Genomic DNA, 288,358 nt, shown 5'->3' on the forward strand with positions numbered 1-288,358 from the left:
GAGAAGGATTAATGCCTTACTTGGCACTCCTACTTTGCCTGTGCCTAATCCTTATGTTGCCTTGACCAACCTCCCACCATCTCATGCCTGGTTCACCTGCATTGACTTGGCTAATGCCTTTTTCTGCCTCCCACTTCGTGAGTCACTGCGTGACATTTTCTCTTTTACATTTAGAGGCCGACAATGGCGTTACACTCGCTTACCACAGGGATTTGCCCTCTCCCCAGGACTGTTTAATCAGTGTTTGAAAGAACTTTTACAAACCAGCCCACTACCATCTGACTGTATGTTAATACAATATGTGGATGACCTTTTGCTGTCTGCCCCCACGGCTGACATCTGTTTGGAGGCCACCAGAGTGGTACTTCACCACCTGGCCAACACAGGTTTTAAAGTGAGCAAAACCAAACTACAGATTGCAAGAAAACAGGTTTCTTTTCTAGGCCGCATGGTCTCACAGTCCGGTATTTCCTTGTCCCCAGAACACAGGAACTCCATTTTGCACCATCCAAAACCTCTAACTGTAAAAGACATGTTGTCATTTTTGGGCCTGACTGGTTACAGCAGGACCTATGTCCCAGACTATGTTGGCCTTACTTCCCCTTTGCGCGTTTTGGTAAATGAACAAGGCATGAGAAACCTCTCTGCTCGCCTCTCATGGACTACAGAAACAGAACAGGCGTTTATAAAGTTAAAACAACAGCTTTCTGTCGCCTCTGACCTTGCTGTGCCAGATTATGCTTTGCCTTTTCATCTTGATGTTTCTGGAACTGGAACCCATATCAATGGTATCCTGTTCCAGAAAAAAGGGGGAGAGAGAAAAGTGTTGACATATGTAAGCGTAATGCTTGACAACACTGAAAAACGCCACCCACCGTGCACACAACACGTTTCTGGACTTGCAAAAATCATTCAGAAAACAGCACACATAGTGATGAACCACCCACTAAAAATTTTGACATCACACAGTGTGGTGGCCTACGTCTCTTCACAGGCCTTCACACTCACTTCACTCAGGCAGAGACGCCTCAGTACCATTTTGGAAGCACCACACATCACCTACTCACATGAAGGCATAAACATGGCTGATCACATGGGATCAGGGGAACCACATATGTGTGAAGAGGTTGTGCAGGTACAGGAGAAAATCAGGCCAGATTTGCAGGCAGAACCTCTAATGGATGCAGAAAAAGATTGGTTCACAGATGGATGTTGTTTCAGAACTGAAAGTGGAATGTTGAAGGCTGCATGGGCAATAGTGGAACAGACAGACATGAGATGGAAAACAGTGAAGGCGGAGCAGTTGACAGGACAACAGTCTGCACAGAGAGCTGAACTGAGAGCGGTGATTGAAGCCTTAAGGATGGGAAAGGGACAGAAAGTGAATATATACAGTGATTCAGCTTATGCTGTGGGAGCAGTGCATGTGGAGCTCAAGCAGTGGCTAAGAGCTGGTTTTTTGACAGCCAGCGGAAAGCCTATTAAACATGAGATAGAAATGAGGGAATTAGCGGAAGCACTGTTGTTACCTGTTAAGGTGGCAGTGGTAAAATGCAAAGGTCACAGTGCCGGATTGGATTTAGTGGCATTAGGTAACAAACAGGCCGACTTAGTAGCGAAGCAGACAGCTGGTTACTTACCCTCCCTGATTATGGTAATGGACCCAGAAGCCACACCCCCTCCAGAAAGACCACCCATACAACTAGGCCTAGCCACAATCAGAGAGTTACAGGACAAAGCCAGCCCCCAGGAAAAATCATTATGGGTAACAAGAGGGGCCACAAACACAGATGTTTGGCGTGGCCCAGATGGAAGGCCCATTCTACCGCCAGGGGTCAGACAGACAGCAATGGAAGAGGCACATGGAGTGGGGCATGTGGGACCTGCACAAATGATGAGGAACTTAGCCGCCTGGTGGCACCCTTATCTAAAAGACATGACAAAATACATGGTTAAAACCTGTAAGGAGTGCAACCAATTTGGAATCAAGCCCGCCGTCAAGCCAATAGCAGGGTACTTCCCCATCCCACTTTGCCCAGGGAAAGAAATAATCATTGATTACACAGACATGGTGGACAGAGTGGGTGGTTACAGGTACCTGCTGGTGGCTGTGGATGCATTTTCAGGTTGGCCAGAAGCCTGGCCGACAGCAAGTGAAAACAGTAGAACTGTGGTGAAGTGTCTGATTAATCATTATATACCACAGCATGGGTTTCCCGAGGTCATAAGGTCGGACAATGGTTCACATTTCAGGAACCACGATCTGCAGAGGGTTGAAGCCGCATTAGGTTTGAAACATAAGTTTGGCTCAGTTTACCACCCCCAGTCCCAGGGGAAAGTGGAAAGGATGAATCAAACTCTAAAAACTAAATTGGCTAAAATCTGTGCACAGACCAAATTAGATTGGGTTAAGGCATTGCCTCTTGCATTAATGTCCATAAGATGCTCAGTAAATCAAACCTCTGGTTACACTCCATTTGAGTTGGAGCATGGCAGGCCTTTTCCTGGCCCCTCCTCTCGCCTGTTAATGTCGGATGAAGCTGATTCAGACCTCGATCCGAGGACATATTATAACATGCTCCGCAGTTTTGTTGCCCAGTATTCCTCACAGGTCGCTGAAAGAAACCAGCAAGAGCTGAAAGAGGCGGCTACACCTGGAATGGACTACGTCCTCCTGAAAGTCACAAAGAGAAAGTGGGCTGAGCCTCGCTGGACAGGCCCTTACCGCATAACAGAGCGGACCTCCCACGCTGTCAGGCTCGAAGGGAAAGGTGACACCTGGTTTCATTACACACAGTGCGCTGCTGCCACCGAACCAGGAAGAACCTTGAGAGAGGTGCAGAAGGACCTGTCAGAAGGAGCTGCAACAGCATCACCAACCACTTGAGGGAGCCAAAACTCAACCTACAAGCCGGCTGGTTACAAAAGGGGGTGTTCTTCATACTGAACTAAACATTTTTTTTTATTTTTAACATCTTTTATGACTTTGCTTTTATATTGGCTTGAGTTTTTAAGATTTACATTTTACATTGCAATAGTTTTAACCGCTGAAAGCTCATTTAAAGTTGTGTCACTGATACTTTTTGTTGCTCTTTAACTCCTAGAACACGCCCTTGGCGAGGTGGGGGGAACTGGACCACCTTTCTGTGCCCCATCATCCTCTATTAGACGACATCCAAGCTAAGTAAACATGTCTTGGCCCTTTCCCCCTGAAATGACAGGCAGGCAAAGATGTTGCGTCTTTGTTTGCTTCCTGGCCCTGGGTCTCATTCCCATTGGCATAATCCTGATCTGTGAAGGGCCCCCGACACTTCTGACACCTTCAAGTTCAAAAGCTTCGCCCCCTTCTGACAGTCCCAATCTGACAAATGTAGCCCCTAGGGTCTTGCCCACCACTTCCTCTCCAGTTTTGCCCACGCCCGCTCCATTTAGAAAGAAACGACACACGGTTACCTCCTGCACCCCAAGTACGACTAGAATGATTACTCTCTGTGTCCCCAACAATAAAAGTTGGGTAGTCGAAATAGATTTCGCTAGCTTCCCAGTCACTCCCGTCACCAAAGACCAAGGGGGGGATCTTTTTAACCTTGCAGTACATCTCTCCTCCTCAGTGTGGTATATAACCCTGGGAGGTTGGCATCAGTGGAAGTGGTCCAGTTTAGTGTCAGAAACGGACCTCGATTGGTCCAAGCACTCTAGGGGTCAGGCTTTGCACTGGAGAAACCAAAATATGCTCAGAATAGCAAAAAAACCGGATCTTTCAGGCTTAATTTTTACCCTAAAGGATCTGGCCTTGACCTCCTGTCAACAATTTATACTTGCCCCTTGGACTGATCGCACCGCCCTGTATTGGCAAATGGAAATATGCCCTAGCGTTGGTGCAGCTCCAAGCTCTGTAGTTAAAGATGATAACCCCACCTTTAATGGCCCTCCGGTGACATATACAAACGGGGGGAGAAACGGCCGAATACGCATTGTAGACACAAATAAAATGTCTAAAGATGACCTCTTCCAAATTCTAACCGGTATTTCTGGAGCAACAAACAACTGGTTACTACTAGCTGAACAAGCTGCTGACAAGACGGCTTCCGACTGCATAGTATGTATGGGAGCCCGCCCCACTTTACGAGTGGTACCGGCGCCAGTCAATAGTGCATGCCTCCTGCATCTTATGAACAATACAAAACGAGGTCATTGCTCATATCTGGAAAACCACTTTCCTAAAACTCAACGCTCGGTCTCTAATAAACCACCTTTCTTTTCTTCAGATGTAGCTGTGAACAATTTCACTTGTATTAACCTGACTGGCAATGCAGTAAAACTAGGTAGCTTGAACTCTTCTTGGTGCACTGAGATGACGGTTATGAAACCAAACTTCCGACCTACGGCTAGGGCTGATTTGTGGTGGTGGTGTGGCAATAACAAGTTATATGATGGTTTCCCTCGGGATGCGTCAGGTCTTTGCGCTCTCATAACTCTTATTTTACCTGTTTTAGTCACTCCAGTAGATCTCTCTATAAAAGTACACGAAGTTGGCCTCCCATCCTCCTCTGAACGCCGCTCTAAACGTTCTCTAATCCCAGGTTCAGCTCATAATCCAACCTATATTGATGCTGTAGGTATACCCCGTGGGGTCCCCGATGAATATAAACTGCGAGACCAGGTTAAAGCAGGATGGGCCTCGATACTTTGGATGGTTGAAATAAATGCGAATGTAGACAGGATTAACTACATTCACTTTAATGTGCAACTGTTGGCTAATTACACTCGAGATGGTTTTGAAGCTGTGCATGCACAGTTATCTGCCACTTCCCTAATGGCTTTCCAAAACAGGGTCGCAACGGATTTTCTCCTCGCAGAAAGAGGCGGAGTCTGCAGCCTTTTTGGTCAGGAGTGCTGTACCTATATCCCCAATAACACAGCTCCTGATGGTTCCCTCACTAAAGCTATTACTGGTCTCACAGCTCTTACTGTTAAAATGAAGGAACACTCGGGCGTTGATACTGCCATGTGGGACTCTTGGCTTAACATGTTTGGCAAATATAAGGCCCTTGTAGCTTCCATCCTAGTTTCCATCTCAGTTTTTGTTGCTGTCCTAGTCACCTGCGGTTGCTGTTGTATTCCATGCATTCGATCCCTCTTCCAGAGACTGATTGTTACAGCTCTCACTCCTGAGGATAAGGATCTCGCCCGGCAGATGCCTTTATTGGCTGGTCAACTTCCCACCTCCTCGCCAACGGATGATGAAAACTCTGATCGTGAGGGTGACGAACATTATCGTCTTTCTCTTGTTTAAATGCTTCTAGAATGGTTGTTTCTCTGTGGTGTGTTGTATTAGGCTTGTTATTAATTGTTTCCCTCACCCACTTCCTCTTGAAGGATATATCTGGTTGAACTGTGTCTGGTCGGGTTGTGAGGGTTAAGCGATGTTCTCAGGGTCTCCGGACTTAAGCCTGAGCGAATGTGTACTCCCACCACTGGATATAAATTGTTGTTTTTTTCCACACCCCTTCCTCACGTTTTACCATATTCACTTTTGAATGTCCTTAGCAGTTACCGTTCTGAGTTTATTTTACGGTTGATTTATTCTTTCACATTTTCACGTTTATATCTCTCATTATTATAGTATACTCTGTACTCTCCACATTTTTATCATTACTTATGCTTTTTGGTTGCTGAGTTACAGGAACTGTTAATTTTGTGTCATTACCCTGGTTGCACTGACTCGTTGTATCCGTTTGTGCAGGACAGCTGTTACTGCTTTCGTCGGGAACCGAGACTGCTTGCAGCCGACCCCTGGGCAGGGTGGTGCCTGGACTCTTTTCTCCTCATCTGCAATGACAGATAAAGACAAATGATAAGACCCGAGGAGTTTTTCGAGCCAGGCTTCGACACGTCTCTGTGTTCCTTTGAATGTTACTTATTTTTGTGTGTTGACCCATTTAAGATGGGTCAAAAGGGGGATTTGAAGAAAATATAATCTGATCAAACATTATTCAGCTTTAAATATTGTTCAGCTTTAAAGTTACTGTGCAACTGTGTAATAAAAATGTGCTCACGACTTTGGCCTTGAGAGCGATAAGAAGCGATCGCCTCATCCTGCAGGTGCAAGATATCTGCAAGCGAAGAGACTAGAACACCCAAGGCCGCTTTCCTTTTATGGAGTTGTTTTTCTGCTAATGCAGCACTTTCCTCACAACCCCCTCCTGTAAGTTTTAGAGAATATATACCCATCCTCACAGCAAATATGAGGAATCTCCTGATGTGAGCTGTGTTGAGAGGTTGTCTCTGTCTCAATAAAAGTTCACTGATTCCCCATCTGCAGCAGGTGTCCGGTTGTCTTCATTCTCCGCCAGCCTGGTTAAGTCAATTCCTCCTTAACATCTAAAAGAACCTATTTAATGAAGGAAGACGGGTTCACTTTGTGTTTAATATTATTCTATTGCTGTTGTTTTTTTTATATCCTTCAAAAGACAAGTGGAAGCAGACAAAAACAACAAGCATGCATGATACAAACTTCACCCAAGTCATTTAGACAGCCGTTAGCACATGATTCTCCTTATGGGGACCTGATATGTTTAATATGCTGCTGAGAATATAGCCCAGAAGAAGCATATAGTGTAGCTTTTATTTTGGAAAGAGCCATTTCTCTGTAATAAACTCTCTTTTCCAAAGATGAGTGATTTCTCGATCAGATAGATTTATTTTATTTTATTATTTTGTTGTTTCAGCAACGTTAAATTTAAAAACTGTACTTTTGAGTTAAAATATATATTTATAATTTTAATAAATGACAAATTAAAAAGGCATGAACATTTTTTTGTATCGAAAAAATATCAAACCGTGACACCAAAGTATCGAACCGAACCGAACCGAACCGTGAATTTTGTGTATCGTTGCACCCCTACTGGTTAGGACATAGTAGTGAAAAAGCTGGCACACCTGACTCATCCTACAGATGCCATCCTCAGTTCTCCACCCTGGACCATTTCCTGTGTGTCGCTCTCTTCGCACTTTCCTGTCTACTCTTTACTGTGGCTCCCTTAATAATGGGTCAAAAGAAAAACGTAATACACACAGTGCAGTTTAAGCACTGATGCTACTATTGTCTTCTGGCTGTCAACATTCAACAGTTAATGTATGAGATAAATACAGTAATTCAAATACTTTATCTCTCATATTCTTTATTTAGAAGCCTCTACACTATGCATTTTCATATAGGTATGTTGGTTTTTCTGTACAAATCACACGTTGCCAGGTACTAGTAGATCTTTCACACTTCCCCAGGGCAGCTGTGGCTACAACTGTAGCTTGCCTTCACCAGTGTGTGAGTGTGTGAATGTGTGAGTGAATGAATAGTGGTATTGTAAAGTGCTTTGAGGGGTCCCGAAAAGCGCTATATAAATGCAATCCATTATTATTATTATTATTATTATTATTATTATTATTATTATTATTATTATTACTTAATTATAAATTAACCATTTCAGTAACAATAGTTGACCATTTTGCAGTTTTTCTGTTAGTCAAATTTTATTATTAATTAAGGAAGAAAATCAATAAGAGTACCAGTGATTATTGATACCTACCTGATATTGGCACTTGGATGCTTAAAATCCTAACCTAGATATTTACATAAGAGCCACTGCGAGATAGGACTAACAAACATGTAATGTGCTTTAGAGGTCAGCACTTTCGCAGTAGTTTAACTACATTACACTGTCAAACCTTCACCATAAAATGTCACTACACACTTAAAAGATTGTTGGCTGATACACACTAGCCTCGAGCAAACACAGCCACAGACAGATGTATTATTTTCAGAGAAAACAATGATTTTTCCATGAGAAACCCACAACGTGGGCTGCCTAGAGATTTTTTTCCTTCTTTTTTTTGTAAAAGATGTAGCACAATCAATCTCTGCCATCGCCTTTCCCTGATGATGAGATCACTATCCAACTCTCTGAAATTTGGTTTGGGATTTATATCTTCTTCACATCAATAAGATATGTTGCGAGCGCTAAGTAATTATTCAATGCAAACTTTATGATTGTGACGGGGTAATACTCTTTTCCACAGTTATCTTGTGAGTTCAAGGAATCTCTTAAAGATGAAAATCGTGCAGATGAAAGATGAAAATGATGTGCTTTAATATGTTTAGGTGAGACATTGCTGCTAGAAGCTGAATTTAAAAAATGCTCCACATGTAATTGCATAAAAATCTATGGTCCTAGCTAGAAAATGCTTTTTAATACGTCAAGGTTGAGTTGTCTTGGGTTTCTGTCGGATTAAACATAATAGAGCTTTTTAATTAAGCTTTAACTACTGCTGACCTGTTGGTCTTTAAGCATTCAGCGGTACTTTATCTCATCGCTGCAGTTTATCAATGCAAGCAGGCCCTTGATATGGCTGAACTACATTTCAGCAACACATGAACGACGTCTGTGTTCTGCTGGTTGTGGAAACAGTTTCACAGTGTCTGGTCCTGCATTGAAATTCCAGTCCTGTAAAAGACACAAACATGGTGTGGAAAGATAACAAGCTCACTCCTAATCTCCCTAAATGTGTTTGAGGCAGGTGTTTCCTGTAAAATGGGGACAACACACCAAGATCAAAGCGCATTGCTTCATAAATTCTGTCATCTCATTCCACATTCAGAGGGAAATGACCTAGAAGCCATTTTCCGTTTGGAACAGTTAAAAAATATAGAGAGGATATGTTTACATCTTCAGTTTGACTGGAGTCAGTGTCTGACACTGACAGGGCCATAGGTTTCACTTTAGGCTCAGGCTGATGGGATGTCTGCACGAGCCATTTACTGCTAGATCCAGTTAATGGATTACACGGCACAGCATCTGGAATCATTTACAGCAGCAGGAACAAAAGTTGTTTTCAAGAAGTTATCCTTGCCTTAAGAAAGGTCAATGGATAAATAAATGTGATGTTAACAGAAGTGGTGCTAAATCGTATCTATCAGAAGATACGGGCCACCAGGAAAAACAAAATTGAGTGTGTTGTTTTCGGTTGGCTGACGCCTTATCTGCAGCCACCACAAATCTTCTATTTGGGAGGAATGTAGCACTCTTCCTATGCCGGTTCTTTCCTCACTGATCAGTGTGAGACTACATATTCCTGTCTGACGGGATATAACATCTTTGATCAAAAAAGACAAGGTACCAAGATGTCTCTGACCCAGTTTCAGCCTTGCATTTACCTCATAATTACTGAACTCTACTGCAGTGAATATCGGAAACTGATAACAGTAAAGTCACCATGGTAAACGTTTAAATTCATACTGTATGTGTTTGGTCACATTATTTAACCCATTAAAATTCTCTTGTTGACTTTTGGTATCTGAAAAGTTAGTCTTTGGGGTCTTTTTCGCTTCCTTTTCTTTGTTTTAAACACAAAAGGAATATCAAAGTATGACTTCATTTGAAAGACTGGATATGCAACAAAGCATCTTTTTAAATAAAGCCTCTGTAATGAGAAAAAGATTTGATTTCACGCTACAAAAATTATTCTGGCATCGACTCATCAAATGCACAACATGTTGCTTTTTCCAAGTCACAAAATTAAATCAGTTCCTGTTTGCATTACATCATTGGTATCCGGAAAGCAAAAGGTTGCTTTGCGGTGCTTTGCTTTGTAAAGGCATTACAATGATGGTGACAGTTTCAAAATTCAGGTCATGTCCCAGCAGACAGTATCGGAAATGGGTGACCATATGATCCTGTCTGCACTGATTACCTGCAGCATTGTAAAGTGATTACTTTGGTTAATAAGTTGTGTAAAGAGAACAGTGTGATATGCAGCGGAGTCATTTCTATTCCCCCTGATGGAGAGATCAACACAGCTGTCGGTTTTTACTGCTCTTGTTGCTGCTATCAGTGCCTATTTGCGCCGTGTTTATTAAGCTGTATACTGGTTTGACAGGAGGCAAAAGCCGTGTGTCTGTCTGTGTTTGTAATTGTGTATGTTTGTCCTGTGTGTGTGCGCGCAAGCAGAGTGTAGAATTATGTATGAGTCTTGTGTTGAATGCTCGTGGGATTGCAGGATTAAATACGATTGTTGATTACAGATTCGACACTAGGTTTATGGGCAAATATGTGTTTGAAAATCCTGCAATATTTGTGGTCTGGACCGGTCGCCACAACATCTGGGATTGAGCAGGTAAATAAAACTTTACCTGCTCAATCCCAGATGTCAACAAGTATTAGTTTAGAAGAACAATACGGTACAAAGTGAAACACTTGGAGTTTTTAATTGTTATAATTGTTCTATACGGTTTTAATGAGTTACTGTTAATGCAAAGCATCAATAAAACTGCCATTGTCAATAATTACTAACAAGTACTCAAATTCAGTGGTTATTTTACCTCATTAGTGTTACTTGGTTAAAGTTGCATATCTACAGCTGGCTCCCATCTCAACTGGAAAGCTACTAAGGTGTTGAATAACTTTCAATTTCATAATTGTGTATTAAGACAAGACCAAAAGCTAAAACGATTGTGAGAAAAAGAGGCCACAGAAATTAGACTACTTCTAGTTATAATGAACCCTCGACTTGTGGTAATTGTGATATTGTATGATCTAATTTGCAGGTCTTCTTACTGTGCCATTTTTATTTTTAATTCTCTGTACACAGACTTCCTGCTTGATGACTTTAAAAAGCTGGTGTTCATTGTTGTGTACAGTTCTATTCTCATATATACGTAGTACATACACTACATACTATAATATACTATTAATAATATCTATCCATACAGCTGTCCATCCATCCTCTCCTGCTTTTCCAAATCTGGGGTCATGGTGTGGTTAGATCCTACCCAGTCTGTCCAGTGATGCCCCAGCTGTCATAGGGATGGTGGCCGGACACCCCCTGGATGGGTTGTTAGTCTATAACATGGGCTAACACAGAGTGACAGACCATTCACACTCACATTCACACCTATGGTAAATTTAGACTCACCATTTGACCTAACATACATGTCTGTATGGGATGACTTTAAGAGGAAACTGGATACTCAGAGTACCTGGAGGGAATCTAAACAAGCTTTTCTGATTTGGAGACATGAGAAATTACCCAGCGGACCAAATGTATTAAGTTTAACCAGCTGTTCTGACAATACACAACCTTAATTTCTCATTAATATTTTTAAACCCCCTGTAGATTTTGACAGTTAACTGTGTCACAAACTGGTCATTTAATTTTTTTATTGGCTTTTAATTTTTTCTTTTTACTTATTTTAGATATTTTATTCTACGTTTCTAGTCAAGGCGTAGGACTGATTTTATGAGGTCATTAAAAACTGTTTTCAGAGATATTTGGTCCTCACAGGACAGCCACACTATGATTAATGACCAAATCAAACATAATATAAATCATTTTAAATTAGCTCAGCCTTTGCAGCAGTGGTCACTTATTCTCCATGCCTTCATGTAAACATCTGCGGTTCACATTAAAGTTTTGCTGTAGCACTGCTGTAACAAAAAAATGTGGTAGTGTTGGTACAATACAGTACAAAGTGAAACACTTGGAGTTTTTAATTGTTATAAATAAAAATGAATGTGTGTGTGAATGGGTGAATGACTGAATGTAGTGTAAAGCGCTTTGGGGTCCTATGGACTAGAAAAGCGCTATACAAATGCAGGCCATTTACCATTTATTTACCATTTACAGTGATGGACCTCAGAGTAGAAGTGTTTGTACTTCACTACTGTATTTAAGCTGAAAAGTCTTTCTATCTTTGCTTTGCTTGAGTATTTATTTTTCTGATCTTTGCTTCCTGGATTTTTTCACAGATACGTTTACTTTCTACTGCTTACTGCACAATTTCAAAACAGCTCATTACGGTGAGTTAAGTTATTATTTCACAACCTTCCAGGCTTCAAACCAATTTGACCTTAAATGGAGAAAACATTGACACATAAAAGACAGTCCTGTTGCTGTATCCAGCTTGTTGACAATGTTAATACGCTGCAGTTGCAGTATCTCAGCATTTAGCTAATGCAACAGAAGAGAAGGAAGTATATAGGGAGTAACATTTTTAAAGTGGCAAGTAATATTAAATCCAATGTTTCTAACAGCTCATCAAATCCCAGCAAACACACAGTTTCTGTGTATTTCCCAAGGCAGGGGGGAAAAGGTGTTATAACTCCACTCAGAGGTGGAGAGAGATGTAAGAAAGATAGGACAGGAGAGATTATTTTTTAAAGGTAAGGAGTGCTCAGTGACATCCAATAAATAGCAGACTTAAAGCTTACATGCAATGTAATGTTAGTGTCACGGACCCAGCTCTGGAGGACTCGGGGTCCGTGAGCAGTTTTGACTGTTGATATTGTTGTTATTATTATTTTGGTGATGTGTGTGTTTTTCTGCACTGTGCTGTGTTAGTCTGTGTCCCACTCATATGTATAGGCAGGGTATGGGTGTGTATGTCTGCGGGTGTGGCTGGAGGATGGTGCTCAGCCACCTGCAGGCCTGAGGGGTGTGGCCCTGTAGAAGGACTGGCCACACCTGAAGTTCATGCCACACCTGTTGGTGATCAGGGCTCGTCGGGGGAGCTACTTAGGAGAGAGTTGGAGCTCCCACCGGCGCGGGATCATTAAGCTAAGACTCCAAGTCAGTGTGTAGCATTAGGAAGTGCGGATCGTGTGTGTGTGTGTGTGTGTGTGCGCGCGCGCGCGCGCGTTCAGTGTTTAACGGCTGCTTCTGTATTGTCCTGCAGGTGAAACGAGGGACCAGAAGGGCAGCACGCACAGGGTGTGCAGTAACACAACAGCGGGGAGCACGAGCACGAGCACGAGCACAGACGTCGGAGGGAAGCACGCACATGGGGTTCGAGGGAGCAACGGGGAGTTATTGTGTTTACAGCTTTCCACTGTAAATAAAGAGCACTGTTTGCATCGCAGAGTCTGCGTTTTGGGTCCTCCTTTCCCCACATCCCCACGGTCTGCCCTCCAGACCGTGACAGTTAGAGTGTTGTTGTTGTTTTAACATACATTGTATGCATTCGTGAAGTGTTGCCAGGTTTTCTTGGCAGTGCTTCACATTCCTCCCTTTTCCTGAAACATTTTGTTATTCAAATGTTGCATTAAAATATCAGCCAGTTTAGTGCAGCCTTTACAGTTTTGTTAGTTAACCTGTAAAGCTCATTAGTTTGCAGTATTGTAGTCAAATTTACAGTAATGCAGCACGTTGGACTGGTGCAGAGCAGTTGTGCATGTACATGGTCAATGTAACAGTGTAACAGACACAAGTTTAAGCCAATGTACCATTCATCAAATTTCCACCTTTGATACTTTTTGTTTTGTATAATCTAGTCATGATTAAGCTGACCTCAGCCATGATTGCTCATGCAACATCTGCTTGTATTTGTTGAATTCTAAGTCCACAAAGAGCAGCAGCCCAGTTCAGCTGATCACAAATTATCACAGAAAATATTGTGACTTAAAAGCTATTTCTCCCCTTCCTGTACAACTGATCTTAGCTTTGCCACACCTGCACAATCCCGCTCTAACCCCGACTATATTTGTTTTCCTGTTTTGATGTGTTCAAATAGTCTTCAAATACAATAGAAACAGATGAACTTGCAAACAGCAAAATGAACTTGATTTGTACATGTGCACATTCATTAGAATTAGAATTTAGCTTGAGATAAAGTTTAAAATTTGTCTTTATTGATGTTGGTTTTTACTATAATAAAAGAGCGGATTTTATTTTTATACTAGTTTGTGCCTTTTCATCTTTACTTGAGTAAAAGTGAAAGTTACAGGTCATTTTAATCTTTTTAAGCATATGACCCATGATGCTAGGTTAATTCAGTGAAGGAGTTCAGAAAGGTAAAGTAAGGTAGGAAATTATCCTCTTAGTCAAAAACTATAAATCTCTGACAATTTTTAAACTGAACTTATAATTCACATATGAGCAGCTCATGCACTGAATAAAAGCTTAAAGCTTTTCAAGCTGCAGTAAACATGTAAGATAAAAGTGATTCAGAGTATTTGTATTATGTTAATACATTTCCTGTCTATCAAAGATTCAGCTGAAGCAAAAGGAATAGTTTTGACAAGGCCACTTTACTTAACTGTGTGCTCGCCTCCATTAAAATTCATATATGAACATAGCAGTTGCTCTTTGATTAAATCGACATTACAGCATGATTTGATACAGAGAAGCAACAAATTATAAAAGAAACCCAAAGCCTTGATCTTTGCAGTAAGAGGAGCATCTCTGTTATGCTAAGGGGCATTTTGCTGGTTTGCTTGGTCTGGGCCCTTAAGAGCATGCATTTCTATGCTGACGGGAGTGGTCGCTTCTAGAATGACAATGCTCTGATCCATAGGCCATGGGTGTGATTTTTATTTGCTATGACACTTGCAGTCAGATCCAAGTCTAACTGAAAACTTATAGCAGATTTGAATCAACATGTTAGACAGTGCTCCCGGCAATGGTGGAATAAAGTGCATAAAGCGTTTTGTTGCTCTGGTAGAGTTCCAGATGCTTAATGCCAACATCCTGTTTTATCCAACACCTTAGATAATTTACAAAGGACAAGCACAAAATGGGAACATCTACAACAACTTGTGCTAAAAGTGCAGGTTACCTATGAGCGAAATGGAAAAAGGATGAGATTGATGACGTGACTGGCAGCATATGGTAAGATGTTTAGCTGTCTTTCAACAGATTCAGCAGTTATGTGACAGAATATTAACGGTAATAAAAAGATGGATGCTTTTACTTTAATTTGCCTAAGTGCCCAGTGACACAGGGTTAGAGATTAGTAGGTGATCACTTGACAACAACCAGTCAATAGGGAAAAATGTATATTCCCCGACTTGTCTTAAATGGATGCTGGAGGTTGCTATCAGTCTCTAGGATAAACTGGTATATGATGGTGCACTGAAAGCCTGTGTAATCTGTTTGCTGTTGTTCTCAGCCCAAGTACGACAGACACCAGACACTGTTCTTGCGGGGCGGCTTTCACTTTATTCACTTTATTTATTCAGGTCTCCTCCCCTGACCGGTTACTGAAATAGGAAAGGCATGATTAGACAACTGTCTCCAGCTGCTGCGACAGCCTCCACTGCACCACCCTCCTCTGCAGCTGAGATGCAGACCACATCCCCCCACATGCTCCTTGCTGTGATTTCCTGTAGTTTGTATTGAAGATGGCAACTTGTCTGCAAATCCTTGTGTATTCTGCAGTGAAACAGAGTCTGTTTCAAGTTACATCTTACTGCAGCCACTAGCATGTTTCAAATAAACAACTTTTGCTTTGAAGCTGAACATTGTCCATCTCTGCTTTGTATTGTGGTTTTTCGAGGTTAACTACTACTTTTACAGTATTTGGTTTGTGTTTGCAGACAAATCACTGTTTTCCATGCAAAGTATGGGAGACAGGGACAATGTGCGACCAACCAAAGCATTTAAAAGGAGACGGTGCAGCACCTGCTTTGAAACTGATATCACTCAGGGACACCCATGAATCTCCACCTCGCCAACCAGTTGAGGAATACACATTTTTCCTTTGTGACTGATGGTTAGCAGGTGACCAGAAGTTACCAGGTAGTCGGAGATGGTATCTTGGCCTGAGGAAACAAAGAAAACCTCAGAGCTAAACTCATTTATACCTGTGCTCACCCTCCACATACATCCTAAAAAATAAATATGCTGCACTTAAACATACATTCAAACACATTTCTGGTCACGAGGTGAACTTGTGACCAATTATGCCGCCAGATCTGAGTAAAACGGAGGTTTTGCATATTTCTTGTGAATGTGCTACATTAAAACAAAGCTAAAACAAAGGGAGGCAATATTTTAAAGCAATGAAGTCCCCTGGGAATATTTTCTCCCAGAGAGACTGGTTGCTTTGAACACTTTTTGGTGTTTTTTTCTCCTTTTATTTTGTCGCCCGTATGTAACTGCCTTTGTGCAGCGGAGCATTGAAAGTCCTCATCTATGGGAAATATCCAAAATGGGTGAACTGAGGTGACAGCTAAGCCAGCTTGTTTACCAGACAGATGGAAATGCTGCTTTCTATTTATGCTGGGCATGACACACCAAACCCCTGAAGCAACTCAGAGAGTGGGAGAGGGAGTGGGGAGAGGAAATTGTTTGGCAGTGATTATTCTGTCTTAAGCAGAGGGGTGTAAGCATTAGAACTGTTTCACTGCAGCTGTTCAGGCCTCTCTCATAACTAGGCTGTCCTCAGTTATGAGGGGAAGTCCTGACACAGAGAAGCCCTTCTGACAAATTGAAGGAAATAAATTTGCAGTGGTGGCCACAGAGCTATGACATACTGCATGCAGCAAAACAACTGCCTGGTATATTACCAGTATTTGTGACTTTACTCTGAAGTTCATTCAAGCATCCGTTCAACATATCTTATCTCCAAAACCTCCTTCATCCTTGCCCTGGCTCCCTCCAGGCCACGGATTAGGACTGTTGTGAGTCAGGGAGCTCTTCCAGACCTGTCAGAGTTCTTTCACCAACTGACATCGGGATCCTGCCAAGAAATTCAAGATCTAAGCGGCCAATTTTTAACTGATACACGACACAATGGTAATTGGGCTTGACGGCTCATCGAGAATTAGAGAAAACTTGCCTTGAAATCATGTGTGTGTACAGTGGTTATAAGCCAGTAAAGCATTTGTGACACTTGCCTCGTGGGCAGTAGAGTAATACATGCATACATAATACTGTCTGTGTGTATGCCCATGGTGAAGTTGGTGAGCATCTGCTTTGCTTTGCTTGAGTGTCCTTGAGCGAAAAAGCCTGACCCTGCAGCAAGGCCTCGCTGAACTAAATGAGAAATAAGAAAAAAAATCTAGCCATGAAGAAAAAAAATCATATTTTGCAGTCCTTATTATCTGAGATGCAATAGTTATGCTCTCGTAGCCTAAGTGACCTTTGTTGTGTAGAACTGAGTTATTCACTTAGAAAAAGGTGAAGGGACCCTGGGTGACACAACTGAAAATGTACAGACTTATTGTAGCTCAACCTACAGGAAAAGCTGAACAGAAATTGCTGTTATTGGTAAGCTTCATTTGATTGAATATTGGAATTTGTTTCCTATCAATAAAGTGGTGCAGCATTATTATCTGCAAGCGGACAAATTATTATATGTGTTTGTTCTGGAGGTGGATGGGAGTTGCTTCTGTGTGGAGAGTTTGTCCTTCAGCTTCGAGTGAAAGGGTAGTGAGGAAACTAGTGTCTGTATGCTGTAGTGATTCATAGAGATAGTTCATGGAACCTGACAGCGTAGTGCTGCCTCCACACAGGTACAAAAAAATTGTAATTGTATAAAATTTTGAAAAACCAAATTGTAAAAGAGGGGTATTGATGAGGAGGTGGCAGTGATGGCGAATCTCTTTTCCTGTGGAAAATAAATCCACTTTAGGGGATTTGACACAGGAAAAAAAAGATTCTGAGATTTGAAGACAGATGAAAGAACCGAAAATGAATTCAGCATGTCAGAGTTGAACACATGAAACCAAATCCTCCTTTTCAAAAACGAGCAGATGCTGTACTGTGAATGCTCTGACCTTATTCCTCCTTCGTGAACAGTATTTTGTTGTATTAAGTGTTTTACTGCTAGCAGTGGCTGTGCTGACCCTTACCCGTCAGCTGTAGCCATTCATATTGCGGTCTTGTGTTCTAGTGTCAAGTCGCATTTTAAAATGTTATTTTGTGTGATTCTTAAGATCACATGCAGATGGCTATGCTTTTGTCACTTTTCTATGCCTACCTGTGAAAAAACACCTCACATTTCACCATTATAAAAATAGATAAATGCATACTGACTGGCTCAGAGGTTATGTGCCTACTTTACTTTCTGTGGAAGTTTGCTCCACAACCAATCAATTAGTTGAAGAGTGCAAATGATTTCAGGTGAGATTTTCTGTGTTTGATAAAAAAAAACTGTAATGTCATGTGACCGCCTGGATGTTTAAACAAGAAAACTCATGCTTATTAGACCAAAACATATGATAACATATGGAAAGACAGTCATGGTCAGCCATAGAAAGAACTGACATATCTGTTTTTGGCACTTTGACTAAGTTTGTGCTGCATCACCTGTAATGTATTGAAGAGAGTTACAAAATATATATAAATACCCATAAGTGAATACCCAGAGAACATAAGCAGAGGGTTAGAATGTTTAACTGCTTTTACCAATCAATCAACAATAATAGCATCTTCCTATAGAGCAAACACACATGAATTAGCCTATTGTGCAAAGTGTCTTAGATGGCAAATTTAATAATGTAGGCAATATTTTTCTGTCTTTCGGAACAGACACACATCCAGATGTGCAGCTGCTCAGTGATCTAGAACACTGCTATCAGAGAGCCGCAGGCTTTGTAAGACATTGGGCTGTCTAGCCAAAAAAGCTAACCAAAACAACATCATTATAGTATTTAGCATCATTATAGGAATGTAACCTTTTCAGGTCTGCAATGGAAAAGTAATCTTGTTTCTGTAAATTACGGGCCACCGTGAGCTGCATTAGTCACCTGTTGTTTTTATATCTTTGTCTCAAACAAAACAGTCAGTCATCACCGAGCCACAAATTTGTCTCTTATACACCGGCAATGGGAACTCATTGTAGAGAATAAAGCAAGAGACTCCTCAATTTAAAAGCTATTTGCCGTTCTCATTCTCAGGCAGAATAAACGAGTAAACATGAATATGCTATGTGCAATTCACTGATATGACATTACATAATTTCTAAGTGCTAAAATTTTCAAATGGTTACATCACATTACCATTTGCAGCGGTCTCTGTATGATTGTGGGAAACCAATGTGTATTGCTTAAAATCACTTTTGCACAGGCAGCAAACTGAACACAAAACTGAACTTGGTGTCATAAGCTTTACCATGTGAAGAACTAGACAGTGACGATTACCAGCAAGAGGAACGATAGAACATGCATGCAAAGCATCGCTGAAAAATGTAAAAGTTTAATGTTTTTGTTATTTTGAAATAAGTTGGTGTCTCCAGCATTCTTAGAAGATACAGCACTGAATTTACAAAATTACATAGGCATCATTATCCTACATCTTTATATCTTCAGAATTTCCTTAATTCTTCATGCTATAGATTTAACAAAGTGCCGGGACATTCCTCATACGGTATGTGTGATACTATCATATTGATATGCAAGCATCACACATTTGCTCCAGAGCATTTTGAGTTCTGGTGGAATCCATTTGAGTAGTGAACTCAGCATAATGTTCAAGAAGCCAGTCTGAGATGATTTGAGCTTTGAGATGATTAACCATTATCATGGATGACATTAGAAGATGGGTAAACAGTGGTCATAAAGGGATGGACAACAATATTCAGGCTAGGGCAACTAGGGAGCTCAAAGCATGGTAAGAAAACATCCCCCACGCTTTTACATCACCACCTACAGCCTGAACCATTAATACATAGCGGGATCAAGCCATGCTTGTGTGTTGTTTATGATACATTGTGACCATTTCATCCGAATGTTGCAGCGCAAATTAAGACTCATGAAATCAGGGAACGTTTTTCCAATTTTCTGCTGTCCAGCTTTGATTAGCTTGTGTGAATCAAAGTTGTTTCTGCTCTTAGCTGACAGGTCTGGCACCTGGTGTGGTATTCTGCTGCTGTAGGTTCAATATGTTGAGTTTTCAGATATATGCTCTTCTGCATATATATTTTGGTTTTAACAACTGGTTATACTCAAGATAACCACTTGAAGCCATGCTTCTCTGTTCTCTGGCATCAACAAGGCATTTTCACCTGTCACCCACCAGATATTTTCTCTTTTTCAGACCACCCTGTACACCCCAGAGATGGTTGTGGAAAATTCTAATAGATCAGCAGTTTCTGAAATAGTCAGGCCAGTAGGTCTGGCACCAATGCTACATTCAGTGTCACTTAAATCACATTTCTTCTGGCTCGGTTTGAACTTCAGTGGGTCATCTTGACTTCCATTCATGCCTAAATGCACTGAGTTGTTGCTATGTCACTGCCTGATTAGATATTTGCATTAATGAGCACTTGAACAGATGCACCAAATAAAATGTTCAGTGAGTTTACACAGAAAATAAGCACATTTCTTTCACATTTCAGAAGTTCAAACCAAACATCTGCCATATCCTCATCATAAATGACAAAATGTACTTATTTGGGATAAATTTACGTATTATCCCTTTTTCTGACTTGGGCTGCAGTTGACTGACAAGGGAAGTTCAGAGATAGCCCAAACTGACCCCCCACCCACCCCACTCCCAGATAACCAATTTTTCCTAATCGGTTCAGGCCAACATTTGCTTTAGTGAAGTTAAAAAAGCAACGAGTGAAGCAGGACTCAAGAGTAAGCAGCACTCTCACAGGACATCCTTATCATCTATTCTTTCATTTGTCCAAGTCGAATTTTGAGACCCTGAAATTCAGGGGATTAATGTCTGCTGTGATAACAGACAGGATGTGCCATGGGAATTGGAGCTGCAATCCACAGGACTGCTGGACCATGACGGCCTTGCAAAGTATTTCATTTATATTTTAGGGATGACATAAAAAGAAATAACTAAATCAAATGAGTGATAAATGAAAGGATGAGGATAATAATAAAGAGCACATTAAGTTTAACTTCAAATGCTGACAGTGTAGGTAAAGTAAAAATTGGAATTGCAGGCAGAGGTAAAACTTTAAACTCTTTGCAAGAGCTGAGGCACTTGATTCATCAAAGAGGGGGTCAGGCTGCCCTCATCACCGCCAGGTGGGTTTCATTAAGTTGTCATCCACAGCAGCCGGGAGTGTGCTGTTTGTGTGTTGGTGGCTCGCCTGAGTGCTCAAATTTTTGACATGGGCTAACTGGGTTCAGTGCAGCATGCAGTGAAAATGTAGCTGACATGGTTGGATGTTCTGTTGCCACATGCTTATCTCCAAGTTTAGTGAAAAATTTACAATTATATTACTTATGCAAAACACTTTCCAGAAACACACACACACACTCCTTAAATGAAAATTCTGTAATTTTTATACTGAAATACAGTAGAATATGTGTTTCAAATTTAAAGAAAAAAAGTCTCTTACTCTGTATATTTGCATTTAGTTACCGCTCACCTATTTTATGTAGGTTTCCGTCATGGTGCCAACACACTTCCTGTCCTTCAACCCACGAACATGAGAGTATCTTGCAATGTCTGGAACTGCAATACTAGCAATGGATCCTTTGGGTCCTGTGCTTTGTGGGTTATGGCTTTGGTTTATCCAGCTTATTCTTGCTCATCCTGCAGATATTCAGTTCGATTGGGATCTGGGGAGTTTGGAGGCCAGATAAATTCCTTAGGCCGTCATTGTGATTGTCAAGCCATTCTGAGCTGCTTTTGCAGTATGGGGAGCAAGTGTCAAAGTAAAAGCCAGGACCCAAGGTTTTAGAGTAAAACATTGCACTGTAACTAGATAATCAGTGTCATTCACTTCTCCTGCCATGGCTTTAATATTGTGGCTGAGTGGTGTTCGTGTGTATGCACTTGAAAATCCAATGGCAATGCAAAAGCCAACACATGTCACTCAAGGTTCCTCAAACTGTGTAGTTGATACCAGAGAGACTTTCACAATAAAGCAAAGATTTGAATGACTTGATGGGATTATTTTTAAATGTAGCTTCAATTTTAATTGTTAGAATTTCATTTACCTTGAACATGCTTTCATTTAATTGTGATTTTAACTGGAATTCTGTGCACATCATTGTGGGTGAAAATATCCTCAGTTTATCCAGGAATATATATCAGTAATAGATGCCCAATGCTCTAAAGATCTCATGTTTGCAAGTTACCCACAATAGCATTACATATCAGTTTGAATTAGCTCATGAATTGTCTCTACAATGGAGATAATAATTTAAAGTAAAAATCAATTCCAAACACAGCTGCACTGATGCCTTGTTGATGTCAGTGATGACTATCTGACCTTTTCATGCAATTTACAAAAATCAGTGGAAGCCTACACTCATCAAAAAAAAAAAAAAAATAGAAAAAAAAAGAAACACAAGTTTTATCTTGTAAAACACATTTTCCATCTCTGCTTTAAAACCGTTTCTCAGTACATAATTTTACTTTCTTAGAAAACCTAAATAACTTTGCTCAAGTTGATTGGTTTCAGCGACTGGCAGGATTGGTAATTCATTTACCAAAGACAAATGAACTTACTTGTACACCTCAGAATTGGTTCAGTTTATTGCATTCTCAAAGCATTGGTCTCAGAACACAAAAAAACAGTCTGCACAACATTGTCATTAGTGTAACATACTGTGACTAACTAAAGTTGACTGAAGCATGCTGGATGCTGACAGGCGTGTCTGGGATATTGCTTTATCCTCGCGTCTTCATGAGAGTACCATCTCTGATCTGACTGGTCTTGGTGGAACTGATCACTGGACAGTAGAGGTGCTCCGACCTGTACTTATCCCACTGTTGCAACAGCACCCCACCCATGGCTGTTTTAGTAGGACAACCCCCACCAACACACTGCCAGAGTAGCGCAGGCCTGAATCAGAATCATATCCAGACACTTTCTTGACCAGTATTTAGTCCTAGTACATCTGTTATGCTGGTACATCATAATTAGCCACAGCTGATGACCACTCACAAATGCAGCCTGCACCCATCCAGCAATGGAGAGAAATTCCTCACCAACAGATCTGGACACTTATGCAGTCCATGTGGACACAGATGACTTCTTGCATCATGTCCATGTCAAGGCCATACCTCATTTTAAATGTCTGTGCGTACATATGTTACAGTGTTTGTCTAGGAAATCTAGTTAAATTAGACAAACTCGTGTTTTTATTGTCTAAGTATAAATGTTAAGTAATGGCTTGCATAGAACTAAGTAATGTTTTGTGGTTTAAGAGTAGTAACAATACATAAAATCTGTTTCCAGTGTGGATGAAAGGATTTCCTACAGTGTTTATACTGTATATAGAGATGTGCTTCTACTGAAACAGACTATATCTGCTCATGTTGTAACAAGAATCAATACCGTTATAGGATAAAACATTAACCTCCAGGGCAAAACACTACTTGATACACACTTGTAAATGAGTTTGACTCTTGTTTGTGATGTAATCTACCAACAAAAATATGCTACAGAATGTAGCTCGATTTCTGCTGGAAACCCTAGTGAGTGTACCACCTAACTCTTAAAAAAAATTAACAGCTAAAAAAATAGTGATAAAGTCTGTGCTCCTAATCTTGAATCCTTCTCTGAATATTAACTTCATATTTGGCAGACAGGAGAAAGCGATGCACACAAAGAAAAGCAAACAGTCAGCATTGAAAATACAGATTTTGTGGCTCAGAGACACTGCTAATGGAAATTTCATGCTGCCGTTGGACCCTTAACAGAAGATGAATATATTCCTGGCTGTGGTGTTGTGTAATAAATGAATGGTAAGGTGATGATTGAAGCAATTAGTGCCATTTAATTTAATTGTCCACAAATTCCTATTTAATTGCCTTGATCATGCATATCAATCCACTGCGTCTAAGAAAAGGAATATGCTTACAAACTGTGAATGTCACTTGAGCCTTGTATAAATTGATGATGATATTGCAGTGCAGTTTCTACATTAAATATTAATGAACTATTTCTTTTTGCAGGATAAACCCATAGTACAAAGGGATGCCTGAATTTAGACAGTATGGATAAATATCTTTTACACAATAACATAGATAATATTGTCCTATGAGCAAAGAAAACACACCTTCCCTTTTATTTATTTTTTTCAGTTTTCTCTCATTTTTGCATATAGTGCAAGTGCAGTTATTAAAAGCTAATATGCGTGCTTTATATACCCAAGTTTGTGTATGCCATGCTATACTTGCACAAGAAATACTGCACAGTTCATTAGGGAGCATTTGGCAAGGGGCTACTGGCTTATTTCTAGGATCCACAGAGGCTATATTTGTGACAACACCACAGTGACATCATTTGATAAACTAAACCGCATCATTATAACAACTCTGTGCTCAGACTTGCTTTGTTTATGGGTTCTCCACTGTGACACACAGAAATAATGAAGACAGTGTTGCAGCAACGCATTGAGGTTTGTCCGCACTAATCACACTGCCAAGACTGCTTATTACTTGCACAATAATCAATGTGACACCTTCAGTGGAAGTACATAAAGAATAGAAATTTGCACCATCTATGAAGGAGTCTTACCCGTAACACACTCACCGACCTATTGATAAGACAGGAGAGGGGTTATATTTGTCAAGACTTATAATTACATTTTTAAGCAGCAGTAAATCAGGTGTGCCTATGTTTGTGGTTGCAGCCACCTATTGGAAAGAGATCAGGATGAAATATTGGTGCTGCTGCTCTGGGCTCAGAAGATGCTTGTTTCAGCATGTTGTGCATGTCACCCTTCCTTCCACAGTTCGAATCAATGCTGCCTTGACAAATCTCAGCAATAGTGGGAATGATATTTTCAAGCATTTCAAGGGCTTTTGCTCTTGCTGGTCCTCATAGTGACCCATCTCAGCTCACATTTCCAACCATTTCACACCGTATGACACATATAATCCACTCTGTATTCACAGACTAACTCGAGGGTGTCTGTAGGGCCTGCTATACTCCAGTTATATGATTTGCACATACAGTATGCATTAATAATCTATACAGTTCTATATTATATTATGTTTACTGGTGCCAGTGTGTGCCCACATGACTGACATGGCTTTACCAACTCATCCTACTCTGTACCCATGACTACTTCTGTAAGGCTATTTTTGTCTTCACGTCCTTTATTCTCGATCACAGTTGGATAACTTTAGCTAAAACCTTTGCTAGATGTATATTATAATCTGCAAATATTTCATTTTAAAATGACCAATTAACCTAACCCCACTAACTGAAGGTCTTTTGGACTGTGGGAGGACACCCATAGAGAACCCACGCAAAAAATGGGGAGAACATGCAAACTCCACATCAAACAACCTTCTTGCTGTGGGGCAACAGTGCTAATCACCGTGGCACTGTGCTGCCAATGCAAATGTAAAACCAGAAAAAATTAAATCAATTAAATAGAAACTTAAATAGGAAAACAAAAAAATAATTAAAACGCAAAATATTCATTAGGAAAGTGCTCTTCATTTTCAGAAATATGAAGAGCACTTTTAATCTGTCATGTCATATTAAAAGTTGGGAAGCGTCATGGGCAGATGTTGTTGCCAGTCTTTGAAAAGATTTCCACATTGCTCCTGGGGAAACAGTTAATGAGATAGCATGAGTTTATTTTACCCACTTAAATAAACCAAACAAAACAAGAAAACGAGATTCAAAATAGGAATGTGGATCATGTAAAGCTGTTATCAAGTCTATAAGAACAGAAGTTCTGTTTCATAATGACACAATGCTACTCACGACTTAGATATCATTCCACTTGTCATAGGTCGAGGACTGAAGGGTACCCTATTAGATTATTCCCATCAGAAAAGCATGGTTACATTATTAGTAACATTTATTTTACCCAGAAGAAAACCTTTACATTCTAACTATCTAATGAAGTTTTTCAAAATTATAATACATTAAAATGTTTAGGAACATAATGCAGAAGTGAAGACCACATGTGTTATAAGCTGTTAACTGACTGGTGACCTAAAAGTAGGTTATCAACCATAATGCTTATGGTTTACATACAGCATAGCTTCAGCTCACTATACTGAACTGAAGGCTCATTCAAGGTCAATTAAATACTTATTGTGATCTAAACAGTTACAGCTGGCATGAATGTTACCACAGCTCGTTTTATCACACAAACAAAAATAGATTTTTATCAACCTGTCCTAGGTGAAATTTCAAGTGCTCTTGTAGGCCCCCTGCTGGTGTGGGGCCCCAAGCAGCTGCTTATGCCTCAGGAAAAAATTGTCTATGTAAATTGGTATTTGACTAGTAAGACAACAGCAAGATAGCAACCAAACATCTAATAGCGTTATTAGAAAAATATACATACATAATGGTGGCAAATGTAGCTAGTAGTATTTTGCAAGAGAAAAAAAATTGCACCCAAGTGTAGTCATTGTCATTTGGGCAGTGTAAAGAAAATGCATCTGCATTTACCTAGCCTTTTGTGTGGGATATTTTTTACAAATAAACTGAAATGTCCTGGATTAACTTGAGCTGTTTAAAAAGCCCACAAAGCCCCAAATATGGCTGCACGTCTCTTCACATTCAGTGTATTTTGACAGATACTGCAGACTTTTCACTGCTCACTCTTTGCACATGAATGCACCTGAAGTGCAAGCGTATAAGTGAATATTACAAACCCTCTGACCCATGATGATCAGCCAGCCATGTGAACCAGTTTTGATGTTCAAATCTTTCCTTTGTTGTTCCTTTCTCTTTTTTCATTTGTAGTGTTTGCCTCCCTATGTAATATCTAGCACATGCTAACCTTTGACACGAGAAGACCTTGGGCACTGGATAAACCTTTTCATAAGGGACCTACAGTAAGAAAGTGTTGCTACTACAGCACAGTAGGAGATGTAACACACAGGGATATATGAGTTGACAAAGGAAGCAGATAGGGAAAACTTGAAACTAATAGGGTGAAAGTCAGTGAATAATGATCAGTGTGTGTGTGTGTGTGTGTGTGCGTGTGTGTGTGTGTGTGTTTGCAGGTCAGATACAGAACAAGAAGAGGCTGGAGAGATGAAAAAAATCAATGCCTCTCTCTGACTTCATTTTTTGTTCATTTTTCCCCGTTGCCTTTTCACAGAATTGCAGTGCATATGTTTACACACAAAGTTGAGTTTCAATTGAATCTAACTGAAGCGCATGTAACAAATGACATGTTTCATATCCTCAATTATCTGCCAGAATTACTGACAGAAACACTACAATAATATTCATTTGCAGATTGCTGAATTAATGCTCTCGGCTTGAGATTGACAGATTGAGTTGCATGTTTTTATTTCTCTAATTACAGTATAAATGCAAGAAAGCACAGACTGAACGAGGTGACATATGTAATTAGTGAAAGGTTTTGTGCAAAGCGGATTTTAATCTTTTTAAAATCAAACTTCAAAGCAGATGCAAACATTTATTATGAGACTTTGAATGACTTGTGATTGACAGGTAAGATTCATTCATCCGGCTGTGAATGAGGATGATTTTTTTTTTCCTTTTTCCTTTTTCTTTTCATCGAGCAGTAACCAGAACATAATATATATATATGCCCCAGAACACGCACAATTTCAACAAGTGTAGAGGAAATACAGATAGAGAGGAAAGAAATGCTTTGCAGATGATTTCCACTTGTTTGTTTGGTTAGGCCCAAGTCAAAGGGTTAACAACACTGTTATATTATATTTTGCAAAATATCCTCATAGTCATCAAATATTAGTGGCCAGATGAAAAAAAAAAAAACATTGTTCACATTCATTTCTTAGACAATTACCTTCCTTAGTCTTTTTTCCACTCGTGGACATGGGACCTCTGGGGATGTTCTGCGGTTCATTGTTAGTATAAAAATGTTTTTTCACTACAGGTTGTTAAACATAGTAATAAAAATAACAGCAAAGAGCAGTTCAATTTCACTCAATGTGAAATCAAGATGCTTATCGGATAGGTGAAGAAAGAAGGAAGCAAGGGAGGTTTTCACCCTATGTACATTTAGAATAATGTGTCCTGATCCGGGGCTTTGGATTCAGGGTTTTATTACTGTTTGAAATTTAGGAATTGTGTTTATTCTTTGGGTTTTGATTTCTATTCTTTATTCAGGCTTATTATTATATTCTCTGTTAGTAGTTATAGAGCTTATTTGTTCCTCACTGTTACCTCTGTGTGGTCCTTTAGAGTTATTCATCCTGTGACGTTCTTCCCTCTTCATCCCTGTTTCACATGTTGTCTTTTTATTTTATGTTTTATTTTGGTAGTTATTTTGTCTCCTGTGTTTTAGTTTTAGTTACTACCCTTGTGGGGCTGCTCTTATTAGTTTCACTTGTGCTTCATTTCCCCAGCTGTGTCTTATTCCCATGATTAGCCTGTCTATGTATGTGTATTTTAACTCTATTTTGACTGTCTCTCTTGTGTTATTTGTCAGATTGTCTGATGCTTCCCTGCTGTGTTTCTTGTGTGAACTCTCTTGTTTTTAGGTTGTGTTCTTTTGGTGGGGGGGAGCTTTATTGTAAAGCCATCAGCTATACAATAAAGCTCATCTTTTGTTCAACTCTGTCCTCTCGTCGTCCTTTGGCTCTACTCTCAAAACTTGATACAATGGATCCTGTCTGACACTTTTAAAAAAAGGGTATAGTATAGTAAAAAATTACATTTAGTGTTTAGATGGAAAATTGCACACATTTGCACAGGTTTGTGTACACTGAAGAAACAGCAACATAACAATATTAAAGCTCTGTGAAACAGATGGCTTTATCATATTCTTTCTTATTTTTCATTTCTACTTCACTCTAATAAGGTTGTTTTGCTAGCCAATAAAACATGTTCAGTGAAAGATAAGCGTGATTGTTTTTGTGTGAATGCATCATCTATATGCCGGTTTGAAATGTTAAACCCAGGCTCTATGCAAGAGCCTAATCTTGGTCATCTTTGCTGTATTTTTAAAAAGATAAATTAGATTGCAGTTACACTATAACCATTTTTAAGAGCAGAGACCTTTCCCAGAAGAAGAACAGATGTAGCACATAAAAAAAAAAAAAACCCTGTGCAGACGATTTTTTGCAGCGCAGTGACTGGTCAGAGGTGGTAAAGATTAGTTAATAGATTAATATCATGACCTGAATGCAGGGCAGTGCTGGGAGGGGATGAAAATAAAAGCCTAAACCTGACAGCTAAGCTTTAATTTCCTCTTGAAAGTGATGGTGCAGCTGCACGCAAATGAAAACACCAAGGCTGCCAACCACACTCTTAAACTTTCAAGGTGATACCTGATCCTTTGTATCAGCAGGAAACTGTTGCCAAGGGAACAGAATTACTTGACTGTTGATAAAGAATGTCAGGCAATCAAGAGGGAGCTGGAGGCGCTGAAGCACACTCTGATAGGGCAGCGGCACCTCCACCTCTTCTCTGAACGAGGATTTCGGAAACCTGACAATCCATCAGCTTTTCTACAGATGCTGGTCAGATTCACTGTGATCAGCACTGTACCACTGTTGCAGCCTAAATGTCTGTACCTGAGCACGGCCGCTGCAGCACAAGCAATGTAAAGCAAATGCATTCATAATGATAGTCATTACCTGACAAAAATAGACCTGGGAAGGTCACCTGCAAGGCAGAGCCAGTTTTAGAGAGTAGTGCAGCTAACAAATGTCACTATGCTGTTCTCAGAAGACTTGGGCTGGATAGTCAGTTAAACCAGACATCTATAGGCTGACATTTTACCCTTTTTACAGTGTAGTTGATGATGCAGTTTCAGGGGAGTCTGTCAAATCTGCACGCACAAGCCTCTTGTCTTTACGTAACACGTCTAATTTAATGCTACTTGTTTCAAGTGGAAACCATCGTGTCCAACCAGTGCTCAAGTGCGTGTAATCGAGCTGAGAAATATTTTTCCAAGCTTATATATATTTTTACTTCCCCGGTATACTGCACTCCGGGGGCTCGATGCATAAACAATGCATAAGCACAAAAACCATGCTTACGCTATGTCCCACATATCACTTGGTATTTCTAAAAGTACATCTTATGCTAAGGTTAAAACCTTCTGTAAACACGGTCTTTTACACCTGCTGCCGAATATGTAAGGTAGAAACCAACAGATGTAACCTTTTACTGTTACTTGTACACAGTAATTTGTGAAATGTCAACAGATAGCTTATATTTCAAATGTGTTTCTTTTGGTTTTTGTTTCTGTTTTTAATTCGTACTTTGTAAACTCTGCTTTAATATTTTAACCAGATCCCTGGGTAATCAGAGAGTTTTGCCTCAAGACATGGAGCATCACCAAATGAGTTTCCTCCCTTGAAATGGTCTGCTGGGCCTTTACTGCAGCCACCCGCAGTTGTTGCTTGTTTATTGGTGTTCCTGTTTTCCTTCAGTAACTAAAAGAACATGCTCTATTGAGTTGAGATCAGGTGAGTGACTTGGCCATTGAAGAGTAACCCATTTCTTTGACTTGAGAAACTCTTGGATCGCTTTGGGTCATTATCCATTTGCTCTGTGAAGTGCTGTCTCATCAGTTTTGCAACATTTAAATGCATCTGTGCAGAAAGCATAGCCCTGCAGTCTTCAGCATTCATCATGCTGCATCTATCAGCACCATCAATAAACACCAGTGACCCAGTTCTATTAGCAGCCATACATGACCATGCCATAACAGTGTATTTGACAGATGATGTAGTATGCTTTGGATCACACTCTGTTCCTTTCCCCCTTCTTTTATCTTCGCATCATTCTGGTAGAAGTTGATTTTAGTTTCTGTCCAAAGACTTTTTTCTAGAAAGTTTATGGTCATAAAATAAACAATATTGATGAAGTTGGATAAATGCATCGTGTTACTATTTAGTAGGGTCACCACTGAATCTGTTATCAGTTATGGTATCACTACATGGGTTTGCAACTGCTCTGTCAGGCTAAGATCCCAAGTTCAAAATTTGATTAAACGGCAAGACAGCAAGCAGACAGAAGGGAAGCAGATTAAGTCTACAAAATCCCAACAAAACCAAAAATTATGTGCAGACAAAATCAACGAACAGAGAAAATATACAAAAATGTCAAAAACAACAAAACTGCATCTGTTACTGTACTGATGGTCCGCTCCAGGAGATATTTGAGGGGTCAGTGATAAAACCGGGTCTGAAAATTACTAAGGGCAAAAATCTCCTACTTTCTAATAAGTCAGTGCCCTCAAGAAAATTTACAGAGTATCAAACTGTAATTTTAATAGGTATCAATTTTATTTGGTGAAATTCTAAATGAGTGTTTTTATGTATGTGTTATTTTATATGATGTTTCCCTCTATTGTTCAAGATAAATCTCTCCCAACAGAGACCTCCCAAGGGAGGAAACCAATGTATTTTCATCACTGCAACATCCTTAGTAAATATAGTGTTTTAAGCTTTGAGAATTTAAATCTCAATCTTGATGTGTGACTTATTTCTGAAATTGTTCATAACATTGTTACCCCATTTCCCATCAAAGTTTTTTTTCAGCTCGGCACAGAAGACACAATCAAAGCTTTGAGATCAGCAGCTTGAGGGGACTGTAGCATTCTTACAAGGAACTTCACTTTCTCTCAATCCGCCTTTTCTTTAAAAGCTATCAGGGAATGTCAACATTATGTTTTCAATTCTCTTGGTTCCTTTAGATTTAGATATTGTTTTAATGTTTTTATTAATATTTATGTGCAATAGTAACAGATGTTTGAGATTTGGATACTGTGTTAGGGCTTTTAAAATAATTTAGCTGGTGTGTTTGGCCTGTTATTATTAACTGCATTTGTATTAGTTGAATTTGTTTGTTGATGATGTGTTTTTATGTATTTCTAACTGTTATTTGACCTGCCCAGGAACTGTGGATAAAAATTAGCGAGCAGCTAAATCTGGTACAATTCATTTTATGATTCAGGCATTTTAACGTTTCCTTTACAAAAATGGGTAAAATGAAATGAAAAGGCTCTTTTCCATCTTCTCGGGTTTTCTAATTGGGTCTTCCTGTTCTTATGTGCAACCAGTGGTTTGCACCTTGCTGTTAAACTTTGGTAAACCCATTTCCTACTTTGTAGATGTTGTGAATGTGTTTCTTTTATTTATTTTCTTTTTGTATTCTTCTTTTTTTTAAACATAGAAATAATTCACTCATTAAGCATTTTAGTTGTCTTCTGTGGTTTTCCAGGCCTTGTGGTGTTTCTGAGCTGGTTGGTTTTGTTGGTTTTGGCCAATCTCAAAGGATTTTCTTTACTATTTTCTATAGTAGATTTATTTATTTATTTATTTATTTATTTATTTAGTGTAATTATGCCCCATTCACTTACACTGGCATCTCTTTTGACTTCATACTGAGAGTTCCAGTAAAATGCTTCTAAATATAAGTTCAACACTTAGAAACAACTTCATATCTTTTATCTGGTTAGTTTGTCGTGGAATAACAAGCTAACAAAACTCACCTGGCCATGAAACTGCTTGTAAATCAATTGTCTGAGCAGGAATTATAATCAGAGGTTCAAAACTAACAGTTTTAAGAATAGTCCTGTTAGAAACTAGAATTAAAACAGATTTTTTTTCTTCTTCTTCTTCTTCTTATCATTATTATTGGGGGGGTTTTGAGTACAGAGACAATTTAACAAACTTTGCATCATTGTCCATAAACTTATGGAACTAACTGTAAACTGTTAAATCATCTGTTTGTTTGTTTGTTTTTTAGTTATGGTGATAATTGAGAACTGATGAAAGGTCAAATAAAAAAAATCAGTCTGAACTATGTAAGGTGCTGTGCTCTACATTTTCATCAATGAACCTGTCATATGAGATACATTATTTAGCTTTCAGTATCTTTTATTAAACTCTGATTTGCATAGAGAGTAGACACATTGCATTGCCAGTTTTGTCTCTTCAGTCCTGTAAAAATCTGTATTCTTCTTAACAAGATGATGAAAGCTTTTCACTCCAGAGGTTCAGGAAGTATCAACATCCAGTTTCAGTCACAGATCAACCTCTGAAGAGTATCAATTTTTTTTTTTAAAACAGCGTGTACGTGGGATTTCATCAACTATTTTAAATTATGAGAAATGATACATTTATTATGTCTCAAAAGATACTTTCAGATTTATGAAAATGCTAAAGAGGTCCACTTATTACAGATAAATTGGATTTATTGCCATAACCGAGTAACTGAAATGTACCGATCTGAAAAAGACCCTCCTTTTTTTTTCTTTGAGTGTTTTTTTCTTTTTTTTTTTTTTTTCTTTTTTTTTTCTAAAGTCTGAAAAGTGATGGGAGCAGAGAGTGTTTGAGCGCTAACTGCATACTCATCTGAATCATGTTCAGTTCATAAAACTCCAAGCTGCAAATTGGAAGTAATTATGCTCCACTTACCACAGAATCACCTCTCTGAAGACTCTTACAAGCTAAAATGTTTGAATAACATCTGAAGACATTTTATTTCCATTTTGTTGATATAATTAAAAAAAAACCTAAATGATAATGTTATACTCAGTGAATGCTCTGGAAACAACCCTGCTTTCTCCTGCAGTCCTTGGATAACATGAAAGCAACAGTTTAGGCAATACTGGAAACTGGGAAAAAAGAACAACTCAAGGATTTTTTGCAGGGAATTCATTGACAGTATGATGCAGTGCCATATTTCTAAGATTCTTGGCAGTACTGTTACAGAAATATCTGTGTCTAAGAGAAAACGCTGCCAATTTACCACCAGTTCAGAAACTGCCAAATTAATAACCTTGACTATCTCACAGTTTCTCAGATTTGGATTCATGCAGAGCTTAGTTGGGATAATCTAAATGAGGTGTATAACTTTTGTTACAACACAGGTATTAAATGACTGAAACTAACATATTGTCTCATGTGTATTTTGGGATTTTTGATTTTATGTATCTGTTGCCATATTTGGGTTAAAAAATTGCTATTATTAACATGCAAAGCCTGCCTTGTGGGAATAAATGAACATAAGGGACACTGTTAGAGTACACACTTAATAGCTAAAAGTGCGCACACACCTTCCTTTGAACATCTCTTTCTGAAACTCTGGGTAATAACATGGCCCTACAGCAGCCTTCACTCCTCTGGGACTGCTTTCCACTACATTGCCGAGATTTGCTCTCATCCAGACACAAAAGAATATATGAAGTCAGCCACAGATGTCTGGCGATAAGGCCTTGCTCAAAGTTGGTGTTTCAGTTAAAGGAAACATTTTTAATGTCACATTTCTTCCAGAAGGTCATGAAGGGGGTTGGGGACACGGTGTAGCTCCTCCACATTAAACTTGGAATGGGAGCTTTACAAATCTTTGTGTACAGGGTATTATGACGAAACTGAAAATGGCCTGATTTCCTAACCACAAAAAGTTATAAACACACTATGGAAAAGAGTGATTGAAGACTGTGGCACAATCAAAATTGCTGTGACTGTCTGCAATGAACTTGTGATCTTGCTGTCTTTGAAATGGTTGCTGGGGAACAGTTACCATCAAAGCAATGATAAAAACAAGACAGAGTCAGTCTGCTATCAGTCTGTGAGTTTGCAGTTGAATGGGTTTAAGTTGGGGAAAAGAACACCAATGTATTTACGATAAATCAGAAAAACAATCGCAAATCTGTTTTTGTCTAAATACACAGAACTTCCCAGTAGAGATTTACATCAACCTCTTGTCTTCTTTTTCTTTATTTCTGACAAGATTACCACATTCAAATAGCACATAAATTTGTACACATAGTTCATCGATAAGAGATGAAAAGTTGGAACATTACTCATGACAAACATTGGATTTGCAGATGTCCATCTTGGATGTCTAAGGAAAACTCTTAATGCATCCTGAAAAGCCACCTGCATTTTTTCTTTATGGCTTTACTCTAATTAACCCACAAATGAGCTGTATAAAAAGAGGTCCAATAGGCTTGAAAATGGGCCACTTTAACTCTTTTATGCTGACATATTCACTTGCATGTACAACTTACAGCACTGTTGCTTCATTTCATCATCATCATCACAAATATAGATAACTTCTTAACATATGACCTGAGTATTTCACCACATTCAATACTTTGTCTGCTAAAAAAGATGGAAAATGTAGCTTCTGGTCCTCCTTAGTTGTATCAATCACAATAGCACTCTCTTTAGGTAACGTGTAGTTGCTACATAATGGTGATTTAACAGCAGCATGGGTGAAACCTTGGTTACATTGGTTTTAAATAACCAGAATACAATCAGTTGGCAACCAGTTACTTACTGACAAGATATGCTCATTGGCACAGACTTGGATTAATTACAATGTGTTGGCAATCTGTGTACATTTATAAAATAGATGGCACGAATTTGCAAACCTTCACTCATGAGAGCAGTTAATCCAGGTCAGAGCGTAGGGACCTCCTTCCTTAGTTGCAAGTAGGATTTCTCAGAAAAGCCTAAACCCAAATCCCAAACAACATCCTAAGACCAACTTTATATATATATATACACATTTGACCATATCATGAAATACTAGTTACCAAAACATGAAAAAAGTCCTAGGAAGTGTACATTTTCTTAGATTAGCTTTTATTTTTCTAAATGCATATATAACTTGATCACACCGGAAGAATGTTGTTCAGCTGCAGCGTTGTTGATACACTATTTGTTTTTAAATCCACATTAAGCATTTAAATAAGAAGATATTTTTACCCACATCTTGGCCTTTGTTTAGGTTCCTTGGCTGTTATTTACTTCCTAACAAAGATTCATGTGTAGGCAGATGAAGTATTAATTTTATGTCATCTTGCCCTACTAGAGGTGTCCCATTTTGTTTATTTGCCTACTGCCAGTTGCGGGTGCTATCATTCGTTTGTTTGACTGCTGAATTAAATATAGCTCCACAAATGTTGCCGATTGCAAGTCAGAATAATGCAGGAAGCATTTTTTTTTCTGTTTCAGTTAATGTTATTACAGATTAAGCACTTAGTTTGAAAAGCTGTCTTTTTCTGTCAGGGTTAGTCACCCCCAGTTATATCTTATACCCAAACACTGGTTATAACCGTTGCTATTTATTTCCATAATTAATTTTCATTTTTCCCCTCCAGGGGTTTTACATAAAACTTAAATGTTTCCTCTCATATTAATTTAGAGGAATACCTGTCAAAGTGACTGGCTCCTGCTGTATGTTAACCTGGCAGAGCTGCTTGGCATTGTCTCTTGATTGCGCTGCAGCAAGCGCTTTTCAGCTGCGAATGTCAGAGTGAAACAGAAAATTGAATGTTCAAAAAGTGTTCATGCTTTCTAAATTACATTGCAAGATATTTTCAGCGAGTGTTACAATAATATAGTGCAGAATTGACAAGCTTCCCACAGATTCTAAGTTAAGCTAAATCTCTCAAAGGGCCATATCAATTTTGCTGAACAAAGAGTGATATTTTTCTCACCAACTCATTCAAAAGAGGCAAATCAAGCATATTTTTCAAAACTATTCTTTTAACACCAATCCTGAAGCATTATGTTGTTTTTCCTGTTTTTAAGCTGATGCTGTGCCAGTGCATGAATGTTCTCGGTTTCATCTGCTGTCGTACGCTGGAGCACTGTGAGTACAGGTTAGTCGGTGGCTAAATGAGATAGCAATTCAGAAATTGTACTGAATTTGACATTGTTTCATTCATGTTGGCCATCGCCAATGAGCGAATGGAAAAATCAGTTAATGCGAGGGGTTGAGAATGATGAGTAGTCTGAATCGAACACAGGCGATTTACGCCCTACCTGCCCTTCCAATGACTCTAATCTTGGCTGCTCTCCAGTAACTGGTCCTAATCACTCACTAACTCTGAAGCGCTCTGGTGCGTTCAGTTCTGCTTGAAGTTGAAGTGGCTGCTGCCAAGAGTCTTCCACACATCCAAGACAGCCTGAGCAACTTGGTTAGCAAAAAGGATGAGTAACTGTTGCAGAATCAAGGAAAAAGTTGCTGGATCCAGACAAGATCACACAACTGAATTTCTCAAACTAAACCAAATGCGACACATTAGGGTAACTTGTACAAATGTTCTTAGTTCATCATATACCTGATGTAATATTAATTAGATTCAATTTCAACATCAGAATAAGTTGTAGTTTTTCCAAGGTTAGAGCTCAAACACCTCTTCACTCACTCTGCACTACAGATACTTTACGGGCATATTTTTTTAACACTCTCTATCTGCAGTTTCCCCTTCAGAATTTCTCATTTCAGCCACCGAGCTCTCTCTTTTGTCACTTGAAGTAAACACCTTTCATGCCAGCAATATTCCATGCATGATAAAAGCTCAAAAAGAATCCCTAAGCTCGTCAAGATAACACACGGAATTGATGATAGCCCTGCATGAGTCAGACCTTGAGCCAATAATTTTGCTGTGTGGAGCGCTCTCTCTGCAGATCTCAGGTCTGGGAGTATCATCAGTGGCCTCGCGGCACAGAGAGAACAAAGTACGATACTGTGTAGTTTTACTGTGAAGTAAAAGCTAACGTGCTTCAGATGACTTTCTCATTAATTAAACTGTGCTTGACGCTCAGGCAAATTAATGATATATGTTGGGTAAATTCATTCAAGGCCCTTAAAGCAATACTGTGACAAGACTTTAAAATGTTCAGTTCAAAGAGGATCTTGTTTAAAACAGCTAGTATAGAGTTTATAATGTGTAAAACAAGCAGAATTTACCCAACGCCTTGTCCAAACCAATCTACTTGAAACTGCAAAAACATAATCAAGACCTTGCCCAGGTCCAGACCTTTAAATCTGCTGATTTTTTAAGAGACTTTTCTGTGCAGCGAGTGCAGCGGGAGGACTGACAATTAGTCAGTCAACTGGGATATTTTAAGTGACCAGTGTTTGTTTGTTTTTCTCGCCCATGAGGCATAGCTGCTAAATAGAGGAAAACGCTAAACTGTTTTACTTCACTCAACTCTTCGTTTTAAACCCTGGCAAGACCAGTTTGTTGGAATGAGTATGCATCAACGCTGACGTAAAATCAGTGGAAATTTAGGCACATACACTAGTCTCCAGTGATTGGTTCGCACGCAGGGACTTTTTAGACTGATATGTGCAGTCTTGTTATCAAGCTACCAAAAGGTCTTCAAATTAAAAAAAAGAAAGAAAGAAGAAGAAGTTGTTAACGCATGCACTCCTGAACAAGAACCATTTTCTGACTTGTCGTTCCCATTTAGAGGATGACATTATTTATGAAATGCTTTTAAAGTCGTACAAATCACTGATATGAAGAAGCCGAACTACTTTCTAATCAAAAAGTTAAGATATGCATCGTGTTTGGGACTCTGTGTCCGATATCGTTCGCATGCTGTTGTTTCATCAATATCTCCTGTGCTCCAAATGAATATGATTTGTGATTCCCAGAGGGTTTTGACATATGAGCAGAAACAGATGTTGTTTGGAAGCAGCTGATGCTGTAATGTCTTTGGAAGATTTTTATTTATTTATTTATTTTAATAAACACTTAAAAATAATGGACATTTTTAAGCAGCTGTGCTGGTACAACCACCCACATATAAACACTAAGGACACAGCACTTCATGGACTAGAATAATAACACTCCACACTGTGATCATATTTCCCACAGAAGCTTGGCAGCATATATACGTGACATATATCAGATCACATGTAGCTTTTAGGGGTTTTTTTTCCCTATCAATGCATTTGTGAACATTTTAAACATTTCTAACGCTGTCATGGTGCATAAAGAGATTTCAGTCTCTCAACCATCATTGCCAGAGTTATTTGCTCAAAAGAGTCCCATTGCAGTTACGCAGTTATACCAAGACAGGATTAAACACCAACTGATCTTCCCCCTCATGCTTTAGACTGACTCCATTACCAATGAATGTATACAATAAAGGCACTAACAAGCATGAGTCGTGGTTTTTATTCACTCTTTGTTCTACAGAGCTACAGTTTGGCTAATATTTATTTTCTTTTTTTTTCTGAATGCAGCCCAACATGACATGTGTAGCCAGTAACTTAAACTCACCTTCTGTGTAAAACCTTGCTATTTGTGCCTGTACTTTATTTGACATTTTTTTCTTTTATTTAATTAAAATTAAAATTGAATTTTAATATCACTTATGCACTTCATTTTTGGTATTTGGATTGAGACACCAGTGTCTGCGTGTGCTTTCTCTTGCATAAGGAGCATTTTGAAAGAACATTTTGTGCATCATAAAGATGTCATTGCTAAACACACAATGAGAAAGATCAGCTCATTAAAATGGATCGCAGCCTGTCTATATTTTATCCAGTAACGCTGTCACATTTTTCTCAATGCATATTAATGTAGAACAGACATATTTACAACCAGACTGACATACAGATTTTTTTTTTTTTTTTGAAACAAGGTTATTTTTCTGGCCTTAGTTTGATCTCATGATCCTCTCATAGAGATTGTTTTGAGCTCTGATGATATTGGTCAGGGGGAAAACAGCCTTAGTAGCTTGATCCACAGCAGGGGCTGCATAACACTAGGCACTGAATATTGAATGATCAGCCACTGGGGAAATTAATGGGGTATCACAGCAAACGGGCTCTATCACAAGTCTGGTTAAAATGACAGTGGCAGGAAGGAGGAAGAAAAAGTGCTTTGGGGGTGAAAACGCTGAGCATACTTAGTGTTATCTATTGAAGTTGCAGTGCTGTGGGTGCCCAAGGCTCGACCCCACCCCTCTGTCTCTCTCTCTTTCCCTCTCACTTACTCTCACTCTCTCTTCCTGTTTACATACTTGATTCCTCTGTAGAAAGAGCAACAACAGCTGTTTAACCTGAAGCATTATTGTCCAACTGAGGGGTTTATGGATAAAGGTGGAACAAAGAGAGTTGCTTCACTCACAACGTTCAATATTCCAATATAAAATGACAAGTATGGAGCCCGAACAGCTGCTCTCAAACTTACATTTTGCATAAGTTGTAAGATACCAAACAAAAGCATGCCCTGTGAGGAAGAAGAGTGAGTTTGAAAGGAATAATATTAAAAAGAGTTTGTGCGCTCAGGGATTTTGGGCTTTTTAAGCCTTCATTTGATCGGACAGGGAAGAGGGGGAAGAGAGAGTGAATGACATAAGTGTCCTGAAGTGACCTCAAACTCAGAGCTTTACAGTAAAGACTTGAGCTTTCAGTACAAGGGGCACATGCTCTATCAAGTGAACTGCATAGGTGTCCCGTTGAGGGTTTTGGTGTCTCCTTATTAGACTGCTGTTCTAGATAATGTATATCCTCCATAACTAAAAATAATTTTTGTGTTAGCTCGAAAACAAAACAAACAAAACGCTCAGTAATAAAATCAAATAAAACATCTCAATATAGTAAAACCGCTAAAACACAGTCAATAACAAAATAAAAAAGCTCCAAGTTGAGCAAATAGAGCAGAGTTTGTTTGATGCAGAAGTCTATAAAGCCAAGAGTTCTCTGTCAGATAGAGGTGCGAAGTTGTAAAGCATAACTGCTGTAGGCAGGAGAGATTTCTTGTAGCAGTCCTTGTGACAGCAACACTGGATCAGTCTGTCAGACAAAGTGTTTTGCTTCCTGTCTAGGAGGGAGTGGAGAGGGTGTTTAGAATTATCCATAATGGACAACAGTATGTTCGGTATCCTCCCCTGTACCGCAGCTTCAAAGGTGTATGCTTTGCAGCCAATTACAGAGCCAGCCCTCTCGATTACTTTATTCCATCTGTGATGCTGCTCCCCCAGCAGACTCCCACAACAGACTAGTAAAATATTTTCAACATCCTACTGCACAAGTATCCCAGCTTCCTCGGGGAAAAAAGCCTGCTCATCTCCTTCTGACATCCTCAGTATTGGTCTTCCAGTTCACTATGTTTTTTCAGTGTGGGTGCCCAGGTACTTGCACTTCTGCTTGATGCTCAGAATACAAAAGAGTGGTGTAGCAATCTTATTCCTTCCTTGTGAAATCACCACCATCTCCCTGGCCTTTGTCACATTCAGCAACAGATTCACTGATCTGTTGATCCGTTTTCTTCCTCCAGTCCATCACTTATACATCCAGTGAATGCATAGTCATCAGACAACTTTATTGGATTCCAGCTTTACTGGAAGTCTGAGGTATTCAGGAGATGGTGGACGTTTCTGCTCTAATTACTTGTTTCTTTCTCAGTGGCCAGAGTAAGTTCTTTCATCCAAAAGGAAGTGTCTCTTTCACCTAAGGTCCAAGTAGGGTTATCAGTGGACTTTAGTTCTTCAGATCAATTCGGTTTTACTTATATGGTACTAAATCACAACAGTCACCTCGAAGTGCTTTATAAAGACACTTGTAAAGACACTACAATATTAGACAGAAAACCCAACTATCAGACGACCCCTATAAGCAAGCACTTGGCAACAGTGGGAAGGAAAAACTCCATTTTAGAAAAAGAAACCTCCAGCAAAACTAGCCACAGGCAGGCAGGGGCAGGCATCTGGCGCGGTGAGGGGAAACAGAAAACAGATAACACAAAAAGTACAGTTTAATAATGATTAATGATTAGATGCAGAGTGGTGTATGAACACGTAGTGAGAAAAAAGAGGTACGTAAGAAGAAAAGGTCGACGCATTATAGGAAGCTCCAAGCAGCCTAGTCTATTGCAACTTAACTAGGAGAGGGTTCAGTGCTGGGGGATTCCCATGATGCACTGAGTATTTCCTTTTCCGTCACCTTTCTCACTCAGCATGTGTTATAGACCTCTCTGCTGAATCGCACGTGTAATTAGTCTCTGTCTCTCTTCCACAGCATGTCTTCCTTCTCTCACCCCAACCAGTCGCAGCAGATGGCTGCGCCTCCCTGAGTCAGGTTCTGCAGGAGGTTTATTCCTGTTAAAAGGGAGTTTTTCCTTCCCACTGTCGCCAAAGTGCTTGCTCATACAGGGTCATATGATTGTTGTTGTTTTTTTTCTGTGTGTATTAATGTAGGGTCTACCTTACAATATAAAGCAGCTTGAGGCGACTGTTGTTGTGATTTGGGGCTATACAAATAAAATGGAATTGAACTGAATTAAATCCCATTCTGGATTTAACATGAAGCCAACAAATAGAAGCTAATATGGGAGAAATGTAGTATCCCACTTTTCTAAAGTCTTGCTGTCACCAGTGGCCGTGAAGAAAGTGGGAAAGCCTGTCATTATGGGTCAGGTTAAATTGTGACCTGTATTACCGCCTACACTACATGTAACACAGAAAACTGTGAGTCACCACTTTGTCACAAGATATGCGGATGTTGATGGAATACGATTGAAACCACCAAGAAGGAAGGGAAAATACTGTGAAACTACTGTGTGAAGCTGAGGGAAAGTGGCAACGAACATGTGATATATAAGGAAACGTGACTCAAAAGAGAGCTGCATCAAAGATCACAGCAGCTGAAATAACAGTTAATATTAGTTTTAACAGTTATGGGAATAAGAAGAATATTGCTTGGGACCATAACAATAAACTTTGGTTTCTCTTGATGCCCTTTGTATTTATGTAGCAAGGGAGTTGGAGAAAGGTTTCTTGAAAATAAAAAGACTTGTCTTTTACCTGCTAAATGCCAAACTTGTAACCTCTACAGCTTATTTTTAAGTTGGATATACAATGTCTCTGCAGGAGTAACATATCCCCAACTGTCCCACACAACAACCTACTCTTTGCTGCACAATTTGAATGTGATTACTTTAGGTTCAAAGTGGGGGCAGCTTCTCAATAGCCAAATTGGCCTGGCTTCTTGGGAAGATGAACCATGCAGGACATCTTCCACGGCAGCATTATCTAATTCAAGCTTAAGTTCTAAAGGTGACTCCAGGTAGCAGACAGCTGGCTGGCACCAGTCCCCCAAACCCCAGGGGCTGATACTGCCAAAGTCTAAAGCCTTAGTGGAGTCTCTCCAACATCTCCTAACCTGGATGGTCAGGTGGGGAAGAATGCTTTTCAAAGGGTCAGGTCCTCACGGTTTGCCACAGGGGACTGAGGGGAGAAGGGCAAAATCATTACAGTGGAGGTGGAGGAGTCCTGGGCACTAATGGAATCTTGCATAGTCCCAGATTTACCCCCAGTAGAGACAAGAAACTGTGTATTTACAACTCTATTGCTCTATTGAGGCTATAGAAAACATGTGAGGAGAAATGAGTAAAGAGCCTAAAGGCAAATATTGTAGCTTATCTGTCAGTAGGGGAAAAACATACTAGAGCCAAGTCAAATGAGCTCAGTAATAAAATCCTACAGTATAAATTCTAGGCTGCCAGAGAGGTGAGCAGTGCATTTAGATGCAAAATCTTGGTTGCAAAATCTTCATAGTAGTGGGCATTTTGTGTCCTTGAAAGTACACAAAGAATCAAAAATACTGACTCTGTTTTCTGTGCATTGTTGAAGGCACTTCGAATTCAACACAAAAGTAAGTTAATTTTAGCTCTTAATATTCTGCAGTACTGAATCTCGTCCATCCAGTGTAAGGAAGCAGGTAACCTGAGACTTAATCACTGGAGGCTCTGCAGTGATTTGTTGAAAAAACATCAAAGAGAAAGTGATGTGAAGGTGAGTCAGATAGTTCAGCCTTTACAAGGTGTTACAAAAAAGTTGTTGATGGCATAGTTACATCGGGGGGGGGGGGGGGGGGTTTCTAACAAAGAAGCTACTTGCTGTCTTGCAATTGCTGACAGGCCCACAGAGACAAAAGTAAGCAAGTGGTGAAAGTGATGGAGGTTTTTTTGTGTCCGGTGGGTCTTCACTGTAAACCTGCACACAACACCTTCTTGACATGTCACAATGCACTACTGTCTTGTTTCCTAGCATCAACACATGTCAACTCTTAGAAAAAGAGAGAAAATATTTGCTCTCCAGACCCTATCTTACTATTTAGTTGGACAGCCTGTTAGTGTGGTGTGATGGGAGTCAAATATCACAGCCCTCGTTTTGCTTGCACTGAATGATAGAATGCAGTGTGAGTGTAGGTAGCATATGCCAAAACATGACGACAGTCGCCTCAAAGGGCTTTATATTGTAAGTTAAAGACCCTAAAAGAATATAATGAAAACCCCAACAATTAGATGACCCTATGTGAGCAAGCACTTGATAACAGTGTAAAGGAAAAAACACCCTTTTAACAGGAAGAAACCTCAGGTAGAACCAGGTTCAGGGAGGGGCAGCCATTTGCCAGCCGGGGCTGAGGGGAGGAAGATAGGATAAAAGACACACTGTGGAAGAGAGCCAGATATTACTAATAACTAATGATTAAATGCAAAGTGGTGTGCAAACACAAAGACAGTGAAAAACTGTGAATGAAGAAGAAAAGCATCATGAGAAGCTTCCAGCAGTCTAGGCCTATTGCAGCATAACTAAGGGAGGATTCAGAGTAACCTGATCCAAGCTTAACTATATGCTTTATCAAAAGTTTTAATCCTTATCTCAAAGGTAGAGAGGGTGTCTGTCTCCTGAATCCTAACTAATCCTAACTTAATCAAATATCCAGCTTGAAAAAAATAATTATCTGCTTTTATAACCAGAGCGTAAAAGCACAAGGAACCCAAGTGGCCTCCGTAGATGACACATTGCTCATCAATAAACTGCTCAATATAATACAGTGTTGCACCATTGAACACAAGTAATGCATAAATCACAGCCTTACCTGGGGGTTGACTCGCCCTCCGCCCCGGAGCGTTCCCCTGTGATTCAGGCAGCTTTGACATTCACCTGCCTGTCTTCATGGGAAAAGAAACAGACCAGTAGCTTTAACCTTTTCTCAACCACTGATTTAGCCTGCCTGTCTGTACCGATAACGCACTCTATCAGAGCTGGCCTGAGAAGAGGAGATGAGTGTTGCTCTGAGGCGCCGTTATGCTCAGGTAGGGCCTTTAGTCACTGCCACCCATCTTCCGTGTGTTAGCCAGCATCCTCTTTTTATCTTAACCTTGGTAGCCTCTATTCCATACGCCCACTGAACCCCAACACTTGTCTATTCTACAGCACAAAACCACAGTGTGGAGCCTTGAAACTCACTTACATGAAATCACACAATGGCAACCTCCAGAGCCATCTAGTCAGATGTCCTTTCACAAAACTCAATTCATTTCAGCTGCGGGGAGATTTCAATGTGATTAGATGCTGGTATTTTGATGAGATTACTTCTTGATTTAGAGAAGAAATGCTTGAATGCTTCAGACATACACTAGACTTTACATTGATGGCAACTATAACTCTAGCAACAATGACACAATGCTTATGACTAATTTCTTGGTAAGTCCTGTCTGCGGTTCAGCACAGTAATAGGTGCTTTATATTACAGACCTTGATGTACTCTGCAACTTGTCAGCAGCGCTTACAGCACCTTACAGACTTTGTGATTATATCTTTTAAAACCTAATTAAGATGTCAGACATTATTAAAATTCTCAGACAATGTGCACATTTCCAAAATGGCACCGAATGTCACTTGGATAAAGAAAACACATTAAGTGAACTTGTGATGGCTTTGCAGGTTTCGTCAGGCTGAGTGTCAGAATACGACTTTTAAGGATTTTCAATTACCAGTTCAAACTTGAGTGACATTAAATCTTTATCCCACTCCACATTTTCATGTAAAACATCCAACATAAATATTCATTCAATCCATGTGGCATCTGTGATTCCCTTTGAGTTTGCTAGTTTGCAAATTAAGTGTATGAGCACATATTTGTGGAATATTGTGTCTATGCAGAGCTTTCTGTCAAAGTTCCTGATGACTGGGACTTTTACATAATAGTCATAACCTAAGGTTATTTGTGGCTCTGAGTTGTGTATTCAGCACAAAAGGGTGTTCACCTGGAGTTTTTTCCACATTATTTCCCACTGACAGATGCTCACCGAATCTGTGCTGAGTGATTATGTTTGTCAGGATGACGGTCTGTTTGCTGAGCACCGGAGAGTGAGATTGGGAAGTGAGAATAGCCACCTAAGATAGACAGCTGCAGCGCTGTGTTGATTGCCTCTTCCTCTTGTGTGATTTAAAATGGACTTTTTTTCAGGTTAAAAGAGTCTCTGCCTACCAGGCTCTAGCCTGAGCCCTTCATCTCCATGCCAAAGCACTATGACCGCACTCTCTCATCCTCTGACTGAAGGGTCACGATGGGGCAGAAAAGCAGTATTTTTTTTCACTGTGGTTCAGATGAAGAAAACAACACAGTGATTGTGTATGTGTGCGCAATCAGACTGTGTTGCCCTTGCTGTTGAAGTAATAAATTGTCTCCCTTGTAATCAGCCTCTCTTTGCCTGCTGTTCTCATCAAAATTCTTTGAATGTTCTGTTGCCATGGCACCTTGAAAAATCTGCTGCTAAGATTTTTTTTTGTCTTCCTGAGATAGCAATTCTCATTTTTCTCGCTGCTTACCTCACAGACAAAATCACTTTGGATCAATTTGAGACAAAATTAGTACATAATGTAAAAATAGATTGTTTTGAAAAAAAAAGAAGAAATAACATACACTGAGAGTATAAAGGAAGAAATGTTTTGCTGTGTACCCGTCTGGATTTTTGTTGAATTAATTCTGTCTGAATGCATATACAAACACTAAGAAATATGGGTTTTCAAATTGCTCTCGGCAGGGCTGGGGAAACTCCATCAGGGGTAACAGTTAAAAATTATGGTCACCTTACCCACAGCATCTACACACATCTTATGGTAAAGTATCTATATAAGGTACAAATATTATAGGTTTTAGCTCCCCCAGGGCTGAAAAATAAAGCCAGCCTGAAAATGGGAAATCTGTGGTTCCTTGAATGGCCACTTGAGGCTGTCTCCAAGAGCAAGTCAGTGCCCTTGACGCTTTTTTTCTGTATACATTTATATGGCATATATATATTTATATGGCAGGCTTAATATGGCATATTAAAACTAAGACTGGGCTAAACACTTCCTTTCAGTTTCAATTCATTGCTTTGCCTGAGATTACCACATTGTGAGGGCAGTAGCTCCCCACCTGTTGTTCAGACCTATTTGTGAAGGTCAGGCATCCAAAAGAAAGTAAGCTTAAAAGGTTTTTTGAACAGTGAATCACACAAAGGTACTCAAAGAGTCAAGGTTTGGCAGTATGGTGTAACCCTGTTCATATTACAATCATAGAGCGGGTTTGTTGCCCGGACATTGAACTGTCTGCTGTTGGACTCAGGCTGTATTATTTGCCCAGGGAATTTACCAATGTAATCTTGGTGGCTGTTTAAGTTCCTACCTCTGCTAACGCCACAGCTGCATATGACATTATCCACTCTGCCACAGACCAGTTACAGACTCAGAGTGCCTTCATTGCTCTCTCGAGTGACTTCAACCATGTCACCTTGGAAACTATACCGCCAACTTTTACACAGTATGTGGTCTGTCCCACAAGGGGAAAGAGAATTTTAGAGTTAGTCTATGCTAATGTCAAGGACCCATACAGTTGAAGAGGGAGTCTGTGACCACTAGATGTATTAGGAGGTGGTCGGAGGAGGCCTTAGCAGAACTATAGGGATGACAGACTGAGAGACACTCTGTGACCCTCACAGCAAGGCCATCAATGGGCTTACTGAGTGACTCCAGTGTCCCAGCTCGGACTGTCCATTGTTACCCAAATAACAAGCCGTGGGTGACTAAGTCTACTTCCACACTAATGTGTTTTTGTTTGAAAACGCATCGTTTTCTCTCCCATTTTTCACCTCCCGTCCACACTGAGACGGCGTTTTCCCCAAGGAAAAACGTCGTTTTCAAATCTATCCGGGCTAGTGTGGACGTAGCCTAAGAACATCATAGCACTCCTCAATGACAAGAAGAGGGCTTCAGAGCAGAAGAAGGCCTCCTCTTCCGGAAGTGAGAATGGTTCTGGCGTTATTGAAGGGCAAGATCTGATAGTCTAAGGACAATTACAGGAGAAAGCTAGAGTAGAAACTCCAGCAGAACAGCATGAAAGAGGTGTGGAGTGATATCAAGACAATCTCTGGATTCAGGCCATCCAGCAGCAGAGGACCTGGGGGCGGTGAGGACAGAGCTAATGGATTAAATGTGTTTTTCAACAGATTTGACACTGCAGTGAATGCTCACTCCTCTACTGACTTACAAGTAGTCAGCCTGCAATCCACATCCACACCACTCTGCCTCCCTCTCCACATTGCACCATTGCCTAATGTGTGGGACACTGGAGACACTCAGTAAGCCCAATAATGGCCTTACCGTGAGCTTCACAGAGTCCTGACACCCTCCCTCACCTATCCCTTTCACTCATGACTCGCTTACGTCATTGTCATGAGACAGTCTCGCAAAAAAAAAATCACAGTTTTAGTAACGCATTAACGCAGCGTGCTTACGGGAAAGTAACAGCAATCTAATTACCTTTTTTGCAATAGTAAGCCCTTACTTTACTCGTTACTCGAAAAAAGTAATCAGATTATAGTAACGCATTACTGCCCATCTCTGCTCATGACCAGGTTCAAAGACAAAATAGAATCCTCCACTCAGGCAAGTCTGCTGGCCCAGACAGGGTGAGTCCCCATGTCCTGAAGACCTGTTCCCCAACAGCTTTGTGGATTCTTTAATAAACTGTTCATGTTGAGTCTGAGTCTGGAGAGGGTCCCAGTGCTATGGAAGACATCATATCTCAGTGGCCTCCAGGATTACAGGCCTGTGGCACTGACTTCCCACGTCATGAAGACCATGGAAAGACTCATCCTTGACCATCTCAGACCTATTGTTAGGCCACATCAGGATCCCCTTCAGCTTGATTACCAATCCCACCTCAGAGCTGAGGACGCCATCATCTACCTGCTCAATTGTGTCTATGCCCATCTGGACCAGCCGGCGAGAAGTTTGAGGGTCATGTTTATTGTATTATTTAATTTAGTTCAGTCTGTTACTGTTATTGTCTTGGAGCAACTTTGACCACATAATTTCCTTAGGGATTAATAAAGTATTCTGATTCTGATAAAGAGTGCAATGCAAACTAGAAAAGGGGATCATTTGCCTTCAGAGTAAAAGCTTTGCCATTCAATCACAACAAGGTTGTTGGTGCAGCATTCTCTTTGCAACCGATTTCACCCAGCAACAACCAGTAGCCTCCAGCAGCCTTCTGCCACCTCTAGCAACCACTGCGGGCAATGAATAGTCTCTAGTCCTGTCTGACTGGGGCCTTGGGTGGTAATGTAGGACACTACCCTTTTACCAAATATAGTAATTTTTACATTCAAAAAATCTAGATGGCAACAGCCATAATGCTGCATTCAGAAGTTTCAAAATGAAACTAATCTTTCTTATATACACAGCCAGTTGGTCCTGAACAACTAGATTATTTATCAAAAATCCAGTGTTTTATAGTTTTGACTTTCTGGCCTGATTTGTTTTGAGTAGATATGTTTCAAAATAAGCACTTAAAACAGAATTACCCAGTAGCTTTATTTCGCAGTGTTTCTTGTTAATGTGAAACCCACAGAGAACTGTCACCCCACTTTGAAGTTTCCCTCTGCTCATTGTTTTGGTTTTGCTGCCCATAACTTTAATGTTGTGGTTTGCTGTCATCTTTCTCATCAGCTTTGTTTCCAGATACAGCAGGAGGCATCATGTTTTCGAGCAAAAAAAAGAAAGCTTTGAAAACCCCATTATAAAACATCTGCTCCGAAACAAATGGAAGATCTAGTAACAACCCTGTGAATAGCAGCACAACAGTTTGCAACTTCAGAGTGAAATATATTTATTATATTCTCCAAGAATGGGTTAATGGTCATGATAAATGCTAATTTGACACCTGGATGTGTCAATAAGCATCTGCTTATGAACATCATGACAACCAATAATATACCTGTGTTGTGATTTCAGCTGTTTCTGCCTTTCCCGAAAGACTGATTATTATATGGCTGGTGCTTTAAATTGAAACACTTTTTTGCACTTATTATCCAAAGGGATAGAGGGTCACAGGTCATTGATGCACATGTTGATCTCAGTGGTACAGATTGATACTAAGTATTCAGATTGTTGTTACTGAAAGTGTGGGTTTTGTTTGTCTGTGTATAACTTTACTTTTACAAGTTTTGTTTGCTCTAAACAATCAGTATGAACTTATGTTTATCTTTATGTTCAAAAAACCCCTAAACAATCCCACTCGTCCCAATCTTGCAGCCCCTCCTACGCTAAAGATCAAAAGAAGAAGAAGAAGAAGAAGACATTGCAGCTGCTGCTGAATAACAAAAGACAAGGCTTTAATGTCTAAACTGCTCATATTCAGCTTTCAGTTATGTTGTAATTTGACACTGTCATAACCAATAATGATAATTTTTTTCAAAGGACTCTGAAGCACGACCCACAGTGCTTAGTTTTTAAAATGTTTATTTTACAGGAATTCAGATCAGCAGGGGCAGAGCCTGGAGTTAGGAGAATCTCAGGCGAGTGTCTGTTCACTGAACAGAAGCAGACTTCTGCCAGAGAGGAGAAAGATTGGTTTTGGCCAGAGTTGAAACCAATATTGCTCTGTGAGTTCATATTTGAGTCTTTTCAGAACAGATGGAGGAGAGAGGAAGAAATATCAGGGAGTAATTTGTGTAGGAAGTAAAGAGAGCGGCAGAGGGTGGGGAGGCAGGTGAGTTTCAGGTAAGTGAAAATAATTCTTCTTTCCACAGGAACAGAGTATGTCAGGAATTCAGTGGAGTATTTCTTCTGGGAGAGAGCTTCAGCTGACTCAGAGAAGAACTGAGAGACAAAGAGAGAAATGTGGCAACAACAAAATAAAGGTTTCACTAGAGATTGAGCAAATGCCAGAGAGCCTGATTACAATTACTAATAATATGAAAATCTGTCAAGGAGTAAAAAACAGAACAGGGTCGAGCCCAGGCATCACTGGTCCAAACTCCATGAAGAAGAAACTGAACAATACCCTAGTCGGGGCCCCAGAGGTGACCGAGGGATTTGGGATGAAGGAGCAAGCCACCCATGCCCTCCCTCTCATTGACACACCTGAACTAAGCAAGTGGAGGTTATCGGGCCAATTCCATAGAGATCAGTGTATCTAGGAGCCAATTTCTTGGAAACTTATTTCAAAGGAATGTCTATAGAAGATAACCAGACTTTCTGACCTGGAGAATAGCATCAGGCTGGAGTCCTCTGGTCTGTTAGGCAGTGATTGTGTCCTGCAGGGCAGCCTTGGTCTGTTTCCATATTCTGTAGCAGCGCTTTAGGCCATGTTGCTCAGAGGGCTCAACCATTTCTGCTTCAAGGGAAGGGAACAGAGGAGACCCATGGCCCAGGTAGGCTTTAAGCGATGAAAGTCTGGTGGCAGAGGAGGTCACTGAACTCCAAAAGTAGGATTTAAGGCAATAATACAGTTTGAGAAAGGAATCTGGAGTCTAAAATTCCTTTATGATTATGTTCCTCTATCAGAAACTAGATCTTCTGCAATACCATACAACAAACATGCTGAACCAGGAGGTTGGCATTTCTGAAGCGACAAAAGAAGCTGACTTAGAGAGTATGTTGATGATTGTGAGAATGACTGTCTTTTCCCTCAGAAGCAATATTTTTTCTATTAGGTACAGGTAAAGGTTGAAGAAACCATGGCAGGGACTGGACTCTACTGTTATTTCTGGCACAGATGGAGCATCCAGCCATATGTTCTGTAACATCATTATCTAATATGGGTTATCAAAAGAAACATCTTGGAAAAGAGATTGTCTGACTTACCCCGGGGTGGCAGGTAAACTTGGTGGTGTGGGCCCAATGGATTACCTGTGTTTTTAGAGGAAGGTCATGCGGTTGGTTAGGGAGGCCATTGTCAGGGTCTAGTTAATTTTGCAGTGCTTGACGAACAACATCCTTTTATTTCCAATACCAGGTTACCAACAACACAGAAAGATGTCTGTGAAGGTTCTCAGTCATCCAGGTCATCGTAGTCAAAGGAGCTTGCAAAGAAAAGCGTCTGGACTTCTTTAAGTTACTTGAAGACGTTTCACCTCTCATCCCAGAAGCTTCTTCAGTTCTAAGGTCAAATGGTGAAGAGTCCCAGATATAAACCTAGTGGGAGTTTCCCCCCACAGAGGAACAAAAGGACCCCTGATGATCCTCTAATCGCCTGAGCCACTTCACAAGCGCATGGCACAACACAGAAGAGCCACCTCCACAGGACAAGACTCAGCAGTCCATCTGCATCTTAAGGATAAAGGACACTCTTTCGAGGATGCCAACGTTCACATTTTGGACAGAGAGGACAGATGGCTTGAAAGAGGAGTGAAAGAAGCCATCTATGTCCACTGTGAGCGACCATCTTTGAACAGAGGCGGTGGTTTACGACACCAACTCTCTGCCATCTATAATCCAGTTTTGAGTTCCCTCCCCAGACGCCTTAAAGCCCACTCACATCCTGGGCCATCTGACCTCAGGAATTCGCATGATAAGGTGGGGCCAGGTTTCACAATAAGCTCACCCGAAACTCTGGCTGATTGGGACCCACACCCAGTTTCACACCTTGGCTCAGGCGATTAGAGGATCATCAGGGGGTCCTTTTGTCCCTCTGTGGGGGGAAACTCCCACTAGGTTTATATCTGGGACTCCCCACCATTTGACCTTAGAACTGAAGAAGCTTCTCGGATGAGAGGTGAAACGTCTTCAAGTAACTTAAAGAAGTCCAGACGCTTTTCTTTGCAAGCTCCTTTGACAACACAGAAAGATGGTAGGATTGTCTCGGAGAAAAAAAGATTATATTTCCTGTATAGAATGATATCATCTGGTTGATTGCAGGTGGGAAAGATTTTTATGATTAGTCCACACATTAAACAGCTGCTCAGCTTCCTCCAATCAATGCTTTCACTCCTCTAAGGCTAACTCACTGCCAGCAGCTCATGGTACTTCTGCTCAGTGGTAGTTAGACGCTAGAAAAAGCACAGGGACGTAACTTACAATTTGACCACTGAGAGAAGACTGCTCCACTCCTTAGTCAGAGGCCTCCACCTCCACACTGAACTGTAGTTTAGGATCAGGTTGAACAGGTGCTGGGGTGAATCTGTGTTTTAATTCCAAGAAAGCTGCACCTGCTGGTGATTATCAATGTGACTCTAGTTCCTGATTAATCTTCAGTAAAAAAGAACAAATTCTGTTACAGTTGTTTTTTGGAGGTAGGAGTTGGTCATTCTTCTGCTTTTATCTTCTACTGATCATTTTTTATCTGCTCACTATTTGAATGTATTGTAAGCATTATGTAGCTCTAACTTCATTAAAATAGTGACTCCACAGAGTGAGCTGATCAATTCAGCATTCGTTTTATTAAAGTCATGGTAATCAGTGCAGGGTATGAGAGTTTTATTTCTCTTATCAAAAAAGAAGAAACCACTTCCTACTAAAGGAGAGACATATAATTCAAGCTGCTAAAGAATCACAGATGTATTTTTCCATTGCTTCTCTTTTTGGATGAGACAGGTTATAAAGATGGCTGGTAGGTACCACGATGAAGGCCGATGCCTTGCAGTCATAAGGTCAATGAAGAGGGGGCGAGAGTGCTTTGTCCTTGCTGGAAGTTCGTTGCAGATCTTGATATTCTTTGGGGACCGAGGTTTTCAGGTGAAATATTAGCAGGTATTATGGATGATTGCAAACAATACAATTCAATTAATTCTTTTTAGATAGCAACAAATCACAACAGCAGTTGGCTCAAAATGCTTTATACTGTAAAGTAAAGGCCCTACAATAATACAGATAAGCAGAACAAATTCCAACTCTATTTGTTTCTCATACTAGTTGACGTGAAGAATGTATTTTTCTAGCCACAGATAGCCTAAGATAATGGGAGTCTTTGGTGCATAAAATATATAAAACTCAAGGTACTTGTTTCCATTCTGTTTGTTCAGTAATGAAAACAAGGGTTGACCATTGAGTGCTCAGCTCAATCAACTCACCTGGACTTTTCTCAAAAAATCATGAGGTAGCAGATCCTGAAGCACAGGACAGAGCAAGCTGCAGAAGAGGATGGAAAGCTGTGTGTAGAAATTTGTCAGATCTTCTAATTCTTTTCTCTATTAAATTAACTAAACCAGTTATCAACTTCAATAGCTAGGGCCACAAAGACTTACAACTACATTGGCTCAACACAGGAAACCAACTTACTGTTCATTTAATCATTTAATAAGTGAAGGAAGACCCCTTGTATGGCTTTGGAATTCCACCCAGTCTCCTTAACAAAGTTTGGAATTCTGCTACGAATTCTGCAACGCTTTTATTGCTTTGCTTTCAATTCAGGAGACAATGGGCAGTGTCCTCCTCACAGAGGGGTGGTCACAAATTCTTTTAAACTCCTCAATAAACTTAGCAAATATATACGTCTCGAGATTTTTGAAGAAACAGTTCTATCCTTGTAGGCAAGATGTTTTCGAGGAGTCATCAGGAAAAGAATGGAATAGAGGGACTAAAGACTAGTGAGCACTGGAGCATAAAGTTCACTTTTCCTGTGAGTGGAAGACTGCATCGGAGAATGTCGGGGACATTACAGGAGTCTTTGGACTTGATGACCAGGCAGCTAGTTCTGTTACAGAAGCCTGAGGTAACCCTGTGTGAATTGACTGAATCGTGCTACACATCTGATCAAGGCATTGATAGGTAACTTGTTTCTGCTCTACAAAAGAGTGGAGGGCTTGATCATGTTGGCCGAGTAACAAGTCTTGATTAAATAATGCTGCATGGATAGCTGCTGGGTCCATAGGGTCCATTTGGCCAGATTCTTCTGTCATTACAAATACTGGAAACTCTTTTCAAAGGACTCAGAAACAGGACAGAGACCACAGGGCTCAGTTTTGAAAAGGTTTATTTTAATGAAATTCAGATCAATTGGGGAAGGGTCTGGAGGCAGGAGAATCTAAGGTGAATGTCTATTCACTAAACAAGAATCTCAGAGAGAAGAAAGATTTGTTATGGTGAGGGATATTGTGCTGTGATTTTGATGTGAGTTCTTACCTGATTCCTTTTCAAGGACAGTAGCAGGCTGGAGTTTTTCCAGAAAGTAAAGGAAGCAGTGAAGTCAGGTGAGTTTCAGGTAAGTGAAAACAAATTTTCTTTCTGCAGGAACAGATCAGTGTAGGATTGCAGGTGACTATTTCTTTTGGGTGAGAGCTTCAGCTGGCTTGGAAAATTTTTGAGAGGGAAAGACAGAAAAAATATTTAACTAGGAATTGAAACAAACATCAGAGATGACCAGATGAGTGAAGGCTCAAATTGGTCCTTACATACAGGGAGGTAATGAACTAATAGCAAATAGGTGCACTGGCTGAAGAGTGGAAAACCAGACTCCAGACAGACTCTAGAGGTGCAGGGCCCAAGGTGTGACCAGCCCAAACTCCCCCTCGGAGCAGCAAAGGAGACGAGCTGGAGACGGGGAGAAAGAGCGAGAGAAAAAAAACATCCGTCTGGATCATAACAGACATTTGATATTCAGCAACATCCAAAAGGTCTATCACCTTAAAATGACCATATACAAAAAATATATGGAAAACATTTCTGAGACTGCAAGCGTGCTGAGATTCATTAACTCTAAAACAACATGTGTGATGGATGATTTCATATCCTTGTGGAAAGAGAAACAGAGTGCTTTTTGAAAAAACTGAATTACTGAGTGTAGTAGCTCCATTAGGGAAGAGTGTGTCAAAATTCATGTAGTAAGCCACTTTAAAGAGGCCAGACATCCCATGTCTGCTTTATTTTTCGCCACTGAGAAGGTGTCTCTTGGTCTAGGAGGAAGTGATTTAAATTTCATCAGAAAAGAAAGAGGATGACCTCCTGGATCTTTCCTTTTTAAAAAGTCTTAACCTGAGATGAATAAGTGGGGGGACCTGATTTTTAAGCATATCCTCTAGCTGTTTTGATATGGTACTGTGTCAGATCCTTAATTACACTTGGTGATATGATTTTTAATGTTTTCGAATACTTGCATCTAAGTGGCTGTTCTACATGTCCCTGGGAATTAATTATATATAACACTGATGAAAGCCTTCACAAGTGAAACTCTTTCATCTTAAAGCTTTGTCTTCTGTTTCTGAAGAGCAGCAGGATTCTTTTAAGATTTTCAGCCATAAAGACCCACCCGAAGGACCGCTTCTGAGTGAACTGCACCTCACACTTATCCAGATGGCCTACGTCTATCTTTAAGATTTCTCACACACGAACACACTTAAGAGTCCTCAACATTTCTGCCAAAAGCAGCACTTGTTTAATTTAAAGTAGAGCAAGCCAAGGCTGACATGCAGTACAGTACGAAACATGAAAGCACGATTGTACTTGCTATGCAACCTGAATAATGTATAATGTTTATGTCATTTGTGACACAGATGCTATGAGAATGACTCGTTATTTACACGCTGATCAAACAGCAAATGCAGATGATGCCGGATGTTTGTGCTACATGTTCTATGTAACATACACTATACATAATTTTTTTACTGAAGCTGAAAAGAGGAGTATTTTAAAGCATCATTTCTTTCTTTTTGTGTGTGTGTGTGTGTGGGTCAGAGGATAAACATGCTTGAATAAAACAAAGGAGCACTGAGAGCTCCATATAGATGCAATTCTGAAAGAAAAATCTGAACCCTTGACCCCTACAGTAAAGGGATCTGTGAGGGAAGAGTCACTGCAGTAGAAGGTTGTTCTGGAGATCGCCTTTATGTCATAATGGATCATCTTGACGAGAGAACTCTTTTCTAGGATGACAGTTTCACCACCCACAGGGCACGAGGGCTCACTGAATGATTTGATTGGTGTGAAAATAATGTAAATCACATACTATGGCCTTCACAGCCACGATATCACAACCAGGTTGAACACCAATAGATTGTAGACGAATGTGTTGCAGCGCTCACCACTACCATCATTAAAGCACGGATTGTGAAAATATCTTGGCCAGACTATGTTGGCTTTGTCTTTAATTTGTCACCTGTTCGTGTCTATTATCTATGTAATTCTAGCAGGGTGACATCTGCTGAAACAGTCAGCCTCCTGCTGATGTCTGTTTTTTATTCCCTTTCTTTTTCCTTTTTTTATACCATGCTAACAAAGCACTGCTCTTGTTAGAGACCTTATAGTGGAAATCACATCTACAGTGTTTCCGCTTTTGATGATGTGATGGAGGGTTTAAAGCACATTAAGAGGAACTTTTTGCACTGTGAGCGAGGGCACTAATGTACAGGGTGATTCAGTGGTATAAACAAGACTGCTCTAATCTGCACTGGATGTACTGCTCTGTAATGATGTTGCTGTTCCAGAGGATAGAGTTTTATTGTCTCTGTCAATGCACCAACTTTATTCCCAATTTCAGATACACATACACACGCGACATTTCTCTGACGTGCTAAACTGATGGCGCATCACACTTTAGATTGTCTGGGCTCAGCTAGTGAGTGTGAGTGTTTTACTGTCCATATGGAAAGTGATCTGCACAATTTGTTCAAACAAAGGGCAACTGTGTTGTGTTGGAAATGACATTTTCAGATGTGCACGTACAGAGACCATGTATGGTTGAATCTAAATTAAAGAACCTCAGTAAAATATTCCAAGTCATTAAGCACGCTGTCTAAGGGTATTAGTGGCTGGGTGGTACATTCGAGATCTAAGTGAAGACCCCCCACTCATGTTTACCATTTTAGGGAATGTCAAGTTTCCGGATTAGAGTGGATGGCTCACACTGACCTAATCTGCTATTATGCTTTCACAGACTAGTGTGCGGTAATTTCATCACTTTGGCAAGAGAGGAACGTTAAGATGGACAATATCTCAATAACACACTAATCAATCACTTTTAGAGTGCATTACTGCAAGAGGGAGCTTTGCCCCATGGAGTGCAGCCTGATATAAATAGCAGATTGTCTTCCTTCGTGGCTCTTTTTCAGTTTCCATCAGTATTTGCTGCTTGTGTCTTATGTACTCACCCACCTCGTTCAGACAGAGCTGAGAGAAATCATATCATAAAACCAAAATGCTCCAGCGCATACTAAAACACAATGATATTCTGAAAGACTGGCATCTGTTCAGAGGGCACAAAATTAGTTTAAAGATGTGTGAGAATCTGAATTCATATTGTTTCCCACCTTTCAAATATAACTGTTTTATTGATATTAACTGAGTTACACTTATATGCAGCACTGTGACAAATGTTTTGGGGGGTTTTTTGTTTTTTTTTCCATATTTGTCAGATTCTAGATATTTCAGATCAACAAATATACTTTAGTGTTACCAACTCTACGCTTGAGCCGAATTCACGGTACCATTAGTTACAGTAAGTCCTGCAGCTCCTGAAGCATCAAAGCAGCCATTCCCGGACCATCACACTACCACCACCATGTCTGACTGTGTATATGATGTTTTGTTTTTTATGAAATGCTGTGTTAATATTATGCTAGCTGTAACCAGAGTCAAACCTCCCAAGAAGTTCAGCTTCTGTCTCATCACTCTGTAGACTAGTTTCCCAAAAGTCTTGTGTAAGATGTTTTTAAGATTTTTGTTAGTAATTTTGGTAGGCCAGCCCCTCTTGAGAAGGTTCACTCCTGTTCTATGTTTTCTCCACTTGTGGATAATGCCCGTAGTACACTGGAGTTTTGCAACCCTTACCAGACTGGTAGAAGTCAATGATTCTAATTGATTGTTTCATAATGTGTTGCTTTTTGAGATATTTCAGCCTAATTCACTTTGGCAGACACTTTGTCTATTTAAGTGATTTCTTTGTTCCGCAGGTCTGAAAGAAATCAGGCCTATGAATGGCTAGAGAAACTGAACTCAGCTTTTCAACTGATGTGGTTAATTGCAGTTCATTCATGATTTGAAAAGGGAGAGCTGTTACTTTTTCACGTAGGGCCAGGTAGGTTTGGAAAGGTATTTTTTTCTCCTTAATACAGGAAATCATCGTTTAAAAACTGCACTTTATATTTACTCAGGTTATCTTAGTGTAATATTAAAATATCTGAAACATTTACATGAGAAATATAAAAAAAGAAAAAGAGAAAAAGAAATCGGGAAGGCAGCAAATACAACAACCCTGTAGGTATAGTGTCTTCCAAAGTGAGCTTGTGTTACATCTCACTCTTCCATATAAAACACCCTGGAGGTGTCCCACCCATTTTGAACTGCCCTTTAATTAAAACAGGCTGATGCTCTTGTTTTGAGTCAGATAATTGTGACACCTGTCATGTTGCAGTACCCAAACAAAGATGATAAAACGTGCAGCTGAAGCCAAGAAAAAGAATAAGTGTGGAGATTCACTGTTCTAATGCTCAAGACATTCCAGGTGTCTTTAGTACTCTGTGAGAATTAACCTTGTTATTTATTGTACTTTTCTTTCTCATACTTTTCTTTCTTGTCATTTCCACATTATTATAGTTGTACATTTGGGGCCTGTTATGTGAGATACTTTCATTGTATCTTAAATTTTCTTATGTGATGGGATAGTTTTATTTGGTTAATCAATTCAGCCTGCAGAAGACACTTAAATCTGCTTTAAAGGTGAATCTCCTCCTCTGAGGTCTTGAATGCCAGGTATTTAACAGCCAACATTTAATGTATAATGTGTCCAAGTCTGTGCAGCACATGTGATGCTCCTGCAGCTAAATCAATAGGATTTTACAGGAACTGCCAAGTCCATCTTACAGTAATTCCTTGTTTCATGATGTCATGCAGCCTCCATGCAAGCAGACAATGCTCTTGGGGGATGAACACGGACAAAAAAGAACACTGGAAAACATGATGGCTTTATGTCGAATGGGCTGTCTTTGGCTTTCTTTTGCAACTCTGAGAGGATTAACTATTGTTTTTTTTACTGGTGGGAGGATGTTCATGTTATTTTTCTATAGGCTGGATATCCAATTTCTGCTGATCTGGGCTAAGAGGGGTGTTTGTCCCAACTGGAAAGCAAAGCAGTAGGTGCTGTCTGGGACATGTGTGTGGGCGGTCAGTGAATTCATGTTTTTACTTATTATCATGCCCGTTCAAGACTGAGAAGGATACAAATAAAAAAAATAAAGGTATAGAGGGTTAGAAGTATTCTTTAGAGCCCAAATGCAAGACACTGAACACCTCCTACTGCCTATAAGGAGAGCGAGTGTGATTTTTTTTTAAGTGCAGCAATGATCCAACACCTCCTCAATCCCCTCCCTCAGGGCTCTCTCCTCCGGTCCACTGTTGCAGTATCTTGTTGTGCTGGACCATGAGATACCAGCCCATCCCGGAGTATCACAAACAGCCCACAGCACCCCCTCTCTATTTCAAGCCACCTTCATGTTGAAACATTTGCTTCTCCTCACCACCACAGAAAAAGAAAAGCCTCCAGTGTTTCGTGTATTTGCTTTAAATGGAGCTCAAATGACATCACATTGCTGCAGTGCTGCACTGTCCATGAAAGGTGTCAGTCGTTTCCTCTGATATCAAGAATTTGTCCACTGGCCACTTGGCTCTGCTCTGCTCCAGACATCATGGCGTGACCAAATGTATTCTTTTATAGCGGGCTCGTGTTACGCAGGTGGACGCCTGCATGAAGAGTAGAGGCGCATTTTCAAAGGTTGCCTGTTCCCTGGGACACAGCAAGATTTCCTGCCACATCCCGCCCGAAGAAATCGACCGCATTGCTTTGTAGAAAGAGCGGACGGACCAAGTCGTGTATGAAAACTAATTGCTCGCATGGGTACGCATAGTGTTAGAGGAGAAAGAGAGAGAGCGAGAAAAAACAGTATCAGTGCATGGGTGGGATTCCTTCATTGCGCTTCAGATAGGGGAAGTTATGGCAACAAACGTCTACAGTGAAGGTAAATACATGTCAGGAAATTAGGCACGATAAGTGCGCTGTAGTGCTGTAATTAACAGAAACCCGGTGTTGGTGGAGACTTTTCCGACCTTTGCTGTTTTTGATTGACTTGAAGCCCGAATTTGACGCCAACCTTCAACCGTGTGAGGCTTCTTTTTTTTCAGGAGTGCAACCTATCGCTTCAAAAAGAGCCCCATGCTGCAGTTCTCCATCCCGACACCATCTGTACTGCAATTCATCACAGGCGTGAGATTTATTGGAAATTTAGTCCATCGTTCCTCCGCGTTACAAACCCGTATGCGGGGGACCTGCTACGACCACGTACTCACGCTTTAACCCATTTGAAGACGGCTCGGACGCAACACTCGGACCCCCCTGAGCTTCTGGATTCAGAGATTTCAACCTAATTATATTCTGCCTGCCTTCGAGCCCTAATCGGATCGTACTGGGATTTTAGGTGGGGTTTTATCCCGATGCAGGTAACTGGGAAGGACTGTCTCTTGTTGATGACACTTAAGCAGCAGATTGTCGCTCATTGGGTCCCTTGGATTTTTGCAGCACAAGCCTGACCAGCGTAACAAGAAGGGTTTTACACCTGAATTTGGAATAAATGAACTCTCGTCGCCATCCGAGTTTCGTTGTGAATTTATCCGCTGAGACAAGTGTGTGGACAGCGAAATCATGTGCATTGGGATCAAGCCTTTGGCTTCTGCTATATTAGTCCCAGTTCCACTTCTGGTAAGTCTCTCAGACTTGGTGAGAAATGTAAATTAGACTTTTGCAGCTGTGACACATACGTGGGTGCAATGTGATCTGGTGTCCAGATCTCTGATGTGCGGCATGGATTGTGCAAACTAAATATAGAATAATAGGCCTCCGGTATCTATCTATCTATCTATCTATCTATCTATCTAATCATTTATGTATCTTGATGCATAATGTGCAAGTCTTTCTAGGCTATTCACAGTAGTCTGCTGGATAATATGGTATAAACCTGTCTGGCAGAGATGTCTTCATGTTACTTGAGATATCCAGTTCTCACGTGGTTGTTAGTGCTGTTATATCTGATAGACTGAGTCCGATGGGCTCACAACAGCTCTGTCATAGGGCTGACAGAGCTCCTAACTGCAATGAAGACGGTTAAACAGTGACACAAGAGTTGAATTCCCACAGACAGAAGCGCGTGTGGAAATGGCCCGGGTGTGTCTGCATCAGCACCACTCAGAGACCAAGAGTTTTCATAAATTAGCAGCAGCTGCTGGAATTCTCCCATCAGGGTAAATTGCACTGATTGCTCAGAGAGTGGACCGTCTTACACTGGAGCCACAGAGCCTGAACCATCAGGAAACTTATAACTGCATTGTTAACTTGCAAGTTTAAAAAACATTCGGCCAGATGATGAATTTGTATAATGAGTAGAGGCCTTTTCAGGATGTGTGCACTGTATATTATTCTACTCCTGACCTTTGTTTTGGCAAATCAGCTAATCAGGTTTAGAAATGATGAAGGGATACAGAAGTACTGATGCAGCATTCTAATGATCTCATGGGCACTGTGAGTGAATTCTGCCTATAATGGTTGCAGCTGGAATTTTCAGCCCCTCTCATCATTTTCCAGTTACTTTATAATCACTGACTTTTTAGACTCAATGGAGTGGCTATCCCAATTTTTGCTTCAGAGGTCAGCATTTGTCCCTGAAATATCTATTTATCACTCAGAGGACATCACTTACAGCTTGCAGGAAAAATGAGAACTCACGATGCCTGCATGGAGGTATAGAGGTTGTAAATCAGTTAGATTGAGGTGGGGTTAAATTGTCAATATCTTTCACTAAAGTCAAGTGAACATTCCTCGTATAGCCCCGCTTAATCCACACAATACCTTCTAAGACTTCCCCTGGGATACATGTAGACATTGGACAGCTGTGTGGCTACATTAGGGCAGGCAGTGAGTGTTACTGCAGCTTGCAGTGCTATTGGAAAACACTGACTGCCAGCTGTATCTATGGTATACACCCTCCTTTAGCATGTATGTTCCTACATGACAGAGCACCCACCTTTTTCACGGCTGTCAACTGCAGTAAAGTGAAAAAATAACAGTTGTCATAAAGGAATTATACCATAGTCTGACAGATGACTAAAGGCAATAAAATACTGTACTGTATTTGTCATGTAAGGCTTTTATTGTAAGAAGAGCACAAACAGCTGTCTTAAGGGCTTGACTCACTCTTATTGTTTAGTTTGAAGTAAAGATTTAACCCTGTGTTTTTTGGCAAAAAGCAAATTGAAATGATGTTTGGTTAAAACTGTGCATCATACAAGTTTTGACATAAGAGACTTGAGAAGTCTCCTTTATCAGAGGTTAATGAGGTTTCTTCTTTGGAGGGTTGATACCCTTGAGCTTCATAGGATTTGTGATTTGAATTAGCAGTGCATGAAGCAGGGTTCTTATGTATTTAAATGCCTTTTTTTACTAGCTGTGTGCGTTGCAGTAAGTGGTGATGATCATGTCTTGTCAGTTTACTTGTCAGCGTGTTGCAGGATGTTACAGCAGAAGCTCAGAGCATTTGCTGTCATGTGTTTGCCTAATGAAATCAGACAGGATGGTCATTATCATTATCATGCATTATTGCCAACACTTCCATGTTCAGCAATGCTAATGCAGGCAGTAAACTGCTGCAGAACAAATTAATATCTCAGCAGGTAATGCCATAAAAAGAAAGTTACAGTGACATGTGTGCTGAGTTTTTTGTTTTTTTTTATTACTATTTTGCTTTCTAGGTTGCTATATGCAGGCTGAGAGGTTAGATTAATGAGGTCTCTCTGCCTTGCCATTCTGTTGCATTGTGTTACAGCAGCTGCTCATGGTGCTGGTGTCATGTGTTAGCATTATGAAATCAGGACCAGTGGTGGGTTATCAGCCACTGCAGGAATGAGAGCAAACACAAGCTATTGATCTGTATTCAGGACTATAAAAGACTGTATAGGGCAGACATGTATTTGTTCTCTATACAAGGTATATTAAAATAGCCCTTTACAGTGAGTCATGTTCTCAGCTTGACATTTTCAAAATGCACACATTTGCTGAAAAGATTACTTTTTCCAAGATACTCTAAGCTATCAATCGAAGAGTTAAAATAGTGGCGCAAGTAGTGACTTTTGGCATGATTTTAGTCATTTCTTTCCACAGTTATGTACCGTATCATGGAGACATATGATATTGTGGGCTGATTCCAGCATTGACTAACACGTTTTTCGACAAAAAAAAATAGCAGTATCGTTACATTTTATTTAAGGAAACAAAGAGCAAGAAAAGTTTTTGGGGATAATATTGTGTATATCTCGAGAGAAATAAATGGTGTCAGAGAGTTAGAGAAAACTCCTCTACCCTCTTGATCATTTTTCTTGAAGTTTGGATTTTGCATGCAGAAAAGAACCAGTAAAGAAAAGTACCAATTAAGTTGTTATTGGTCAAAAGAATGAGATAGATGTTTCTCCCAAGGCAAGTCAAGTTATTTAGCACTCGAGATGCATGAAAAAGGTTCGAGAAATGGCATAATTACAACTAGCCACAAAGATCAAAGGAGTAGCCACCAAAGCACTGAAGCAATTAAACTAGAGCTGCTCTTGGATTTTATATTTGAGCGAGTAACAAAGTGACAAAAAAAGCAGTGGGGCTCTCAAAGGAGGAAACGCAGGTAAATAACATACAGGCCTTGAGATGCATAAAACACTTTTGAACTTTGCGGCATGATGGATTTCAACAGGGAGAAAATACAAGAGCAAAAAAACATATTAAACTTAATGCCCACTGCAGTAAGTTGTTAAACAGCTTTTGGTGCTTATTTTAGATGTATAATTTATTCCATAGACATTACTTCTTTTTTGCTCATCAGCACACGGTGTATTATGCTGCACTGTGTTGAGGACACAAAACAGGTTTTTGTGCAGAAAGCTGATGTTCCTTCACTACAACAAGGTCCTAACTCCTGGGTTTGTCTGCATGCAAGAAGCAAGATTTAAACACTACCTGTTTGAAGGTGAATGTGACTTTAGTAGCTTAGACGTTTGACCTGTCCAAAATGTACTCTGTGAATCTGCTGTTGCATGCTGGGATGTGTCCCCTGTGATTGTGAAAAGGACAAGCAGCACATATAGTCTCTTATTTGCTAAGTTAGTTTTTTTTTTTTTACTTTAGTTGTGTGACTAAAAATACATCACAATCAAAAGTTAGTAGATTGAATTTGAAAAAAAAAAGTCCTTTAAAAGCAGAGCAGGTGAAAACTGGCTAAAGCATTTCAAAAGCTCAATTTAAAGGTGCAAAAGTCAGAGTAGCAAGACTTTGTAGCTTTTGCACTTGGTCATTTTTGATATCTCTTAAGAGCATTTGTATTCTGACTTGGTAACCTTTGGAAGTCATGATTGCGGCAATTCTCGTTTTACCCTGAAGGCTTTTAGCCTCTCGCATCTGCGTAGTAAGTCTCAATAAGAAGAGCTGTCATTTATTGTCAAGGAGTGTGAATCTGTGTCTGCAGTGCACTTGTTAACATTGCCGATGTTTTTTTTCTGACAAATAACTGATGAAAAGGGTAGGTACAAGAGGCTCTGGTTGTTAAAGACTGACCTGCTTTGTGCTCTGTAACATGCAAAATGTAGTAACAAGGTGCAAGGGAGAAGATACTGTGGGTTGTGATATAGAGGGAAGCAGTGGATAGTCATTTTGAGGGCGGCTAACTGTCTAGCAGAGGCATACAGATTCATAAAAGAATTCATAAGGTGGTGAGAGAGCCAATTCCTTCAGGAATATTGTGGATGAATATGGTCAAGCTGATCCCAGTGGTATGCAGCAGTTATAATCCAAGCATAGCATATTCCACCTGTCTGGAGCAGCCAAATCCTTCAATTGGAAAAATGCTTATAACCTACTATGGAGCACATGGCATCTAAACTGCAGAGGCGCATCACTGCATAGTACCAGCCAGTTGCCCGTTCCTTCTGATGACTCAGAATATTATTGGTGACATCTATCTCCCTCAAGAAACAGTGCTGTGCAGTCGTCCTGCCACATGTGGCAGCCTTAAACTGTTGCACTCGACACTGCGTGTCAGAGCCTCTAAATGGTCATTTAGATGAAGAAATGTGATATCATTGTGCAAACCAGAAAAAAGCACTAGTGTAGAATAATAGCAAACCTCCAGCTTCTAGTATTTTGCTGTTTACCTGAAGGTGACATTGATTTAGATAATGCTTTCAGCAGCTGCATCTGGTCCTATTGATCAATATCTTCTACTAGAACAGCATTTCACTTTGGCTCTCTTGAGCAAGCCAATTAAGGGAGCTACATGCTCTCATACAGAATTTGAAATGTGCACAAACACTATCATCCCCACAGTGCCATTAAATAATGCATAAGGACAATATATTATTGTGCTGTGCCTACTAACACAGGTCTTGCTGGTCCTGTTAAGACTTTCTCCTCTGAACTCAGAAACACTGGCCAAAATTTAGTGCCTTTAATGCACTATTCAATCTTGACCGATGATGCATTAGGAAAAAGACGAATTACTCCTCCCGAATATGCCACTGTGATGAGAGATCATTCGCTGCTTACTTATTGATTTGTTTGTCAGAAAGTCGTATGGTGTGCTCTTCATCAGCCTGCACCAGCCTCACTGGAGATGTGTGGCTGTGCTGCCTATTAAAGGCTGGAACACTACAAAAGCATTAACTGTTCTGGTGAAGTGATCGGTTAAGAGCCAGTGCAACAAAACAAGGATTCTGTGAAAAATATCTTGTCACTGACCATATTTTCTTCTAGTTGTCTTTTCCAAGTTTCTTTGCATGCTGTTCCAGGACAGATGTGGGTGGTGAATAAGGTTCTCTTCATGCGCTTTGATAATGTGCAAAATAAGAAATAGCATAAATCTAGTTTCTTTCATTTCCCCCCCTTTTTAATACTTAAAGTGCTTTCTGAGTTTTGAGAGATTTACGGTCACACATCTTGATTTCATGCTTTAATAGCTGACAAACAACAGCAGAAAAATCCAGCTCACCTTGACTAAATCTCTTCTTAGTCTTGTTGTCTGCAAGCAGAAATTCACAGGACTATTGCTGCATCTAACTAGGAGAGATCATCAAACAAAAGCACTGCTTAAACGAGATGGAAACTATATTAGCTCAAAGAAACAGCAGCAGCAGCAGAACATCACGAATTTGGCCTGACTCCATGAAATAAGTTTTACTTTGCTGCACTCTTTGGTGAATGTGTTATTTGATATTTATTTAATATGCACACACGATCCACAAACTGATAATTTACCGCCTTGGGCTTTTTGTGTGAAACAAAAAATCAACGTAGCAGGTTTTTTTTCAAGGTGTGGTGCACTATATTTGTGTAAAACTGCAGCTTATTGCTGTTTAAATCTTTGAGATCCTTGAAAGCTTTATAACGCTGAAATACAGAGAGCATTCCCAGCAGAATAGATTGAATGTACAGCAAGGCAGAATTGCTGCCCAAATAATTATTGATCATTGGTTTCTGAGAGTTTCCTTATGTTGTTTGTAGGTTAAATATTTACAATACCTGCTTTTATGTCTGACTTTTTTTATTTATTTATGTGCCTTTAAAAACGAACTGTCAAGAATGTGCGAAAGAAAGACTTATCATAGTCTGCTTTCTAAAGTTTCTGCGCAGTGTGGTCGATTTATTTGGCCCTGCTTTTCTTCAAGTAAGCAGTATAACACTTTGATCATCACATTGTTGCACATACATGAGCAGAAGGACAGTTAAATAGTGTCTTGCTGACACCGAGTGTAATCTCTAGCCGAGGACATCTATTCCTCAAACCAACATTATGGGATCTTTCCATCCTTTCCAAATTATTCACTGAAGTTCACCTGTTAATTACAAGATGATTTGCTGCTGTACTGATTCCAACAGAGAGTTATTTTCAGCAACTTAATTTTGGTAATCCTCATGTGCTCCTTTCTTGTGACTGATTTTTCTATCTCTGGAAGATACCCAGCTTTTCCCATGAAACCAAATGACTGTTTAGTGGGCCATTTAAAGCCTGCAGAGCATTAAATCTTCACGTGTCACATGCATTCATGTGTTGCATGTACTAGATGATTGATCCTGCTGTGTGTAGCACAGAATAGCATATTGTAATTTACATGGTATAGCGCTAGGGTTTTTTTGTTGTTGGGTGAATCGGCACCAATTCTGTCTTTCTGTGGTTACAGCTATCTGCTATTTGTCAGGAGCAGATGTTAGGCATGCCTTACAAGGTAAAACTAAAGCAGTACTCAAGCAAGTTATATATGTAGGCTAAAGAATAAAAACATAAACTTGTGACTGAGAATTGACGCATATACAACATACAATACAATATACATAAAACGCACATTGTCCATTATTTTATGCAAAAAAAAATATCAGTTGACCCTAACTCTGTTTAATAATAGAAGATGACATGTTTTGTTCTCTTTGTATCAAACTGTGACTTTAAATCCCACTAGTGCCACAATTGAACATTTTACAAACAGTGTGCAAAACAGTTTTTTTTCTGAAAAGCCTTTTTTGTTTTCGAAGATATTTCTGAAGCGGTTCCACCATCATTCACAATTAATTTTTGTTTTATGCAGCTGAGAACAGATCCTCTACCTCCTTTTTCTTTGATCATTTCATTTTCAGAAAAGGGCTCAACACTGCACTCAAAAATCAAACATTTTCTAGTAGGCATTCAGATTCTTGTGAGTTTACCTCATTCTGTCACATTCCCGAGTATAATTTGGGAGTTCTTTGACCATTTATTGGTCCTAGTATTTTACTTTGAATTTAAACCATATGATGATTGTATAAAGCTTTAGTAATTCCTCCAAATGCCCCAAAATGTTTATAAATGTTTGTGCCTGTTGCCTAGATACTCTTCCATTTATCCTTGGCGTCTCTGCCACTCTAGTGTATTAACCTGCTTTTGTTTATTTGTACATATTGACATGACTAACTTTGGATAGTGATTCTTGAGACTATAAACACAACAGTAGTAAGTTTTACTCATCCCATAGTAATCTTTCGGAAAACCAAAACTTGCATCTGTGGAAAAGTTAAAAAAATAAATAAAAAGAAAAATAACAAAGAGTATTTCTGTCAAAACCTTTTCAAGGACATTTCTATCCTTTAGTAGGGCACTAAGAGTACCTCAAAGAATTTTATTTCTTTTGGAACAAAGCCTCATCTTAAGTGGCTCAAGTGTACGCTTCCTTTGCATAGTTACCGCTAAACAAAGTGCAGCTCAGCCAAATATAGTATAGAACAGCCTATAACAGCACAATCTTTGTGTTTAAGGTTTGTGGAAGGACAACTTATTATAGGTGTCAGGGGTTAAAGTGGAATTTATGCCAGGATGCTCTTTGGCGTAAGACCAAAAAGCAGCAGTGACAGGCAAAATATTTGCACATAAAAAGGCCTCCCGTTGAACCAAAGAGTATCTATGCTTTAAAGAATAATCCTCTGAATGTGACTGTAAGAATAGTGGAGTCCAGTCATTAAAAAAACACAAACATCTAAAGGAAATTCATTTAAATTCAGTCTTATTTTAAATACACTCAGACATTAATGATGTTATTTATTGGAAATGATCAAACTGACTAATTTTAATTGCTTTCACATTCTGCAATTTTGACCTGAATTGGAGACTGACATGAAGCTCAACCTAATATATTGCTAGCTTATTTCAAATAGGCCAACGACGTGTTTGAAAAATAGTAAAAATCAACATTTATGTTGTTCCGGAAGAATATGTGACCTTTTGATATTGAGTTATGAAACAAAAAGAGGTATATGTCCCTGCCCTATTTCTCTCGCTGCCTTGTCGTCCATTTATCAATATGTTATTTGGAGGAATAAGATCTGAAAGATTCGATCACCCTGTCCTACTGGCAATAACCAATACCACTGTCATTGGGGCCAAATAGGGGAAGGATAAATGTGCACCCCATTAAGGTAGTGTTGACTGCCCTCCATAATGCATGCTGTATGGACCAAATACAAAAAACCCCACAACAACAGTGCTGTCTCACTAATGCCAGTGAGAGAGAAACCCACACATACACTGAGGAATATTTTCCTACTTTCATGTAGAGAAAGAAGGTAGGCCATATCAGCAGGAGAACCTTGTTCACATGCAATGACTTATTTAGCTGTAATTAAATCGTAATTAGTGGCCATATGTGGAGGGATATCAGCTGAAAAGCTAACAAGTCATAACAGTTGCTGTGTTGTTGTTTTTTAAAACTTGTTTTCCTCTGGCCTGTAGTTGTAGGAACTTCTCCCTTTGTTTTTAAATGTGTGTAAAATGGCTCACCTGCTTCTCCCCATTCCTCACTGTTCACACACAGAGTGCAGTCTTTCACTGACAAAGACAGACGCCCATTGAAAAAAAAAAGGGGTTAGGAGAGGAGATAAAGTAGTGCACGTGCACATTCATTTCAAAGGTTGCAGTGTTGCACGAATTAGTGCGCGTGTGCAAGTTCCCACACATGAGTGTTGGTTAAATGTGGAAATACTGACATGAGACCAGAGTGAGGCTGATTACATTTATGAATGTAAAAATAACAACAATATTCACTATATTAACAATAATGGCCAAACAAGGGGCGATAAGAGCAATCTCTCTCACTATTTTTGATCCTTGAAATCATCAAGCCTAGCTACAACACCCAGCTCAAATAACCTCTGGATATAATAACTTTTATTATTAACCTTTGCTCACCTTATTTTTATCTCTTTTTTTTTTTCATTAAAGCTCTTAACAGTAAATCTAGTGTGTTTTGGGGGCAAACTGTTATCAGAACAGTTGACAACAAAACTTAACTAATAGTAAAGAGCCAGTCAAAGGAAACATTAACAGACAAGACTCAAAATATAGTCTTTTTGGCCAAAATTGTGGCATGCTTGTGGCACTTCTTCCCATCTACCTGCTACCGGGGGAAACACTTCAGGAACACTTGGGTTGTTTCATGCGTCAGGGACAAACAACATCGATTTGATGGCTTAGTTGGAGGTGTTGTTGGTCTACCCCGTTCATTGAGTGGCAAGCAGCGGGGGGTGTTTGCACATGTGCAGTATTGTTGTTGGGATTGTTACTAAGATGGAGACTGCATTGTTTGACAGAAAAAAATAGATGTATTGTAATTTTGTCCAAAGATGTTGTGGTTATAAAAACATGATCAGGATTAATGACTTTAATTAAAATTTCCAGAGTCCACAAAGTGTTTTTAGGAAAGCCCCAGTTGACTTACTGTTTCTTTTAACTATAAAGTGTGAATGTCTGTTGTGGCCTATATAACTTAAAATTTGTTCAAGGTAATGAGTTGAATCTAGCAAATCTAGCACATTGCTTGGACACTTGTAGTCACCTCAGTGCTGGGATGATCAGGCTCTGCCACTTGTCTTTATCTGACCTGATGATGTTGTAATAAATATGAGTGATGTACTCAGACAAAGGCTTTTCTTTCACTAAATATGTGCAGGGACTGATTTTTATTAATGGCAATATTGCACGCAAATCCTGCTTTCTTAAAATATTAATATATTTCTGGAGTCATGATAAATCATAGCACTACCAGTGGACTAGTAGTGTGTTTGTTTTTTTTTTTATGTTTTTTTTTTATGCTTACATAAGATGTATCAGCTGAAGGATGGGTCATTTGCGTGCCATTTTCTCAATTCAGTGTTTTGTGATGCAGGGAATCATTTGTAAGGGCCTCCACTCAGGGCAGGTGGGTGACATTGACTTACATGAGATGTGAAGTGGAAAAACAAAAGCTACACCAACTCAAACTTCACTGTTGGGCGAAAAACAGCAGTTGAATCACAGTCTCAACCCTCAGCCTGTCTGTCTGTCAAGATGCATTGAGACATGCCAACTGAACTCGTGTCAGAGAAAACAGTGCCCGGTAGAAGGTCAGCTGTATATCATGTTCATATGAGCGGCACTGAGACGTGAAACACGATGAAAGCTTTATGGTTTGATAACGACATCAATATACTATGTAGCAAAAATACCAAACAAACCAGCCCAGTAATGGAAAGTGATAATGTTCAAGAGTGATTATCTTCCATCTGGCAGTAGCTGTGTGCTTTAGGTCTTTCGGAGCCATCCGTGCATGCAGTTATTGATGATGCCCTTAGACGGGCTTCACCAAGATCAGTTGATTAGATTGGTTTGACAAACTACTTTATCCGTTGTGGGACTTGATAGATGATGACTGGATGTAGTCTTTGTTAGCTAGGTGTCTATTGACTAAAAGGACTCCATTTATGGTGGCCAAGATCAGTGCTGTAGGACATTTATAAAGTGTGTCAGCCTTCTTCTGGATTTTTGAATGGATGAATGGTTAAAGACTGCAGTCCTATCATCCATATTTGAACTGTACTGTAAAGACTTGACCTCAGGTTCACCATTCTGCATGAATGCACGCTTCAGAGTTTCCGAACACTTTTTACTGCAGAGTGAGTGGTTTTGCTTAGGAGACCTCAGTGGTAGTGAAAACTTTATTCAATAACTTATGTTGTCATTTCTTTACTCTGATCTGAACACTATGTCGATTTGTCTCGCAGTTTGTTTGTACAATCTTCTAAGGATGCAGGGCTTTTGTGTGGTCAAAAAAGATGCAGCATCGAAATCATCCTTTTCTTCTGCTGATAGGTTTATATGATATTTATTGTCTTGCAAGACAATAATGTCTTTTCGAGCTGGACAGCAAAAACAAACAAAAAGAAAAACACCCAACACGAAAGACGAAATAAAGAAAAGAAAATCTAACTTTTCAGCTTCCAGGAGTCTACAGTGATGAGACTTTTCTCCAAGGTACTTGGCTTAACATGATATGATATACTGTAAAGACAAACAGTCCTTTCAAATGTTTGCAGAAAAATTGCAAATAACTGTTTAGCCTTTTACATATGAGTGGAGTATTTGCATGCTTCTTATCTTGCATTGTTCAGCAAAACTTGAGGCCTTTTGTCCCTCCCCTATATTGAAAGCAATTGCTGATTGATCAGTCAGTGACTGAGGGCTGCTTTGTTCTTATAAAATGTGCATGGAAAAATCACACTCAGGCTCTAGTCAGCTTGTTTTTCCAGTTGATCAACTTTGTCAATCATTTTGACTCTAAATGAAGTTACTAACACAAAAGAAATTAACCAGATCTTTCTAATAAGAAGTTGCTTATGTGGTGCTGAAAATTATTTTACTGATTATTGAAAAACTCTTCTTCTTTTATATCAAGAAGTTATACAAATATCTATTGTTAATGGCAAATAGGTTTGAAATCTTTGTTCTTATGCCAAACCAAGGAACGGCTCAGTTCCTTTTTCAGTATAGTCTTAATTATCATAGCTGCAACTTCGGAAAGTAGACACTGAGACATCTGTCTCTCTAGTTTTAATAGCTTTGGAAAGATCATGAATCGCAAGAAACAGATTGTCCTACAGAGGTAATATCACATGAATTTAAGGATTATGTTGCTGTTGGTGTATCTATTTTTTAATCATCCTTTTTAATTTAACCTTTATTTAACCAGGAAGATCACAATGAGATTAAAAACCTCTTTTTCAAGGGAGACCTGGCCAAGATAGGCAGCAGCAAGTATCTCACATTTGCAACAATTACACAATTAAAAACAGGCAACAACATCACACACAAAAAAAGAAAATAATAAAATTTGATTTGGGAATATTTAGTGGTTAAGCTAAAAAAAAAAAAAAGTCAATATCAGCAACAACTGTCGTCTCGGTTTGGCCTCTGTAACCTTCCCTTGCTCAGGTAAAGCTTCTGTATATGACACAAATCCAGTGCAGTGGTGAAATGCTGCATGTTAATATGATGGAAGGAGAAAGCTAAAATGCCCATTCCTTTGTTTCATACTTTGTTTATTTTGCTGGATGATTGGGTGCTGCTTTGTGCTTAGTGCGTGTCTCAGAGGAAATAAAGCTCCATTTCAGGATGAAAAAGAGATAACGTCTAAGAAATCCTCAAACTGAAAGAGCTCATGGCATTCGCTCAGTAATAGCAGATGGATACCCCTTTGATCCACGGTTAGGCAGGAAAAGTCGATTGAGTGACTGTGATAAGACGTTCAGCAGTTAAGCACTTCTATTGTATCTTGACTTGACTGTATTTAGAGTACACGGGCATTTTTCTAACACTCTTGTTTAAATAGGGGATCAAAATGGAATTACAACGTAAAGTACATATATACTCATTGTCCAGTTTTTATTTGAAGTTTCTCTACTCTTCTTTTTCTCTTTAGAAATATCTCAAATTATTGTGTTATAGAGTCAGCAAGGTGCTGAAGAAGCACTTCTCAAAGAACACACTGAAATTGAGGAGTCTGAGATAATGTGAGCTTTGTGACAGGAGTGCCATCCTGCTAAAAGTACCGATTAGAAAATGTTTCCCCTTAAATGTCCTAATCTGTGAGGTACCATTTTCTTAGCAGTACGAAATAGGAAAACTGTTGCCTTAATATTTCTGGTATTAGGAGAAGAGCAGATAGTGTGAGAACTTATCATTACTCTGGTTTTATATAATTTAGCTCTGTTCCTGTTTAATGTGGGGCTTTGGTAGCAATCTTTAGTTTGCACTAAGAGGCCCAAAGTGTGCCAACAAGGTAGATATTAGATTAAGCTAAATTCCAACTTTACTATCTGAATACTGAATCACATTTGTTTAGTTTTTTGTCCACTGTCCAATTTTGTTTTGCTTATACACAGCATAATCTCAGTGTTAAGCTGACAGTTATGGTACCCAGTGTAGTTTTCTGCAGCTGAAGACTGGTTATTTGAGTTACTGTTGGTTTTCTATCTCCAAACAGCCTAGCCATTCTTTTATGTCCTGTGCCATCAACACTGCATTTTTTTTTCCCTTTTTTACACCGTTCCCACAACACCTTGTGATGGCTGTGTGTGAAAATCCCATCTGAGCAGCAGTTTTCGAAATAGGAAAAACCAGTTACTGCACAGTCAAAGTCACTTACAGCTTTTTTTTCACCGCTATTCTAATGCTGGTTTGAGTTTTAGCAGATACTCTTGAGCTTAATTGTGTAAAAACATGAATCGCATGTATCACATTACCGAGACGATTTGAGAGGACCGTGTCTTCATCTGAAATGCGGAGTACGTTAAAACCTTTAACGGTCAGGTTCAATCATGAAATTACAGAATTCCTCATGAATATCTTTATTGCTGTGAAAGACTTTGAATTTTGACATGTCAGTAATTTTGAGATTAGACAGCCGAACAAGTGAGATGCTTGGCAGCTGGCTGTCACTTGTGCAGCTCTGTTGGAACTGACTTCATTATATTAGACGGTGAAATCTGCTGTGTATTGTACAGCCTTCAGTGGCTTTCCATGTAATCGTAACAAATAAGCACCAGATCGTTCAGTTTGAAATCATACATTAAAGAAATCGTAGAGGTTATAATGCTGATGTCCACAGAATTCACTTATAGTGTGACCTGATAAAGATATTTTTTAGTCTGCTTGAAAAACTACAAAACTCCTATTGGAATATTGTGAGAAGCCAGAGCTTTGAGCAGATTTCTTTCCTGAAACTCCCCAATCACTTGAGCTTGTTGACAATGCCATTTGCTTTTTCACTTGTGTTGCATTGTGGCTCACCTTCTCCGTTTCCCTTCCTTTGTAAGCTTGTTGATAAGACACGTTGGTCTTATTTGTTGTGTTGCCATGGCTGCAAACATCTCTCAAACCTATTAGGTATTCGTGGCATCCTGGTGGCTCAGCTGGATAAAGTGTGTGTCATGTAATCATCATATAGTGTGCTGGAGTGCAGCAAAATCACTACGATACATATATCTTTTATACTTTTCTTTCTGTCCATTCTTTTCCACTATATTTTAAACATAAAATGTTGCAAGTGGAAGTTGACCATATATGGAAAAAAGGCTTATTGTAGCAAACGCTGTAAGGCCTTTCAAAGAAGGTAATGCGTTGGCAAACCGTGACACTTTAAATCAGCCATCCTTTTCAATTAAATATGCAATAAAGAGACTTGAAGGTATAAAAAAAGTCTTCTCAAAACAGATGCACCCTTGTGTTTGACTTGAGGGGTACTGTTTCTCTCAGCATGGTTCTCGTCTAATCGGATGCCTAACATATGGCTGATGAGCCTACAGCACATTCTGATCCAAGCACACTTAATAGGTTCCAAATGATTTGGCTCTAGGTAAAATACCTTGTGTGGTAGCGAGGCCTATTACGCTGTAGATCACTTGATACAAACAGAGTTCTACTGTGGCACTGACGGTCCCTCCCACAGCCTCGCACTATAATGTTTCTGCTTAGTCAGTGAACACTTGCATCATCCTTACTGTTCATTTAGGTAACTTGATATTTTTAAAATTCAAGAACTGTGAATAGATTAATGAATTGGTTAATGTTAAACTAAGACTGAGCAGTACTGGAAATTCAGCAGTTGAGTGGGACAGCTTCAACAGCTAGGCAAAATTTTAGGCTCCAGAACTTAAGTGCAGATGCCCTGAAAAAAAAACCATCCAAGTGTAGTCACTGCACTATGTCTGTGCGGATTTGTGTATTGGTCTTATTATCAATACATTTTATTAGAGTACAGTGCATTTAATAGCCTGTCTGCCATTTTCTTCCTGCATTCATTTTATAAGCAGCACCGCCATGGGGCATTAAGTAGTGGCTCTTTTAAATCAAACTGGTGTCAGAAAGTCTGCATGTTTTAATAAAAATATAATTATTTTCAATATTTGGTGCCAGTGTATTAATGATGTGTATCAAGAGGAAACCATATGATCAATTGCCGCGTGGATATACCGTCCCGCCCGTACTTGACAGGTAGGTTGTTCCAAGCATCTTCGACAGATTGTGACAGTTGTCTGGATTAAATCTGTCTCAGTTCCGTCTCCATGCTGTCAATATCAGGGCTCCACGAGACCCATGCCATCTGCTGCGGGACCCCTTGTTCGTCTTGTTACTGAATATGACTCCGGGTCTATATCTGGGGTTGCTACCGTGCTGCAGTATGAATTGGAGCCTGATCAGATGGTGTTGTGTGATGGATATGAATCTAAATAGCCAAAGTGTCTGAAATATCTCTGTAATGTAATGTGATTTTGTTGATGTAAAATCTGCCGCATGTTGATGTTGTTACTGACAGAAGGCAGGTGTGTGCAAGAACCTGTAAACTAAACCAAAGGAACGCAAGTCTCGTAATATTCAGGCCTAATTCAAAGCTGCAAAAACGAAGGAAATGATGGAGAGCTTTCAAAATCATGTTTGAAATAATTTTTTTCGGTTTTGAGTCCTACATAATTTAGCTCAGCTCAGACATTATTACCATCATTTGCCTTCAGAAAACTGAATCGTCTTACACAATGTTGGACACATGAACAATAACCGTATGACTGTCCCCGCCACAAACACATGACCCTACGCTGTGTCACTGCATCATTCCATGTTTGCACTGATCACCACCTGCACTCATGTATATATCTTTCTACGCAGCACTTTTAATTCTTATTCTTATGTATATATCTCATGTATATCTCATGCACATATCTTTCTACATAGCACTTTTAATTCTTATTCCTACTTTTATTTTTTTTCATGTCTATTTAATCGCAATTATGACAGTATGTTTGCACTGAAGCACCGCAGCAATTTCCTAATGTTGTAAACCTGCACAACATTTGGCAATAAACCCCTTTCTGATTCTGATTCTGATTCTGACAATGCATATAATGAATGCACTGTTCTCATGCACAGCAAAGAAAGGTGATTTTTTTTTTTTTGTCACTCTTTGGTTTTTTGCATAGTATTTGCATCTAATTTGGCTGGCATCACCATAATTTTTATACATATTATGTATATTCATACAAAGTGGTATCTTACTTATACCTAATTTACACCCCATGCACTGCGGCTTTCACCACTTTCCTACTGCCCCCGACGTTAGAATACGAGTACAGATGAAGTTCATTATGATTCCAATAGAAAGGTCTACCTGACTGTTATTCAAATCCATGATTATCTTCCCTGTATGATTTTGTCTTTGTTAGTAACTCTGTCAGTTGTGTTGCATTAGATTACTGTAGAATTTTACACAGACAATTATGTTTACTTTGCGCAACAGTGAACCTCAAAGGTGCTCCAATAGTCTTTCATAAATTAGGTTTTAGGTAATATGCTAATAACCAAAATGAAATTATAAAGTTGTCAGTATGGCAGGTGATGAAGTGGCTCAGCGAGCATTTTTCATACATGGGAAAATCAATGCAGATGTACCAGGAAAAAGAAGCTCGAGCAGGCTTTAGAATATAAATGCAATGAGGTATCTTTGCTGATGGTATGCTGTTACAGACCCATTTGTTATTTTGAAGCTTAGATGCAAGTGTATTTCAGCTGACGAGGAGAATTTCGATCAACTATTTATTTTATTATAAACACAGCACATGCGAAACTTTGAGAAAAAAATCCAGTAACATGTTTTGCTCGTTATAGTGTATTACTGTTTTATCTAACATATTTACAGTCTTCACAAACTCGTAATAACTCCAAAATGATTTGCACAGCGAACCCATTTTCTGGTTTGAGTGAGCAACATAACTGAGCAGCACAATCAAAGAAGGTTTTGACTTTGAAGTAACTAAATTTAAATGACAAAAGCACACGGGGAAGCCATATTAAGATGAATAACAATTAACAGTGTGAGTCAGCTCTTTGCAGACAGAAGCCAGCTCTGAATTAGAAGACATACAAGAAATAACTGAAGGATGAAGATATAGTTACAAGACAGTTTAAGCACACAAAATATTGTGATTGACAAAAGCCCTATGTGAGACAACCTGTAGACTAATAAGCATATTGACACTTTTGTCGGGAGCAATCCACATACAATACGTTCCTGCAGTTTTTTTTGCTTTTCTTTACTAGGTAATTACACAGCTTCCATGTGTTGCACTGCCCAATTGCCAAATTTATGGTGCTAGGTTCTCATCCCTGGCTGCGTTCCATGAGACGGAGGTTGTCTCTGAATAATTAGCTCAATTTGAGCTTACTCGTTAAGGAGCTTAGGAGTGCTATGAGCTAAAGTATAAGCCGGCTTAGCGAGGTAAGTCTTGTACACTAACTATTGACCATATGTTCTTGTGGTACACGGATACATTTTCAGACTCTTCAATAGGTGGTTTGCTGTGGCCTGATCACCCATTGGATTGAGGTGCTTTCTGAAATTTAAAATTCCACAGACATACCAGGTACCAATCAAAAGGGCTGAACTGTCACCCACTACTCCTGGAAGTATTCCAACTTCCACATCCTATAAGAGCCTGAAATAATTTTGGTCCTGTAGGAGTAGTGGTTGGGATTAACACTGTATCAGCCTGCCATGCTCACTGGCAGACATCACTACATGAAACTACTACATGAAACCTGTTTTTGATTGTACTGCTTATGAGAAAGTAATAATCTAGTGACCCTGTATCAGCTTGTCTAAGCTGTGATGGCAATGTCAGTAGGATAAGAAATGTATAATAGTCTTATAGTCCCTGTTGCCTTTTAAAGAGTTCAGATTTTCCAAGCCATTACCTTTGAGAGATGAGCTCCAGTAAAGAGTGAAATATCCTGTTTGAGTGGTGTGTTCCACACCAACATTGGCTCACTCAGAGGGGGACCTTGTTTTTGTCAGTAAATCAACATGGCCTGCGAGTCTTGTGGCTTGCGCACAAGGGAGAATCATTGGCAGGTCCCATCCTTCAGGTTGGAGGACTGTTTCCAATGGTTACCAGGAGTATCACAGACCTGCGAGGTGCTGCAGCAGAGGCCTAGTTACTGTCCATGAAAACCACCTTGTGCAATAGCTACATTTTGAATTTCTAATGTTATTACAGATCTAATTTGTCCGCAACTACCTATTAAACGGATCAAGAATAGCAAACTTTCTATTTCCAGGAGATGTAGAATTAAGACTTTACCACCATTAGGGCAAATGGTGCATGTCACTATAGTGTACTTCGTAAAGCAAGTGCCAATAAATGGACTCTCTTGTAATTCAGGCAAAGACTTCTTCATCCACCATTTCCCCTTGATATGTTTTTTTTAGGATTGCAATAAAACTCCATCTGTTCTTCCATTTTCAAAGTAGTTCATACAGTGCAACAAAAAAGAAACTCGAGCCTTCGTATAATGACGGCTGAAAAAGAATTGAAGGAAAAATAAAGAGGTGCGCTTCAGACACCTCACAGAAGCAGCCAGTGTAGCAGAGAAAGAGAAGTGTATCCCTGGGTCATTTCATAAAGACTGAACTCAAAGAAAGAACTGGACCACTCATATTCATTTAAAACCCTGGGTTTATTAAATTGCTAAAATTTTAATGCACAGTGTGCCTTCATCAGCACTAAACCGTTAGTTAACAAGACTACTTTGGTGTCTTCTTTGGCCCAGATATGGTATCTCTTTGCTAAATTTTAATAGAGCGGTTCAGTTTTGTTTGATAATGAATGTTTAACTTGCTTGCTTTCTGTTTAAACTTTTGAAGAGATGTGAAAGGGGCCTCTCGCAAATACAGTTGGTTAATGTATTTGTTTTACACATAGTGTTAAATAGCAATGTTCTGCAGGCTTGACTTCTCTTGCATTGCACTCCGGCTAAAATAAAATGTTCTTTGAGTGCAGTCTTACCCTCCAATGAAGATGCATCGAAAGGTGGAATGACGCAGATGTTACTGGCTTGGTATGCAAATTTTTTTTCTGCACGTATCTGAATTAAGAGCTGAGTGTTGTAATAGTAGTCTAGCAACACATGCATATCACATCATCTCAAGGGGAGCTTTTGACTGAATTTGAATAGTAATTTGACTGGTCTTTAATTTTTTAATTTATTTATTTACATTTTATTAAAATAGGATGAGAGTAAGGTAAGGAGTCCTTTGAGCTGAGCTTTGATGCTCTGAAAATCTACCGTGGCGTTAATCCACTGTATTCCTTCTGAAAATATCCCTGCGTAAATACAGTACGATTTTTCATTTATTTTATTTTTCTAAGGGTGCCCATATTTTTATGAATAGATTTCACAGATGCATATTCTTAGGAACAGTTTCAGAAAAACGTGCTGTAGATATTTGTGATGCAGGCTCTGACTACATGTTCAAATTTCTCTGATTTCCCATATTCTCTTGCTACAGAAGCACGAGAAAAGATCAGTTTTGAATGTGGAGAATTTAACTCTTATTTGTCCCAGTTAATTTAAACACACTCTATTCGAGATGTGGAGATGGAAAGAGGCACATTTTCAAACCCGGTGTTGCAGTTCACTGCTCTACAGATCTGCCCAGCCATTGGCATATAGTCACACTGTATCCATTATTAATCACACGGTTCTCAAGGACGACATCTGTGCAAATTAGTATGCAGAGAGCGTGAAGATCACTTACCAGCAGTGACTTCAAAATTAAGTATTAAAAACTGAATTCTGGCCTTTCTTTTTCTATGCCGAGGTCATATCTTTCTATTGCATGAATTGGCCTTGGGGATTTTTCTCAAAAATTTCAGGCTGTACCAAGTTTGCAGTGAAATACTCTGTGAATGACAGATAAAGATAATACTGTGACATTAATATTTTTACCTTCATCCTCTTGAAGGGCCCAGGAAAAATCCCTCACTGAACGCTTTCATTGCAATAGACGAGCAGCTGTATTATGATCCTTGCTAACAGGTTTTATTTAAAAAATTTACACTGATATTACAAAGGGTAGCTGTGTTAATGGGAGCATATGAGTGGGTAAATGCTGATGTTACTAGGCGGATTTTAAAAAAAAATCAAATCTGGCAACCTTAAAAAATTTAGAATGGCTGTGAATAAAAGAAGCAGCCTGACCTGCATTGCAGAAAGTGTTAGGTCCTTTAATCTTGGATAGACACAAAGTACTTAAAGTGCTTTGAACAATAAACTGAATTTTTAATTTTGTAAAATTTATCTTGACAATCGGGCAAACTCCATTTACTCCTGCTAGCTTGTTAAATATTGTAACAAATGAAGAAATTCATCTCACTCAACACTTAGTACATGTACACATCGGGCTGTGCGATATGACCAAAATCTCATATCCCGATATAAGACATTTATCGTCTTGACAACGATATTAATCAGAAAAATGTAACATTTTCTGTGAATCCTGTGAATCTCGGGCAACTCAGCTTGTGTGAAGTGTTTCCAGCTGGGCGCCCTTTAGCTGGAGTCCAGTCTTTTAACCGATGCATGAAACTATGCATTTTTAGACATAAGTTGTAATTGCCGCCGTTTTCTTTCACAGTTTGAGTCTAAGGTTTATTTTTTAGCACCTGACGGCTCTTTTTTGCTCCCATCTGTAAACTCTCTGCATACTCTTTCACGTGATTCAGTTTATTTTGAAAAGTCTCAACAGGATCTTGAGCTTTATTGTGAAAGGTTTACGTGGAAAACAAACAAACGGACAGCGGAGCCACGTGATGGTTTTACCATCATTGTTGCTAATGACAACACGTAAAAACAGTGGCTTGTCCGTCAGTAGTGTGGTGTATATATAAGAAAGAGAGAACTTTAAGAAATTAATATAGCCACTACAGTGACCATCAAAACCATGAAAAAATATTGCTGTAAACGGTTTATTTTGCAACACCACGAAACAAACGATAGCGTAATAGGAAACGATAGACGTTTTTATATCGTCATCCGATATATATCACTATATCGAACAGCCCTATGTACACATTACATTGCCATTTCACAAAAAAGCACAATCAATAAAAATTTGATGTGAAAATATTACACCAGTAACCTAACAGTTTGGCTTAGTTGAATATTTTTAGATCTTTATAAATGCTATTACAGAGAGCTACTGACTCTGAAACACTGTCACTGTGTTATATGTAGAGATATGCACAGGTTTTTGTGTATAAATGTGTATAAAATTATAGTTTTGACTTTTTGACTGGTCTGTATTTGTTTATACTGTGTAGTTTAACTTTAAAGTAGCGTCTTGGAAGTTTGTGGGAGTTCGGCAATATGTGAATTTTATAACTGGACCCTGAAAGTCCAAAGGAGGTGGTCTTGCAGACAGCAGTGCAAGAGAGCTTACACTTCTCTTGCCTAATTTTAAGCAAATACAGGTATAAAAGAGCTTGGCATGCTGGGAAAGAGAATATAAAAGTATCTATTTGATTTTAAATCTATGATAAATGTGAAGCCAAAGACCTAAACAAAACTGTCAGATCATTGACACCTCTGCTCAAATGAACACATGCAGAGGATAACATACCCTAGTAAATTGAATTCGGTTCGGTTTTCTTTATATAATGCCAGTTTACAACAACAGTCACCTCAGGGTATTGAAATTTAAAGACCTTACAATATTAGAAAGAGAAGCTCAACAAGCTGAGAATCCCCATGACTAAGTACTCGGTGATTGTAGGGAGGAAGAACTCTCTTTTAGCAGCAAGAGACTTTTGGCAAATGAAACAGAAAGACATCATCAGTCATGAGGACAACACACAAACCCTAGGAGAGAGAAGACAAACGTTAATGACGTGCTGTAATGGCATAAACATGTAGAGAAATGCTCAGTGCATCGTTAGAAGTCCTGCTGCATAACTAAGGGATACTTCAAGGTCACCTGATCCAGCCCTAAATGTAAACTTCATTAGAAATTAAAATTTTAAGCCTAATCTTAGAAGTAGGCAGGATGCCTGTGTCCTGAATCCAAACTGGGAACTGGTTCTAAAAGAGAGGGTCCTGATAGCGGAGTACTCTACCTCCCATTCTACTTTTTGGAACCAAAAATAAGCCAGCAGTCTAAGAGCAAAATGCTCTTTCAGGATTAAATGACACCATAAGGTCTTTAAGATATGATGGAGACTGATCATTCAGGACTTTCTATGTGAGAAGAATGATTTTAAATTCAAATCTGGTAACCAACTAAGGGAAGCAAATATTGGAGAAAACATCATCTGTCTTTCTAGTTCCTGTTTGTGCTCTTGATTCTTGTTTTAGATCAATAAGCAGTACATATATGCATTTTTTGGTCTTTTTTTTATTACATTTTTAGCACAAAACAATCGACAAGCCTTAAAGATGTTACATGTTATACGACAAGCGAGTAATTCCTAAGAACTTTGGCAACATTAAAAATAGACTGTACAACCCAATCTAGGTGATATAATTAAAATCTGTGGAGCAGCTGCTCAATAGATATCAAGTTAAGACTGTTTGCCTTATACTGTAGCTATTTATGATAGTTCTTTGTTGTGTTCTAAGTTGTTTAACACATACAATCCCTTTTCCTGGTTGCAGTCCATAATAAACTGGCAAAGATCCTTGTGGATCTGTGGTGTCTGTTGATTCTTGGACCAGCTAATATGAGAAGGGTGGCTGCGCATAAACCCATACTCACTCATATTCAGATAAGAAGATTCTATCACAGTAAAAAAAAAAAAAATACAAACCAAAAAACCCATCACTTTATAGAGGTCAAAGTGTCTCAGATTAAGTTTCAGCGAATATTCTTTATCTAAATACACAGTACTATTGTAGCAAGTTATTAAATTATCTTCTGGATGACTCAAGTATAACTCTGGGTCCTCTTTCATGTGGTGAACTATGGTTAAAAGGCAAGGCCCTGTCTGCGCACACATAGTGGTTGACATTCAGCTAATGAATCGCCATGCTGTAATATATTCATCCCCCTGCTGTTTCTGAGAACAGGTTGGATTTGGTTGCAGAAGGATTCATCATTTTCAGTGTATCAGCGGGTGAACAACATGAGCGAGAAGGGGCTGCTCACGCCATTGTTCAGAGGCAACAGGCTTACAACTTTTACATCAACAGCAGCGTGGCATACAATAGAAGTGAATTCTCATTTTCACTCTCTCAGTGAAAATGAGAATCGACTTCTTCAAGAGGAAGGAAGGGATTTCATAAGTTCAAGTAGGTGAAAGTAATAGTCTGAAGTTCACTTTCCAGTGAAACTTCACCGTCCTCAAAACCTTTGTGGCACTAAAAGTTACTGACTGGACCTACGCAAGAACGAGACCATCTAATGGTGAAAGTATCTGCCCAGGATTGCTTCACCAAATTGTTTCTGCGCCCTTAGAGATGAGACGGGACTCTAGCAGCACTGTAACCATGTCACCTGTAAATGCAGTGCGCTCTGCCGACCAATCTACCCTTGAAAATGGGAGATCTCCATATTTGGCATTGATGCAGTTTTGGAAGAGAAAAGTCTAAAATATAGCACATTACACGTCATTAGTCTAAAATTCGAATACACACTCTGTGGTAACTCGAGGAAGCTGCCATCTGTCACCTAACAGTGTGTAAGCGTGTTTCGAAGACTCACAAGAAAAAATGCGCAATGCAAAAAGAGAAGTCCTCAGTGCCAACTCACTTAGGATCACAGTCAGCTACTGACTGAGATGTCTTTGAACTTGCGATTCAAATTGATTTCCTTTAAGTAGCTTTAATTGGTTGGGGCTGCAACCCTATTACCACCACCCCAATCTCTCCATGACTTTTTTCCCAACGTGCTCATTAAATTTGAATGTGAGTTGGGTGTGTTTCAATCCGAAAGGAATCATCACAGCATCTCTCCATCACTCTGATGTGACACATTTCCCTCCATTTTACTCCCCAGTGAGGTTTGATCGTGTCCTCATTTTTCCCCCCTCTCATTCATTCATGTAGCCACAAACACAATCGCCTAATATGCACGATGTGCCACCAGCACCAAATTTGCCATGCTCCTCCTCCACTGATTTTGGAGATAACGTAATTTGTGGTACAGGCAACGCGATCCCAAGAGGTGGATAGTTTCTTCTGTGCCTCTGGTGCAAGGCGCTTAACCTGGCCAGTTAATCACCCATGCTAATGATGTCTGCTGCGAGTCCATATGCTTTGCACGAGCAGCCAACAATGAACAGCTTTCATCTAAATCACAGATTAATGTGTACTGTATAATCGCTGTATGTGTCTTGTCAGATCAGGTGGCTTACTGTTAGTTAATGAGCTTTACCTTTTGACTAGGAAGAACAAAAAAAATGTCTTTGGTTGTTAAATTGATTGTTTTAAACCCTGATTTTACAAGTCAATCGAGAAAGATTTATTAATTTGATTAGAATACTTTTATTGTATTATGTTTTTTAAATGATTTTTTGGGCTGATTTGCATAACTAGAATTGGATGGATGGATGGTGTGATTTCTTCAGTCACCAATTATGATTTCATTGCCTTGATAGTGACAGAATGGATTCAGATAGGAGTGTGAAATAATGACGCGATGACTCATGTAGTGACCAAATTTCACATTTGGTTGGATACTGAATAAATATCCCTTTTTTATGTGCACCTCTCAGATTTGTCTGCAAGCGAGCTGAGTAGCCAAGTTTGGCACACAACTGCCCCGTATGCCCATGTTTGTATCCATATCCGATATTATCATCACTTAGCAATCGACTATAATGGCTTATTTCTAGCAGTGTTTTTTATGATAGTATCATTTAAAATTCACAGCAATAACATCTAATTTATATCTGCAAAATTTATATTATGCACAATATATTTTGATGTTGTCATGTTGCCCGGCAACCACCTACCAATGGGCTACAGTGACCGTTTTTAGCTTTCATGCACTTCCTGCACCTTATGAAAGTATCCTATCATTTTAATTTAATAGCAATTATATTTTGTTTATATCAACAAAAGCTGAATTATACATGCCTAGCAACCAATTAGCAATGGGCTGAAATTACCCATATTTAACATATGACCGGCCTATGTTTACTTTTCTCAATGTGATTAAGTATATCAGCTTTCGAACAGCATAAACAGGCCAAAAATAAAAATAAAAATACTGTAGCAGCTGCATATACTAGCGGATGTGAAAAGTGGAATTTGCATTGCAGATAATTATTGATTCCAGGTAATAAAAATCTGACCTCATTCAAAGCTGAGGGAATCCTTTTTTAGTTTTAATTGGATTTCTACAAAGTCATTTCAAAGGTAGTCATTAGTGTATCTCTAAATCGTTGCTCTGCATTGTTTGCCTAGTTGATCAAGTCTTATATGAAATCCTTTTAACTATCTGATCAGCTCAGAGAATCACTACGAAGAATCTCTCAAGACCTGTCATTACAGAGTTTAGATTAAAAATCCTCACTTAATCTGTCTTGTCTGCTCTCTTATTACGTGATTTGTGAAGGATTTTGACTGAATCGAAACCTGAAATAAGAAGCTTGTCGTATAATCGGATCTAAGTTTAATGCAGTTGTTACCCTTTAGTACAAAATATGCAAATTGCCATATTTCCACATGTGTATTGGGATTGTCTGTTTACTTTCTTGTGTATTTTTCGCCTTTCGTATTAAGTGTGAGAAGCCATTTCAGTTTTCCCTCTACTCCACTCTGCTTTAAGGCACTTCACATTTGTAGTGCAGTCATGTTTTCATTCTCCCGGTTGACATACTATCAAGGTCCTCGTTGTGCTTACGTTTTCTGTGGCATTTAGTTGGCAGGTGGTGATTTTTTTTAAAAATGGTTTAGGAGAATTCATCCATTGTGTAAGTACACTTGTCTCCTATAATTTTGTTTCTACGCCCCTCCCACGCTGTGACCACCTTTTAACATCTCAATGACTCGTATGCTTTCTGTTTTACAATGCTCATGAAAGCCATTTAGAAAACCCACAGTTGTCTTGTGCTATACTACTCACACTTAATAGAAGATTTCCAGGAGCGTAACATGATGCCGTCAGGCCTTTGCTGCAGAGGACTTCTCCAGCCCCATCCAGCAGCGTTGGCTTATACGCCAGTGCCATTCAAATTACTGTTTTAGGCAAAAACAGCAGCGTGCATCCCTGTGCTTACCCAGTGTCAGGCAATCATTATGGAGCACCGTTGGTCAATGAAAAAAAATACAATAAGAAAATTAGTCCAATTTGCCAGTGCATTTGTTCAATCATTAGCTTGTTTGGCCTTCCTTTCAATGCTGCTGAATGTCGGATTGGCTATTACAATAACAGAGGAGAGGACTATTTAAAAATAAAATGGACTAGGAGTGCAAAAACCTATGAGGAATGCGATTCTTTGTATAATAATAGTTATTTCCTCCTTTTTCCCATAAATGAAAACAAGGTGGTGGGAAGCTAAAGGTTAAAGCACCAGAGGGTCAACTCCCTGAATATCTATGAACATGTGGGTGAATAAGAAGTACTCTCCTCTCCCTCAGCAGTGACTAAAGGTGCTGTTGAGCAAGAATGGTAGCAGGGCAGCACAGCACAAAAAGAGTCCACTGAATATGTATCAGTTACATGGCTGCTTCTGTGTAGCTGCCCTTTTGTTCTGCCGTTCCTAAAGAGGGGAGAATGAGACTATGCAACGCCTCCATGGAGTCATGTGGGGACAAAGTGATTTGTTATCTGACCGAAGGAAAATCTATTGTCATTAATAATTTAAGGCATGCAAGCAAAAGTGGCATAACCTGGTTCCATCCTGGGGTTGGGCCTTTTTTTACAATCTGTTATTTTTTTTTATTAGAAATTATTATAAAGCAGTTGAACAATTAATAAAAATAGTTGCAGGCTGACATTATTAACATTATATAGTTTTATCTCCTTTTTATATTGCATATTGCATCAGCGTTGTAACAATCTTCCATTGAAGTCTAGTCACATACAAATTGCTTGTAAGCGCTTTTCACAAACAGAAATACAAATTGTAGTTATAGTTGTAAATATTTGCATATTTCTTTAATTATGATGTTTAACATATGTATGTGTTATGTCACTTAAAGTTATTTTGCAGGTAATTTTTATTTTGCTTACACTCTTGAGGCAAATGCATTCTTATGAAGTTTTAATCCCACCTTCCTTTTAGCGTTACATTACATTAGTAGTGTAAGATGAAACTTGAGTGCCACTTCTGTTTTAAAACCTCAGACGAGTAGCAGTGATCTCCTGGGTGATTTTATTGCACAGTCTTTAGACTGATGATGATTTTTGTGGTGTTTCGTCTTCCTTGCTGTTTTTTGGTCAATCCAAATAAAGTCTCGCGTGCAGCATAACATTGCAATTACCACACATTCACTCCGGTGTTTCCTCCCTCAAACGCAGGCAGAAGCGTTAAATATCAGTAAAATAAAGGTCAGTATAATTGTTTGTCTTACCTAAAAATACTTTATTCATTGAACTAGTTTTTCAGCTAATATTTTTCCCTTTTGTTATCCTTGCCCCACCTGCCTTGGCTCTCTGCCACACACTTTGAGTAGCACAGCACTTCAGCATGCATATGAAATGGAGGCTTTACCGTCTTGTTGTTATATAAAATGTAGCCATTGTTTTTCGCTTTCAAAGATTTCTCGTGGAAAATGTATTCAGCAGCCCCCACCCCTTTCCCCCTCCTCATTTGTCTCCCCTTTATTGCCCTATTGAAATTTAGTTTTTATTTTATCTGCTGACTGCCAAAGTTCTTTTTGTATAGAAAGCCCTCACTGATATCGTTTTTCTGTACAAAGCACGAACCACAAGCCACAAAATTGGATTGTAGCAGCAGAAATTCCTTTGAAGTGTAAAGACTTTACAGATCAGTTGTGACTTGTTGCCTCGATAGATGCGGGAGGCAGCGCGTGTTTAGGGTGTCATAGCTGAAATGCTGTCGCTCTGTAGGTGATGTGTAGGTGAATCGTGCATTTTAATTGTTCCTGTTTTTTAAAAAAAACCGCTTCGTAAAGCACTTACTGCTATTATAATGTTGCTGAGTTTGAAACCATGTGTGCTTGGTGTATAGATTAAAGGCGCTTGTGGGTATTGTTAAAATGGTGGTAATGATATATGTGCTTTATCATGTTTCGAAGGTAAAAGCCTGGCTGCAGTAAAATGTGTTGCATCTGACCTATTTGGCAATATAATAATGTCCCAGTGGAGCTGAGAGCACAGTAAAAATGACTTAACTCTGTGAAATGCCTGGATGTTATAGTGGCCTATAGTAGGAGAGTGAATCATTAAGTATTTAATTGAGAAGTGAGCCTTGTGATATTTGACTCTTGTCTCCTGAAAACTGATTTGGTCTACTCCAAGGTGTGTTACATTTTATGGTTGTATATGCCTGAATTTTTAAAGACTGATGGCTAGTTCTATATTTAAAACAATGGTGTTTGATGCAATGCAGCACCTTGCATTATATAACTTTAAGAACAGCATTGCTACGCTATTGCTTTAAAAAGAAATCCGTGTCGCGTCATCCTTTATCTCAGGAAAGGTGCCAGCACAAGCAGGACTTGATATATTTCAAATGATCACCTGCTGTCCAGTTCAGTTTAGCTATGGTCAGCCTTGCAGGGGTACCCAAGTTTGTTGTCACTGTAAATTCACTCTCCCTGAAGCGTCTTTGGCGTCATGACTTACACGCACGTTTTTTTTACCTCTCTATCCTTTTCACACCCCTGCATCTTTCCCGTCTGTCTCCTTCAGAATTTGGTTTCTGTTTATTCCTCATTACCAGTACAGCTCTTTGTTCACGCCTGTTATATCACCAAAGCTCTTGAAATTTTGACTGGGAAGAAACTAAACATCAACCTCCTAGTGTTTTTCTGGGTCAAGTGCAAAATGAAATACAGTAGGACTAGTCAGGGATGCACCAGTGCTGGTTTCTATGGTAACTGGAGGGCTGTATTTAGTGCAGTTGTTTCAGTGCGCCCAGCTCTCTGTTTTCAACCAGGCGAGGAGGGAAGAGTGAGGACCGTTCCCAAAGGGGCTGAGCAAAAAAGTGGGGCAACATCTCCCATCGCCGTCAAGCAAAATCTCTCAGCTTGAGGAGGGTTCTTGTCATAAATTCTTTACCTTTTTTTTTTTCAGAAGGAGTTGATGCACAGAGAAGGAGAAACTTATAGCAGTCAAAGATGTAACAGACTTCACTTATCTGGTGACACAGCCTTCTGACCTTTCAAGTCAGCATCTTTTGTCAGTTTTCTGCTGGGATTTAAAAGAAAGAAAGAAAAAGGCTGAAAAGGTTTTTGTTATTATCATGCATGTCCACAAATGGCCAACTACTGCTGCTGTGATTTACTCAAATATTAACAGTGAGAAATGGAAAATATTATAATAAATACAATGGCAGCTAACAACTCTTCTTCTGTTTAGTAATAAAAATAAGCATAAATAAAGGTTCAATTTTTCAATTAGAGGGTTGTTTGTTAAAAATAATTCCATAAAAGCACTTTATAGTAACCAGTGTTTCCAAGTTGTAAATGAACTACATTAAGTTTAGCAAGTAGTTTTTTTTCTTACTGTTAACATGCGATGAAATACTGGTAATATTTACTAATCATGAATGATTTTCTCTGTGTTATTAAAGCTGATACGAGATGAGCCTGGCACATATAAAATTTTATGTATTTATTATAGAACTCTTAATGACTCACAAATGTTATTACACTTTGTGATGAAGGTTTTATTACTGATTGTGAACCCATACTCAAATTTAATTGAAGCCATGTCAGAAAGTCATTGTTTGTTCACAGTAAAGCTGCAAAAGTAAAAACTTAATTTGCTATTAGTGATTTATTAGAAGTCAGATGTATTAGTGATACACAAACACAATTTATTTAGAGACTCTTTTACATATTTCTTGATCCCAAGTACTTGCACAGTTTTGTATGAGTGGGTTGCTGTTTCCTTTCTCTATTCCATGTGTGCCTTACGTGTTTGACGTGACTTTGATCTTCTCAATATTTATCATAGAAATATCCCCCAAAACTCAAATAAAATGCACTAGGTATTTTTTTTCTAGATTGTAAGAGGAACAAACCAGAAGCAAAAGCTATGAGAACATGAACTTGATGGCTTTAGTAACGGCTGTGTTTTTAGATGTGCTGGCAAATTATTTTACCAAACATTACCTAATATGTTAGTAAACCTACCACCTAATTAACAGCATTTGTTTTATAGGTATTTATAAGAAAATCAATGAAAACATTTATTTGAACACGCCACTCACACTGAATAATTGCACTAATTTGCGGATGCTGAAAAGACCTTTTACTGAGCATTTTTCTATGCACAGTTCTTTTTCAAAATCACTGAATAAACACAATAAAAATACACTGAAAGTTGCGTTTCCAAGCAATTAGGTCGCTTTCAAATGATTTAGTCCCACATGAATGAATGATGTACAGCACATCTGGCCAAATGCATCACGTTTTCCCACAAGAAGCCACTGGCATAAAGACGCCATTTTCCACTTAATATTATATGGACCTGCTGCTCATGAGAAATGTGTCAAAACACAATAGCGCATTTCAGTGCCTGGTGACTGCGAGATGTGAGCAAACATGTAAAGAAAGTTCAAAGCGGGAGCACGCTGGGATGCAGTATTTAAATTAGGCTGCAATGAATGTCTAACTAGGGAAAGTCTACACCTGTTTGTAGTCTCACACTGTTTCACACACTTTATGTGTAGCACCTATTTTCAGATCCTACAAGACCCCACAGGCATCTATCATAGACACACTGGTGTTAACTATTTCAACACATAATCAAAAATTAAGCACTGAATAAACCGCTCACAGCATTGTTATATTTTATTTTTTGACACAAGATCTCACTTTTATGTTGCAAAAATGGCTTATTTACCAAATTTGTTGTAAAAAACTTCGAAATATGCCGTTTTATAAGACGTTTCGTGCAGCTGCAAAACACTGCAGTTCTTATACTGGTATTTATTGTTCCTTAATTAGAGCAGCAAACCTTTTATTCAAGTTAATTGCTGAATTGTGTCCCATGAATCCAATAAACACGAATGATACCAAAAAAGTAAAACTTTGTATGAATAACACAAAAAGAAGGTATAAAGATGAGGAAATAAACCATAAAGAAAAAGGAAGAAATCCATTGTGCATGCACAGGAACCAACTGTTAATGGAGAGGAAATGTACCAGACACCCCTGTGCATTGGCAAAAACAACAATCCCTATTTAAAAAAAAATCTGGCTCACAATAAACTAAACTGAAAGTTTTGTGACTTCACATGAGAGAAGAAAACTGTCAGCGCCTTGGAAAACTACGTCAAAGTCGGTGCTGTGAGCACAGCATGTGTTGCATGTAAAAATATATTCACCCCTTTGACTTTTTGTTCTGCATTCTTTGCTTCACTTGATTTTCCAAAAGCAGCTAATCAGGATTTTCTATCAGAGACCAACTCTAAGTACAGTACGCTTAAAAAAGAAAAAAAAAAGGAAACTGCTGGATTCTGTGCTTTTTTTGTGATTAGAACATGAAGTTTTGAACATTTGATGGCAACAGCACATCTGGAAAAAAAAAGAAGTTGGGACGGGAGCAATGAAGGGCTGGAACAGTAAGTGGTGCTAAAATAAATCAGTTTTTTGCAACTAATCAGGTTAATTGGCAACTGGTCAGTAATATGATTGGGTATAAAAAGAGCATCTCTTTAGGTTCAACAGTCTGCAAAAAACCAAAACTGCTTCTACATAAACTATGGAAAATTTTCAGAAATATATTCCTCAACATAAAATTGCAAAGACTTTGAATATTTTCTCATCTACAGTACAGGCTCAGGAACACTTCCAGAAATCATTGTGTGTAAACACAATTCGCCATGCTGTCCTCAAATGCACAAAAGAAGGTAAATGTGGATAAGATCCAGATTTTTCTGCCGTCAGACAAATTAAAATTTGGAATTATTTTTGGAATCATTTCAAATGATTCTTCTTCCTGAAGAAAGAGATTATCCGGTGATCAGCCCTGAATTCAAAAGCCTGTATCTTTGATTGTGTGGGGTTGGATTAGTGCTTATGGAATTAGCCTATGTTTTTGCTTTGTTGTGTTGTGTTTTTAAATTGTGCATTTTCTCAGTTTAAACCTTTGATATGTTTACATATGTTCTATTGTCAATAAAATAATAGAACGTAGAATAGAACATCTTATAAATAGATTTATAAGATTTGCACATTTCTGTTTCTATTTACATTTTGCGCGATGATGTAAAAACTTCATTTATATCCATTAATTCTCGACAGTTCAGTGCTAGTGTGTTGTGTTGACTTTTGGATCTCTTTAGAAAACAGGAAGGATGAATGTTATCTTAAGAGCGATGAAAAAGTATGGAATGAAAATAAAAAATATGCAGGAGTTTGATTTTATTTTATGATTTGGTGAAATGAGACACTTTTAGGATCTTTATCCAGACCTCAAACTTATGCAAATATATATATACCTGTGCACATACAGTGGGCACCTTACTTCCAAGTGCATGACACATATCTGCACATGATAACAAGGAGGAGATGTGTGTGTGTGCGTGTTGGATTTAAGAATGAATGCGTACATTCACATTTTCCAGTGTGACAGACAGCATGTAGTAAATGATGTTTAAAAATTTCTATAACTAAAAGACAAGGTGTGAAAAATTAAAATAAATGTTAAATGCATCAACAAATGTATGAATGTCTTATTCATTTTGTCTTCCGTTAGTGTGTCTCAACCAAATTTTAGACAACCCTTTCAAATCAAATCTCACATACTACCATCAACACAGACAGCTGCACGGCTGAAAAACAAATGATTCTGTTGCAGATGTCATCTCACACTGATGCATAGCTTGGGGGGTGGTCATTTAGCAGTCTCTACAATTTCAGCATTCATATGACATTCATTTAATATTACAGGCGGCAGTTCTGAGATTAAATATATGCCCCAGTGTCCAAGATTCTGTCACAGCAAGCGTTTTCCATATTGTGGAATTTAATGTTTCTAGAAGCACAGACGTTAGTCTAGGCTTGTTTTTTTGAAAGAAGAAAAAAACTGATGAATGCTCTGTATGCATTCTGCCGTCTGTGTTACTATTTTTATGCTCATAGTTCTTTTTCTATCATCGTAAACCCTTTAAACTAACTGATGTTGTCAGTTGTGCGATTTAACAAAAGACAAGTGTTTAGGTGCTTCAGATAAATATCCGAATTTGATGTATATCGTATAATCCAATTTTAGCTCCACTATTTTAAACTGACAGCTAGAGTTTCTAGTTACTCTGAAGGAATTTTTTTTATACATCTAAAATATATTATGCTCCTTATCCTTTTTCTATATGATGTTGAGTTGTTGCAAAAACAAAGTAGCAGAAAATATTACAATTACTAAGTAAGGCACTGATGAGTTGTTTAGGTGTTCAATATGAAGTAATAATCAGTTAACATAACAGTAATATAGCCATTTTTATACTGTGGTATTGCAAAGTACAGGGCTTCAGTTCCTCTGGCCTTGAATATATGCAAATTCATCAGTTACATTTTTCATACAGGTTAACATATTTCTTTAAAAAGTGTTCATGAGTTTTAGACAAAGCGCAGATATTCCTGGAGATAATGTGTCCTGTTTGATTTATAATGAGTGAATTTGTAGAAGAGTAATCTGCTTTTCAGACGCTCGGGGCTGATGGGAGAGCTGTATTACTGCGAATACAACCACCTCCAGACTACAGAGCTGTCATTAATCAGGCCCTTAGCTGACAGTCCAATGCCTTCTGCTATGTTCCCTTCAGACCCCGTTGTAGGATATTTATGTTGATTGTCTGTACTCGCTCTTCCCTCGTCCTCTCCCTTCCACTTCCTCCTTGTCATTAATTAAAAGCATGTAGCAAATTTCAACTCACAGCTCTCTTAAAAATATGTAGACTAATTTTCCCAGTGGGCTGTTTGTGGCCCGTCTCGTTTTGTTCGGCATGCTGTCTTTCTCAGTCTGTGATGTGTGTCACACTGTAGTTCTTTCAGGTTGACTTTGGACAACACGACTACTTCATCAGCATATAACTTGCATCTATTTAGTGGCAGTTAAAAGGGACTAATTTTCCCATGTTGTGATTCTTGTTTAGGTTGTATTCAACACCAATAGTCATCACTATAGCCACTAAGCTCATGGACAGTGTGACTTACTATGCTGAGCTGAGCAGTATCTGTCTCTGACAGCGTGTGGTGTTAAACAAGGGATGACAAAATAACACTTCCTCAAGAAATTGGGTAAGTGGACGCTGCTGAATTATGCAGATTAGCCCAACATGTAACTGTTTTTCTATGGAAGAAAATTGAAAATTTTGTGTAGGAGCTACAGCAAAAGACCAGACACACTGTACTTAACACTAACAGGAGTGATTCTTGGAATAAAAATCATATATCTTTTCATGTTTCTGCAACCACAATACTCTACTCGCCTCACCTGAAAATGCAGCCTGCTTTCATAAGACAACTGTAAAGAGCTCCCTGTCAGAAGAGTGCTCCATTAGTGATACACCCACACTGCTCTTTTCTCAGACATACAAGGTGTATCATTTATGGATTCTGCCATTGTTTGCATATGCATCGGCTCCTGTGGAATCTGCTGCAGAAATTGTCAAAGATGGGGCTCGTTTGATTTCTCGGCGTGCAGCGTGTCTTTTAACACTGCTGTTGGAGTGTGGCAGAGAATCTCGATTCCATGGCAGACAGATGCCAAAATTCATCCTTTTTTAGTTCCCGTCACAGAGGCCCTGTGTTGACTGAGAACATACATTGAAGCGAGTATGAAAGTCAATATCATGGGGATTTGACAAACCACATATACCTCTTTTTGATCAGCTGAGTGGATTTGTACAAGATTGACATTTTGCCTACACTCGCCTAATGAGTTATTCTAATTTTTATAAGTATACAGAATTTTAAGCTACATGCAGAGAAGCTGGGCTGAAAGAGTTAGGCATTTATCCAGCGCATGTAGGTGCAGCATTGTTGTGGGAGGGGATATGTGCACTCAGGGTGAGCATTAAAGTCATCAAACAAAACACACAATATACTCAAAGCTGGCCATTCTCCAGAAGTTTGGAGGGCATTGTGTGAAAATATGTTTATGGTCGGGTGAAACTGCCTGGAAATGGTTAAGATTTATTAAGTGTTGAGTCCATTCAAACTACGCAGTCATTTATCAGGCATGAGAACTTCTCACAGCAGCAGCAGCTCGACTGTGGAGTAAATAAAACAACAAAATTCACTCTGTATGCTGTTCAGGTCATCTCATGGGTCAGACAACAGCATGTTTTCAGAGCTTTGGCTTTACCTAGTCATCTGACTTCAATTCAATACACTCTCTAATACATGATGTATATTTTTCAATTGTAGGGTGAATTTTCTCCTACGTAAAATAACTGTAGTGCTGTTTGGAGAGTGCTGCTACTGTACCATCATTTAAAATAAACTTAAAATGAATTTGAGCTTATTTGTAGCATGTGATCTAAGTTAACGTGCAAGTCTCACTAAGAAATTCATGAAATTACACAGGCATGTATGAATTACCAGGTTAAATAAATTATTTGTCTATAGAATAAATTCCATTCATCTATCAATCCGTCCAATTTCTGTTGCTCCTCCTCCAGATGCTTTGACCTCCTTCTCCCAAGCCACATCTTCTAGCTCATCTTGAGCAGAGAGATGTGATCTCTCCAGTGTGTCCAGCATGACAGGGCCGCATCCCAGCAGGACAAGCCTGAAAAACCTTGCCTCTCATCCAGGGGGCTAGTCACATGCCTTAAACACGTCACCTGACCCCTTTAACGTGGACGAGTAGTGACTCTACTCTGAGCTGTGAATGACCAAGCTCCTCACCCTGTCTTCTAAAGCAGAGCCTGTCCCTCTGCCACTTGCCCACCTTATCTTGGTGGAAGGGTTTGCATGTCCGCATCATCCTAGGAGCTACGTTACACTAGGGGTTTGGTGCGGTCAGGGGGCAGAGGTCGTGGCAGTCCAATGCCCGGGTGACAAATGTGCCTATAGCAATAAATTCCAAACTGTCAAAAAAAAAGTGTGTAGTGAGTTTCAAAAAATCATACATTCATGGCCACTTTGTAAGGTTTATGTTCCAGGTAATAGGTTTGACCCCATTTTGCCCCCACAGCTCCTTAATTCTTCACGGTACAGTTTCAACAACATGCTGGAAACAGTTCTTAAAGAATTTGGTCCATATGGCAGATTTATCGGCTGCATTTTCTTGATGTCAATCTCCTGTCTCACCACATCAAAAAGATGCTCTATCAGATTGAGATCTGATCACTGTCGATGGCATTTGAGCACACTGAAGTCATTGTCGTGATCAAGAAACCAGTTTGAAATGATTTGACCTTTGTAACATGATATGTTATTCTGCTGGAAAGACTCATCAGAAGATGCACATAAAGGGATGGACAAGATCAGCAACAATACTTAGGTAATTTGTGGTGTTTTAAATGATGCTCAATTGGTACTGAGGGGCCCAAAGTGTGCCAAGAAAGTACCACCCACCCCACTATACCACCGCCTGAACTGTTGATACAAGGCAGGATGGATCCATCCTCCGTCAGAGCAGAAATGTACACTCATCGGCAACAGCAGTGTTTTCACGATCCTCTGTTTTCCAATTCTGGTGAGAATTGTAGCCTAATTTTCCTGTCCTAAGATGACAGGAGCATCACCCCATGTGGTTTTTTTGTTGGTGTAGCCCATTTACTTCAAGGTTCATTGTTGTTCATTCAGAGATGGTCTTCTGGATACCTTGGTTGCAACGAGTAGTTTTTTGAGCTTCTCATCACTTGGAAGCAGTCTGGTCATTCTCTGGTGTCTGGCATCAACAAGGTATTTTCACCCAGGGGACCGCCACGCATGGGATAATTTATCTTCATTTTTCTGACCATTCTCTGTAAACCCTGGAGATGACTGCGCAGTAGATCAGCAGTTTTTGAAATACTGAGATCACCCCATCTCTCACCAACAACCACGTCATGTTCAAAATTCCACTTTCGTCTCCATCCTGATCTTTGATTTGAACTTCAGCAGTATACGTGCCTAATTGCATTGAGTTGCTTCCATTGGCTTATTAGATATTTGAATTTGGCTGGTGAGTGTATATTGTAATACTATATTTTGTTGATTTGTAGAATAAAGCTTTAAAAAACTTTCAGTCAGTGAGATATTTTCTGACATCTAACTCTGATGTTGAGTGCTTTTTGTGGTATTCTTTTATGTAAAGAAAAATGTGTCTCTCTTTAAAATACACTGCCATTTATGATGGCAGTGTATTTTCCAGAGCACACTTGTTTGTTAGCGACTAGCAAGTAGGTTGGTAATTATCTGACACAAGCTTTTTACTTAAAGCTAGGTTTGGTGTTTTCCTAGCTGTTTTCACTGCTATGTATCCAGGCTTATTTAAAGTTTTCCTTAGATCTCATATTTTTAGACTTGGCATTATTAGGAGGCAGCTCGCTGCATTGTAATAAAAAGAAATTCATAAGACAATCTGTAGAAAGGCATTGCTAGGATCCTTTGGTATATGACTTTCAGTGGAAGAAGTTTTACTGTGTTAATAATAGATTAGTAACAGAGTCAGAATAACATTTCAGAACCCTTGTTTCTAGATATGATACCTGCATTGTAAGCTCTAAATTAATTCCTGCTCAGCACATCACAGTTTGAAGTGATTTGACAACTTATGCCTTTCAATAGGAAATACACTCTGTAGACTTGAAAAGTTTGTGGTTTGCCTCCTCACAGGCAACAAAAGCTGTGGTTTTCCTGACAGTTGGAATTATGGATTCCAGTATTAATTTTCCACTGTGGAAAAAGTCCTCAGACATTTTCTACTTTGATGCACTCCTGCAGCATTATCACCATGCCCTGCAGGCACATACATTTTTTGTTTTTACTGAAACGTTTATAACATATCTGAATTCTCGCATATTGTGGCGACAATTTTATGTGAGGATCTACAGTAAAGCAAGAAACAGTGATGTGATCTACATACCGTCTACAAGGAGAAACTATCCCGTATGACTGCTTGCTATCATGTGAACAAATAGAGACATTATTTCAATTTTAATTTTATGTAGTATTGATTACAGTGAGTGTTTAGGGCTGTAGTCTCAGGGTTGTTTATATAATTATCTGATTTATATGCTCTCCTCTAACAAGAGTCTGACTTTTGCTGATGCTACTTGTGCTGCTATTGACTGCAGGAAGATTACCTGGGAACATTTTTTGAAAATATCCCCATGTTTTCACAATGTTGGACTCACTGACTGCAATGAGGACTGCAAGGTAATGTTTACATTGCCAAAACTTTTATTCAGATTTAAAATCAGCTTTGGATTCAGTTTCAAACTATATAACAACATGACAAAGAGATCGTTGGTTTTGCTGTCTTTTGTTTCAATTGGATTGCCATAAAAAATCAGTAAGTGGAAAGCCAACTGTTTTTGTGTGTTTGAGGCTTTGAGTGTGAGCAGATCAGAAGTGTCATTGTTCACCCTGACCTGGTTTTTAGTGACAGGTATCTAACCACTATTTCACCTGTGTCAGAAGCAGCACTTTTATTACATCCACTTTAATCGTGATAGATCCAGTTGATTGAAGAACAGGTATTATTTTCATCAGTCTAGATTTTCTTTGGTGAAACTAAATAATAATTTACTATATTCTTAAGACAAAGCCAATACACTGCCTTTTTTCTGTTCTTTTCTTTTTTGCCTTTACATCAGTGTACTTCCTTCCTACACCTATTCCTCCCTATGAACCAGGATAATAGAAAAGGAGCTTTTGGTCAGCAAAATCTACCTATGCTGCTTCCCTATCGCTTCTGTGAGGGTCTCCTGAGGCCCACAAGTCCACTGCTGCCTGGGCATCTCTTCTCCCCATCTGCACCCACAGACCTTCATGGGGGACTGGCAATCCCTCTTAGGAAAGGTGCCCCCCCCCCCCCCCCCCCCCCCCCACACACACACACACACACAAATCCTTGAAACCTTAAAACCTTAAAAATACATTATAATTTATTCAAAACTCAAGTTGATATTGCTCGGTTTCACTATTTTCAGTGTTGCCCATGCAGTAGTAATGTGAGCAAATCCAACCTGCAAATTCAAACAAACAAGCAAAAACAGTTTGCTTGCTACACTCTTGCATAACTACAGTGGGTTTCAAAATGTAATAGTGAATATGTTTATATAAATTTTTTAGTATTTTGCGTAGACCGGTACAACATTACCTCTGAACAACAGGGCTATTCACAAATATTCTTTGCAGCTGTATTGTAAGCATTTCCAAAACTTAATGCAGTTAAGTGTAAATCTTTGTTATGACTGTAAATGTTAGAGATCAGTTGAGATTATCATAACTCTAATGCTCAGGTCAGGCAGGTTATGGCCTTTCAGGCTTTACTTACTGGCTTTCATATGCCCTAGCAGAGTTTGACTAATTGAGCGTGTAAAGGGCCATTGCTGTTTCTACATGTTTTAGCCAATTTACTCTAAATAACATCTATAGTATTTTGGCATTACATGCATGCTATGTGTTTTTCCATCTTTTTCAACCTCACATTATTTTTTTTCCGTGTAAAACCAACTTCTTACACGGGCTTATTTGTGAGCAATGGAAATCATATTCATAATTTCATTTTTCTCAGTCATTGTATTGTTGCATTGCTAATGCCATTAAATGAGAGGTTTAGTCTGAGCACAATGCTTGTGTCATGCATTGTGTTCGTGTGGGATGCACAGCCATTCAGCACTGAGCTTCATTTAGATTCATAAAGCTATCAGCATTCCCCTTCAATCATTCATCTTCAAAGTTAGATCTTATAGTATTTTGTAAAGGAAATACATTTTCAGCTTACCAAGTCTTGAATGCGCTACCAGTGTAGCGCCAAGATATAGGACAAAAGTATTGGGACACACTTATTAATCTCTGAATTTGGTGTTTTCAGTGCCATTGCTTCACCATATCTTCTGCCTTTCAAAGCTCTTTGGAAAGAATGGGTCGTTCTAAAGATGCCTTTGAATTTAAGTGTGGTACGTAACAGGATGCCACATTTGGAACAAGTCAATTTTTTAACTTCTTCCCTCCTGGTTATTCCATAATCACCTGTAAGTGGTATTATTAACCACAGCAACTCAGCCACAAAGTGGCCTCGTAGAGTTTTAGAGTGAAGTGTTGAAATGTAACTAAGTCACTTAATAACTGCAGAGTTCCTTCTTTGGTGTTAACATCAGCACAAAAACTTGTTAGGGTGCATGGGTCGTTGACCCAGTGTTTTGTGTTTTTGGATCTTTGATTTTGTTTATTTCATTATATTCTAGCTTTGCCTTGTGACTTATAGGATTATTCTTAGTTTAGGTTCTCTGTGTGGGTTTTGTTAGAGTTTTACTGTTCTGGTTTTCTGTCTGTGATCCATAGTTGCTGTCGTCTGCTGTATTCCCGTGTCTAGTCTGCGTCTCTGTGTTATGTTTCCTGTTTTACTTTGAAAGTCCGCGTCTCACGTTAATGCGTCTAGTTTTGCTTCCTTTGTCTCGTCAGCCCTGATTTGTCCCAGCTGTGTTTCAGTCCTGTCTCTCATTCCCTGATTGTTCCCTCTGTGTATATAAGCCCTGTGTTTTCATCTGGCCATGTTGCGATCGACCCTCATCTTGCTGTGTGTGCTGTCTGGCAGCGTAAGTTTATTTGGAAGTTTGTTACTTTTTGAGTTCAGCATTAAAGCTGTTTTTTGAGTTCACGTTTTGTCTCCGGAGTCTGCACTTTGGGTCCTGCATATCATCACTCCTGCCTGCACACAGCCTTCACATGACAAAACTGTGTACTGGGAGCTTCATGGTTCCATTACTGAGCAGCTCTTGTAGGTGTAATGTGTAGCTGGCCCAGTAATTTTATACATGTAATTTACTAAGAATTGGAAAATATTCTCCATAGTGCACGCAAAGCTAAAATATTCTCTGAAATGTTATTCAGACTAATATTCTTTGAAATGCATTACAGGTTACTTTCATGATACAATACTCAGTAAAGATAAAATATCGCCCATTCTTGCACAGAACTGCTTTTGTGCACAGATAATGATGATTATATGACGATTTAACTGTTTATCTTTACTATTCCCATGAGCAGCACGCAGTGCTCTCTGGGTTAGACTAAAAGCTGTGCAGCACTCCTCTACTTGACTGCAAGTTCGTGGTATTTCTGTCAGAGTAAGTCAGTGAATAGAAGAGCTTGCTCTTTCTCGTCCACTGAAAGTGAAATGGCTGAGAACATTGATCTGAATAAATCACTGATAAAACCTGGAAAATAATGTTTGGAATGTGTGATTTTTTTTTTTTTTTTTTTTTAATTTTTTTTAAAAGTAACTATCTTAGTAACATAAATGCCATTCCTTATACAGGTATTCCTAAAAGGAGAAACAACGTAAGTAATGGGCTTTTATGAAACTTGTAAAAAAAAAAAAAAGCACTCTTCCTACACATATGCAAATATGTTATGAAGGAAAAGATTGACACAGTAGATTACACCTGGTCCTGCTCAGTAATGAGCATCAGTGGTCACAGCAGAGGGATAATTGTTAGTACTAGAATTCAGCTCATCCAGAAGAACATCCATCTGTGTGCAACTCTGTTTTACCTCATAAATACTAAATTGAAACTGAAAATAAGGTATAATCACACAACAATGATTTATTCATGCAGATAGTGTGGAGTAGCTACTTTAGAGCTCGCTAACTAAGCTGTTCTATGCAGTACATTTGAAATGAGACAGGAAGAGACTGTAACTTTCCCAATACAATGCTTCTTTCAATTAACATATGCATTCACAAAGTGTTGTATTCAACTTCTACTGACATCGACAGTTGTATTTTGTCAAAAGTACAACCTCGTTCAGACATTATTTCAGCTCTAAACAAGCAGAAAGAAAGGCAGTATCGCGTTCAGGAGCACATTTGGAAGGCGATGTATTGAGTCTTGCTGAACTGTGGATAAGGCCCAGTGACAAGGGTCTTGCTAAACTCCTCCTGTCTGGGTTATCAGTCTCTGACAGCCCAGTGCTCTCTGATGGCTGCTGCCGTCACAGGAGCATGCATCACACACTTGTCAAAGCGCCTCTCCTCCACTCACCCCCTTTCCGCTGAAAGTCAACACCATGGTCTCGCCACACATATACTTACGTGCTCACAGGCACCCTCACAAGGCTTGCACACACACAAACACAGACGCACACATATACAGACACATTCCCATTATGGTGACAAATCCTGCCTGAGCTGGCTCCCATCTGTGAGTCATGGCGTGGTGTGTTGTACGAGTCAAACTCCCCCGTCATCTGCCTTTCACAGATGGGTGTCCAAGGGCCTTGTCTGGTACCCATGATTGCAGGAGAGTTTTGATTCAAGCCCCCCATCCCCACCCCAAACCCGCAGATAGAGAAATGTGTTTGAAATGTATTTCTCAAGCTTTGAGTCTAAGGGGGGAGGGATCTCCAGCAAGGGGGGTCAGGTTAATCATCATAGCTCGACTGGGTTTAATCCATTAAACCATGAGTTCACCCCTACATAGCTGCGTTGAGTGAATCTCTACACTGATCCCATTTTCTCTGTATACATATCCCTTCACCCTGGCTCCTGTTTGCCCCTATAATGGGATTAACTCGAGTGACACCAATCTGAAATCTCGCTTTAAAGCCTGAGTCTTATTTCACTGGTTATTCCCTTAAGGGATAAAATATTGCTTGAGTTACATAATTAGATTCCTCTCTCTAACCTAAATGTAAATGATAAGAAATTAATGATAAATAGCTTGGTGCATGCACTTCTTGTTTTCTGCTGGCACGGTCAAGATGCCTTCAGCAAAATAAAGCACGAATGACACACCATGTTAATTAATGTGTCTGTTAGAGTATGTAGGATGGTGTCATAAATAATGGATGCTGTCAGGCATTGCTCAAGTTCATTGCAACCTAACGCTTTGTCAATGACTTTGGTTCTATGGTGCAAATAATGCTTTGTCCAACAATTATTTGTTTTGGTAATAAAGAGAAAATGTGTTTAGACCATGCATACGCCTAAAATACAATGTTTTCTCAGTTATTATTGTTGTACCCACCAGTAACTTTTGAAATACAGCTATTAAGCAATCCCATTATGAAGCTCTTTTCCACTTCATAATAAAATCAACGTGGAATAATTGACCTTGGCGGAACAAAACCCTTTCATTCTTCTCTTTCTCATTCTCATGGTGCAACAAGACATTAGTAAGCTGTTTCATCGCTCTGCCTTTCATTGCTCCCAGAGACATTAACGTTCAACAACGTTTTTGTTTTGTTTTTTCACCGCCCTTTTTTCACGTTCTTTGTGGTCAAATGCTGCATAATACAAGGGCATAGTTTGAAATGTGTGCAACTGAAATAGGCAAAAAAAACCATATGGTTGTTGGGAATTACTTGTGGGAAAGCAGTGAACTGTTACTAACCACATTTGACCTCTATAATAATATGCCTGAAGCTTTTTCAGGAGTACTTTAGTACTTTATTTAGAAGGAGATATGATTTATGTAAGGACAAATGCTGTTATAGTCAAAGTGAACTTAATTGCCATTTACTATCATGAGGATGGAAATCAATTTTTTTTTCTTGCTAAATATGCAGCTCTTTTTTTCTCTTTTGAACTGTGATTTAAATTGATTCATACACTTTGTCGCACATACATACTGATTCTGAAAAGTCATCTCAGCTTGAGAATTTGCATTATCTTAGCACATATTTTGCCGGGTGTTCGAATGGCCTTTTCCCCCCCAGTGCTATAATACAGACATACTGTATTTTAGTCACCACTTCCATATGCTGACATCACATTTGCATAAAAAAAGAAATGATGCAAAAACCATCACTAAAGATGTCAGCACCGTAGCTAAATCGGGAGATAATCCGTTGCCATGTGGCATCAGTCTTAGCTTACATTGTGACACCATGGAAAACCAAAGAAATTTCACAAGAGCTTTTGAAAGGGAAAAATATGTGGTGTTGCCATATACTGTACACATTTTTCCTTTATGTGGTCACGTGTATGTGGGTCAAGCATCAAACCAAGTTGTTTATTTAGCTGGTATCAGGAGATATGCAGCGAAAAGCAGTATAGCATAATTTGTGGGTGTGCGTGTGCAATACAAACGCAGTATTATGTTATTTATGTTTTTTTTTATTTGTTATTAATCTAATTTTAGGCAAAGCAGGTCTACCGAGTACAGGACAAAGAATGGTCAGTATAAATATGCAGGGGCAACCAAACAACCAAAACAGAAACACTGAACATGAGTGATCTTAACTGTCACAACGGGACTGCACGGACTCACGCGCAGGCTCTAAGTTTTGAAAACACAACAACAGGTGATCTATTTATAAAGGTGAGGGGAAAGCCAGGCTCCGGGGGTCCACACACAAATGGGGAAAGACGCAGAAAGTCCACACACACTCCATCCACGCCTCACGCTCCTTCACACTCCACGCGCACTCGATCGCTCGGGAAACACAGGGGTTGGTCCAGGGAATCTGTACACAGAGACACGAAGGGATTACAAAGGAAGATCGCTGAGAAACACTGACGAGGGTCGGCAACGGTCCAGCGACGAGAAACACAGAGCTGCCATCTTAAAAAGGAGCTGGAACACTCTCAGGTGATGAGCCACAGCTGCGTGATTGCGACCAGGTGCGTGGGCCAAGGGCAGGAGCCCACAGGAGAGCTCCGCCCAGGCAGAGGGACGAGGGAGAGAGAGGAACAAAAATGAAAATAAAAACATATGTAGCCATACTGAGCCGACCAGGTAGGCACAGGGACCCTGACATTAAAACAGGAGGATGAAACACAGGAAAATACTCAGGGGACTCATGCATATTACTAATGCAACCTATAACTAAAACACAACAGGAACCCGAGGCATCATGCCAAAATATGTTACTGCAATAACAGTCACTATATTGCTTTAGGTGAAAAATAATAGAGCAAAGATTATTTTATTTGACTATGTTGTGAGTTTACATTATTTCGGGTAAGACAAGAGCTGCTAGGAAGCATGCTCTTCAAGATTCATATTTCAACGTAAAGTCAACTCCCTTTTCAAATAAAAGCATGGCTATTTTAGGCATGTCTGCTAGTATTACATGTATTAATTAATTCAGTGTTTATTATTTTGAATTTAATATGCAAAATAGCTAACCTGGTACATTAACCGTGGATGTTAAATACAAATTAAGATTAATTGTAAATAGCAGCAAGTATCTACTTTTGAGTTAGAATGTTATCTTAAAGTGTTTAATCTTAGAAAAGCTTATGACAATCAAAACTCTAAATCTAAATGCTTTAATCTATTTTTAGGGAATTCTGAATGGAAGTAGAGGTATTTTTTTTCTCTAAGGCACTATATAAGACAATTTGTAACAATATGACTCTATTCAATAATTTTCACAACAGGATACATAAGTTACAGCTGCAAATCAAAACCAAAGTCTGAATTATCAGTGTAACGTGGGGCTTAGAGAGTTGTTCTGAAGCGAAGAACCTTGTTTCTCAGGGAACTTGCTAGTAGCCTAAGTCGAGTACTAAATCCACTGCAGTTGAATGACATTTGGAGGTCACCAGCATTCAGCTCAGACATGCATTACTTTCCATGTCATCGCTGCCTTCCACAGTGCATTACCTGCCTCCTCCAGCAATGCAGGGGGAACAGTTGCTGCTAATCTGGGTTAAGATAGACACATGTTCAACTTAACCGTCTGTGTTCTGATCAATGTTTCCTCCTTTTCCAACACACAGTTTCCAGTTTTTATATAAAATATACAAGTGGGATTTTTTTAAACTATGCATTACATTTTAAAGCATTGTGGCTATTTCTGCACTTTTTAATATTAAGGCATTCTAAATTATTAATTCATTACTGCTATTTTTAATGTGCAATTACATTATTTAATCACGATTGTTGCTCTAAGTCGCTTGAGTTCTGTTATGACACTGATCCATCAACCAATCTGTACACCTCTCCATCCAACTATTTCGTTAACCGTTTGTCCAACCAGGGTCATAGTAGCTGTCAATCACAAGGCTAACACACAGTCAGACAACTATTAGCGCTCATATCCACCTTTTTTTTTTAAACTGCTATCAGTCTACCTGTTTTTTTTGTTTTGTTTTTTTTTTTTACTGTTTACTCACTTAAGGATCACAGAGACACTGGGTGAGCAGTAGAGCATAAACCTGGTCAGATTGACAGCCCCTCACAAGGCAAACAGTGAGAAACAGCCATTCGCACTTATGTCAATTATATGCCCTATTATCCATCAAAACTGAAAACCAAGGGTCAGAGGAAACAAATTAAGTTTGCCAAATGAATTATGAACAGTAATTGTTTGCTTTGTAGTAGTATAGATACTGACTATCGTTGTATTATATTAAATGTGGAGAAACTGAGGATTCAAAAGTAAATTCTGAAGCCTCAGATTGATTCAGGCAAACCAAATTCAACTTTGAACTTTGTAAACTGCTATAACAGCACGAATCAGCTCTAGCGCTCACCACCTGGTCACTCTTGCATTTGTGATGGCTTCTTTGTGCGCTTGGACAATGACTTCTACACACTCAAGTTGTTGAATTTACACGTGAAGATAAATGATATTATTTGCTTGTGATTATGTTTTATCTCTCTTTACATGAGCAGTTATGCTCCCAGGTGAACAGTTAGCTAGCCACTTTCAGATGTTTGCTAACCTACTTTAGAAACTTTGTTAACATCAAAAGAAACTGTGTGATCGAGTGCACTGGGCTTGTTTCATCTTTGAACTCCAGTCTTCTAGTTTTTAAACTGTAACTAAAAATATGCAGTTCTTATTTTTGTATCAGTTATAACATTTAAGAAAACCCTGTACATGAAAGAAACTGAACCCATTAAGTTGCAGAGGACCCTGTTTTTTACTGTAATCTGTAGCCAGTCTTTATATATGACAAGATGAACTGTAATATTATCTACATAAATTTTGTGAGAGTTGAGGATAGTGTCCATGTGGTCTTCCTTCTCCACAGCCAGATGGATAGTACTAAACACTGCTGCTCAGTACATCAGGTTTTCCTTATGTGATTGTACAATTTTATCACTATGTATATGTTTTTTTTAAAGTAAGATCCTTTTTTAATACTTGAAATAAGGCAATATGTGTATATTTGCTTTAGTGCAGGAATATTGTGTGTACAGACTTGCATATTTAATCCCCGCATGTTTCGTCTGACCACTGTGGCTCTGACACAGTTCTTACATCTAACTTGAATCTGTGGAACATTTCTTAATAATTCTCATTTGTTTTGTGCTTTGTGTTTTGTTTTTTGTTTTTCTTTTATTGTTGCTTGACTGCTTCAGAATTGATCTGTCTCTCTGTGATGGGCTCATTGTCCCAAAAGTCATTCCAGTAAATTTCAGTGGCAAGACAGTGGAAACATTAGCACAGAGCACCAGCAATCATCTAACCATGAAGAGTAAAGAACATATTTTCAATCTTCAGTTAGAAACTTGGGGATTGGTAAAGGTGGGGTACGTGTCATCTACACGGTGGCATTCGAAGATTTATGCAGAATGGCAAGCACTATATTACCACAAATGATTTAATATTAGCTTATGGTTAACTATCAATATCTACAGAGGGATTAAAAATATGAATGAAAAATGAGGGTGGAATATTGGCAAAACTGCTCGTTGAACTGTGTACATTTGGTCCACAAATGATTTCTCATAGATGCTAATCTGAAAGTGCAGTCTACAGCTGTTTCACTTGCTTGTTTTATTAAACTGGATTTGACGTGTACTCTCCATCATCAAGGTTTTCTTTACAAATATGCTAAAGAAGTTATTAAAAACTTTTTCACACTGCACTCTATCTTCACTACATCATGCAGCCTGGACAAGGTGGTTAACAAGAAGAAAATGATCTGTTATGATGATAAATCACAGAAGCCCGTTTACTTGCTTGCTGTGTTGCCACCCAAAGCCCAGATGGTACCTGATCTCAAAGCTGTTATCTACAATGTGCTCGCATAAATACCAGTAAAAGCTACTGGTCTCTCAGCTGGACAATCTCTAGGTATTGCTAACGGCAGATGAACACACCCATGAAAAAGAGACATGCTACAGTCTCCAACGGGATCGAAAGCAAGCGGAGATTCCAGGGACAATGGCCAACTGCAGCCAAGGCAAGAAGCCTTGTGACAGGATGCTATTTGAGTTTAAAGGAGATAGACTGCTTCTGCTTTAGTATAGAATATTAGAGGTCTATTTTTAGATTTGACTAGGCAAGCAGCGGTTGCCTTGCTTCGTCCTGAGTGAACGCCACTGCATCTCCAAGTTGTAGCTGTCGACTGCCACTTGGTGGCAAAAATACGTGGAACAGCTGATAGTGTTGTTATTGCTCTTTTCCCCCTACAATGGAGGAGTCAGAAGTCACAATGTGCAAAGAATTTACTTTTAGTAGAGCGAAACTGAGTGATTAAAATCTATCAGTTGTCCACTGCTCTTCCTTCATGCTTCATTGATCTTTGTTTGTTGTACTTTTTCTTCTCCTTGGTGGCGAAATGTTTTGTGGTCATTCCCTTTTGCAGTTCCAGCAACTTTTCAACTCTACAAATCAATAACTGCTAACTGCACAACTGAACTGCAATATTTAGTTAGCTTTTTGAATAAATACACGCAAATGTGTTTCTGTAGCCTGGACACTGACTTGAGCCAAAAATGAAGCTTAACCCTGACTTCAGATAACAGTAATGCTCTCTGAGAGGCAATGTCATTGTAATCTTTCACACTGACCATACAAAGACACACACATGCCTGGCACAGTGATTGGATAGTTAAAGTATGTCAGCCTGAGCATCCCCCATTAGCATGCAGGAGAAAGTGTCAAATGTGGAACAAAATAATGTGAACTTGTTCATTTTGAATTTCAGTTTTAACCTGTATCTGTCCTTTATGTATTAGCAAATTAGAAACATTTGCAAATCTGTCTTCATTTGTCTACAATTTCTATAGCTTCTTATGTCTCAGTTTTTTTCATATGCCTCTTCTCCTTATGTTATTATAAATAATTTATTTATAACATATTTTTTTGTGTTGGCATGTTGATAAATGTTAACTCATAAACAACAGGCAGAAAATCATTTTCTTTAGTGAAGAATTAAGAGGTGGACATGCACAGGGTATATTTTGGGGTTTCTCTTCATTCTTGAAGTTTGTTCTGTGTGTAGGCGCACTGACTCAACCTGCACTCGAGGGTATTTTGATTGACATTTCTTAGCAATTTCTTAGCAAACAATCTGTTTGACTGCAGTCATATTTCTCCGCCTTTCACTGCTCCTTCTCAGAATCTGTTGGGAGGTGTTGAGAGCATTTGGCCAGTAATGTCATTTATTCATGCAGATGCATGCCCATATTTCTTTTTCTTCTTTTTTTCATTTTTGTCAGCCGCAGATGTCCAGAGAAAAAAACCCAGCTTTACATTTTATGCTGGACTTATTTATATATATATATATATATATATATATATATATAACTGAGAGCGTGAGTTTACCCTTTACCGTGTAATAATGTTATATCAAAGAACTGGATCAGGCTAAATTCTGTATTGACTTCACTCAATATAATTCACTGTATGTAAAAGCAGGAGGTCTGGTTGTACATATAGTACAAGAAACAGCATTACTATCAATTGGTTATTGTCTTTTTATAAAACCCTACAGTAAATATTGTTTTTGTGGGCATCCCACCACAGTATTGTTTAATCTTAATGGAAATCTGCAGTTCTTCATAGCAAAGCCCAAGAGAAGCCTGAGCTGAATTTGTATAGAACCTAACACAATACAAATAGCAAATAAATTCATTTTATAAGATGCCAATGCTGAATTCAAGATGAATGAATTTGATATCTGCTACAAACTGAGTCTCAATGTGTCATGTATGCCCAAAATCGCCACATGCCTTATCAGCGATGCCTTTTTACACCAGTCACTTTGAACCTTATTCATGTTCATGGCACATCTTCAGTGGAATGTGGGAAAGGTCTGTGTTGAGGCACAAAATGGATTGTGTGTGCATGGTGGCTAATTTTGATTCAAGGAATTGAGAGAGCTGTGTTAAGGATGTTAAGCATTAAAGAGTTGTCTTTTTCATGGGATTATCTGCAAAGGAGGAAGTCAGTAGTCACACAGAGCTGACTGGCACGGCAAGATCAGCTTCCATCCAAGTAGAACACTTCTTCAGGCATGCAAAACATGCAGACTTAAGTCACATAATCCCTTTCAATATCTGCAAGGATGTCAATAGCCTGACATAAATGGATAGGGTACCATGGTTTATCAGGCTTACTGTTGTTTCTGATCATAGTGTTTGCAGTGTAGTTGTCAGTTTGCTATTATTATCAATTGTAAATCCACTGGCACTGTAATGGCAGAGCAAATCTAAACTATTGATGAAATACTATTTCAGGCTGCGTCCTATTCTTTGCAGCCCAGTGCTGTGGCATTTATGGAGCCCTTAGATACTGAAGTAAATAACAGGACATGCAAAGCTAGCACTCAAGTACATCACAGGACCCGAACAAACAATGGTGCTCTTTGCACACTTGATGTCTGAGTTCAGATAAGACTGTAACTGTGGATCAAAGCGGAGCACTTCTGATGCTTTATGGAAGCAATGTTCTGTCATAGTGACTAAGCAAGGCTGTCCATGTCCAGCTAACTATGACAGCCTGGGAGATGTATGAAAACAATCACTTTTCAAAACAAGCAGGTTGAGGCAAATTCTTACACATTCAGATGCTGCTAAATGTTGGAAATGGCATTGTTTTTGCTTCTTTATTTTATTGCCAAGAATTTTAAATCCCATGACTAACATATCAGAAATGACACTCTGTGCTGAACAAAAAATATTTCTGGATGTTCTTATAATACCCTGTCAATATTTGCTGCGGCAGCAGGCCAGTTTCTCGTGGAACTCATTAAAGTTTCATTGTGTCATCTCATGTTACATTGCATTAACATGGACTTCAGATTTCATTGCCAGAATCTGAAGATTTGAAGAGGTTTAGTCATCAGTGGAAGGTTGAATGTTGGAACATAAGACATATGGAAAGTATAAACTAAATATCCATTTCTCTATGTGATTATTCCTGAAGCTTCGTATGTCTGTATTCTTCTAAAAGCATGTTAAAATGTGAGTAACGTTATGATACGTCCCACTACATTAGAAAAAATAAAAAAGTTAAGATCAAACTACATTGCAAGAAAATGACTTCATCTTCAACCTTTAATATTAAATGATCGGTTGCAGTTATGTTCAACCCTTTTCAAATTTGTTTTGTTACTGTATTACACACAAATTTGTGTTTTTTAGGAAATTAAAAATAAAATTTCATGTACTTTACTGTGGTATTATAAGCTGTGGGTTTGTGGCTCTCACTTTTGGATTTTAAATTATCCTCAAAATACCTTTAACTTTGTCTCTCTTGCAGGCTTAAAAGGAAATCTTTCCACTTTCCATTTTCTGCACAGGCAAAGCTATAAGAGTCATCAGAGTTGCATCCTTACAGTACAGTGCAAAAGTCTTGGGCCAAACCTCATTTATATTTTGCTAGAGAAAATGGGAAATACTTGCAGTTATTTATTGATACATATGCAAACATACATGGAAATGCATGTATACAAGGCAAAAAAAAAAGAGTTTTTCAAAAGCTTTTCATTATGATTGCCTTTATACTTCAACATAACTGAAACTCTTTTGGTTCTTTCTTGTAATTTCTTTAAGCAGCTCAAGTAAAAGGCAAGTTGCATCTCTCAGTTCCTGTGTCAGGTCTCTGCTGTATTTCCATTTTATTTTTTCATGACTTTCAGATACTGTGCATCGGCTATAGATAGGTTGTTTTTTTTTGGGGGGTTTTTTGGGTTGTTTTTTTTTTTAGCTCTGTCGCTCCGTCTTTTGTTCCACACATGTTCATTGTCCTCAATTTTTAAAGGACACACTGCACAGCATGCAGATATGCCAGATTTTTACTCTTTGGGAATCAACTTATCAAATCAAAAATACTGTTTTTACGCCTGTAAAAGTGTGTTATCTTTGGTATTTTACAGAGATTCAACTAAAGAAGCGGGACCAAATTATATGTTTTCTGACAGACTGCTAACAAAGTGGCTAAAGATACAATTCAGAATTGGTTCTTTGCTAAATTGTCTGTTAAATTGTGCAGATACAACACTGGTTCATCCCTTAAATTAGGTGCTTTTTTTAATGCCTGAATAATTCATAGGTCAGTGTTAAGTGGCTTAACACACACAAAAATATTCCTCTAATAAAACAATCAAAACTTTAAAAGACCTTCACAAAACCTGGAGATTTTTTGCTGAAAGCCACTTTAAAAACTTATTGGAAGGTCAGCTCATTGGAAACAAAAGGGTAAAACGAAGACGTTTGCACAGTACTGCATTAGTATTTTCTTTTACTGAATGGGCACAAACTTAAAATGACAACCAAACTGGCGGCCTCTGCCCAGCAAAATTTACAACTTGTGTTTTTTCTTTTATCTCTTTTGTTTTGTTTTGCTTCTTTCTTTACTGGAACCTTGTAAATAACAGTTCATAAGTAACAGTTTTGTTTCCTTATAGGCAGATATGCAGATGATTAAGTGATAGTTTAACGCTTGCGCCAGACATATATTTGTTGGGGTCATTTTGTGGCTTCCACATCCCATGTTTTGACATGTTCATGCCATAAATTATACATACAGGCTGAAGATGTGTTAATAAAGCTCATGAGGTGAAACCTGTTTGTTATTCAGCTTGTATGAAAGTGCAAATGCATTCCATCACTAACACTTTGAAATTTTAATTCGAGTACCAGTAGAAAACACACACATCATGGATTCATTTTACCTATAACATCATGCAAAGTGACATATCAAATGTGTGAATGTCTTCCCTTTCAGCTGATTAAATAGCTGTAGCCATAATGTGGTGCATGTAACGGCTGTAGTCACTACTGTAACATATGTGCTGCACAGTTTCAAAGTAAAATTAAACAGTCTGTCAAATCTGTGTGGCTGTCTTTATAAATAAACCAAGCCACCTGACATGGCACCAGGCTCTACCAGAAAGTACACAAACTGAGCAGCTGCAAGCGATACGCATGGATTAAAAAAAACATGTATCTCACACACACGCACACTAAACTACACATAAATGCAGTTCATTAGTAAGAACTGTTGGTGCTATGATCGTGATTGAATCTAAAGCGAGGTGTCATGGTATACTGTGTAGGAAAACATTGTATTGCTGGTCAATTCTCCACTAATAAGTCTGTAACTTATTAGTCAAAGTGACATTTATAAGCTTAAGGTTAAATTATCCACAAGTCATTGAAAAATGACAATTTTTAAAATTGTATTTCAACAATGATTTCTCTTTATTATCGACTGTTTTGGTTTTATCCTTTGTGTTAACATGAGCTTTGTAAATAAATCAATCACCATCCATATGACATTTAATAATCAGAGTAATAATGTGGGTTTACGTGTATATGTGATGAATTGGTGGTTTTATACTGTAGATATCCAGTATAAGCAGTATAAACAGTATAAGCACTGCTTCTCTGGTGTTGTTGAAGAGCGTCACGTTGGGAGTGCCAGTGCATCAAGCCTCCAGCATGATGCTGTGTAGTCTCAGCACTAGTGCTATAAGCTTGGTGCTAGCTGTGTTTGCAGAGCCTTGCAGACACGTCTACATACTGTAGCTGTCTAGTGTTACTGGGGGCAGTGTCAGAAATATGTGAAACAACTGGTAACGTTCTGATGTTTGTGCTCTTGTTGTTGCTTTAACTTTACTGTGGTAGGAAAAAAAGAAGTCATGACACACAAAAGCTTCTTTGTAGTCCAAGGAAATCAAGTAATAAAATAAATAAAGAAAAACTGTCCACTGCAGCCGAACTGAGCTGTGGTTTTTCCCTTTCCTGTCCAAGCCAACTCTTCAACAAAACCACTTCTCAACTTCTGCATAGCTCATTGTGCTCATTTAGTTAACTAATGGGTTTTTATCAGTCTTCTCCTCCCCTCAGCTGTTTTATAGACATATGTCAGTGTAACAATAAAGAAGCTAGAGATTTAAAAATGAAACTCTCCCCTTATGTGTTTTGGGGACTTTGCTGTCCCACAATGCTCCCTTTGTCCTCACAATGAGAGTTGCACCTATGCAGCTTGACTTTTCCATTTATTTCATGTCAATTCTTACTGTGTGTCTACATTTGAAAAACCACATCTAACACGATATAAGCCTGGAAGGATTTTTCTGTCACACAAATTTAAACAGGGACATTATGTACCCTTGGAAGAATATTTAAAGTGCTGGATAATCGTGTTTGGGGTGCAGTATTTTAGTGCTTTGGGGCTTGGCCCCTCCTGCATCAGAACCGTTTTCTCACAAGGAAGCTGGTCTGGATTCTCCTTGAACCCCTTGAGTAAATAGCCTTCTGCCTTAAATGGAATGAACACAGCAGACATTAGCTTCTGTTACCGAAGCGGTATATCTGTATGTTTCCGTGTTTATTTTTCTGTAAACATTAGTAGGAGATGTAAATGAAGGGCGTGATTATGTAGTACTGGCGACTAGACAGTCAGTGCAAGCAGTCTAACGAGAGAGACTGTATTCCAGAATGCCAAATTAACTGCGGGGCCAAAAATTCAATAGCATTTTTGGACACGATTTGTGTTTACATCATTTGTTTGCAGTTGTGTTCAAATTTGCAGCCATTTTTGCAGAAAAAATCGTGGGGTTTCATTTTTGGACTCTGTATACAGTCTGCCTTCAAATTAAGGGTAAAAAAAAAAGAGAGAAAAACAAAAAACAGTTCCACTAATGCAAAGTCCAGGGCTGAATAATAATACCAATAACAGAAAAAAGGAGAAAAAAAGCAATACTTTGGGTACAACATGCTTCTGTTTTTATCTTGATTACTGTCATGTGCATATAGTGCATACATGCATATATATATATATATATATATATATATATATATATATATAATTGTGTGTGAATATTTTGTGTCAACAATGAATATTTTGTGTTGTAACATGCTCATCAGCTAGTAAACCAAAAATGTTTTGCAGTGCTATGGTGTGGTAATTATTTTAGCTTATGAATGATGTATTCTTGTTTTTTATTCAGAAAACTAAGTGGCCAGTTGCTACAGCACACCTCTGCAGAGAATTTAAAGTTGTGCAGTGTCCTATTAGTAAGAAACCTGACATGTTTCTGATATGGAGTTTAAGTTCTCTGGCACTGTATTATACTGCTCAGAAGAATCTATATGCCCATTAAAGATTTTGCATTAAAAATGCCCATTATTACAGACAGTTGCTTGTTTATGTCTGCAGTAAAACCTCAGTTTCAGTTTTGAGCCGAGTACATCAGCACAGAATGAAATAACCCGGGAGATGCAGCCAGAACTGTGTTGTTCCACACCTGGTACATTTCTCTGTGAAATTAGGAAGCCAGAAGTTGTTGTAACCGATAGCAAACCTATCCTTCTTGCACGCTGTCTCTCATACCTGCTGATTATTTATGCGATGCTGGTAAATGTGCTGAGTGTGCCTAAGTGTATAAATAGCATTACGGACATCATCAGAGGCTTCTGTTCGCAAAGGGGAAAGGGGAGGGGAAAGAGCTTACTACCGTAGCATCAGATGATGAGCCACGGAGACGATCCATCCTGACTCATCAAGATTTGAGGGGAAACTCTGATTCTTCACATGCTCTTAGTTTGCATGTCCAAGACACACCGCTGACCCTGCTGACCTCTTTGGCCAAGTTGTGCACAGCCGTGTTCTGTTTATAGTTTATCATATGAGATGACTAAAGGGTACTACTCAGTCACCTTGCTCTCTGTGGTTCACTGACTTATATATGTAGTACACTGTTTAGGATAACATAGACTTGCAAATGTAACTGTGTGCTTTTTTTTATTAAAAATAGCTGCATAACCATGGCAATTATTAGAGCGTATCTTATTTGATGTAATTCTCTCCGGCATCATGTATTATTGCTCAGTGTCTCAGTGGTCACTGTCTGCACCACAAAGAGATTTCCTTCCTAACAAAGGAGTCACAACATCCTAGTCATGATAAATGTTATCGTAAAACATAAGCACATTTTTGCATTTGCGCATTCATGTGTCCCCGCTCTTTGCAGTTCAGCCCTCAGCTGGCCTTTGCCTTAGGTTGTTGCCTTTGTCTGGGAGCACTCTGCTCTCTAGAGGTCACATTGGCTGCCCTAGAGGTACTGGTAATGGACAGTATGCCAACTGTGGGCATGCTAAGAGAGCCATATGCTGTCTGCTAAATCGGCTGTTTGGTGTCTGATAAAAATCACAGCATATTTAACATCCTCAAGAGAGGAAAAACACTGCAGTCAAACCATCACTTGAGCATGCATTGTAATGGCGTGGGTATTTGCATCTTTGCATCCTTTTTCTTCTCATTTCTTCTCATTATGTCGCTTCTTGCTCAGACTCCCTAGGCCTCCATATGCCTCTTACTATTTACAATTCATCTGACTGGTTAGGTTCATAACCCCAATTTGTATATTAGAGGTGGGAATCACCATACATCCCACGATACGATATTATCACAATACTTAACGCACGATACGATATTATTGCGATTTTTTTAAAATATCTACGATATTCAGATTCTGTACATAAAGGTAAACTTTATCAATATTCATTTTATCTAATATCAAAGTCTCGCACTTATTGTTGACAAACGGAACGGTTTGTATTACATACTAGTCCAACTTAACTGAATGCAACCATCTGGTACAATTATAGCTATTCTGAACTATGCAATTTATGAAAACTATGCAGCCCATTCAGCAACTGAAGAATTTGAAAGTAAATTAAAACAAAATATAAAATATAATAAATAAAAAAGTTTTAAACTTAATTAAAATAAAACATGTCTTAAATTAAAATAAGTAAACTGTCATGTTTATTGCTGCCAAAAAAAAGTTAAACACATTTGGACAGTGAAGGAATGCCAGTATTCTTGCTCAGAAAAAGGATCAACATGCTCTGAAGTCAGAGCACAAAAACTTTTTTTGTAACAAAATATTGATTTCTGCTGTCCCTGTATCGATACATTATTAGCAAACAAAATATCACGATACTACACAGTATCGATTTTTTTCCCCCCACCCCTATTGTATATATGGTTCTTTATTTGTTTTTAGATTTGCTTTTGAAATCGCAACCTGGGCCACGGCCTTAAAATATTTACATTAACCTTCTGGCAAGTCAAGCAGAGTAATAGAGACGTATGTATTCTATTCGCTTGCTATTTTTAAACATATTTTAGACAGAGGTATAGAGATTTAATATTCCAGGGTCTTTCAATGTACTGCTTATCAAATCCACTTTGTGTGACCACAAGCAGAAATTTTGGGAGTTTGCTGGTCAGGAGCATGTGTGGTAACACAATAACACAATTCCGTAGGTCAGACCATCTAATGGTGGGTCTAATGAAAAAAAAACCCAAAGCGCTACATCTTAGACACTACAGACCTCAGTTAGCATGCTAAATGTTAAAGCTAATAACAGCAGAATTGAAGAGATGACTGAACAAGTCTGGCTTGGGGAGAAAACCTCTTTTCTCTAAAAAAAACAAAACAACAAAAAAAACATGGCAGCATGGCTTAGGTTTACAAAGTTGCATTTGAACAAACCACAAAACAGCGTCCTTAGAAAGATGAGACCAAAATGGAGATGCCTCACATTAACTGGGAGGCACGGTGGTGGAGGGGCGATGATTTGGGTGTGATTTGTAGCCACAGAGGATATCGTGAGTTGACTGTGAACTCTGTATATAAGTGACCTTTCTGCAATCCTCCACTGAACTCAAGCAACGCTGTAAAGAAGAGTGGACCAGAATTTCTGCACAGTGATGTGAGAGACTGATAAAGGCATAGAGAAAATGATTACTTAAAGTTATTGCTGCTAAAGGTGGTCCTGGTGCTATTACTGCCATCAGTTTGAGAGTCTGCTGAGTCATGATTATTACTAATGAAAAACACATTAGGAATTCTACAGAGTGCTTCGACTGATAAAGTTTCTATGGCCATCAGTAACGTGACATCATTTTGGGGGGATAAAACTAGAGTAGTCATCTAAAAGCTTCCATTTTGTCAGTATGCGGGGCGTGATTAAAATCCAAGCTTACCTCTATCCAAGCGGCTGCCTCACCCTGTGTACTGAACGGCTGAGGTTATCAAAAAGCGGTGAACAAAAAGCTGTTTGTCCTTGAGGATGGCTGCAGATGAAAAGCCTGGGTTGCTACGCTGGGTTAACAAAAGCAGGGAGAAGCAAACCTCCACACTCACTGCTGCAGTATCTAATGAATCATCAGTCAAATAGAAATCACCAGTATAACAATTATATAAGACTTTAAATGTATAGAATTTAGAGTGATGATATTATTTTTATGGCAGACAGTGTTGCTGGTAATTGATTAGGCAGTTATAGTACTAGAATTCGCTGGTATTTGGCTAAATTAGTCATTGTAGCAAAAATCTTTTGTGGTTCTGCATTGTGAATGTGAGCATATGAAATGTTACTTCTCACTGTATGACAGAAAATACTTAAGATATGTAGATTTGGGTGAATTAAATCATTAAAAATTTCAGTCTGTTAAATAATAATCAATATGAGTTACTTTTCTTTGTAACGACAGAGAAAATAAAGGCAAATATATTGATTGAAGGGAATTAACAAGCTCTGAGCCCTATATATTTTTAGCCACAGGAGTCGAGCTTTAAAAGCTACACACACCATCTGTTTTGGCACAACTGAAGAACTGGCTAGAGGCGGTATATGAGTCTAATGACATCTGATCTCTGAAAGATGTTTTGAAGAAAAAACTGCTTTTGTTTTCGAGCATCCGACCTTTCTCCTCGCCACTGGAAGTCACACATCCCTCTACAGTGTTTTTAATTAGAGAAATAGCAGCAATCAGCCATATGCAGAGTAGAAAATCCTCGCACAAAACCCAATCGGCATGTCACTCAAGTGACGCGGATGCGCACGCACTGGATGTGTTTGATGTGTCTGAGTGGGAGTTTGATGAGTCGATGGAGGGCAGGTAGCGTGCATTTACAATATGTGCTATGACGGCTTAAACCGTCTTGAAAAGCACTGGTGATATTTGCAGCTCGAGTGTGTACAGTACGTATTAGTCAAATCTTTAGTCCTTTAAGAACACAGAGATAGAATAGGCATCTCAGGGAAGAGCAGCAACCATGAAATTGTACTTTTCACATTGCTGTTTAGGTCAGGGAATGCTGGCTCTTTGACATTATGTAATGTAAAAGAAAATAAGCTGTATTAGATTAAACTTGATGATTTTGGATTTAGCTAATGTTTGGAATATCACCCACAGTGCACGTTAAGAGAGCCCGTGTAGGCAGGAGGTGAGCCGCAAACTTGACACAGAAGAAGAAGTGGGGGCATGTCTCTATCTGATGTAATTGATTGCTACTGAACAACCTCTAAAGGTTGCTCTCAATGTCAGGGTCTTTTGTAGAGACTTACCTTGTTTACACTTGGTAGAATGGAGAGTTTGGGTTGGTAAATATTTATTGCTTGGACAAACACGCTTTCTCTGCCATGGCTGGGACTGATAAAAAGGGCTGTTGAGATTTTAATCAAGATGGCTGTTTTGGCAATTAAATTTGACAGAGGAGAATCAGAGCTATTCCTATGTTGTCATTACTCCTGAAAAACTGTTCCTCTTTTCCTTCATCTCCTAAAGCTTCAATTAAAAATGATAGCTCCATGTGCACATTTAGTGAACTGGGGAGAGACAGAAAGCTGCCTTGAATAATTTTAACCTATTTACATTTCTGCAGTGGCTTCAGTGAGATTTGACATTTTCTTTGTGTATTTGGGAAAGTGTTTACACCAAACTTAGATGGTACATGCTGGGTTTATACCCAGTCAGTGCTTTAAACGTGTTAATAACAGATCATCTGTCTGCCAGATATTACCATTGGTTTTTATGGTGGGTGATGTGAGTTAGTTGTTGTCAATTTAAAAAAACAACAACAACAACAACACATTTTACTCACTTGAATACAAGTGTGTTGCCATCAAATTCCAAATGAGCTAATATCTTTATGAATTCATAAAATGTCTTTTATTAAAAATTTGGAGAGAGGAAGCTAAAGCCATCTATCTGTAAAAACTTGATCCTGCTTTGACCTTTTAGCATAAAGGTAGTAAAAGGTTTTGGTATTGCTAATAAGAGGTTTAAGGTTGGTTCACAGCTTTGAGACAGTGCAGAAGAATCAGTGCAGATGTTGTTAATTAATGAAATGATTAGTTAGATGATTAATTTAATTCATTAAATAACTGTTTAACTGAAAAGGCGGGTGTAATTAATGAGCTGGGACAGATTGTTTCTGTGCCCGCAATATAATCTTTAATCGCTTGGTCAGTGTGGAGGCTGTATTGGATTAAAATACCTTACGGTATTTCTTTATCATTCTATTAAAGTTATTACCTTTACTGAACCTCTCGATTTTTCTATGGGTGACATCTTAATAATAAAATTTGCAGCGATAATGCAGTGTGTTACTTAGTGCATGGCACAAAAGAAGGTCGCAAAACCTCCAGAAACGACATGTTCAGCATTCAGCAGTCGGCATTCATTGAATCCATTCATCCTATTTAATAGCTGTAATGACAATCCAAGGTTAATTATTATATAGACTTGAGAAAAATATTAATTATCTATGTAAAGCTGGAAATCTTCTTTAGAGTAGGAGGCAAGTAGAGCGATATTTCTTCTCGAAAATTCTACCTGGGTAAGAGGCTCTGTAGGCAGAAAATTATTTGTTCCACCAAGACAGAAATATCAAGTCATTTGTATTAAGTTTGGGATGGAATCAAAGATTGAACTATAAATTGAACCTTTTTACAATTCTGACACTATTACAACTGCTGCCATATGGCCCCCAATGTTATTTGTGCCTGCACATTAAGGTGTGACCGTTTATTTCTCTCCGCAGGCTGCTTTGAACTGAACCCTGTGAGGAGCATCCAAAACAGCCCAGTATTCTGGTGAGTTCCCAAATTGAAATTAAAACCCTCTTTACATTTGCATAACACTCTACAAAACATCCAGACTGTTAATGTGAGAGGAAAGTGATGGCGGCAGTCGGACAGAAAGGAAGAGGCTTTGATAACGATATGCTAAAGGAAGATTGTCACCCTTTGACTCGATCGATCGCTCAGGGTCAATATGTTTGACTCATCATGTGAGCATATTCCCTTCACAAAGGCGAAGCTTGCAGTTTTACTCTTTCATTTCCTTTTTTCTCCCACACACTAGCTCGAATTGAGAAACAGAGCAATTCAAAAGCACAGCGTCTCATACTTTTCCTTCGCTTTGTCACATACAGCTTTAACCACATGTTCACATACAGAAAGGAGAGAGCGGCAGAGAGAGAACGAGAGAGAGATCCTCAGCTGAGTGACTCTGTTAACTATCCTCTCACATAGGCAGGGTTGGGCTGGCGCCACGGCTGTTTGCCTCATAGCCTGCGCAATGGGAGTCGGCTCCATTATCAGAGCTGCTGCTTCACCACCCTGCAGCAAACCCAGCATCCTCCGCTCCTGCAGATTTAATTTCTTATCTCAATAGAGAAAACAGCCTCTCTGATGAACGGCAGAAAACACCCTGGGCTGCTGCGAATACGGATTGAGAATACATACAATAGATGGTTTGATAAACTTATGAATGTGTGCAACATTGATTCCTCAGGAATTGGCGGTTTGTCAATTTTCTTTATACAGTAAATAATGACTAAGTGAAGGAAGGTTGTCTTCACCATTATGTAATGAGTCAATTATTTATGAGCCTCCAATGAAGCATATATCACACCTTAAGCAGGATCCTTGGTAGATGAACACCTACAATGTGCCGCTGTTATTCTAAGTTGCCCTCGTTTCTGTTTGCAGATAGATAGAAGCTGCTTTTCAGCTGCTGTACTCTCACATGACATAAACTCGGCATGAACTCATGCCTCATGTGTGCTTCCTCTTGTCAAAAGTCTTACGAGAGCACATTATCACCGCTCAGAAAATAGAGCAGCTGGATGTTTCTAATGACAAGTTTTTCCTAAATGCCTTTGTGCAAAAAAACCCCAAAAAACAAAGGATATGCAAGCTTCTTACTGCGACGTCGCTTTAGATTTTTTTCTTCTATTGTTTTCGCGTTTGCTTTAATTGCGACTAGTGTAAAAATGTATTTCTTGCTCCAGGAAGAATGGACATGCTGTGACTTTTCAAGCTCTTTATTTACAGCTTCATCAATGTCATGAAAGCCACTACAGTGGTAGTTGTGTGTCAACATTCCCATAACAAACAAAAGTTATTATTTGAGAACAAAGAAGTAATATGACTGGATACACCCTTGCTAAATTAGTTTTCCTGTGTTTACAGTAATCACCTGGTAGGTCTGTACTTAAGGAGAGTGGTGCTGTCTTATCTGTGGTCTAAAGCTTCTAGAGTAATTTATTACAGTCATCAAATTTTCATGATCTTCTCAGCTTGTAGGAGGTTTTAACCAGTGGTGGAGAGAGTTTTCAGATCCTTTCAGTAAGTTGAAATTTGAAGGGGCAAAAACAAAAAAAGAAAACACACGTCAGAATTTAAATATATCTCTCGTCTAAGCCCCCCTCCAGATGAGCACGCACACATACGCGCCAAAAACAAGTCACTGCTGACTTTTAGCTTCACTCAAATTGAACCTCACTCTCCTAGGTGAAAGTCATCTGTTCACCCCGTTGCACCCACACATCTTATTTCCCTGAATGTTGTTCTTCATTCCACTTTGTGTTACTCACCCAGGTTGGTCTGAAAAGATCTATGTTTGGGCAAAAGCTGCTGTATCAGGCTTTAACCTGTAAAGAAAGAGGAGGTGCAGAGTTTTTTGTTTCTTTGCAGTCCTATTGAGTCATAAGATGCGAAAAGGTTATTATTATAAAAGACGTTTTCTGCCCCAGCTTTTAGCTGTTTTCACACATAAATGTCACATGTAACTGTCTGAATGATCAGGGACGCACTGTCCAGTGTTGCTCTTTCACACGTAGCATGTGTGTTTGACACTACTGGAGATACTCTTTGGTTTAGGCAGGGGCTTGGGGAGGGGGGACACCAGGATAGAGCGTGCAGGTGACATGATAGAAATGTCATCAGAATGCACACTCACCTTTGTGAAATCTCTGGGCAATTACTCGCTCTGTTCACACTTGGGCTCAATCTGACATCACTTGGACCTTACACAGATTGATTCTGACATTATTTGTTCTCACATGCTGCTTTTCTGGGTGATGTCTAGTGAAGTTCAAGACTTCAGCGCACGTGTGAAAACAGCTTTAGTTTTCAGACCCTTTTTAACAAGTTAATGTCCCTTGATCATGTATTTCAAGTTTCAGCTCTGGTTGTCATACAGAATATTATTAAATCTAAACAGTGTCAAGATCTAAGAGACGTTTCAGTGTCTGTAGCTTTAAATCCAGCAGACCCGCCACACACAGGTCTGCCAGTCACACAGTGGATAAGCCAATGGTAGAAGCAGCACATTCACCTGATATGGCAGCTGTTTGAGACATTTTGTTGTTTCACAACATGTGCAGGGTAACTTTGCCAAAAAACGTCTTTGGAAATGGCTTGTAAGTGACTGTTGGTTAACATGTAGTACACACATGCAGTACATTAGTCATGTTTTGCTTTTCACTAATTCCGTTGTCTGGCCACAGGAAGGAAAAACAAGGAAGGCTTCATTAGGAATTTGTCTGTGTTTAAATAAGTTATGTGTAAGCACAGAGAGTCAGAGAGAAACAAATAAAAAACTCTATGATAAAAACACAATTTTTGGTTTCCAGGTTTCCAGCATTTCTATCTGTGCCTCAGCATTACAATTTCGAAATATCTCTTGGCTGTGAGATAAGGATTTTGCCACTGTGGTGCAGACCACATTTCCATAAAAATAAAAGTAATCCACTTGTATTTAGTTCCCCAGATGCTGGGAGTACATGAAGACTCTTGTGTTCACTCTTACAGACAACAACAGATTTGGTGTTCTTTGCTCCTGATTGAGATATTTTAGCTTGAAAAAGTGACTCTGGTGAGGAAATAGCAGTGGCTGCTCAGTCAAAAAACAGAGGGTCTGTGCCTACTCAGGCAGATCTCTTCTAGTGGGGGTTATGCTTATGTGGTTTTGACGTCACAGCCTACTGCAAACTTCACTGGTTGGTTTACAGGCAGACTTTCTGGTCTGTTGGGAAAGAATGGGAGGATGGACTTTCATGATATTTAGTGTCTTTCTACATATACAGAGCACATCATCATTATTATTATTATTATTATTATTATTATTAGAGCAGGGCGATATGATATAAAAATATAAAAATATTTATCACGATATACATTTGAAAATTTGCGATAACGATATAACTGACGATATAATTGACACTAGACAAAACACTTTACAACTCCACAACTTTATTAGTGCAAAAAAAACCCCATCAATGTATTTTCACTTAAACAAGCAGCTGTTTTTTATGTGCATTAAAGTTATATAAAAATTTAACAGTGCAAATGCAAACTCCTTGTTGACAGTTTAATCAAAAGGCATTTCCAGTGGAAATTGGCCGACATAGTCTGACCATAACCATGTATAATATCCACAAAACTTAAAAAGAGGTTATACACACACAATACGGTAATATTATGTTGAAGCACAGTACGTATCACTCTGCCAGGCTCCTGCCTACGACAGCCGTAATGCTCCGACAATCCATCAAGTGGTGCGGCTTCATAGCTTAGCAAAGTCGTACTAAAACATTTGACAGATTTTCGAGCGCCATGTACGACATAAAATTGTTTCGAGGTCAGTAAACCCAACCAGAATTCAAACACAAGGCACACGGGATTATAAGGAGCACTGTCGATTGTCAGAAAAATCAAAGGTGATTTTAAGTGTGCCGTATTTTCCAAAAACCATGGCAATAACGACGGCCCGCTAGCATGCGCTACCAAAAATAGTGCTTTGTTGTGTATGTGACGGACGAAAGCTAAACTAGTTCCACACCACTGAAGTTGCAGCATTTTTACAAACCAATTCTAGTTCATCTGTTTCATTCAACAATCTACTTTCGCCCTTCTCATTCTCCGTCGCCGCCATGCTTTTTCCGCCATGTGCGTATGAAAACAAAGGCCCAGTGCATGCGCATTTTACCCATATTCTATCGCGATTTTTCATTTTCTTATCGTTGCCCGACATTGTACCGGTATTACTGTGAACGGTATGATATGGCCCAGCCCTAATTATTATGTATTAAGTGATTTAGAAATCTTATTTCTTAATCACTTACTACGTTTAAAACTTTCAAACAAAAGGGAAACAAATCTAAAAGCTTCACATATACTGTAATGCAACAATGCAAAAAAAAAGAAGAAGAAATGTCCAAAGATTAACAACAACACTGCAAATGCACCATATCATGATATGTCAGTGAACATGGCCACATAACAGTGCAAATATTGAATCTGATCATGTTTCTGATTGCTGGGGTTTATATAATGTGGCACTTTGAGAGGACATTGATTTTTTTTCTTCCTCTGAACTGGCAGTTCTGCAGGATACATTCTGCACAAAGGGAGTGTCTCGTTGGAGCGCTGCACAGGAAAGCAGCTATCAGTTTATTTGGCACTTGGATAGAAATAGAAAGTCTTTTAAAGGCAAAACACTTGCATTAGGAATTGAATTCACTTAGAAATACATAAAACGAGATGTAGAGCTTCTTATGGACTTTCTAAAACGAGCAGAATATCTGCGATTCTCTGTTGAGTTGATTGAGTTCTTCGAATTAGTTTAGCAAAGAGAAGATTTGTCTGTGAAGGTTCTCAGTCAAAGAGAAGATTTAACTCAGTGGTGTAAATTAAAAACAACGTGGACGACACGGTCTCGGATTATGATTTATTTTCTCAGGGAGGTGATTTTGGTCTCCTTTGGTAGCGAGCTGAGTGCAGGAAATGAGTTTGACACCTTTGACATGTTATTACATGTACAATCCAGGTTACAGTACTTTGGTTCATTTTCCCTCTAAAAGCTGTTATACAGGAAGACTGAAAAGAACAGAGCTCAGCACAGAGTAAGGCCAGTTCATTACTGTAGATAGTGGGCTTCATGTATTTGGTGAGATAGATAGATAGATAGATAGATAGATAGATAGATAGATAGATGTGGCGATTGAATTGAGAACCGAATCATTTTTGAAATTGAGATTCCTGAACCATTTTTCCTTTGTGGCAGGGCACATTATCCTGCTGAAAGAGGCCACAGCCATCAGCTAATATTGTTTTCATGAAAGGGTGTTGCTGTTGTTCTGCGACAGTGCTTAGGTAGGTGGTACATGTTAACATAACATCCACATGGATGGCAGGACCCAAGGTTTCCATAGCTAATTATTGCTCAAACATCACACTGCCTCCATCAGCTTGCCATCTTCACATAGTACATCTGGGTGCCATGTGCTCCCAATGTGAGAGTTGCACTCGTCCCCAGCCATCCAAGTAATTCATTACTCCAGGCCAACCTCTTCCATTGCTTTGTGGTCCAGTTCTGATGCTCCCTTGCCGTTTATTGCCGGTTTTTGCGGTGGACAGGGTCAAGATGGCTGCTGTGACTATGCAGCCCCATACACTAAAAACTGCAATGCACTGTCTATTCTAACTAGGGCTGCCACGATTAGTCGACTAGTCACGATTACGTCGACTATCAAAATCGTCGACGACTGATTTAATAGTCGACGCGTCGTTTGAAGCTTTGTAAGATCACAAAAGACGCAGGAATAAGTAGTAGGATTTAAGAGTGTAATAACGGACTGAAACAGAAGATGGCAGCACTGCATGTACGAGGATGCCAGCTGCCGTTAAACCCCGAAGAAGAAGAAGCAGCTCTGTCCCAGAATTCATAGCGCGGCCCAGCTCAGTTTCCAACAATGGCGGCAGCTACTTAGTTTTAATATTACTCTTATTATTCTTTCTGGGTCACAAAATAAACGTTTAACATATTTTCAGGCGAGAATGTAGCTGTGTAAACCTCAAATATCTGCTCAGTTTATCAGGACACCACATATTTTCAAAAGCGCTCCGACTTTTCGGAGACGTCTGTTATCCACCAGCTCGATAGCTAGCCGGGGGCAAGGCTCACTAGAGCCTGTGAGAACACCGGACTCCCGGCAAATCGTTTTCAAACCCACCGCCGTCTTTCGCTACTCAGGTTAAACATGATATATAAGTCATTTAGATAACTTAAAAATGTTATTGTTTGGCTTTTTTAGTATTTTATTTGTTCCTGAGTAAATCGGTGTGGCTGAGATTAAAGTTATAGTTTTTATACAGCTGAATAAACGTCAAGCAGACAACTGATCATCAGAAGTGTGAGATGCTCGAGAATATACTCCAGTGTCCCGTTATATTTTAGATAGCAAGGAGTTTATTAAACTTCACCGAAACAATCTGCAAATTTCATTAAAATTTAATAAACTACCATTTTGTCTTTATTTGTAGTTAGCACATTAAACACTTAAAGCTGTAAGCTAATGATAGTTATATAAGAGCAGATGCACGCTGGTGCAATAAACTGTGCGTTTTACGTCCAATGGAGGATGATCTGATTAGTCGACTAATCGCAAAATTAATTGGTGACTAGTCGACTATCAAAATAATCGTTTGTGGCAGCCCTAATTCTAACACCTTTCTATCAGAGCCAGCATTAACTTTTTCAGCAATGGAAACAATTAAAGCCTGTTGGCTCGGACAACATGGAGAAGGGATAATCAGTGTTATTCATTTCACCTGTCAGTGATCATAATGTTGTGTCTGATTGGTCTATATGTCATTGTTAGTGCAAATGTGTGTGATTTGTCTAGTTGTATTTTTGTTTCTTTTAGAAATTTAAAAAAGAAAATTACAAACATCAGCAGCACTCCTTCTTTTCTCAAATCTTTCAAGAAGCACGGTAAAGCAAGTCAAACTATGGAGGATAATGATAGTTTTGAAAGCCATTATTTCTGAAAAAGTTGAAAACCAGATGTAATGTTTTTTTGTGTTTACTTAAAGAAAAAAGAAAAGAAAAAAAACTTGTGTTTCAAGAGTGAAGTGAAGATTGCGAATCAAATCCGTCAGATTTGCCAAGTCAACAGTTAAAACAAATCAAGTTTATCTGTGCATGCTGCAATCACTGATACTGAGCTGCTTGCTGACAGTTTAAGGACACTATTGGTGAAGAACACATTAGTTGTAAATGTAAGTTTGCAGAAAACGAAATAAGCGTGTAAATAAATAATCATTGTGCACTTTAATTAGTGCTGATACTTTGGGATGCTGGTAAAATGCTTATTTAACAGTTCTCCTTCCCTTAAGTTGACAAAAGCTTCATAAGCATTACCTCAGGTTATAAAAATTCGCAGAGTTTTCTATTAAGAATAAAATAATTTCCAAAGTGCTTTATTTAATTAATCTGCCCTAAGCAAGGTATTTATAGATGATGGACTAAAATCAACAATGTAGACGTTTTGGTATGTAGTGTGCAAAAGTCTTCATCCACTCCTCATTTCTCTCTATTTTCCTTGGAAAATGGGAAATAGGTGTAATGATTTATTCAAATTTCAAAAATAGAGAACTCTAATGTATGATCACCTTTATTCCTCAACACAGCCTGATCTCCCTTAGGCAAGTTTTCTTGTAATTTCTCTAAGAAGTCTTCAGGAATAGTTCTCCGGACTTCTTGAAGGACATTCAAAGCTGTTCTTTGGATGTTGGCTGCCTTTTTGTTCCATTCTCCATCAAGATGGTCACACACTGCTTCAATAATATTGAGATCTGGGCTCTGGGGAGGCCAATCCATTGCTGATAGCAATCCATTAAGTATTTGTCTTTCCAGGTATGATTTTACTGCACTGGCAGTGTGTTTGATTTATGGTCATATTAAAAAATAAAGCTGGTGCTCAAAAATTTTCCAGATGGTATTACATGGTGGCTCTGACTGCACTTCTCTATGCTCCTAATTCCATCAGTTTTGACAAATCCCCAAACCATGACAGAGTCTTCAGTGTATTACAGATGGTTGTACCCTGTTGCGCTTCTCTACTGACATCCTTCATATATGCTGGTGACAATTTGAGCCAAAAATTTACAAAATTGATTCATCACTCAATAAATCCTGTTACCACTGATTTTCAGTCTAATTCTTGGCAAACCTCAACCTTTTGTCCCTGTTTCTCTTTCTTAAAAATGGCTTCTTTGCAGCCACCCCTCCACTGAAACCATTTCTGACAAGAATACAGTGAATACTAGATGAATGAAGGACCAGATATGCAGTATCTTTTAAGTCCTGAATCAGGCATTTTTTGGATTTGTTTTGTATTTTGTAAGAACATGACTTTCAGATACTATTCATCTGCTGTGGTCCATTTTTCAGTCCTGTCACTTCCTCCTTTTTCCTTCATTTCACCAGTTTCCTTAGTTTTTTTTTTCTAAGGACACACTGCAGACCATGCCAAGATATCCCAAGTTTTCAGGTAAAGGTTTTTTTGGGAAACACCATGATGGCTTTAAAAATAAATTCAATCAGACTGTGGTTTTATTTTTCACAAAGTCTTCTAAAGAGAACATATTTAGTGACGGGCTGCTAGTAACAATCTAGTAAATTATCTAAAGACACAATTTAAAACTAGTTCTCTCCTAAGTTTTATTGTGTGGAGACACAACAATGGTTCATCCCTTGAGTTAGGTGTTTTTTTTTTTAAGGTTGAATGATTCATAGGCCAGTGTAAAGTGGCTTAACAAACAAAAGCCATTCCTTTGACAATAATCAGGTAGAAGAACTGGATTAAACAGAGTAAAAACCTAGCAACTTTCCAAAGAAAAACTTTTGTGTTTTTCTCATGTTAGCATACAGCAGAAAAAAAAGCTAAACCAGCTGCCATGAGTCTAGTGCTTTGCAAAATGAGAACACATTCAACATGCCAAATATCAATGCACCAAAATATAGATTTCTGCCTCATTTTGAAATTGGGCTCCCTCCTTGCAAATAGCTGTTTCGATGGCTTCTGCTGCTTTTCTCAAGTTGCTATAATTAAACAGAAGGAGGCCGCGACCCTTCTTTATTCTGTGTCAGTTTGAGAAATGGCTGTTGTAAAATGCACTGTGTCAAAGCAGCACAAGCTGAACAACAGCGAGATTTCACACGCAGTGGGATCCATTTTAAGGAGTGTGTGTATTTAAAGATTTGTAAACTAATCCTCATTTCTGCAACCACATAGATATTTGAAAATCCACCAAAAACCCAGGTTCTGGCAATTTTTCTAAACAGCATTACAACACATATTCATCTTATCACAGAAAGGTATATATATATATATTTTGCCATCTGTGAATCAAGACCCTTGAAGGAGCAAGTATCTCATTGAACAGCTTAGATCCGTGATAGTCATGATAGTTTCACTTATAGATAAACACATTAGAAAATGGGGTTAATAATAGTCAACGTTAAGGTCTATTTAACAGAGTTAAAGAACCTCAAGGTTCTCAAGAGTAGCACTTCATCACCAGATAATCTTTTTGAATCACAGAAGAAAGACTTTTTTTTTTTTTTTTTTACCTCATCTCACCCCGTAGGTTTACACCCACAGCACAGTCCCTGATCTGACAACATCCTCAGGATAACTCTCATATATCATCATTAGAAAGCACAGACCCAGGCACTTTGTCAGAGTTTGCCGTCCGGTGAAAAGGTACAAAGAGGGCAGAAAATAGATCTCTTTGATGAACAACAGATTATGATGGAGAGGTGAGCAAACATTCCTCTCATTCCCTGCCCACATATGCGGTGTAGCAAGACTTGCTATCATACACAGAAGCAAATTGATGTCTGATCCCAAAGACAAGCCACAAATGGGATGTAATCCTCCTGGATCTTTGATTCAAGCTACAGAGAAGTCTCTCTTTTCATTTCAAATATAAAAAGACTACATAAAGTTTATAGCTGGGCTAATTTGGTGTCACTTTTTTATATTTTCAATATATTCAGTACAGGGAGTGCAGAATTATTAGGCAAATGAGTATTTTGTCCACATCATCCTCTTCATGCATGTTGTCTTACTCCAAGCTGTATAGGCTCGAAAGCCTACTACCAATTAAGCATATTAGGTGATGTGCATCTCTGTAATGAGAAGGGGTGTGGTCTAATGACATCAACACCCTATATCAGGTGTGCATAATTATTAGGCAACTTCCTTTCCTTTGGCAAAATGGGTCAAAAGAAGGACTTGACAGGCTCAGAAAAGTCAAAAATAGTGAGATATCTTGCAGAGGGATGCAGCAGTCTCAAAATTGCAAAGCTTCTGAAGCGTGATCATCAAACAATCAAGCGTTTCATTCAAAATAGTCAACAGGGTCGCAAGAAGCGTGTGGAAAAACCAAGGCGCAAAATAACTGCCCATGAACTGAGAAAAGTCAAGCGTGCAGCTGCCAAGATGCCACTTGCCACCAGTTTGGCCATATTTCAGAGCTGCAACATCACTGGAGTGCCCAAAAGCACAAGGTGTGCAATACTCAGAGACATGGCCAAGGTAAGAAAGGCTGAAAGACGACCACCACTGAACAAGACACACAAGCTGAAACGTTAAGACTGGGCCAAGAAATATCTCAAGACTGGTTTTTCTAAGGTTTTATGGACTGATGAAATGAGAGTGAGTCTTGATGGGCCAGATGGATGGGCCCGTGGCTGGATTGGTAAAGGGCAGAGAGCTCCAGTCCGACTCAGACGCCAGCAAGGTGGAGGTGGAGTACTGGTTTGGGCTGGTATCATCAAAGATGAGCTTGTGGGGCCTTTTCGGGTTGAGGATGGAGTCAAGCTCAACTCCCAGTCCTACTGCCAGTTTCTGGAAGACACCTTCTTCAAGCAGTGGTACAGGAAGAAGTCTGCATCCTTCAAGAAAAACATGATTTCCATGCAGGGCAATGCTCCATCACACGCGTCCAAGTACTCCACAGCGTGGCTGGCAAGAAAGGGTATAAAAGAAGAAAAACTAATGACATGGCCTCCTTGTTCACCTGATCTGAACCCCATTGAGAACCTGTGGTCCATCATCAAATGTGAGATTTACAAGGAGGGAAAACAGTACACCTCTCTGAACAGTGTCTGGGAGGCTGTGGTTGCTGCTGCACGCAATGTTGATGGTGAACAGATCAAAACACTGACATAATCCATGGATGGCAGGCTTTTGAGTGTCCTTGCAGAGAAAGGTGGCTATATTGGTCGCTGATTTGTTTTTGTTTTGTTTTTGAATGTCAGAAATGTATATTTGTGAATGTGGAGATGTTATATTGGTTTCACTGGTAAAAATAAGTAATTAAAATGGGTATATATTTGTTTTTTGTTAAGTTGCCTAATAATTATGCACAGTAATAGTCACCTCCACACACAGATATCCCCCTAAAATAGCTAAAACTAAAAACAAACTAAAAACTACTTCCAACAACATTCAGCTTTGATATTAATGAGTGTTTTGGGTTCATTGAGAACATGGTTGTTGTTCAATAATAAAATTATTCCTCAAAAATACAACTTGCCTAATAATTCTGCACTCCCTGTATTTATTGCGTGACTATATCAAGTATTTATAGGCTAGCTCTATATATTTATTTTCCAAACACAAGTCACTGTCTTGCGTGCCTGTATTATCAGAGGATCAGCAGCTACTCACAGCCCGAGTCTGATTGTTTTAATGTGACAAGTGAATATCTGACTTAAAACTTCCAACAGAGTTCTGTGACTTGAGAGCTCGCCCCAGCTGATTCTCTCCCAACTGAAGTGTGTGTTTTCTCAACTTTAGTTAGCCAACCTCTCAGGGAGGTGCCTCTAAATATAGAAACCTTTCTGACAACATGTTAACTCTCATGTGTGAGAACAGGCACTGGCTTACAGATGCCTGAGCACACTGCGAAAAGAGACTGAGAATGGAATATCTTTGCCTATTGATAGTTTAGACTTGATCGTTTAAACAGTTTTCAGTGAAACATACAGTGTAGCGTGCTTTGTAGTGCAAAGGGAGCTACGACAGTAATTATCTTTTTACTCTATTGTGCAAAAAATTTGAGGCACTTGAGCTGTTTAGTCTCTTATTCATCATGAAACAGCCATCAAGGAGACTTCTCAACATCCCAGATCCATTGTGTAAAATGACAAAGGCCCAAAACACAGAACCAAACAAAGTCATAAAGAGCTATCTTTAGCGACAAGAAGAACAAGGAGTCCTGTAGCAGATGGTACAGCTCCCACAGTGCCCTGATGTCAGCAACATGCAGTCTGAGATTATACAAAAGATACAAAAGACACTGAGGTAACCTAAATCCAGAGAAGATTTCTGGTAAGTTCTACTACCTGTGAAACACTTTGAACTACTAGTGATATAAGTAATCGGAAGGACACACTTAATAATGATGTAATAACTGTTTTTCTCTAGATGTCAATTAAAAAAAATTGAGATTTCTAGTTATTAAAGTTATTAGTTATTATTATTATGTCTATTTATGTAATTAATATCAATTTATAGTGGAAGTTTCCGTGGCCTAAATTGTAGGAAACTCTCTGCAAATGTAAGACTTCAGATGGCAGTAAGATATAAACATGTGGTAACAAGGCACTGACTATATCACAAATCCATCTTCATAAAACAAACAAAACAAACAAACAAAATGTTTAGTTTGCTACCAGTCATTTCAATTTTATTAGGTACATCTGTTCAAATGCTCATTAATACAAATATCCAATAACCCGGTTACATGTCAGCGTTTAAGCATGCAGAGCATGAGACAAACTGAGCATCAGAATGGAGAAGAAAGGCGATTGAAATGGCTTGGTTCATTGAGTCTTGAATTCTGCTGCAACCTTCAGGTAATATGCCAGAATTTACTATAAGCAATACGAAAGCATGGATCCATCGTGCCTTATATCGCCAGTTCAGGTTGTTGTTGGTGGTGTAATGGTGTGGGGAATATTTTCTTCACAAAAGATACTCAGATGGCCTCTGATGAGTCCAATAGAGCGCTTATGGGATGTGGTTGAAAGGGAGATTTGCATTCTGGATGTAAAGCCAACAAATATGCATCAACTGCATGATGCTATCATGTCAATATGGACCAAATTCTCCGAGGAGTGCTTCCTTCACCTTGTTGAATCTTTGCCACACAGACTTCAGGCAGTTCTGAAGGCAAAAAGAGATCTAACCCGATACTGGCAAGGCTAATAAGGCGGTGTGTTTAAATTGTTTTAAAAGAAATCATGCAGTTAGGTCATCAAGGCTAAAAAACATAATCACTGACACACTTTATATTCAAATGATAATTGTATTCCTGGTGGCATTGGTTGTTTCTGCTGCAGGCTTTGCTAGTCTGTGCAGCTGTGTGTGACAATATGTACTCTCAGAGCAGAGAGTATTTAAAAAAAGAAAAGAAAATCCAGCTACTATTGTTTGTCTTGTGAACTTTCCATTGCCATCCTCTCTTAGCCTGCCAGTCAGAACAGAGTGGGCTCATGGAGAGGTAGGATTTAAGAGACGGGACCTTAAACATAATTTTTCAGATAGAAACTGACCTGAAGGGCTCAATAAAGAGACAGACATAATACAAATCCGGAGTTTATGAACTGTAAATCATGCAAAAATATGCCATTAGAGCCCCAGAATAAAATTGTAGACCTAGAAATACACACTACATGCCCCCTTTAAAATGTTCCCTTTAAAAATAGGCTCAAAAGAAGCAGCAGGTTGCAGCAGGAAAACTAGAGCAGATGCTGAGTAAGTATTTATTGGCCACAGAGTGTTTTACATGATTAGGAATGTGGTCACTTTAATTGGCAACTAATTAGCAAATCAATTAAAGAGATGTTTATTATTTCTGCTGACCTTTCCCATCCTTGCAAAAGTGATCTGTCAGTTGTTTTTGCAAATTATACAAAACAATCCAAACCGTTTGTCACAAAATTCAACAGTAAAGGACAAACCGGGAATACAGATTGAGGGTACCTTCTGTTGAGGGATATGCCCTATAATGGCAGAGCCTTATGCATGCGACAAGGGAGACTTGGGTTTGTTTGGAGTTGCAGAATGGAAAGGATGGGAGGAAAGCAAAGCTCGCCTTCAAACGCAGAAGGCAAATCTGCATAACAGGTCTGATCTATTTCTTTAAAATTGAAATCAATGTAACGTAAATGGATAAGTTGCTGCCAGTGACATTATCATCACTTGCAGTCTATGCAGGCTGATGCTCTTCCTTGAAAGCAGCAAGCACAAATGCAGCAAGAAGCCAAAACAATGTCAAAGCATTGAAAGGAAGGCACAGCTGAAGCTAAAAACAACAACTAAAGAAATTATACACACACACACGCACGCGCACACATCCAGTGAGTCAAGACTTGACATCACAAAGCACTTAGGAATTATAGCTGTTTGTGAGTGGCACTACAGTCACAACAACAACAATAGTTATAGCAGCAACACAGAAAAGCAGTTTTAGCTTGCAGGCTGTTGTTTGTATAATGCTGTTTATAAATCCTATTTCTTACTTTCAATCTGTCTCTTTACTGTCTAACAAGAATAACTCAGATAGTAACTTGAGATTGTTGCCATTAAGAGAATTTGGATTGGGGGATCAAAGCCACAGAGAAACACAATATTTTGGTAAACTCAGTACAAGATGTGGGAAAAAGAAATTATTTTGAACTTTTCTTTCATTGTGCAAATATCTCAATTGTTTGACTTTATTTTTTAGGATTTGCCAGAGAATGCAGAAGAGTTAATAAATGTGTTAAACTATGCTGGTGGAGTTGGTAAGAAATGGCAATCAGCCTCTCAGTATGATTTCTTACGAGAGCGCCATGTTTAACGGTTCATGCTGTGAAATTCTCAGTAGAATAGTGTTAGTGAGACCTGGCATCTCTGGAGACTGACGTCTCAGGCTGCAGGAAAATGAGAGATAGATTGGATCAAAGATTAAAAGCACCCTGACATGCGGCTTTCTTGCTCTCCGACCCAAACCCTGACCGAGCTTTTTTTTGCTTAGGAAGCATGTCAGCAGTTTGATAGATCGAATGAAAGGAAATCAGATGCAGATGAAAATGCAGTGTACAAACCTGACAGGGCGAAACAAAGCATAACAGAAATTCATAACAGACATCGTGTTCTCTTTGTTTGAAATAAGCCGCCTCTGTTTGTGCAGCACAAGAGGAGCTATAAATTATTCAGGCGCTCCCTTGACGGCCGCCCATTTACAGCCGCTCACCTGCAACTGACTGGACGTATTCTTCCTCCGTGCTCCTCAGCGATCTGCCTGTTTTAAAATGGCAGCAAAATACATGTGACCTCTGAGTAGATCTGTTCCTTCGCTCTAATGCTTAATTTATTCATTACTCTCTGCCTGCACTGTGTACACGCTGCTAAGCCCCTAATCGTAAATATTGTAGAATATCAAAATGAATGTGAAGGGGAAGGAGCATGCAGGATTATTGCAGCTACATGTAAATAACAAGGTGAAGTATGGCTCCTTATTCGTCACAGTGTTAGCAGAAAGGAAAGGGGGTGAGAGAGGAATAACAGAATGCAGTGGTCATAGATAATAACACTATTTGCTGTATTGTAGCCCATGAAGGACATCTCCTTCCAGAAAGCTCAGCATGTCATTTTTCTTCACTACCGTTCCTTCATTCATGCTGATGTGAGGTTTGCTGTAGTGACTGCCAGGAAAAGGGAGGATGGTTGAATGCTCTCTCTGTGAAGCATTTCTTTGGGTCTTAACGCTCACATCTCCACGACTAGCTGTCTGCACTGTTTGAGGGCTCTCTCACTTTCTGCAGATGTATGTTCACAACACTGGAAAATGGCCTATCACACAATCAGTTCTGGCCCAAAAAACGGAGGCTATCCTGCAGACTTTGTGACACTTATGACATACTTTGATACTTTAGGTAAAATGTGTAATCACACTTAGGGCTGGGCCATATTATACCGTTCACGGTAATACCGGTATAATGTTAGGCAATGATAGGAAAATGAAATATCGCGATAGAATGGGAGTAAAACGCGCATGCGCAGTGCCTTTGTTTTCATACGCACATGGCCGATTGTTGAGTGAAACAGATGAACCAGAATTGGTTTGTAAAAATGGTGGAACTGGATTGGTGTTTGTCCGTCAGATACACAACAAAGCACATTTTTTTGCAGAACATGCAAGCGGCCGTTGTTATTGTCGTATTTGTCGGACTAAGATGCTCTTAAATCTGGGAGTAATCTGGGTCCTAAACTCCGTATACTTCAGGTCAAACAACACTGCAGCATCACTGAGAGTTAAAACCTGTCTAAATTCTTTCATCTTTAATAAAACGATCAGCATTGCTGCTTTACCAGGTGTAACTATAAAGTTTAACTTCCAGGCATCCATGAAAACAAAAGTTATTACATTTAACGGAGTTAGAAGTTAGCAGGAAGCTAGCGGAAGTTAGCTCGCTAGTCTCGCTAGTTACCTAAGCATGATATAGCATGTTCTGACTGAGAGATTTCTGAAAAAAATCAAACGTACAGCTCTGCTATCACTTCCAACATAAATGAAGACAGGAAACTAAACAGCAGTGACGTTTGTAGGGTTACTGAAGTTGGGCTAGCTGGTATATAATGATGTGCTAGGTGATCGCTAGCGACACAGCTATGTTACCATAACATAAACAGTGAAGCTGGAGGATGAACGCTAACTTTTTTCCACTTATAAAAGTTAAGGGGAAGGTTCCTCATGGTTAGAGACAAATGCAATCGCATGGCAGGATGCTGTAAACGGACCAAACTTCAGTCAGGAGAACAACTGAGATAATCCATCCACAATACGAGGTTAGTCATTAATATACTGCAACAACATGGGAATAGAGCAGCTGCCAGATAATTCAACATTAATGAATCAATGGTACAGGAGTGGAGGAAGCAAGAAGAATGAGTTTAATAAAGTTTGATTTATCTGACTGCTTTGTTTCGCTTAATGTGCCTTATAATCCCGTGCACCTTATGGTCCGAAGCATACGTACTGCACACTGCAGTTTAATGTTGCAAAGCACCTCTTTTTAACTTCAGTGGATATTATACATGGTTATGCTCAGGATATGTCAGCCCATTTGTACTGGAAATGCCTTTTGGTTAAACTTTCAGCAAGGAATTTGCATTTGCACTGTTGCATTTTTATAAAGCTTTAATGTACATAAAAACCAGCTTCTTGTTTAAGTGAAAATAAATGGAAGGTTGTCTTTTTGCGCTAGTAATGTTGTGGAGTTGTATTTTGTCTCGCATCCATTATATCGTCAGTTATATCGTTATCGCAAATTTTCAAATATATATCGTGATAAATATTTTTGGCCATATCGCCCTGCTCTAATCACACTCCATCCCCCCCCCCCCCCTCCAGTAGTAGTCATTTATTCTCCTTCTATACAATAATTACTCCCTGTATAGTAATTTTTAATAGTAATAGTAGAGGCTGCTATTCCCCATGCTGAATACAGATTGTCTTCACACGCACAAATGATTCACAGGAAAACAATGCATGCATGTAATCCATCCAGGCTGTCTTCTCCTGAAGAAAGACGGCATCACTCATTTCAGCAAGTGACTCAATAGACATATGTTTACGTTCAAGCTACAAATTCCTCTTGAGACTGTAGTAATTATAATGGGAGCAATGGGAGAGATTGAGGTGATGTTATAATAGAGTGACAGTTTGCATTGGGAGATGTTAATGGGTGGATGGACCTATCAGCAAAACGCACGCTTTCATACTGGAGACTGTCTTTCTGGTTCCCCAACATCTGACGTGGACCTGGTTACAGACATGGCAGCACAAGACTAGGCCCTATACAACAGCATAGAGTGAGTAGTCTCTTTCTCACCTGACAGGACCCAGGCTGAAGACTGTCCAAAGGTGCCCCCAAGGCAGTACAGCACATAGTAGCAGGATGTAAGCTGCAAGCTGGGACTGTGTACATAAAAAGGCATGGACAAGTGGCTAGAACAGTATACGCGAATATATGTGCCTCATATGGATTAGAATTCCCAATGGGACATCTTTGAAGGCATTTCAGAATAATGGGGATAAGGTCCAATGGGACAGACGAGCAACTGCTGGCCAACCAACCAGACATAATGGTGCTTTACAAGGAGCAGAATGTGCAGCAACATTAGAAAGAAGGAGCAAGAGAAAACTGAAAAATATTAGGGACTGCATGAACAACTGGACAAGATCTGGAAGGGAAAGGCCAAAGTAGTCCCAATAGGAGTGTTGGAAGCTGTAACTCCCAGATGATTCCAGGCACAGCATCAGAAGTCTAGGCTAAATCTTGCTGAATTAAATATTCAACAAAATGGCATAACAATGGCCAGTGGAGACCAAAGTTATGGTAAATGGTAAATGGCCTGTATTTATATAGCGCTTTACTAGTCCCTAAGGACCCCAAAGCGCTTTACATATCCAGTCATCCACCCATTCACACACACATTCACACAAAGTTATAAAACCATTTAGAGTTAGATCTAAACTAAGACCAAAATTCAAAGCTGAAAATTGTTCATGTGTCACATGACAAAATCTTACAGATATTTTTGTTATTTTAAAAATTAAAAATTAAAAAAATCCCTCAGTGCTCATTATAACCCCAAAAATTTCTGCGTATAAGGAGACCACAAAGTCCCACAAGTAACCGCAAGACTTTATCAAAAACCTCTATAGGGCCACTATATAGAAATAACTCAGTTTATCACCTTATCAACTCATAGTTTCACCTGGGAAATATAATACAATGAAACCTTTGATGTCACAACCAATTATTCCAGCTAGTGGAATAATTGGTTGTGCAGGCTGTAGACTACACGGTCCTTCATATAGTCCTGCCGTCTATGAAGCAAGTGATTTAGTAGTTTGACATTCGGAGAGGAAAATAAAACTTGATTAGATGAATTTTTTCTATGTTGCTGTATGCATCTGATGTTATTAGAGACTAGCTGTGTAACAGTTCTCCAAAATGACAGTCGAGTACACGGTGTATTACATTTAAAGATACTATGTAATTCATCTTTAGCATTGATGAATACAAAAATAATGTGACAACAAGATCATTGGATCATGACTAAAAATAATATGTATTTCCTGTTTACATGCCTCTTAAACAGTCTTTAAGCATTACATCTTTGACAGCTCCACGTGGGTATCGCAGAACTGGAACAATGAAAGTGCAGCATGGTGCAATTTTAGTCTCAGTGTCTGGATTTTTATATCCCTTTCTGAGACACGTGATTCCATAGTAAATTATAAAATACATAGGAAGAGATGGAAAAGATAAATAACATGCACGCACGTGATAAACAAGCTGTTTGCACGAGGTAACAACTTGTGTGAAAGAAAAAAAAACCTGTTACGTTACCTTATGCCAGGGTTTTAGGGGCTCCATATTTCCTTAATCGGTCAGTTTTCTGCCTTATCAGTTTTGCTGTTTTATTAATGTGCATTTGCATCTCAATACATAGCGCAAGCAAAATCAACCATGAAAGAAATCCGTGGGATTACAGCTTTAGTTCAAACTTAAATTAAATCATAAACCAAATCGTCTATGGATTACAAAGCTTAAAATTGCTGTGTGTATGGTCTAAAGGCAATAAATCTCTGTGAAGTGCCATGCATACTGGGTGATAAATTTGATTTTAAATACAAAATAGTCCTCATTTGAATTCATGAATTTTTACCAGAATTACAACATAATAGCAGCTCGGAGTCTGAAAAATTGCATCTGTAATGAAACAAACACTATGGCCCTTCTGCTTCAGACATAATATGCCGCAGTATTTGTCATTTAGTTGCTCGCATCTACACTAGAGAATTACAAGTGTATATACCGCTGAAAAGGCAGGCTGCGTTCTGGCCAGCAGTTTTTTTAAATGTTGGTTGTCGATTTAATAGTTCACTGAGTGCATGCAGTCATCTGGGGACTTAAAGACACAGACTGAGGTGAAGTCCACTCTCTTTAAACGGAGATGTTCGCCCAAATAAATCGATCAATAATCCTTTAACCACTTTTCCCACTTTGATTCTGGCTGGCTGCAATTTTCTTTCTCTTGAATCCAAAATGAGAAATGGTCGCCCTGAATTTCTTCAAGATCCACCATCTCCACCACCACTGCAAGAGAATTGGTTTCATATTAATACCCAAAGGTGTTTTGGAAATACGATGAAATTGAAATGACCCCAATAAGCATTGTCGGTGCTAACCAAATATTTGTCCACAAAACTTGTCTCTATGTAATGATTGTAGTTTCCTTGTCACTGTCGTTGATCATTAGTCACGCGCTGCTGCCCATGCTTATTGTGAAGCTGCTTACAGAGCAGAACCAGGTTTCAGCATCAGGGTGGAGCTCAGATTATATTCTTAGCCTCTGCTTGTTGCTCCATGCCTTCTCCTTTTGGCAAATAAATTGAAGTGAGCTGACCTTTCGTCAGAGATGCACAGCAAACTTGAGTGTTAAAGCTTCACCAGTATCAGAAATGTTAACTTCAATTAGCCCTGAAAACCCTGAAAACTATTATAGCAGGTGACCTCCAGGTACAAGATGCTTCACTGCACCATGCACATATTTTACTCGTGATGATGACGATTACTTTCTGACTTTGTCCCAGTGGAGGGGGATGATTGCTAGCCTTTGCCATTCTCATCTATGTGTAGACCTCTCTGTCAGCCTAGTATTATATAGTTGCGTCTGCGAGTAGTAAGATATGAAAAAAAAGTGTAATTAAAGTGGATTTACTATACCTTTTAGATTTTCTGTCATTTCTATGCACTTAGACATTCATTTAAACATGGCCAGTGATTCAATTAATGAGGTCAGTGTATATGCACATAATTCCAGTGAGGCAAGAGCCGCTCACCTTTTATTTAAAGTTTATGTTTGTGAAGGGCACCCAGTCTGAAAAAAGTTGGGTTGAAGGAAGGTGGCCTTAAAGTGAAAGGAGGTAAAACAACTTGTTCAAATCTAAAGAAGCATCCTGACCCAGTATGAGCTATATAAGGAAGTGTGAATCATGAAATGATCGTCTGCAAGAGTAGAATAATGAAAAAGGGTCTGAAAATGAGGGGAAAAAGGTCCACTTTAATATACTTATGCTCTCATAAGGCATCAGATATTCATAAATGCCAGATTTAGAGTCCTGTGTATATATTTCTAATTATAAAGTTTCAAAATAAGAGGATGTTCAATTTATAAGTGTCTACATAATTACAAAGGTGTTTGTTATATGAATAGAAAATGTATTCTCTATTCCGCCTTCTGTTTTTACTTTTTCATTTCTTCCATTTCCAAGTACAAGTCTTGAGCTACACCTCTACATTTTACTTGCAGGGAGCCAGACTTTCTTATATTTTTAGAGGAATTGGGTTTTTGGTTTGGTTTATTTGTTTGTTTCTTAAACCACTTAACACTGACATGTGAATCATTAAATCCACTAACACCAAGTGCACCAACAAGGTGATGCTTATGGCGCTATATGAAAACTTGGCCTATTTTGGCATGTTGTGCAGTGTGTCCTTAAAAGATAAAATATATAGGAAATCACACAAGTAGAGGACAGTATCTGAACAGTATCTGAAAGTCATGTCGTTAAGAAATGGGAAATAAAAAAGCAAGCAAACACCTGACGCAGAAGTAAGAGATAGCTCTTGTCCTTCAGTTGATTCATGTAGTTCAAGGAAAGCAGGAAGAAAAGGCTGAAGATCAGTGGCAACAGCTCTTAACGAATGATGAATCGAAATTTTTACATTTTTGGTTCAAATCATTGACATCTTGCCTGGAGAAGGTCTGGAGAGAGTTTCTACAGACAGTGTGGATGCTGTGTCGTGGTTTGGGTCTAGTTTTCTTCAGATGGGCAATGGCTTCATTTTCCCAAACACACTGCCAGTGGAGTAAAAGCATACTTGGATAGAAAAACACACAATGGAACACTATCAGTCATGGATTGACTATCCCAGAGCCCGGACCTCAACATTATTAAAGCAGTGTAGGATAATCTTGACAGAGAATAGAACAAAAAGCAGCAAAAGTCCAAACAAGAGCTTTGAAATCCTGGAGAACTATTCCTGAAGACTGCTTAAAGAAATTACAAGAACGCTTGCCTTTGTCAGTCTGTGTCCAAAATTGTCCAAATATTGACTTTCAAGCTCATTAAAGTTGTGCAAACTCTGTTTTTGCTTTACTATATGTCCATGTATGTCTGGACCATCTCTCACTGGATGCATTTCCCATTTTCTTAGCAAAATCTATAAAAATGAGGAATAGCTAAAGATTTTTGCACACCGCTGAAGAAACAGGGGGATGTCCAATTTTCCATCTTTGCACCACAGTATATGAAGGTTTGAGCATGTGATGTGCATGTAATGTGAGCAGGTGATATAATTCAAGAAAAAAGTTTAACATATAAATAAATGAGTCCACTTACAAAAAAGAACAGAATAGTTTGGCTAAGCAGTAGAAAAAAATCTCCTTTATTTTAGCATTTCAGATTTGACAATTACACCAAATAAACAAAAAGATATCTGCACAGGCTATGTGAAATCATGCTTTGCATTTCTTCACTATAGTGAATGGGGGAAAAGCAGTAATGAACACAACAAATAGTTGTTTACAGTGTCATTGTTTGCACGTCAGTGCTTTGGATCACAACCCTAACACCGTATAATTAATACTAAAAATCATAATGGGAATTAAGTTAAGTCAATTAAGTAGTCAGAGACCGTAAAACTTAATATGCAAAAGTAAAAAAGGCAGAAATAATTTCAAATGAGGTCAAAGCAAGTCAAGATAAGTGAGAAGTATTTACAGATAACCAGGATGGAAAAAAACATGTGTTGCAGAGGTTAATTTCTCCCACATAAAGTCTCATACAAAGTTTCATTGTCAGACAATAGAGCAAAAAGTCACAAATTAGTTGAAAAACTGAAGAAGTTCTACTATAAAAACACCAAATTATTTCTAATAAGATTCTGGCTTTTAGCATGACTGCAGATTTCATGCTGGAGATAAAAGTCAAATAAGTGGAAATGAGATGGAATTAAAGCCAGGATCATTTTTATAGGGTTGGAGAAGGCGACAGTTTATTAAGAATGTTATATCGGAGGAAGCAAGACAGGAAAGTTTTTCTCTTTGACATCAAAATGTAAAAAAGATTTAGGTAAGAAAAAACAACTAGATTCTGATCGACACACCTGAACTTCCAAGTCACAGGTTTTGAGGGCTTTTTGGTTGTTTTTGCTTAAGTTGAATGAGAAAGCTAAGTGGGTGGAATTAAGCAATCTCATATTCATTATTATCACTGACTCGCTGAAAGTTTGCTCACTGCAAGCCAATCATGTAAATGAATCTGCAGATATGATTTGACAGAGAATTTAGCCCAGACTGGATATGGACATTTGTAGTGGATGTTTCACCTGGGGAGATGGATATCCCGTTTGCAGATGATGTGCAAATATTATATATTGTGCAGTATTATCACCGTGCAGTGTTCCTTGCAGTATAGTACCAAGTACAATGCAAAATCAGTTTGGCTTGAAAAATAGGAGCTATTGTCAGGGGTTAGAGTTATTTCACATTTCTTCATTTGCAACAGTTTAATTGAGTAATTATGTTTGAGTGGATTCAGTATTGGCTTTTATTATATACTGATGGACGATTTCCTCTAAATAACATAATTATAGTCAGTGCCATATTGCAAAAACTTACTGATTACTGATTAATGGGAAATGATAAAAAAGGGTTTAATTCAATCCATGGGAAACGCCAAGCAGGAGATATACAGTTGAGATCAGCAGCAGGGAATAATCTATCAGCATGTCATGGTCTGATCTGTTTGAAGGGCAGTAACTGCAACATAAACACCTTTTCGAGGCTTTCAAGCGGGATGGCCTGGCCTGTGGTGTCAACCGCCTCAGTGAGATCAAAAAAGGACTCAAACGGAGCAGTCAAAAGCAAACTGAAACCAGGGCACCTAATAGAAAGCATCTCAAAACCCAGTATAAACTTCCCTGGTTATTATTATTCACAGAAAGCAGCAGCTTGTGGAAACGGCCATTTTCCTAAGATATATAAAATCCGGTGTATTGTGATCAGTGGTGCGCTGCAAGTTTCAAAGTTTTGAAGAGGACTTAGTCCAGGCTATTAAATACTGACTGATTGCATGATGTCCAAAGTGACATATGTTTAAGGAAGATATTTCGTTTCTCACTGCATTGTGCAATCTGTGAAAGCCAGGCGAAGAGCGATTGACATTTTCATGTAGTTCATGGAATTGCCGAGCATATTTGGAGAGGCCGTTTTAACATTTTATGGAGTCCCAGTATCATACTAGAAATGACTTGTTCCATGCCGCATGGCTCCATATCCATTATAGATGGCTGGCCCAGCTATGCCAGTGGTATACATATGTTTACAGCTGTCAAAATGCACCAAGAGGAGCCACTGAGAATCCTAAAAAAACAGCTATCCATCTGAGCTGGATGGATCCTGAAGACTTTGTTGTAACATTATCTTTCGAGCATATCAATAATACATACAGAAATAAATGTGCCCAAGTGCACAGAAACAAAAGCAAAGCAGCCCCAGAATATCATGCAGCATGTTGACGGGGCTGCTGACATTCACACTGAATGTATTTTTCAAAGATCTTTTCTTTAAAATAGCCTTTAACATTTACTTTTTTACTTTCACACGCAAAAATTAAGTACTGTTTCTTGTTTAAATATTTAAAGCACAGAATGAAAATCCATGATCTTAAATGCAGTGGTAATTCATTTTGACTCATTTCAGTTCGGTTCAAATTAGAGATGTAGAGATGAGACGGTTGTCTTGTTTTGAAGGATGAGAAATTCCGAGTTCCTTTCATGTTTGAGAGGTTAAATGAGTTATTTTTAAAAGACTGTTGCCCTTAAAATGCATTTCCCCCCCCTCAGTAAATACCGTTGATAAATGGTTTAAAATTTAAGCTTACAGTGAAGTACATGAAAGTTGTACTGCAGTTAAACTCTATTTTGGTGCAATCCCTTCCTTTGATTGTGTAGTTCAAGATTGTGGAAGGGAGTGGGGTGCCATGGGTATTTCACTTTGAGTACATACCTTCAGATATGATTAAAAGTTGATGTTTTGAAGCTGGCAGTATCTAGGCTCAGTAATTGTTTTAAGGAGCCGGGGAGAATTTTTCCTTTTCCAAGATGTTCTTTGAGACTTTGTAGATCTTCCAAAAAGTAGTTTATTTTAAGTTCTGTGTCACTAATTCATCAGGAGTACGTGCTCCTAGATTTGAAAGAGACGCAGCACGCCAGGCAGGATTTTATTTACTCAGAATGGAGTTTTCTTGATAAATAACCTACATTAACTTGAATATGAACCCTGTTAAAAGAGATGAAGCTCCTTCTAACCTTGTGTGAAGTAAAATAGTATTAAGTAAGTCATTGGTTTTTTAAAGAAACATCAGTAGATCTATCTGGGCTGCAGATTTTGTAGCACTACAAGAGCAGTAGAGCATACCCGTGAGGCTTTACTGTTTTAACAAGAAAAGGTGAGCCTAGTAACATCCAGTAATTAACATCGATCACAGAGTTTAGCTACAGGTGATGGAAACTATATGCGTTTCAGAAATTAACAGAATCCATCCATCCATTCGCTTCCGCTTATCCTTTTCAGGGTCGCGGGGGGCGCTGGAGCCTATCCCAGCTGTCATAGGGCGAGAGGCAGGGTACACCCTGGACAGGTCGCCAGTCTGTCGCAGGGCTAACACATAGGGACAGACAACCATTCACACCCACATTCACACCTAGTGGCAATTTGGATTATCCAATTAACCTATCCCCACAAGCTGCATGTCTTTGGACGGTGGGAGGAAGCCGGAGTACCCGGAAGGAGCCCACGTAAACATGGGGAGAACATGCAAACTCCACACAAAAAGACCCCGGCCTGATGGTGGAATTGAACTCAGGACCTTCTTGCTGTGAGGCAACAGTGCTAACCACCGTGCCACTGTGCTGCCCACAAATTAACAGAATAGTTTTTTAAATTTATCCTGTGAGAGATGTACTTGAAATTTTAAGGCTTTAATCTTGACTTCAGTCAATTTAATACTGGTTGAGATGCAGCGTGGACTCAGAGTACTGGACGAATTGCTGAACCGGCAAACTGACATTGATCGGCTCAACTAATTCGGTTCATATTGCTAAAAACAAAATTTATATTTAATATTACATGACATTGTGGATTAAAGATTGCATGCCCATGTGAATTTGGCTGCGTTAGCTCTGACTATATAATGTTTTTCTAAAGGTAAGTTTTAAGCTTTCTCTTTGGCTCCTGTAACTCAGTGTCAGGTTGTAGGCGTCAAACAGAACAAGGACACGCAGGAAAATCACTGCTAATAAAAGCAGAAGGCTATGAATGTGCCACACAGGGAAATGTTTAGCAGCAGCACAACTGAACCTCTGCTCCTAATATAAGTCTGCACAGTATTCTTCTTGTGCTCCTTGGTTAATTTAATTTGCATTGTCGGATAACCAATAAGACAAATGAAATAACTGAATTTTTGTGATTCAGCAGCAGTGAAATGAGAGCCAGCCGAGGAAATCAGATAATTTCCCTTCCTTTGACATATTGGAAATGATCTTATCAAATATCTCCTCGCCTATTTAGTCTCTTCATCCTGACATTTGTCTTGACAGACAAATCCTGTTACAGTAAGAAATGAATTCAAGAATGAAACACAAATTACAGACGTCCAAGTGTTTACCAGCCCCGCAGAGAGAATTGGGATGTTTTCGTGAGGGGAAGGAAATGAAGAGCACTTGTTTTTTTTTTTACCTGTTTTGTTGGTGACTGCTGCACCACCACCTCCACAACCTGACAAAGTGACAGCTCTGACAGCGCTTGGGCACAACTCTGACATTATTTGCAGATGGTAAATAAGGAAAAAAAAAATCTGGTGCGGTAGTATGATTCATAGTTAGTCCCAGCTCTTGTTTACAGACAGGTTGTCACATTCATTTAGCAAATTAAATTCATACTTAGGGCTCTGTAACATGCTTTTGCCCTCCCACTTTATTGGAGGAGAGAGGATATTAAAAAGAATCAAATCTCTTCTTTTCTACTTCAGTCATCAAATCTCCTGACTCTGAATCCTTCAGAATGATCAATCTCTGCAGAGGGATTATGCTCCACAGATGCCAGTGTTTCTAATGCACGTTTCTTATGCACTAATATGTACAAAATTTCCACCTTCTACAGGCGGCTCCATTACTTTCTCGTAACCCCGCTTAGAGCCTTGTATGTAACAGGATATGCTAATACTTGTCGTGCTAAGCCGTTGTAATCTTCATGCTTGAATTTGTGAGCAGAAAACCTCGCCTTTTCCACAAACTGTAAATACTGATGGCACGGTGTGGCTGTGTGGGGAAAAAGTGGCATGAATTTCCCCCTTTTTTTCAGTGACCCCAAAGACTATAAAATGGGAAATTGTGACCATGCAGTGTGGATGTACAAGTACATGAACTATAACTGCATGATTACAAAATGAACAGTTACAGATTAACGTAATTCCCCTCTTTCTCTATAATACATTTTCCTGGAGACCGCAGACCATATGCTTATGTAGCATTCAGTGAACCATGAAATCACTTGGTTTTCATGAAGCCAATTTGCATTCTCAGGTAAAAGCTCAATGGGCCAGAGGTAGTTGTAAAACCTTCATTTAGTATATCAGACCTGTCCTTTCTTATTATGGCTGCACAAAATGATCAAAGTGTCACTACTGCTGAAATGACACTGCATGCTAATGGCATGAGACTGCTGCTGCTTTTTGGACAATCACACAAGGATTTTGCATCATCCTTCAATCATGAGCTGGTTTTTCCTCACTGCATTGGGCTCGGGTGAATGACTTGATACTAGGCATTAGAATATTCACAGAAAAAGTGCTAGTCTAAAACACAACACTGAAAATTTTAGAATAAAGTGTTGATTTTACTTTGAGAAGACCTGTTTGAAGAGAGTCTTTCATGCTATTTATATTGATCTCATCTCCTTATAGACATAAACGTGAAGAACTCTGATGATTTCTATAAATGGCGCTCTGTAGCCAAAACCAAGTCAGTGGAGTCCCCTTTAACATTGTACATAAACAAAATGAGAACAAATCTCAGCATTTTTGTGTTTGCGTGTTAGACAGCCCTGATGATAACTATGTGATGCAGTTAAAGGTACAGCAAAGATTTTGTCTCCCACAGGATCAATTATTTTTTTATAATACAAGGTCAGAAATGGACGTTATTATTGCGCTGCATGTAGCTGAAAATGGCTTTCACTATAAAAATGGAGCCACACCAAAATACAAAGGTTCATTATTTAGGTTGGCTTGCTGTATTCTTTAGCTTTAATGATTAATCATTTGCCACTTTCTTTGGATTAATATCATATGAGGATGTTTGATGTTTAGCAAGCGATGACCTACTACGACGTTTTACAAGTTTTGGCTAGTATCTCCATCACTTGTCCAATCCTTCCCGAGGGTTCTCTCCTGTTTCTGCAGCCAAAATTATCTCACGGACAGCCTTTCAACACAATTATAAGATCTGTATGTGGTCTAAGTATTACTGTTTTACATCCTGTGTGGCTGTAGTTTTGATCTGAGATGTCAGTGTGCCTTTAGTATTTATCTCTTATGCAGCTAGGCCTAAGAGAAATGACTCAGTACAGTCACACTTTATAAATCTATCAACTGAAATCAATGAACAAGAAGAATAAAACGAACAAGAAATGAATCCATGTCATGATTTCATAATCAGTTGTTGTAGCTTTACTTACAAATTGAGTATATTTCAAGCAGCACAGCCAGCTGTGGGGATTTTCTTTTCTGTGTGCCACAACCTACTTCCCATTTCTAAAAAGACTCAATAAATAAAAAGTTATTCTGTAAGTGGATACCTGGCAATTGTTTATTTTTTGCCAGCAGCTGTAACCTCTCCTATGAATCACATGATTGATAACACAACTTAACACATCAGTCTTGCTATAATAGAAAATAAAAATGACACTGTAGGACAATAGAGGTTGATTTTTGAAAGGCCATAAAATGTCCATAGACAACACGGACCACCTCTTGCGGTCGCATGAGTAAGTGCATGTTAAATATTCTGACCTTTTCAGAAAGGCAGTAGTGTCATCACCACCTAGGGCAGGACTCGTCACCGTGGCAACAAAGAAATTGGAGAAGAAGGTTGTTGCAGATGGGAAAGGTTTTCCTTCCAACATGTGGTTAATGTTGTGAAAAGGTCTTTTTTTTTTTTTAACAAACCATTATGTTTTCCTAAACCTACCCATACAATGTCACGCAGGTAGCAACGTTTTTAATGGATCCTGTTACTGACACCACAGGAGACAGAAGGAAGATGGAAAAAGTAATAAAATAAATGGATGATTTAAAAAAGAACAAACCAGGAGAACAAAGAGAGGGAACCAGTGTGGATGACAGGAGGGAATAAAGGGGAACAGAAGGCAAAAGACTTGATGTGCAAATAAAAAACCAGGGAAAGAGACAGAGATAAATACAAATGTGGGAGAAGAAGGTGGAAACAAACCAAGAGCACTATGTTTTATTTGATTTTCCTTTCTTTAACGTTTATATAACAAGTCTGGATTCATTATGTATTGATTGTAAATCTCCTGACATAGAGCAGGGTCAGAGTCCAAATTCGGGGGCCGCATCCTTCAAAGGCCGCATTTGATTATGTCACAGTGAAGCCAGCGCACAAGCACTTGGGTTTTAGTTTAGTACATGATTTAATTTACAAAATAAGTAGGTAATCATAATTGCTGGTTTTAAAGCTATTGAAAGAAATGTTAATTGTGTAATACCGATCATTTCTACCCCCGTGTAAGGTATGCAAAGTCTACTACTAATAATGATAATGTCTTATTTAAACATACAGTAAATCTAACCTTTTAAGTACTTCATGGTGCTCCTGTATTGTCAAATACAGTGATGGTTACAAACACTGTCAAAGCCTATAGCCATTTCCTTGTAGTCTCAGACATTTTAGCTCCTATGCGTCAAACCTAAACACTCGTCCACTAAACTGTAACTAGTAGGTCTGAGGGCCATACACTGGTTACAAAGGCTAATGGGACACAGGCGAACTCAATCAAGACAATAGTCACAGGAAGAAAAGTAATAAAGGAGTAAAGTGAAAAAACAGACGCCACATAAGACATAAACCTTCAAAATAAAACGGGAGATAAGATCTAAGGGAGACCTAGAAGAAAGTCAATCAGATCACAGGCCTATACTAAAAAGCAGGATTGTGGCGTATCCAGGTAATTTCAGGGTTAGCCCTAGTTTTCTGTATAACGAAGGTGGTTCACTTCTTCCTGTATGTTGTCATGGTATGTTATGCTGTGAACCTAACCTGTTTAGGAGCAGGTTAAGATCTAGATTACAGATCAACAGCTATGAAATACCCGCCTACTGACCAATCAATTTTCCAGAAAATAGAGTTGTTCCCCCAGACATCAATGTGCAAATAATAAGAGGGTGTAAAGTTTTTTTTAATAGCATCTAATGTCTTTGCTTCCCCAATGAGCATCAGTAATAAATAATATAGATTTTTAGACACAGCTTCCTTATTTTTTGACATATTCCTTTTTTTTTCTATTTCTACTTTTTTTCTGTTGGCAGCAAACAGTTATACAATTTTTTGTTTTATTTGCATTAATATTTGATCCTTGCACTGGACTTGCTGTCCAGATATAAAGTTTGTGTATCGACTAAGATTGAATTCAGTTTTACATTTAATCTTTAGAAAAGGTATAAAATGTTCTTGTAGGTCATTCTAATCTGCTGCAAAGACTCTTTTACTGGTATTGAGCTACTAGAACACAGAACACATACCAAGGATACCTTTTCAATCAATCAAATGAATTTCACTTTGTTCTGTGTCAAACTGAGGTGATTTTCAGTAATTTTCTTTTTTGGCTGTGGGACAGAAAGCTTTACTGTTTAAATGTATCCAGGTTAAAGTTTGAAAGCTCTAATGTGCAGCTGTCCCCTTAGAAATAGACCTATTGCATCACATTTTATCACTGAAAGCAGAATCAGTGATAAAATAATTACCTGGAATTAAAATGTTTATTTTACTTAATCACCAGCTAACGATTAACAGTCATCTCTAGTGCAGGGGGAACCCTGGGGACGCTTAGCTAGTTGATAACCAGCTTCGTGTGACCGTTTATTCTGATGGACAGTGTTAGAGGAAGTGAATCAGGATAAGAGAAACACAACCTGGGTATGTTGAACAAACTTTTTAGCATATGTCCATGAAAAAAACACATTTAAAAACACATAGAAACAGAAACCATAAGTAAATATCAAAATAAATACTGTAACTACTGCAAACCCAGTGTTTCTACACAGTCTTCATATTTGTAAGTCTTTTTATTGCCTCACTGTGAGTGACACATTATGATATTGCAAAATGAACCACTCGTGTTATTTCTGCAAACACTCATTCATGTTGTTTTTTTGGTAGTCAGTCAATGTATTTTGTTGTTTAGGTATTAGGATGATGAATTTGTAATAACAGACTCTGCTCAATACAATAAAGAAGGCTAGGAGATATCCATAAAAGCTAAAATGTTCATTGACCCACTCCCTTGGTGGTCTGGGTGGCCTGGACCTCTTCTGTGTCGGGGGGGTTCTACTGGGTACCAGCGGTTCTTGAGTGGCCGGCCTCTAGCGGGGTCAGCTGCACATCGCCCCTGGTCATCTAAGGCCTTCCTCCCTTGTACTCCTGCTGGGTTGGGTGTACAGACATCACTGCGATGCGTGGCCTTCGGTCTTCAGTACTCTTGGGGGCTGTGGACGGCCTGGTTTTCCTGAATCCATCTCTGTCTGCCTCTGGCTCCTGGGGGGCATTATTACGACTTCCCATCCTCATTTTCAAGTACATTTCGTGACAAAGACACACACGCACACACTCAACACTCCTCTCTTTCTCTCACTCACACTTGCATACAAACACACGCCACAAGAAGATTGTTGATTTATGAACCCGTGCATTTTCTGATGTTTGGGTTCCAGGTGTTGTATGTTCGTTTTTCTTACAGGTGCGGCACTTGGCGATACATTATGCACGTCTATTTGTACTCTACCTTTTTATTATGTCTTTCCCTTGAATCCTTGAATTAAAAGATTAAACTTAAAGGGAAACAGTTAATAGATATCTGATAATAGATAATACACATTAATCTGATTTGACTATAGAAAATATTTAATTATTTAATGTTAAGTTCAGTGTTAATTGTCACTATTTGTTATATCTTTGAAAATGAATTATGTTCCAGTTTTCAGCTGTATTCATGGCCAAATGAGCAATTAGAAGGTGTGATCTTAGACACAAAATGTGAGCAGTTTCCTGACAGACATTACTCAAGCAATTAATTAATGACAAAAATTATCATTACGCACTGCCAAGTGGCAATTTCCAGGTTTGAAAAATTAGACCAGGTGGAATAAACTTGATTTGTTTCTAGTAGGCAGTTGAGGCTGTGCGCCCATGTTAAAATGTTCAGTTATACAGCATTAAATAGGATGTTTATACATTGATAAAAACAAAAAATGAAAAAACAGTTTGGTGTTTGGCTTTTTTATACTGTTTCCACCTTCATCACAACTGTTCTTTTTTCACAACTAATCCGTCTGGATGCTCGAGTTAGGGGCGTGGTCCCTTGGATTGGCAGGTGTTTGGACACAGGCAGCTATAGCTGATTGGCGTCTGCTAGTCCTCATTTCACCCCATAGTCACTGAACTTGACTTCTCTTTTGTTTTTCTGCAGTTGGTATATTTTAGAACATCTTGTTATTGTTTTACATGAACGTTCATAAAAAGAAATAGGAATGAGAAAATTGAACTGAAAAGATAATAAAATAAAATAACATTGCACAATTGCTTTCACATATTCGTGGTGGAAAAAAATATGTTGCGCATGCAGACACACACCTTTTAGTGCTTTTTTGTGACTTGCCAAGTATTTGGGAGCATTTTAAGAGAATTGTTTGACAAATGTTATGGCTTGCTCTGTGGTATAACCATTCTAGAAGTTAATTCACCAGTTTTGGCGAATGAAATACTGATTTATTGGTCTGTTTTTAACACCAGTTGCATGGTAAGTGTGTTTCTGTTTGGCACCCTTACAATTTCTAGATGCATCTTGCTAGCATTTTCTGATAAAGTAGCAGTCCAAACTCTCCTCCAAATACAGTCAGTTCTAGCTACAAAGATTGGACATTAAAGTGCCAAAACACTAATGCTGACATTCAAAATGCAAGTCCAATGGGTACATGTCACATGTATCCTTTATACATAGTCACAACCCCAGCTGCATTTTATTATCTAAGCCTTTATATTTGAGGTTAGATAGTAATATAAATTGACTCATACAGTTTGTTCTGACCTGTAATCTATGGGGGTCCGTTGCTTAGGCACTGGAGCAGGTTGTCTGCTAATTGCAGGGTTGTGTCCTTGAGAAAGATATTGAACTCCATGTTGCCCCTGATGGCAGGTAAGCACCTTGCATGGCAGTGCTGTAATCTTGTAAAGCATTTTATATAACAAAGTTAAGGTTAAAGGTGCTATATGTGTATATATGCAGAGCTGTAAATGATGGCATTTATATATTATACATATAAATATAGAACTTTTACCAGTGCACATGATGGGATAAAGTCTTTTGTCCCATCATTGAAAAGTTTGTCCATTTTTAGCTATTGCATTACAGATGACCTCACTATGTGATCCATGAGCCTTGTCTGATGGAGTCTAACCATAACACAACCAGCCTTAATTATCACTGAGAAAGCATTTTTTGTGATCACCACCTGCACTTTTAGCCGCTGACCTTCCTTGGTAACCTTGCCCTCCAACATTATTCAGGTTCAGGGGTATTGATTGGCTGTGAAATGCACACACACACCTTCATCTTTTCTTGACCTCCTATGGCAAAGGTTTGTAGAAGCTAATGAAAAGCTAATTATTCAATCAAACTGCTCCTTAAAGCAATTTTCCTGGCAACTATTTTGTCTTATTTCAAGTAAAGAGCTCCGCTCAGTTTGAGTCAGGCAAGTGGGACGGTAAAATTCATTAAAGTCTGATGGTGTTTTAGATTAGTGGATATGACTCAGATAAAAACAGGTGTTGATCCTTAATAATCACCTTGCTTTTGTGGTTTCTTCCCTAGATGACTCTGGGTATTTTGCACCTAGTGAATAAACAGAATATATCTGATGTATTTAAACACATTAAGTCTACACATAGTGACACATGTTCAATATGTTCAGTTTCAGGGCATTGTTGTTCATGCACACCCATTAGTTAGATGTAATTAGGCTTTGACTGCAGCAAAACAGCTGTTGAAAATCCATGAATACATATAGCTCTGTGATTGATACCTTGCCATATAGTGTACACGATCCTGTGTGTAAATCACGTCATTAATCAAAATGCTGACATGAGGAGGAGTAAATGACTATAAAGTCAGGGGAAAATGAAAATGGCCTAATGGGATTGAGTTTCATGGATCTGCTGAGGATAAGTTTGACCTCACAGTTATGACAGCAGTCGGGCTACACTACACCTCCAAACAGTATCGTTGTTTCCTGCACGAGTGGTTTTGTCAGCCCACTGCTGAGTCATGATGACATTGAGAGTGTCCTTTAATAAGCATGTTAAAGCTACAGCTGCTGTACTGCTTGTCTTTTTCTTGGGCGCTGTGATTCCTGCAGTTAGTGAAAGGAGGTGAAAAATTAAATTCGAACCAACATCTTTACTCCAGTCAGGCAATTTAGAAATAATTAAAGCTCGTACTAAATACACACACACACACACACACACACACACACACACACACACACACACACACACACACACACACACACAAAAAAAAAAAACCTTGCAAGGCTATGGTGGAATTAATTCCCCATACTGCTGTGGTCTATTAATTGCTGTGGGTCCTTGCTTACCTGCCAGCAAGCTCTGAAATTGTCATCACTTCGGTTTACTTTATATCCACGGAATGGAGCACAAGGAAAGGTGAATAGCTTCAGTATGAATGCATTCACTCAAATGTATAATTGATTGAAGCTATAAGGCTTGTTTTTGTCTCCCTGGATGGTCAGCAGGATCTGAGGGAAGGAGATGCCTGCAGCTTTTTGCAGAGATTTCTTTTTGTTGCTTTTGCAGAGCAGATGTCTGGGAAAGGAGGGAAGAAAAGCATTATCCCTAAGCCAGTAGAGAGATAATTCTGGCATTGTCTTGTAAATATATAATGAAAAGAGTATGAAATGACAGTTCTGTTATATTTCAATCTTAAAACACTTTAAAAATATGGGTTTTGATCTGCTTTTCCTCAATGCTGTAAGTAGAGTTTTCCAGGGAAATCTCCAAGCAAAATTGTTATTTAGTTGAAATCTTGGTCCAAATAATGCATGCTTATAGTCTGATAAAATATTACTGCCCTGCCTTTGAGATTTTCTTAGCAAGCTTATTGATATTTACTAATGCTTCCACATCAGTACATATTAGGCCTGCTCTTTTTAAACAATTTTTTGCAGTTAAATGTTGGTTTTTCAATCATTCTTGTATCTGTATGTCCTTTTTTGGGGGGGGTTAGTTTGTTTTTGATGCCACTCACATTGGGTCATCGCTGTGTGAGTGAGTGAGCGGCACAGTATAACTACAAAGAGGTAAAAAGGGAAGTCTAAGTCACCCCTGTTGCCATTTTGAGTATTGTAAGTAGTAAAGCTGGCAATACAGGAGGACAACGGTCTCCCTAACAACTGTCTTTGTCTTGCACGGATAGGAAGGAATCATAGTGATGGATAATGACTTGACTGAGAATGCCCATTGGACCAAATAAAGGCCTGGGGCCAAAAAGAAGTGGAACAGAGAGGTAAAGTGTTGCAGCTGTGAAAGGAAAATGGATCAGTGGAGTGGAGTGTTTGATACAGTGAAGAAGAGCCATGTTGGAGACAATGTGAGGCTGTGGTGTTCCAACACTAGACTTCTCATTTTGAGCCAGGTGATGGTATACTTGAAAGTGAGGATAAAATTGAAAAGTCATTGATGAAATACATTTTTTAAAGCAAATTTACGAGTCCCATTGGTTTCTCGCTGTCACTGCAGTGATATTACTCTCTGACACACTGGCTGTGAAGAGGGGGAGGAGTGGCCCGTGTTACCGCCCTGCACAGAATATGCTTGGAATGACAGCCCATGAAATGTGTGACACCTACGCTCTTACTTTATTTCTTTTCTTCATTTCTTGAACTCTGACATGACAGTACACATCCAGCCTTATTTGAACTGGAGCTGGAAGAGGATTGAAATGACGTATCAAAAAGCAAAAGCTTGCGTCATAAATACTTCATTGGCTGGATGAATAGCTGAAGGTGACAAGTCTAAAGTCCTCCCCTGAATACAAATTGATGTACAGTAAAGCTGGAAGAAAAACCTGAGTGGAGAGTTCTGTATTTTCATGCATGAAGGCTCGCTGCAGACAAATGCGAGCGATACGGTAATCTCTCTTGGATTGCGTGCCGCTGTACTGCAAGCAGAGCTGTGACATGTCACATAGCTTGTTTTAAATTTTTGGGACAAGTGAGAAACTGAAGGCCTGTGACCTTGGTATTCATCTCTCTCCAGTGTGGAAAAAAAAGTGAATGTTTGGGTAAAAATAGCCTCTTAAGTGAGTTACAAACCCCCATGCGTCTTCATCAGATATTGCAGAGTGCAGCAATAACCTTGCGTTTAAGCATCCAGTAATTTTTTTGGAGGCATTTATCACCTTATTTTTTTCATCCTGAACCCAGTCTGTGTTTAGTACAGATAAATTCCAAGTTGTGTCAAAATAGGATAAATTTTTCATTATGCTCCCCTTTACACTTTGTTCTCCTTGAGCTACAATGATGCAGTGAAATATTAATGACAGGACACACATTCATAGTCATGGTATCTCCAACTCTGTTTTTCTGGTGCCTTTTTCTGCTGCTTATGTTTCTTTCCTGTTGTTTCATAATCAGATCAGTGTTCATATCGCACCCAAAGCTGCCAAGTGGAAAAAGGAGAAAGCTCAGTCAATGAGATTATGAATGTATGACTGCCTCTCTAGTGTGTTGAGAAACGTTGCCTCCTTCACTGGAATATTGTCTAGAAGTACATGATAAACATCCCAAAATGTGTTAAAACAACCACTTTTCTGGCAGGCTTTTTACTAAAGCTTTCTACAGCTGCATTATGTCCTAATTCTAACAAAATGCTAAAGCATGTTCCTTATTCCCCAGCGGTGTTTTCCCGTGGGAGTCGCCTGCCTCGGCCCTGAGTCTTTGACTGTTAGCTGATCAGGATGCTGATGTGGAACCTGTAATGGAGACCAGGGCTTGATATCTGGTGAGTTTGCCATGTTTTTCAAGTCACTGCATATTGACTCTAAGCAGCTCCCTGCTTAGTGGGAGCAGCTTTAACTATGCTGAAAATGTTGTTAGCAGTAATACATCAGCAGATTTAAATGGAGTGCTATGTCAGAAGATTCAGTGGCACTACAGGGCCAGAGGATAACTGAGTAAAATATTAATATTTATTCTCCTCTTGTCTCCTACTGTTTGGCAGCATTTGATTTACACAGTTAGGCAACAACCATATGCATCGAGTCTGTTGACTCTGAATCTTCTTTTCTGGCTTTATCTTATTTGTCTATTTCCAGTGTACTTGGGCAACGACACAAAATTGTCTTCTCCCAGAAAATCGTCAGACTGGTCATTTTTTAAATAACATGACTCCTGTTTACGTAGATGATAGGGCTGCACAATTAATCGTTAGAAAATCGCGATCTCGATTCATACTTATGTGCGATCTCATTTCGAAATGACAACGATTTAAAAAAAAAAAAAGAAAAGAAAAAAAAAGCTGACGATTGTACCGCATTTTGATCCGGGACATAAGCTGCATGAAAACAAGCGCTCACTCTTCCTGCTCAACAAATGACAAGGGCGGAGCCTTATACCACGTGATACAGAAGTCAGCTGGCAGGGAAAAACAACGGAGAGCACGTGAGAGATGACGAAGCTGTAAAGGCCAAGAAAGTGACAGGAGAAAATCCGTCCCGGTCAACCACCCAAACATCAATAACGGGAACCTCATACAGCGCTTCCCTATACACGTCGAACTTCCGCAGGCACAAAGAAATTACGGAGGCTATTACTTATCACCTGACCAAAGATATGGCTCCCATCAACACTGTGCAAAACGAGGGATTTAGGAAAATGATCAACACCCTAGACAAACGCTACACAGTGCCGTCCCGCAACTATTTTAAAAATGTTGCACTACCTGCTCTATACACGCAGTGTCGGGCAACGGTGGAGACGGAATTACAAGCAGTACAACATTTTGCAGCAACGACAAAATGTGAGACATTTGTTGTTTTTATGTTTATTTATTGTTTTTATGTTCAGTCTCAACTGTTACGAAGTTGATGTGCAGTTAATAAGTGCAATAAATATTTATATTGGAAAAGAGAATCGTGATCTCAATTCTAAGCAAAAAAAATCGTGATTCTCATTTTATGCAAAATCGTGCAGCCCTAGTAGATGACACTAACAAACGGCCGGTACAGTCGGTTCGCTGGAGGACTTGAGAATGACGATAAAAAGGTGATGATGATGATAAAGAAATAGATATACAACTGTGGAACTGTGTAAATAGATTTACACAGCAAGTGCAATGTCTACAGGGTTGCCATCAGCGCAGAAATGTGTGAGAGAAAGTAAAAAGATTGCTGGATAAATATTGCTTAGTCAAGAAGCTCTTATCCAGCATATTCAACATGCATATAAATATAGCCGCTATAATAGTAAATAATAATAATAGAAAAATATTTGTTCTCAGAGAGAGCTTTATTATTTATGTAATGTCATCTAAAAATGTCTAGCATTAATTTTGTAAAGTTAACAATATTTTGTGTATTTGTAATCGAAATGTATGCTTTTCTTTAATACGACTTACAGTTTTTATCTAACTACAAGCCACATTATTATCTGAAAGCCTATTTACCAAACTTTGATTGTAGTCTCAGCTCTTAATGTATTTTTCTGATGAAGCCAATTGGAGTCATTTTGACCCCGATACAAAATATCGAAATAAATACAAAAAACGCCAGGCAGCCCTGGGATGTAATCCCTCCAGTGTGTCCTGGGTCTGCTCAGGGACCTCTCTTACAAGCCCAAAACACCTCACCTAGGAGGCATCCTGGTCACATGGCCGTAACACCTCAGCTGGCTCCTATTGAAGAAGAACAATAGTGGCTCTAATCTGAGCTCCTCCTGAATAACTGAGCTCCACACCCTATCTCTAAGGCTGAGCCCAGACACGCGTTGGAGGAAACTCATTTCCGCTGCTGGTATCCACGATCTTTTGGCCACTGCCCACAGCTCAGCTCGTGACCAAAAACAAGGACTGAAGCACTGATCGACTTGTAAATCGACAGCTTCGCTTTCATGCCCTGCCTTCTCTTCACCACATCAGATCAGAACAGCTTCTAAATCACTACAGATGAGGCACCAATCTGTCTGTCATTCTCCCACTCTACTCTACTCTACTTTCCTTACACGTAACCAAGATCCCGAGACACTTAAAGTCCTCCACTTGGGGAAGCAACTCATCTCCGACCCAGATTCTGACCAGACTCATCCCAGATGCTTCACACTCAGTGCCAGCTGGAGATCACCACCTGATGAAGCTAAGAAAACCTCATCATCTGATGCAATGATGCCAGGTCTCTCTTGGAAATGAGATTTGAATTCCAATTAGATTTATACCTGGATAAATGAAGAGTTAATAATAAAATCCACAGAAATCAGGGACCACCTTACCAGATCCTCTCCACCCATTTGCTGTAGCTAGAAAATTTGTCCATAAATGTTCTGAAAAGTATCAGTGACTAAGGGCAGCCCTGGCGAAGATTATTATTGGCAGTGCAAACCAAGCTCTCAATGTGGTTGTATAGGGACAGGAAACAACTAAAACCAATTAAAGCTAAAAACACACTAAAGGCAGTTCTAGCACACAATTTCCCTCATGCTATTCTCAGGGCATGCTGGCTTATGACAGGAGCAACAAACAGTTGTGCCCTTCCTGTCTGTGGTTCATGAGCAAAGGTAACACCATTTTCAAGCATTAAACACTTGCATCAGCGGGTGGAGCTCCCCTCACTCCCAGGAGGGTCATTTCTGCTTGGATTAAGGGGTTCACAATCTAGCAGAATCAGCTCTCCTTTTTCATGTGTGGCATCACCAGGGCACGGCCCTGATCTGTTCTACCAATGTTCTAATAACTTCCACTTTGGCGAGTTATCATCCAGATGATGAATGCAGCAATGGAGTCATTCTTCTTTAAATTGACTGACAGAGCACCACTATTCCTCTTGATATTATATGATACTTTAATTCAGGGCTCATGGCAAAAATGTATTGAAAAAAGTCACAGAAGTCACAAAAGTCACATAACCTGAAATGGTAGCATAAAACTACTATGAAAAAAGTATACCTTTGGGGTCTGCACAGTAGGATGAGTGTTAAAGTTACTAATTGGTGAGTAACCTTTTCACACAGTAGGAGGTTTATGGACAGTCTGTAGAGCTTGCATTGATCTACATTTGACATTAATGGATATAATGTACATGTTAACGCAGAGTCGGAATGCTAAACTGCCACATGTAACTGATAAGCACAGTGGGTGTTTTAACTGTTCACAAGTCTGGACTTGGAATACTAAGAAGTGCAAAGTTTTAAGAGTTAAGAAGTCATTCAGTCTTTCCATGCTAATGGCAGTTAGAAAACTGCAAATAAAAGCTTGAATAGAAACTTGGTAATTGACAGGTTTTAAGAGGTTAATGGCCAAAGTACCATTTTTAGCTATGATAGAAACATTCTATATGTCTAGCCAGAAAGGAAACATGATAGTATAAATTTAGTTTAGAAAGAAAATAAAATGGGGTGGGGCTGTGCCGATTATCAGTATTCTCTCGAGACTTAAAAGCAAACCCCACCAACCTGGCAGTTTCTGTGGTCTTTATATAACTCTGCCCAATATTTCAAATAATGTGACCCATGTGTAGTACAAAAGAAGGCTCTGTCTGGAGTCGTAGTGTAATTGACTGCAGCTCTAACTAACTCTTCAAAATGCTGCAGCAGGACATGAACACAGTTTCGTGTTACGGCTGTACATTATATAGCATGAAACTATTAATTAAAACCCAACACACAAGAGGATAGAGTTAATGGTGTGTGCTCCATGTTCAGAGGGCAGTCATTTGAGAATAATTGTGTGCATCTGAAGTGCAGAAGGTACCAGTATCCCCTTAGCAACTGTTTGGTAGACTCAAGTAGGTGTTCATCCTGAAAATGTCATAGCACTACATCAAGGCATATGATATCTGATCCGGCTTGCTGCCGGTAAGTGAACTCTGCTGAGGGCCTAGTTTTAGGTGAAAGTCTGGTTTATGATCCTGGTGGAATTCATTAAGGTGAGGAGTGGGAGGTGGAATGATATTGCCTGCCTTTGACCCTCTGTGGTCAGAACTCCTGTGGTTTCAGTGGTCAGGGGGTATCGCACAGTGCTGAGAACAAAGAAATATAATGGCTCCCACTTGTCCTCTGTGGGTTCAAAGGGAATGGCATGGCAATGCCAATTAGCCAGCTTGTGTTACAGAATTGAACATAAGTGCTGTTCCCTTCAGTGCCCCCACCCCCCACCCTGCGTTGTACTCCTAACAAGCAGCATCTACAGCAGACACCCTGCATAACTCTGCATATTTTGTGCACCGCCAGACATCCTGTTCTGTTTTGTGTCCCAAAAAAAGCAAATAATTCCCATAGTTTAATTAATCCTTTTTGAGAGATTTGAATTCACTCCTTTCCTGTCAAATAAAAGCAATTTGTGTTGTAAAAGTACAGTAATTTGGCCCGTATGTTTTCTTTTGACATCTTCTCCCAGCTGCTCTTTTGAGTGCAGTTTAATCCCGGTTGTCAAGTTTGAGGCCATTAAGAGGCGGAACAACAGGATTCCCCACCAGCTCATCTCTGCTTGCAGAAAATTATGGCACTACAAACTGAGTGTTCTGAAAGTAGGTAGTGAATAATATATATATATATATATATATATATTTTTTTTTTTTCTAATCGGGGATCGAGGGAAGAGTGAGGAGTAGGTCAAGTAGTTGCCTTCCCATATTCAAAATTCCAGTGCACATCTTCCCTGTCTTATGTCTGGTGGTCTGTTTCTCTTTTCAAGGTAATGTGAGGCTTGCAGTGAGTGTTTCCTGGAATATCGAGCATTCAAAGCAGTGACAGGCAGTGTCAAGTAGCAGCTCAGGGTATTCTGAATGTTTACAGCACATATTACCATGCTGAGATATCCTCCTCTGCACCTGATTCTTGTTACTGCATCTGTAATCATTTGCACAAATTAAGCCATACACCCTGTGTCAAGCACATCTTGAAATTATAAGGGAAATTTGAGGTGGTGCAGCTGAAGCTTTTTTTGTTGTTGTTCTTTTAAAAAATAATAGAGAAAATACAGTAAAAATCAAACACACCTGCATGCGTGCGAGCACAAGGTAGATAAAATAGACGCGTCGCTCCAGGGGAGTTGTGCTCAGCGTCTTGGTGTTTTCTCTGTGCTTCGCTTTCTCTTTTTGTTAGTGCAGATGCAGTCAGGGTTGGCAAACACACTGAAGACTGAGTCACTTAAACATCCTCATTTTGGCACACGGCTGATTCATAGTGTATTGATTTCTTCATACATCAGATTCTTTTGTTCTTTTGTTTGTTGTTATGCATGCATACAGCAGAGAGGGCATTCTGTGAGCTTCTGCAGGCACATATGTCTGTCTTAAAGCTTCCTCCTTTGCGCTATTATGTGATCAGAAAACGAGAGGCATCTTTAAATGAGACATGGAAGTACAACCCTATCATATAAACGTGCTCATTACAAGGAGCATAACTGAGTAGAAGAATCAATTTACATTAATGGCCAAGAATAGCACAATCAGTGTTTGTGAGCATAAACAACCCTGTCTCCCAGAGCAGCAAAACAAGAGAAACTCTGATCTCTGTTGTCATGCAAGTGTAAACCCTGGAGCTCATTCATTCAAAATAAAAGGTGCATTACACTTTGATGGAACTCTTTTTGCAGTGCCTGGATCCAAACAGGCAGGCTCTTAACCTAAAAAGGTATCTGTAACTACAGACAATATCTCTCTTCATGGTTCTCTTTCATGAAAAAAAGAAAGATTTTTCTTTCACTGTTGCGGAAATCAGCAGAGCATCACGAGAAATGGAGCAAGACAAACTCTTCTGTTCATTCTTGGCAGAAGATGCTGAAATTAGAAACAGTGGATAAAAGTTCAGTAATGCAGACAGAGGCATGCTCAAGTATTAGGAAAACCTTTTTGAAGTTAAATTGGTTTCTTTGAGGGAACTCGGTCTCAAAACACATCTCAACCAGGCTCAAGTTAATTATGCTTTAGAGTGTTTGTGCGTGTGTGTGTGTGTATATATATATATATTTGATATATATATATATATTTGATATAAATATTATTATACAGATGTCTATTTACACACCAGGAAACTTTGGGAAGTCTTGGCATTCTCACTGGAACTGCTTTGATACATAATATGCTGCGCTGATTGGAAAATAATGCCTTTTCTTTAAATTTTTTGTTTTGGTTACATCTTTTATGCAAATGGATAAGGCTGTTTATCTAAAGTGCTATCTATAAATACCTACGACAGCTCAAGGGAAAGATCTCTGCCACTTCCTGTGCAGAAACAGACAAAGATACAAACCCTAATGCTCTCCTTTCCCTCTCTGTCATCATAAATGTGAACGTCTTTCCTTGAGTTTTACCCTCTGCTACATACCGTAAGTGGCTTGTGATATAATGTTGCCAGTTTTGCTGTCCATCTGCACATTGGTCTAAACAAGGCGTCCCCCTTCGTTTCATATCATTTACCAAATACAGCGGATGGGAGGAGGCTGCGTGATAGTGGCAGACGAGAAGCTGGTTGCGAGCCACAGCTCCTCCATTGTCTACCATGCTGGAGAGAGAGTGGGAGCCCCTAAAGAGGCCTGGCAGAGTCTCTGCTTCCATCTGCCTGCATGGAGCCCAGCTCGCACCACTTGAGATTATACTCACGTCCAAGCTGTTACTGTAATTTGCATTGGCTCATAGGCAGAGGAGAGTGAGAAGGAGGAGGAGGAGCTGCACATGAGGCAGGGATGTTATAAGTGGACCTGGCAGCACAATAAGCTTGCTTGGGTGTAGTATTATGGACAACTGGCATGGATGGAGCTATATTAAAGTTCAATAATGGGATTGAGCAGGTTGCCTCTGCTGTCCAAGATTATAGTTTGTGTTAGTGCATGAAGTAAATTATAGAAATGCAGTGTTGGGAACTACCTCAGTCGCATTCACTAATGGTGTCGTATTTTTTACAGCTACACATTTTTAATCTTTGTGCCTGGCTCCAGCAGCATATGAGAATTATCAGTCACAATATAGCAAACAAATTAAAGGTATGTCGTTCTGACTATACCTCTTTGTTATGTATTCCGCTAGTTAGCAGGTGATTCCCCCCCGTAATTCATTCAGATGAAAGATCACACCAGGAGTAAAGAATTAGCAAAGTCTACACAAGCAAGTCTACCAGCACAAAGGACTAAATCAAAAATACAAACTCTTGCAGTGCCCCGTCTTTTTAAGATCATGCATCAAACCTGGGATGTGATCATAAATTCGTCTATGAGAATATAAATCTAAGGCAGCTGCTTTGTTTACATAATTTCCTTTTGCTTTTTCTTCTTCTTTGTTACATTTGTTTTGCTGTGGTTTTCAGAATAAATTGGTGTTTATTCAGCATCCATTTGGGAGAGTGGCTTATTCATGTGTAAAAATTTCTTACGATGGGATTGTAAATGCACATTTTTTCTGATAAAATGGAACAAAAAAAATCCATGCATCCCAATGTCCTGCTTTCTCAGCCTTAATTTGTTCCTAATGTGATAGCTTTTGGACTGCAATTTGGTTCAGCACCTAATTTATCAATTTTACTAATTAACTAGAGGCAGGAAAAAAAGGGCAATTTCCTCTTTCATCAAATAGGTTGTGAGCTAATTACTTATGGTACAGCCACAACCGCAATGACCAGTAATGAACTGACTGTAGCTGGTGGCAAAGTTACTACATGTACAGTATGTAATGCTTCCTGTACCTTACAATTATTTCCATCAGTCTATTTTGTAATATTAATAGGAAATATCAACAATCATCCCCAAATCATTAGGAACGACTGTTCAGCTGCATGTATCTAATCAGCCAGTATCATGGCAGCACTCCAATGCATTTAGGCATGTGGACATGATGACCCATAGAATTTCAAACCTAGCATCACAATTAAGAAGAAAAGTGATATAAGTGACTTTGAATGTGGTATGGTTCTTGGTATTTCAGTATTTCAGTATTTCAGAAACTCGTGATCTACTGAGATTTTCCCACACAACCATCTCCAGGGATGGTCAAAAAATTAAAATATCCAGTAGGGGGAAAGTCTCTGAGTGAAAACGCTCTGTTAATGCCCAAGGTCAAAGGAGATTGGCCAGACTGGTTTGAGCTGATACAAAGGCAACAGTTACTCAAATAACCACTCCTTACAACCAAGGTTTGCAAAAGAGCAACAGATGGGATACAGTAGCACAAACACCACTCTAAACAGGTAAGAACAGGAAAGCGGAGCACACCAAAATCTAGAAGACTAGAAAAACATTGCCTGGTCTGATGAGTCTCCATTTCTACTGCAACATTTAGACAAAAGTGTCAGAATAGGCCATAAGTAACATGAAAGAATGGATCCATCCTGGCTTGTATCAGCAATTCGGGTAGTTGCTGCTGGTGGTGTAATAGTGTGGGGGATATTTTCTTGGCTCACTTGGGGCCCTTTAGTGGCAGTTGAACATCGTTTAAATGCTACAACCTACCTGAGTGTTATTGCTGACCATGCCCAGCCCTTTATGACCACAGTGTACCCATCTTCTGATGGCTGCTTCCAGCAGGATAACTGCCACATTGAAAACCTCAAATCATCTCATATTGGTTTCTTGAACATGACGATGTACTCAGATGGTCTTCACAGTCACCACGGTCTCAGTCCAATAGAGCGTCTTTGGGATGTGTTGGAACGTGATATTCACACCGGTGCTGTGCAGCTGACAAATCTGCAGCAACTGTTTGATGCCACCTTGTTGAATCTATGCCACAAAAAATTTGAGTCAGTTCTCAAGGCAAAAGAAGGTTTAACCCGGTACTAGCACAGTGCACCTAATGCCGTGAGTGTATTTTGAAGGTTAAAAAAATTAAACAAGTTAAATTGAACGTATAGCTTAGTGGCTAATTGTGAATTGTATTGTAAAAAGATTTAAAAATTAAAGTTCAAATTTAAGAACAGTTTTTATCAGTTTAATTGCCTTTGGGAAGTCTATAAAAATTGGCAATTTTACACAGCAGGTAATCAGTTTTATGTAACAGTGGCTTTTCATTATAGAGAATGTCAATGACAGTTATATGGGGATTCAGTCACATTAACTTTGTGAACTTCCATGAAAAAAGAATATAGATAAAAAATAATTACGTAAGTGATAGGAAAGAACTAAATATGCCTTTCAGTCTCGAATAACAGGCCCGAAAGGTTTTTGATTAGGGACTCAGAAAGTGAAGCATGACTTTGTCTGCAATCATACTAAACTTTTCACTCATATTATTACTAATTATTCTAATGTGTCACGAATGAAACACAGTGACCTGATTTAACTCAAACAAATGTAATTGGAGGAAAAAGTCAAACAAGGACTTGCTCAGAGAATACACATAAGACTTTATTTTTAAATTGCCCCTACTTAAATCACTGGCTACACTTACTGGATTGGCATGGATCATAATTACTTTCATTCTTTTACTAATGCATTAAAATGCAAATAATTTATTGTCATTGTGTCACTGTCATGTGAACTCATTTGTTCGGGGATTGCTGTATACCTTAAACCGCCAATGGGTAAAATTTACTCACTGTATTAACATTGATTTTCAAGCTCCATCAATCATTCAATTATTATTCTGTAACTTCAGGTTGTATCATTAATGGTTTGCTATAGTTACTTCACAAAATAATGAATAAATAACAGAGCTTTATTTATATAGAAATTTACTTATAACAAGGTAATTACAGAGTAAGAAATGCACATTTCTATGTCTGCATTTTATCACTTTATAAAACATCACTGAGTCTTGAAAACACTTCGTGCATTAAGCGAGTATGCTTGATTTACATTCAGAACTCTGCTTCTTGTGTCCATATTGAAGGTTGGCTATGATTTATGGCACAGCTCTGTTGTGCATACCAGTAAAGGAAAGCTGTTGCCCTTCTGTAGCTAAAAATGTGTATCTAAATGTGCAGAATCAATAATAGAAAAATTGCCTTGTTCCTTGTTCTGTTAAATATTACCTGCTGGAGCTCATACTGTAGGTTTAAATCAGCCTTTATGTTGAGGTCAGAAATAATGCTTTTCCAACTTTTTATTTGTTTGAAAGAAGTTTCGTGTTCTGTGACAAACCCATAAGTCAAAGCATTCTCTGTGAATTTGTTGGTTGCATTAAACAATGTGGTGAACTGGCAGGAAACTGCAACAGGAAAAAAATTTATAAGACCCAACCTGTTTCTTACCTGTTTGGCCTATTCATGTACGTTCTGTGGCTTACATTCATGGACTGTATATAAATGATGAATTCACGCATATTTTATATTTTATGTACTCCATCCTTGTATATAGCATGGGAGTTGCAAGTTTTTAAGTTTTCTGCTTCATCTTTGCACATTTTTTATGTAGGAAGGAAGTAAACTAAGTGTTAGAGTGCACACAGTTTAAAGAAAAACCTCCCAGAGGTCTCTTTTACTTGATTGTATAATTAAAGGAAGGATGTATTAGCAACCAGGCATAACATGTTAAACTCCCCCAGGGGGTGAGCACAAAAAACTCTGAGGTTGTCTATGTGGCAATTACATAACTGTTTACATTTGAAAATCTAAACTTTACTTGAAAGTCTTTACACAGAGTGTAGCACTGTGTTAATCTCTAGCTGTAGCTAACGGAGAGGACAAATGACTGTTCAGTTTGAGGAATACATAAGAGAAAAGCATTAACATTTCGCTACTTTGTCACACTGCAACCAACCCCAAACAAAGTCAGAAAAGATATGGAGGATGAAAAGCATGCAAATACACAAATGTGCATATGGCCGTGTGATACTAGTGCAAAAAGGAGCCGATATGTGGAATTCAGGTGTTGGTTGCTTTTGTTTTGTTTCGTTTCTCTGAGTCTCAGCAAACCTATAATGCGACATATTGACTGGTCAGTAGTAAGTGCAGCAATTGTTCACTTAAACTTATTTTCTTGGCACAAAGCCAACAGCAGATAAATCCACATCTTGTGTGAACTGCCACTCTCTGTGTATTGACACTGCAAGGTGTTTTATTTGACACCGACAGGATTAGTGATACCTTCAATATATTTGACAAAAGTTCTGCCTAAACCTGCTTTGCTCTGGCTTTTCTAGGAAGTGTGTCAAACTGAAGATGCGCAGTCCATTATTTGTGGGGACATGCAGTCGTAGCTGCCTCAGCCGAGGTCTAGCACACACTCATTACAGCCCTGAGTGATTTTGGGACATTGTCCTCTATATCAATTAGAGCTGCATGAATTTCCGATTATTGCGTCCAGTTATTACAGTAGATTTATTCAGGTGGATCCTGTTGGTAATAAATCTCGATTGTTTTTGTTAATTGAATTATACTGTAGTCAGAAAGGGGAATGTACACTTGCAAAAGTGATGAATGGGGTCATCTACATCACGTATCTACTGGAGTCTAATTGAGAAGCAACAAAAATCTCTCTTAGACTTAAAGTGTGAACTGGGCTGCATTGCGCTAATGTTAGCATGCTCACAATTTGCTAATTAACACAAAGAACAAAGCAATGCAGAGGCTAATGGAAATGTCATGCTAAATTTGAAATGAGTTCACTAGGGTCGAATTAAAGCATCTCCAGAGTCATTACAGTCCCTCCAGAAGGTATACTAATGTCTGTAGCGAATTTCATGGTTATTCATCTAATCGTTTTTCAAACATGTCGCTCAAAACCACAAATGTCAAACTTATGGTGTCTCTGTGGGAGGAGTCAAAATCATTAACATCCCCTGTCCATGAATGTCAGTACAAAACTTCTTGGTAATCCACCCAGTAGTTGTTGGAATGTTTAAAATTGGGAGAAAATTCCATCCCCCAAAGACCCAAGCTGTGTTGTAAAATGAAGTAGTTTTATCCTTAGTGGCACTCTGCTGTGACAGTGTATGTGAGTTACTTTTGTATTTTAACAATGTTCAGATCTCTCCACATTTGATTTAAGGGAATTTTCTGTGATTCTAGCATGTGTTTAAATGATGGTTTCCATTATTTCATTCGGAAATGGTTCTTTTAGTATAGAACATCCAGCTTCAATATGTGAAATAGCTTATGTAATGATAGATCTGTGCACGGCTACCTTTTTTGCAAAACGAATAGAGTTTATTTCTACCGCGAAAGGTTTAAGTTCAGCCATTTGGTACATTTTCTCTGTGGAGTGTAAATCGGCTTTTTGCAAGAGTCTGCTGTGGCAGTAAAGCATATAACAGGCATACATAATACCTTGCAAGGGTACATACAGAGCAGGATCAATGCAATATAGCAGCCTTGGGAGGAGGATTTCAAATCAAGTGTGGATTCCTCTGCATCACCCGAGCACAAAGTGGCATCACAAGGGGCCAATTCAGAGGGTCTGCTCAGCTCTTCTTCACAGCAGGAAGAAGGTATGGAGCTTCTATGATATAGAACAACAAGATAGGAATAAAATCAAGTGCGGGGAACAAACACGCACGGATGAGGAAGCAAACGTGTCACCACATGCAGAAAATGCATATCAGAGAGACAGCCTTGCTGGTAGAGCTTTAGTAAATCACCAATGCTTGTCACTGACCCACGTTGGATTTCAAAATAACTAAGCCTAGATATAGAAATCCCATAAGATGGATGTCGTTCAGATTCTCAGTCGGTCCTCTTATTGCTTGCTAGCAGCTTCTGCTTTTATAATGGCATATTTCTCTGTGCTCTTTTTTTTCTCCACCTTTTTCTTGACAAATACTTTAGAAATCTCTTGGAAGGTGTCAGTGAAACTGCAACATGGAGAAAAGAGTAACAGCCACTCTGTTTATTGTCAAGCTGTTTGTGGATGTCAGGACATGCTATCTCCTAAAATAACAGAAACAAATGTAGGCTGAGCCCCTATAGTAACAAGGTGCGTGTATGTTCATATATCTTTTATGTCACTCTGAGTACACCAAACAAAACTAAATTAAAGCACCAAATGTACTATATATGATAACTTACTGATGACGTAGTTTGCGTTCATGTACTTGTGCTTGGGATTTTAGCTTTCATGTAATACAGTATTTTTTTTTTGTATCTTAGTATTGCTGCTTCAAACAGTTCATCGTTTTCCTAATCTAAAGCGTGAACAGAAAGCGTGGCTTCTTATCTGGGTGTGAAGATCTGTGAGATGTCTCTCATTACATCTAAAGTAGGCAAGTGGCCATTCTATATCAGAGGGCAATCAGTTGTCGCTGTTTATTCTATTAGTCATGACAGCTAACAGATGCAATCACAGGATTTTTTGCTTTTTATTTTGGGGGGGGGCTGGGCGGTCAATTTGTACAAAAAAGCATTTCATACAAAAAGTGAATTGACTAGAACAGCACCATATTTAATCATTTCATTGTGCATCATGTAGTCAAATAATTGGCGAGTATGTATTTAAGCATTCTGTGAAGAAATCTATTATAGTAAATAGATTGTTTAGTATTTATGTAATGCTTTTCTCTCATTAATGATGATGCACTTTTACAAGCCAGGTTCACCAATTCACCCATGCCATTATTCTGTGCACTTTAAGGTTTTATCTGTCTCGCACACACACAAACAATGCTGGAGGCATGATGGATGAATTGTAGTTTTACAGGGTATTGCCCAAGATGCATGTCAAACAGTCATGCAAACTGAAGGAGCTGGGGATCGAACCTCCAGCTTCGATAAATGGATCACCTGCTTCAACTATTGGGTCTGTGAAAGAATATAACCCCGAGCATGTTAATGATTGGTTGCATTCCACTGAGGAAGGTCCTGCTTTTTTCACCTGCTGGTTCATGATTACAGCCTGTACTTTCTCTACTTTGACTGGTCAAATGTCGAAATATCCAATGTCTGCTGCGGTAAAGGTCTACTTAAGGTGGATCGTCTGGCTGAGTGGTGCGACACAAACAACCTGCTGCTTAACACCAAGAAGACCAAGGAGCTCATCGTGGACTACAGGAGGAATGCTGACCCACATCCACCCATCCACATTAAGGGGACGGCTGTGGAGCGTGTGAGCAGCTTCAAGTTCCTGGGAGTCCACATCTCCAAGGATCTCACCTGGACGACCAACTGCTCCAAGCTGGTCAAGAAGGCTCACCAGCGCCTCTTCTTCTTGAGGACTCTGAGGAAGAACCACCTGTCCTCAGACATCCTGGTGAACTTCTATCGTTGCACCATCGAGAGCATCCTGACCAACTGTATAACAGTCTGGTACGGGAACTGCTCTGCCTCGGACCGGAAGGCATTGCAGAGGGTCGTGAAAACTGGCCAGCGCATCGCCGGAGCACCACTTCCTGCCATAAAAGACATCTACAGGAAGCGGTGTCTGAAAAGGGCTGGGAAAATCATCAGAGACCCCAGCCACCCATCACATGGACTCTTCACCCTCCTGCCCTCTAGGAGGCGCTACAGGAGCCTCCGGACTAAGACCACCAGGTACCGGAACAGCTTCTTCCCCAAAGCTGTCAGACTCCTGAACTCTGCCTCCTGACATCTGACCCACGTTAACACATGGACTGAACATACACACACACACAATGGACAACTGTACCCTCAAACACACAATAATAACATGGACTGAACCACCACTCACAACCACTAGCACTTTATATAGCCTCTGTAGAAATTATCCACATATCTCACTTATCTTAACTGCACTACTGTATAGCCCTGTGTAAACAATCATTCTGTACATACGATAATTTTTAACCCTACAACTGTTTACAACTTGCATAGTTCCCATTTCTGTATAGCTGTATATCTCAGATTTCTGTAAAGTTATTTATTTCATATTCTGTATAGTTTTTCATATTTATATCCTGTCCATATCCTGTACATAGCTTGTACTCACTACAGCCTGTACATACTTATAGTTATAGAATATTCACAACATACTTCATACCGTGTACATTATAACATACCATAATAGACCCATTTCTGTAATATACTTACATATCTATATTATTGCTAATATATATTGTAGTATATCTATATCACTAAAGCACTTCTGGATGGATGCAAACTGCATTTCGTTGCCCTGTACCTGTGCATGTGCAATGACAATAAAGTTGAATTCTATTCTAATTCTAATTAACTGACATGATCACAGGAACGTGTCACTGGAGATCACTTACCCTTTGGTTGTTTGAGGGATTCTCTAATATAAAAAAATGCTTAACGAGGACTTGGAGATTATTTGTGGATAATCCCAATTTGCAATTAATCAACTATTTGAATCAATCAGTTATTTCAAAACGGTCAAATTAAAAACTGATTTCCATTTCTGAAATGTAAATATGAACATTTTTCCCTTTTGTACTCTACTCTTTTTTTAACAGACTAATGTTAAAAAATACAATTTTGCCAACCTGACAATGATTTTCAGTGTTTACTGCTACACTGAGATTGTCCACAAATTACTTAAGTAGATATTATGTGAAAACATTAATTAAAACCCTAATTAACAATAATTAAAAGGCGCCCCTCCAATACATTAGATTACTCTTTTTACGTATAAATATAGGCTATTATCATTTTGTAGTCAAAAATAATGCCCCACCAACTTTCATAATTAGTTGTTTTTTGTTTTGCTTTTTAACTTTGAAAGTTTAATATTTTAAAGCATATTTATTATCAATAAAGTATGTTGTAATTACAGGAGCAGCTATTGAGAGTTGATTACATCTCTGAGGGGAGGTATTCAAATTGAAAAGAACAGGTAGCAGGTAAAGGGTAACAATCAATCACCCAAGCGTTCCATCAGTAAGTGGCATCTATGACTATACTTGTTCACTCCTGGTGTAATAATCATGTTTGCTGCCTTGTTTAGGGAGGCGGTTACAATTAGTTCATGAAGCTGCAGTAGCTTGTGCTTCTCAGTTCTTCTTCATTGAAAGTTTTAAATGGGATGTAATTGAGAAAACTGCTTCTGCGTGCAGACGTAATTATAATATGCAAATGCTCCTCCTGTTTGCGACAACACCCACAAACCCCCCACCCCCATTGATGAGATGTGACCAGAAATCCCCGGGGCTACGCAGCCTCGGTTTCAGCGTCCACTGGTGGAGACAGAGCTGGCACCAATGAACTCCGGCTGTCAATAATTATGCCTGCATCCTGACAAGAGTCACACAAGGTCAGCCAGTAGTTCACTGTCTGTATCGTCTAATTGGCATTTACAGTTTCCTGACAAAGTCATGTCCAGGAAATGTCCTTACAATGCACTGTCTCTGGGCAGATGTTTTTCTGAGGTAAGGACACACTAATGCATTGTTTGTATACCGTTGCTTCAATGTCACATTGACATAAATGCTACAACTAACTACTATTGTTATTGAAATGCACTGCTGCCACAAATACAACCTTAACAGCCAATTTGCCCTTTAGGAAATGTTTCAAAATGCTCCATAATTGCCCAGAAACATCGTAAAAAGATTTAAATTGTTTAGTAACAAATTTGATGATGGTTAATACAATTTTTCTTATCTTTTTGGCTGTAAAACATCAGAACATTCTATATAACCAATAGGCAATAGCATGTTTCTGCAAGATTTAATGTTAGTAGTTAAAACCTACATTATAGTGACAGAGGACAAGTATTATTGGAGCTATACTTGATCAGTATATTAAATTTTCGTGAAACTAGAAGGTGCGTTCACCTCATATGACTGTTCTGTGATTTATTAACAGCTCCGAGTTCTTAAAGCCTGTACCTCTTCCTGGCAATTTATGTAACGTAACGAGAATTCATGGAAGTCCTTAATTAAAATTTCCAGCTGTGTTATCGTGGACATACAACATGTGGGTGTGTACAAGCAGGTGAAGAAGCAAACTGTTCCTCCCGTGGCTGCTAAAATTAAGATTCACAGCACAGTTTTCAAGTTTTATGACTTTCTTCAAAGTTGCCAAGATGCACTATGATCCTTGCAGCTGTTTTACTGAATATGTAAACCTGGGTGTAAGCATTAAGTAGGCAGCAGCGGGGACGAGCTACGCAGTCATCAATAGGAGATGCTGTTTAAGATTCTACCTCATTTCTGCTTCATTTTCACAGCAATCTCTGCACTCTTATTTTTAGTCATTTTTTAAGCAAGCATCTGAATGTTTAAGAAAATGTCAGCATTTGGGCTTTAACAGATCTGTGCTGTGAATGTGTGAAGAATTTAGAGCATTTTTAAGAAGCAACAGATTTTATCTGTTGTTCATACAGAGCGACATTTACTCCAGTACTAGTCTGAGCCAGAAAACCAAGCTGAAAATGGCACATTTGTTGATAATCTTTTCTCCTCTTTCTTTATTCCTCTTGAGCACTTACTGCTTTTCGTTGTTGTTGTTGTTGTTGTTGTTGTTCAGTATGCTTATCTTTGTGTTAATGTGTAAATGCATGGATGTGAAGACATGTAGTTGTGTTTTTGAATGCAGTGCCCTGTAACTGTGCGTGGGTGGCTGTGTGTTGTAGTGTACTCACGTGTGCGTGCCTGGTGCAGAATTATGCTTGCTTGTAAATGATATATAACAATGGGTGTATTTGTTTAGTGGCAGTAACAGATGTATGTTATTGTATGCAAGGCTAACTTGCATGTCTGATGTTTACAGCGATACAGTGATTGTTTGCGTGAACACAGAAGATGAAACTAATTATTGTGCATATCTGGCTGAGTTTGTTACTTAGTGTCATGCTATTTTCTTCAGTTAAACGCCAAAATAATTAAGGTAATCATTTTTGATCTTATAGCGAGTAGGGCACGCCAACAAATAGCTGTTGAGGTTCTAAGTAATTATAAATATTTAGGAACATTGATCAAAAACTGTCAGGCGAGTCAAACAAACGTGTCATTTACAGGCGTAGAGTACAAAAATTATACTCACTTTTATAACAACTAAACAGAAGATGTGACAATTTGATGTGGATAGATAGACCACTGGTTCTTTTTATCATTCATATGTGGAATGTATTCTGACCTTCTGCTTTATTGTCTGGTGTCTTTATTAGTCTGTTAGCTAATAAGAACAAGCTCAATAAGACTGTAAATGTGTCCGATAAGATTTACAGGTCAGCAACAAGACAGTATGACAGCTTCGTGATTCCCAAGTGGTGGGAAAAGCCTTATAGCTCACTTTTGCTACAGTAAGGTATGAGTTATTAAGATCAGAACAGAGGTACAGGTACAGCATCTTTCCAAACGTCCCATGTTTTTAATGGGTGGCTGGATAGGTGGTTAAACCCTTAACCACTGCTTCTACTGTGTTTGCAGTAGACCAGTTGTCTTAAACCATAAGCCATAAGTGAATGTGAGCACGAATGGTTGTCTCTGTCTGTGAGTTAGCCCTGCAACAGACTGGCGATCTTTCCAGGATAAACCCTGCCTCTCGCCCTAAGACAGCTGGGTTAGGCCCCAGCACCCCCTGCGACCCTGAAAAGGATAAGTGGAAGTGAATGGATGGTTGGCTGCTTCTAATATAAATCGGACAACTAAAAATTTGCAGAATTCTTCGTGCAGATCTGAATGTCTGTCTGTGGTTGCTTTAATTCTAATATATTTAATTCTTTAATTTAAAATTCTTTGTGCCACTGGGTTTTCATGCTGGTTATTCAGTGTTCTCAGTGTGTTTCTGTTTATCTATGCATACATGACCCTGTACCACAAAGCAAGTTCAGCATACCCAGGATATCTTTCCATAATTTGCCTACTCTCGGCCGAACATTGGCAGAGAAGCCAAGTCATCACACAGAGGTTGTTATCAATTCAGTGAGTTAACTCAGGGTTTCACGATCTAGGTATGAGCATGTTCACATGAAAGGGGTGGCAGTGACAGGATATAACCAGCCAGAAGCATGAACAAGTCGACTGACAGTAGAGTGACTGCTTTTACAAAGAAAGGTTGAACTATGATATTATAAAAATATGAAGAGGTTAAACATATAATACAGGCTGAAAGAGAGTTTCGCAGACAAATCAACGGTGTGAGTGTCGGTAATAGAAAAAGCTTCCTGCAGTTGTATAGCATTAGAAGTGCTGCATTAATGTGTATGTGCCATATAAATGTGTGTGCGCTTGAAGCGCTTTGGTCGATAAAACTGTAAAAGACCCACTATAGTTATAAAGTCTTGCCTATTTGAAGCCAGGAAGGAAAACCGGCTATACCCATTCACAGAATTATAAATATTATAACTCAATCATCAGGACACGAGGGGATCTGACAGATTACGATTAATTTTCAGTAACATTAATATTTAGACGTACTGATGACCAGATTTTAGTCTTTTAGCTGCAGCCCTGGTGGTGTTTAGCAGGCTGAGAGTGGAGAATAAATGCAAAAACATAATTCATATGCACGCTTAGTCTGCATATGAATTTGATAAAAGGTCCAAAATGACACATTAAGGTTTGTAGGGACAATAAAATTGTTGTGAAATGGTTTGCAGCCAACAGGAAGAAAAAACATCAAGGGAAAAAGTTACATATGCACATGAAACGGTATCAAGTTTGTTAAATATACTGCATTTTGCTTATTTTTGAAAGATGGAAACAGTTTTCATAATTATCATTTGATAACTGAATTTAGAAAAAGAATTTAGTGATCAAAAAACTTGATGACTAATCAATTAACTGACAATTCCCTTCGACCCCAGCTGCCATCTGCTTTAATGTAGTGCCAGTGGCAAGAGAAAAATCAGCCCACATGCACTCTGTAGAACCTCAATATGCTTTATTCAAGACAGACAATTAATTTATGTTGTTGCTTCTTCATCCTGATTTGCAGGATGAAGAAGCAACAACCACCATCACAAAGAACATTTCTCACTGCTACACAGGTTACCCACCCCCAGACCCAGAATATATGCTTATACAAGAAGATAAAAGAAACCTAAAAACACTCATCAATAATTCCTAACTGAAGGTCAGTCATTAGCATCTCCACCGACATGAAAGGTGAAAACTGGTGGTTTGATAATGCTTCTGAATAAACTCATAGTTTAATGAGATCTTTATATTCATTGAAATCTGAAGCAGAACATACCAGAATTAACTGTCAAAACATTACATAAGCATTTTAGGATATAAAATTAAAACCCTTTATCTTCACCTAGAGGAGTCATCAGATTTCCTGATGCTGAAATGCTTTCCCTGGGTAACTGCTGTCACTGCTGGCAACAACACAAGTTGCAAACAGGTCCCTCCTGCTTGAGCGTCATCAACAAAGCAGAATGTAATCTCACACATCCTCGAGCATTAAAATAAAGTTGGGTTTTTTTATGCCTGTTTTTACCACCCACTCAAATACACCTCTAATACAGATGATTCATCAGTCATTAGTCTCCGTGTGGAGGGCTACTAGGCTGTACTGAATTTTCTTCAAAACTGGTGTGCACTGTATTTTAAGATGTAAAATTTAACACAGTCACGATTAAAACAAAACTTGTACATTTTATGTAAATTAGAACAAAAATTTTTATTGCCTCTGCAGAGCGTTCTCACTCCCGAGGCGTAACATGTGGACGTTTTGTCACGTCCCGCGGCGTTCCTGAGGAACGCGAAAGGAGACCTTCGGCGTTCTTATGGTACGCGGCGGGTTATGGCTGGAATCCAGTGCAATGACGCTCCCGCGGTAGTAGACGTTCCAGCCCTGTATTCCAGCCCTAAACCTAACCTTATCCCTAGCCCTGACCACAACCTTATTCCTGACCTTAACCAGGACTTTAATGATGTTAAATAGCGTGTTTCTAAGCGATTTGAAGAAAAAGAGCGAACATGTGTAGGTTCAGTCCAGACGGTTCTCATATTTCCTCTTTTTCCGAGGTCGTCATTTAGGAACGTGGTGGGTAGCCGAAAACGTAATATGGTGACGATTTGTCACCTAGCGTAAAATGTTACGCTTTGGGAGTGAGAACGGGTTGTGTTTTAGTAGCGTGTGTCATTCTCACGTTTTGAGTGAATTCTGGTATGTAGGGGTGTAGAGTGGGGTCGTGTTAACAATCCAGTCAAATTTGGCTTACATCCACCGAGGTCTTCAGGGGTAACTTAATAATTTATTGGTGAAAAAGTGACAAAAAGCCTCAGAACTAGGCTGGTGTGGTGTGTATTGTGAACATATTGAAAGTGAAATATAAAGATCTCAAGGTCAAAGTGATAATAAAGCTATGTAGAGATTTCTCACTGACATTGTTTGTATTGGCAACATATAGGCCTATAGGGAATGATATATGGGGGTTCTAAACATCGCATTACCATCACTGGAAGTCAGAAAAGGTCACATGTTATTATTTTGGACATTCTAGTCTCTTTGTATTGGCAACATTTGTTTCATTATGACTTTAGTATGTATATTACAGTAAGATTATAATCATTTAATTACATAACATTTTGAATACATGTACAATGTTCCTGTACAAAAAACCCCCAAACTTGTCATTAGAAATTTTCAACTTGATATTTATTACTAAACTTTTTAAGGTATGTTTTTAAAAAAGAACAAAGAAAAACAATTAATGTATACAATGTATACAGCATTTAGTAAATACTGCTCAGAGAGTGATCTGCCTTAGCGGAGGTCCAAGCTCTCTGAGTGGTTCCTGTATTCGCTATACATTTAAATTGTTATTTCTGAGCACAGGCTAAAATTTTATCTGTATTTCATGTAGTTCCCTGTTAGGATCTCTGTTTGTTTTACCACAATCCTGCCATTTAGACATGTAGTAGCTTAGATTTGTGGCCAAGGCAATGAATGTAAAGGCATTTTTTTATGGATTTTAGACGATTTCTGGATTTTAGGCAATGGGAGTGGTCTAATTTTTCTTTTTCTTTTTTTTTTAGAGCTATACACTTTTTTGTAAACAGCTTATTCAATTACATAACATTCTCTCTTTTTATTGTGTTTGTTTTGGTGTCCAGCAGCCTTATTTTCCTTTACCAATTCAAAGTATAGCCTCTTCAATTTCTTTTTCTTAGTAACACAGCTAGCTAATTCCCTGTGAAAGGTTGTATTGCATCATGGCTGGACATAGCAAATCTAAACTCCGGTTCACCTTGTGCTCTCTGCTGCTGTCTGCATATCGATTTGGTGACCGGCACTTTTATTAAGCAATAAACCAAAGATAGAAATGCGAAGCAGAGCTGCCCTTTTCTTTCAATTTACGTTGCCATTCATACATCTGTTCACGTCCCGTCCAACCTTCTTAGCGGCAACCATTAAGATCGAAGCCTCGCTTATCGGGCAGCTTAACATCATCTTAATGCAATTCAAAGACCTACATTCTACACCAGAGTTGCCGTGGCAACAAAGTTTTCCCCCTCCCTGAGATGCTGAAAGATCAATAGAGTATCCTCGACGGTGTGGCAGGAAGTGCTCAGACACAGATGGTCCTCTGAGAAACTGTGAGCTTTGTGGCCTAGTTAGCATCTGAATACTAACACAATCAAGCAAGGTCACCACTATATTGAAATTTAAAAAACGAGTGTGACAAGCTCCCACATAAGAATTTACACGGCCCTGTTGTAACCTACTGCATAGTTTCAGCTTTCCCCACTGTGCTTAAAAAGAGAAAATTTGGAGAATTAATTTAGACGAGGGAGTCGCACAAAAGAACATTACTATATAAATTCTCTCTTGAAGACTTGTCCACACAGAGTATGTGTTTTTTCTCCAGGAATGCGGTCTAACCTCAGTATAAATGTGACAGATAGCAGAAAATAACTGTGTGTGTGCTGTAATTTAGCGACTCTGTTTTAGAATTAGAGGTAACAGCTACGCCTGCAGAGTCGAAGCAACGAGAAAAGGAGGTGTAAACACAAATGGACCAAAGGTCTTGGTTTAGTATCTCACTTAAATACAGTCTACTGGTCTACTGAAATGTAGTCTAAAGTAGCAGCACAGCTGTCACTGCTGGGTTAATTTGATCAGCAGTTTATCTTTGATAAACTATCCCACTGGTTTGAACTTGTGCTTCAAACTGTTCTACTTCCCTCAGATAATGACATCACACAAATCCAGATTTTATGAGTGCTCTGATTGTGCAGCGCTTTCTCATAGTTAACGAGGTGTCGTGTTCGCTGTCAGACGGTTGCCAGCCACCCGGCCAGCAGTGCGCGTCTGTGCACGTGTGTCTGTGTGCGTGTGTCTGTGCACGTGTGTCTGTGTGCGTGTGCAACAGACCGAATAGGAAAAGCAACTGAGAATGTCCGCTGGTGTCTGGCCAGTGTGCCACAGGTTGATGTAAAAAGACATTGCACGCACAATTTCTTACTCCTATGAGTATTTACATAGAACTATCAGAACATAACGCTCATCAGATCAGGTTTGATCGCTTTTAAGCAAAAGGGAGTGTTTGTGTAAAGCGTAAGGGAAAGCTTGAAAGGTAGAGAAAGAACACTCTGCTTTCTTTTTTTTAATGAAATTTGACATGTGGCATTACAATATTCTGTGAATTTCACCGCAGGCATTTTGAATCAAATTTAATTTAGGGTTGTTTGTTCTGTTAGCACTAGATGCTTTTGCTTTGGGCACAATAGGGGAACAAAAATCTGTGGTGTTAAGGCCGTCAGCACCACCTCAACATAGTGGAATGTAGAAAAAGGGACTCTAAAATTAGATGTGACAAATTGGATAAAGCATCACAAATTGTAAAAAAAGAGACATCATTTGTGTTTAAAATCCACAGCCAGCTTTTTCAGGATGAATTAAGATAATTATGCTGGACCCAATAAAAAGAAACATTGCTGTTGATTGACACACTGGATCTGGCTGGGAAGAAGCGTTTCCCTGTGGGTTTGGAGAGTGCTGGGTTGCAGTAACCCATGTGTCAATCTCTAAACCTTGCTGGGAAAAGTGAGTTGCCATCCCTCTACTTTAGCAGCATTAAAAGGCTCTCATCAACAGTGAAACACAAGGTATTAGTAGTCAAGATGAATGCCAAAAAGGGTAAAACCACTGGCAATATAACATCAGCACGTAGCTAGTGTGCTCCAGTGGGCTTTTTATGGTTATTACTGCCAAGGACTTCTTTTTACTCCTGTCACCACAGGCGTGTTCTCTCAAAGACTGAAATCAATATTTCTAAATGGGAATCAGAGAATCTGAACATCCTCAAAACCTGGGAATCACTCAATAATGTTTCCATCGGATGAACAATGAAAACAGGCCGCATTTCTACTTTTTCCAGTTTTATTTTTCCTTGCCAAAATTTACATGACAGGTTTCTGTCTAATTTTGTTGTACATCTCAGAGGCATAGCGAGGGCAGAGAGTATGAAAAGGTTACAGAAATCACTGAGTACTCTTGACAAGCACCCTTTCTACCTTTAATTCTCCTCCCTGATGTGGAATTCAGAGCAAGAAAAACACACAAGCCTTGTTCCATGATGGACATGTACATGGCATGGTTACCTAATACAGGAAAACTGCCCTGTGATCATTCAGGAAATTATATGGCCCAGTGGTGATGCAGCCTGGTGGCACAAAAAAACCCATTCTGTTATTTCCATTAAAAAGCTCCAGAGACATGGGCTTCTGACAGGGTTGGCGCAGCCTTTCATCATCCCAGGTGCCATTATTTCAGAAAAGCTCCATTTCATTTTGTGATTGATACCTTGCTGGCAGTCTCAGCAACCTTGGTCAGACTGTGGGTTTTTTGCAGCAGGCTCTCAAAAAGCCTGGTACTATTTATTCATTCAAAGATTTCTGGTTTTTTGACTCTGTTTCCCCTGTTTCCCTTTGTCTATCTCACACACAGGATCTGGAAACCGATCAACAATGGAGCGGCTGGTTCTTTGCATGTTGCTGTCTGCAGCCCTGGTGAAGGGATACAGCTGCCCCGGCCGCTGCATCTGCCAGCACCTCTCCCCTACTCTGACTCTGCTCTGTGCTAAAACCGGTCTGTTGTTCGTGCCCCCCACCATCGACCGCAAGACTGTCGAGCTGCGACTCACTGACAACTTTATCACCATCATCCGCAGGAAAGACTTTTACAACATGACTAGTTTAGTCCACCTCACTTTGTCCCGCAACACCATCAGTCAGATCACACCCCATGCCTTTCTCGGCCTGCGAGCCTTGCGGGCGCTCCACATGGATGGAAACCGTCTCAGTGCTATAAAAAGTGAACACTTTAAAGGCCTCGTCAACCTGCGGCACCTCATCCTCGGAAACAACCAGATCCACCAGGTGGCCCCCACCTCGTTCGATGAGTTTGTTTCCACAATAGAGGACTTGGATCTTTCCAATAACAACCTGCGCACCCTTCCCTGGGAAGCTATAGCCAAAATGACCAACATTAACACCCTCACACTGGACCACAACCTAATTGACCACATTGGAGCAGGGACCTTTACACTGCTCACTAAGCTAGTCCGCCTGGACATGACCTCTAACAGGCTGCAGAAGTTGCCGCCAGACAGCCTGTTCCAGCACGCCCAGGTCCTGTCTGATGCCAAGGATTCTAGCTCGTCTACTCTGACCGTGAGTTTTGGGGGAAACCCCCTACACTGTAACTGTGAGCTGCTGTGGCTGCGCAGGCTAACAAGAGAGGATGACTTGGAGACCTGTGCCTCCCCAGAGCACCTCATGGACAAATACTTCTGGTCTATTCAAGAGGAAGAGTTTATCTGTGAGCCACCGCTAATCACCAAACATCTTACCAGTAAGCCTTTTGTGATGGAAGGGCAAGGAGTGACTCTTAAATGCAAAGCTGTGGGTGATCCGGAACCAGATATTCACTGGCGGTCACCAGACGGCAAGCTGGTGCATAACAATTCCCGCACCGTCTTGTATGATAATGGCACCCTTGATATTCTCATCACCACTCTGAAGGACAGTGGGTCATTTAATTGTGTGGCATCCAATGCCGCAGGCATCGCTACAGCTGCTGTTGAGATCAACATGATCCCCTTACCCTTGTTTGTTAACAACACAGGCCACATGCGTGAGGACCCTGGACTCTCAGACATCACCACCTCCTCCAAATCTGGCAATGACACCAAGGGCTATGACAAGCAGGACAGAAGGGTGATGGTCACTGAACTGACCTCCTCCTCCGCTGTGATCCGCTGGCCATCTGAGCGCCATATCCCTGGCATCAGAATGTACCAGATTCAGTACAACAGCACGGCAGATGATACTTTGGTGTACAGGTAAGCTATGAAGCCAGGATGGATGAACGAGGGTAGATAGGGATATGAGGAAAGGTGAGACATCTGGATTGACCATCTGCTGAATGACACAGCTGTCCGTTATGGGAGATTGACATATCCCAAGGAAGCAAAATGATTAAGTGCGTCCAAAAACAAGCAACTCCTCTAGTGCAGTCAGGAGAGAGAGTTATACATAAATGAAAATTTTACTGTGCCAAAATTGTACAGTACGCTTAAGATATTTATATTTTCTGTAATTGCTTGTTACATTATGACAGAGCACTCAAGCAGCTGAACTGCTTATGAGTCCAGCACCCTAAAGGACTAAATAGTCTTTTCAGCATCATTAAAACATAATATGACAACAACAATAACACTGAGGCTAACTATTTCACTGCATGTAACTGTTTGTTTCATTAGCAAGTGTCTGCATTAATTGGTTGCAACACAGAGTGTGATTACATGTGGTTGTCTAATGATAGGCTTGGTTATAGCAGTGGAAGAAGGAGTCAGATCATTTACTTACTGTAAGTTAAAAGTAACAGTACAAGCACTACAAAAATATTTGTTTACAGATGAAAGTCCTCAGGGCTGCCCACAGTAACAGCATACATCTGAGGTGTCATGAGAGGATTAACATGCTTTTGCTCAAAACATTGTAAGCAGTTTGGGATTTTATGCTGTTTTTATGAGCCAAAAATGAGAGAAGTCAGCGGTTTATATATTATTCATATCATTATTGACCTCATAGCTGATGTGATAACATGGAATGGCATATTTAGATGTTATAGAAAGTTGAAATAGAGCTAGTCATACCCCCCTGCCTAAACTTTTAGATCCATAAGTCTGTAACAGTGTATCATATTTTAGATACTCATATTGTTTTGTATCTAAAGTGAAAAATAATTAGCTGGTAACTGTAAACAGAATGAAGTGGATTGTATGAAATATGAAAGTGATTTCAAACTTTATTGCATTTGCTTTTGTTGTGTCTTGGTTACACAAAGAACATTGTCAGCGCAGGCAAATTGTTAACAGTGAGTTACATTATAAAGTATAAGATAAATTGCAGCTGCTGCTACAATTTTGTCAGTGCCACAGCGCCTGCAACCCATCCATCACCCCAGAATCTACCTGTGGGTTTCAGGGGGATACTTATTTAACACTTCTCAGTTGTATATGTAAAAATTTTGTAGAGTTTGGAGTATTTCATTTCATTCATTTATTTGTTCATTTCCAGGCACAACAAATACCTATATTGAACATAAAATGCACAAAACAAAAAACAAAAATTGCCTGAAAAAGGAGTGGGACGAAGAAAACTTATTAAATCCCACCCCTATACTCACTCATCAACAAAAAAACAAAAAAACAAAACAAAACAATATACTTCCCGCAGCTACGCCCATTATTGCATACAGTCCCATCAACAGCCCCGGGCGCATACAAGCATCTAAACTGCAGCTCGCAAGCAACAATTAGAGCCTTCATAACTGAATACAGAATATATAAATTGTAAATTACATTACCACAGGTAACAGGCAGTAATAACTACAAGTAACAAACACACACATACACACATACATATACATACATATATATCTACACACACATGTACATATATGTACATACATACGCACAGTCTTTTTTTTTTCTTTTTTTTTTGAATCCATACCAGCAATGGTAAGAGAACAGACATTACAGAGCACACTAAAAAACCATCATTGAGTATACTGTGACCAGACCAACTGTTTGTAGAGAAATTTAAATCTATGAATATTTTTGCATTGTTTCAGTTGTAAACTCAGACTGTTCCAGATTTTCACACCACATACAGACACACAAAAACCTTTACGGGTTGTTCGAGTTCTGGGTAATTTGAATTCTCCAAATCCTCTAACATTATAAACCTTTTCTCGAATTTCAAATCTAGTTTGTAAATTTGCCGGTAAAAGTTTAGTAAAAGCTTTATACAAAATTATGGATGTATTGTAATTAACCAGATCCTGGAATTTAAGTAACTTTGCCTGAAGAAAGAATTTGTGAGTATGATCTAGATAACCAGCCTTGTGAATTATACACAGTGCTCGTTTCTGTACTGTGACTAATGGATTAGTTGTATTTTTATATGTGTTTCCCCACACTTCCACACAATATGTAAGATATGGAAGAACCAGGGTACAGTACAGAGTACGAAGTGCATCTTTATCAAGGAATTGTTTCACTTTGTTCAAAACTGCGAGGCTTCTGGAAATTTTGGTTTTTATGTGTCTGACGTGGGGTTTCCATGAAATTTTGTTATCAATTACGACTCCCAAAAATTTGTTTTCACTCACATTATCAATTGGTACACCTTCAATTATAATTGGTAATTCTATATTATATTTAAAATTACCAAAAAACATTGCTTTAGTTTTATTTATATTTAATGATAATTTATTTATGTCCATCCATTTTTTTATTAATTGTAGCTCCCTGTTTACAGTCATTACAAGATCAGTATAATCATCGCTACTGAAAAATATGTTGGTGTCATCTGCGAACAGTATGAGTTTAAGTACTTGAGAAACATCAAAAATATCATTTATGTATACATTGAAAAGTTTTGGTCCCAACACTGACCCTTGGGGAACATCACATGTAATACCAAGTTTCTCTGAATGGTAATGCCCTATGCTAACATATTGTTCCCGACCCGTTAGATAACTTTTTAACCAGTTACCAGCTTTCCCTCGAATATCTTATCTTTCCAATTTATCCAATAAAATTGAGTGATTAATTGTGTCGAAGGCCTTTTTGAGATCAACAAAAATACCAACTGCATATTTATTTTTGTCCAGTGCATCAGTAATTTCTTCTACTGCCTCAATTATCGCCATTGAAGTGGTTCTTTGCGTTCTGAAACCATACTGACCAACATTTATTATTTGATGTTTTTCAAGGAATTTTTGTAATCTTGAATTAAAAAGTTTTTCTAGAATTTTTGAGAATTGAGGCAGTAGAGAAATAGGCCTATAATTGGTAAAACTGTGTTTGTCATTACTTTTATATAGTGGTATTACTTTCGCAATTTTCATTTTTTTTGGAAAACAACCGGACTGAAATGATAAATTACAGATATATGTTAAGGGACTAGCAATATTCAGAATAACCTGTTTAACTACAGACATATTTATGTCGTGATAATCCATTGAAGACTTACTTTTACATTCTAATGTGATATTTATTACTTCTTGCTCATTTGTAGCTGAGAGGAACAGTGAAAAGGGATTTGATTTTATTTTGCTGATATTTTCATTTTTATGACACGGGCTGTCTGCTGCTAGTTCAGGGCCAACATTTATGAAGAATTTATTGAACCTATCGACAATATTACTCATGTTGTGATTTTCACCATTTGCATCAGTAAAATATTCAGGATATGATGTTCCAGAAGATCCTTGTTTAATTAAGTTGTTTAACACATCCCAAGTTCCTTTTATATTGTTTTTATTTTCATATAATCTTCTTCTATAATAAAGTTGTTTGCTCGTTCTTATAATATCAGTCAATTTATTTCTATATGCTTTATATCTTTGTTCCACTTCTTTTGTTTTTACTTTGATAAACTGTTTATACAGATTGTTTTTCTTTTTGCAAGCATTAATAATTCCTTTTGTGAGCCAAGGACTTTTTATCTTTTTTTTCTTTGTCATGTGTTCGTTTACAGGACAATGTTTATTGTACCACATAGTAAAAATATCTAGGAAATTGTCATAAGCCTTGTCCACATCTGACTCTTCATACACCGAACTCCAATCTTGTTGTGCTAAATCGAAATTGAAGGCATGAATTGCTTCTTCATTTATTGTTCGATGACAAGTGTTAGATATATGATACTGAAATGAAATGTAACTGCTAAAATCTTTTGCAGCTTGTTTGTAGCTGCTGGAACTAGAAGCTTAAGACTTACCTAGCTGAGCAACTTGGAATCGAAATCTTGTGTGTACATGTAGGTTATGCAGGATTACCCTTTGTAACTAACCATGTGGTGATGCCGTCAAAGCAGTTTTTTTTTGAAAATGTGAAAAATTCAGCTTTCTGCCAAGTTTCTATTTTGTAGCACAGCCAGTTTGTGAAATATTGTGGCCAATTATCATAAATAATGTCAGCAAGATGGCTTTGTGTACAGGGGAGTGATTGCAATGAATGAGTTTGTTTTGGTCTACTAGTTTGAGGTAATTTGAACCCATCCACAAAAAGAAAAATTATGCATAAACTCACAAATCCTCTCTGCCCCCTGTTTTATGAAGAGCTCATGTGAAAGACCAGGAAGAGTATGGAAAGTATGTCTAGCAACAATAGGCGTTTGCAAACAAGATTTTACTAATTACAGAAAAAGCATTCATGATATCTGAAATTGAACATATGGATAATGTTCATGGTCAACAGTTTGGAGTTGTCTGTGAAGGTTCTCAGTCGTCCAGGTCATTGTAGTCTAAGGAGCTCGGAAAGATCCCTTCCCAGACGCCTTATCGCCCACTCACACCCTGGGCCACATAACCTCAGTAGATCAAACCTTGGCTGATTGTGACCCACACCCATTTTCACACCTTGGCTTGTGTGATTAGGTAGAGGATCATAGATGTAGAGGATAGAGGGTCCATGACCCTCTTGGAGACACTCCCGTAGGGCTTAAAACCTGGGAACCTCCACCAATTGCTCTTACAACTGAAGAAGCTTCTCGGATGAGAGGTGAAACATCTTCAAGTAACCCTAGAGAAGTCCAGACACTTTTCTTTCCAAGCTCCTTACACTCAGTTTGGAGTTCTACCTATCTTTTTTGTAAGGAATCCCAGGACAGAACAGCACTTGAAGAAATCTACCTTATTATCTTCCAACAAAGTGTTTGAAATTTGAAGTAAACTATAAAAATAGTTGTTTGAGAATCACTGTTGCTTACAGATGGTCTTGATTGTATTTCAAGCATAAAGCACCAGTACATGGAGAAGTTTTCCACATTTCAGCATTGTAGCGTTAAGATTTCTTGGGCGATTCATCATTTTTTTAGAATTCTGATAAAATTCCCAAATACCACTAGTTTAAAAAATTAATATAAAAAAGTTACACCAATTAAAACGTTTTGCATGGTTACACTGGATGAGCTTACTCTTTAGAATAATGGATAAAAATTACCATTTGCAAACACTGTTAAAGTGTGAGAATCTGAAGTTTCACGTGTTTATTATGCAAAACGTGACACAAATTAACTGAATATATTTTACTGAAAAGCATCCCAGGATTTATGTATTCACAGAGTAAGTTAATAATAGTGGTTGACTTTCTTTCTTTCTTTCTTTTTTTCTAGGTTTTATCAGATATAATGAGTTGCTCTCCTGTATAATTTTCTCATCCCGTTTTAGCATGGAGCTGAGTGTTGTTTTGTCTTTAGGTGGTACGTTATTACCTACAAATGATAACCATCAAAGTCTTCCCTTAGGGAAAAGGAACAAGCTTCTAATTATATTAACGCCAATGTTGACCTGAAGACAATGCCTTTCTCCTTCGTACTTAGAGTCGTGTAATCTTACAGTTGCCAACAAACTGTGACCTTAGGTATTCACACATCCAAACTGTCTTCACTTCATGCGTCACTTGTCCTCCAGCCTGCAGCTGTTGTGGCATATACTCGAGACAGTGAGCCTCTCCTGCCTTTTTTATCACCTTCGCTGTCACTTTGTTAGACACAAACCAAATCGAGCAACTTCTCACAGCCTTTTTACAATATAATACAACATATGCACTTAGAAGTCACCTGTATTGAAGTGTGATGTTTTTTATGTCTGTCTACCAGAGTGATATTTAAAGTTTGTGGTAATGGCACTGTTACCTTATTCTGATGCAGAACTGACACCTCTGTGTGATTTAATACACCTTGTGCAAATCAGTGCATGTGGGTGTTGTAATTCTTAAGATTACTCCTCCACATCTTCATCACTGCGCTGTTTCTTTTCTCCGCAGAATGATCCCATCCACCAGCAAGAACTTCTTAATCAATGATCTGGCTGCAGGACGGGAATACGACCTTTGTGTGCTGGCGGTTTACGATGACGGCATCACTTCGTTAACAGCTACCCGTGTGGTCGGCTGCGTACAGTTCCACACAGCCAGTGAGGTCAGCCAGTGCCGTTTCATGCACAGCCAGTTCCTGGGAGGCACTATGATCATCATTATTGGTGGTATAATTGTTGCTTCGGTGTTAGTGTTCATCATCATCCTGATGATTCGTTACAAGGCCTACAGCAGCCCGGAGGACAGCAAGACCAAGGTCAGCTGTAGCATGCACTCCCAGACCAATGGAAGCCAGCACCGGCTCCAGCGTTCTGCCTCCAAGCAACCTTCTGATGAAGGCCAGCATGAAGCCGTAGCACCCAAAGAGTGCATGGCACTGGTGCTGAGGGTGGATGGTGAGAAAAAGGAGGATTCAGCAGCCACAACTGCCATACTGGAGGTGGAGCTGCCTCCCATGACTGTAGACAAGATGAAGAGAAGAACCAGCCTGGATGGAGAGCGCTCTGGTCCCCCATCTGACGACACGCAGATGGACAATAGCCTGACAGGCTCCACCATGTCCCTGTGTCTCATAGGCCCCAATGCTGGCACCAAGGAGGCTCCCAGGCTCAAGGACAAGAAGAGTACCCTGGCCAACATGGGGTTGCTCCCTAATGAGCTAGCACGAACTAGGCACAGATTCTCGTTTGACGGCGGGGATTACTCCATTTTTCAGAGTCATAGTTACCCACGCAGAGCGAGGACGAGGTGGCACAAATCCACCAACCAGCTCAACATGGAGTCCTCGCCGCTCGCCAACAGGAGAGTTACATTCAGCAGCACTGAGTGGATGCTAGAGAGCACAGTCTGAGTAAAGTAGTGTAGCCAAAAGAAATGGCTCAGCCACATACAAACACACACATGTAAAAACACGAATATGTCTACATGCCATATGACACACTTTCCCAGCACACAGCAAGAGATAAACACAAGCACACATACTGAGACGAGCTTTCTGCGAGTTGCTGGAGAAGAACACGGTCTCGTTCATCCTGCCTCCCCGTCATGCTCCCACAGAAGTCTGTTGGCCATGTCCTTTCTTTATGCAGCAGTGCCTTATTCTAAAAAAAAAATGTACGAATGGAGGATGCTGCTCACTGTAGTCATAAACCGTCCTCTCTACCACTGCTTTCCAATACTGAGAACGGGAAGCATTGTGTTGGATTTTTAATTTTCTCCTTTTTCTGTGATATGCCAAGGGGTGTGGCGTTAGGATGTAACTGTTTAATTGTAAAAAAAAAAAAAAAAAAAAAAAAAAGAAGAAAGAAAAAAGAAAAAAGAAAAAAGAAAAAAAACTTCATCATAACTGTAAAGTGAACAGCCAGGTATCCTGTTATGTCAATCATGTTTTGGGTTCATAAAGTTAAAAAAAACAACAACAACAAAAAAAACTTTTGCACAGAAGACACGAGATACAAGGACAAGTATCACCACCAGTCTATACAATAATGATTATTAAAAGAGAGCGGAATTTTACAAAGGCTGATTTCTTATGTGTTTGCATAGAGAAGATGGACCTGGAAACCTGCCATGGATTCCTCTCTGACGGTCGGACTGTATGATATTAAAATCGGTATTGTTGCAGATGTGACTGTATATTAATGGGTACTGTATCTGGCTGGTCTGGATAAAAGACAAACAAAAAAGACATATATAAGTATATTAAAACATTGGTGTATGTGTACTAACTATGTAAGTAAGTAAGTCATATGTCACATGACTTTTTACAAAGCATTTGGGTGTTGGCTGCAAGTTTTTACATTAAAAACCTGTGTCATCACACCTCTCCCTATTTAGTATGTCAAGGTTTGGACCATCTACTCCCTCACGAAGGGTATTAAATTTTTTTGTGTGGGTTAACTGTATCAGTGGCGTTTCCTTCTTGTGCTGCAGCAGTAGGAGGGTGCGCGTGTGTGTGTGCGTGAGTATGCGTGCGTGAGTATGCGTGCGTGTGCGTGTCTGTCCACTGCAGGAAGGGACACACAAATTCAGAAGATAAATATTTGATTTCTCTGTGCTATTTATAAGGCTTCTGTGAAAGCTCCTCTATGACCACTGAGCAGAGTGGTAGTGGGACGAGGAGGGGACATGATAACTGGACGTGGTGCTGAATTCAAATGCAGCCAGCTGTTATTATCAAGGGTGTACGATCTGAGGTGTGCCACTAGGGGGAAACAAAGCTCTGCAAGGTTCCTAATTAATTGCATACTGCAGTGTGGATATATTAATAACCATTTGAACACGGCCTGTGTAGCATCCTGTTTTTAACTTATATATTAAACAGCAGGAGAGGAATTTACTTTCAAACATGTAAAACCAGTACTGTACGCATCACTTAATAAATCATTATAATGCAGTTGTGAGTTATCAGGACGCTTATAAGTGCTTGTTAATGTAATTATCAGCATCTATAGCTGGTGTGGAAACATAAAATCAGTAACACAAAATAAGACAGCAGTAGACTATAGTCATATTTAATGAAATGTGTTTAACAAATCCTCAAATTGAGTTATTAAAAATTCATTAAGTGTTTATACATATAAAAAAAATCACTCGGGCAGGTTTAAACTGCCGGTAAACATGTTCATTCATCAGCGGATTTTTCTATTACCCAAGTGCCATTGTGAAATATGTAATAATAATTAACTGTTACATTAAAAATTTAGATATGCCAAGAATTTATACAAACACCTGAAATGTCAAAACATCTGCTTACAACGGCAATATATTGTATTTTAAACCAGCTGTTTATGTAGCGCATACAAATGCATGATACAGCAGGCGAACTCAAGTGTTGCTAAAAGAAAAAAGATCGGACAACAGGAAAAGATATGATCAGAGCAGATGAGGGGTATTTGCTTGTTGAAATGGTAAACACCCTCTCCCTCTGATTACAGCTACTCAGAACAGGCTGAGATGAAACCGAGCTGCGTGGACAGCAGAGAGATAAAACATGGAGCAGAAAGATAAGTCGCACTGGGGGTTTTTCCAATCCTCCCGAGTCTCCTATTTGCATCCTCGGTGACGGAGAGGATTGAATCCGAGAACGAGGTCATCCCTTCATCCTTCCTCATCACACTTAACCAATTTACAGCGCAAACATTCACATTTTACATAGCTTCAAGAAGGGGGATTTAACTTTTGGGGTGTAAATGCTCAGCTGTCAGTTTGTCGTGCACAAACCTTTTGAGCTGAATCCATCTCCTTTTTACAGTAACTAGTGATGCTTAACTGTCTGGAGCTGCGAGGCCGGCCGGCTCTCTAAACAGGAGAAGTGTTTGTGTGTGTGCTCACATCTGTAACCACTATTCGACACAAAAATCTGCTTAGGTGGGAGGATGAGGCTGAGACATCACCCTGCCTTTAAAAAATTGGCCTGGACGGTCAAACTAGTGAACACCAGGGGGTGGGTTGTTTCTCATCAGCAGTTCTGAATAACTGCAAAAAAGACCAACACTTGATCCAGGTTTATTTTTATTTAATAGTTTCCCCATTCCGTTTTCAAACCATATAATATGTGTTTTAGAAAAGTCCAATCTTAGCATAGTTTAGTACATATTTATATATTTTTTAATTTACACTATTTCTGTTCAAGACCGCAGTCATGCTTTTGTGTTCTTATGTGAAACTCCACTTGTGGTTTTAACTAAATACTTATTTTCGCCCCTGTCCTTTTTCCGGTGCTATGCCTCCACTGTTTGTACATGTTCAGGGGATCGGGGCAATACAGATATCTCTGGACCGGAGTGGACTAACAGAATAGCTTTGTCCTATCTAGAATTACGCCACTCGCATGAATTAAAAGGTTTTCACAAGGGTTTTGATCATTTTCAAAACACTAAACCATCCAGAGGTCTGTAGTAACATGCAGCAGCACAAATTTGGCTTAAAAAATGTAGGGTTGACATTAATTTCTATAATTATTACAATGATAACAGCAAAAACAAGCTTTTTTCCCCCTTTCTAAAAACAGATTGTCTTAACTATCATGCAAAGGTTCGGTTGTAATAGACAGTCATTTTTGGATTCTGCCCTTTTGCCAAAATGCTTATAAACCGTGGCAACGTGTTTAAAAACCGCCGTCAAAACTGATTTGACTTGCTGAATTTCACTTGCTTTCTTCCATTTCCAAGATTCAGGCAGTTGCAGCCAAGCCGAACACAGCTCACTCTCTGCTACTTAGAGAGAACACTTAGCCTATTGACAGACTCAGCGAAGTGCTTCAGGCTTTTCCAGTACACACACTTTCAGAACGGTTTACCAACACTTCCCTTGGCATCAGATTATCTATAAATACACAGATGGCACACGCTTACTCTTTCTTACCAGTCTGGACACAGACTGGTGTTGATATGGGTAGAACGGTGGTTTTCAGGAGTGATGTATGAAAGTGGTATCAGCTGTGTACGGCATTAGTGAGTCGTCCTTTTTTAATCTTTGCATTTTTCTTTTACATTCAGATGCCGTGTTAACGTTACAGAAACAATAAGACCACACAGGACAATCTGTGTTCAACAGTATCACAGACAAGACTTCTATAGCAGTCAAAAAGTAGCTCTACAAACACTAGACTTACTCACTTTGATCATGAGCAGCAGTATCTGAAAGTCTGTCTTTGGTATCATGAAAAACAACAGGACTGTGGCAAGGTCTTTGATCCATGTTACTCCATGGAGACCCTCCTGACAAACAACTCAACAAATCAAGAGAATCACAAGACCTCTTCATCGGAAATGCTAAATTTTATATATATACATATATATATATATATATACATGCCAGCTACTATTTCAAAGTATTGAAGTAAGAGTTATTAACAGAAGCCAGCTACTTTTACACTGCCATCTCATTATTTTTCTGTTTTGGGATTCAAACATGTTGCACACAGAGCAATGGTTGTACTTACCTTTATACTGCAGCCTGCTTAGATTCAACGTACGTGCATGCACGTGCCTTCAAGTTAAAGAATAATTTCCTAATTTATGGCTGTTGTTACAGATCCCATGGCAACAACCTCTATTGCTTTACCTGTAGCTCTTGTATAACGAAAATTTATTTTCATTTTTTAAAAACGGTAAATCGTTTTCTGAGAACAATTCATCGGTGGAGTTTTTGCTAATGTTACTGAAACCAGAGGAAGCAGTATATATGTTGGGGACTATTTTCAGCAGCGAATTGTTTATCTAATGAGTATTTATTACAGCAAAATGGTGCATGTGGGAATGATTCAGAATAAACGACGATGCCAGCGTTCAGTGCAATGAAAGGAGGTGTCTGCCAGTGACGGTGTGGCTCACTGATGTGTTTTTAATAGTATAAAAGTGGAGCTCTGTGACAGAGGAAAATAAAGTGCTATATGGAAATTGCTGGGGTGGGGAGGGAGGCCAACTTGATGCGTTTTTAAGTGTAAGGTTTATGTCCTTATTCTGGTCTTTACTTTCAGAAGAAAAAAAAAGAACAGGAACCACCCATGGCATTATAAATAATGTATCTGTTACAACTCATTTAAACCCTCGTGGATGCAAGACAATCAGTGTGTATGTTATTAAAACCCTGAGTTAGAACTGCTCTCCGGATGGCATATTTATGACCCCCTCACAATGTCATTCACACAGATACAGTTTTTGCTGTAACTAATAAGAAAAGAATGTGAACATTTCCAGAAAAGTTAGACAGGAAGACAAATACCCTCACGCTTTTCTGCCCAGATCTATAAACCTTTAGGCTTGTACTGTCAGAACCATGTCAGCTTTTAAGTGGATAGGCAGTACTTGTTAGTTTAAATGGATTAAAGGTTTTAGAGAAATCCGGGATGATCATTTCTTGTTCTTTTAAAAACAGATAATACACCATTTTAAACACTAAATATAATTAAAAAAAATGCAAAATAGATGTTTATTTTATGACAACACGCTTTATACAAAGAGTGAAAATTGCAAAACATGAAAAAAAATAAAATACATATTCCATCGGAAATAATTATTCAAATCGCATTTCCTTATAAATAAAATGAAAACACTGGTCGTCTGAGGACAGAAGGTCACTATGTGAGGCAGACAGTCAGAGGTGAGTCGATCAATCAATGTGCCTGCAGCTCACAGGATACCTATTGAGACAGATGGTTGCTACCCTATCATCCTTCTTCATGCTCCCTGCTGTCTGTACTGCTGTACGGTGTGCTTTGAATCTCTGCAGAGGTGATGAGCTTCTGCCACGCAGGACGCCCACGGAGAGACCCGTAACCACAGGTTTGTTGATGTTAAACAAAGTGCAATTTAGAAGATGCCTGTAGTGAAAAGCCCTCAGCAGAGTTAGGAACAACAAAGGAATCTGTAGCAGTTTCAGTGGCCGTTACCTGAACTGTGCATCAGTTTTTAGCAGCACGCCTCAGTCGGCAGAGCTGTCCGAGCTCTCCTCACCCATTGCTTTCCAGTTTTTCCTCTTCTTCTTTTTTGAGTTTGGCCCTGAGTCGGAGTCTTTGTGCGAATCGTGCTTTCGCTTTTTGCGACTGTGTGACAGCCTCTCCCTTTTTATCTCATCATTACTGTCCTCTGTGCTGATGTCCACATCTTTTCCTCTGACTTTTGAAGCTTTCTTGTTTTTATGTCGACTTTTAGTCCTTTTTCTCTTCTGCTTGTCTTTTGTAGCACCGCTGTCATCGCTGCTGTAGTCACTGCTCGAACTGTCCACTTTCTTACGCTTTCCGTCCTCACCTTTCTTCTTTTTTTTCTTCTTCTTCCGTGAGGATTTTTTGGACCGTTTTGATAAGCATGCCTCTGTGTCAGACTTGGACTTTTTCATTTTGTGATGGCTCATCTTCTTTTTGGCACTGTTTTCTTCACTAAAATAAAACAAAGTCAGAAGAATAAATATAAAGACACCACTAGTATGAACAGAAGTATGATCTAATGGCTTAAAGGGGAAATACACTGGTTTTTGATGTGGAGATCAGTCAAGCAAAGAGAACCATCTCTTCTGTGGCTTACTATAAAGAAGCTCTCTGTAAAGTCTTAGAAACATAATGTTTACGATGTAATCCTAGAGTTTATTTCAGCTTTGACTTGAAGACCTCTTCGTTTTTAAAAGAAAGTATGAGCGGTAGAGATTCATTAACAAGGAAGCTCGTTAATAACCAGAATGTTAACATCATGGAGGTGTGAATGTTTGAGGCTGTGTGAAGATTAAAATACTGTGTGTTCATCATCCATTAAATCTGGATAATAACCCGTTATTACTAGAGTGACTATTTGCACCCAGGTGAGAACAGTTACACAGCAGCTATTTACACTGGGCCCCCTCACTCAGCTATATCAACATGGGTGTAAATTATAGGGATTTGTATAATTTTCAAATTCTCAACTTTTTAAAAATACTTTATCTGCCTATTTCTTGCACATTTCCCCTCATTTTCTTTTACCAGTAATACTCCTACAAATATCAGCAAAACCATGAGCTCTTTGCAAACCACTATTAAACAACAAAATTAGAAGACCAAGTGTTTAAAAAGTGCTTGATGCCAGTGTACAAATATTAGCAACATACTTCACCAAACTAAAGTGGTCAGACAGTTCAGGGTAAAATCTTTACAAACACAAATGAAATGAAGCTTGCATATCATAAATCTAGCACAGCTATGGTCACAGTATTTCTGCCTGAAATATCCAGCTTTGTTAAATGACTAGATGGAATATTTTATCCCAAAAACAATAATGCTGGAATGCTTGTGACCAGGTGCATAAAGTATTTTACAGTAATACAGGAAATCTTTGTTTGTGAGCTCCTCTTACACAATCAGGAGCAATCAAAATTTGCACAGTTACAGCTCAGGTCCTCGAAGGCTATTATCTGTTTCAGAGGTATGCCATCATAATGGCCTAGCAACTGCTTAAAAACAGACAAAATGACTCATTTGTAGTGTTTATGCACCTGTAACACCACATAAAAACATTTTAATTTCATGACAACAACATGTAATTTATATGCACAAATTTTCTTTAAGAATGACACATTATCATCATCTAAAAATCACACACCAAACAATACTGTAGCATAGGAAAGTGCTGGAATCAAAGTCAGAACCTGATTTTAACACTATTTACAACTCATAATTACAATTATTTTGACAAATGTTGAGGTAATTAATAAAATCTAAATAGTTAATGAACTACCTAATGCAGGGGTGGGCAATTCCAGGCCTCGAGGGCCGGTGTCCTGCAGGTTTTAGATCTCACCCTGGGTCAACACACCTGAATCACATGATTAGTTCGTTACCAGGCCTCTGGAGAACTTCAGGACATGTTGAGGAGCTAATTTAGCCATTTAAATCAGCTGTTCAAGGACACATGAAACCATTCTACTCTGACAAAACGTCCTACCCGTATTATAATTTGACGGTGAGTTGCGACTAAACCTAAGCCTACCCCTAACCATAAGAAGTATTCCGGATGGGTGAGAGAAAAAGAAGTTAATTCGGCGTTGGTTTTGTGCGCATGCGCAGAAACATTGGGTAGGATGTTTTTCCAGGTAGGATGGATTCCCAGAACACCGGCCCTCGAGGCCTGGAGTTGCCCACCCCTGATCTAATGGGTGTACCCTTTTTTCAGTGCAGGGGGCAAGTCTCATAATGGAGTCTCTTCTTACTTCTGCTACTTTGTTAACCATGAAATTATGTAACAGACTTCAGCCTGGTATCAGTTGGTCTTGCATTACTACAAGGTTCAGGGTTGAGAGGTTAACTCCATGGAAATGTGGTAAATTGCATGAGTGCCCTTTTAAAGTCTGAATATCTATTTGAATATATAATAACCCATTTGGTATGTATGAAATTTCTGCTTACCCATCACTTTCAAACTCCTCGGGATAAAGCTCCTTGAACCCACTATGTCCCCATCTGTGATGGAAATATATGAAATCACATATATTAGTTCATCTGATGTAGCACTCCAGCATTTCCATTACACACTGGAAACACATGACCACAGCCACTTCATTATGTTTTGTTTTTTGTACAGTACCTGTCAGGATCATTGGACTCAAATTCATACAGTTTTCGAGTCCAGTATCGAGCCTCTCTGTCATCATGTTCTGAGGCACGCTCTCTGCTTCGGTTAAAGTCTCTACGTTGATCTGACACTCGGTCGCAGTGCATATGTCCTCTGAAATACAACCATTATCCTTAAATCATCAAGTCAATGTATAATCAAAAAGACAGCTGCATTACAAAGATTCAAAAGTGCTGTGATTTCATTTGTGTTTAGGTAGATCAAATTAAATTGAGGTATTTACCTCACAAACTCTGCATCTGAAAAATCTTTTCGTTGGGATGTTTGGATCTCCCAGTCTCGCATTTTCCACATTTCAATTTCCTCTTGGATCTGCACAACAACATGCACACAAAGACAACACAGAGATGCATTAGTGTACACATGATACAAATATTTACAAATGTTATCCTTCCTGTGCGTCGGTAGAAAAGAAATCCTGCCAATCAGTGGGCTAAACTACCTACTTCAACATAGTTGGTTTGTTTTGGTATTTTATACCTGCTGTATAAGTTTAATCTGAGCAAGCAGAGACTGGGCTTGACGTATCGCTCTCGTACAAGCTTTGTAATTTTGTTCCTAGACAGGTTAAAGATAGACTATAGCTGCAGTGTACAGTCAGTTATTTTGTCTGACCTCATACAGACTGTGACAGCGTCTATACACAACTGACTACAATTGGATAAAATACATAAAATTATAACATTTCCTGCTAAATTGTTGTGGAAAGGAAGCCTAAAGGACCAAACAGAAGCAATGCATTCATTTAAACAAATCATCAACTCAGCTCAACTTTAAGCTTTAAGTAATTAATCAATAGATTAGTGCACATAAAAAAAAAAACCCTCCACCTTCATCTTACAAACACTTGTTGAGTCTAAACGCACCTTGTTGTGGGCATCCGTGTGTCGGATTACATTCCTCAGCAGCGTTTTTCCCAACGGCTGCTTTGACATGATGATACCTGACATAAGAAACATGTAAGTGATGGGCAGTAGAAACCGAAAGCAAGAGAAGGGCTACCAATAATATGAATAACTCTTATCCCTCGAACACTCAATATTCCCTATTAGCTTAGCTCGTTGCTAATAGCATAAGAATAATGTTTAAACAGCAAAACATGTTCTAAAGTCCACTCCCCTCGGCTTCGCTTAACTGTATACAAGTGTCGGCATTACTACACGTTTACTGTGATTTATTTTTTTTAAATTATGTCCAAACTGTACCTTCCAAAACAGAGCACCATTCAAGAAGAAGAAAAAACAGCGTCTACTAGCGCTTCCGCTCTACCAAGTTACGTAATGGCGTCGCGCAATCTACGTCATTGCACTTTGAGGAACTCAACCGTGATTGGTCCAAGTGTTTGTCAGTCATCTCAGCAGCTGCTGCTAAACGGTGAGAACTGCAACTTATTAACGGCAAAATTAATTAAAGTAAGAATTATTTTCTTTATAAAACGTCATTTTTTGTACTGAGTACTTTCAATGCCTAAAATATTTTCATGTCATATCTGTGATTTTTTGCGTTGCACTGTGTCTTTGTGGCTCTAGAAAAAGCATATGACTGGGTGCCAAGAAAGGAACAGTGGTACAGTAGTAGGGAAGTGCGTGAGCATGTTGCAGGTCATTTGTGAGGACAGCAAGACAGTAGAAGTGACAGATGGGTTCAGGTTAGTGTGGGATTACATCAGGGACTGCCTCTGAGCTCCTTCTTGCTTGTCATTTTGATAGACAGGCAGACAGATGAGGTCAGGCAGGAGTCTCTGTGGACTGTGATGCTCACAGATGACATTGTTATCTGTGGTGAGCGTATGGAGCAGGTGGAAAACAGCCTGAAAAGGTGGAGGTATGCACCGAAGAGAATAAGAGTGGATTTCAGTAGAAGCGAGACAGAATAGTTGCAGGTGTAACGGTGAACTTGGAAGGAGCAAAGGTGGATGAATTTAAATACCTGGGGTCAGGCATCCAAAGCAACAGACAGTGCATCCCCATCTTCAAGAGAAGTAAAAAAGAGAGTGCAATGAGGATGGACTGGGTGGAGACGGGTGTCAGGGTGATTTGTGACAGAAGGATAGCAGCCAGAGTGAAGATTTACAAGATCGTAGAGAGACCTGCTGTGTTGTATGGTTTGGAGACAATAGAACTGACAAAAAGACAGGAAGAAGTGGGAGAGCTGAAGATATTAAGATTTTTGTTGGTAGTGACAATGATGCACAGGATTAGAAATAAGTAAATCAGAGGGACAGCTCATATTGAGCACTTTGGAGTTTTAGAAGCAAGGCTGAGACAGTTTGGACATGTGCAGAGGAGTGATAGTGGCTATATTGGACAAAGGAAGTTGAAGATGGGGCTGCCAGGCACGTGGAGGAGAGGATTCATGGATGTAGTGATAGAGGACATGCAGAGGGTTGGTGTGACAGAAGAGGATGCTAGGGATAAAGATGAGATAGAGGTAGCCCTCGTGACCCCTGAAGGAAGCAGCTGAAAGATGTAGTGATTCCATCATTGTTACCATCCACTGTTCCTGCAGAACTTACCACTTATTCTTTGTTGTGCAGACAACAAAACAAAGCAACAAGAATATGTGACAAAGCAGAATGTATAGGTTATATCTGCTGGTTTAACTTTCAAAAGCCAGTTCACCTATTTACGTCATTGTAATCGCAATTACAATTGCAATGATTAATTTTATGTTAAGGATGGCTATATCTTATTTTTTAGAAAATGTAAACATATATAGCCAGGCTACTAATGTTTTGTACTGACCTACAGTGGGGCAAAAAAGTATTTAGTCAGCCACCGATTGTGCAAGTTCCCCCACTTAAAATGATGACAGAGGTCAGTAATTTGCATCAGAGGTACACTTCAACTGTGAGAGACAGAATGTGAAAAAAAAATCCATGAATCCACATGGTAGGATTTGTAAAGAATTTATTCGTAAATCAGGGTGGAAAATAAGTATTTGGTCAATAACAAAAATACAACTCAATACTTTGTAACATAACCTTTGTTGGCAATAACAGAGGTCAAACGTTTACTATAGGTCTTTACCAGGTTTGCACACACAGTAGCTGGTATTTTGGCCCATTCCTCCATGCAGATCTTCTCGAGAGCAGTGATGTTTTGGGGCTGTCGCCGAGCAACACGGACTTTCAACTCCCGCCACAGATTTTCTATGGGGTTGAGGTCTGGAGACTGGCTAGGCCACTCCAGGACTTTCAAATGCTTCTTACGGAGCCACTCCTTTGTTGCCCGGGCGGTGTGTTTTGGATCATTGTCATGTTGGAAGACCCAGCCTCGTTTCATCTTCAAAGTTCTCACTGATGGAAGGAGGTTTTGGCTCAAAATCTCACGATACATGGCCCCATTCATTCTGTCCTTAACACGGATCAGTCGTCCTGTCCCCTTGGCAGAAAAACAGCCCCATAGCATGATGTTTCCACCCCCATGCTTCACAGTAGGTATGGTGTTCTTGGGATGCAACTCAGTATTCTTCTTCCTCCAAACACGACGAGTTGAGTTTATACCAAAAAGTTCTACTTTGGTTTCATCTGACCACATGACATTCTCCCAATCCTCTGCTGTATGATCCATGTGCTCTCTGGCAAACTTCAGACGGGCCTGGACATGCACTGGCTTCAGCAGCGGAACACGTCTGGCACTGCGGGATTTGATTCCCTGCCGTTGTAGTGTGTTACTGATGGTGACCTTTGTTACTTTGGTCCCAGCTCTCTGCAGGTCATTCACCAGGTCCCCCCGTGTGGTTCTGGGATCTTTGCTCACCGTTCTCATGATCATTTTGACCCCACGGGATGAGATCTTGCGTGGAGCCCCAGATCGAGGGAGATTATCAGTGGTCTTGTATGTCTTCCATTTTCTGATGATTGCTCCCATAGTTGATTTTTTCACACCAAGCTGCTTGCCTATTGTAGATTCACTCTTCCCAGTCTGGTGCATGTCTACAATACTTTTCCTGGTGTCCTTCGAAAGCTCTTTGGTCTTGGCCATGGCGGAGTTTGGAGTCTGACTGTTTGAGGCTGTGGACAGGTGTCTTTTATACAGATGATGAGTTCAAACAGGTGCCATTCATACAGGTAACGAGTGGGGGACAGAAAAGCTTCTTACAGAAGACGTTACAGGTCTGTGAGAGCCAGAGATTTTCCTTGTTTGAGGTGACCAAATACTTATTTTCCACCCTGATTTACGAATAAATTCTTTACAAATCCTACCATGTGAATTCATGGATTTTTTTTTTCACATTCTGTCTCTCACAGTTGAAGTGTACCTCTGGTGCAAATTACTGACCTCTGTCATCATTTTAAGTGGGGGAACTTGCACAATCGGTGGCTGACTAAATACTTTTTTGCCCCACTGTATATATGACCAAAAAAATAAACAAATAAATAAATGAATAAAAATAGCTACACTCTGCATAACCCAGTTTTCACTGAAGACTTCATAGCCCCAAGTTGTACATTTGGCTCTTGGGATCTTCCTAAAGTCTCTGTACCAATATAAGGCCTGCACAACTTTCAAACAAGATGGATCGCTTTCCGCAAATAAATTAGCCTTATGTCTAATTTAAATGCTGCCACAGTTGTGCAAGCCAGTACTTCAAAGGCACATTCAGTTAGTAGATGTTATCTGCTTGGTTGGATGTAGTAAGCTGCTCTCATTGCATAGTGGGTATAGTAAATTTTGGGAATCAAAGTGTATTTCTTGCATATTCATTAGACCTAATTATGGTGTTTGTAAGATATAGCGCAGAAAAATCAAACTACTATAAAGGCCATAAAGGTGATAGAAAGTAAATTCTATCATCATTATGACACATTGTTCATAAAAGGTAGAATTGTGTTATGTGAATTTGTGCACTATATCTGACAAACTCTGAAATGCACATGAATCAGGGTACATTTTTACATGAATCAGCACCTTGCACTTTAATACCACTTTGACAAAAAAAGGTCTCCTGTTCAAACCTAAAAGCAGGGCTTTTAGACTTTGTTCAAGTCAAACCAGATTTGAAACAATTGTGTCAGAATAATTTAATATCCAACCTCTGATGCTCTGAAAGGTGAAAAGAGGTGCTGAAAACTAGTCTACATTTACCGGTGAGTCACAAACTCTTACAAATGTACAAGTATCAGTTTCGAATACTTGTGTAAAATGAATATGCAAAATGTTTCTTTAGATTGATACAGTACTGAACTGGTACTTTTTATTCCACTACACTGATCAAAAACTACATATTAGTGTTTCTCATCTACAAATTAAACATCTGTGGTTTCTGGACAGCTTTTAATAAATTTTATAGAAATGTTTGATTTATAGATCTGTGTTCATCTGATGTCTCAAAACCAAGTGTTTGGTGTTTACTTTAGATTTAGAAGTTGCACTTGACTGAATGCAACACAAATTAAAAACTACTTGAAGGTTATAAACCCTTCCAAACTTTTCCTTTTTACAAGGATAACAACTTTTACGGGTTCAGCCTTGGCTGAGTACAGATTTTGAATGCTTGGTGTATATTCTTTAAATAATTATTTATTTAAAGAGCAAATCATTTTTCACATTGGTTTCAGTTATGTAGTCAATATGTACACAAGTGGTTTAATCTAAAAGATGTTGGCTTTGTTTTCGCTCTCCAATGTTATCTCCCAAACAAAAATACTTCCTTCTAAATTGACTAAAAAAATGCATCAACTTCCTAGGGGGAAACTCTTATCAGCTTCATGGTTATCTGTTTGAAGGTCACTGAAATGAAGGGGGGAAAACATAGATAACTTTTGTTTAAGGTATCTTAGTAATTTGATACAAAAACCCATAGTGACCATGCAAGCACACTCTATTTTAGCAACTCATTTGATTTACAAATAGGCTGACTGCATGCTGTCTCTGTGGCAAACTGGCTTTTTTTCTCATTGCCTGGATCCCCAGTGGTGGAATGACTTTGGCACCACACTTTGAACAGCAAAGTCATTGTTTATATATCATCCGTACATGAATCCAACAGTGCCTGATAAAAACACTTCCCTCAATCACGTCTTGCTCTGCCAAATCATCATTGTCTGCCTTTAGGGCACCTGAGTTTGTCCTTGTTTTTTCAATATTGGGGAAAAAATATTCAAAGTAATGCCGAGAAAAAAAGGAATCAGCTCATGATGGAACACAAACAACCTTATAAGGCTGTTTCAAGAAAAAGGTTTCCATGAAGTTATTGAAGTCGCCAAACTAATCAGTGCACTTTCTGCATAATATTGGAGCCTCTTAGTGTTATTATTGTTATTTGTAAACAATTCCATTTTTTCATCCTTGTTGACAAAGCTACTTTTGAATTTAGTTATTTAAGCCTGTGGATAGATGGGTGTGGGTGGATTTTCAGTCTGTTTTTTATTTACCTGATAGGAAGTCTTCCTGCTTGCAAAATCAAGGTAGAGGACGGTCAAATAATGCATCTTAAATAACTGAAAGACCCAAACAGTGCTCACCAGAATTTTATTCATCTGTTTGTCTGTCTTACAACAAATACTGTTGTTAGACAGACAAACAGATGTCAGCCTACAACTGATTTGAATGAAATCCCACATGATCCAGCCGTTAGGTGTTTTTGCTGACTCTTGATTTTAAATGCACTGCGATGTCTCATTTAGTCCACATATTGCTGCTGTGAAGGAAACCGTGCGCAGATTCAAAATTACAGCCACTGATTAGCCCATAAGTGGACGCTGACCTTCCTTCTGACCTGTAGCACGAAGCTCATTTGATGCTTGATTGTGTAGCTTTGGCCGATTAGGTGAGGTTCAGATGACTTATTATGAGCGTCATTACGATAGAATTTGATTTGCAGGGCTTGGTGGTCATGTTTGAGCTGTGAGGATGTGTAAACAGTGTTCATGGTTCGTGGAGGGGTAAAATCTTGAAAGAGTCAAGGACTGTTCAATAATGTATATTGGAGTTATTTTTGAAGACATAGGGTTGAGTTGAAAAATACATTTTCTTTTGAAAGGGCTTATAAGAAAAATATTAACCTCCCCACCCCATCAGTATTTAATAAGAACAAATATATAATTTGACCTTTTGTGACCTCCATAAAGTGGTTTCTCATAAGCTTCTGACACCTTATCTGCTCATTCCTTGCATGCAGATGCTTTTAGGAACGGAGAGTGTAACAAACCTTAGTTTGTGTGAGCATCACATTCTTCTAAAAGGTGACCTATTGTGCATTTCCTTACTTTCTGTTATATACCGTGGATTGATTACGTTTCCAAAATGCCAAATAATGAGCCTTAAGGTAAGAGGGCTGCCCTAAAGCCCAGTATCAGATAAATAGGGATTATTCTGAACTCTAAATTGTGCAAAGCTACTCTAGTAGAACAAAAATATGGAGCTGGAAAATGAGCAAAAGCTACTAAATTATTAAAAGGGTTTTTTCAAATATACACTAGAAAAAGATAACCGCACATGGCAGTCGTAATAAAGGGATACACGGAATGTGGGACTAATAACACTTTATATTTTTGAAATTACAAAAATATATTTTGTGTGTGATTCAAACATTTTTCACTTATTGTAGGTATCCCAACAAATTTAAATATTTTTGTCATTTTGATTTAGCACAAATAGCTGTCGGCATGACAGCTTGCTTTTGCCTCTGCTGTTTCTCTGCATAAATCTAATGCGGCATTTGTATGGTGGGTTACATACATATTCATGGCTCTACAGTAAAGTAGCTCATTGAAGCATGCATCGATGGTGCTCATAGGGAATTTAAGACGCTGTCATTTTGTTATGGGCAGAACTGCAAGCTGCCACGTTGAGACCTACTTCACGTTTTTTGGTTGCTTTTTTTTCCTTCCTGCTGATGACACTGCCAACACTTCTAACAACTTAATGACAGCGTAATCTGCCAAAAACGCCTTTCAAAGGAATACTTAACACTGGCTGTACATGTCAAAGAAATTCTTTTGTTTCTGCTGCCTGGTGTTCAAATTACGAAGCTGACACTTTTTTAAAAATTTGAGTTTAATCTGATGCCTCTGACGTTGTAGCGCATTAGCATTGAAATGCTTTTCAGTACATACAAGACACAGAAGTGAGAAGAGCTGGTTTTCCAGGCTGATGCGTCCACTCTATAAATACCATTTTCTCCTTAAGTACCTCCCTATTTCCTCTGACTCTGTAAATATATAATTACCCTCTGGTAATGGCTTGGCCTGTATGGTATGTTGTTATACAAGCCTGTGGTTTTATCAACAAACAAAAGTCTGCTAATTTTCCTGTTTTTAAAAATCAGAATGTCATTTCTCATTTTAGCTGCAGGTATATGCAGTACATGGAGAGAAAAGGAGAACAACTCCCACCTCTTCCTCCTTGTGAAAGGAGAGAGCTGTAGGGAAAGCAGGGAGGAGGAATAAGGGAGAGGGGGAGGGTGAACACACCCAGACAGAGCCATGTCTGACATCCTCTCTCTCACCGAACGAAGGAAGGAGTGATACAAAGCCAGTTCGGCCAAGCAGAAGAGAAAAGAGGGGAAGGAGAGGGAGGGAGGGGACAGGAGAATGAATGCAAAAAGGGTGAAAAAGATGCACAAGAGCTGCATCAGTTCTTGTCCGTAAGGAACAAAAAACATTGTGTTCGTGAATGGGAGCTGGTGAGCTCCACCACAAGGCGAGTGCAATGAGAAACCAGGCAGATTTCAGTCACTGGTGCTGCTGAGCTCCAATCCTCTCTCTGTCTGTCTCTCCCTATCTCTCCCTGCCAGCAACGACTGAGCCTTGGTATGATTTAGGGGAAGGGTTTGGGGGCTTTTGATTAGGATTTTGAGCTTTATGTTTTAGGAATATGCTGTTGGAGAGGATTTAAACGTGCTGTTATTTCTGATTGAACACAGTGTGCGACGTGGAGACTCCTCTGCTTGCGGCTTTCAGGGCTGTTCCCCTCCCTGCTGCCTCTGGCTGTGTTTGGGCTATGGTCCTGACTGAGACGCAGGGCATCACCCAGATGTGGGGCGCGGACTGTATGGGAGGTTAAGCCTGTAAACACCAGCATGGGAGCCAAACAGATGAAATGGTAAGTGCTATTTTAATATGAACAGTACGGCAATTCAGGCTATTGCTATTGTTGACAATGCAGGGATGCATCAGTGGCAGATATATATATATATATGTATATGTAAGTCTACAATCACAACACTATAAAACAGATTTATCACTTCAACCGCATGTGAATCTCAGTCTTAGTCATGGAATTGCGTTTCATCCGAACAGCTTGATCTTGAAAGCCAAGCTGTGCAGGTTATTGTTCGGTGTTTACAGTGCAGTAGGTGTGGGTGTGTCCCTGTGTGTGTCTGTGTGAGCCGAGCTGCTATTGCCTAGCAACCTCTCTCTAACAGCTATTTCTGTGTATGCCGTGCCACGATTCAGATATAAGTTTAAATTGATTAGACTGATTTACATTATTCTTTACTTTAATCTGATAACTTTATCTTCTTTTTCACTTTGCACCATGTTTACAATGACCTGCTTTATTTAACTGGTCCTTTAAGGTCAGTGCTGAACACATCAGTCAAAAAGATTGATGATGACACAAACTGTCACTGATATGTTATAAAAGATGAATAAGCTGCACTTTACTGTTGTAGAAAAATGAGGTGAAAGTAGTTTGGATTATTTAATACACTGTCATCTATAATTTAGTAGTTCCCAAAACGGGTGTTTGGACTTGACCGCTGAACCACAGCATTTGAGGGTTTTTTAAAAGTGGTGAACGTGAAAAAAAGAAAGAAGATACAACAGCTTTTTTTCATCTGATAATTTTTGTGAAAGGTTTGGTTTTACAAGTTTTCTTTCTTTTAAAAAACTCAAAGAAACATATAGAGAAAATCTTTCTTTGATGGCTCGACTAAGTACTTGCACTGCCTAAAATCTATTAAAATGCTATCAACTAAATCTACTAATCCACGAAAGCTAATATGACAAGCAACAGTCGGATAAATATTGAGAAATAATAAGTTTTAGCAGTTTGTAGCAGCTATGAATACAAAGTAGCCAAAAAAAGTATAAATACTAAAGCAAAGTATCTAAAAATTGGAGTAAATGGAGGCCCACTCAGGCCACCACCACTGATCAAATTATGTTAATCTATTGCACAGAAGCTCATCTTTTGCAAATCCCAATGCTTAATCTTTGCTAAACCCATATGTTCCAAATCTATCGGATTGTACGTGTTCTCTTGTAGCGAGAGATCAGCAAAGAGCATTTACAATAAATGTGTTATTGAACTACTCTTAGAGACAATGATAGAGTGTTATTATCTGCAGTGACTAGATTAGTAGGAGGTGCTTCTTTGATCCCTTTTTGAAAAACACTTAAGGATAATTACAGCAGCTTCTGATAAGAGGCTTAGTTCATGTTTTTATGTGACCTACAGTAGTGCAGAGACTCTTTCCGGGAAGTTGGAAAGACGAAACTAATCATAACTTTCTCAGTATGGTTTGATATATAAAAAGAATAATACATTAAACCATGTTTAACCATTTTAGCATCCCAGTGGTGCTCTATTGAATTGAGATCCAACATTCCTCTAACCAATATATTTCCACCAGTCTGAACCATTTATACAAAGCGGGTTGGATCCATGCTTCCATGTTATTTATACCAAAGAGACCCTACCCATCTGAATGTCGGATGGGTAAGGAGAAATCTAGCAGAAGCAGAAATCGAGACTCATCAGACCATAAAACATTTTTTCAATCTTCTGTTGTCTAATTTTGGTAACCCTATGCAAAAAGCAGCCTCAGATTCCTGTTCTAACCTGAAAGAAGTGGCATTTAGTGTGGTGTTCTGCTTCAAGGTTTCACAAGTTGAGCATTCAAAGATGCTCTTCTGCATACTTTGGTTGTAACAGGAGTTACTGTTGCTTTCCTATCAGCTAAATTTCTGTGCTCGTTCTGTGTAAGTGCTTCTTATCTAACATTCTCACACATTTATACTCAGATGGATGCACTGTAGACCAATTTGGGGTTAGGACCTTGCCCAAGGATATTTGGCCTGCAGACTGGAGCATTAGTAGGCGACCTGCTCTACCTCCTGAGCTACAGACACCCCTATCAGCTTGAAACAGTCTGTCCATTCTCCTCTGACCTCTGGCAGAGGAGATGTCCAACAGGGCATTTTTGCCCAGAGAACTGCTGCTCACCTGATATTTGCACTTTTTTGGACCATTCTCTATAAACCCTAGAAATGTGTGGGAAAATCCCAGTTGATTGTCAGTTTCTGAGACAGTCAGACCAGCACATTTGGCACTAACAAACCACTTAAATCATCTTTTTTCTCACCTTCCTAATGCTCCTTATACAAGGCAGGACCTTGTATACATGCCTAATTTACTGAGCTGCTGCCATGTGGTTGGTTGATTATACATTTATATTATCAAGCAGCTGAACATGTATACCTAATAAAGCAGCTGTGGAATGTATGCCCTTATACATTTGGATTGTAACAACTCTGCTATTCACTGATTTCCAATCGAGCACAATCATCAAGACAAAATTTACATGTCTGGTGCATTTGTTCATGACTCTTTACCTGCAAGACATTTCTCTCAGCCCCATCATATGCAAATATTAGCATGCTAACTTGGATGCTGTAATGGTGAAATGCTTCACTAAGTCTGCTTAACATTAGATTCTTTGAGGTGTGTTTCTGATTCGATCAGTGGCTGATAAGCAGACGTTAACTATGATTAATCAAAGGAATATGTCCTTTAATCCTCAGAGTACTTTGCTGTGCTATTAGCTAGTGCTAACTATTACATAAGAAGAAAATCTTACCACCATACATATGAAGCAAATTCAGCAGGACATTCTTTGCTTTCTTTCCTTCATTCTCAGCTAGTTAGCCTGGGGAGCAGGGTGATGAGTAGTGATGCTTTTCTATGGCATGCTTGCACAGCGTTTAGATCTGTTCATGCAGTCGCAGGCTTGTCTTCACATGCAGACTCGGAGGGAAAAACACAGGGAAACTACCCTGTTAGGGACTGTGCATAATGCTATAGGTCACAGGTCATAGTAGCTGTATCCAATGTCCACAAACACAGGAGAGTGAAGATGACAGCTGGTCTGAACCTCAGGCTGCTGGAGATGCTCTCAAAAACACTATATTCATGAAACTGCAAGGAAACAAGCTGTTCAGAAACCATGCCAGCACTATGTTATGAAATTATGGCCGAAGGGGGAGCAAAATATGTAAAGAATTTCCTGTTAGAAAATGACAGGCTTGCAGGCATTCCTGCTCCTGCTGTGTATTTTTTGAATGAGTTGAAAATCTGTTCATTCAGTCTTTTCTTCTTTTTTTCCCCCTTTTGTAATAGTTCTGTTATCTACAAAATAATCTGTGAACCCGTGATGCAGACAATGCTGTTTGAAATATCATGCATCATGTTGGCATTATGAGTTCAAAAATGGATTTAGTTAAAATATCTATCCCAAACGGGATTAATTTACATTATTGTGCTCCTCTGGGAATTTTTAAAATTTCAAATCGCCATTTTATGTAGTTAGGTTTCTTTATTGCTGCTCATTTGGCAGCATACAAGCACATTCATTCCTGCCTGTGCCCACCATCTGTTTCAGTCTCAGCTCAGCCAGCCCAGCTCACTCCTCCAAAGAGGAGTATGTTATCACCCAGCTCACTGACACCCCTAAAGAAGAAACAGTCCATGATCACCCTGAGAACCAGGGGGAACCTCAGGATGACAAATCTGAGCTGACAGAGAAGAAATCTGTCACAGGTTGGTTGGCTGCACATCAACTCTTGTAGAGCCAGATATGATGCAGTGAAAAAAAAGGTGCCTTGCCTCATTTCCCCTGTCCCTCTGCCACTTTTAGAGGAGGTGGCTCTCTGTGGATTGTGTCCTTCCCTGGGGCACGATGGGCAGGAGGAAGAGAAGTCCTGGGAGGAGCAGCTGGATGCACACCAGGAGCAGCTGGAAAAGGAGATGCAAGAAGCGAGAAGGATGGTGTTCCGGTTACAGGTAATGCACTTCAAAACAAACTGCTGCTCTGGGCCAAGGGATATAAGCGACAGGGTCGCTGCCCTATTTGCAACAAATCCACAGAGTAAGGAGCAAGTAGTAAAAAAATAGATTCTGAGAAAGAAGGATGAAAGTTTGGTCAGGGCATGTAAATGTTTTCAGCTCAGTTTTTATCAGCAGGTAAACCCACCATACCTCTGTTTGCTGACTTTATTGTTTCTCTGTTTTGAGTCACTGAAACATTTTAAAAAGGAGGCTATTTATTATCTGTCCTTACAATAAAATCAGGGCACTGGGTTGTTAAATTAGAGCCATAGTGAAAAACAAAAATCACCATGTAGTTGGTCCTAATGCAACTAAACAGTCTGAAGAAACCTTAAAAATTGTTAGCATCCAGTGCTAGCTTAAAGTTTTTAAAAATGTTTGCATGTCTACAGCCGCTTTCTATGTAATCTTGTCTTATCAGATGCTCACAAGTAGTTAGATAATTAACTGACAAGCAGCTCCATGGTTAAGTGATGCCTGTTCTGTTGTTATTTTATGACAAACTGAGCAGAAAAAAGACTGGGAGTTGATTTAGAGCTTTTCACTGGAACTCTCAATGTGGGGTCCAAAAGATTAGCTAATAAAAGTGAAGGAGTCCATCATTAGGTTGTAAAACATGCAAAAACCAAATAAAACTATCAAAGAGATGACTAAATTCTAGCAGTGGCCAAACCAACAATCTGGTACATTCTTAAAATAAAAAGAAGGGATGCACATGGACTGCAGCACCAAACACTGAAGCAGCGGCTGAAGGTGGCTGCAGAAAGGGCCTGCAGGGCACCTCAAGGGATGAAACAAAGCACTTGGTGGTGTGCATGGGTTCTAAATTTCAGGGAGCCACTGACCGCAAACATTTTCTGTAATTTTTAAAATCAATGTGTATATTTAATACTATGTTAGTTTGTATAAAAATGGCTAACAAAAAAGGAATACTTTTGTTAAACACCATGCATTAAAGCTGAAAGTCTGCACTTTAATCACACCTTGGTTGTTTTCGAATCCAAAGCTAACTGTAGCTCAGTATGGGGTAGCTGGTTTGCTTTCACAAGGCACAGCAGATTGTGCATTTGAAATCGGGCTTCTGAAGGAGTTCAAAAGATCCAAACTCTTGTATTATTATGTGCACTGAAGAACTGAAGCAAGAATCTAATCTGAAAAGAAAACACTGTTATTTTCTGCAGCACATCAACATTATTTACTCACTAGATCCCCACAGATTCCTACTAAAGTATCGATGACAAAGGACTGCTAAAGAAAGGTCGTCATATCAACGTTTTATAATCTGCTTACACTCTGTTCATGAGGGAGTTCACATTGTAAACCAAGCGCAAGTAATGAAGACTGTATAACTGAAATCTCATCAGAGGATTGGAAATAAATACATGCCTCAATTTAGTTAATTATAGACATGTATTCTGGCATATTTAGTTAATTTGCAATTATACAGCACTTTCCAAGTTAAATTGCTAAATAAAATTGTACCAGAGTGTCACTAGCAGTCAGTAAGATTACAAGATTTTGGGAAGACTTAGAAATGACAAAAGAAATGACAAGATCCAAATGCTACATGCTAAAAATGGAAATATATTTTTAAATGAAGTAATTAAAAAGAAACCCAAACAGATAGACCAGATGTAACACACTAAGCATGATAAAGCCATCCACTAGAAAGAATAATATGTGTTTTGACAGATAAACAGACAAAGATGAAATTTTTTTTTACCTGATTTATACTTTGAGTCCATTCTGTTACTTCCGTTTATCCAATCGGGGTCGTAGAAGGGTCGGAGCCTATCCCAGTAGTCACAGGGTGAATAGCAGAGTGCACTGTGGATAAGTCACTGATCTATTATAATTTATATGAAATTATTAAAATTATGTTGCATGAAAAAATGTGAAAGGGGGCGCTTTTATAAGAAAATCATAAAATGAGACTTGTTAGGCTTATAATACATATAAAATATAAACTCACTTGCCACTTTATTAGGCATTAATACCTGGTAGTACTGGTTTTTAGATTCAGAACTGTCTTAATTCTTCATGGCACACATTCAACAAGGTGCTGGAAACATTCCTCAGAGATTTTGGTCCATATTGATGTGATACCATAACACAGTTGCTGCAGATTTGTCAATTGCACATACACAATTTAAATCTGGTCCACCGCATCACAAAGGTGCTTTATTGGAGTGAGATTTGGTGACTGTGGAGGTCATCTGAGTACAGTGAATACACTGTTATGTTCAAGAAACCAGTTTGGGATGATTTGAGCTCTGTGACGAGGCGCGTTATACAGCTGGGTGCAGCCATCAAAAATATCCCTCACACCAATACACCACCATCAGACATTGAGATCTTCTATTGTCTAATATTGGTGCTTCTGTGAATGATGAATTGATCTGCTTCAAGGTTCAACACACTGAGCATTTATAAATGCTCTTCTGCATACTTTTGTTGTAATACTAGCCTGACAGGCAACAACGACCATGCCACTTTCAAAGTCAATAAAAGGACCTTTCTCTTCCAATTCTGATGCTTGATTTGAATTTCAGAAGGTTGTGAAAAGCATTGAGTCTTTGCCATGTTACAACATACCTTCCATGTGCAAGATCCTTACAGTATAATGGGTCTTATTCAGACATCAATACATTCAATTCAATTCAATTTCATTTATATAGCGCCAAATCACAACAGCAGTCGCCTCAAGGAGCGTTACATTGTAAGATAAAGACCCTACAATAATACAAAGAAAACAGAGAAAACCCAGCATGAGATAACCCCCTATAAGCAAGCCCTTTGGCAACAGTGGAAAGCAAAAACTCCTTTTCAACTGGAAGAAACCTCTGTCAAAATCAGGCTCAGGGCGGGGCAGACTGCTGCAAGCGTTTGGGGGTGAGGTAAGGGAAACAGAACAAAGACACGGTGTGGAAGAGAGCCACAGATTATTAGAATAATTAAGAATAAAAATATGAAAGACAAAGCTAATCCTACAAAATTTGCTAATCTTTGCCAGCTTCATTAATTTGTGCAAATAAATAAGTTTGGCACATGGTATTTAATTGGTATGTTTGGGGTCATTTATAGTATTCAGCTACAAATATCGGTGCAGCGACAGCACGTCCACATACTGTTCATAAATTAAAAATAGATGTTTTGGTGACTTTTACAGTAATAGCCTTTATGTTTTCAGTTTTAGAGTCTCTATATTACATTACAGTCTGTATATTTACACAGACTTGTCAGTGTAATTTCAATTTGATTTGGTTCAGTTCACTGACTTTATTAGCAAAAACGGAGGCATTTACAACCACAGAAACCTGGTTTCTCTATCATGCGTCGCAACTATCATTGCTTGCAAGTTTTCTTCAGATTTGTATGTGTTTTGGTTTTTAGGCTCTGCTGCTCCATGGCTCCCTCCCTGAGGAAGACCAGGATGGATCCGTGAGCTTTGGAGATAACCGGGCTAACACCGAGCAGCAGCTGGTACAGTGCCCTCTCTCTGCTAACTTGAGAAAACAAACAACAGTTGCTCGCCACCGAGCTTGAAGTGTCCGTGTCAGCCCTTCTGTTCTGATGATGTTTGTAGCCATTACTCGTCTCACGAGTGGCCACTATAGAGCACAAATGAATCTCTCTGATCTGCCAGCGCACTGTCATGGAGGCCCAATGCCTCCTCATACGTTCTGACATTTTTCCATTCTCTAATTACCCCGCTCGTACCCTCTCCCTTTGAAGGTTCTCATCCGCAGTCGTCTGGACCAAAGCATGGAGGAAGCCCTTGATCTCAAGGTACAGTAAGTAAATGTAATTAGGTTTAACATAGATGAGCTGTCCTAGGGGCAGAGTCCTTTTCTCTAATGTTTTTGTTGTTCCTTTGTGTGGCTCTTAGAGGGAACTTCTGAGGCACAAACAGGAGACACGTCACATTCAGGCCATCAAGGTAAACCTCTTACTCTAGTTTTGGGATTTATATGTGAAGTAAAATGGATTAAAGGATTATATTTAACCTTTTTGACTATTGCGCCCTCCCAAACTGATGATTCTGTAAGTTTTATCACATACATTATACATTTATCATTTCTTTACAAAGATCAAAAGAAGTTTAGAGCTGGGTGGATCCTGTCGATGAGGCAGGTGGATGCAGTTCATCAGTATTCAGGTCTTTTCTGGACAATTCTTTGATCGCCCTCTTGCTTCTCATTAGGATGCTCTGCAGCAGCGCTTGGCAGTGCAGGAGGATGCTGTGCTGCAGCTAAAGCAGGAACTACTGAGGTGCAACATGGCCAAAGATCAGCTGGAGGGGGAAAATGTGAGACAAGTGATGATTTCCCTTTGACACGATGAAATATTCGACCTCTTTGACTCGTGGCTGCAGGTTTAAGTGAGAGAACTATAGCACTCATATATCACCTTGATATAACTGTTTGCAGGCAGAGCTCAAACGCAAGCTGAGTGAAAGGAACAAATTACTTAGCGAATATGAGGTATTGTCTTTTATTATATACACGTCAGTGCGTTCTTTTAGCCATAGAGATGCAAATAAAGCCTCGTGCCATCCATCTCTCTTGTCACAATAGCAGCAGCTCGGGAGGAAGGACAGAATACTGCAGCAGCAGCAGCAAAAGCTTGATGAAGCTCAGCACAAGGCACATGAAGTCAGCCTGGGACGGGTATGCAGCATGACAGGTTTCACATATACGTGCTAAATAACATATGTTTGAATGCAGGACTCATATATAACACCAACGTTTGTTTGTTTTTTTTATCGCGCATCGGTCTGTGATTACATTGTACTTGTCGCAAGATAGCCCATATATTTCTTCTTACGAGAAACATTACTCAATAAGACCAAAAACTATAAATATATTAAGGCACCATGATGCTTGAAGAAAACATTACATTTCCCACTACACCTCAGCGGTGTGGTCTTTATAAATTGTTACTCAGATCAGAGTAAATGGTGCATTTGTTGGAGACTATTTTCAGTGGCAGATTAATACATATTTCTTGCACCGGTGAGTATCCCTTGCAGCAGGATGCTGTATGTGAAATCGACTCAAAATAGATTCCTGTGCACGGTGTTCATCATGATAGGAAAAAAACATGTCACCCACTACGTTGTGATGTTTTTTTTATAGTTTTTGGACAAAAGTGAAGCTCTTATTTAGATGAATAAGCTTTCTGGCTGTTTTTTTAGCTACACAGGCCGTGTTTGCTCTTTGTATTGCAGTTTGAGCACATTTTGTAAATATTATCACACTTTTCATTCAGAACACTTTTCACCTTGGTCTATACTGTCTCTGTCTCTGATAGGCGTTCAGGAGCGAGGGCAGCGGGTACAGTAACTCAGTCGCTTCGACATCTCCTCCAGTGTTCCAGCACAGCGCACCAGTATGCACTCTTTAATTTTCTCATTAACCAATAATGTCTGTAAATGTCCACAGTTCAAAATGATTTCGAATTTTTTTCCAATTCTTTTTAAGTATCAGAGGACTGTTTTTCACAGGGTGAAGAGCTGCAGGTCGTCAGGGAAGCACTTCGCAGTTTGAGGGACAGTTTTTCCGGCCATGACCCCCAACATCACACCCTGGACACTCTGGAGCAGGGCGTGGCCACTCTCATGGACAGACTGCACTCTCTGGACACCCAGCGAAGACAGGACAGAGGGGTACACACTCTCGCTCTCACAACTCAAAGAGGAAATTTTAAAATGTAGTAGCTCGTCTGTCACTTGCCAAATGATGACTCAGCAACTGATAACATCCGACTGTTTGCTATGAGTAATTGGTTCTTCTTCTAGGAGGAATTCAAATCGCCAGGACGCAGAGCCAACTCGACAGACCGTGACTCCTGGCCGCCGAGCTCGAGTGAGACAAACAAAATGCTCGTTTTTGTTTAGGATTTGTCATCCCCCGCAACATCTCTACTGGCTGTTAAATCAAATTGTGCCATTCAATTACACTGTGCTGCAAAGAGAGGGCATGACTGAGTGTGAGGCTAGAACCCTTTCAGACTTTGGTTGTGGAAAAACAATGTTTGCTGGGTTTTTTTCCAGAAATGGCGCACTCACACAGCAGCCCAGGACTGGATACTGCCGTCTCCACTAAAGTGCTCTACTTCACAGATCGCTCGCTCACTCCATTTCTGATTAACATCCCAAAAAGGTGAGTATATAAACACTTTATGGTGGCTTGATACAGTGCTGTGTGTTGCTTCACTGGAGCGTTCTTTATTTTTTAAGCAAATTGTTAGTTGGGTTTTGGTTGACCATAGCCGCATATGGATGCCTGGGCTGGTTTATCCAAAGCATAACGTTTGTGTGGATATATGTGTGCTTCCAGGCTGGGAGAGGTGACACTGCGAGACTTCAAGGCAGCTGTAGACAGACAAGGCAGTTTCAGATACCACTTCAAGGCCCTTGACCCAGAGTTTGGCACAGTGAAAGAGGAGGTAGGCGTGGGAGTAAAATTACAGCCCCTTATTTCTCTTCACATTGGGCTTCAGCTGGCAAATATAAAACGGCAGTTATAGAGTAAGATATGCTAATAATAGCTGTGCCTACTGTGCACTTCAAAACACCATGGGGAGACTTATTTCCATCCCAAAGAATTGGATAACCTCAAGTATTCATTTTTACTTTCAATCCAAACCTTTTATAGTATAGATATGGGTCTCTCAGATATGTAAACACTGGATGCTGGCTTTTCAGGTGTTTCAGGATGGAGCCGTTGTCCCTGGCTGGGAGGGGAAGATTGTTGCGTGGGTTGAGGAGGATCACGGGGAGCGGAGATAGCGCCAAAAAACTAGAGATCGTCACTACAAACCTCAGCTGTTCCCACTGGACCAGGAAGCTACTGAAAATACTTCTGATGCCATAAGAAAGAATAGTGTTACGACACAAAACTGGGACCAATGGAGCTAACACCATTAAGGTACAAAACAAAACCATGTTTTAAAAGCGAATGTTTCATATGAAGAATCTAAACATTTGGATACAATGTTTTTTTCGTTTACGGACCGCATGTCGCACATTGTTTGCAGCTCATAAATAAGTTTGTGGGACTACCACGTAATGGTCAGTAAAGTCATACTTGAATAATAAAATAATGTTAGCTTTATATGAAAAAACAAGCTACGCTGTGCTTTAAAACGCTGTAATCAGTGCATAGTATGCAAACCTCAAAAAAAGAAAGTGTTTACTGACATTTTCCACGTGTTCCAGATTGCCAAACACTGATGTTGTTGTTCTGCATCAATTTTGATGTTTTAATAAACATAAATTATTGCATGGTTCGTTTTGTTGTCAATTATTCCCCCCTGCATACGGTAATGACACCAGCTCGTAGCCATTAAACACCTCCACTCACGCGCCCACACATTAATAAACAAAATCCACAGATTGTCATTAAAGTCAATTAATTTTTTTTTGGGGGGGGGGGGGGGGGGGTTAGAATTAAATTTGCTGCTGAGCCTCAGCCCACACAGCACAAAGGGACACTGTTACATATTTGTTTCACAAACATGTTGCTCTTGGAAATGGATCAATTTAGCTGTTTATTGTTAGTTAACTTGAATTCTGAGGCAGAATACGAGTCCCTCCACAGCACAATGTGCTCTCAGTGCTTTTTTCCCTTTTTTTTAATTTGTACATTGCACAACAGGAGTTTTGTTGTTTTTGTTTGAGGCATTTTCAATGCCAGTGTTTAGCTAGCTTAACAAACACTGCACATTTGTTTCTTAATTAAGGAAAATGATCACAAGACATTCACTTTCAATGTAAGTCTTCGTTTCTTCTTATTAAAGATGGCAGACGCGGTGTCTTCGTTTACAGTTTTTGGGAAGTCCACAAGCAAATAGTAAAGATCCTCCACCTCCAGTAAGACGTCATCCTGCAGAGAAAAATACATCCAGTGTGCTACTAAGGCTCGCTACAGGTCGATTATGTATTTCTTATGACATCCAGCTACACACTGACACACACTGGATTCTAAAGTGCTTCGTTATAACTGTTCAAGGGAGTGTGTAACCACTAACCTTGGACATGCTCAGCTGGCATTCTGACATGGAACAAACCATTGGCAGCTCCACCGTCAGTTCCACGCTGTCAGGAACTCCTGCTGCATCGGTCTTCACCTCGAGTCGATACTCTGGCTTCTGAGGCTCTACAGAAGCGGCTGAGATGACATGGATCAAATCCTTCTTTATTTTCTCTGCAGGCCTAAAGATAATTTGAGGAGCAGAGTCCTCTTGGTTTTCTGATCGTAGGGAGGAGATGTGCTGCAGGAGGGCAGCTGGTGTCTGACCGGCTGTAAAAAAAAAAAAAAAGGACTATGGATTATCAGGAAAATTGTTTTAGGAGGTGAAAGGAGAGTGGGTAAAGCGCATGGGTTCAACATAAAGTGCTTATCAAAGCTTGTCAGGGTTGACAGTCTTATTGCATTACCTGTGTTGGGTTGTTTGGGGGCACTGGACAACTTCTGAAATCCAAGCCGGCAGTGCAACTCATCTGGGCTACTATTTGGGCTACTGTTGACAACTCTGTACTGCTGTGATAACGTCATCCCAAGCTGCTTCTGGGCAAAGCTCAGGGCCAGCATATAGACCTGGTTAATCTCTGCTTTGTTCTCCCTACTTTCCTGCAGCAACACAGGATTTAATGCCACATCCAGCACAGTATACCAGCCTGTAAAGGAAAAAGTATGACTTTCTTGCTTGTGTCATGTAATACAAATGGCAGGTCTGCAGCTTGACACACACCTTGATCTTCATTTGTGCCTGTTTCCAGTTTTCCAGTGTACACTGGTAAAGGCCTGCTGGGATCCTGAGGCGCAGGCACACGTTTCCAGCCGCATATGTTGATGTACAGCAGGCCTTTCTTTGGTTTCTGTCACAGAAACACAGTGCTGTCAAAAGGATCTGTCAAAACAAATTCAATTTCAAAGTTCTAAGTGGATAAAAGTCTAGCATCTTTGCAGAGTGAAGAAAAAGCCTGTGTTTCTCGTGCAGCCTGTGTATTTTAGGATATATAAAGCAAGCACAGCTTACAGCTCCTCAGCAGAAATATTTTTAGGTTATTACTTTACTCTTGGTTGGATAAAAACAAGAAATTTGATGACAAAGCTTTCACAGTTTGTAATGGACTACACTAATTAATAGGACTAGAAGTTATAATCCCTATCAGTATAACACAGACCTGAGTGGGTTGGAGAAGTCCTCTAGATGGGGTGTTTGCTGCTGACCATGTGGGTATGTATCTGTCAGTGCGACACATCATCAGCTTTGTACCCCAGCTTCATAGTGCATTTCCGTAATTTCTCACAAGATTCCCTCAGCCAAAGCAAACCCACCACAGGGTGATCAGACCTGGGTGTATTTCACATGGCACCCACCAGTAATTTGGCAGGCCACACGGTCTCCTTCTGCTTCAGCCAGCCCCTGTGACTACTTTCTTTTGACAAGAGTGGCAAGCTTTTTGATTAACTTGTACTAGGCTTCCCTTCCTAATGCCTACTTCCTTCGTCAGTCTTACTGTGGAGCTGGCTGCAAAGCCCCTACAGGCCACTTACACTGAATGGACTTCCACTTTCCAGCCTTGGTCCTCTTCCTCAGCTTGCTCATGCTTTTTTCTTGTCATATGCCTTATTGATTGCATCCTCCCAAGGGACGATCAGTTCTACAGTGAAGACAGACTGGCAGGAACTGGACCAGAGAACCAGAGCTGGGTCCAGGTTGATTTCAAGTGTAAAGGTATTTCAGAAAGACGGGGTTGACATGCTATTTCTCACCTTCCCAGATGAAGGTTGTTTGTTGCAGAAAGGTGGCTTTAACTTCTAATGAGCTGCAGTTAGTCTATACTCTCCTGACTAATAGCTACCGACAAGTTAGTTGGTTATGTCACCAAGTATATCCTCCATGTGTTAGACTGCTTTTGCAGCCCACCAGGATGTGTTTGAGGGTTGCAAACAAGTAACAGACTGCTGGAGTGAGCAGTACATCATATGTGGGCTGTTTTGTTTTCATATTCCATAGCTCACTACATTTGATTGTTCTTCCTTTTTATTCCTTCCCGCATCATTCAGCGGCCTTGCTGAAGTTAGGGGACTGCTGTTGCACATCTAGTTGATTCCTGGCAGTCCCCCTCCTCCATCAGATGTCTGCATTACTTGGGTGAGCCTTTTGCAGAGTAGGTGCTGTTCCCAATCCAAATTCTCCTGTAATGTAATTTCTTGTACCAATGACAGGACCTGGGACACTGAATCTTTTTTTTTTTTTTGATGATGGGTACTGAGCTGTATCCTACCTACCTACATTTTCTGATATGACAGTTAACTTTCCCTAATTTATGTTTGAATTTAGAGTATTAATTTATGATTGGAGGAATAAAGGTGGGCTTCCTTTCTAGCTGAACCAAAGAATGTGATGAGCAACACCTGTATGGACCACAGTATGGACTGGGGCCTACACAGGAAGGAGCCTTCACGAATGAAACTCACCAGTATTTCAGTGCAGAGGCAGGAGTCCAGCTCGGGCGGCGCTCTGAATTCAGCTCCTTCCTTTATCTGTTTCTCTATAAGCGTACGGTAGGCTGCAGGGTCATTTTCAGAGAGATCATCCAGCATGGACCACAGTTTGCTCATCTGCTGCAAAACATCCTCTGTACTGCCAGTGGAGCACATGTTAAGGTAACTGTCGTACTTTTATTACCTAGCTAACTCTAGCTAGTTGGCAGAAAAAGTTTGTGCGTCAGAAAACCAGCCGGTCAGCAGTGTTATAGAGGAGCATGTGTTATAGAAACACCTTAAATAGCCGACAAATATGGAGCAGTATCACACAAATATTAATTTAAAAAAAAAAACCCTCAACTAATTACGTTCTGTAGCTCATTAGTTGTAATCGCTAACACTAGTTAGGCCAATGTTGTCAGTTGCCATAGAAACATAACACTGTTGCCACCAGGCGGTGAGATGCGGAACTGCGGCTCAGAAACCACACATGACAATAAGAAGCATAATTTATTTTCAATACATGAAAAACATAACGTAAAAATGCATGTTGATGTTTTCAGTCTGTCTTTATGTGTACATTATATAACTGACATGTAAAATAAAAAGTATCATGTATAACTGTAGTTTTCTAACGTTTCCACCAGTTTCATCAGAAGCTTCCTTCTTTTTGTTGTATTTCATGAGCCCTCCTCAGTAATTCTGCAAAAAAAAAGGAAAGAATTAATATTAGAAATCACTGTTCTGTTTTACAGTTTCCATCTCAATCCGGCTGAAAATACAAAAAGAAAGAAATTCAAATAGCGGCATGGATGAATCTAATTAGCGCTTTCTGCAGTGTAGTGATATAAGAATTTATTGTAACATTTTAGATAAGTAAAAGTATTATCCCTGTAAAAAAAGAAAAAATTCCATGATATGTAAATATCCTCAGTTCAAAGAGCTGTTACTAGCAGGGTACTTCTACAAAAACAAATGACCTATTTCACAGGCTTGCTTTGATGCATTTCTTTCTACATAATGTTTTAAAACTGGCAAAAGTGGAGCTAACTTTTTAATATATAATATATTAGGGGTGCAACAATACACAAAATTCACGGTTCGGTTTGATACTTTGGTGTCACGGTTTGATATTTTTTCGATACAAAAAAATGTTCATGCCTTTTTAATTTGTCATTTATTAAATTTTCACGGCACATTCCGCCCCACATCTCTGTGCGTTCATCATTTGTTTGAAGCCAGCTCACCTCCTGCAACTACTTTTCCGAGAATACGTGCTTCTTTTGCGGTTCGAACTCCTTCTGACATTTCTTTGGAGGTGGAGGAACATCACAGTAATTGCTTAAAGGAGCTTGCTTCTTCGACATCTTTAAGAGTTCTAAACAAATGTCTGTCCTCCTCCTGAAAATCTTATGTATGCAAACGCGTTGCAACTTCTTATCTTGTGCCCGTTTTTTATTTTGACAGCGAATACGCACCTGCGGACCACTTATGTGCAGCCCTGGTTATTTTGCTTGTCATATTGCAGCCACAGAAATTCTTTTGTCCATGAAACCATAAAGCTGCACTTTCTTTTTGCCTCATAGTCTGATTTATCATAACTTTTCCGTTTTGTGGTAAGCTTTTCTTTGGCTGTCACTTCTTCACCCTGACCTGTCTTATTTGGCTCAGCAGAACTAAAATATTGTGGCGAGCTCAGACAAGGAGGAGACGGAGGTATCGTTTGGTCTTGCTTCCCGTGAGCTAGCCAGGGAGCACAGCCGTTTATTGACATCTGCAGAAGAACACTGCCGCTAGCTAACTGCTCAGCGCGGCAACAGCACAGCAACAACAACAACACACAGGGCGCCCTCTGACCCCGGAAGGACACACCGTCGCAGCGAGAGGGCGTCACCCGTCACTATGGCAACATAAACAAAACACAACTGTACAAACAGAACCCCGAACAGCCCTGACCCGCTACATAGCCCCCACCCAAGGGGTCAGTCGTCCCCGACGACCCCATTACACCACACAAAGTCCTGCAAATGTCCAGGTGCCTTCTTTTGGCGCACCGGCCGGTCACGACCGGCGGGGGAAAAGTCACTCGGGTCAGAACATGGGGTGCCACCATCATCCCACTTCTGACACCAATGTGGCGAGCTCAGACAAGGAGGAGACGGAGGTATCGTTTGGTCTTGCTTCCCGTGAGCTAGCCAGGGAGCACAGCCGTTTATTGACATCTGCAGAAGAACACTGCCGCTAGCTAACTGCTCAGCGCGGCAACAGCACAGCAACAACAACAACACACAGGGCGCCCTCTGACCCCGGAAGGACACACCGTCGCAGCGAGAGGGCGTCACCCGTCACTATGGCAACATAAACAAAACATAACTGTACAAACAGAACCCCGAACAGCCATGACCCACTACAATATATATCCTGCTGCTTTTACACACGCACTCACATAACGCTCAGCGATTCTCTGCGCGATCAACCTCTCACATGTTTAAGCTTGCTGCTGGAGATTTCACTTGTCATGTTTGCATAGTAAGCTAACGATTGATAAGACAATGTCAGAGGAATTGGTGCACAAATTATCATCACTCACCAATCAGTGCTGTCGCTCTCTATACATAGTTTGCGCAATTGCAAAGTGAAAGCAAAAAACAAGCGCAAATTCAAATGCGATTTCAATATGTCACATATTGGCAGTGGCTCACCGATGCCAATGACATAATTACCCAGCTACATTTCCGAAAGAATGCAAAAGCATTGACATATTTTTCCTTCCTATGATAGCCCGAGACGGGCAGGGCAGATAGATTTTGGTAGCACAACTGGAAAAATCGCTAGCCCCAGGACATTAGGCAGGCGATTTTGCGAGCCCTGTATCTTATTGAGGAATCACTCATCTTTGGAAAAGAGTTTATTACAGAGAAATGGCTCTTTCCAAAATAAAAGCTATACTATACGCTTCTTCTGGGCTATATTCTCAGCAGCATATTAAACATATCAGGTCCCCATAAGGAGAATCATGTGCTAACGGCTGTCTAAATGACTCGGGTAAAGTTTGTAGCATGCGTGCTTGTTGTTTTTGTCTGCTTCCACTTGTCTTTGCACTAGGATGATGTTGGTGTAAATGTGCAGTCATATTTGTTGTGTTCCCACTAGTGCTGTCAGCGTAAATCTCGTTGAAATGACATTAACGCCACAACACGGCAAATCTCCGTTAACGAGCTACTGGCCCACATGGGGCTGGACGGCCAACAACAGCGCTAACACACTAGCTCCCACCCATGTAATTGAACATTGCATGGTACATCCAACATACTGTTTTACTTTAGTCCATGACGCGCTTACCTTCAGGGTCATACGTCACATCTGGCCAGATCTGAATGAGGGTGGGGGAGGTTCAAATTGCCATGTTGCAAGGAGAGCTTAACTTCTGTCTCGCTAGCTTGCCCTGCGCTCAGTGAATCTGCGTTCGACTACTCCGCCTAGGCTGCACTGTCGAGCGCAGATCCACTGAGCGCTCAACACAGACAGCATAGTCAGAAGGAAAGTTGATAAAATAAATCAAAGCACTGTATCGAACACACACACACACACACACACACACACATATATATATATATATATATATATATATATATATATATATATATATATCCATCCATCCATCCATCCATTCGCTTCCGCTTATCCTTTTCAGGGTCGCGGGGGGCGCTGGAGCCTATCCCAGCTGTCATAGGGCGAAAGGCGGGGTATATATATATATATTCTTTTGAGATCAATAAAGAAGTATCGAATGATACTAAACCTCTGTGCTGTCCTGTAAATAGTTAGTTATTCTCCACTGTAGAATTTAAAAATGCTGTTTACCTCTATCATCTCGTAGATCCAGCCCAAGAATTTGGCCACTTTGGTGTAAACTCCAGGATGATTGGGCTCAGCACAGCCTGTTCCCCAGCTGACGACTCCCACCAGCCTCCATACACTGTCATCCTGGCAAACCAGAGGGCCCCCACTGTCCCCCTGGAGAGGTAGACCCAAACACTGTTCACTGCATCTACTCATAAAAGAGAAGCTAAATCTAGTGGTCAAAACAAGCCTCTGACCTGACATGCGTCCACTTTTCCTTCTGTGTAGCCGGCACATAGCATCCGTGCTGTGATCTCTCCATTGTACATGCAGGAGCTGTTGCATTTCTTTGTGCTTATTATTGGGACTGGAGCCTCTTTCAGGGTGTCGGGTGAATGAACTACGGGTGAAAGTTTCAATTTAGGACTGCTCCACTAATACACTTGGCTCACTCTGTCACCATCTGAGTATGGATTAGATTTGTAGCAGAGATGCATTTGTTTAAGAGCAGAGCAGTGTAGTAACATCTTACCCCCGTCGGGTTGTGTGTATCCCCATCCAGAAATCCAGCATTGTGTTCCTCCTGGAAGGTCATAGTCGTACTGAGGCAGGCAGATGGGCCTGATTGTGTCTAGTCAAAAGGAGGAATTTTGCCTCTTAATACATTTAAATAGTTACAAGAGACATTAAGTTGTACTGCGAATATGGTTGGATTCATAAGTCATGTTAAGGAGTGTTATAAAACCACCCTTCACTGAGACGTGTTTTACCACGTTTAGACTTCAGTGTTTATCACAAGAAAGCTGTTTTCTCTTTAGTCTCTACGCTCATATCAAATCACAGCTGAAAAACAAGGAAGCTTTTATGATAGAGAAGCCAACTGTGGTCCTGTATACAACATAAAGAAAGTTGTCTCCCACTGAGATCAGAGCAAACAAAAAGGTAGCAGCCATACAAACTCACAGAATAACTTAAATATAACCGAATCTACATAAAATGCATCGTGTACAAAAATAGCCCTGCGTCTCTCTCATTGGATTCTATATGATGGCCTGATTTTTTTGTTTTTGTTTGTTTTTTTTACACTGTACAGTATTTGCATATTTATGTATTCTGTCCTTTGGAAGCTACATCTGTAATTCGGTTCATTTTTATTTATGTCAATTCAAAACAAGTCATTTCAAGGCTCCTTATGTTGTAAGGTAAAGAAGAAACAAAATGACAAAGACAGACCTAAAGATCCCTCAGGATGTCTCAAAACATCTGGAGGCAGTGCTTTAATTGTTGCTGAGACCATAAGCTTATGTCTGAACAGCTGATTCTGTGAGATGTTAAAGATATTGGGATGCTTTTCATTTGAAGTGTATATCACTAGCAATACCACTTATATTGTTTATGATAAATTGTTATTAGCATATAAAAAGGTAAACTGAAGCCAAAGTACTTTTTTTTTTTGTGTGTGTGTGTGTGTGGTTTTTTTTTGTTTGTTTGTTTTTAAAGAGTGCTGCGATGAGACTGACCTGAGAAATTGAACGGGGTCCGCAGCTTCATCAGTGCTATGTCGCTGTCGTGGGTCCTGTGGTTGTAGTTCTTGTTGTAGATGATCTTCTCCACCGCGTATCCTGCATGCTGAGCTGTTTTAGCAGAGCTGCGAGTCACAATGCCAGCATAGACCACCCAGCTGGATATCTGAGGTAGCCTGTAGCTGACATTTGGGAAAAGAAAAGAGAGTAAATCCTGATACTGCTACACCGGTACAGCTGTTAATGACTGATTTTTATCCTTCATCGTGGCTCCAACCTCTGACCTTTAGTACTTGTCAGGTCAGCAGTCTTACTTGTGTACACAGTGGGCAGCTGTGACTACCCATTGACTGGTGATGATGGAGCCTCCGCAGGTGTGACGGTTGCTGTAGTAAAGGCTGACCTGCCAGGGCCACCTGCCCAGCGTGGCCTCCACGCCCCCGATTATCCTGGGTAGCTTTGCTCGTGTGCCACACTCTAGAGATCCATTCATCAAAATGAAACGGAATTGGGTTGGTCAGAAAGAGCAGCAGCAGACGCCATCATTCATCCTGCTCCCATATAAAGCTTTTGTACAAAAACACTACTGGCCTTTGTGCGAGGCGCAAACTCAAATTAAAAGTTAAGTTTAATTTGCTCACCAAAACACTGCAAAGCGATAACCTTCCCTGTGATACAACTCCTCCTAAATGAAAATAAATTGGGTAACTAATGATGCATAATTAATGTATTAGCGGACGCAATTTTCCCTGCACCATTATGAGTGTGATGTCCTCTGACAGATTGCCTTACCTGAACTGCCACATATTTTCCAGGCTGCTCTTTTGTTCTGAGGTAATTTGTATGAAGCCGTCAGTGTAGTTTGGCCCGATATCAGTAAGGTTCACTCCTTTATGCTTGGTCAGTCTGGTAAGGGAACATTTGAAAAATGGGTGGGAGTGAGTATTGCGATAATTTAGTCTCATGAGGTGTGAAGCAAGATTGTAAATGAGGTATTAATAGATCATAAATAAGGCGAGCCTTCAACCTAAAATTAAACCAAGTTAGAGAATGGGCTCTCAGCTTTTTTAAATGGTGCTATAAAGAAGCAGCATGTGATCCTCGCAGACTGCGGAAAAGCATCACCTCAGATAACCCAGCTGTCTGCAGACCAGTGTTCCCAGCGAAGAGTTCCACCTCTCATAGCACACTGGAAGCCAGGTGGGCAGCTTCCCCAGCTGGATCTCCAGGAGGGAGTTCTCGGGACTGATTCTGTAAAACACTGAACCTGATTGATTGAAAATCCCTCCAGAGACAAGCTCTCAGTCAACGTTTATGATCAAGCCCCTTCTATGAGTGGGAAATGATTAGGGAAAACACAAGTATCTATGCTAATGTAGTCAGTAGAAACAGATTATTATGTGTGATGTTTTCATGTCGGTCAATGGGCATCTCTCAGGAGTGAAGAGAAGACAACAAGTAGCAGCTGCTGAATTTTAATTTTTGTTTCTATTCAATTAAGAAACACTTCAGAGGTGACCCATGACCTGATATAATGAAGCACATACAATAAGCTAAGCAGCCACACATTAACGTGCTGCATTATAATTCATAAAACAGTGAAAGAAACGCTACCACGAGGGAGTACACACAGACCTTTCCGCGAGTCAGATACGGAAATATCCTCCGTCACATTGCAGAAGGATGTCTCCTTTGTGTCCCCGAGCCCCACTGGACTTTGGGAGGACGATGGCCTCAGCAAAAGTTTGACTAAAAGTGGATTAAAAGAGATAATCTTTTAATCAGGCTGCAAAATGGGCAGCAAAACATTGTTGATTTTTCCTAATATTACCAGATTATCTGAATGAGAACCCAAAACAGACCAGCGTCTGGGACAGCATTAAAATGTCATTAAATATTGTTCATTTCTATCTGCAAATCCAGCTAATTAGAAAACAGCTAATTTAAAAAAAATGATTCATTTTTTCAAAATGCATTTTCTCTATCTTAACTTGAATGTTGTCGCATGTTTCCATCAAATTTGAGAGACTTCAATGCAGTGAATAAAAAATCTAAATTGGGGCAGCTGAGCCCAACATTGCCCTGATTTTTAGCTGGTGATTATAGTAAGGCTCCAAAAACACAAACCATTTAATGAATTATCAATTTTTCATGTTGTCCATTAAAATTGTTTGACATTTTAAAAAAAGTATCAGTTTACTTACACCAGAAGTCTGAATCAGGGAAATATCATTTCAATGCAATGATTTGCCAAACAATAAAAATGTGTGTTTAACTACTAGCTATACAAAGACATATGAAAAGTTTATTATTTCTTAAAACATATTCTCACTTGATTTTAAAAGTTCTGATGAGAGCAACAAAACCCTGGAAAGGTTGTGTAAGACTAGATGAGAAAAAAAAACTTGAGAGGAAGATCTCACAGCTGATTAGTTTAATGAGTAACATGATTGGGGATAAAAGAGCATTCCAGAGAGGCTGACTCTTTCAGAAGAAGAGAGACGGGTTCACAACTCTGTGGGCAAATAGTTCAACAACTTCAGTGTAATGATTCTCAGTCTAAAACTGCAAAGGACTTAAGGAATGAGGTATCTACTGCACATAATATCATTAAAAGATTCAGAGAAGCTAAATAAATGTATGGAAAAGGGTTAAACAAAAACAATCTTGAGTTGCTTGAACTGCATTAAAAGCGGGTTAAAATAAAAATCAGTGAATGGACTCAGTAACACTCGGGTATCTGCAAGTACAAGCTAAAAGATGAAGAAATGCCTCACGATTCTCTGGGCCCGAGCTCATTTGAGATGGACTGAGGCAAATTCTGTGGAAAACTCTTTTGTAGTCTGACTAATTAAAAATCTGAGATTGTTTCTAAAAACCATTTTCCTCTGAGCTAAGGAGGAGAGGGACCAATGCACATCAATGCACAGCTAAAATGCCAGCATCTGTAATGGTATGGGGATCCATTAGTGGACATGACGTGCGTGAAAGGCACCGTTATTGCTGCATGCAGAGAAGAGGTTTTAGAGTAGCATATGCTGTCATGCAGCATAACAATGCAACAATGTGGTTTTCAGGTCAGATTTATGGGTGTTTCAGCAAGACAATGCCAACCCACATTGTACACATATTATAACCTCATGGTTCTGTGATATGAGTGCAGACATGTCAGCCAATTAAATCACTTAGGAAAAGCATTTAGGTACCGGGACTAAAGCTATTGGTCTCCTTGGTGTTGTTAACACAAAAAAAAAATGATGCAGCCTTCTGAAACATGCTGGCACGTACTAATTTAAACTGCAGCATTCCAACTAATGATGTCTCCGGGAAGTTTTCAAAACTTTGACAAGCAGCTCCTGCTGTATATGTATCAAGAAAATAATTGAACCTTTAAATGCTAATATTCAATAAGCTCTGTCTAAATTTACATTGACCTTAAGATTCACAGGCGTTTAAGTATCTCAAACTGGGCCGTTTGCGCATTCATTTCCACTTCCTGTTTCTTACTGAGCTCATTTAGAGATTCTTTCACAGACACAATGACTCACCTAGAAACCAGACACCTACAACCAATCCTCCGAGAAGTCCGACTGCGCACACCGCTGCCAGCAGCCTCACCAGCCTGTGAGCTAAAGCAACAGTTAATACTGGAGTTAATGCTTGTTGAGCTCCGATGGGAGCCGAGAGAAACTGTTAAATGTCAGCCATTAGATATTGCACACAGATGCACAGCACAGAGACAGTTAGATTTATTAAACACTAAATCTACAGGCTAGGCTTTCACAAGAAAGCGCTGCTGTACATCTTGGCACTGCATTGCAGATGTTGTGCAACAGTACAAAGTCTCATTATTCCATTTAAAGCAACGTGTTAGTGTTGTTGTTTTTTTCTTTTTTGCACAAATGGAGCAAGATTGTTATTGAAGTCTGATGTCTGATGCCCATCGGGCGGTGCACTGCTGGAGCTTACCTTGAGTAGTAGACTGAAATCCTTTTAACCAGCCTTGCACTCCTTTGGCCCCTGCAACTCCCGCTGTTTTCTCAGAGTGAAAGGGATGACTGACAGCCACTGGGTTTTCAATCACTGATAATGTGTCTCCATCAAGACTCTGCAAGAACCCCAGTGGACATGTCAGACCTCAACTTCCATTCTATTCTTGTTTCATAAAGTTTTGCTAAGTTTGCTTACTCAGGACAAAAACTGTGTTCTGACCATTCGCTCATCAGCAAGAGTCTGCCTGTCACGCTCTGTCAGGTTTAATTAAGAGGACAGGTGTTTTTTTTTAACACCGACCGGTCCAGATGTATGGAGTCAGATTTGTACAGGTGTGTGTCACCTTTCTTCCTGGGTGATTAAAGTATAATGAGCTCGTTCAAGTTATTTTTCTATGCATTGGACTACACTTAATAATATGAGGCTGTGTTTTCGGTTTGTATTTTAGGAGATTTTCTTTTATTACTTTGATGTCTGAGCGTCTGTTTGTGATTGTGAAAGTAGCATCTGCTTCTAAAAGCAACATATTGAGAGCACTGCAGTAATTATAATAAAGCTCTCCATAAATGTGAGATGCAGACTTGGAATTATACAATTACAGCACGCAGTCAGTCTAAATAAATCCCATACCATCTGCTGTCATGTAACACTGTGGTGTTTGACGCAAGCTAAACATGTGATTTTGGATATGTAGTTTTTGTAGTCCAGGACTGGGGGCGGTTTCAGAAATATAGATTTAGGTAAACCTGTGCTGTGCAAAGAAGCGTTGTCTATTTTAAGCATGACTGTGGCACAGTGAATTCTGGTTAAATTAAAACTTTTATCGAGCAACGATCAGCTCCGTTTACCCCGGCAGAAAATGTTTGGATCAAACAGACGTTTTACCACTGATGCCCCTGATTGATACCGTTGGGCTTATGTTTACCTGGGGCTAAGGTGTCATTTCAGTTAGACTAATCTATGAGTAACCAAGACTGGTTTCAGAAAGTATCTTTGTGAGAAATTTCACACGGCATTAGGTCAACAGACACATTATTTCGAAAGAGAGGAAGCATTAGAAGGGGACAAACTGCTGTTTGAGTAGTTTGAAGAGAAGGGTCTAGGTGTAAGGAGGAGGTAACAGTTATGTTGTTGTCAGGCATGCATACATTAGACGTACGTTAGGAAAGGTGTAGTGAATGTCGAGTTCCCCTTTTCTTACCATGTTTTCCTTGCATACGGTCCTGAAGAAGAGTCAGCAGTGTCCGTGCTCATCTGTAGGCCTGCGCTCGTGGTGCAAAGGTCTGTCCCGCTCGCAGTCGATGCACCATTTGCCATTTAACAGAATGCAACTCTGGATTTTCCCTTCACAAAGAGACAATGAGGTCAGCAGCGGTGGCACAGAATGAAGCTGTTGTTTGTCCGGGGGAGGTGGGGGTCGTGGGGCCTGTGGAAGCAAGCTGAAACGGGCCTTTGTAGGAGGGGAGCATCTCCAGCGAGATGCGAGGTAACACTTTTCACCTGTGCCAAAAGATTGTCTATTTTCACCCGAGACACGTTATTACCTGGCAGTTTGTAGGTTCTGAGAAAAGGTCATTATTGGAGATTGTTGAAAAGTCTCACATCACGTCAATCCGCATGATTTGAAATCCAAAGCTATCATCTCAGCACTCAAGAACAAAATGAAGTCTGTTCTGTCTGCCTGCTGACAGATTAGACTTTCTCTTCTCTCTTCACTTTTTAACTGACACGCCGTCAATTTTTTTTCCTTGTTTTTCTGTATTTTGAACATCTTCTTTGTGTTATTAGGTGATTATAAGTGACCCCAATGACTCGTTTATTCCAAAAATAGATGAAATAATTAACAGCGGAGATGAAGAAGATGTGAACTGTTTGAAGAGGGTGATAAAATATCTCGAACTCTCTCGGAGAGGAGCTCAGAGTCCGCCATTAATTCATTTCCTGAAGAGACATTAAATTCCTATTCCGAGGATACGGTGAATTAGACTTGTGTAGCTAAAAGAGCATTTGATACAGGATTACTTATTTCTGTCATATTGATGGTATGGGATTAGAGTCCAGGTGAAGCGAACGACTGCCAGGAAGAAAATTCCTCCTCGTCTGACTGTCAGGGCCAAATCCAAAAGATGACCCACATCTACTCGGCTCATCTAACAGGTGTCATATGGAATTATTTGGAAATCAAACACAAAGAAATGAGCATAGCGGCAGCACCGTAAATTGCATGTAATGGAACCGCGGCTGAAATTCATATTGGTAGGGCTGTGAGGTTAATAATATTTGATGATATTAGCGTTGAGCTGAATTGTTCTATTGCAGACTCAAACAAGAGCGAGGAGAGCGTAGCTGCTGTTTGGTCATTTTCACAGGGATTTCATGTCTCCCTCTTCTGGTGAAATTTGTTTTCTCAGACAGCCGAGTAAACAGTGATTTATATAGCTGCCATTCACTTGTGAGAAACTGTTTGCGAAGATGAATGAAGCCATTTTCAGTCAGGGATATGCACCTGCATTTGTTTATGTGTTTTGTTTTCTTGCATGCATCCTCCTTTTTGTTTTTTTTGCTTCTTCTGGTGCTACAATATGCAGTCTATGAATTAGCTACAGTACGAAAATGGCTTCTGCTTTCATATTTTGCAGAAATTTTCCACGTGTTTTATGGTTTTCTTTATACTGTCTTCTAACCTAATATAACAATATAACATATCATTTAATAGAAGTTTTCCATTGTTCTGTTTTTCCATGTTTGAAAGTAATAGACACATAGAGTTTATTTAATCCCAAAGTGGGGAAATTCACTTGTTACAGGAGCTCAAGGGATGGGAAGAAAAGTGAATTAGAGCGATACTGGAAAAATAAAAATAGAAAGAAAAAAATAGATAAGTAAGAAAGATGAGTGTACAAAAAAGCCAGAATACTATGCTGTGTGCATATGGTTACTATATACACCCAGGTAATTATTGTTATTAGTATTATTTGTATATGTACATAAGGTGCAGTGGGAGTGATAATGATACACATGTATTTTAGCTAGTATTTATTCTGTGTGGATATTTTTACAGTCTGGCTGCTGTCGGGATGAAGGACCTGCGATAGCGCTCTGTCCTGCACCATGACTGTGACAGTCTGCTGCTGAAGGAGCTGCTCAGGTCTCATGCAGGGGCTGAGAAGTGTTGCCCATAATGGACTTCAGCTTGGCTAACATCCTCCTCTCACCCACCTACTCTAAGTTATAATAATAATAATAATAATAATAATAATTTAAAGAACAAGGAAAATGGTCTGGAAATACCTGTACCACTGCTTCCTTGTTTCTTTACTTGTGTGGATCCTGTTAAGAGCACAAAGAGCAAACTGTCAGATTCCAGTTGAGGTGTTGTTTGTAGCTCTGTGTTCTGTTTTTGCTGGTTGTGTCTAATGTATCAGTAGTTGTTAAGAAGGATAAAGCGTTGCCGTTAACTTTGATAATGGCGAAGTCGTTAAGAACATTTGTGAAGCGAACATGCGATCTGATCTGATGCTTGACAGAAATGTTTCAAACCAACCTCCTAATATGCTGAGGGATCATTTTCTTTATCCAGAATCCATTGTTCTGTCACCAGACGCATGCTTTGCCATCAGGATATATTAAGTGGATTTGTAGTTTGTTTGTTTTTTAAGGACTTTATTCCATTTTTTAAATTCTTTTCTTTTAACTGTGAGGTTTTGCTGTTACAGTTGCTTCTGTTATCTCAAATCTCAAAAGATTCTTCTTCTTCTGGCTGCTCCTGTTTTCTGCCTGAATACTACCTTATCCCTTTCATCCTCTTTGTCACACCAACCTGTCCTTCTTCACTTCATCCATGAATCCCATCTTCCTTTTGCATCCATATTTAACATCCTTTACCCAGTATATCCACTATCCCTCCTCTGTTCCTGTCCAAACCATCTCAACCTTTCCTCTAACCTTGTGTTTTTTTTAAACTGCTCCCTCTGATACACTCATTTCTAACCCTGCCCACACTCTCATCAAAAACCCTCTGATCTTCAGCTCTGCCACCTGTCGTCTTGTTAGCACCATTGTCTCCAAACCATACATCTTAGCAGGTCTCGCTACCATCTTGGAAACCTGCCCTTTCACTCTTCTGTCACAAATCACCCCTGACACTCATCTCCACCCACTCCACCCTGCCAGCACTCTCTTCTTCACCTCTCTTATGCGGTTTCTGTTACTTCGGATGGACCTTCACTCCCTCTGCTCGTTCCATCTTTGCCTTTCCACCTACTCCCTCTCATTCACACACATGTATTCTGCCTTGTTTCTACTTACTTTCGTTCTTATTCTCATCGGTGCATACCTCCACCTCTTCGGGCTCTCTTCCACCTGTTCTCTACTCTCACTATAGGTCGCAGTGTCATCTCCAAATGTCATAGTCCACAGAGGCGTCTGCCTGACCTCATCTGTCAACCTGTCCATCACCACTACAAACAAGAAGGGACTCAGAGACGCTCGCTCATGTAATCCCACCACCACCTGGGACTCATCTGTCACTCCAACTGGATTGTCCCAATGTCCCGCACCAACTTCAAATACTGATTTCCACAGTAGTACCACACTTCCTCTCTTGACACCTCATCATATGTTTTTTCTTGATCCACAAAGACAAAATGCAATTCCAAGTTTATCTATTTTTGTTAAACTTTTGCAACAGTTAGTCAAGGCATGATAATAAATGGGACACACGCCTCTGATAAACATCTTTTATTATAAAAATATGATCTCAATCACCAAAAGTTAAAGCTTCAAAGTGATATGAAGCTGAATCGACTTTCCTTTTTAAAACTATTTAAAAAATAATGATAATAACAATAATAATAAACACCATAATGGTTGGATTAATGTCTCAGTTGTCATATAAACAGCTCGAACACCACAAAACTAGATCGATAACGGATCATGACGACCTGGGTAGAACCTGGCTCATGCATCTCTCCATCAGGAATTTAAATTTATTAAGACCCCCTCACCCCCACCAATGTGCCCACAACAATAACAGTAGTCCCAGTGTTGACCACATTCATTCATTTATTCATGTATCACAGTGTGAGGCTCCACTGTGAGGACTCTGGCTGCTGCCCAGTTTGGAGCTGCATCTATCTCTCTGCTCTGCTCTGAAGGGGTGGGGGTTGTCTTTCTGCTCGGTGCACTGAGATTTGATCAGCCCCGCTCTTATCTCAGCCATTAGTATGTGTGCCTCTGTCCAATGTCCAGACCTTGAACATCAGATGCGGTCCCTCGGTCCCCACTCGGAAATCCCACAGTAGGTTCTAACTGAGCAGAAGAGAGGGATTGGTTTTTTTGTTTTGTTTTTTTTCTTTCAAGGTTTAGGCAGCTTTTGTCTCAACTGCTTTTTACCCCCCCCCCCCCCCCCCCAAAAGTCCAGCCTACCAAGGCATTTAGAAACAAACTGTTTATGTGGGCTGTCAAGAGTGTTGTGCCAATAATGCTTTTGGCTGTGACCCCTCTGCAGAGACAGACATTAAAGGCTGGAGTGCACACAGATCCAGCAAGGGAAGTGTGGAGCTTGTTAAGGACACAATCCAAAATGCAGCAGTGTGTGTGTGTGTGTGTGTGTGTGTGTGTGTGTGTGTGTGTGTGTGTGTGTGTGTGTGTGTGTGTGTGCGTGTGTGTGTGCGTGCATTAAATACACCTCCACAGATCTGTCAGGCACTTCTTGATTAACACCACCTGCCACATTTCCAATGTGTACCTTTGTGTTTTGTTCTTAAAGTAAGACTTATTTAAAGGAGCAGAGATAAATGAGAAAATTTATATCACTCTATCTGTCAGATAAATGGGAGGCTAAAAATAGGAGACAGTGAGATTGGCTCCACATAAAGACTGGAAACGACGGCGAGAAATTGTAAACCTGGCTTTCTTTCCAAAATCTTCCTCCGTGCATTACAAAAATAGCATGTTTTATCTTTAAAACTTTTGGAAGCAGTATATAAAGCTTTTATAGATGCGGTAATAATCTGGGGAGAAGGTGACAAATTGGTCCAAGTCTCCTTCAACTGGATTAAAATCTGGTGACTGAGAATAGCTTAGCAGATCATTTACATGGTTTCATGCTCACGTTGAAATTGATAGAAATTTTCATAATAGGATAAAGGTGATCACGCAGAGCAGTGTTGTACTGATTTGGGGTCAGGTTTTTCCTGGGTATCTTAAACATAATTAAGAATCTTGCTATGAGGATGAAATAAAGAAAGACAGAACATGAATCATTGATTGTGTAGAATACTTGGATCTTTACAACATTTTTCATCTACAGTATGCAGAAATGTGTAGCATCGAGGCAGAATGAGAAGAAGGCAAAGAGGAGAAAATTGGGCTATCTGGTAAAATATGCACATTAATTCAGATTTCTCCAATTTTGTAAAAAAAGAAAAAAAGGAGACAGGTTTTCTCATAAGCCTGGAGCTTCATGCAGTTATTCAGCCAGCATTTGAGATGATGGAGCAGTCTTTTTCCACTTGAACAGCAAAGTAGGGTGGAGGAAGCCTCAGCAAAACATGGCAGTCGCAGGGGTAGGATCAGTAAATGTGCCACATGCATCTGAGAGGGCCTAAAAAACACGGGCCAAAAATCCTCCTCCTGCAGACAGGTCCAAAGCATCGGGCTCTGCGGGGGCATCGGATGAATATATTCAGAAATTACTGAACTGAACCTTAACTCTGCTAAAGCATGCCTGTTGGCTCCGTGCGTCTGCAGTGTCACAGCACAATCACATGTTGCCACTGTAAGCCGCACAGGTAATGAGGCAGCACGAGGTGAGGGCAGGGTTTTGAATCCCCAGTGGCCACACACACACTTACTCTTACTGTCAGCTTTTCGCTCCCTCTGTGCTTCGATAATTGTACTGCTCTACTGGCTGCCAGTAAGCTCTGCCTTCTGCGGAGCAGTAAATCCTCTGAGCTCTGAGCCGTTCCCGCAGCCAAAGCTAGACGTGAACTGTAGTAACACACTGCCCTCTTGTGATAGAGTTGAAGACCTCCATTTAGGATCCACTAAGGATAAGCTTGCAGTTAAATCAACGTAAAAGCTGGATTAATTCTTGTGTAAAGTAATATCCGTATGCAAAGTGATAATAAATGCAGGAAGATTACTTTCTCAGTCCGATTCCTTGGCCTTTCCTGTATATTAAATATATAGGAAGTCACAGCAGGAATGCCACACGCTCCTTTATAAAGCTCCGGTGTCTGTGGCTTTTATAGTTAAATTTCAGATTTGAGGTTTTGTTGTGCAACATATTGTAATTACAGGACAATGCATTTATGACAGGTCTAAGCGTGAGTATGGCCTCATCATGGTATGCAGCATGCAGTCTGTATTGAAAGTGGCAGGATGAATAAATAGCTGTCATGTATGTGTTTGTATCTTGTCTTGTAGAGGCTAATGATAGTGAGAGTGGGTAAAAGCAGAGATGCTCCTCACCAGATGGCGGGTAATGCGGTTTGCTTTAGCTGCCCACCACGCTCACTCTAATTAAACAGAGGAGATTACATTAACACTGCTCCCACTCAATCTGCTCCTCCACTGAGCGTGGCCTCGGACTGACGACGGAGGTGGAGGGGTTAGGGAGGTGATTGTCATTTTTTTTCTTTTTTTTCCGAGGCAAACTTGTGCATTTGCTTTTGAAGCTAAATTATTTTCCAGGAAATTAAAGTTAGATAAGGTTAGAAAGACCAGATCCACAGAGGGAAAAAATAAGAACATCCACCTGTTACCCATGAGCAAGGCAGTCAGACCACCCCATCTGCTCTTCTGAAATGAAAAACAAAACTACTAACCACTGAATGAATCATAAAGCATATTATAAACATAATACATACATATTTAATAATTGGAATAAAATCATTTTGTCGCTAAATATTTAAATCCAGTCAGTACCTGAATTAATAAAAGAAGAAGTACTAAGAAAATTACACATGGTCGTCAGTTTGATTTACTAATTGAGGTTGTTTGATCGCCCATTGGTGGCTGAACTTTCTGATAATGCACCTGGCTGGCTCTCAACCTTTCAATTTATCAAAAACATGTATTCCAGTATTTTAATAGTACCACTTTAATGTGCATTTTCACACTGAGTCGTTCATAAGTAACTGGACATCCACCTGAAAGTCTAAAAGTTTCTCGTGCTGTTGTTTCTGCATTAATTCATGAACAACAGAGTTTGCATGTGGCACAGAGCTGATTGATGCGGAGCTGTCTGTCAGTTAGGAGCGGTGAACCAAATGACAACGTAAATCAAGCAATTTACCTGAGGTATCTCAAAGGTAGCTGGTTTTCCAGCAGCTGGTTTCAGTCAATAAAGCAGGAGTAAGCAGGAAAACTAGGAATTGATAAGTGAGCTGGTAGATGGAGGATAACGAGACTTGAGGATGTTTTAAAGAAAAAAGAAAAAAAGAAGGAGCCAACACCATCAGAAAAAAACTGTCTCATCCCAACGACGAAACACCCAGCACAAGCTAAACAGCTTATTATGTGCCGTGCAGTGAGGAATCCTCGGACTTATACATAGGACAAACTAAACAGTTACTCCACAAAAACGTGGGACAGCATAGATGATTGTGCAACAGTCGGCTGTACACCTGGACCTAAAGGACAAAAGACATCTTTGGAAGATGGCAATTCAAATTTGGACCAAGAGGACCGATGATTTGACAGACTAAAGAAGAAGGCCATCTATGTCCACTGCGAATAACCATTATTTAACAGAGGTGATGGCTTATGACAGCGGTCCCCAACCTTTTTTGCGCAACGGACCGGTTTATGCCCGACAATATTTACATGGACCGGCCTTTAAGGTGTCGCGGATAAATACAACAAAATAAAACTAGTACTGGTACCGAAAAAAAGAAGATTTATTCATAACACACATGAAAAGACCAAGGAAAACAGAGTAAACGATAAAAACGATAACAAAATAACGCTGAAAACCGATAAAAACCCTGAAAACTATACATTTCACACCTGAGCCTCAACTCTCGCAGCCCGGTACCAAACGACTCACGGACCGGTACCGGTCCGAGGCCCGGGGGTTGGGGACCGCTGGCTTATGATACCTAAAGTACACTGTTGAGTTCCCTTTCCAGGCGCTTCAACCTCCAATAACACCTTGCCTCAGGTGACCTCAATAGGTCACATGGTGGATGTGGAAAAGTCACAGTAGTTTCAGCGCTGTTTATTCCTCTTGTGCATTTCTGTTTTTTGAATGTATCAGTCAGAGAATCACAATCATCATCTCAATATAAGAAATAATACCATCAATGCAAGGACTTACAAATGTCAGCAAATACCTGGAGGTAGACTGAGGAAACTAGTCGAATGGATGTGAGGGAATGTTGAAAGAAGTGGAAAATCTATAGGGACAAATAGTCTTAGCCCTGGAAAAAACACTTACCACAACAAAAAATGAGGATCCAGGAGGGAGGGAAAGTATTTTTCTATTATCTGGCACCACTTGTGAAACATCAGGACATGACAGCACGGTAATTAAGACGTAATGGATCACAATCGAGCATAAATGTGGACAACAATGTGAGCCCTTTATGTAGGTTACATCGTAGACCCTACAAAGGCTCCCTGCAGAATTGTAAATCGGGTATCAGCCCAATAGATTTTTTTTTCCCCACACCTTAGCTCATATGACGACTCACATGTGGACCGTCACTTGGGGTTAAATACCTTGGCCTCGCCACAATTTGTAAAACACAAAAAACCTTTGGGATGAGATGTGAAACGTTTTTACAAACCTAAAGATGTTTTGTTACCTTCTTTAGTTCATTTTCAATGATTAACAGATCACTTAAAGACCCTAACCTCAGAGCATTCACAACAAGATGCAAACCATTGGTACGCCTGAAAAACAGAAGAACTAGATGGAGTTGGCAAAAACACACAAAGAAACCAGCACAGACCTGGAAAATCATCAACCCCTGTCAGAATGATGGAAAGTGAAAAGTTTAGAGGGAAAAAATGGCAACAGCTCATGACAAAAAAAAAAGTCATCTATCAAACGCTGTATGTTTGCTATTGCTTGGGCATGTATGGGTAGTAGTGGAACTGCCACACTGGCATTTATTGATGTGTTCACTGCTGATGCAAGCAAAAGATAAAAGGTCTTTACAGGATAGTCCTGAGTACTCGAGCACAGTCAAAGGTACCACAACTCATTAAACAACATTTCAGCAATCAAAAAAGTCTTCAAGGTCAAGAGGTCAACCCAAGTCAGCAACTTGATCTCAGTCCGATTTAGCTGTATTCTCCTTTATTCCACTAAAGGCAGAAAGACCCAACAGTTAGCACGAGATGAAAATAGAAACCCTGGAAGAGCATCACCAGTTAGTTGCAAATGCAACTATCACACTACATAAAACACAATATCTAGATCTCCTGCCATAAAAGATAAAGGTCGAAACGGTCTGAAAGTTGTTTCTTGTTGCCAGTCCATGAAAGGGCTACCACAAAGAGAGACACAATAATTCACTCACCCTCACTACCGATTTGGAATCATCATTATCCTAACATGCATGTCTTTGGCCTGAGGAAACAGGCACAGGAAGAATATGCAAAGTTCTCTGGAAAAGGCCTCTGGCTAACCACTGCACTACCGTTCAATTTGCTATCCCACACAGTTCTTTTTACAGAGGACTGTCTGCAGTCCTGTGAAAAACTTGCTTGCAGAACCACCTTTAGCAGCAATAACTTGAAGGAATCGTTTTCTGTATGACTTTATCATTTTCTCACGTTGCCGTGGATGACTTTTGAGCCACTCTTCTTACAGCCTTGCTTCAGCTCATTGAAGTTTGCAGCCAAAGCGCTTCAATCATGCTGAAGTTTGAACTTTGGCTGGGAAATTGCAACACCTTGATTCTTTTCTTTTTCATTGTGTTGTTGTGCGACTCATTTGGGACAAGCTTTAGCCGTTGGACAGACGGCTTCATATTTGACTCTAGAATATTTTGGTAATATTTGGTAATTCCTATGAAACTATTGAGAGTGCTGTTAGTTATTGTCAGGACTTCAGAGTCACAAGAAGACTGTCCTTTTCACATGATCGATATAAACTCCAATTAAAGCTTGAACATGGTACCTTCAAACTGAATGCACTGACAATCAGAGCCCAAGAAAAAGAACAAGATAGTTAGCCCAAATACTTATAAACTGGTCTGTATGTCTACAATAAGTAAGCAGTTAAGTTAAAGAGAGTTGCTACTATTTAGCTTAAATTAAGATTGAGATATCCATCAGATGAAATTCTTTCACCAGAAAAACAAACCAAAGAAACACTGTATAACATGTATCTTTATTTCATCCGTTCAGCTGTTAATATCGCACCTCCCTTAACCCCAAACCTCCGTTTAAGGACCATGTAGGTGGTCTTAAACCTTTGTTTGGGAATCACTGCATTCATGCAACTTTACACTATAAAGGACCATCTTTATTTGGTCTGAACAAACGAAGATTATATGAAGCCGTTTTAAAATAAGTTCTTCTATAACATTAGTAATATACATACACATCCTAAGGTTTCCTCTAGTCAGTGGGAAGTAATGAACACCGCAACGTACTGTAGCTTATATGAAACTTAAAATATCCCTGAGTGAGCTGAAAAAACGCAGAGCACTAGAGAATAAGAGTGTTGTGATTATTATAGAGTGGAACAGTAAACACTGCAACCTGGAATTTAGCTGACCGGATTGAAGTCATATAGCTTTAAAATAGATTACACAATAAAACATTCACAGCCTACTCAGAGGGAACTTTATGAGAAACTGAGGAACATTGGCACGGTAACCTGTTAAGCCCCAAACCATCAGGCGAGCAGAAAACAAAACAAAACAGAGAATCGTACAGTAAATTCTGCCACTACCTTTAATTATGAGGTTGAATTTTCACTGTGCTGTGCAGACCTGATATATGGACTTCTTTCACATCTGGGATGAAACACAGGCCAGCTGTGGCTCTGGCAGAGCGCCATTGGAGGTCACCACAGGGCCTGGAGTGACTCCAGCTGTTTGCAAGTAGCCCAGATGATATATAAACTCTATAAACAGCTTGAGACTGTGAAAGTTTGTGGCAGGAGCCAATAAACCGTTAAGAGGGATCAGCAGCATTGTCTCAGTGTAGATGGTAGCCCGGGCTCTGTAACTGTGCTGAAAACTGTTCAGAGGGTTGAATTAGGACATCAGAGACTGGAGAGAGAGAGAGAGGAGAGACCATGCTGCAGTAATTCCCAAGGGACATGTGAGAGTACTTGAAAATTAAAGCTCAGGTGATCTGTAGCATTTTAACACCACTAGCTGCATGTGATGTAACATGAAACCGATTAGCAAAAATAATAAACAAACATTTGAAATGTTAAATGAATAAAATGGTTAGCTGTGGGTATGCTTAAATGGTCTTTACTTTACATTTTCATAAAACTCATGAAACTGGTTGTTTCTAGGATTACAATGCCCCAGCTGATATGACCCAAACCTGACTCACTTGAACACCTTGTGAGATATTTTTTGCCAGACAGCACTCCCTAGTACTGTGCACAGAAAACTAGGTAAAGGAACATATTTTGCACTGATGCTGTTTCATCCCGGGACGCACGGCAGTGTAGTGATTAGCCTCGTTGCCTGTGAGGGTAAATGGTCGTCTGTCCAGGGTGTACCCTGCTTCTCGCCCTACCTCAGCTGGGCTCCAATGCTCCCACGACCCTAAACTGGCTAAGCAGAAGTGTTTGCATGAAGAAAGATCCCCCTTGCAGAAAACCAGAAATTTAGCATGCACTTAAGACTTTCTGACAGCGTGTAACAGCCCAACAGCTTATGACCTCTGTTTATTCCTTTAATTTGTCACCCATGTTTAAGCCAAACCAAACCAACCAAAAGTTTGTTCCAACCAAAAGTTGTAGTCAAATAAATGTATTAGGTCGTGTCTGTTCATGAGCCACATGCTGCCCCGCTGGGCCAGAATATTACAATTGCTGCACAAGATTGAGCTGAAAAGTAAAGAAGTAAAATTTCACTCTGTAAACGTCCACATTCACAAGTTTTTCCACATTTTGTCAGGTTTTTCTTACATTACGGAGAAGCACTACTGCTGTGCTTAAAACATATGCATCAACAAAGCATGAAATGAACAATTTGATCCTTTGTGTGTGTGTGTGTGTGTGTGTAATGCCATCCTTTCTGCTACAAAATACTGGAATCTGCAATAAAAACCTAAACTAAACTTAAATAAAGTAGTCCATCAGTTACCAGTGTAGACACTGCTTCTTAACTTCAAAGCAAACAATTCTGTTAATGTGTAAAATGAATTCAGATCACCCCCCTCTTTTTCTTCTATTTTTTTATTTTTTTATTTTGTAAAGAGCAAATAGGCTGGGAACCGCTGCCAGTCACACTTTACGAGCGCACACAGACGGCAGAAACAACAGGCAAATGAGACGTGATGCATAAAATAGTAAACTGTTTTATTCTTTTTTTAACCATGCCACTGAACACTGACGCATACAGAGTTGTGCCTGAATCCACACGGAGAAAACACTTTCACACACTGTGTTACAAAGCTGTAATGAAGAGGGATTTTACTGCACACATGGCAAGAAGAACAACCCTGATTGGATACCAGGTCGAGCTTTGATCTGGCCCTGAGGTAGACAGACATTGACATAATCTAAACAATGCTAATCACATCCTTCTAGGACACATCAAATAAAAGACAGCTGTATTATCACAACATAGAAAGATCAAAGAAAAAAAAATCCTTTTCAAACAAAAGTGCTCTATTTCTTTTGGTCCACCGAGGAAAATCCATTTATAGTGCATGTTCATGTAGAATAGATACAGTGAATGTGTTTTCATGGCACTGAGTGTTGTTGGCTACTTAAGAAGGCATTGGTAATGCCCACAGATGCCAAGATTTGCTATACACACTGTTTTCATCCAAAGATGTCAGTCCATTGTCACTTTGAAGGGAACAATTTGAGACAAGCGTGTACTTTTTTTTACATCAAAAATTGCTTGGAACTTGCATCAGAGTATCAGCCACTATCACAGTATGTTGCTTCCAGTTGCAATGTTCAGACAAAGTGGATCTACATGGCAGTCTATCTTTAATTGAGTAACAATAAACAAACACCCAGAAACAACTACCAATAGCACAGACCCATGTACTCAAGCACATCAATGCTCTACTTATAAAAGAGGCACAAGGGAGGGATCTTAATCAAATCAGAGACTTATAAAACACACACATTAAGATGTTTTCTTTTTTTTCTCAAATCATACCAAATGTAAACAGATAGCAAATTACTGTAATACAAAAATACAACATGTTTAAATCTATAAGGCCCGTGTTAGGCTCACATAAGGGAATAACATACCATGACAGATTTTACATTACAGCTACACTACAACTGACAATAACCTGCTCATAGTAATTCAGTGTCAGAATTTTCTTTTTGTGTTTTGTTTAAAAAAACAAACAAACAAAAAACTACTTTTCATGTTTTCTTCAGTTTTCTCCAAGAAAATTCTGATTCTGTGATTTTTATAAGACATCTATATATAGTTTAAGGGACAGTTCACAACAAAAAATCAGATTTTTTGGCTGTTAGTGCCACTCGTTTGTTTAGTTTTAGCGCGAGCCGCCCAGTTTGAGAAGACAGCGCTGCTTGGAGATGTCGTCCTTCTCTTGAAATTCATCAAAGTAAATAGAAATCATTATCTCAATATGCAAATAAAAAAAATCAACCAAAACACAAAAAGCTCAGTTTTTTCATATATCAACTATTCCACACGGCAGTTGTATCAGACGGCATCACAAAAGGCTCGTGCTTGTGGCTGAGCTGTAATGTTAGCTACCTGCAGGCTTCTTTTGGTTAGCGATTACAGAAACTACAGAGTAAATAGTCCCTACATGAAATTGCTCACAACAGAGTTTTGGGGTTTTGTTTCTTTTAAAGTAACCGGGTCAGTCTCTGTACCATTTGATTCCATCATAATCAAGAGAAGACAAGCATCTCTATAAAAACTGGGCGACTTGCACCAGATGAATAAAGCACTACAGACCAGAGGAAAACCTACCTACATTTGATTTTTGGATAAACTGTTCCTTAAAGGATTTTTTTTTAATAAAAAAAAACTACACAGAAAGCCGTGTTGAGGCATTTTTTACACACTTTTTGACCATGTAATTTATGATGAATTCTAAAAAAAAACCCCAAACAAACTGAAAACGGCTGATGGATGAATAATTTGCAGTGGATTTAAAACAGTGAAAAGCGAGGAGAGGTAGAGCTCGCTCTACTAGAAATCATCCCAAGAGAGACGGACCGTCTGATGAAAACCAGCGCATATTTGGTAACAAATAAACAACGTATAAATAGCACAACCTTATTACAAGAGAAACTCAAATTGTGAGCCAGCTACCCCACCCACCTGAAACAATAACACCCACTGCAAGAAAGACAAGGCAATTAAAGAGATCAAGCTTATGAGGTCAAAACGTGGCAGCCATTCAAGTAAAACATGCAGAAAATAAACAACTCAAATAAAAATCCAACAGCAGGAGAAAAAACAAAAAAACCCAAAGCAGTCACAGGAAATTAGGAGAGAAAATGTTGCAAAGTTCAGCCAATCAAGCCTTCGTGGAATTATTTCAACATCTACTGCAAATCATAGACGATAACTCGGGTTGTCTGATGGTTTAGCAATCAGTCAAAATGCTCCTGCTACACATACAGGTCAGCAGTCACAGCCATTGTGGCATTGATTTTAACCACAGTGGATCCATTAGAGATACAGTGATTATCAAAACTTGTGTGCGAGGGAGACGGTGTGTGTCTATGTTTGTGCACGTCAGGGCTAAAACGGTTAAGTCATCAGGAAACTGTCAAAAATGTGATAATCGATTAATCCTGCAATATTTATTGGACTTTTTTGGGCAAATATCTTTAAAGAATTCAGCTTGTCAACAAAATGTGACTTCTTCTGCCCTTTTTTTTCCCTTTTAGAGTAAAAATAACCTGACTGATGATGAACATTGGTTGCAGCCCTGACGTGTACGCCCATCTGTTTTCGTGCTTGCACGTCTAATTGTCGGGAAAAAACAAGTAAAACCAACTCAGTATCTCTTTGAGCGACATCTCTCCGTAATACACTTCCCAGTTCACCCAACAAGAATTCAGACTCTTTCAAAAACCCTTACAGAAACATTTCAAACCAGCAACACAGGTTTTCATCCAACAGTGACCGTGTGCGTGTGAGTGTGTGTGCCAGTCAGACTGTGCTTGGAGTCCAAGTCCTGCTCAGACGTAACAGACATACAGGTAAGTCTTTTCTATCCTCCAATCCGCCGGCACCTCCTCGGGTTTGTGGCCCTTCATGTGCTTCTGCATGGCAGCCAGGCTGGGGCAGAAGTCCTGGCAGATGGTGCACTGGTACGGAGACGCTCCGTTGTGAGTGCGCAGGTGCTTGATCATAGCCGAGTAGTCTCTTGACCGTTGGTGACAGAGTTTACACTCAAATGGCTTCTCACCTGAAAAATTCAACAATACGGCATTAACCTTGTAGACCTGCAGCCAGATGAGACGGGACTCGCCTCCTAGTTTAAGCCGCTGCACTTTCAGAGGTGTGTTTGTATGTCGGTGCTCTAGGGTTAGACCTGAATTTGATATTAACATTTCAAACCCTGAGCCATGAAATAATACTGGCAATATCTTTCTTTTTTTTAATGAATTCGTTATTAAACCTTCTGATAATTTTTTTTAAAAGAAATTAAATATTAATTTGCATATATTAGTTTTAATTTGTATCATATTTGCTACATCTGGTATTTTTTGTAATTTGTTGCTTAAAAATGGGTGAAGGAAAAAAACTTACTGATAATCTAGTACTCAAAACTCTCAAAACTCACGTATTAAATATGATACAATTGGCTTTAAAGGTTTTAAAATGAGTCTGTCAGCATCCAAAAGAAATTTCCTCCCTGTCTTAAAAGAGGGACGTGATTAATTTATGTGATTAATATAAAATCACGTAAAAATAAAAAGCCTCACTATGGCCATTCCTTAAAGTACAAGATAACTAATGATTAAACTTATTTCCTTCCTAAAAAAAAAAAAAGTTGAAATTTTGACAGAGCACACTGTTAGCTGTAGAAGAAATGCTGTGTTTTATTTATTTCTGTCTTTTTCTAAGGCCAAAACCTTAAATGCATTAGTCTAAATCAATACGTTCCTGCCCTTTCTATGGCAGGCATTCCCACTGAAGAGTCTTTAAAGTGATTTTCCAGCATAAAGATAGCAGGGCACTGTAGATTTTAGTAAGCGTGACTCATAAAGGAGTAAAATTCTGCTTTTGTGGGGGACGATTTATACACATTGAATTATACAAACGGCAGCAGCAGCATTGTAAATGTGCCATTAAATGAAAATGTTGGCCGTGGTCACTGTAATACCAAGTGCAACACTGCGGTGTATCCATGTCTAATAAGAGAGTTTTGGTGTGCCGATAATACAGGCGATTGTTGGACTTTTCCCTGGATCCACCTGAAGGACTTTTTTCGAGCGCGCGCTCTTACCTGTGTGTACGCGGTAATGTGTCTCTAGCTGGTGTTTCAGGCTGAACCTCTTCCCGCAGCCGTTGCACTCGTAAGGCTTCTCTCCCGTGTGGATGCGTTTATGGCCCCTCAGCGTGCCGTCATCTCTGAAACAGCTCCCGCAGAATTCACACTCAAACGGGTGATCGCCTGAAAGCACAATCGTGTCACAGCAGCAGCAGCAGCCGCAACACCAACACAGCCCATTATCGTGAGAAGCATTAAAGGCTAACTTTATCCTTGGCTCGACACGGCACGCCGCATATGTAGCTGCATAGGTCAAATAGTCACAGAGGCCTTTCCGCACGTGCATAGCAAACATGGGAAATGATGTTCTTTCAGACGTTGCTAATGTTATGACATGAGGACACTCCTCTTGGCTGTCGGCTAATAGCTAATAAAAGTCCTCCAGGCATGTGCTGCTCTGTTCTCTATACTGTAGTTAATCTATTTCTCTCCTAGGCTGAGGGTTTGACTCATCTCCAATGACCTATGTGCCTCATTATCTCAGTGTCCACAGCAACAGCCAAGTCAGAGGATACATTGCTCTCCTCATTACAGGCCGATTCTCCCCAATCCCCCACCCCACTGTGGAGCAGATGACATTTACAAAATGTTACTTCCAAGCAGAATGGCATACAAACAAGATACGCTGCCATGGTCAAAACTCCCTTCACTTCTGTCTCTTCACATCAATTATGTATTTCTCCTGTCTAGACATCAAGCCGTCCTGACAGCTGGGAGTGTTATTTAAGGTAAAAGAAGAAAGGGGGACATCTTTTCAGTAAATATCTCTCCGTCTCCTGCGGCACTAAGACTCACCCTTGGTAGAACACACAGACAAGTCATTTCCATTTGCTTTTCCTTCAATATTTATTTGGGTTTCCTCTATCATTTTGGGTGAACCGCACTAGAACTGACAGCCGTGAATTGCAGAGGCCCGAAGGCTGTCTAAGAACCCAAAATATAAACAGGATGAAATTGCCCAAAATATGCACCGGCCATAACGGTACAGTGCTGTCATCGCCGAGGTGAGTCATCTTATAGAGAAGGAAGGAGGGTGGGAGAGGATGCATGCAAATTGACTAAAACCTTAAAGCCAATAACCCCAGGAAATTAACCCATATACCAAAATAAATACAGCTGTCTCTCGTCTCCTCCTTAACGTATGCATGTGCCTGACACCGACATGTTCGCGTTTTATGACTGCAGCTGACACTGTGAATAATGAGGATGGTACAAATGATCCGTCTCTTACCCGTGTGTGAGCGCAAGTGCCTTTTGAGGGTAGTGTGGCTTGGAAAGGGGCGCTCGCAGTGGCTACAGATGTAGCTGTGCATGCCTGCATGGGCCTCCATGTGCTGCTGCAGGGCCTTCTGGGTCTGGAAGCGCTTTGCACACAGCAGACAGAACACCGCCATGTCAGTCCCTGGAGAACGCGCAAGACACAGACGCACAGTTATTTCAGTACCATACACAGACAGGGCCTTAAGTGGGGAAACTGGGTCACTTCAACTTTGTGTGAGTCCTCTGAGGGAAAAGCTTCTTTCAAAGAGCAAGTGCCTCTACCTAAACTAACTCCCCTAAAAGCCCAGAGGCACTTTCAGCTGTGAGTCTTTATACGTTCTATTTTAAACCATGAAAGTCATTGTTTTCTTTAAGAATTTCCCACACAATGCAGAGCATGCCAATCACACAATCAATGGCTCCTTCCTGGTGTGTTAGATGTGTAATTATTCTCTTCATTCCCCATCAGGAGTCAGCTACAGCCTGTGAAGTCCTCTGTCTCTGTGCTCAAAGAGCAGCTGATAGTAGCTCCACCCTAAATGATGCCTACACTATGCGCTCTGTGCAGAATGTTAAGTAGTGATATCAAGCCATTAAAGGCAGGACTGCAGGAAAAAACACAATCCAGTTTAATCCTGTGTGTGACCTGGCATCTCTTTGGGGCTGCTTTCCTGTTGCACAGAGTGTGGAGAGGAATACAGATAGGGAGTCGCTGGCAGGCTAGTTTAAGTCAAAATGGCTATGTGAAGAAGATCCATTGGCTGTCATACAGTCAACATTTGATCTACAGGATGTGTACGCCAGCACGCTCCACTGTGACATTCACACTGATGCAAAATTCATATGTGCACCGGTGAGGGACTGGTTAATCAGTGGCATCGGACATAATGTGCATGTCCTGGAGAGTGAGGCTTTAATGTGAGATTATGAGGTCCTTATTTCTCTGTCTGCACAGGTTGCAGATCATTTACAATGCTAGCAGGTCCCATTGCTCCTGACTCAGATTCAATCAGACATCTCCAGCGGAGGATCATTAGTAAACAGAGGACTGTGCCAGCACTTCATTGGAATTCAAGTGGGGTTGCTGTGTCGCATTTAAAATGCAGTCTGATGAGGTCCACTAAATCAAATCATTTGTTACTGTTATTGAAGTGCCTTGAGGCAACTGGCAATTAAATTGGAATTAACGCAGGGAAAGGGATACAGCACACTCATACTAAGAGGGAAGAGTGTCAGACACTTGCTTTAGGTTCAATCAAGTTAAAGACAAGCCTGTTCAAAGGAGAAAGAAAAAGAAACAAATCAAGCATATTCACATTTTTTCAGGGATAAATCAAAAACGTTGGCTGAGTATTGTTTGCTCATCCGCGCATCACAGTTTGCTCAAACAATGAAAGACACTTTAACATTTCATGGATGACTGCAGTTTAGCTTAAAGAAAGAAAGCCTCAGCTTCCTGTTTTGTTTTGTTTTTTCTCTCAAATCTTCTGAAATTTCACCCCAAAACAAAACTTAATAAAAGCGATCGTTCATAATCATTAACGGGAATAAGACGGGATGAAATGCATTCCCCGATCTTAAACGTCCTGCCGGGAGCCGGTCTGATGGAATGAGCTGCACCTGTTCAGAGGCTTTAGCCTGTGCTCTTTTCCACAAAGGGCACACAATGAGGTTCAGGCCCTCATTGACCAAGCCCATTAGTCATAGGCTCCTCATGCAACTCGTACAATCCCTGTCTTTATGTTGTCGCCTAATGACCAAGGCCCTTTCTCACACATGGATCACAATATTTTAGTTGTAGACAAAAGACCCTCCAGTCTCAATGCCCCTGCGCCCTCCCCACTCCCCTTATTCGCTGACCATACAGGAAATCCTTTCACTGGCTAACCAGCTTCACTTTCTTTCTGAGTCATACCTAACGAATGCTGCTTTTGCTCTACGCTGTGTAACAGTGTAGTCTGGATAATGATCTATCGAAAATGGTTAAAAACACTTAAGAAGCAGAAAATGCAGTCTCTGAATGACCCCGAGATGTGAAGCCTTCCTCCACTTTAACCAGCTAGCAGTAAATTCTTTCAACCAGCAGGGGGAGCGCTTTCTGTTCCAATGTGTCCACGTTACTGTAGCTGCAGGCAGAGCAGAGCCCTCAACCAACTGAGCAGCATATTATCCACCTTGTAGATACTTCAAAGCTACTTTAATTATCCTCCCTCTACTCTCTCGTTATTAACCGTCATATATTTTAAACGCCTGTTTCGGTGCAGCTTGCATATTTTCCTTTTTTTTCCTCCCCTGTCTGCTCTAGAAGTTTTACATCCTAGTTTCTCTGTGGAGGTAAACCGTGACTCCCCGACACACTCGCAGACACTCACAGATGTACATCCTGATCTTTCTGTCACTGACAATGCTGAAACTTGAGAAAAGGAATATGACAACTCTTCTGTCACAAGAATCTCAACCCTTGATCTCGGGATGACACGCAGTGACAACAGCTCAGCAGTCGTTTTCGGTTTTATTCTGCGCAAGCGACGCTGAAAATAAAAATACCAAATAATGTCTTGAAGTGTAAACAAAAACCTTTGGAGGCGAGGAAGTGTTTGTATGCGTTAGCGGTGGCATTTCGCCTCACTGCGCTCTGTTAACTTTTGAAACGAAAAAGGTTTTGCGGTCGTGGAGTTTTCCAGTAAGCTTTGGTAATAAATGCTGGGGAGATTCTTTATGAGAGAATAAGCCCTAAAGTTGGCCGTCACTGCCCCCTGCTTTCTCACCCTTAACCAGACAATGGGTTTGGACTTTAGGCTTTAAGGCACAGGATGACCCCCTGACCTATGGCCCTCAATAGGCTAAAGACCACGTAATCAATAGCATTTCTCAAAGGCTGGAGCGTTGACTGAGCATTGTGTTTAGTGGGCGGGAGCTTTAACAGTGGGAATAATGATTTACTTTTAAGCAATTCTGCTACGAGGCAGAAAATCTAAACGTTATGCGACTAAGCTGCTCATCTAATGCACAATTAGGTTAGTAATTGAGGACAGTTTGGGGTTGTTATGCGATTTCAGCATATCTCCATGAAGCCGATGTGTATGCTCGTGTGATTTAACATAGTCTGCCTTCATGCATCTGCCACTTATTCAGTCCAACTGAGGTGGGAGCCAGCCAGGCTCTCACGCTGCCTAAGAAACAAAACCATGTGTCTAGGCAACCAGATAGGATCATGGTCCTTGTTGGGGTGAAGTGTTCAAGCTAATCCCTTCATTCACAAATAAGCGCAGCCTGTTTCTTTTCAAGCAGCAAACAAAAGTTTTCCCACCCTGAGATTCTGGGAGTAAACCCACGGCAAATTGGACAAGAGATTGTATCAGTGATGACCGCAAAGCTGTATAATTTCTTCTGTGTTAATCTTAACTTCAGTGTCCTGAGCCTACAGATTACACTGGTCGAACCGTGAAAAATGTCCTTTCTGTGTTTGCTGAAATATGCCGTAGACTTCATTTTAACAGCATCGGTCACAAATAACTGGCATTGTTTTAATAGACGCTTTCAGAATTCGATCCATTAAGGCATTTGTTTCGGCAAATTGTGAATGACGGCCGAGTCAGAGCTGAACAAATCACCTGCTGCTATCAAAACAACAGCGGCTTTCACAGTTTACAATATTAACACCAATGCTGTTCGCGACTACTAGTATGCAGCACTTTCAGCTACGTCCTCGGGCCCTGCTCGCCGTCTGCCGGCACACTGCTATCACCCTGTTAAACATACACAGCCAGGCGGGCTACGTGCTATGTGCTGGACCTCACATGACCCCGTGCGTTCAGGCTACTGTACGTGTTCATGCGGACAGCTCCATGCAGAGCAACAGTACAGTACCTTAAACAACCCCGGGCCCTCATCAGTAGACTGCTAATCTACCCGAGTGAGGAACAACCGACTCAATAATTAATGCAACATGAGATACGTTGCTCGTGTTTAACCACCATTCCACGGACCGGTTCATTGAGGCCACACACTGATTCATTCGCCTCTGTTCCTAGAACATTTGCTATATTTTCTATAGCTACTGTATTTCACTTTACATGAAATGGCAGGGCAGCTCGGGGCGTGTTTGTGTGTGTGTGTGTGGTAACAGTCAGGGAAAATAAATACGGGGGGGGCGGTCATAATGGCCAAACAGAGCGCAGTTCAGTTCAGTTTAAGGCTTATGCGAATTACAACTGAGTATTAACAGGAGGGTGCAGTATGATGACGGACACGCAATTAGGCGAGCTAAAAGGTCTGCATTAAGAGGGATGCATTAGAAAGCCTGGGCTGTATCTGAACAGACTACAGGACTGTTTAATTAGGGTTTGGACAGAAGGTAATATTATTCACTTGATGAAGCAGCCTGTAATATGTGGAAACAGTGCAGCTGCTGTGAGTACACAAAGACAGCACTCTTATGGCCTTTTTTCTGTAGGCAAGGCAAGGTGGCAAAATGGTCAGCCAGCACAGTTTGAAGCACATACAGTCGATTTCTGTGCATGGTGGAGATAAGCTATGAGTCTTGGGTTTTCCAAAATGGAAAGCTAGGTGCCCCAGAGCCCTTACTTGCCATGATGAAACAAACCCCTTTGTTGTGAGAGCAATTCGGAGACAGATCCATTCTTTTATTTTGGGCACTGACAAGTAGGTCAGAGGAGACTATGACAGTGCTGTGGTGAGGAGTAAACAGCAGCACATGATGTTGTTTTCCTCCGTGTCCTGGCATCCAACACCAGCAGCAATCCTCCTGCCCTCAGGAAGTCCTCACATACCCCCTACCCCCTTCCCTTCTCACAGTTCAACCCACCCCTAACCCTCTCCACCAAACCCCCTGCTCTCTTTGATCTCTAACTTCAGCAACACAGAGCCATTAACCTCTGACATATAAAAGTGGCTAAAGACTTTCACTGTAAACTAGTCTTGCGGCCAAATCAGCCAAATTGCCACAGAGTAAGGTCTCCCAAGAGCAGAATTATTTCCCCTCTGGAGAAGAGGTGGACGGCAGTGCTGCAGCTGCTGAGGTCTGACAAGTGTTAATCTGCTAAGGGGAAACTCATTTGGCTAACTGGTTATGCCACATGGCAAATTAAAGCAGAAGCTGCACGCTCGGCACTGTGTCTCTATCTTTTTTTGTTTTGTTTTGGTGGGTTTTTTTTAGAAGAACAAGAAATAAAAACCAGGTGATTTGGAAAATGCGAGTCTCTGCAGTGATTTGGAAAATTTCCTTGCATAACCTCGGCACAACTGATTGAATTACCTGTAGCTCATGACGAATGCCACAATAAGAGTCAGTAAAAAGGGTCATGCGTCACAGCGGACCAAGCTGAGATCATGACAAAATAAGAGAGTAATGCCCTCCTGCACCCTGCTCTGGATACAGTGCCAAGCTGAAACCGAGCTCTGGATGTTTACAACTCAGGGAGATGAGGGTAGAAACTTCTGGGCATCGTTAACACCCCTCCATGTCCACATCCATTAACTATTCATACTGTGTGTGCCACCTGGAGTTACAGTTACGTGCCAGTGCTCCTGAGAGGGTTATCACCTTTCTCTGACAGTAGCAGAAAAGGTGTGGATTCGGACACTGTCAGGGATACATGTATGTGCCATCTGACAACAAAACTGTTGGGCAATAAACTCGAATTTAGGCAGATGGAAAAAATGATGCATTCATTACAGACAACCGATAAACCTTTTAGAAATGTCTAAATCAAACAGAAAAATACCAACTTACTAAGAAAAGTACTGCACTTAGACAACATCTGGTTTATCTCTCGCTTGATTTTTAGTGCATTTTATTTAATCAGTTGGACACTTGTGTTGTTTGTCATTTTTATCTCCTCCTTTTTCCTTTTTTCCCCCCTCTGTGAGGCACTTTCTAACGTTGATAACGACTTCAGCTCCCCGGGCATGTTTTTCCAAACTACGAGAGTCCAGATTGCAAATCACCATCCAGGTTTGTGCAGCCAGTCATCCAGAAATATAACTATTTAAAAAAATACTTTGACTCATCTTGGTGCCAAATGTTAATGCCAGACACTTGCTGAACAAGAAGAGTATGTAATGCAAACATTTTGCCTGGTTTGAGATCACTGAAAAATCACAAAAAGGTGTCTGGCCTGCTGTTGAGTGTGTGGGCGTGAGGTAAATAATTTCACAGCCGCTGTCATGAGGGAGGTGAGGATAGTATGTCTGTGAAACTGTAATGCTGGTGCTGTAAAGCTACTGCTGTGGCAAAGTGGCATGCAGTGGGCCTGGATGCCAGGAGATATTAGTGGGTGATATGTGAGAGGGCCTCCCACCTCCCTGTTGATAAATTATGGAGCATCATGACAGGAACAGTTTAACCCAGCCAGCATGACAAGCCAGTTTAGACCATGATCACGAGTCCCGTAGTCACGGCTTACTCAACAGCTCAGTGCATGCTGTCCAGGTTAAACATTGTGTGTGTGTGCGTGCGTGCACGTTGAGAAAGCATGCACACATGTTTGTAAAGTACCTGTGTGTGTTTGCCTGTGGGCTTCCAGAGCGTCCTCTGAGGAGAATGTCGCTCCGCACTGATCACACACGAGCGCCTCTGCAGGAGCTGTAGACAAAATCAAATTCAAAAGAGTGTGTTTTGATCAGACCTGAACACAAACATGTGTTTGTAATTGCAGCTTAAGTCAGTTAATTTCACATTTAAAGAGGACTGTGGAGAAAAGCAACGAGAGGGGGGGGACAAAGAGATGCTGTTTGAAAAGTCAGCAAAGAGCCTTGTTTGTCACACACTTGTGCTTTTCAGGTGTTAACACAAGGAAGCAAATGTGCAGAGTACAATGGAGCAGTGGAAAGCGCCGTAAAAACACAACTGGGGACAAACAAAAGCACCAGACAGGGTGCAATGGTCCTTCTTCTCGAAAAAAGAAAAAGGAAAAAAAAGAGCAGAGCTGAAGAGTTTTATTTACCGTGCCCTGTTATCAGTCTCTGAACAGTGAGCAGACTGTATGCCTGAGAGGCCACAGAAGGACTGGGTGTTCTCTCTACAGCAGACGCTTCCCGCCTGCGGCACATCCCTTTATCAAAAAAAACACTTCAGAGTCAACACCCCGAATCCCACTGCATACACTGTAACTACAGTTCCCAGTTCACCTTTGGAATGCCCTTGTCTGTTCTGATGAAGACATGAGAGAGACAAGTATGCACGCTGCCAGCAGAAACGTTCAATCCTTGTTCTGCACTCACCTCACACCTGCACAGACAGACAAATAAGACAGATATGCACATACGCATACGCACACGCGCACACGCTCGCTCTTTCTCTTTCTCTCACACACAGCTGTTTGGATGTGGGTTGGCTCTCACAGAGATGTAAATCGGTTGCAGATCCATACTGGCCCAGGGCTCATTCACTGATCTATTTTCTGCTCAGCTGGCTTTAAATGAAGTTAAAATGACTCATTAAAACACCCACAAGCTTTGGGAACTCTGAGCGCTACAGCCTAAATGTGGTCCTCTTTCAACTCTTACGATGCCACTATACAGAGACACTCTGCCACTGTTCCCAGTGCTGCACACAAATACCAAAAAAAAAAAGAACCAACAAAAAAAAGAGAGAGAGCCCCAATCTGTTCATTTCTAAAAACAACAATTTTTGAAAACAAACTGTTACTGTTTTGGAATAGTGCGTTTTGTTACACGGCGTAAAAATAAAACTTGCTTGAGAGTAGTGTTGTTTAGTAGTAACACTAAAGCAGAATTTGCGATCCTGATGTTGTGTGACGCTGTCCAGTGTGGTGTGTTGTGTTGTGTGAGATTGTGTGATAAGGGAAGAAGAGAACATAGTGCATTGTCTTGTGCAGTCAAAGGCACGGAGTGTGCTCTCATCCATAAACCATCAAACTGTCTCCAGACGCGGCTGCAATCGTCCTCCATCAAAACACTTTGTCTGGCATACCAAAATAAGAGCCAGCATCGAGCTGAATACCAAATCAGCCCATTAGAGCAGTGGAGCACTCGCTCCTTAGCAACCAGCGGGATCTAAGGCTGCTATACCGAAATACACAGTGACAAAGAAATGAGATCCACATCTCTCTCTCTCTTTTTTTTTTCTGTAGTATTATAGGTTGACACATTGGGATGGGGAGAGTTTATGCAAAAAATTCAAATTAGGTTAAAGGTGCTGCTGTTACGGATGTCGCTGCGAATTGAAAATCAAAGCGCGTTGTGGTGGTCGGGGTAATGCAAGACAATATGTGTGTTTAGGGTTATCCAGAGGGTATAAAAGAGGAGGAACAGAAAAAGGGAGGGGGATCAGGTGAAGTTTAAAGAAGCAGATTCTTTCTCTCATCCGTCAGCAGGATGTCATTCCAAAACAATCCTCATAGAGAAGGCGGAGAGGACAGGGACTTTGCCTTGTCTGTACACATAATCCAACTGAGGTTTCTGTTTTAGTTTCATTTTTAGTCCCTGATCTCTACCCCCCCCCCCCCCCCCCAAACTACCCGCCCCTCCTCTCTCTCTATTTTGGATAAAGTAGCTGGGAGAGCAGTCAGGTCTGATTAAGTCTGCATTTGGGTACAGTGTGTTCCTGGACACACATCTGCGAGCGAGCCATCACACACGCTTCGGAACACTGGCAGAACACCCAGGCCTGCCGGCAGCTGATGATGTCATCACTCAGAAGGGGCAGAGCTGGCGAGCTGCCAGAGTCTCCGAAAAAACACAGAAACGATTCAAACTGAGAGAGACTAGAGAGGGAGACGGAGAGAAGAGAGGGAGGGAGACGCGCATAGACCTAAGCATGGAAAAGAAAGCATGATCCAAGTATTCGGAGCAGCACTAACCGGCATGGGTAGGGGTGGAGGGGGGGTCGTAGCATGAACAGGTGCATTTGAAAAGCTGCACTACTGTATCAAGAGGGTTGATCAGCTCTGAATGCTCTGAGATGAGAGTGTGAGAGTTACTAAGTACCTGTGTGAGACAGCATGTGCATCCTGAGCCGCATGCTGTCCTGGAAGTGTTTGCCACAGTATTCACAGCCATTGCCCTTCTCCTCATTATGGAGCCTCCTGTGGAAAGACAAACACTAATGTGAGCGTGTTAACGGATTCAAGAAACGGAGCGAGACTGCACTTTTGATAAAGCAAAAAAGCCGCAGATTCGAGACACTTTTATTAAGGTCTCCCAAACCTAGAAGCATCATTGTAACAAGAGGAGCATGTTTTAATTCCGGCAAGAATCCCTCGCTGAATGCGGCATCATTAGCGTAAGAGGCCCTTGGAGTTGTGAATCACAACGCATGAACGCTAAAAGAACACAGACAATAGGATATCTGGCTAATTTCAGAGCGCAAACATACGCGTGCCTCCACCCGCCAGCACTGCAAGACACTGGGCACACACGCAAACCCACTCAGACTAGCGCGCGCACACACACAGACAGCACATGCACGCAAACTCGCATCCCGACATAATATGCACACGCATACACTCCTCCTGTAACTGCAATGAAAAGGAGAAAAGAAGATGATTCGCTGAAGCTCCGCCGGCAGCAAAACCTATCATATCATATCACACACATCCAAGCATGCAAGGCATCTGTACTGTTATCCTTGGATCACCCCGCCAACAGCAGAGCAAATGGCCTAAAAAATCTGTGGTTAAACACACACTGTGGTCATAATAAATGAGACTTAAGATGTCATTTAATTTAGATGAAATCAACATTAACGCCGTCGGGAACAAAAAGGAATCCTTTTAGAGCTGCAGGCCCAGTTTCAAATTTGACCAGCTTCTGTTCATACTAGATTCTTATACTATACTAGATTAGGTTTTATTTAGGACATCCTGGTGGTCAAGCAGTCGGCGATATATGCAGTTATGTTACAGTCTTTGATTTTTGGCAGATGCTTGCTAATATTTGTTAATATGCTTAAAAAAAGATGTTTGAGGTAGTTTAGAAATAGTGTCCAATACGATTGCTTACAGCGAGGTCTGCAGCACATGTTGCAGAGTAGCATCAGTGGTTTTCATATTAAATAGAGAGAAGTACATTACTAGAAAAATATTTTCCTATTCAATATAACTGGCATTCTGCATTTATAATAAGAAGCATAATATTACTATTAAGTTCCAATCGCATTTGAAACTAACTTAAACTAACTTCACTCACCGTGCATCAATATGTAGCTGACATTTTTGTCATTTAGTTGCATAGATGACCCCTTAATTACAGAGGTGGGTAATTAATTTTCCCAAGGGGCCACACGAGAATCTCTTTAAAAGCTTATTGGCGTGGCCTTCCACAGCAGTCCCATTTTTCTGTGTGGCTCCTGCACGTCTGCATATGCCAATCATCAGCGTTCTGCATTCCCACTGGTCGTCACTTTAATCACTCGCTTCAAAGCTGAACTCGCTTTAGCTTGGCACCCGCCCACTTCGCATCACTATTAGCTTTTTCAGCTGTCACTGCTACGAGTCACCGACTGGTCTCTTCCTTTGTTTGACACTGTTTGAAATACTTGGAAGACCAAAAATATTTGATTTTGTGACTTTTTAGTTTATTCGTTGTTATGTTTTAAATCATACCATATATGGTTAAATGTCAATATCAGCTTCTGCCCTAAAAGAATAATTAACTGTTGGGCTCCAAATGCAATGAACGGGGTGGACTTTGTGTCCTGCTGGTCTGGGAGTGGGGACGGGGGTTAAAGGCACTGACCGTGTAATCATAATGTTTTAAAGTCGGAGTCCAGCTGCGAACAACTGTTGCGTTTGATTTTGAATTCATTCCACGTCTTCCTGCCCTCATTTCACTGTCATTGAAACAAAACCGATAAATTATTTGAAGTTAATTAATTTTGGAATATTGAAAAGAGGAGCTGTCCTCAAACATGCAAAACAGGCTTTTAATTTGATTTTAGCGGCTGTTTAGTAACCTTGAAAAGTTAGTGGAACACTGAACTGTTCATTTTATAATTTCAGCCTCAAGGCTGCTGATTTTTTTTTTTAAATGGTATATATTTCCCAATTTCTTATTTTAATCATTCAAACCAAATGGATTTCTTTTTCTGAAGTGTTTCATACTAAAACTGTGCCAGGAGATGCCTCCTGAACAACACCAGAAAATGTCAATCTGCAGGCCAGGTGTATGCTCAGTGACCTGGTTACAGACCTACAGCAACTTCATTACATCCTCAAGCAGTGCCACCACCGCAGCTCCTTGAACCTGCGGACATGAGCCTGTCTCCGTGAGTAAGCTGTGCGCATCACTAAATATCCCACAGGATGCATTGTTTCAACAGAGTTCTGGAGTGAGGCTGAAATGTCAGCCACAGGCATGAACAGGGAAACACTGCGATCCTAATCATGGGTTAGCTGCACATTAGGACTGCAAACTGTCTTGTTTCTACCGACTGATGATGAGTCAAACGCTGACGAGCTCGCACAATTGGAAACATCTGCAATCAAGTTAATGAGAGCTGTCATCGATCTGGTTAATTTTTTGTGTACAATGACAAAAGGACAAGCTAATAAGTAGGGTAAAAATAAACAAGAACAATAAAAAAACAACAACAACAAAACAACAGAGCCGAGTCGTGAAGCAGAAGTTATCCATCATGTTGCTGAAGCGTCCAGCCCGGCCCCTGCTGAGAGGATCCTGTCTGCTGATGCAAAGGAATGCATATCAAATAGCCTGGGAGACAGACTGTTGTGTGAAGCGCACTTCTGCACAGATAATCAAACAGAATTTAGAAAATGAGGCTTTGTAAATGACAGCATTTTGCGACACCAAGGCCTCTTTATATCAAACCCCTCACAGAGACTCGATTCAAAAGTTGCCGACACGTCTCACTGTTAAGACACGAGCGCAGGTGTCCCTGAGAATAAATGAACAAATTCTCAGATGCTGTTTCAAGCTTTTGACTCGCATTATATTCACTGAGAGAGGGGGAAAATCTCGAAGACGTAGAAAAGGTTAAATTTAAGAGACACGTGTCTAGCATAATCATTCATTATCACAATAAGCACAGATCCACCTGCACGCCCGTCTCCTCCATCTTTTATTAAAGGTAACGCACAACTGTCAGTGAAAATGTTGAGCCGCAGGAGAGTGTAGCAGTGTTTCTTCAGCACAAAATACAACAAAATATTTTGTGATTATTAGCTATTGAGCCTGGCGTTTTTAAAGTATATTATTTCATTTTGCATTAGTTAAAACAAGCCAGATTAAAAATAAACAGCACAAATTAGTGTTAATGGTTGTTTTGTGCATGTTACCTGTGCTGCTCCGCAGCCTGCCGGCTGTGCAGCTGGAGCCCACATTCGCCACAACACTGCTGGCCTTGAGCTGGGGCCTCGTGCCTCATCCCTGCTGCAAACTGGCCAAGCCTGCTCAGGAGCTCCCTGTGCAGCAACCCTTGGTGCAGCAGTCCACTGTAGGTTCTCGGGTCTAGTGGCACACCCAGGGTTGGGGCCACAGAAACAGACACTGGCATGCCCTCCCCTGTGTGGTTGGATGGCACAGAGTATATGGAAGCCAGGTGTTTCTCAGAGATCCCGGGAAAACAGTCAAGAGTGTTTCCTGCCATTTGTCCTCCATCCTCGGGGCCTGTGTGCAGCTCTCGAGCACTGGTGATGACGCTACCTCTCAGGGGCGTCCCCGGGCCTTCGTCTCTAGGCTGGTCTGAGATGCAGCTTCCCTCCCCTGCACTGGAGGATCTGCCCTCATAGCTGTTGGCATCATCCACCTGCATGCGCTCTAATTTTATACTTCTGGGAGGTTCGTGGGATGAATCCTGGGCTATCTCTACACCGCTATGCTGAGCCTTCTGGGAGTTCTCCATGTCTACCACTGTGTCCTGCTTGGGGCTCGATTCAGGAGCTGCCTCAGGCTCTGGGCCAGGAGAGCTCCTCTCAGTCATGTGGTACAGTGCCAGGTGGTGTAGAGCTGTGGGACTGGTGTGGTTGGGTCCATCCTGTATGGAATGCTTCTTGGACATCAGCATTTGCCTCCAGTGCCTGGCCCGGCCATGGTCACTGTGATCTCCGGAGCTGTGATTCCTGACCGCCACTTCCTCACTCTCCTCTGCCTGGATGGTCTCCAGCACCTTCAGGCACTGCTCCTCCAGGTACTCGATCTCCAGAATCTCAGCAGCATACAGCAAGTCGTCCAAGTCCTCAGCTGTGGCCTGGAGCGAGGCGGTGTAGGCGTACTCTAGGATCTGCTGGAAAGTCTTGGGGGACAGGAAGTCCAGGGCGTAGCGCAGGCTGCTGCGGTGGAACAAGATCTCGAACATTTTGCTAGTGCAGGCCAGGACGGTGCGGTGCGCTGGAAACTCTTGGCCATCCACTGTGATAATGACATCACACAGGGTGCCGGTCAGACGCATCTGATTAGCCCGCTGCAGGAGCGTGCTGGAGTGAGTGGGATTGTGGAGTTGAAGAACACCCATGTTTGTCAGACCCCTATCCACTCGGACCTTTGCTGAGCCCACGCATGAGGTGTGGCTGTCCTGCCTGCTTTGCTTTCAGTTCGCTGTAGGTCTGCGTTTTGGGGTGGAGGAATGAAGATGGAAGACTGTTAGAGCCCATTTCACGTACAGTATGATGCAAAAGGCAGATGATTATACTCCAGGGAACACACCAGTCAAAAGCAACTTAAAATGATATTAATGAATATTATATAAAGTGAAAAGCAAACCCTCGACCCCCCTATGTGATTTCTTTAATTATTTTATTTGATGCACCCTACATGCATTTAAAAAATACCAAAGGGAGACAACAGGTCGATGAGCGCAAAGCAACAGTTTCCACTGCAGGTGATTAGTCTGAGGTTTCACTGAGAGCGGTCACGTCGCTGTAATAACGTCTGCATACTGAGAGGTGACGATTCAATTTATCAAGCTCCTCACACATTCATCCATTCCTTCAACAGGTAGGCCTGCTATTAACAAAGCCCTTCAAGGGCTGATTAGTTCATTTAGGCGGCGCACGTTCATGATTAGATGTGTTACAATTAAGCGCTCTGCTTAAAAAAAAAGAAAGAAAGAAAGAAAAGAAAAAGAAAAACCTGAGTAAGTTACCAAACTGGCAAAGCACGCAAATAAAGCGCAATCCGCGCATGCATGGATTTTTTCTATACATCCAAACGGCTGAATGAGTGTCTGAATAATCCCTGTTTGATGTTTTGTGTAGTCGGACCACTCATCACCTCGAGTGATGCTGACGGGCTGCATCCTCAACTAACCGCAACATCAGAGCGCATCAGGTGCAGACGCACAAATCCACCTGATTATCCAAACACATTGCGACAAATTAAGCCTCCCTGCGCGCTTTTCATTTAAGGGGACGCGACGGGTTCGAAAATAAAAGACCCAATTTGTCTAAAATAGTCCAGAGTGCATCACAGTGGCGTGAACAGTGTGCGATACAGTCTGAGCTCATTCAAGTTTGGAAAATCCTAAAGCAGTGCGCGGACTAAACTTAAGTGGATTTCCACATGGTTGCTGCGAATCGAAATTATATCAAGGAGCCGCAAAGCTGACATTATTGTTCAGTGTTAATAATTAAGATGAGGAGGTCTCAAAAGTAGTTCATCGGAGCTGAATCACCTGACAGAAATCAACAGTGGAAAGAATAAAGAGTGGCGGCTGTCAGAGCTGTTCTTACCTCCGTCTCCTAATGTCCTCCGCTGATTATCCAGGCAGTATCATGCTTACACATTTCACAGTACCCGCTCCAAACTCAGTCCTGCTCCAAGTAAGCAAATCATCACCCAGCCACGACAGTCAAACCAGCAGGGGAAAGCGAGACTGCCGAGGAGAATTTTCAAAATAAAACGACGGCCTGAGCGATGTGATTAATAACTGTTGATCCAACTGACTGTTATTATCAGGTTATAATTACAAACGTAGTGACTGTGTGGCGTTAATACATAGTTTCCAACATGCTGTAACTAACTCAAGAACTAAATTGTTTCCAGAACCAACACTATGATCACAATAAGAGGGGCAAAGTGATCGAAATGCGTGCAGAAAGCACTTAGTGTGAGTCACAATCGTTATAACGATACTACAGTATTCACGTCTTTGTAGATCGTTGCAAAATGACACTCCTGGAAAAACGGCACTACATGAAGGAAATTATAAAGTTTAGTTAGATTTGATTATTCACAAATATTCTGTGCATTTTATTCACCTAAATACTGACACACACATCAACATATTTTGATCAGTATTAAATGATGTAGCCTATTTTACACAAATTACTGGGTTTAACTCTAAGCCTTCACGTGGAAACAAAGGTAGACAGAGAGTAATGGTTACACTTGTGTATTTTATGTAGATAATGCAAATATTTTGGAACAGACGTAGAGAATATCATTTTGTATTTGAAGACAAAGAAAGAATGCGATTCTTATGAGGCTTTGCTTCTTTTTCATTTTTGCCAGCTACAAGGTTACCCAGCTTGTAAACCGGTGTACTTTAGTTTTTAGTATTTCAGTAAATGAAGTGAAAAACTGGCCTGCAAATATGCTCTTGTGTTTAGGCCACTGAATCCGTTGCATCCTGGTGATTTAGTGCTTTAAGATATGCAACATGTTTCCCCAGCGCTCCTAATTTGCATCTGACTGAGGAGTTTTGATTAAGTAATCCTTTACCATCCTTTTGTGCTTTTCCTGTGCATCTCTCTCTTTCAAAGGTAAAATATGAGACAACGATAGATGGGGGTAAAAAAAAATCCATCCAATGCCTATTTAACTGTGTATGATTTTACCTTGGAAGTCTCAGAAATATCTACACTCCTATACATTTGAGCTGGAAATGCCATTCTATTTACGGCCCTGCATACCTCCTAAATTCCATATATTAACATATGATTTTATTCACCTGGACCAGCTGCAACTTTTAAATGGTCCTGCTGGTGGCTTATACAAATGCAGATGACGTAGATTACAGGTTAAATGAACTGAATTTTTATTGGCCAGCGGGACTGGGAATAATGTAAGTATGAAAGTATGTCAGCTTGTGGCATGAATAAAGAAATGGGTTACTTCAGACACGGTGAGAAGTAAACGGTGTGTCTTTGTCGTACGCACAGCTTGATTAAAATAAGTTTGACAGCAGGTTGAGGTTTGGTCTCTCTAAAGGGCGCTCAACGTGATTTCCGTAACCCTGCATGAATATAATGAAATCTTTCTATAGAAAATAAATAAAAATCACTTTTGCACTGAGTACTTGCAGTTTTACTTTGAAGATCCCACCGTCTAACTTCCTGTCTCCACAAGGCTGCTAGTTGCTGACTTTACCGGCTGCAAATCATCGCCGGGCCGACGTCACGGCTCGGTGTGATCGCCCTCTGCTCCTCGGCTCTCCATCAAGGCTGCGGTCAGAAACATCTACAGCGTTTCAGAACTAGTGACAGGCTACAGGCGGAGGACTAGTTTGTTTGCCTGAAATAAGAAGCACACTCTGATTAATTCAGTGCGTTTACGCATCAGCCTGGTTCGTGCGCACAGGGCACACCGGGGAGGCGGAGGGGGGATGAAACTGCCTAAGAGGGGACAGTGGGTCGGTGTGGCTCCTGAAACTGGATGCCATACCGGGTCACTGTGGTTGTTGACACTCTGACACAACACTGGTTCATGTCACATCAGAGGTACTGAGGGGAGCCGAAAATATCAAGCCCTCACTGGTACATAGTTTTGTCCAACACTCCAGACTGGAAGTACTAACTTTATTCCTGTACAAGCGTGCGTTACGTAACACATGTTTACTTGTTCCCCCATCTATCCGAAGCATTAGCCCGAGGGACTTCCAGCGCTAACATAACCTGTTTGCACTGTAACCTTTCTAAATCGTCCTGTGTTTCTATGACATGGCGAAACCAAGAGGGGTTCCGAAAAGTGGGTGCTTTCTGCCATCTACTGTTAGAAATCTGTCACTGCACGTTCCGGATTCAAGTTGTGCTGGAAAAATAAGAACGGAAAAGTGAATAAAAGTAATGACAAAATGGGACAGGACGAAATTAGATTTGGAAACCATTTTATTTTGTAAATGGGTTAGCACTCAGACTGTACACAACAGATATTTTCTGAGTTTGACCCAATAAAACCAAAAGGAGCATCCAGAGGCGAGAGAGCAAAGTGGTCTGGTGACAGCACTGGAGTACAAGGAGAGTAAAGATCTTCTTTTATTCCTGCTTTAAAACTGTATCTGATTTTTGTGATGGTACAAAAAAAAGTATGATCATCTGTCTTAGGTGGACCACCTTGCTTCCTGCCAATGGTATCGTCAAGCAGTCGCTCTTGGTGAGTGATTTTTGTACAAAAAGACAAAAACTTAAAAAAAAAAAGAATTTCAGAGATCACATTACAGAACACTTGAATAACAACTGGGGGAAAAAATAAAAAATAAAAGCAATGTGTATAATTATTCCAGAGCAAGCCCCAAAGGTAACACTCATTAAATCAATATGAGCACTATTTGCCCCCATACAAACACGGGCATGTCTATCTGCCTTGTAGTTATACGTTATGATGTACTGACTGAATTCATGCCGAGGCTTGAAACGCCTTCCTTCACTACAGCTGGCGATAATATGGTGCTGTGACCAGAGACGGACAGTTTCATACACTACACGTGTTATAATGACCACATTAGTCCATTTATCGTACTTTTTCTTCTAATAACACATCAAATAAAAAGAATAGGCTAAATTTCTCACAACGAAGCTATGCAGATTATCATAGAAACTGATGACAAGACAATCTATTGACACACAGGCACAGTGCACAAGCTTGCAGGCAGGAACAGAAAAGAAATCTTTGTAGTTTTTAAATAGTACAAAAAATGCTTTTTTAAATTTCCTTTTTTAAATGTTTTTTTTTTTTTTTTTTGCTTCAAATGCACAACTCAAAACTATGAAGCCAGACCTTTGATCTGCGTAAATGGGAGGAAGAACTACAGCTCTCATAGTCGTCCCCCAAACAAACAAATTTAGCTCGAGATCACAAGACATTCGCTTGATCCACAGTTCTTCAACCAGCGGCTGAGAATCAGCAGCTGTGCTGCCTCCTGTTTGTTTGTTTGTTTGTTTTTTTGGTCTGTGACTGTTAGCGTTCAAGGAGTCGCCTTTTTGTTTTTCTCTAAATCAAATACATTTTATTAATGAATATTTTAACTACCAATCTGGTAAGGCAGTGACAGACTGAATAAATTTGATCCAGAAATGGTGTAAATCTGATCAAATCATGCACATCATGTACTTGTGGGATTCTCTCAGCCTCTTTCCCCCCTGCAGCTGGCTGTGGGTTAATCCTGGATTTCATATAACCATAAAAAATGGCTATAATCCAAAGGCCGAACTCGAGTGTATGTTTAATCAATGCCAGCATATATCTGCGCGTGATTAAACATCCCCGTAGCAGACGAAGTGAAACAGTAAACCTTGTAAACAAAACTTCACAACCAATTGCAGGTCAGACATGCAGAACAAGCTATTTAATGAGACTAGGCCACAAAAGAAGTCAAACTTAAAAAAATGCTGAAAAAAACATTTACATTTGAACATTAGAACATGAAAATAAGAAAAATAATTTCTATAGTCAGTTGTTTTTTTACCTTTACATTTCTCATAAGAATCCAATACTTTTGCGCAATTGCAGTCCAAACTATAAGCACAATAGAAAGTAGAGTCTAATTTTTTTTATATATATATATATATATATGCATGTATAAGTGATCTGTATAATTAGAGATTGTTCTTAATCTTCCTGACTGGTTAAATAAAATAATAATAAAAAAATAAAATAAATCTCTTATGACCTACAGATAAACTCCTTGGGTGTAGTAAACATTTCATGAATGAGAGCAGAAATGAAAGCACAGTCAAAGTGCGCTCTAACCAATCGACACGCGTGTTGTTTTGAGAGTGGAGATAAGGGCACTGGAAACCAAAAACTCCTGCAGTGTTTCTTGCTCGATGCTGCTGCTGCAAAATGTTTTGGATAGGGCTGGGATGTCCCCGGCCCATCATGCTTTGCTCTCGGCTGTATTTGTCTGTATGACACTGTTGTGTTCTGCAGAGATCAGGGTGTTTGGTAAGCCTCCCTCCTCAAGTTTGCCCTTCTCATCAGAAAAAATCTTCCTGCAATGGGAAAGAGACAAAGTTCAAAATTAGAAATCGGGACGTCTCACGCAAGACAACAGAAAATATCTGAACAAACAACACTTTGTTTGAACAGTTTAAACCATTTATTCTCAATGACATCTTCACCCAATATGTAAGAAGACACTGTATTTAGATATCTTCTTACATACCTCTTCACCACCTTGACAACAGTCAGATAAAATAAACAGATAATGGCATACCCATACACCGCGTCCTGTAACGACTAGCATGCCTAAACTGAAACAGCAAATATTAGCTATTAATTGCTTTAGTTCTACTACAGAGAGACAATGGTAGGACGAGAAATTAGCCCTGGGCTTGTGGTATGTGATGTCCATTTTCATCTTTAAAGCAATTAGCACAGTTTCTAATTGCTCAGAGCACAGAAACACCACAGTTAGAAGCTGTAGAATTAGTGAGAACTAAACATTGTGGTGATTAACAAAGGTCCATTGCAGACATGTAACACTGCTGTTAAAGTGATGGCTTTTACTTAACTGCTTATTGTGACTTTATTCAGACATGAGAGCAACGCTCAGGTACTCGAGTAGTTGAACAGTAGAGATGGAAAGTCGTGTTTTTTTTGTTCTCCTGACAGACATAATCAGTGACTGATTTTACAACGTATAAGTTGGATTTAAGCGTTTCTTTTTTCTGCAACTTAATACAATTGCTGTTGAACAATAATGACTTTACTGGCTGTTATTTTGCAAATTAAAGCTGATTTTATTTTCAGCGATTGCAAAAAATTGTGGGATGTGGGGCATGAGCTTTCTTCACTTCTGAAGGGAAGCATGCCAGAAGAAGTTTTAAGAACCACGGAGACATCAATAAGACGGCACGAATGAAAGCACACTGAGAAAGACAGAAGATCTGTTTACAGCATTTTTAAGGCTGCATCACTCCATTCACTCGTATTTATTTTCTTGATTATTTATTCCTCCTGTAAAAGGTCAAAGTTTCCTAACGCTCAAGGTTATTTCATCACTTCCTAAATTCTTCAAAACCTAAAAAATATTCAGTTTACTATAAATTTGATTTTAACTATTATGTTGATACATGAAGACTCACCTCAACAGCTCAACACTGGCTTAACCAGTTGGGTTCTTTTTACAGGAATCGTATGAGGCTCGGTTAGGGACGTCGTGTTGTCATGGTAACTAACAGTGTGCAAAACTAGTTCAACAGATGTTTAAGAGCTGTGGCCCTCGCTAGTTGGCTCCAGCAATACTAACTCACTGAACTAATTATTTATATTTGGATAATTTACAATGCCAGTTAACTGTTGTGTCCAGAATGGTATGTAGTTGGGCATAAGACACCCTGCAGACCAGTGATCTAGACAGTGAATGACTGTATGTAAGCCGTGTCAGAGTAAACTGGGTAAAACCCACTTGATCACCACAAGTGGTGTGTAGACATTCACCCACAATGTGAGAAAACTGCCGGTGCTAGCTCCACCTCCCTGAGCAAACTAGCATGACGTGTGCAATCAAAGATGTAACACAATGGCTTTTCAGTGACATTTAAGATAAAATCTACTCACTGAAGAATTTGAATAATGGTTTGAAATGACTTAAACATACGCAGTATTTCATGTGCACAGCGTTTAACCTCATTTATTAGTTTTCTGACCTGTTCGTGAGAATGATTTTATTGTCTCTGTTTAAGTCACTCACCAGGAACACACCTAGACTTATGAATGGCATGTCAAATTTCCATATTTATGTAACGAGCTTCTTGTCTTGAAAGGGATTTAACTACGTTTGTGGTGAATGTTGCAAAGATAGAGACCCCACAATGGAGAACGGTCACAAACAAAACAAAAGCATCGTATCACTTCTCTATCCACAACATTGTACTAATAACTATCTTATTATCATTACCACAATTTACCATTACAATATTTTATATATTGTGTGGTCAATGGCAAGATGCGGTGGTGAATGAATGGGTATACAAGTTACACACACACGCACTCACGCACACACACACACTCACACACACAGATAAACCTCTAGAGGGAGCCGTACTCATCGTTGACAGGAGGAGCAGTCTTGGCCAGAGTCTCTGATGGCTGTAGAACTGGGCCTGAGGGGGGGTCTGCTTCGTCTCCATTGGGTAGAGAGGGGGCAGCTGGTGGGCTGTCTAAGCTAATGAGATCTGCGGGGGGCATGGAGGGTCTTTCTGTCCCGTTTATCATCTCTAAGTCTAAATCTGCATTTTTGGGCTCCATGTCAGGGGTCAGTAAGTCATATGTGTCTGACGCTGATATAAGAAGGTTGTTCGATGGCAACGCCTCAAGATTCACAGGGACAGGATTGGAAGGAATAGGAGTAACAGGTAAAGGTGAGGGAATGCCTGAAACTAGAGAACCAGGGTTTACAGCATCCAGGTCTTCAGAAACACCGTGGATCACTGCAGGTGAACTAGTAGTAGCAACTCTGGCAGTGGGCGTGGTACTGTCAACAGTTTGATCAACAGTTTTGTCTTTGTTAAAGGCAGTAAGGCTACGCCCACTGGAATCTGGGGCTGTAGGTTTTGAATCTGGGTCTGGTGCAGGGGCAGTAGTTGCTAGACATGAGGCAGTTTGTACTGGTGGCTCTGGATTTAAGGCTACAGTGTTTGGCTGTGTGGGAGGTTTAGTGACTGGTGGGCTTGGAGCAGGTTTCCTGTTGTCTAAAGTGGGAGAGGAAGATACAGGAGAGACAGCCAGAGGAGAAACAGGGGGGCTACTTTTAGCATTCAGAGCAGCAAGTTTAGGAGAGTGTCTACGCTTCGGTGGTATTGGCGTCCCAGATTTTTGAGGTTTGATCTGTTCGGGGGTGCAAGGAGGAGTGTTTAATTTCTCCTGTTCTTCTGGGGCATCTCTTCCTCTCTGTTCTATTAGCGGGGCCATTTTAGCTTCAACAGCAGCTGTGGAGACGAGGGGGGGCGGCGGGGCCGTGTTCGATTCTGGAGTCGGGGCCGGAGCCAGGACAGGGGTGGGTGAGGGTTCGTTGGCTGGGGTGGACAGGCTACAAGTGAGGGTAGTGGTTTCACTAGAGGGGCTGTCCTGAGCGGGATCAATTGTTGCAGTGGCTGTGTCAGAGTTGGTGGCTACGGAGGAGAGGGTGTCCAGTGCCAGAGCAGCAGTGTAAGCCGCCTTCCTGAGAGAGCAGGGAGAGAACAGAGACACACAGACTAGACACCAGGGTGACTGTGACAAGAGGAGGGGTGGCCTGCACGAGAGCATGCAGAGGGATTAGTTGGCTTTAGAAATTCACACAAACATAGACAAAGCAACTAAAAGAAACACAAAATACAGCAACTTTTAAGCCTAGTGAGAAAAAGAAAGAAGAAGAAAAAGAGGGCATCATGCTGTGAGTGGACATCAAAGGATACATCCCATACACACACCAACATGGAGTACACTGACTAGGAAAACTACTGTAGTAAAAAAAGGCACCAGCCTTCCTGCAGGAAACTACAGCACCACAAAGAACCACCTATTAGGGTTAAACAGTACCAGTGGCAATCTCATACTGCATAATCTACTTTTTTCCAGACTGCTGATATGAGATGGCTTGCTGAAATTGTCAAATGGCTTCATGAGTTGACCACACTCTAGAGGACTAAAGCCTTTGTGTTTATTTGACTGGTATTGCTTCAACCTTCATACAATGAGACAGAAAAAATCTCCAAAGGCTGGAGAAGAAACACAAAATACAGCAATCCCTCTGGTTAGGGAATAAAAACAGAAAAGCAACACAGTCCAATGGACTCCACTCAAGAATGACCTCAACTTTTTCAATAATGTAAAGCGTCAAATTATATCCTGTTGAATAAATTCATTATTCTTTAAAGTGGAGTGCAGTGTACAACAGCTCAGAGCGGTAAAAAGGCCGTTTGCCGTGTGTCAGCGTTTACTTACTCTGGCTCTGTGAGAGGTGTGGTTTCATTCGGCTCTACGGGTCCTGCTGCGTTATGATTGGCTGAGCACTCATCCTCTGTTCTGACTTCCACTATTGGCTCTTTGGACTCATCTTTCCTGTAAGACACAGACAGTCTTGCTAAGCTGTTGTTTTTGGCCAAGCAGGCAGTAAGAAAGGATGATTCAAAAGCAGCAGACGGCCCACAGTGATCATCTATTTTCAAGCTTACAAAGTAACGTCAAGTCATCCATCTGGCTGTGCTTTCGTGGAACCGCACTCATGAAATGTAACAATCCAATACGTAATGCAACATCTTACTCAGAATGATTCAAAACGACTGCCGTTTTGTATACATGAAAGCATCCATTCAGTGCTGCGCTTGAATCAAACATCCTCATCTGTTTCATTGAAGGAAAATTTCATCTTACCTATGGGGCCATTTTATTGATTCATGTATTCTTGCTGTACTTCAGATACTGCCTGGTTAGACATTGTTTATTACCTATGCTGGTTGATTCAGCCACCATGAAGGCCATGAAAATCTCTCGCTTTGAAAGGCATCTTCACAACTCTGCTGCATTCAAGGCTCGGACCAAGGCCAGAAGCAAGTTCAGAGACAAGAGGGTGGACGTGGGAGAGTTTTAATAATTTCTTTTGACTCTAATTCATGTTTATTTTGCTCAAGAGGCAATCTCAGTTATTGTTTAATTACACAAGCTTCCCTTGATATATCTAGATATAGCAGCCCAAAAATAAAATAAAACCTTCAGCTAAAATTCTAAGTAATCTTCAGAGTTCATTCCTGAAAGGCCTTCTGGGAAATGTGGGAAGGCCAGTTATTCTAAGCTGAGGTCGGCTTATTTAAAACGCAAACAAAAGGTAAATTGGAAGATAAATAAAACCCTCAAACACATCACATTTCTACAAAGAATCTTCTTAATTTTGTCTTTCTTATTACCCACAGACCTGCTTACAACAAAACTGAAAATTCTTTTCTATCTGGGATTTTGTAAGTTAGGTACAATATGTAACCACATCAGTCATTTCTATCCACCACTTGCTCTTCCTGTTATACAGACTTTAAATAGTGACTGTGGCGTACATCACCAGCTGCTTGTATCTTCTCCCTGCATGATTCCCTGCATTTTTACCTGAAGTAATGAAACAAGTTTGTTGTGTGTACCTTAACCATTTTGCAAAGTGCTTTGCTGGAGGATGTTGAAGTAGCGCATTTTGAGCTAAATGTTTATTCGAGGCAGAGGTGGCTTTGGCTGTCTGACATGACTTGGTTTGTCTTTTTGTTGAGCATACTAGGGAACATAAGCATGCGTTGCTATAGCAATGGCATTATGATATGATCTGACACAGCCCTAATAATCACTTTATAAAGCTGATATGGTGAGAGTGCTTGTGTCAGGTTGTCTGACTGTTACATCCAATATTAACTCTGCGTTTAGCCGTTTTATTCTGCACCAACTCCTGATGTGTCTTTATCTCCTCTATGCTCACCCATAGACATTACAGAAAATCTGGACACAGTCACCCTGAAACCACCCTTTTGTAAAAGAAGTAACAAAACCTTAAAGTAAAACTGTTGACTGAGGTCACAAAGAATAAGAGCCAAAAGTTTTCCCATTTGCCTCTACAAAGACTTTTTAGTAACAGATCACTTATCCTCAGGCTACTGGAAATAACGCAGATTTAAAGCACTTGAATCAATGTTGGCTTTGCTTTTAAAAACCAAAAGCTACATTAGTCTTTTATATACAGTCTACCTTTTCGACTAGCTAGTTGCTCAGTCCTGTTGTTGTTTGGTGCAAAGTTGTATATAACCATCTCACATTACACATGTAAGAGATCCAATCATCTGATCCAATCTTAAAATGAAGATATGCATACGCTGAGTTGAAACAATCTCTCTGGTTCCACATTTTTAACTTTGAACATAAATTAGACATCATATGTGTGCCATCAAATACATCAGTTTAAAAGACCCAGACAACATGTATGTAAATATACAGTCTGATACTCACATGAAGGCTGCCTTGCCCTCCTCTAAGTTGTGCCCTTTGGTCCCTGTGCCTGACTTGCCGCAGAGACACATGATGAGGCCACATTTGTTAACAAAGTAACAGGTGACATCCACAGCCAGGAGCAGGAGTATAAATACTACAACGAGGATTCCTGCCCAGAGCATGATGCCCATGGAGAGCGGAGACTCTTCACTTAAATCTGCCACACAAGAGATGAGAAAAGGAGGGCGCTGAACTAACGTAGCAGGACACACTTTTACAGAAACCATGAACAACTAAATAAAGTGCTGACGTGTTACTGTAACCACAAATACTTCCATAAAACAGAAACAACTCACCTGCTATGAACACTGATAGGTTCTAGATGGCTCAGCACAACTTTAGATGCTGTGTGTCGTTTGTATCGACTGTGCTGTCAGACTTTAATTATTTATATGACTTCATTTCTAATTATGAGGCATACTGAAGATTTGATATGCATGAAGCTGTGCATAAAAAAACGAAAAGTATAAATATATATTCAACCCATTTATTTGGTAGTAGAAAGAAGAGCAAACCAAAGCATACAGTGTGCTGCTAGTTACCCAGACATGTGGAATAATCTGTGCACAGAAAATGAATGTCAGGCTTTTCCCAGATTTAAAAGCAGTGATGTATTGTCACTGTTTGGGTAATATCAACTTTGATTTAGCAGAAATTACTCTAAAATATACATTTAACTCTGCAGGTAATTAACATGTAAACAAGATCTATACATCTGAGTAAAGCATCCCAATTACGTACGTATAAAAATGACTATTGCTGATGACACTTGCGAAACATTACATGCTGGAGGAATATCTGGACATTTATCTTAGTAGTCCGCATAAAAATAAGTTGTTGTTTGATCATTCTTTAAGTGGCTTGTCAGTCTGTGCCAATATAAACAATTGTTTCCCCATTTTATGACCTTAATTGTGTAAACGTTAATATTACAAACCTTTACATTATGCAGAATTTTGTGAGCTATTAAACAATATAATACAGTGCTTATGTAAACACACAGGTCCAGCAGTCAGCCTTCACTCTGTTCTAATGCTACTTGAAAAAAATCTACTATTGTTCATCACTGTAAACTGGCACTCTTCTCTGTCTCTCTTGTCTAGTGCTGATGACTAGCAGTGCTAATGCTGAGCAGTATGAAACTGTGGGAGGTGGAGGATTTCCACTGCCTTTGGTTCAACATGTCTGTCTGGTCTGTTCTGAAACAACACAGCACTCTTTTCCTCACCCATAACAGAGACACATCTGTCATGGACAAAGTCTGTTGTAAGTGAGTGAAAGTGTCCAGAAAGACAGCCAGAGAGAAGGCAAGCTCTCCTCTACAGTAATGGTGTGAATTTCCTCACGAAAACTATGAGAGCAGGAGAACAGTGATGAGGGACATGATGAGTGATACCAAAGTGTATGTTACAGATGAGCAGCCCTGAGTGGCTGTGGGTGGGGACAGCACAACCCAGACCACACCAAAATGCACACAGGTCGGGACGAAAATGTTCACGTGGTCCACCACACCAATGTCCAGGACCAGGCAAGAGAGCAGGAACATTGAGAGAGAAAGAGGGGATAAAGAGAGAAGGGGGAAAGATAATAAAGGAAGAGGGGGAGAAATGAAACGGAACAAAGAGGGGGAGAAAAAGAGAAGGGCGGGGAAAACAGAGGAAGAGAGAAAGTGAAAATGTGTCAGGTCTGAAAACCAAAAGTGGAAAAAAAAAGACGAAGAAACTGATTTCTTGTATTGAAAAAGGGGAAAAAACAGCAACACATCAAAGCAAAAGCACAGCACAAAAGAGGAAAACTACACCATGTCGACTAGATGGTGACTCAGTGGTGGGTGAGTGGAAAATGCTTTAGTTTGGAGAATGAATTAGGAAAAAAGTGAGAGGAAACATAATGGCCTGCTGTGATGTTTCAGTGAGGTACTCAAGTGTGTCTATCACCCAAAGAGAATTTGACAGGCTGTGTAGGTTTCGGCACGGTTAGTAAAGAACCTTCAGCTGCAGTTAAGAATTCAACATACGTGTTAATCAGCGGTTACTGAGGGTCATTTTAAAAGCTCCAACCAGACAGAGACAAACTATCCACATTAACGGTAAACAAAGCTACAGACATTCAGAGGAGATCATTTTATCCTCTGTGTGAGTGTGTGTGCCAGATCTGCAAGCACAAACTCAAGCTCATTTAGTGAGGGCTGTCAAAACTTTAAAGTGAGAAAATTCAGCCGGAAAATCATTTTTGGCTCACCGCCGTCCACGAAATCTATTTATTTTTTCTATAGATTTATTTAGTTGTCATTCACCCGTCAGCGCTCCAGATTTAAAAATAGAACAAGCTGCTCTGGTTTTCAGGTTTGAGTTTGGCTCCTCAGGTTTCTGGCTGTTTAGTTCCACATTAGTGTGAGTGACCGGGGGCAGGTACGCTACCTGGGATGGCCTCTGGCTCTGACGAAGTCCTGAAGGACATGGTTGCTGGCTGAGACTTGCCCTTCTGATTCTCTGCCACCACATAGATGTTGTACTCTGTGTCCCACTCTAACCCACTGAGAACTATGTGATCACTGACACTGGGCAGCCGGATTTCTGGTTTCCACTCTGAAGACTGCACCTAAGGAGACACAGATAAATACAGTGCATGCATTCAGGGTTGAAACTTTATTTGGTCTTGTGAAGGTGAAATTTTTAAGCATGTTTTCAAATTGCTCCAAAAACACCTGTAAGAGCTCGGAGCAATCAAAATTTGTGTCTGTTTGGCCAAAACATAATTCATTCATTATGAGAATATGAGAAGTTTTTCTATTTTCTGTCAACAAACCAGGTATTAAATAACAATTTCAGCCCTAACAACAGCTTGAAAATCACAGAATTAAATTTTTTTTGCAGTGCTTTTGAAACTACAAGGATTTGGTAGAATCATTATTACCGCTGCAACTAAATTACTGCTTTCACTGACGATTAAGTACTCGATCAAGAGTTACTGATCAAATTTTTGGCATATAAAATAGCGTAAAACGCACATGCCATTCTAAAACCCACAAAAAAAGCAATCTTAAGACTATGTAAAGCAGTAAATGTTCAGAGAATATTTCATCGTTTTACTTAAATGATTAAATCAGTTATCAAAGCAGGTGCCTTAGTTGAGAAGGAGCAATTGCTCTTTAATCCCCATACTCACTGGTTTATAACGGATAAGATAATGTAAGATGGGAGAGCCGCCATCATCCTGCTTGATCCAGCTCACTCTGAGGGAGTTGCCTTTACGTTGAAGTGCTCCTTCAAGTTTAGGAGGATTAGGATTCCCTACAGGGACACAGGAGCAAGATGGAGGTCATTTAATGGCTCATTTCAAGAGGTGCAGCGAGCTAGAGGGTTATTTCTTTGAAAGAGGCAGCTCTGTCAGTCCACTTTTCCATTTTGAAATAAAGGAAAAAGAAAACTTTCAGTCCAAAGTTTGATCTTGGATGCTCTCCTTATTGTTGACCTTTTAGGTCACTTAACCTCCCTTAAACGCTCTCCTAAGGGTGGCTTGTGTTACTAATTAGTGAATGACACACAGCCGCATGCTTATCTGTTTCATCAGAGTTGCTGTGTGTTGCTGCTGTTGCTGAGTGACATCAATTGGCAGATGGACATCGCACCAGGCTTCAGGCTAAAGAGTTATTTATCATTAACTAAGAATACGTATATAAGATTGCCAAGTTCCAGCACAATAACAGGGTTTGTCTTTAATTGTTGTATAGTTGTACCTACTGGCATGGAAATCGCACAGAATTATACTAACATATGTCTTGTCTGTCTTAAACCTGTAATCATTTATCTATTAAACACTGATTACATAACAAACACCAATTAAGTCTAATATAAATGTAGTCAACATAATTTAAATTTATTCAAATTAATTTTTCTGACATCTTTTTGTGTCCATTGCTGACAGGGTGGAGGTCCTGGGGGGCAGTTGAAACTCTCTTTCCAGATAGATTAAAAAATTAAAATGTTCTGCATCAAATGAAACCACTGAATTTATGCATTAGCATCACATAAAGGCTACCTGATATGTAATTGAAAACTGGACGTCCTTTGTTTGTTTTACAACCTAAACTATTGAGTTCTGCCACAGTACACATATATCATTTTTCCAATTGCTTAAAATAGAACTACAGACTGATTTCAGTGACCTAAAAATATTCTAGTGTTTCATCCAGGGTTACTAAGTGGAGCCGAATCATCAGCTATGAGCTGATGGAGAAGTAAACAATTAATCCTGTATTTCTGGTAACTAACAGTCTAAATACATTTCAGGAATGGTTTGTATTCATAAGTGTCTGTCACAAGTTTCCAAAGTATAAGGTAAAGTCAAATATCTTGTCTAAACTCTAAATTTCAGTTTACTGTCAGAAATCTCAGAAAACATTCAAATTTGATGAGCTGGAACACTGAACGTGGCTGCTGATTTGTTTTGTCTCAGATATTTGATTAATCAACAAATTATTGAAGCTCTAAAGGTTAATGCACTTACAAACAGGTAACAAGAAAGATGTGCACAGTGGTTAACATTCAGGATTAGATAAAGTCTAAGCTGTTTAAGCCTCAGGTTAAATAAGATTAAGAAAATATAGAAAATATATACCAGCAAGCCTGCTGCAAGGATGAGTATTTTGTGGGATGGCTGGAAGATACTGACTATGTTTATTACACTTGATTTATAGCAACACATCCTATAAGTAAGAATGGTAACATCCCTCAGGTGACAGGCTATCAATACTATGTAAGTGAAGCTAACAGTAAACACTGCTGACTGTTATTTAAACAATAAATACATTCTCGTTCTCTACGTTTACATTTATCTTGCTCAGGCAAATGTCTAGATGACTGATTAATGTGTTACACGACCGCAGAAGCAAACTATGTGCTGTTTTATCTGCTGAATTCTTTAGTTCAAGTTAGGAATCGTCAGTCAGGAATCTGCAACAGAAAGTTACCTTCTGCAGAGTGGAGGGAATCATCAGCAACATGCAAGCCAAATAACAGTCGCAGAGACATAAAATGACACATGTGAGTGGTTGAAAGAGGAGGAAGAGCATGAAAGGCATAACAGACAACAAAACACAGGTACAGGTTGAGGATAGAAAACTGAAGTGACCCAAAGACAAACCAATACTGATAAATAATAAATCACAGCTCCACATGCTGACAAACTGCACAGGGATTCCTCTGTTTGGATTCTAAATGAGAAAAGTGCAGAAGACATCTAGCAGCTTTATGCTCTCGACAATTTGCAGCTAACTGATTAATCACTGCTGATGGGCCTAATCCGAGTGTAAACATTCCCAAACTACACCAAACAGCTGAAGCCAGAGAGAAAATGTGCAGCTTTTGAAATGCAGAGATTTGGCTCGGATTCCTCATACTTGCATTAAGCCAATTAATTCACATGCTGCACATCAAAATTATATTAATACTAATGGGATAAATCAGCTGTAAACTCATGGGATGCAAGTAAAATTAAAAACCTAATCGGTCTATGTTACAGACGGAGGAGTTTGCATTGATGGCCATGACATTATAGGTCACAGTTTCTCGAAAACGATACACCTTTTGAAATACTTAAGCGGGATTACAAACACTGCTAATCAGTAGGGGTGATGGGTTATCCTGTTGGGTAAGAAACAGCTACAGCAGTAAAAACTAATCTTCTATTATCCCCACTACAGAACAAACCTGTGTCTTCAGTGAAAAAATGAAAAATGCCGTCTAGGGACATAAAAGAGAAGAAAGGCAATCAGAATCACTTGTCTGCACAAATGACCACCTGAATCTCTAATAACACTTCACTGAAGAAATCAGGAAGACACATTTCTGTCAGATGGCTCCAGAAAGGAAGAAAAACAAATCATTTTAGGAAATGATTGCCACATTTAAAGTAGGGAGACAGAGCCAGCCTCCATGAAAATGAAAGGCCACTTTACGGTCTAAAAAGGTAGCTTGAAGTGATGTTCTTCTGACAGTATTTTATGTAAATATTTCAGCAAACCTCTATCGCATTTGATATTTCAGCAAACCTATATGACATTTGTTCAGTTTTATCAATTACTATGACTAAATGTTAATGATCTGGCCTTTAATTATGATCTTAGTTCTAAAAAAAAAAAGAGAGAAGGGGTTTAAGTCCAACTTTCGCCTTTGCCATTCAATAACAACATAATTCAATAGCAATATATATACACAACTATAAAGCTATCTTTTTAATGTTTTTAATTAATGCATTTTAAATGAATCACTTACTGTTGTAAGTGTGGCCTGATGAATACAACAGACAGAAGAGCAAATGGATAAAAAAAATCAATGATTAAGAATGATAAAATAGAAGGAGAGATGATCAGTACACAGACAATATATAAATCATACCAGCACTCCCTCAAAAAACATCTATTGCCAAACAACAGAGGGCGCTAAAAACTAACTAATGTGTTGAGGTTTCACTGCATGCTGGCTTCTACAGAAGGATGAAATCACACTTCAGGGTGACATGAATAATGACATGATGGGCTTGAAACATGGCTTTAAAACAGGATATCTGAAGCAACTGTGCAGATGGCTCTAAATGATACCTATGTGATGAAATCAGTATTTAATTCCATATGTAAAAACAAGCAATCTGGCTTTAAAGATTTGGTTATGGCAGAAGTATTTCATGAACTAGAAAAATCAAATAAAAGCAAGAAGGTCAGAGAGCTGCTTCGTAGAGACGGAAAAGCGGTTTTAAAAAGACATACATGGAATGAAAGGAGACAGGTGAAAGCTTTTGTGGCATCATCCAAACAGTCTTAGGACCAACTCTTCAGCGAGTTTTTATAGAGAGACTGAAGGTAATATGTTTGTGGAGACAAGAGGTCAGAGAGGTATACTAAAAGCATTACAGCATGCTGTAAACTGTAACATGTGCCACTTACGAACAGGCTCCGTCTTCAAGAACGCAGCGTTGCAGCTTTCACCTTCACCCTTGCCGTTGACGGCTGACAACTTCACTTCGTAGCTCGTGTCTGGCTTCAGGCCTGTGACTGTTACCTCACCGATGGAGCCTGTTACAACAGCAGAACACCATGATCATTTTGGTGAGCACTAAAACAAACAGATCTCCTGTTCCAACAATATATGCATAATTCGTTGCTGCCCAAGCAAACACCGATTAGCTCAATTCGCATTTCATTCCAACAATGTTTGAAAAACTGATGAATATATTTAGAGTTGGTCTAAAACTAGACAAACAGTGACAGCTGTTTTATATGTTGCACTGTCATCTTAAATGTAATGATCCCTTTTGGGATGATGATTGCTTTTGATCAAGCTTTTTATATAAATTATATTGCTTTTATGTACACTTCCGTGTTCAATTCCTTTCTAAAGGGGTGACTTGTAGGTTAAAACAAAAAAACTAAATTCATACCTATTTCTTAGAAATAATCATTAACTTTTGTATTTTACTTTGTAGGAGACATTTAGGGGAAACAAACACCAGAGGAAAGGAGTCATTGTTACCACTGCTCTTAAAACTCTGTCCGACCACACTGTACAGGGCAGAGATGTGCACTGTGTAGTCTTTGCTATGGCTGTACTGTGAGTTGGTCAGTTTTCCTAGTCTGACCTTAATTTCATGATTTCACCATTTTGAATTATCATGTTTCTACAGGAAACACGAAAGACTTTCCTGCCTTCACTGTGCAGGACCCACTGCTGTATCTGTAACAAAAAACAAGGCTGTAAGTGCAGACATGAGGGTGTTCCAGACGATATAATTGAGTTTCACGTGAGACATCTAAACCAGGACTGCGTGAGACTGACAGCTGGTGCTTTTTCTTCAGTTTTGCTGGCAGTGGTCAGCATAAAGCTAGACAAAGTGTGAACTACAAGTCATCTATTCTAATGTTTGCTGACTTTCTCATACCTAAATTTAATAGATTTGGCTGATAGCAGTTGATTCTTGTGCATCAGTTTGTGCTATGGCACTAATATGCCAGCCCAATCTAGTACAACACAGTCAGAAATGGACTCTTTTATCCTGATCTGTGATATCAAAATAATAATGAGGCCATATAAGGCTGTTGTTTTTATTTAAATAAATATTTTCAACGTCTTACAGTATGTGTCCAAACAACTGTAGGGATCCAAATTTATTTTGTCATACATGACCTAGTTTGGCTGCTCTCCCTTTTGTGACTTCATGACCAAGCCATGTTTCTGTGTCGAGGGTATCAACAACTCTAAATTACGTTTTAGTGCATATATGGACATATTTGTCAAAACGAAAAGAAATCACGTTCACACAGCCTTTTAATCGCTTTGGTTATAAAACAAAAAGCTGCTGAATGCAAACCTTCCTTCCTTTAATACAGGTCATCTTTACTGATATGATTTAACAAAATGTGAAAAATCTAATTAACATTTTTAACATTAATATGTATTTCTATCTATTTGAATTGTACTTGGATATTTAAAAAAAAAATGTAGTTAGACATTAAAGAACAAACAAACATCACAATCATGTTTCTGTGTTATTACCATCTTGGACTTCATAGACTTTCTGCACCCAGCTGCCTCTGCCACGCATCCTCCACTGAGCTCTATATTTGAGGACAGGAACGCCTCCAGTGGATTCAGGCTCCTGAAACTGGATCAGTGCTGTGGTGGAGAATGGCCTCACCTCCACGATGGATGGAGTTGACGGAACCTCTGTGAGGGGGAAAAAAATCAGTGCAGTTACAATAAAAACTTTAAGATTGCAGCACACCAGCATTGTCAGACTCCATTGCTATATCAGAGTAACAGAATGAGCCCACGGCTCCTAATGACCCCACAGTGCATCTAAAAACCGCTTCATCTTCGTAAGAAATCTGTGATTTATCGTGACAGTAAGTCTGGTTCTCTTCTACTGAATTCTGTACACTACTGACATCGTTTCAGAAAATAAAAGGCAGGAAAAAACATTTAAAAGCTCCTTATGACCAACAGATTCAAGAACAAACCATTCCCAAGTCAGCCCTAAAGATGATAACTCCAGAAAGAAAACCACTAAAAAAACCAGTAAGTGCCTGGTTGGATGTTTGAAAAGACCAAAAGTTCTGAGAGACTGTTGAGTTTGATAAAACTTTAAATTGGAAAAGGAGATTTCATAGATTCAAAGACCTTGCAGTGAGTTAAGCAAAGCTTAATCTTTAAATTTAAAGTGAATATTAAAACTGAAGAATATGCAAAAGCTAGTTCAAAGACTTCTGTAATTGTACTTTGATTAAAGTTTAGAAAATAAAAAAGGATCCATCCTGTGATGTACACAATGATTAGACAATTAGTTCTTCATTTACAGTCTGCCTTTGTTAAAAAAGGTTTACTTTGTTTCAGCCAGCAATGAAAGGCTTATTTAAGAGAAAATTACATTATTTAAAAGTATTTAACCTACTGTGATTGTCCACATCTGAATAATGGTGGCTGTTCTGAACTCACAAACTCTAGTGTGAGTAGTTTTGTATTGCATCACTTTGATCTTCTAAATTAAAAGGCACACTGTAATTACTGTGGTTGCCCATGTTCGGCTCTGAGTGAACAATGTAGTGTTTTCAATTAATTCACTTCTGATTGTGGCTTAAGAGTGGCATTATCTCTCTGCTCTCTGTTCCATTTGCCTAATGGTACATTTGTCTGGGAAGTCTATGGTGTAGGTCCATGTTACAATAAAATGCTATACCTTAATATAAAAAAGTCTTTTACTTTATACTGCAAACAGTGCAATGTTAGTGGTGAGAGGTTGAGGTAAAGTTTAGTTGTAGAATAACCAGAGGGAACATTACATTATCATGTAGGTTACACATTCTTTTCATCTTAATCAATTTATCAGCCATCGATACAAACACTGATCTGTGTAATCTCACGT

The 288,358-nt window shown here is 39.7% G+C and overlaps 7 protein-coding genes and 2 long non-coding RNA genes across 23 annotated transcripts in view; 3 read left to right on the top strand and 6 right to left on the bottom strand.

The window, feature by feature from the left end:
* Positions 1-3,294: 3,294 nt before the first annotated feature.
* On the bottom strand, positions 3,295-5,738 carry LOC309687176. Its single transcript, XR_014270647.1, has 2 exons — positions 5,227-5,738; positions 3,295-3,918 (listed from the first exon to the last, which is right to left on the bottom strand). It is a non-coding gene; the product is annotated as an uncharacterized lncRNA (long non-coding RNA).
* Positions 4,725-5,995, top strand: LOC309687175. Its single transcript, XR_014270646.1, has 2 exons — positions 4,725-5,258; positions 5,747-5,995. It is a non-coding gene; the product is annotated as an uncharacterized lncRNA (long non-coding RNA).
* Positions 5,996-59,756: 53,761 nt separating this feature from the next.
* On the top strand, positions 59,757-194,231 carry lrfn1 (leucine rich repeat and fibronectin type III domain containing 1). Of its 4 annotated transcripts, none has more exons than XM_082503569.1 (6): positions 59,757-60,839; positions 60,941-61,120; positions 122,392-122,443; positions 159,890-159,995; positions 184,886-186,281; positions 192,282-194,231. In XM_082503569.1, the coding sequence occupies exons 5-6, from the start codon at positions 184,906-184,908 to the stop codon at positions 193,180-193,182; spliced, it is 2,277 nt and encodes a 758-aa protein (XP_082359695.1). In that variant the 5' UTR covers positions 59,757-60,839; positions 60,941-61,120; positions 122,392-122,443; positions 159,890-159,995; positions 184,886-184,905; the 3' UTR covers positions 193,183-194,231. The 4 variants fall into 4 exon arrangements, with proteins under 4 accessions (XP_082359695.1, XP_082359693.1, XP_082359692.1 ...); XM_082503567.1 differs by having other exon boundaries at positions 59,757-60,383; positions 60,547-61,120; XM_082503566.1 differs by having other exon boundaries at positions 59,758-60,861.
* Positions 194,232-198,242: 4,011 nt separating this feature from the next.
* Positions 198,243-202,743, bottom strand: nkapd1 (NKAP domain containing 1). The gene is made up of 6 exons (XM_082503570.1): positions 202,639-202,743; positions 202,300-202,376; positions 201,657-201,745; positions 201,386-201,526; positions 201,208-201,261; positions 198,243-199,212 (listed from the first exon to the last, which is right to left on the bottom strand). Exons 2-6 carry the CDS (start codon positions 202,366-202,368, stop codon positions 198,759-198,761), a joined length of 807 nt encoding a protein of 268 aa, XP_082359696.1. The 5' UTR covers positions 202,369-202,376; positions 202,639-202,743; the 3' UTR covers positions 198,243-198,758.
* Positions 202,744-209,800: 7,057 nt separating this feature from the next.
* Positions 209,801-221,773, top strand: dixdc1a (DIX domain containing 1a). 2 transcript variants are annotated; one of them, XM_082503402.1, is made up of 16 exons: positions 209,801-210,191; positions 210,305-210,483; positions 214,046-214,203; positions 214,301-214,446; positions 217,885-217,974; positions 218,227-218,280; positions 218,381-218,431; positions 218,696-218,800; positions 218,922-218,975; positions 219,072-219,161; positions 219,805-219,882; positions 219,998-220,159; positions 220,292-220,358; positions 220,547-220,655; positions 220,833-220,941; positions 221,201-221,773. In XM_082503402.1, the coding sequence occupies exons 2-16, from the start codon at positions 210,461-210,463 to the stop codon at positions 221,282-221,284; spliced, it is 1,380 nt and encodes a 459-aa protein (XP_082359528.1). In that variant the 5' UTR covers positions 209,801-210,191; positions 210,305-210,460; the 3' UTR covers positions 221,285-221,773. The 2 variants fall into 2 exon arrangements, with proteins under 2 accessions (XP_082359528.1, XP_082359527.1); XM_082503401.1 differs by having other exon boundaries at positions 209,803-210,191; positions 219,069-219,161.
* Positions 221,774-222,095: 322 nt separating this feature from the next.
* pih1d2 (PIH1 domain containing 2) lies at positions 222,096-225,415 on the bottom strand. Of its 2 annotated transcripts, none has more exons than XM_082503572.1 (5): positions 224,985-225,415; positions 223,249-223,375; positions 222,935-223,174; positions 222,526-222,797; positions 222,096-222,380 (listed from the first exon to the last, which is right to left on the bottom strand). In XM_082503572.1, the coding sequence occupies exons 1-5, from the start codon at positions 225,165-225,167 to the stop codon at positions 222,246-222,248; spliced, it is 957 nt and encodes a 318-aa protein (XP_082359698.1). In that variant the 5' UTR covers positions 225,168-225,415; the 3' UTR covers positions 222,096-222,245. The 2 variants fall into 2 exon arrangements, with proteins under 2 accessions (XP_082359698.1, XP_082359699.1); XM_082503573.1 differs by lacking the exon at positions 224,985-225,415 and adding an exon at positions 223,685-224,653.
* Positions 225,416-225,506: 91 nt separating this feature from the next.
* Positions 225,507-235,943, bottom strand: tmprss5 (transmembrane serine protease 5). The gene is made up of 14 exons (XM_082503571.1): positions 235,897-235,943; positions 235,554-235,696; positions 234,329-234,467; positions 233,908-233,988; positions 231,995-232,108; positions 231,485-231,620; positions 231,152-231,265; positions 231,001-231,044; positions 230,674-230,836; positions 230,357-230,541; positions 229,369-229,467; positions 229,094-229,236; positions 228,858-229,010; positions 225,507-225,695 (listed from the first exon to the last, which is right to left on the bottom strand). Exons 2-14 carry the CDS (start codon positions 235,554-235,556, stop codon positions 225,687-225,689), a joined length of 1,383 nt encoding a protein of 460 aa, XP_082359697.1. The 5' UTR covers positions 235,557-235,696; positions 235,897-235,943; the 3' UTR covers positions 225,507-225,686.
* An 11,898-nt stretch (positions 235,944-247,841) lies between these two features.
* Positions 247,842-268,079, bottom strand: zbtb16b (zinc finger and BTB domain containing 16b). Its single transcript, XM_082503139.1, has 7 exons — positions 267,952-268,079; positions 265,561-266,826; positions 262,253-262,350; positions 259,800-259,886; positions 253,251-253,421; positions 251,975-252,142; positions 247,842-250,930 (listed from the first exon to the last, which is right to left on the bottom strand). Exons 2-7 carry the CDS (start codon positions 266,733-266,735, stop codon positions 250,701-250,703), a joined length of 1,929 nt encoding a protein of 642 aa, XP_082359265.1. The 5' UTR covers positions 266,736-266,826; positions 267,952-268,079; the 3' UTR covers positions 247,842-250,700.
* A 2,230-nt stretch (positions 268,080-270,309) lies between these two features.
* Positions 270,310-288,358, bottom strand: part of ncam1b (neural cell adhesion molecule 1b) — an 84,050-nt gene continuing 66,001 nt past the window's right edge. For 6 of the 10 annotated variants that reach the window (XM_082503578.1, XM_082503576.1, XM_082503577.1 and 3 more), the window contains 8 exons: positions 286,993-287,163; positions 285,387-285,515; positions 281,612-281,736; positions 280,864-281,044; positions 278,402-278,600; positions 276,368-276,484; positions 274,488-275,603; positions 270,310-272,430 (listed from right to left, as the gene is read on the bottom strand). In XM_082503578.1, coding sequence (XP_082359704.1) covers positions 272,316-272,430; positions 274,488-275,603; positions 276,368-276,484; positions 278,402-278,600; positions 280,864-281,044; positions 281,612-281,736; positions 285,387-285,515; positions 286,993-287,163 — 2,153 coding nt within the window. In that variant the 3' untranslated portion in view covers positions 270,310-272,315. Of the gene's footprint in view, positions 272,431-274,469; positions 275,604-275,654; positions 275,774-276,367; positions 276,485-278,401; positions 278,601-280,863; positions 281,045-281,611; positions 281,737-285,386; positions 285,516-286,992; positions 287,164-288,358 lie in introns of those variants that run through there. The other 4 variants (XM_082503582.1, XM_082503575.1, XM_082503581.1 and 1 more) reach the window with 3 other exon arrangements.

Source organism: Aulonocara stuartgranti, assembly GCF_965226115.1.
Source record: "Aulonocara stuartgranti genome assembly, chromosome: 14".
Classification (NCBI taxonomy): Eukaryota; Metazoa; Chordata; class Actinopteri; order Cichliformes; family Cichlidae; genus Aulonocara; species Aulonocara stuartgranti.

Coding starts and splice junctions, on each gene's coding strand:
- dixdc1a (XM_082503401.1), top strand. CDS start 210,461: ATGGGAGCCAAACAGATGAAATG. Junction 218,281..218,380: donor AGGAAGCCCTTGATCTCAAG/GTACAGTAAGTA, acceptor TGTGGCTCTTAG/AGGGAACTTCTGAGGCACAA. Junction 218,432..218,695: donor GTCACATTCAGGCCATCAAG/GTAAACCTCTTA, acceptor GCTTCTCATTAG/GATGCTCTGCAGCAGCGCTT.
- lrfn1 (XM_082503569.1), top strand. CDS start 184,906: ATGGAGCGGCTGGTTCTTTGCATGTTGCTGTCTGCAGCCCTGGTGAAG. Junction 186,282..192,281: donor GATGATACTTTGGTGTACAG/GTAAGCTATGAA, acceptor TTTTCTCCGCAG/AATGATCCCATCCACCAGCA.
- zbtb16b (XM_082503139.1), bottom strand. CDS start 266,735: ATGGGTGTTCTTCAACTCCACAATCCCACTCACTCCAGCACGCTCCTG. Junction 259,887..262,252: donor GCACATGCTGTCTCACACAG/GTACTTAGTAAC, acceptor TTTTGTCTACAG/CTCCTGCAGAGGCGCTCGTG. Junction 250,931..251,974: donor ACATTACCGCGTACACACAG/GTAAGAGCGCGC, acceptor TGAATTTTTCAG/GTGAGAAGCCATTTGAGTGT.
- pih1d2 (XM_082503572.1), bottom strand. CDS start 225,167: ATGTGCTCCACTGGCAGTACAGAGGATGTTTTGCAGCAGATGAGCAAA. Junction 223,376..224,984: donor GCCTCTGCACTGAAATACTG/GTGAGTTTCATT, acceptor TTTCTGTGACAG/AAACCAAAGAAAGGCCTGCT. Junction 223,175..223,248: donor AGGCACAAATGAAGATCAAG/GTGTGTGTCAAG, acceptor TTTCCTTTACAG/GCTGGTATACTGTGCTGGAT.
- nkapd1 (XM_082503570.1), bottom strand. CDS start 202,368: ATGTCAAAGCAGCCGTTGGGAAAAACGCTGCTGAGGAATGTAATCCGA. Junction 201,746..202,299: donor ACACGGATGCCCACAACAAG/GTGCGTTTAGAC, acceptor GTTGTTGTGCAG/ATCCAAGAGGAAATTGAAAT. Junction 199,213..201,207: donor GAGGAGTTTGAAAGTGATGG/GTAAGCAGAAAT, acceptor GTTTTATTTTAG/TGAAGAAAACAGTGCCAAAA.
- tmprss5 (XM_082503571.1), bottom strand. Junction 230,542..230,673: donor GCTGCCCACTGTGTACACAA/GTAAGACTGCTG, acceptor CCCAAATGTCAG/CTACAGGCTACCTCAGATAT. Junction 229,468..230,356: donor GACCCCGTTCAATTTCTCAG/GTCAGTCTCATC, acceptor CCTTTTGACTAG/ACACAATCAGGCCCATCTGC.